Consider the following 288,358-nt stretch of genomic DNA (forward strand, 5'->3'; position numbering starts at 1 on the left):
TTGTTGTACTTTAGGGAAATACCAGGAGTTATAATGAAAAAAGAAATGCCAGTATTGGATGAAGAGGGAATTGTAGCTACAAGTGATATAGAGAAAGCCAAACTGTGTGAAAGTGAATTAAAGCCAGCAGTTCGCAGGACTTTAAAAAGTCAATGCATTTCAGTGGATGGTGTGAAACTGTGGAATGTAGCTAAAGCAATGTCCAAACATGTTCCAGTTTGAACAAAGGTACAGAGGAATGATTTTCAGAAGGTTTGGGGACGAGTAAGGTCTTTAAAAACAAACAATAAACAAACAAAAATATTGCTTTGTGTAGTAATATGGGCTATATATGTATATTTACGGTTATATAGCCATGTGTATATGTAAATGTGCTACTATGGATGTTTATATGTTGGCCTATAAATTATATTATGTTACTTTATATATATCATAGGTTATTTATACATTTTTATAATTTTTTATTATTGTATAGTTAGATTTACAAATTGTACATATAGTGGATAAAAGATACAGATTACAGCCATGACTGAATTGTTAAAAAGGGGCCGGATTAAATAAGTGAAAACTTCTTCCTGCTCCTTTTCAGACAGAATAAATTGTTGATATGTTGTTACAGGTTTTGTTTTTTTTTCTCTCTTATTTGTTAAACTAATTTCATTTTGTATACTTTTGTATTCTTTTTTTTTTTGACATGTCCGAAATAAAAATTCAAATTCAAAGGTTGTGCACAGGGGGAGCAAACACAGGGGAATTAAATGATGACAACAATGATGGGGTAAAACTTTACTTTGCAATGGAAGAGCCATGAAGAACGGGGGGGGATGGTAAATGGACTTGCACATATATAGCGCCTTGCTAGCCTTCTGAGTACTCAAGGTGCTTTCACAGTGTTTGTCACGTTCACCCATTCACACAGACACTCACACTGATGGCAGTGGACATCTACAGACCATCTAATCTCATCATTCACACCACATTCACACACCCATGAGGAGCACGAGGAACAATTCGGGGTTCAGTGTCTTGCCCAAGGACAATTCGACATGTGGACCGGGGGAGGGGGGGATCGAACCGCAGCTCTCTCGAATGGAGAACGACCTACTAATCCACTGAGTCATAGTCGCCGGAAACAGGTGGGAAGGATGGCCTAATGCACTGTAGGTTACACACTGATATGGACCTCATACAACCCCACTTAAAAAAAAACAACAACAACAATCCCTTATATGTTGTAGGGAACATTTTGAGACCAACTTCAGCACAGATACGTACATGCACAGATTTGTGAACATCAAAACAAGTTAGCACATGCCCTTAGAAAATACAGACTATCTTCCAAATGCACTGCAGCATCTTAATCACAGTGACCACTTGACATTTCTAGAACTGATTCACTGGAAGCTTTTCAATCTACCCCCAAGGCAACAGTGCCTGCATTGTTAAAAGTCAGGTATCAAAGTCTAAAAGTTACCATTTCTGCATCTTACGACAATGAGCAAATGCTGAGCACAGCTTCTGAGCGCGTTCTCTCGGGGCTTTTCTTTCCCCGTTTGCAGCCTTTCAAGGCGGCAATAGACATATAAGCTTAGCCTTGAGTATTAGCACCGCAATCTTCCAAGCATTTGCATTAACAGCTTTTTCTCCTCTCAGATACTGAGTCTAACACCAGCTAAGCCTGTCTCAGATTACTGCAGTTTCCTTTTGGTGCAGGATCTCACATCACAAACAACACAGCCAGTGGGCTTCCACACAAAATCTCAGAACTACAGACGGATCCTGTGTGGGCTCATACTTCCCACTAAATGAGGGAAAACACTCACCGAACCTATAACAAATAAGCTACAGAGCATTGTAACCTATGATACTTGATTTAAGAAGCTGTTTTCATATTAATTGTTCAAGTCATTTGATACGTAATGCCAACCATTCTTGAGTTATTGCTTTTCAATTGATGCTTTTCTTCATTTTCTGACTATATAAGTAATCTCATTTGTAGCAAGTTGTGATTTTGAGGGGTAGAAAAAACATTATTATATTTCCTAAAGACCTAAAGTTGATTGAGAAAAGATGCCAAAGCTATCCTAAGGCTATATTTTTCAACCATTTAACTGTTTAAACATTATATTTTTCACCTAGGCGGCTGTAACTTCTGTCCCGGTAGGCTGCAACAGATGAAAAATAGCCTGTTTTGTTAACATCTTATTTTCTGTTCAGCTGTATTTTTGATGTCTATTATCTTATTTGTACAGATATCTATTTTTGCTGGTTGTCGGCTTGTTCTTAATCTTAAATACAGACTTTGAAATTGTAATAATGTGTTTTCTGTTATGTTAATTAGGGGGTGGCATAAAAACAGAGAACATGTCGTAACTACAGCATAATTCAGGATATAACATTTCAGGTTCAGGTGCATGTGCTTACCTGGTCAGATGTTTGGCTCAATAATACAAAAAACCGTACATGTTGTGTGATGAAATGTCAGAACAGGCTCTTTACCCACAAGTCAGTGCACTCACCTTGAATGACCTATCCAGAAAATAGAAGTAAACAAGTATTAAAGCCCCAACTATAGTGCCATGCATTTGTCAATGAAGGTGATCACATATACCTACAGTCTTTTAAAAAGTTACCCAATTTAACCTGTTAAATATTGAAAAACCATGCACAGAGACTTATTGCTTAATACTGTGGTTACTGTCCCAACTGAATAAAATAATTGTAGACCCATTTCCCCAAATAAGGCTCCAACCTGTGGATACAAAGTGCCATTAGCTCTGTTAATAACTTGATATACAGTGACATAACATATAATCGTCTTTGTGCTCCGTCTGTTATTCAGAGAATCCAAATGATTCAAAAAAAAAAAAAAATCATTGCTCATTTGGGAGCCATAAGAAGTGCTTTGTAAGTAACAGCAGCAGTTTGTCTAATGGAAGTGCACTGCCTTAAAGGAAAATGCACAGGCCTCCATTCATCACAATTATAGGTTTCAGATGGCAAAAAGATTTCAACTGGGGCAATTTAGAGAAGATGTGTGTGATTTTTATAGTGACTGAATGATCCACCCGTCGCCCTATTTTCACCATAATGGCTCAAATTGGGTCTTCCCCACCCAGCATGCCTTGGGAGGGGAGTCAGCCGAGGTGCAGGGTGAAGTGGGTCCAGCAGATGGCAGCGTTTCACTAAGAATCACCTGAGGTGGCCAGTTTCCTCTCTGCATCTTTTAATTGGAGAACAGAATGAAATGTAACTTTTTATTTTGCTCATAATAAGGTAATATGAGCTCGCTTGCTACTTCTAATTTGTTCATTTAAGACACGCAAGCAGCAGTGAAGTATTCTTTAATAAGCTGCTGAATCCACACACGGTCAAATCAATATCCAAGCTCTCCGCACAGGCATCGATACTATTGTAAGACAATAAATAATGAATGATGGAGCCGTTCTTGGAGGAAGTAACGGTAAATTGAAGAGCTTGGTAAGTTATCACTGATCCATGACTTGCATCTTCCACACACACACGGCAATTATGCCGTACTGAACCACGGCGAGGTTCAGAACGACTCAAAAACTGGGTTAACAGCCGCCTGCATCCTCTTTCCAAATGCTCTCAGCTCAAACACACACACACACACACACACACACACACACACACACACACACACACACACACACACACACACACACACACACACACACACACACACACACACACACACACACACACACACACACACACACACACACACACACACACACACACACACACACACACACACACACACACACACACACACACACACACACACACACACACACACGCAGACTGCATTCACCGCCACGGCCACCTATCCATGCACAGACAATTGGCCTGGTTCTTCAAGTGGAAGACATGTCACACAGGGCACAGAGCACAGAGCTCCAAGTAACAAGGCCCTGTGGGACATGGATGGGCATGGTATACCTGCCAGAGTGAGTAATACTCTTCACCAGTACTGGAAGTGTGTGTGCAGGCAGAGGAAGAAACAAAACATCTGTGCATGAAAGCTTGTAGACTGATCTGCTCCCACTGCAGTCTCCACTTTTACCCCCGTCACACGCTTTTGTTCAGGGAGCTTATTATGCTGTGACACTGTAATGAAGTGAAAATGATTTCATTGAGGGGAGGGTGTCAAAGCTTAGGAACTCCCACGTTCCACACTCACACACAGCATATGGCAACATGCCGGCTCAGATGAAAACATCTGTCGGCTTTCTATGTTCTCACGGGCGCAGATGACGAGACTGTAGCTTCGCGTTATAAGGAAAACAAGATGGCTGTAGGGAACATCAGGCTTTTTCAAGATCAGCACGAGGACGGAGCGCGTAGGGATGCAGTCGCCTGACTCCTGCAGTGTGGATACTTTCACCCGTGGGAAGAATATTTTTGCTTTCCTAAAATCGCTGCTGGGAATCTGGGAACATCAAATCGTTGGCTTCAGCACACGTTACGTCACTCTGATCGTGATTGTGTACGGTTTGGAAATGTGGGGATGCATGAGGTATTTATCCATCAGGCCCCTTTTGCTTTCTCTCTTCCGCACGGGCACTGGCTTATTGCCACCCAAGAAGTTTGTGATCGGTTTTAAAGACAAACAAGCCAGAGCATTTACTCCCGATCCCATTACAAGAGTAATTTAATAACATTTCAACAATATTTATTATGAAGGTGCACAGTATATTATTCAACGGGCTTATTGTGGGTATGCTGCTTGAGCAGTTTTTACATTATCACTGTTTAAAGTTGATGGACCGTTCAGCCACAAAGTCTCTTCAACTTGCTATAACTTCCACTGTGTTTACTCTTCATACATCATTTTTACATTAAACTGTAGGAAAAGTAGTACCCTTTCCAACAATGTAGCTCCAATTGGTTTTGACTCAGGTGTGTTAGAGTAGGGAGAAACCTAAAACATACAGGATTGGACATCTCTACAGCCTCAATACTCCTGCTGTTTCTGTTTTTGCCCCTGGCGTTGGGAGTATCAGAACAGATACTGAGTAAACCAGTAAACACAAGCGACTTAAAGGAGCCATATTACAAACATCGCAGGGTTCATACTTGTATTTTGAATGTTTACATGCTTTAATGACCAAAACACATTCTTTTTCTCATCTGTCTGTCATCTTGTATTCACCCTCTGTCTGAAACGCTCCATTTTAGTGCCTGTCGCTTTAAGACCCCCTTTTGAAAGTGTGCACTGATTGGTCAGTGTGTCTGGGTCTTCAGCACCTGCACTCTCTGTGTCTCTGCACTATCACTGGGAATGGTCGTACAGCTACACTTTCTACCTGTATATAGTATAGTTATGAAATCCCAACCGTACAGAAGTCCTGACGGCTCGTTTAAAGACAGTTTCTGAATACAGGCCGTGTGCATTTCTCTGTGGATTGAGCATTTTTTTATACTTTCACAGTATTTTTAGCACCTTGACCTGTTTTATAACAAAAAAAGATACAATATGGGACATTCAAAAAATCCTCACACCTCAGGTATCGTTTGTTAAAACCAACACAGTTTGAGTCCAAAATTTGGAATCAAAAATATATTCACAATTTGCATGATAATACGAGGCCTGCATCTTTACAGCGATCCACTTCCTGCTCCGGGAGTCAATGTGTGCCAGTTGTTTGTGTGATCGAAGCCAAAAGTGCACTAAGGTCACACAACAATCAGGAGATTTCCTTTTTTTTTTTTTTTTTTTTAAGTGTTTCTCATTGCATTGACTCTCCTGATTTAGTCTTATTCTAAAATGAGGCTGGGCTGATTCAGTCTCTGAGTGGAATAAGGAGACGTATTGATTGTTGTTTCAAGGTTTTACGGGAGACGGGGGAGTTATGGCGGTTGGAGCTGCATCGGCTCCCCGCCAGGAAAAGGGATCCGGGCATCGTCAGCAATCTATGCTGCCGCTCCATAAACAAAGTGAGCCGGGTGACGTTTTCTGCAAACAAACAGCTCTCTAACTCTCTCTCGAGACACACACACACACACACACACACACACACACACACACACACAGCACAGGGAAATCACATTACCGTAAATGTGGTTTTATTAATAATAACAGTATCTCTTTTAATGAACATTGCAGATACATAATAGAAAATAAATCAGAAACAGGAGAGACGTCGTCTCAAGAGTCGTGAAAGTGCCTAGAATAATTCTGTGCTATATATTGTCATTGTTATTCATCATCATCATCATCATCATCATCAAAGCCACGTCCCCAGATAATGTTCAATTCATCATGAAACAAAAATGTGTGTCGGCCCACTTAGAAAACATTTGTATTCACACAGCTTCCCACAGCAGGAGACGCCAAACTCCCGTCAAAATGTCATCGATTCTACGTGTTAATCTCCAGTCGGGATGGGGATTTCTACTTTGAGAGGCCTTGTGAAGGATGACCATTGGTTTCATTATTATGGCTCGATTGTCTTCATCTTAATCACGTTATTGTCTCAATTATATTTACACAATGCAACGTCATAGAGCACAACAAACCCCTTTGTTCAGAAACGGTGCTCTTGATCTCTTGGTTACTTTTCACCGGAGGGATAAAAACAGGCCTGGCTCAAACAAACTATTGGTCTCCAGGGAAGGACTGCTCCTCCAAATTGCTAATTTGTCTGCAAACACTTTAAAAAGCACAGGCCTGCTCTGAAATATTCCGTAAGTGTAAAATCAAAAAGCAATAACTGAAGATTGCGAGGAGATAAAGGAGTGGAATACATAATTTTTCATTCATTGTTTACGAGTTCATCACTTTGCATATTTTATGGCACTAAATGAAACATCTCTCTGTTATGAGCTGCTGCAGGTATTATAGAATGAGGTTAGTTTCTTGAGAAAAATAAATAAATGTGGCACAGCTGCAGGAGTAGTGAGTACACGGGCCGCCTTCACAGGTGTGGTGGATATGTGAGAATAGCTCTTATTTGGGATGATTTCATGAAATCGTACCGATCACGGAGGAAGCTTCCCTCTGCAAAAAAAAAAAAAAGGACTATTTTGAGAATGAGTAGCTTGCTTTGGTCTAACTTGCTCTAAGTAGCATTTCTATAGTATAGTTACATATACTCCAGGATTTTACTTGCGTTTTTTTTGTTGTATACATTCTTGTCCCTCTTAAACATAAATTTCGTCTTATTTTGAAAGGGTTTCATTGTAAAAGGCTATTGGTTTTGATGTGAATACACCTCACGATTATTACTGGTCAGTAGGTCAAAAATATTACTGATTATATTTTCTAAAATGTTACTTTTTAAAATATTAATAACTAAACAATAACTTTATCATCAAGTCAGGAATTGTTTTAAAGGGATAGTTCCGATATTTTGAAGTGGCTGCACTGTAGCCGTTATATCGCTCTCTTTAAGCCACCAGACTCCTTTGTCAAAAACAGTAATTTTACCTAGCAGGATACAGGAAATGCTGCTCCACCGCTGCCTCGATCGGTTCGTTTGTTAGCATCTCGTACAACCCCACCTCAAACAAAATCAGAACTATCCCTTTAAGGTGTTTCAGATGTTTTGATTCTTATTTTGGAATCGCACCCTTCATCATGGCGGGTTGCCTATGTCTCATCGGCGCACCAGTGCCGAGCAGCCGGGGCCGAACCAAAACGTGAAAGCCCTACTTTATTTCACCGGGAAGCGCGACTCAACTGACACATCATTTCCGTCGACAAGGGGAATGATAAACAGATAACTGAGCTGTCGTTTAAGAGGAAATGGTTAACAGAGATACCTGTTGAGCCCTGGATAGCCTTGTTTGGTCCTACAGAGTAAATGCTTCAGGAGACACCGGATGTCATGACTTTCCTTCTCCTCCGTCCGCACTGACATCATCGTTGGCGCGGCTCCGTCTTTCAAACGTCTTTGAAAAAAATCGACAAACAGAAAAAGCCCGCCAAGCTGCAATCCATGCTTTGAAATGTCAAAACTCCTCTTTTTAATGATGAAAACAACAAACAAACTTTTTTTTCCTCTCTCTTGCAATATAGGGGTAAGACATTTAGTGAATGACCTATGGATTTTCGTGAGCTGTGCAGTTCCACATAACAAAACATTGTTCTTTTTTTTTATTACGTTTCCCCAAATTCCTTCCATCAGAAACTTTATAGGTATAACATCTCTAAGCAAATATCCCTCGGTTACAAAAATAGACTCTTCTTTTTTCATAAAATAATACACATAATCAATTTTCGGTGATATAATCATCTGTTAAGGTAAATAGCAAGGCTGTTTTTTTGTTTTGTTTTTGAAAGAAAATGTGAGAGAAACGGAGATGTGAAGCCTAGCACCATTGTCTTCATATCCTCCTTCGCAGATATGACTTTTCTCCGAAAGCATTTGAATATGATCGATTTGTGACACCCATATTTTCCCTGCTCTCTGGACTCCATAATTTGCATATTCTGGTTCGGTCCAGATTCTCGACCCTTTACAGCGGCCGAAGGAGCGGAAACTCCTCGGAGTGGTTCTCTCCTCCCGAAGGCTGCGACTTCTACCCCGCCCCCCCCCCGAAAAAATCCCAAAGCTTTATAAACTACACCAGCCAACAAATGAAGATAAAGGTAACAACAATTTATCCAAAACATCTCACAGGCCATTGCTTCACTTTTGTACAAACTGAAACAAATAATAATAATAATTAAAAAAAAGAGTCCCAACTGATGATAAAACATAAGAAGAAACAAGTCCCAAACACTGATGCTACAAAGAATTAGAAAAATCTATGTACAGGACCCTGTATTCCTTGACCTCTGGGTAATAGTCGTAGGTGTTGGCTTGTGTTACGTGAGTGTTTATACAGGCATACAAAAAAAGGTTCTCCATGTTTCTTTTTTTGTTGTTCAGTTTCAATAAAAGCTCTTATTGGACCAAAACAAAAACAAACAAAAAAATAAATCAGCCGCCACCTCCGCCCCGGTTGTGTCCAGTGTGTCCTCCCTCTTCCCTCCCCCTGATGTTTCCTGGTGCAAATTCAACAGCAGCAAGTAGCTTAGTGCCATTCAGGTCCCTCTGGCTGCGGTGCATTCAGGGTCCAAGTTCCAGTGGTGAGTCCTCCCTGTGACGGACATCATATAGATCCACAGTCTACCCTGCTCGCCTCCGTCTCTGTCACCAGATCACGCTGGATATACTGGTCTCTCTGGGCAGCAGTGGCAGCATGGCGTTGTTGCCGTGGGCCTCCTCCAGACTCTGCTGGCGCGGCGACTTGGACTGCGGCCGCTGTCCGTTGATGAGCGTCATGGGGATGTTGCAGTAGGTGTGCTGGCTGCCTAGCGTGGAGAGCGGTGGGAGCGGTGGGAGCGTGCCACCGGGCGGCATGTCGTACTCGTAGCTACGGTAATAGTGTTTCTGCCTCATCTGGGTGTGGCAAGAGTTGTGGAAGGTGGAGCGCAAGTCCGGGTGTGCCGTCGCCATGGCGGTGGAGGTCGCCGCCGCCATGGAGATGGCCGAGACGGTCTGCAGTTCGCCGAAGGGGCCCTGCTCGCTGACGTCCAGCACCTGCTCGTGGGAGATGCTCAGGGGCTCCATGTGCTTGAAGGGCATCTCAAAGAGCAGCTGCTTCCAGAACTTGGAGTTGAGCTTGTTGCTGGACGGCCCGCGCCACTTGATGACCGTCAGCATCTTGATGGTGTGTTTGAGGGCCTCCACTTCCTGGTAGTTCATGATGCCGCGCAGCTCGGCGCACTCGATCAGGATGACCTTGATCTCGCCCGTCACCAGCATGTTGCGCAGCCTCGTCTCCAGCTCAAAGATACTCCAACCCCTCCGCACCACATAGCTGGGCGTCATGACGATGATGAGACGCTTGCTCTGGTCCACACAGCGCGCTACGTCCTCGATGTAGGCTGAATGCACAGACAAAGACAGAGAGATAGCTCACTTTGTATAAATAGAACTATAGATGAAAAGCACACTACGTCACGACTCGTATTACTTTAATTGTACATGAGAGTTTGAGAGCTCATAAGTGATGAAAAAGTGATGAAGCATATCACTCCGGCTATTTGAAGAACTCTCTTGGTCTCCGAGCGACTGCTTACCAAACTACTCTCTTTTATCAAAGTTTAAAAAAACAACCAAATCCAATTAGCTTCAGACAGAAGACAATTTTTTAAAGAAGGATTGAAGTCATTTAAATTAAACATCTGATGAATGCTAAAATCTACAGCAAAACTTGAAGCATGAGGTTGGTGATACACAAAAGGGTGAAATAGATAAGCTATTCTAACTGAAACATCTAAAGCCTGTGCAGCACTTATATAATAATAATAAGGTGTACAGAACTAAAGACAAGAGGAAGGGTTTTGACTAAAAGGTGACAATAAACATAAAACACTCAAAGCCAAGCAAGATGCCCGTGTGAACCTTCAACTCAACCCCTGAAGTTCAAATAAGTTTAAAGCCTTGCGTTGACGTCCCTAATGAGTAACTCAGCTGCATGTGAAGGGATAGGCCTCGTGCAAGAAGCAACAAACTAAGTTTCTCTTATTTTTGTTTGTCTTTTGTAAGTCTCTATTCATTTCTGGGATCCAAGATTTTTTTCTTATTCAAGCCTATAAATGTTTTTTTTAAAGTTGTAAACATAAACGTGTCCTAGTTTGGTTCCTGTTGCAGTGAATGTGAACGACATCAGCTGAGGAGGTTAACAAGGGCCGAGACCGTTGCCTAGCAATGGAGTTGACTCACGATTCAGCACACTGAGTTAACTTCTTATTTTAGCAAAAAAAAAAAAGAATAAAAGTTCAAGAGAAATCTCAGAGAATGTTGTCGCATGAGGCCCGATGAATGTGCTAAAGTGTTCCCCCCAGGCCTGTCCTAGGTGTCAGGAGGGGGAGGAGGAAGGAAATGTGTGTGTGTGTGTGTGTGTGTGTGTGTGTGTGTGTGAGTGTGTGTGTGTAAGTGTGTGTGTGCAGCTCATGCCTCCTTTTAAGCCTTTCTTGGCGGAGACAAAGACAGAGCGGCTCCTCAACAGCAGGTAGACGGAATTAACTGGGCTTCACTTCCCAATCAAAGCTTACAACCCCGTTGTGTTTGTGTTTGTGTGTGTGTGTGTGTGTGTGTGTGTGTGTGTGTGTGTCTGTATGTGTGTGTATGTGTGTGTGTGTGTGTGGAGAAAAATGGTGTTTGCTTTTTCGTCTTCCTTAGTCAAGATACAGCGACATACTGAGTGTGTTTGTGGTCTTTAAACAAACAAATGCCACCTCTCCTCTCTGTCCTCCTCTCCCAGAGTGAACTCCTCCTCTCATGTCACGCTCTGCCCCGAGGCTTCACGAGGAGAGACGCCTGATTAGAGTAAACTTGGATGGGAAGTCGCCCTTTACTTCACCGTGACAACTCAATCTTGTTGCTGTTTGGTAATTGGTCCCTGTGTGGAAATTCAGGCTTATTCAGTATAGGCCCATGCAAAAAACAAGTTTTTCTTGTATCGTGAATAAAATGGGAACAGATAAATGGCTGCTATATAATTAGCTAATGAGGTGTAGTTTGGTTTTATGTTTTGAATTGATTAAAGTGAAAGTAAATCTGCCTCTCTCTCGAGGTGCTGTCTGCTAACACTTTATAGCTTTATAGATTCAATTCCTGCTTTCATAGACCTCGCAAGCTTTGCGATCAAAGCGGCGCACGTGTAATAATTGATTCCTGTCGTCATAAAAACAAAATCAACGCTAAATTACACTAGGCAGAAAATCACTGTTTCCCCTGCTCCATACGGTTTCTCTCCACTTTTTAAAAAGGGAACGGCTCCATGTGACAACTCATCAGCAGACTGCCAGAAAATCAGACTTCCTACTGAAAACATGTGATGGAAGTCTGAATTCTGAAGTAGAACAGTGGTGAAATTAAGTAAACAGAATTAGCTACACAGTTTTCCTTAGTACGCTATGGAAGCTGAGAACGGCCGTCCAGGCAATTATTTCTTTAATGTGTCTTGTTATCTCGAGAAAACGATAAAATATACAATACATACAGACAAATTTATTTAACTTTACTCCAGTACACAATGGTGTGGCACTCATAATGTCTGATAAACACAAGTTGCCTATTAGGAGGATAATTATCTTTTGTTTTTCTCGGGATAATGAGATATTAAAAATAAAGGGGGAGCACAGTTGTTCTCAGCTTCCATAGAATTCAGCACTGTATCATCTAACGAATACATGAGGCGCAAATACAAAAAAGACATGTAAAGTTGCGTTTAGAGATCATTTATGCTGTAAATCCAGCCTGGTATTTACGTCAGTAAGTATCCTATCCTGGGTTGAAATTTCATAGCCGCTTTTATGCAGCAGAAATCCGATCAAATTTGCTGGCACAATCAGTAACTAATCAGGGGAGAGGCTGTGACATTTCAGCTACAACTCATCAGCCACCATACGACAGAATGAAAGATCACAAAAGTCTCTCCTCATTAAGGTCCCACATTATGCTCAGGTTCATACTCAAACGACAAACATCTTTACTCTCTGTCTGAATAAACCTGTGTTCACCCTCTGTCTGAAACGCTCCCTTTTAGCGCCTGTCTCTTTAAGAGCCCTCCGGAAAAAGTCCAGTCTAATGGCACGGGTCAGTGTTTCTAAGTCTGCCCATGTGTCTCTGCACCATCATTGCATCCGGGGAATGACTGTAACAGCACTGTATCAGCACTTTCTACCTATATGAATATCATATTTGTGACATCACAACCGTACAGAAGTCCTGACGGCTCGTTTAAAGACTCAGTTTCCGAAAACGGGCTGTGTGCATTTGAGTGTTTTGATACTTTCACAGAAGAATGAAGAGCCTCACCCTGCTTTATAATAGTAGAACACATGGAAATGGCACTTTCTACAATATGGGACCTTTAAGTTACAGAACTTATTGTCTTTTTATAGGTTGTGTCCACCTGAATGTCACATGTTTTGAGGCATCATGATTCCAGGTGGGAAGTAGTCAAAGTATTTGCAGTGTGACCAATCTGTAATCCTGTTAAATGTGAGTGAAAAACATTTTATAATCCATGTTTTATAAAGGCTTTATAACTTATGGCTTTATGAATGGTTAAATTATGATTTATTAATGCAGACATCACTGACCACAGGTTCATGTTATTAACCACTGATAAAGCCATCAGTAAAACTCATAAACCCTTACAAATTTTGACTTATTAGAATGTTACAAAAATGACTTTTTACATTAGATTTGCTGAGAGAATCTGCATCAGTGTGTGTTGACGCGAGCGTCGGAAATCTGGGGAAAAAAGTACCTCTAAGTAGTCTTGTGTCATCCTGGAAATGATCATTGGTGAAACCTAAACATAGATATTTACATTTAAAGTTTCAAGCATCAAAAACGGTTTAGAAAAGCATTTTTTGAAGAAAACAATTCTGTCAATGTGGGGACATGACTCTGGCATAAACTGTGTTTCTCCACCGGTGACTGTAAAACAGTTATCGCGCTGAGCAGTTTATTCCAGTTTAATATGGGACACGTAGCATAAAAAAGCAAAGGAAACACCTTTTGTGTCGGTGGCAGTTTGTTTCTTTTGCTGCCGTATAATAAAACAACAATGACTAGACGCTAAATTTATTAGAAATCCATCGAAAATGGTGCGATGTTAAAAATAATCCAGCATACTGTAGAGTAATATGTTACTTATCAGCGGCTCAGGAGAAGGATTGTTGACACGTGTTGAAACCCCAAATGGCCAAACTGTTTATCTACAGCTGTGGATTATGCTTTATTACATCAACTGTTGAGATGATGATACATTCCCAATGGGAACTAAATATTTATACGTACACACAGTAATCCACTGAGCTGGAACGGCGGCAGGCGCACTTTAGATTCCTCTCAATCCTTGCATTTTTATGCCATTTTTCCCATATTACAACAGTCCCCTCGCATCGAGCACATAATCACAGCAAGGGATTCGGTTTATAACCTTGGCACAATGCCACTGAAGGGGAACATAATTAGTAATGGCGGTATGTGCAGGGAAGACAGGCAGATGCAAGTATTCAAATGGAGGCTAATAACATAATGATATTATCTAACTCATCTGCGTGATGAGTTAATCAAAGATAAGCACGGGGCATGGTGAGGCGCTCCATTAGAAATATACTGTGGCAAAACATGCATTAATATCCATGCATAAAGAGCTTTTTGATTGGAGAGCTGACATTACACAACAGCATGCAGAGGTACAGTTTGTAGCTGGATCAGGACATGGGCTGTAATAACAGGGTTGGCTCTTTCCGCAAATTATGCTGTACGTCTAATTCCGGCTATTATGCCTCCCACGGGCTTTACAATGTGTAGATAATGCACTTTTAATACACGGGAACTTAAGAACCGCAAAGTAAGTTAAGACCTTTTCTAGTGAGTTTTTAATGGCATAATGTGTAGGTTTTAATCATTTCCTTTCACAATAAAAGCCTCCACAGGTCAGACAGCAGGAGCGTGCTGCAGGGACTCAAGACTGGTTAACAATTAGATGCTTTTATGAATTCAAGAGCAGGTTAAGCTGTTTCATCTACTGGAGGTGGAGCGCATTTGACTTACTTTATATCCATAACAGTGTGCCGTATTTTATAAGGTGATAAAATCTTTTGTTTCTGCAAGGTTACTTAGTATAAGAAGTATGAAATAATGGAAAATAAATGACGGATTCAAAATTACATTCGGCAGTTGTCACACATTACTATAATCTGTTACAACACATTTCTTAGATTAATTGGCTCTCTTCCTCAAAAACTGACTAAGGCGATTATAATAGATTAGTTTATTTTTTGTGTTGGATTCATAAAACATTGTTACGTGTAATCGGAGGCTCTTCAAGCCTGCTTCTTAATACACGGCCTCCCCGCACAGCAAGCACACTTCTGCAGGGAGGAACCATTAAAAGAAAGCAAACTAAACTTCAGGGGTTCTTCAGAGGCGCTGATAAGAACACTGGGACGCTTTAAAGACCCAAAAACATTATTACGATAACCTGAAGGTTCCTTGGATAGCCACAAGTCGAAGCATCTTTTAGCAGTGGTTCCCAGCCTCTTTCGTTCTTCACATTTTCCCAGTTACAATACACGGTGTTTTCGTAATAAAGCCGACTCAATATGCGGATATATTTTTGACATCCAACTTTTTATCAGTCGGGCTACTCCAGGATCCTTCCACGTACCTCCTGACAAATGCAGAAGCACCAACGTGGTGAAAAAGAAGCACCTGCACACTGCTATCTTGTTCCCAGGCTTTACCCGAGGAAGACCATTTGTAGTGGAAACATTTTCGAGCCCATGCAGAATTAAAGAAGAACTGGGAACAAGACAGCTACTTTATTCCACCTTGTTTCGGCGGCTTATTGTTACCTAGCACCTGCTTAAAATGTACGGATGTCCATGTGCCTCCAAACTGTAAAAGCATCCCTCGTTCTGGTTGGGAATCACTGCTTTTAGGACTGCAAGCTGACTGTGCATGGTTTCCATGATCCATATTTGCAACTAGCTAGAGTATGATGTTCTTTAGGTGCAGATCATATTGCTAACAAGCAGGTTGTACCCCATTAATTACTGAGGATTTTACAGAAGCCCTCTGAAGTGAGAATTTTTTTTTTTACCATCTCTGAAAACAGGCTCAGGCTCGTATTTTCTAAACTTTTTTTTCTCTCTTTTCATCTCCGAAAACAGCTTTTCTTCAGAGTGCATGGATGCTTTCAGTCCTGTTTAGAACAGAATATGCGGTAGTGATGTACTTGAGCCTCATGCGGCCTAAATAAGTATGGTGGCGCTAAAAAACGATCTGTGAACCTTACAGAAACCTTTTACCCGTTTTCAGGGATGGAAAACTGAAGAACCCCTACATGCCACCTTTTATATACTGATCCACTTCAGCTCAAGCAGTGGTTAGAAAAAGCTCCTTTCGTAATGATCAGATTAAAACGATGACGGTTTTACACATCTAGTTACGCCACAACACAAAATGCATCACAGAAAACCACAAACAAGGCATATATCACCACGCCACTGACAACACGAGCAACACCAAGCCACAAAAAAACATTCGACACAACTTGACATCGCCGTGAGAAAGAGAGCTTACTTCCTGTGGGGATCAAGTCCCTGTCTGGAATGAAGAGTTTATACCCATAATGCTTCTCCAGCACGTCGGGGAGGATCTCCAGGGCAAAGCGCTCCTCCTCTCGGGTCTCCTGGCTCCACTGGTCCGGGTCCACTTTGGTGTAGGACAGGTATGCGTCGTAGTCCTTGTTATCTGCAGGTAGAGAGGGGGATACAGACACGGTTATAGGGTGAAATGTCACAGCTGTTATCCACCGGGCACCAGCAGGCTTTGTTAACAGAGTCTTTAGATCTTTCAAACCAGACCATTTAATTCAGTTTTATAATCCCCGCTATCAAGCAGGTGCAGAGAGAGAAAACAAAGCTGTGGTCTCAGCAAACTGAATAAAAGAAAGTCTGTTCCCTTGAATATGTGCATCACTACATGTATGGGCATTAAGAAGCTCCCAAAACCACTTTGCTCCAATTAAATGCGTATATTTTTTATGATTTGCACATAATGTTTCCTGCTTTGGTCAGCAAAGTTATACCCCAGATGGCCAAAATCTATTTTCATACCGGTGCTCAGAGAGCTATTCGTTCACTGGGAGACTTCATTGAGACGGGATGCCTCCATTAGACTGACCTCTGGGCACTTGTGCCCATCTGAGTGCTTTTCATTACAGCTCCGTCCCCACTGACGAATAATGTTACCTTGATAGTTACTTTGCCCACAGCAGGCAAAACAAATTAGACTCCAGTCTGAGCTAAATGCCCAACATTGCCTGCTAGGCTGACGCATGGCATGGCTCCATCACCCACATGAAAGCTCTGATTGATGACTGGTTTGAAAGGACTGAGCAGAGACACGGAAAGTGAGAAGTGAGGGACGACTTAAATGTTTCTTCTCAAGCTGGAGCACTTCAGTGCAATGAGTTAGGAGGGTTGAAAATAGAAGACATGGATGTGACATCCCAGAGCCTCCGACGACTACAGGAAGGAGATAACAGCCTCTGGGTCCCGCGGTAACAAGTCCACTCCAATATTGGGCTCAAATGGACTGAAGAACCAAACCACTTCATCAATTAGAGTGATTTGGTCCTTTACCTGGAGGCTCTTCTTGTACCTGCACAATGAGTGTGACTAACACAATGTGGACACTGGCCACATATTGATGTACTTTTGATCTTTGGTTGTTTTCATTGTTTGGAAATACAAGGGGCATGTACGCGCCGCATCACGCAGGCGGAGCAGGTTCTGTACCTGCTACGCGGACTCCGTTTTTTAGTATTTCATGCATCTGTGCTCCATGTATTTTGGCTGTCGAAAGAAGGTCCTTTTCTTGGGAAAAAAAAGCATTGTAAATACTGGTTAGAAATGATACGACTTGCTTCTGACCTTCAATAAAAAAAACAAACAAGGTTCTTTTGTCTTTCTGCATGACAATGCATTGTGCACAAGGCTAGGTAAACACAGAAATGGGTGGGAGTCAGGGTGAGGAATAAATTCAATCCTTGGGATGAATTAAGTGAAACTTACGGTTCAAACAATTTCAAGTCAACCAGTGAAGTTTTCGTAAAAACCGAACCAAGTTTTGATTCAATTATGTAAACAAGGTCTTTCAAACTGAGAGCGGCCCTCTGAACCGTTACCATGTGAATGGATGAAAAAGGCCTTGTGAACTTACTCGCAGTTGAAGCAGGCCCCTTCTAACCAATACCCATAAGACTGATGACCACTGATTAAGTTTATTCAATCTAGTGATAACATTTAAAACGAGTAGATGAATTGGAAAGCCAGCTGTTGCCTTATCGCCCAAATTCAGCCCTCGTCCTCTCAATAGCGTATTGTGTTTTCCTGGACATAGTCCCTTTCTATGAAACTGACACACCACTTTTCTTTTTTTGGTAATTTTGGTCTGATTCTGATGTGCCAGTTGCAACTGCAGTTACTCCGACACAAATCAGATGCAATTGACGTCCTATTTCTGGTCATATTCATCAGAAAGAAAACGGAAATATCAGATTCTATGTGTTTCTTTATTCACTAAAACCCACAAAAGAAGGGAGGGGGCAAACAGAATTGGGACACTCTGCGCTGCAGAGATGTGAACACAGCCTTTGAGGTGAACTCATTAGAGACACGAGCAGGCCTTTGGATGTGCGGGTTCCAGTCCTCATTATGACTCGGGTCCCTTTGCTTTCTAGTGGCCACTTGCAGTGCGGGCGCCGTGAGGCGATGTTTGACCTGTCAACACACCAGAGAAGAAGGGAGCCGAGGATGAGAGAGTCGGGTCGAGGAGAGAAGAGTAGAAGAGCAGCTGGGTTCAAGAGGAGGGATTTGGGGATCAATCCTCAGTACAGTATCACTTTTATGTTGCTTATAATATCCTCTCTCTGGGCCATGAGACCGCCAACAAGATCCCCTCACTTCCCAGAGAGTAATCTTGATATTTGGCACTCTTACATGACGTGTGATTCATCAAACTCGTGTCGGATACATGTAAAAAATAATTGAATTGTAACCTCATAATCACTTAGTATAACCAACTCTGAAGCTTGTATTCTTCTTCCTTAGTGACATAAATCTCTCTCTCTGTTTTTCTCTGCTAGCATTTAAGTGAAAGCTGTGTAGGCAGATCAGGGGCTATTTCGGTGGCGCTGATTCACTCGTCTGTAGTGAGAAACAGAGAGAAGAGAGAGGAAGAGGGTGAATCTCGAAGGTGGGATGACCCTGCTGTTGCACCCTGAGGAGTCACTTCTTACGGGGAGACTGGTGAAGTGTATCTGAAGGCGCTGCACACCTCGGAAAACGTAACCAGCACTCCTCCGTCCCACATGCCGACCGCAAAGGGACTGAAGCTTGCAGGGCTCGGAGGGGCGGGGTAATATATGCATGCGCACAGAGAGCCCACAGTTGGATTTTGAACTCTTGAACTCACGGTAGAGAGCGCCAAGAGAATTGGAGGCGTAATCTCTCCGATATTTCAGGGCTCCATTACAGTTAATGGAGAGTAGATTGGAACGTTACACACGCACTTAACTCCGAAGCTACAGAAGCACGTGAGGTTGACTGCTAATGAGTATGCTTTTAGCGCTTTTTGTTTTCCATAACTAATAAACAGCTACCTGAGTTCGTATAAGGCTGGTTTGTATTTCTGGTGTAAATACCACAGTGTTTTTTTTTTTTATAGAAAGAACTGTAAATAATTTGAAACTAAAAACAGAGACAAATTGGTACATTGGACATGAACTCTTTTTGACAGGAGCTCAAGGTGAAAAGTGTAATTATATATTAGATTGTCATGGTTTTCATGATGAGAGGTTATGTTTCTTACAATTATTTCAATATGCTCTTTGAGAGGTTGGTTTTAAATCCAATAACTTACATGCACTGACTAATTCCTAAGTCTTTTAGCCAGTGCACAGGTGGAGCAGGTCCCCTGAACCGACAAAAATATGTTTCCATGCAATTATGGAGATTAAAGTTTCCATCCACAAATAAATGATGCACTTTGGTTTAAACAGAACTTTTCTTTCAAAGCTGCTTTGAATAAAATTATGGGTAAATTACAAAGTTCATACAATCAATCTCTTTGGAAATTAGCATCACCAAATGCCCATCACGACTACTCAAGAGCCCAAGGTGACTCCTCCAAATGTCTTGTTTTGTCTAATCAGCAGTCCAAAACCCAATAGCTTTTGAATTTGCAGCCATATCTGAAACATTGGGAAAGCTGGAATCAAAGTGTTTGACCCAGAACTTAAAGATCAATCAATAAATCTACAAATCGTTCCAGCACTAAATATTTTCACATTATGAAAATGATGGCTCTCGATGATTTGTCGACTAATTTAATACATTTTCTTCAGTCGATTCGTTATTTTTTACGACATTTTCTTCATGCTGCATGACTCATTCCCAAGAAACCTGGAAACAAGATTGAAACTGGTGCTTTTGCATGATTCTTTGTGGAGAGGACTTGTTAGTGGACAGAATTGTATGAACGTTAACCAACTTAGAAATGCTTTAGTCACGTACGGCCCTAAGGAAAATGCAGCGTCTACATATTTACCCGTGATGATTAGTGTGTCAACCTGACAGAAGCTGTTTGATGTAAACTCCATTTGTCTTCTTTCCTTTTCATTACATTTGACAATCACTTGGAATAAACAAGACACCGTTTGACCTTCAGGTTACAGATGAGCTACTTTGTGATGTTTACCTCTGCATCTTAAATATGCAAATTAAAGGGGATGCATTACAGTTGCTGTGTGCGAGATGCAAATACTATTAATGCTCAGTATCTGCGAACTACGCTGAACACAGACGGAGACTCATAATTCCACGCCACGCTGACAACACTGACATTCGTATTTATGGCAGAGTGTTGATGAGTTCCCACCTCCTTGACAAGCTCGCTCGGCTGTTATCATCATGAAGCCCATTATTGATTCTACTGACACCCACACAATGTGACAACTGAGCAGTCTTTAACTAAATAGCGGTGCTGACAAATAGCTGACAGTCCGTCCTTTTGTTACGTAAAGCTTACAATTTTACATCTGGCAGAAGAGGGAGGCAGGCGTTCAATTAGTTCTTCGAGTGGCCACAATGAAACACTAGCACTTTCTTGGCAGCGAGTGCAGATTTATGTTGGGAGGAAAAAAAATCTCTGTGCATCCGAGACACTGGCTGAAGGGCTGACAAATATGTGTGTGCGACTATATACATGCAGCTACTTCTCCCTGTCAGTGAAGTGGTTACCATAGAGATGGGATCTTGGTTAACCACCTCCTGCTAAAGCTTAGGGACTGTTTTCCCCCCACTCAACTCGCAATCATTTCCAGTTTCCTATTCACCTACATTACACTGGCACTGGAACTCAGGGATGACGTGTGGTGGATTCAGTGGCGAGTGCGCGTGAACGTGTGCACGTCCGAGGTGGCGGTGAAGTGATCTAATCGACCGCGGCGTGGAGGAAAGTACCCAGGGTCTCCTGAGAGCTCCGGAGGCAGCGTGCTGTGTCTCATTGAACCTGATCCCCTTATACTGGAGAACAAATTGAAAATCTGTTTCCCTCTCCAAGCACTCACTCGGGTGGCACAATTAAAGGAGACAATTGCTGTTTGGCATTAAGTTCAAGGCCAGACATTTTTTCCTTCCCTTTTTCAACACAACTGCCTCTGGGCCATCCATTACGACAAAGCTCTGCTTCCCGGGGCCGAAAGCCCAACACAGCCAGAGGTAATGACTTTCATTGAAATGTCTGATGTAGCAGCCATCACAGTTAAGCAGAGCTGGGAGTGTATGAGGAGGGGAGCGGAATACTTTTTTACCTTTTAACGCTCATAACTCAACTGCTGTCTCTCTTTCCACTATGTACAGTCCCTCAGCCTCTCCGAACTAATCTCATTCCCCCTGAATTCATTGCAGCGCTGCACTTGAGAGACTCATTACAGGGGAATCAAATTAAAACTTGCTCCTTGTCTCAGTTTGATGCATTCTCAAGCCAAGACTCATCCACCAGGTCCAATCAGAGAGTTTTTTCTACTATAAGGCTGATGGGGCCTCAGAGTTAATGTTTTTGTCTGGCACAGGGACCATGCTTTGATTCTCTTTATGGAGAGTGTTCAGCAAAATATGTTCTCCTTTCACTCTCACACTTCCTCAGGAGCATAGACTGCATACTAGAAAGAAACCCATTGGTTTGTGGACAATCGTTCTGAAGCCAGGAGACCGCATCTTGGCGGTCCCCATCTTGGGTTTTCAAAAACCTGATGTGACCATATTTGGACAAAGCGGTGGCGCTGAGGAGGAGCGCTAAGCTGCGTCAGGCTGCGCTACGCTGTCATTTCAATGACGCTGCGCTAAGCTCGATGCTAAAGAGGGAAACTGACGGTTGTTCAACCGGTTGAAGCTCGGATCTGTGCCGCCGTTCGCTGTAGTAACACAGAGCCAGTTAAAAATCCTCATTTTCCTTTAAGTTACCTGCTAACGCTAGCCGACAAACGTTAGCTTTGTTAGCAAGGTAGTTTATCTCCCCTTATTGTTTTCCCTTTTGCTTTTTTAAATGGCGCCTATGGCTCTGCACAAAACTACGAGTACATCAAAATAAAGAATGAAGCCTCCTTATGATTTTAAAATCGTCAACTCACAAAATAAAATAATTGCCTGAGTGAGGCTTTCCAGAGTAGGAAAATTGTGTGAAAGAATATCAAACTGCTCGTATGTTGCCAAAAATCACTAGTCAACTAGGACTTCCTTCCTCCTCATCCTTTCACTGGTACAAAACTGAAACTGGCAGCTCGTTCAGGTACAATAGGAAGAGCAGAGGCAATTGTAAACAGGAAAGTCTGTTTCTCCGTGCACAGTGGTCTTCTCTTTATTTACTCCCAACACTACTGCAGTGTCACAAACAGGGTTACACCAGATTTAACAAGTGATAAAGAGAACTGTGTGTCTTCTGCAAATGGCTGCTAGTGACAGCATTGTGGACAGTAACTGTGCTGACAGTGCGCTTCAAAATTGTTGGTCTTTTGAAGCTGTTGTTATTGGAAACCACGCTCTAATATAATGATTTCTCCCAGTATGATTAGAGCCATCGCTGTTTAAATTTAAAGGCACTAATGGCTGGTTAAGGAACCTAAACAAGATAGCAGTAAACAACATAACAGTGACATACTGTGCAGAAAACACTGCATGTTAGAATGTGTTCACATTATTTTGACTGCTCACGTTGTCGCTGGTTATCTGCTGGTACCAAGAAAAATACACCACAACCAACTGTATCCAGAAAAACAAAGGACGTCACCAGCAGCTGCTGTATTCACAGTGTTTAAGTGATCAAGGCTGGTTTTCTTTTAAAGCTAAACTCGACATCTTTGCCTGTTGGTGGCTCTGAAACACAGCGAGAGGGAACTCTTTGAAAGCCTGAACTTCATTACCCAGAAGTCCCGCATTGTGATGTCAGGCACCAGCACCCGGCAAGAACATTTTTACAAGGCTGGTTTGTGATTAGTTTTTACAAGGATACAAATATAACAAGAAAAGGAAGCACATCAAAGACTTGTGAGTTGTTTGCTGCTGTCTAGAGACAGTTTACAGAATATTTTGCATTACATTTTTTTATTTAACTCAGTGGGTAAAGAAGATTCCCCGAAATTCGAGAGTTAGGAACGATGGGAGGCTCTTTCCTGTGTCAGTTTCACTGATAAAACAGGTGCACATTAACATAAAAATAGTGCCACATGCAGCTTTAAGATATGAAAAATAGCCCAGGTGTTTTCGAGTGAAAACAAATGTGTGCAGCGCAACACTGATACCGCTCAGGTTAGGGATTTTGATTCCCACTGAGGAGAGAAAGGATGCTTTCACAGCAGAGGAAGGTGCGTCAGGAATCATCCACTAAATAGAAAACACTGTGGTTTCAAAGATTATAGGGGATTATTATATAACGGAGTAAAGTAAATTATGTCTTGCACCTTATCTCATCTTACCTCCATCTATATCCTCACTGCCAAAGTGGTTCCTGTAGAAGAGCATGAGCTCAATCCTGTAGCACTTGTATAGCGTCACAAGGCAGATCAGCAGCAACAGGATGGCTCCCAAGCCTCCGGCCAGCTCCACCGTGTACATCAGCTCCGCTAATATAGCAAACACAGAGAAAGGGAGAGATATTTTAACAACTGGGAGCAGTTTAAAGGTCCCATATTATACTCATTTCAGGTTCATACTTGTTTGTTTTGTTGTTCACACATGTTTACATGCTTTAATGTTGAAAAAACACATTATTTTTCTCATACTGTCTGTCCAGATATACTTGTTGACACCCCTCCTGAAAAAGCCCAGTCTGCTCCGATTGGTCAGTGCTTGTGGGTCTTTCATATCTGCACTCGCTGCATCATCATTGCAGCCAGGGATAACTGTAACGACACTGTAGCATCGCTCCTATATAGAGTATAGTTGTGACATCACAACAGGACATAAGTCCTGACGGCTCGTTTAAAGGCACTTTTTCTGAATTTCTGAACTGAAAAGAAGTGGAAATCTCACTTATTTAAAAACATTTTTTTATCACAATATGGGCCCTTTAAGTTCCAGATAACTTGCCAATTCCATAAAGCATTCAGTATTAAAAGTACATATACAATAAAAAACTTAAACTTGTCTCCATATTTGATTTCTCACTAAATGTTGGGTGACCCGGACATTGAAGGTCAACAATCAATTCCCTTATTTCTCTTGATAGTGTCTGTTATTTCCACAGCCCTTTATACCAGCACGAACTGTCTCCAGCCAGTGATTATCCATGTATAAAGCAGAGTGTATTAAGATTTCCCCTATTTATGATCTATTTCTAGTTCTTACATTTTGAAAATTTGAGAAAAAGCAAGCGTACGAAATGTGTTTAAAAATCATTTCACTTATAACCACTTTAGTTTGATTGAACAGTGTGAAAGATGAGCCTTTTTACTGTCACATTCATCATTTTAATGGGCTGCAGACATTTCATGCTGTGGGACTATATTTATTGTCTTCAAAGATTCTACAAAGTATCAGACAGTTGCACAGTTACACGTCACTATAATCTTCCCCTCCATTTTTTGTATTTTCTCTTATAGTATGTACATTAAAGTTAGACTGCGTCCATGGGGCGCAAGCACCAGATTACCCTTTGAGCAAAATCAGTGGAACATCAATACATGGGAAATAATGCATGATGCAGTCATGATGGATCTGAAAAGTTGCGCAAAATATTGTTAAAATATCCTCCAGGTTGAAAAAGGCATCTCCTGTGGGTGTTTTCAGTGTTAGTTTTTCTTGCTTTTCTTCTCCATCCCCTGGTTCCACATGACACATAACTCTATCAAGAGTAAGAGTACAACCGCTTCTATAGCTGCCACTTAATGCCTCGTGGCTTCATTGGATAATAAAAAAAATCCCATTGTGTCAACTGCTGCGACGATAGCATGTGACAGATCAGACTGCCACACTCATGAAGATTGGTTACGTGTGTATGGCTGCAGAGAGGAAAACGAGTCCGAGCCGTTTGCTGAGGCGCATGTTTGTCGACAGATCGAAGCGGTCCGCTCTCCGCGCCATCCGTCATCGCCGCAGTCTGACGTGAAGTCATGAAAAGCATCAGTGGACACTAAATTCAAGGAACTGCAAGACTTCGCTGTTCATATTTCAGTTTTACACTCACATTATTCCAAATTGTGCTACTTGTCATATTTCAAGAAGGACAGGGCAAAATATTCATTAGAAGCAAGACTAGTAGTGTTGTTCAGGAGGATGAAAGGGGATATTTCACACTACGGGACAATTGACTCCATTAAGTTCCGGGGTCCAGTGACTTTCCTTGAAAACCGAGTCGTTTGCTTTGTCTTTTCATGATCTTGTCTCTTTCTCAAGGCTTACCCCCCCTCTTTTACGGTGTTTACTGTCGGATGTCACTCCATCTTTCGCAGTTCAACATTTCCTCTTGGCTACGCCTCACAAAATGTGGGTGGTCAGCCTTCATTGGCTGACTAATGGACAACAGTAAAAAAGGCCAGAATCCCTGCAATGACGCGCACACACAAACACACACACACACACACACACACACACACACACACACACACACACACACACACACACACACACACACACACACACACACACACACACACACACACACACACACACACACACACAAACACACAAACACACAAACATGGACGGAGAGGACTCGCGTGCATCCCCATCCATCACCGACGCACATTTAACCTCGTTGGAGTGCGCGATGCCCATTCCACTGCAGCGGCCATCAGGCTGACAGCTTCCGTGATGAAGGATGATGTTCTGGAAAGCTAACGAGCGTGGCCCCGCGCCGCTTCATCACGCCTGTCTGGGCCGTGACCTTCAACCAAACTTACGGACGGACGCAAACAAAAGAGCAAACAAAACTCGGGGCGAAATGAACAGGTCCCCCATTCGTTGAGACTCTGACTTCCTCTTCTCGTCTTAGTTTCTCTCCCTACAGCCTGAGAAGCATCAGTTTACTTTTCTGTGAGAGGTGTTGCCGCTAACAAGCACTGCGAGAAGATGGATCCAGCCTCACTTCCTCTTCACTGTCCTCTCCACCTACGCTCTGCCCACCGCCTCACTGAACACTGCTTCTCTCCTCAGTTATCTGGACAGTGTAACGAGCCAGCTGCTCCTCAAGCAGCAGAGATTATAGTGGAAGAGGCCAATTCTTCTCCGCCTGGCATCCATATTGTAGCAGCGCTGCAGTGGGACGGATTAAGACAAATTAGCTCCTGACGGCTAGGAGGCTGAATTTGATGGAGCCACATGGCATCAGGCGATTCATCACCCCTCTATTACTGCGTCTTTCTCTCTGTTCTCTACGGAGAGAGATGAAAAGAGAGATGAGGAAAAGGCAGAGTGGGCTTGTATGGTAAGGAGCACGGTGAGAACGGTGAAAGCTGAGTCTGCAGCTCTCTTGTTCTCAAATCAAGAAAACTTAGATGTTAGTTAGATACAGTATAGACTGCTGTCCGCTAGTTGATGTTGTTGCTGCTGTTGTGAGATAAAAAAATGTATCTGAAGATATGGAGCTGCAGAAGAAATACAAAAGTTGGCCAGGAAGACTTATCAACTTCTTGACAAGAAGTTGCACGAAAAGTGGAAATAAGGACGTGTCTCCATGCTAACTTAACACACAAGTTGGAGACATATTCTGCTTGATGCTGCGCCGAGACGACCAAATTCATTTGGAGTGTCGTGCTGTTTTCACAGCTTGAAGAGACGAGCGAGGGAAACTTTGACGCATTTTTGAAAGGCGGCGTAAACACTCACTGGCCTCGCACTGCACCGCACCACACCATGGATGCAGCAAATAAAAACTAGTCGATTTTCTCGTAGAACCCCGCAATCCTGCGAGGAGCAGGCTAATCTTCTCTGGTTTATTCTGAGATTTCACTGTGCAGCATAAACCCCTTTAATATAGCAAATGGAGGGGAACTGGGCTGCCATCAAAGCTGGATCCAAAGCTGCGAGCTTAAAAGAGAGGAAAAATATCTTACTATGTAAATGTATTCAACACTGACAACTCTAAGGCTGCAGAGAACCCCCGCCTTACTAAAAAATAAAGAATCTTACTTATATAACCACAGGAAAGTGTGCATCTCTATTTGAAATCATCACAGAATCAACTCCCAAACAGCCATCCTCACCGAGGTGAAATCAGAGGGAAACTCTTGCTTGAACAAAAAGACAAAAGGGGAGGAGGGAAGGCGACTGTAGCCAGTGATGAAAGATGAGAAAGTGTCCGAGTGCGAGTTTGGCGAACAAAGGAGGATTTGTGTGTGTGTGTGTGTGGTTGTGACAGCGGGAGGTCATTGCCAGACAGTCATACAGCTTGTCTGGCATCATAACACCGAAGGTTGCCTCACTCCATAAGCAATTTTTCTTTCTCCTCAAACTGATGCTTCCTCAGGCCACGGTGGATAAATCGGCTTGCTGCACTATATATAATACTGTCCCCATTTCCCCCCTCCCCGAGGTGAGAAACAACTGGTCAATTCCCAGAATCTTGCTAGATGTTGTTCAGTAAATTGATGTAAGAGATTCACTACTGTCACAGGACAACCCTGTGGTAGCAAAGCTGTAATATACCCTTATTAAATCTAAAAAAGGATTCTGTATCTGCTAGATTCATGGGAAGATAGTTCGCTTGCCTCACCTTTCTTAGTGAGCTGGATGTTGGCCTGTCGCCGCCCGTTGCCGTTCTCCACGTAGCAGGAGTAGTTGCCCAGGTCGCCCTCCTCCAGAGAGTCGATGGTCAGAGAGATGGAAACTTCCTGCTCCCCCAGGTGCTCCCGGATTGTCCTGCAGGGGGCGGCAGAGAGCACAGAGAAAGGGTTAAATGGATGTCAGTGGTTGTTGATGCATATGAAACACAAGCATTGAGTGTTTTTGAGTTAAATTAAAGGTCCCATATTTTGCTTATTTCCAGGTACACTTTAATTTAAAAAATATACATTATTCTTGTCATACTGTCTCTCTGAATATACAGAGCATCTCTGCACCGTCATTGCAGCCGGGGAATGACTGTTGAAGCACTTTCTACCCAGAGAAGAGTCAAAAATGACTGTAGACCTTTGAAACCAACCCACATAATCTGTTATTTCCTGTTTGATTTGGACCCAGACAGAAGACAAGTGTTGAACATGATGGTGGACGGAATCCATCACTTAATGACTGAATAAATGGCTGAATGATGTATCACTTTCTATTCAAAGTTTTTACAAGTTTATGACTCATGGTTGGTAAAACGAAAACCAATATACAGCTAGTTTGGTCAATTTGGAACATGGCTTCAATCATTTGTCCAAATAGCATCCAGCGTGCTCATTACTGACTGTGAGGTGTACATCAAAGTGACCTCTGTAGCAGTAGTCTTGCTTTAAGAAGTTAGATATGGATGGGAAAAAACACTGAAGAGAAAAATCTGGGGACATGCCGTGCTGAATTTATAGTTTTAATTTTGCAGTCCCAATGTTTGCGTGTATACTCAACAGCAATGTCGGATCAAATGTTCAGAATCTGTACCCAAAAAAACAGAAAGAAAAATGGAAAACAATAACTTTAGACTGCAGGCAGTCAAAAAGTCCAAGCAGAGAGTATTGACTCTTTAATAAAATATGGATTTCTCTGACGAAAAAAGTTCGCCTCAAGGAAATTTGAGTTGTGTCTATAGTTCGCATCGTAAAAAATCCATAAATCACGACCTTGGAATTATAAGCTTCCATCTTGGTGGAGTGCAATTTTTGAGACATTGTCACAGAGCTGACATTTTCTGAGTAAAACTAGTGTGCACTTTATACCTTTACATCCATCGTAGCCATAAATATGCAGATAACTCAGAACTAGATATAACCCGCTGACATTTGTGGCAGCTTTTACTTTTCAGAGGGAACTTTTTCGTGCATCAATAAAACAAAAGTACATAACAAAAGGTAGGCGGTGACAGTCTGTGACCGACAAGAGGCCAGCATGAGTATGAGTCATGAAAAATACTCCTTTGTTGACTCACTGAGGCTCTTGATGTCGACTGGTTGTGACACGCTGGTGCGAGGACAATAGTGTGACTGTCATGATGCACTACAGTGTCGACCTATCACCAAACATTTTGCTACAAGGGTTGGCGGGGGGGGGGGGGTCGTTTAAGAATTCAGTCATTTTCAACACAAAAAGCAAAACACTAGAAGTCACTGCTTTGACTATTTGATCAGAGTGTGTAAACTGGAAGACCACTATGAAACTCTGATGCTATACATGATTTAATATGTAAAATGTAACTAAGGTGGTTTATTCATTTAATGCAAAAAGAATCTATTCTGTCACGATGAAGCATGTCCTAAATAATGTAAAAGCAATGTCAGTCAGCTCAAAAGTCCAACAAAAACTATAAAATAAACTTGTACGTGGCAAAATAAAGGCTGTGTCCTACTCATTAAGCCTCGACAAAACATATAAAACAAACTTATGACAAGAGGAGAACGCCACAACGATGATTAAAAGAGCTGAATCTCTCCTGCTGGGATGCTGAATGATATATGAGTAGATAATGTTTGTAAAGTTACAAAAAACCTGCAGCTATTTCAAAGGCCTTTTTAATGATGCATGGGGCTAATAGTGGGAAAAGGTACAAGTGCCACTCGGGCATTTGTCTGCTGCCTGCTGAAGGCCGTTCAAATATGAAAACTTAGAATTCTGGTTGATCAATGAGAGGATGAAACAAAGCGGATTCTGAAGAGCGTGGGGAGACAGTCACACTACAACACAAGCGCTGCTGCCATGGCAATATCTCACATTAGTTTTGCATAGTGTTGCTAATAATTGGCATCCCACATTTAAAAAAAAAGAAAAAAAGGTCGCGCTCACAGTGAAATTTCTTTTACTGACCACGCACAATGAAGAACCATTAGGAGTTTTTTTGTTGCTACAGTGGATGGACTAGCTGCTTCATAAAAACAAATTAAAGTGTGGTACTTTTAAAGCTACTTCCCGGGTAAAAGCTTGTATACATGTGAGAGGGAATTGTAATTAATTTCGCCTTTTCTTTTACAGTTATTCCTGTGTGTTTCTCAAACACTCATCCTTCTTTATTGTGCGGCCGGTCAGGCAGACACAGGCCTCCACAAGGCTTGGATATAGATCCATGCTGATGGCTTTTTAAAGAGGTGGCACCCATGTGTGACTCGACATAGAGGGAGGTAAAACACTGTAGGTGTTGGCAAAGAAAAAAAAATCAATCAATCTTTGTTTGTGAGGATTCATGTGTGAGAGAGAGAAAAGAAAAGGAACTATAAAGCTTCAACACCTGCATAAACGCCTGGAAGGCGTGTGCCATGTTTGCTGGAGGGAGATGAAAGTGCGCTACAGGTTCCTTGATGCGGGATACAATGAGTCGCTGAGAAGGTATCACACCTCAGGGTCATCCTGAAAAACATCTTGGAGCTTGAGGGTCGAACGGGTTTGCCAATGATTTCCAAAACACAACAACAAAACAATATATATGTATGTTTGCGCAACGTCATCTGACTTCCTCATTTGCTCCCGTCTTAATCACTGAAAAAAGAAAATATAAGGCATGACAAGCCTCTTGTACAGACGACCTTTATGGATGTTTTTGGCGGAAGGATGATCTGGTTAACTGCCAAATAAACAGGATCAATGTCACTGTACGTCTCGAAAATCAGACCAGAGTTCCATCTGAAATATGCACCCTGTGCTTGGGCACAATATTGCAGCATCATATTCATTTCAGTCATGAACATCATCTAACATTAGCTTCTTTATTCTTCTTTGAACATGCTAAAGCAGCATCATGTCATCATCTCTATATTATCTAGTACAATCTCTCGCAACAGCCGCAATGGGACACCTGAACTTTCGAACCGCACCACGTTGTCATGCTTTGCTTTATTTCTAAGTGCCTCGCTGGCTGTTGCTTCATAAAATGATTTTCCCGCTCCGCTCCTGACTGCTCCCTAAACGTGTAACTGATTGATTGAATTAGATCAGAGCAGATGGGCTTTAAAAAAGAAGACTTGAAATGTAAAATTGTATACAATGACAGATTGCCAAATAGGCATCAGCTTGGAGATTGCAAGCTTGTGCCACACAGTTGCATTAGTGACTAGTACAAGTGTTCCAGTTTAGACTTATTGAGACTTATTGGGTACGTCGGACTGGGACTCCAGAAAACGTTGAAGGGAATATATCTTTGCATCAGCCTGGAAATGCACAAACAAGCCCTCGAGGAGGTGGACAAAGTTGGTTTAGAAAGGCTGTCTGGACTGCTGTGCTTACCCTGGTGCTCTGTGACCCTGACCAGCGAGGAAATGGATAAATGGAAAATGGGTAATCTGAGTCTTCCTGCTCAAAGTAAAAGGTTAGCTGTGGGATTCTAGCTGAATGCTCGGTTTTGCCCACAATAAATAAGAAGACTATTTCTGTCTGTGTGTGTGTTTTGTTTCGTAGTTGGTAGGTGGGAACATTGTGTAAATAGATTATAATGGTCATACTCCACTGTAGGTTACTCTTTCTAAACTTCTAAAATGCAAATTGTATTTGATTTAATAGTTTTAGTTGTAAAGAAAAAGATCAGTATTTTAAATACACAGGCATCTGGATTTTGTCTTTTTGGGTGTTTATCGTCTCCAGCTCCAATTTGCAGCACTCGGACGTCGTACCGTACAGGCATGGGAGTGGTACTGATCTTCTCATAGTGAATAAGCATATTTTACGTAATGTCTAACCATTTAATGCTGATCAATGATCAGCTTACTACTACTGAGACTTCCTCCACTCCTGCAAAGAATGTCTCTACACACCAAAATCACCAATGTCAAAACCTTGGTTGTTTGCTTGGCATCAGTGTCAGACTGTAAAATGCCAAGTGAACAAGGTTTGCAATACTCAGTGGAAGCGTTGCTGGACTATGCTAATACCAGGATTTCTCATGGTATCTGTAAGAGTACTAATTAGAGTTTAAAAATAAAATTTTACACTTGAACTGCTGCTTAAAAGGGTGTTGCAGGCCCATGCACCAGGGACGGAAACGTCTTGTGGTTTTAAACTACAGCAGCGCTGCCTTTATGTCTGTATTCCGCACATGCGACTTCACCTCTGAGATCCGTGAAGTCTCGTCCCACAGCCACGACATTTTTTATATCAACCCAGAATCTCAGTGGTGAAACATTGGGCCAAAAGCTCCATTTCATGCATTACAGGCAGCCCTTCAGGGAATACTCCTGTGTGATTAATTTCCATTTCAAAGCTAAAAGCTCACGGAATGATGTCAGGGAGTTGGTTTGAAGTGGTGCACATTCAAAACGGGAACAGAAAATAAATAAATAAAACAACAGAAGGAGACAGTATCACGCAGGGGCACACAACAAAAAATATGCACTTGAAACACTTGAATGTGCGCGTACTGTGGGCACTGCCGATGCACACGCACTCTTTCAAAGTAGCTCAGGGTCGCAGTTTTGATCCCTTGACTTGTTACCTCATTTGACTACCATATGAAAGCAGGGTTTGTAACCGCATGTGACGCACTTCTCAGTATCCTTGCTTCTCATCTTTATCATCACTAACCAATGCCGCCCCCTCCCTCCCTCCACCACCACCACAACCCTCAGTATTGGAGGCTTTAATTGGCCTGGTGTCCTTCACAACAGAAAGTGGCGCTGAGAGCTGGACTGAATGTGCTGGAAGGCTAATAGAGACATCTTGAAATGCCAGGTCACTGACTGGGCTGCTAACTCTCCTCGAAGCCTTGTCATGCCGCTTATAGTTAACCTTTTCATTAGACGCCATTTGTCGACAACAGGGATTTTCTAGTCATGCGTCGGGTCCGTCAAAGAAGTACAGTAGGGCAGGACATGAAAGGGTGTGCAACTGTGTGTGTGTGTGTATATATATATATATATATACCCTATATATACCTGTATCTCTCTCTCTCTCTCTCATGAAAATGTCTATCTGAACAATAATTACCTTGATAATTCTTTTTCTGACGACCTTACTTATTAAGGTCGTTGTTTTACTGAAGCACCAATAGTCCGAAAAATGTCCCATTGGTCAAAAAGCTTTCATTGGAAAATCCTAAAATGGTGAAAGCATAACTCCAGCCTTTATTGGTCTGATTGGTTAACTTTTGGCATGAGGAGTGAGATTGGTTAAGGTATGAATATTCAGGGTAGCCAATCAAATGATGTCATAGTAACTCATAATAATTTGCCACGTTGGAGAAACGGCCTAACTGAACAATGCGTGTTTGTTTTGGGATAAAGGGCTGTTGGACAAATGGAGTTTCGGGACATATTTCTGAATATTTTGACTTTGGGAACAATGAGTTTTTGGAACAATGGCATCCTTGGTCATTAGTTTAACAGGAAATAAGTTATTCCTTAACACTAGTAGATCATATAGGTAGTATACGGAATACAACTAAAAGAGGAACAGTTGGTGTAACATTTGAAACAATTCCCTTCCTCCATTTTTTCCCCTAAAATCCTGAATGGTGTTGATTCAAGCAAACTGCTAAAAATCAATGAAAGATTATTTGTTGCTCACATTTTTTGAAACGACATCTGGGAGACAGTGACCGCGCCGCTGCACAAATTCATGACATTCAGTTACTTTATGCTAATTTGGAAGCAACACCTTCCCCACTTGGATGTCTGTCAAGATAGGTCTGTTTGATTATTTTGAAAGTCTCTCGTCTTTGCTGTGCTTCCACTTCATCTGGCGATCTGATCAAAACCGACATGTCTGTGTGAATAAAAGTGAAATATAACGGATAATAAACAGGGATTGTTGCTTGTACTTTCCAATCAAACAGTTATCTTCTTCTGACAGGAGTACCTCCATCGTCTCACACATTAGTAGAGTGAGGAGCTCTGGTTTCATGAAGATTGATTATCCCTCTAAAGAGGAGCCCATCGGAAGATGAGCACTCCAATCTAGCTTTGATTGACCTTCACTGCCTGAAGATCAACTCATCTAGAAAGGAAACGTGGGTGAGGTACACCGTCACCATATTGTTTGGCTTTTGTTAGTCCATATGTCTGTTTTTAAAGGTCCCATATCATGCTCGTTTTTAATAGCGGCATCACAATTGTACAGAAGTCGCTTGTTTAAAGACAACGTGGGCTGTGAGCATTTCTCTGTGGATTTGATACTTTCAAACCATGGAAACTTTAAGCTCAAAAACACTTTTTTCTAACCTGAAAGTGAGCCAAAACAAAGCTCCACCGCTATCAGAAAACATCAACTTGTCGCTTGGCCAAATGCTGCATGCAAACAAGTAATCATAGGTTGTTTCTTCTCACACCAAATGAAAAACCCAAGTAGTTGTTTTCTAACATAAAGCTCTATGTGAACAGCTTTATATATATATGCACCGCCTGAGAACTAAAGAGGGCGACATTTTCAACGAATGAACTTGTTTTTCCCACTAGACTTGAATGCATCATAACTAATAGCAAGGATAGGTCCTCTTAAAAATAGCAGTTGCCGGCTAATTTGACTGCAATGTTGTATAATCACGCAGCTTCAGGTGGTATGTGTTTTCACAAAACAAACCTCCGTTTTCAGAGATGAGTGCGAGCCAAAAGATGGAGGTCACCTAAATGGACAAGGAGGCCAACAGGGACATTCAACTGGAGTTTCCATCTGCTGTGCTGCCCTGTTGTTACTGCCTCCATTTATATTTCTGTGATCACTGACTGCAATGCATGAGCTGTGCATACATATTGTTCATGACACAGAATGCATAGCTCTCTACATTATTAAACAGCCACATAAAACATTCATGGATATCATTTAAATGATAGCTAGGTAGTGAAAAGTTCTCTTTATTGTTCCGTGTGTCGATGTGTGGTCACACAGTTGTGGAAAGTGGGTTTAAATAGGTCATTACCTGTTCAGCCCCAGGGTGGTTTGCTGCTTTTGAACTGATTAAATGTACCTCATGAATTTGTTATATGTTGCTCACTCTCTGTTGTAATATTAACAGGAATAGAAACTATTCTCATTCAGTGGATTTAATGAACAAAAAGTCTTTGAAATGTTCTGAATTTTCGACAAATCTGGACGCTTGTTGTACCATAGCTTTGTGCCTTAAATTATATTTTACAAATGTCTTACTTGATGTCGCTCTCCTGAACCCGCTCCTCGTCCAGATCCTCGATGAACTTCTCCCCCTTCATCCAGTAGATAAGTGGACTGACGTCTCCGCTGTATCCAAAGAACGCTCTGCACGTCAGGTTGACAGGACTTCCTGTTGGAGACAAGAGACGGGAAATGAGATTACACCTGCGCCACCTACATTTAAACACGATGAACATTCATTCATTCATCTTCAACCGCTTATCTCGGGGTCGCGGGGGGTGCTGGAACCGATCCCAGCTGACATCGAGTGTGAGATGGGGTACACCCTGGACAGGACGCCAGTCTATCACAGGGCACATAGAGACGAACAGAGACAGACAACCATTCACACCTACGGGCAATTTTAGAGTCATCAATTAACCTAACACGTGCATGTCTTTGGACTGTGGGAGGAAACCGGAGAACCCGGAGAAAACCCACGCAGACAAGGGGAGAACATGCAAACTCCACACAGAAAGGCCCAGGCCGGGATGCGAACCTGAAACCTTCTGCTGTGAGGCGACAGTGCTAACCAAAATACACTGAGAACAATACATCTTGTATGTATGAGTATGTTGAAACAGAGTGATGGAACTTTCTTTCAATTGCTATCGTAACCTTAAAAAAAATCAGCTGGGGGAAGCCATAAAACAGGAAGGGTGCATCAAAACAGATGCTGCCACCATCCGTTTTCTATCCAAATGATTAAACATTAAGATCACTTCCAGCTACCGAATGACTACCGACGTCAAACTCATTCTTTATTTTCAAAAAAAGTTACTCAGAAAGTGATTCTAAAAGACAACACAGAGAGCAGAGCATGACGCATCCATTGTGATATTATTGCCGTATTTCCCAGCATCGATGCAAGTTAACTCTTCATCTGATACTGCATCACCTTCACTTACATGGGCTTCCTGTTATTAAACCCCTTCTCTTTCAAACTCCAATTTTTGCCTTTCAATAACTTTACCTTTTATATTCCCTGTCGGCACTCTTGAACACTCTTGAAACCCTCTTTCATGGCAACTTTGCAGCACTGCTGGAACAACATAAAAGCTCCTATACACTTCTGCAGCCCCCCCACTGTGTCACACAAAAGTTTGGTACAGCTTTTCAGGTTGCGCTATTAATGAATTCATATTTCGTATTATATCATACTATTATATTTCATTCATACAATTTCGCCCTTTTCTATTTCCACTAAGCAGGTGTTCATATTGCCCATTATCAACTCAATTATACTTTGATTCTTGCTCTTTCCCCCTGTGGGCCCATTCAATAAGACTGTGATTGACTCAAACTTTATTCCCCAAACTATACAGAAGCTTTTGGTATCACATTGCTATCGGTGTGTATGTGATGGGGAAATAAAGGGTGTTTATGCATCACCAGCAGAGGCCAGCAATCCTGCGGTGCCATTGATTGCACCCCAATTTAATCGGAGCAATTCAACTTTTCTTTCTTCAAATGATGTTCAAGAGCCGCGACAAAGTGCAAGTGAGGTTAGATGATTCAATTAATATTGCATCGTGATGGTAACTATTTAGCAACCGTGACCGCCATTTGAGGACAAGCACACTGCAAGAGGTGGATAAGCAGAAGTGGAAATCTATAGACAAAAGAAGAAAGAAGTTGATTCTTTTAGAAAAAAGAAAGAAAAAGAGAGTCAACTCTTGACTGTAAACGTGAAGGAAGTTTTAGAGCTCAAAGAGTGGTCAGACTACCTTTGTAGTCTCAATTAGCCTCTTGTTAGAACATTTTTAAGTAACATTTTTTACTGTCAAATTTTACGTCGTAGGACAAACTACCAACTTTCAGGCATTTGATCAAACACCCATCGACTTCGAGACAAGGGAACAAGAACTCTAAGAAAGCTCACTTTCTTAGGACTCATTCCTGCAGCACTCTATTGCTTAGGTGGACTGCAAAAGCTGGTGATCTCTGCGCCATTTAAACTGTCCTAAAATGTGGATTCTTGGGAGCATTAGAAGAGTATATGTATAGTAGTTATAGTTGGAATTGAGGCAGTTGAATCACTGAAAGGTGATTCAGAGAAGACAAAACTGGAGGAGTAGAAATTACAAATGGAAGAGACATCTAAAAGTCACCTATCAAGATATTTGAGGTCATTCCTCCGTACTAGCAGGCGGGGTGATGTACAGATAGGCTTCCTGGGATGATGTCAAAGACCATGAGAACAGAGAGGGAAGAAAGTGCACCGAAAATGTATCAACGGACAAACCCCCTGCTTTCACATCAGCGGGAGTTCTTCTCTGTGCTCGGCTCATTTTGAACACACAACCCCCTATCTGACTGGAGACAGATAAACCCCTTTTAAACCCGTTTTCTCTCTCTGCCTCGGATTAGAGACCTCTCAGTCTTCTTTCACACTTATCACACACATGCTGCAGCCGATGGCACATCCGTGAGTGTGTGGCCTGTGCTGCGACAGGCTCACTGTGGGGATGGGGAGGGGAGGAAAGGAACCACATCATCAAAGCCTGGGAATGACTCTGATCCATAAAAAAGCAGCTGATGATCAAGGAGACTCCACCAGTGGTGCGTCCAGGAAGGCAAAAAGGTGATTCAGCATCTCTTCATTAGCACTCCTCGCTCATTGGCCCTGTGGCGAGGACTCAGAAGTCTGTGAGATGGGAGATAACTGTGGCGTATAATTGGGTACTTGCTCAGTTCAAAGATAATAGGGATTTTATTTTACCAAGGCCTTCTCTAATTTGGCCCTCTAGTGCAGTCTCAGATGATAGCTAAAGCTTTCCCAGGGAAAATCTGGTATGGAAAGTCAAAAAAGACCCAGAGTTGGATAAATATTGTCCACAGCTGAGAATCAGGGAGTGAGAGAGAAAGAGAGAGACTGCTTTAGGGATGCTTGGATCTGTCTGACCACACACACACACACACACACACACACACACACACACACACACACACACACACACACACACACACACACACACACACACACACACACACACACACACACACACACACACACACACACACACACACACACACACACACACACACACACACACGTACACACACTGCTATGCTTCCCCCTTCCACAAGGGGTCTCTGTGGCGCTACAAAGCAGGAAGGCCGGGTGTGCAGGAGGAGCACATGAAACAACAAAAAAAAACAACCCAAAACACACATTTTGACAGGTGTAGGCAGCAGTAAAAGGAAACACAGATCCTTTTTTGTGTGCCACCTTTGATGTCAAGAGGTTTCACCCATGGATCTGAACAGCATGTCGTGTTGTAGCATTGACAGCTCCACTGCTGTGCTGACAAAAGCCGCGGTGTCACTCTCCAAGACTTATTCCGAGGAGCTACTCGTGCATAAGTCTGCGTGTTGTTCACTTAACGACGGTGTGTTAATTTGGTGCCAGGCTTTACTGTGTGCAGCTAAGCCTTGCACGGGTAAAGGTTTTGTGCTCAGTGGGGGGAAATGCACCAACAGCCGTGCGGGGATTTGAGTGCAGAGATTCTAACATTCAAATCCCAACCTCTGGTCTTGGTCGGGGGGGAAGGGTTAAAGTGAGTCTTAATGCGATTGTCTCCTCTTGCTTATCTCCATTGGCCTCTGGAGCGTCTCTCTGAGTCGCCGTGGCTGCAGGACTGAGACGTCGGCAAAGATTCCCGTGGCTAAGCAGCAGACAGGATGCTACGAAACACCACAGAGGAGCAGAAAAAACAGGGTAGGAGACACAGAGTTACAGAGACAGCTGGCATGTATGCATTTCTGCATGCATGAGGGAAAGAGGGCATATGTGCACGTCAGTGTGAATGTCAGTCAGAAAAAAAAAATAGACAGAGGAATCGCACACATGGGAGGAAAACCATTCTTCATGGAGAATTGAAAGACTTCCAACACAGTGAAAAGAGCAGTATATTGCCCTTGTGTGCTGAAGATGACATAGATTACAGATCAGTACATGCAGAGCGTGCACCATCCATGTCGAGTTAATCTACCCGCGTTTCACATTCACATCCAAACAATCCAGCTCTTGAGTAGGGAAGCCTCTCTTTCTGCCTTTTAGTGCTTTTAACAACCTTGAATAAATTAAGCTCTGTAGCTCGCAGAAATAATACTTCAGAGAGAGAGAGGAGACAAAGCTTTTTCAGAGTTGATTTTTTTATAAAGGGCTTTTGTAATCTTAACAGCAACGAGGACACAAATAGCTTCCTGTTTAATGTTATTGGTGAGATGGGAAGCAATCTATGAGCTGGCAATTTGAAGACGAATAATGTTGCACAAGAACAGCAGACTTTTCAAATTCAAGGTAATGTGCAAGTGAGTTTGAGTTCTCTGCAAGTTGGCTTCATACCATAATGGTATTAATGGGAGTCATGGCTGCCTGGAAGACTGTGTAAAAGAAAAACAGAAAAAAAAAGTTTCAAACAGATGAGATATGCTACAGCTCGCAAAGTCACCAGATCCTAACTCAACCGTACGGTTATAGAAGACTTTAAAGAAGTGTGTAAGACCGTGCTCTCAACCGCCATCATAAAAACACTATTTTAGGGAATATCTTGCCTCTTATCATCCCTCCAGATTTTCAGAAACTTTGGGAATCCATGCCAATGGAGGATGATGGCTGCCTGGAAGACTGCAGAAAGCTAAAACATAAAAATCTAAAGACACTTTTCAAACAGATGAGATACAGTATGTCAAGGCCTTCACAGTCAACCGATGTTAACCCAACTGTATACCACTGGAGGTCTATGGAGCGATGTGCTCCACATTGCTCACCACCACCATCATCAAAACACCAAACGAAAGAATTCTTGAGGGAATCTAAGGAGAAGTGATGCTGTCCTGGAGACTCATGGTGATTGAAACACCTTACTAAGGCACTTTATTCTGGGCTTAGCAAGCGACTGATCTGGACCGAGAAGAAGCCCAGAAATTGAATCAGTAGATAATATGATTGTCAATGGCGAAAAAGGGGTTTCCCAGATTCAGCAGGGCATCTGGACAGCATGAAGTGATTCCTGAATTTGTTGTTTTCTATTTTTTATCTGATCTGAATGAGAGTGAGCACAACATCCAGGCAGTGAAGGGTTACACAAGTGATGGAGCCTTGTAATTGCGGAGGCTGGGTACCCACTCAGATCGGCGTTGCCAGATGTAGCGGTCTAATTGTCTCTCTGTTCAACATTCTCTTTATTTTGTTTATCACAGGCTGAACCTGTGCAGTCATGCATTTTTAAGGCAGCCATGGACTGTGCCGTGTTCACTATTCATTTAGCTTGTATATAGTCAATCTCCAGTTATTCATACTTGGCATTGCACCTCATTAATGCTAAGTAGGCGAACCGCTGCAACCGTTCCCCTTAATGAATGCAGGTATAACAGATATCAAGAGACAATACAAGGTATAAACCGTTTTTAGGATAAGGATTTTTTTAAAGCATGTAAACGTGTGGCAATCAGAATAGGAAATGTTCAGTGATGTGTTGTGAAATTACAATTTCCTCTGCTTCATATCACTTTTACCAAGGACAAGCTGTGTCTGGAAATTAAATAAGGTAATACTGTGGAATATTACAATGCAGTGGGGAACAAACAGGCTGGGGGTTGGGCTAATAACAAGTCCAATTTCAGCCTTGTGGAACAGAGCATGACATTTGCAAAGATCAACACCCACTCTTTGCATTGATGTTCCCATAATACAATGTTCTTAGCACAAAAGCACGGGCTTGATATTGCTTCCCATTCCAGCGAAGAATCATTACCAATGTTAAACCTCATGTTGCTTATACATTTACATTTGCATGGAGTTGAATTATCCTAATGAAAAGCTCATTATACATTAATGAAACACTTAAAGGATACTTCACATAACATTAGACAAATGCCACGTTAAATGGGGGAAACAAGGTTATACCACAATTAGGAAAGCATCAGATGATGGCAACTGCTATGTCAACTTTGAAGCAGATGCTATTTTTGCTAATAGTTCCGTGAGGCATTGGAAAATCCTTATGATCTGTGTCTATTGTGGCTTTATTGGTTGTTGTTCTGCATCGGTTATTTCTACTATTGCCAGTCGTATCATCCATCTTGTTACTGATTGTTACAGATACAGATACAAAGTCCTCAGACACATACAAATGGGCCTGTTACTTACAATGATATAGAGGAAAGAGTTTAGTAGAAACTTTGTTGAAATCTCAGTCTTCTTGCCCAACCTGATTCTTAGTCTGAAATGCTGACGCTGCTCTCAGATCAGAATTAAAGAAGCTTCCCTTACACTGAGGAGGCAGGGATTGGATACCGTGGACATCAGTGCTGACTGGGCTTCCTTGCAGGGCTGTGCAGGCACAGGAGGGACTCCTGGAGGGCTTAGCGCAGAATGACGAGAAACGACTCTAAAATCCTGAAATGGCACCATGTAGTTTAGTTTCTGATAGAAGGCCAGAGGTGGGGAAAACGGAAAATGTGGTGGCGAGGGAAGCGAAATAGATACACAATGAGAGAAAGAAAGACTGATGGCACTACATAGCAGGCTCCTTGAGGGCTTGCTGGGTCACCTTTAAAGCGTGCCCACACCCCCAGCAGTCCCATTTCCTAGCTGAAGCTCCCTGTGGTTAGACGCTCAGCTTGGGTCCACTTTAGCAATGCTTTCAATGAATTATTTTCTTAACTATTGTCCAGGGGATCTGAGGTATTCTCTACCTCCGCACAGCACAAGCCTTTGTGTATTTTCTTCCAGTGCGCTCCTGTAAAATTAAGGCCGTCTGCTTAAAAAGTCTCCATTTAGCCTTGATCATGTACTTGCTTGTTAATGATGAAATGTTGTGATTCATGGCTGTTGCTTAGGATGCATTATGACGTATTTTATGCCTCTACTAGTGAGTCAACAGTTGAAAGGTGAGGGAGAAAGAGATCGGGGAATGACATGTAACAAAGATTCCCGGGGGGACTCAAACTAAGGGTGTTGAGGTTTACTGTCAGTGTCTTAACGGCTAAAGCACAGGGGTGCCTTGATAGCTTAGTTTAACAATGTCTGACATGTTCGACAGCATGGTTGTTAGACAGATATGATCCTGGAAGTCTCTGGGCCCTCCTTCCCAATTATCTTTGCATGTCATGCAGGTCATGAAATACCGTAAAGTATTGGTCTATTATTGGTCGGGGTTCAATATGAAGTCTCAAGGTAGATGTCCACACAGTCCTTAGTTTCCACATGTTCCCATCTATTTTCTACGTATGTAAGCAGCTGTGCAATGCATTCTGAAAAAAATGTTTTCAGAATCTATTTACGTAATATAAATTGTCCAAACAAGCAGTGTTGGTCTAGTTTGAAAGAAAGGAGGGTGCAGCCTGTTTTCTTTGTTGGTGGGTTAGCCATTGAAGAGGAATTGGTAACTGCTTGTTGCACACAAAAACATCCAATGCTGAGAAGTGGGGTGACCGCTTATGTCCCACAATGCCCCTATGACATCTACCGTCACAGTCTCTGCTCCTCTGGGAAGGCTTTCACATAAGATTTTGGAACCTGGTGGCAGGGATTTGCTCTCATTCAACCGTAGAAGCATTAGTGAGGTCGGGCACTATAGCTCGAAAGTCAGCGTCCTGAAATGGGCCCAGCTGTCTACAGGCCTGTAGAGTTCTTCCACGCCAAACTTTGGAAAAGGTGATTGCACCCAATGGTTCTGTTAAAGTTATCAATAAATTAGGCTACTGGTAACACTGCTTTGTCACTTTTTAGCCGTCCTGTGGGTCGACTTGCACATCACTTCTGCCTGCCGGCTGTCACACAGACTGTGGTTCGGAGCGGCTGTGGCTTTATGACCACCTCCGCTGCAGGCTCAGAGGTGCAACATATCTGTCCCCCCATTCCATTTTTGTACCGAGGTGTAATAAAGGTGCAACAGCCCCACAAAATAAAGGCTGTGAAAAGGATTGATTGGATCTACCTTATTGCAATGGAGTGGCGCACGTCTCCTAAGCTATCAGTGAGAAGAATCTAGTCCCTAAATGGTCCAGTGGAGCAAACCCACCGGCCAAGATCAAAAAAGCTTACTGTGCTCAGTGAGCAAGAGAGAGAATGAGAGACAGAGGAAAAAGTGGTGAGCAGTGAGGAAAGGGAGTGTTGCTATATCCATACCCTCTCCTGGGGAGTCCATGTAATGAAAACAGGACACAGCAGAGTGGTTGGGACTGTGGGTGCTTTCCCCAGCATTTCAGGAGGCACTGTGTTGGATAGCTGCAGCGCACGTGAAGCGAATGAACAATGAAGTCCAGGCAGCGACTTAACCAAGGCAGCAACGTGAAGTGAATGAGGGGAATAGGTTTGAAAAGGAAAAGCTGCTGTAACTTATCATCTCAAATCTAGCTGCAGAAGAAGGGAGAGCTGGTTGTCGGGAAATCATTGCATCACATTTCTCCAGGGGGAAGGTGGGAGAAGTAGAGAACATGGTTTACATGGTGTGACTGTAGCATTCCTGTGGTAGGCACGCATGTACTGAGATGTTCTCTGAAAAATACATTGATGCTTCACATTTTCCTTGAAATTACAGGGCAATTTCCAGACATAAGGGAAAGGATATGGATTTGCTGTGAGACTTTAAAAGGAGAATTTCCAGTGGGAAGGCTTGAGACTTTTAAATGGTTTTATATAGATTTTAAAGTAGGTATGCAGCTGCGCTAATCTTTCTTGCATTGTTGTGAAAAAAAACAATGTTTATGTCTATTGTGAATGCAACTAGCTGCTTAAGAAGTCAAACATAGCTTGCTAAAGACCAAAATGTTGGTTGTGGAGACCAAAAAAGAGTTAAACCCCGTCCATATGCATGCTAATGTTTCTCTATGTCTGCATGCTCCTTGTTGTAGCGTTAAAAAGATATTATATTAGATGTTGTGTTTTCAGCTTGATGTTCCAAAAAAAAGAGTTACTGCAGCTTCAATCCATCAATATTTTTTCCAATAAACTGATTGGTTTGTGTATAAAACAGTGACAAAACCCATCACAAGTTGGATGTTTGGCAAAGAATCTACACTTTTTTATGGATTGACTAATCACTTGACTTATCATTTGAAAGTAACCTATGTGAAAGTGTTGTTTACAGGTACAGGTGTTAACCCTGACTGGCTGATTCATTGGTCAAACATTAATAACAGTATATCAGTCATCACATGGTGAAGAAGAATGAACAATGCGAAGGGGTACAGAAAAAAATGTGGCTCGTCTTTTCATTGTTCATTCTCTTCTATCTCTATTCATCTCAATCCTTTGTCTTCCACCTCACCTGTCTTTCTTCTCTCCAATGCCTGGCAGCATGTCTTGGGAGAGCCTTGCGCATAAACAGGTTTCTATAATGAGTGCCAAATCAGGGCAGGGGGAAAACAATAGGACTGTGTGACAGAGGGGCCGGGAGGAAAGGCAGTCTCTGCAGGAAGGACGCTGAGGGAAAGGTTAAAGCTCTGGTGAGAGCAGGCATCATCTACACAGTGTCCTGCTGCTTTCCCCCTGTCCGTCATGTTCACAGAGAAACACAGTGTGAAATATCTCTTTCTGTGTGTGTGTGTGTGTGTCTGAACAAGTGTGTGGTGTTCTGCTGCATAGGCAGGATAATTGGAGTGATTTGTACTACCTATGCTTCTGTCCTTTCAATTCGCAGGAACATATGGAGGTAAATAAATTCATGTGCACATGTTCAAAAATGGCATTGTCGGGGGCCATTTAGGTACAATGCTCCAACTGTGGCAAAAATTGAATGTGTATTTAATAAGCATATGTCATGATAAAAATAAACCCTGCGTGTATCCATCTGGATACATTACCACCAGATTGACACGAGTGTCTGGGGACGACAGAATGTCACAGTGATGGGAAAAAAAAGGTGACGGGAATTCTCCTCTGGGGCGCTGACATGACTGGTTGAATGGTGCGTTTAAAAAATAAGAGATCTCACCGTTGTAAGGTCAGGGGGTTCGCAGGGCCGTGATTGTTGAATGTCAGATCGTCATCGGGATAAAATGAGAGTCCTGTGAACGGCTTTCTAGAGTAAACAACCTTTGAGGCGTATATAAAGTATATAGGGAAATCACATTTCACGCCGGTCATACAGAATAAACCCTCGCAGTCCATAGCTCACCCCTCTGATTATTCCCATACATCTCTGCTTGCACTGTGGATAATCGAATTGATTTGCTCGTTCCCACCCACGACTCCTTGCTGCAGTACTTTTTCCTTATTAAGCACTCTGGTGGTCTGACTGTACTCTTGCGAGGTTTGTGCTGCAAAGGGTGGATGTCGATGTCAGGATGAAGACAGAAGTTAGGAAATATATATATATATTTTTTTTACAATCTTCAGAACATGAAATTAACATAATATCTGTGTTGCATAAGACATGTTGGTTTGGCTTTTGCTGTAGGAAGCAGTGCTGCACTGAGCCTGCTGTGACTCCATTTAATTTAAAGTTGTTCTTTATCGGGGCAAGCATCTCTGTAATCCAAGGCTGCTTCCTCTCTGATCCTCTATGCCAGACTGAGAATATACAAACCAGACTGCTGGAGCCGTGAATCTGCCGCGTCCCGATGGCTGTGAAGTTTGTATTCACCGCTACGCCAACTGTTCGCTTCATTATCCTCGCTCTTTTCTTCTAAAGGTGACATTTGTCTAACTGTTCAATCCCTCTAACACACAGCGCAGCAGTTTGGGACCTATTCAGCTTTACAGTCCCCGCTTTACAGTAGGTGGTGTGCTGAATTTAGAATTCAGATAAGAAATGGCACGTCTTGGAACTGCCGGGCACTTAAACCCCCTTGCCATCCATTTAATTAAAAACAATACAATAAATTACAAGCAACGCTATCAAGACGTTGGAGGGAGAGAGGGAGAAGAGGAAGTAACTGGAGGCAAGGTAAATTATGACCTTATGTCAGAAAACATTTTAAAGGGGGGTATCATGTGTATGTGTGTGCATAAATTTAAAGAGTGCTGATCTGTCAATCATGCGCTGTTCCCTGAATGCAACAATGGGGGATTGAGATTAAATATGCATCTATATTTCATGCTGTACATGTAAATACCTCAAAAATGCATGATATGATGCAATGATGCATATGATGAGATTTCTTATCTTTTTACATCTGGCACAGTGGGAAAATCCGGTCTAGTGACCTTAGTATGAGATATGAGGAGCACAATAAGCAGAGAATGATGATAAAGATGGGAGGAAAGAGGAAAACCGACCCCTTAAGTCCAATGAAAAAACATATCTGACCATATTTAACAGTGACGTGATCCACCAATCCACACCAAAAACACTTTATCACTGTTTGCAGCCACTGCATTTAGCCACCAAACCGGACTGACAAACATCTGTTATAATCTGTAAACCAGCAGGCGCGTCAGGAGCTTTTGGGCTTATTCCCTTCATCCACTGTTAGACTTGCAGCTACTTTACTGTAGAGACTGAGGCAGCGCTCCCAAATCCACCGTGTGATTGGTGCTCAGTGATAATCCATGAAATATCACAAATACTGTATCAGCATGATTTCCAATAAAATCTGGAGCCATATCAGATGCTCTGTTTGAGCCCGCATATTCAGTTCACACAAGGCTTTGAGGGCGAAAAGAGTGAAAATGTGTGTGACGTTTTTGCACGTGAATAATTATTTGCTAGACTAAAAGGAAAACAACACCCTAATTAATATTCCAATTTGCTATTCCTGTTACCTGGGGATGTTCAAATAACATTTGTGAATTTGTGATGTCATCAAGTGTAAAGTGTGGAGCTGCTCCATAGACAGTGAAGGGGAGACTGATTGTGTTTTCTTTTTCTTTTTTGTACCCAAATGTTCCCATATACTCACTGTCATCTTTAATTATTTATTGTCTATGGGGCAGCTCCACACTGTTTAACTGATGACATCACAAAAAGGTTTTTGGATTTGAGTCGTTCATGTCTTCAGATATTTCTGGACTATCCTTGATCATAGTTACATGCATACATTTTGAAAAATGGCACCTTAAAACAAGCCCTAACATATAGTATTATAAACATTATAATGTCATGCAGTAGTGATGTCATCAGGGTTATCTAACACTGGGGTGTAAAAGGAGCAGCATTGCAAGCTTAAAAGACAGCTGTTCAGGGAGGGTGGAACAAAACATGTTAGATTATGGTTATCCATACCAGTGAAAAAAAAGTCTGGATATTTTTGCAATACTTGGTCAATCAAGTCCCTTCCCCAATATTATACTAAATTACTGGAATAACCCTTTAACAAGACAACAGGATATTCTTATGACAAGGGTTAAGAAAAGTAGGGCTTTTTATAAAAATATGTGAAATCCATTTATGTTAAATAAAGAACTTTGCCAGAATAAAATACTGTTTAATATTCCTCGATTACCTGAAGCAAACAAGCTCAATAATCCAACCAATCGTTTAGTGCCAACTTGCCCTAAAAAGAAGTAAAAGCAATTAAAAATGGAAACCTGGGAATAACTGAGGTCAGTGTTCAGTTTCTGTGTGTGTGTGTGTGTGTGTGTGTGTGTGTGTGCGTGTGCGTGTGTGTGTATGGGAAGCTGAATCTGTGGGACAAGGAGAGTGATGGAGTGTTTACATGATTACATTAGTCTGTTATTTGTCTATCCTGACTGCAATCCTTGTGCAATTTGTGTGTGTGTGTGTGTGTGTGTGTGTGTGTGTGTGTGTAGAACAGGAGGGTGGGGGCGTACACGAGCAGCATACTGATGAGTTCCCAGCATGCACCAATTAAATTACGCTACCTACTCTCTCTTTCCCTTGGCTTGTCTTTCAGTCAATCTTGCCCGTTGCTCCTCCTTTACCCTGCTTCTCTCTCTGCAGGTAAACAACTGTACTGCTTTTCTGCACAGAGTGAAGCTCATGACCATTTCTATTCCTGATTACATTGCATGTGTGTTCCTAACCCTACTCTATATATGCTTAACACTCCTGTTAAGAAAAGGGTCATCTCTGTGCTGATAGACCTGGGAACTTTCACTATTAAATAAATAAGACTTGAAGACATAAATGGTAATGAATAAATACAATTACATAATCGGACCATGAATTTGAGCAATAATCCAATGCATTTTTAAAACTCAGCTCAATAAGAGATGGAATATCGTCCTGCTTCTTTTTCACATTAACAGTTTATTGAAGGTCATTTTTCTTTTCATTGCAGTTTTTATTTCAAAATGTCCTTTTTTCCAACGTTGTTATTTATTTATCTAATAATCTAAAAAAATCCCTGCAGACAACATGCTTTAAACCCCGGCTGCTTGTGCCACTGGCACCTTACTCGCATCACTTAGACAAATTGACTCGGGGATGATATAAATCAAAACTTGGAAGAGATTTGACTACAGTAAGAAGGGAGAGAGGGTGATAAAACCATAGACTGTATAAAATATGGAAGCAGTTCCTGTGATGCAGCCCACAGGTTTCTGAAGAACCAAAATGAAGCTCAATGTGGGTGGCTCTGACTGTCGCCATCTTTGCAGTGACGCTGCCTGCTCCGGGCTAATCCAAGAATGAGCAAAGAGGTGGAGCTGAGGTGGGCTGAATGAAGCCTACGGTCTATGCAAGCCACCTGTGATGGCACCTGCCTGTCACTAAAAGCAGCTCTTAATCATGCATTAATTAAAGCCTAACATAATTTAAATGGGTGAGTTATATAAAAATGCAACCCCTATATAGATTTGTATCAGCCTGTAGTGTCCATTTGAGGAACTGCAGTCCATGGCACTTGCTGCTTGGATAAAACAAAACTAAGAGTCTACAGCCAGGCAAACGTCAGCATACTAACTCACAATGGCAAGGCTAACAATCTGATGTTTAGGAGGTATATGTTTACTATGCTAACAATCTAATATGACGTTGATAAGCACTAAAGACAAAGTAATAAGGATTCATCATGTCACTGGATAAACACAAGTTGGACCTGCTGGTGGCACCTGATGAAAAGTAATGGGATCAGTGATGTCAGTAGGTACTGTAGACACCATGAATACATTTTGGGGATATTTTAGTTTGAACCGACCGACCAATATTGCCATCCCTAGAGCTGGTGTGGCTGATAAAGACTTTGCTCTCTGCCTCTGAAAGAGAAGTGAAAGAAGGAGGGATAGAGCAAGTAGAAGAGACTGAGTCAAAGCAATAGATCAATATGGACAGAGAGAGATAGAGAGAGGAAAAGAAGAAGGAAAATCCATAAAATACAGATTAGGCTCCCTAAACTGGTCTAATACAAAATCTCTAATATCAGTAGTAACACTGCTCTGTGGAGTCTCATCCTGCACTGCAACCTGGGATACTTAGAGCTTGTTTGGAAACGAACAGACGAGATGTTGTTCTGAATGTCGATTGGCTCTGTGCGGGGCAGGACGCCAGGTCTAGGTCAAACGCTTACAGAGGTGAAGCGGAGCAGGTCAGACTGTCCTGGAGGTTGAGGGAGTGGAGACAGAGCTGAAGTGGTGAGAGCACAGGAGGGAAGCACGTGGGTACAGCTGCTCTAGTGGCTGTTCTGTGGGATTTCATTTTTTTTAGGCTTCTACAGAACGTGAGTGTTGTGGGAATTTTGGATATTTGTAATTCATAATCATAGTTTTGTCGGGTCAGACACAGTTCAGTCTCCTCTGTCTTTTTCCTTCTTAATGGATTAACGCAAATAACTAACTCTGTCTCGTGGTATAATGGCATATGTGTGCATCTGCACTCAGGAGGCATGTTTTTGTTTTTGGTCTAAAGACGTCAACCAACCAAGGCTTATCGCGTCCTGTCTCTTCATCTTAAAGACTGGGCACGAGTTAGATCTGTGTCATTCCTGCTATACTCTGGGACGAGTGAGGAGGCAGGGGTGAACTTTTTTTTGTCTGCAGAGGAAAATGCTTTGGCAAAATAAACCACGGAGAAAAAGCTGATCCTGTTTGTTGATATTTATTGAAGAAATCCATTTCCACTACATGAGTCACCTCGTTGTCGTTGATGAGTCACATCAAAATTGTTAATTTTCTGACAAATGACGATCTGAGTAATCCGTAAATTGTTTCAACACTATGTGACCATACAATTCTATTAGGTAATAAAGTGCATTTGAAAAGAAGAGGCACTTTTGAAGACATCAAAAGGACAATGTACAAGCACTGAAATCAAGAGGCTAAACTAGCATGATGAAGGACTGAGCTGCATTGCTTTGAGGCCGAGGGTGGGGGTTAATCTGAGACTGGGTAGTGAGGTAGTAAGGCAGTAATGCCAGCGCTCATGGGGAATTACTGGGGAGATTTGGAGGAAATCTGCTGGCAGCAATTTCCCTGTCGCTTTATTAGCCTGGATGTGCAATTTGCTGCTGGCTGCTTTAATATGACAGGCTACGTCTTGCTTGTGTTTTTTTTAGCCTCACACATGAGCTGGGTGGTGATTCAAATTCAAAGACACACAGGAAGAAAAGAAAATGCTTCACTGTTATGTAATATAACATGAGACTGTACTTTCCCTTTACAGTTCTGTACAGATGCTTGTCCTTTGAAAAGGTTCAAAGGGTCAGATACAGGGATTAAAGGTCCCATATTATTCTCATTTTCAGGTTTATTCTTGCATTTTTTGTTTTTTAAATGCATAGTTAAATACTTTTATAAATAAAAAACACAGTATTTTTCTCACTATATTATGTCTGAATATACCTGTATTCACCCTCTGTCTGAAACGTTCAGTTTTAGCACCTGTGTCTTTAAGACCCCTCAGGAAAAAGTCAGCATTTTGAGATATTATACATCCACACTCTTGGCGTCTCATCACTGCAGCCGGGGGAGACTGTAAAGACAGTAAGACTGTAAATGGCACTTCAAACAAGTTTTTACAATGTGAGACCTTTGAATTTCCCTCTTATGGGTACCTTAGCAGGGTGAATTCTTGAATTCAGGTTGTGTGGCCAAAACACTGTCTCCAGGCTTTGTTTGTGGGCCACAACATAGCCTAATTTGTGTATATGTGTGGTGACAAACCATATCTGTACCAACCCATACCCCCCTCTTTGGGATGCATGCGCACATCAAAGCATCCCCTCGGCAACATGCGGTACATGCACCTAAGCACATATTGTCTATCTTCCTCTCACACTCACACACTGTCTCTGTCCAGGCCCACAGGCTCTCTGCTGTTTAGAACAAAAAGGATAAAGAGGGGACGGACGCTGAATATGAAGAGAAGAGCATAACCGGCTAATTGCACAGCATCATGGTCAAAATGTAGGTTTAAAAAAGATGACTGGCAGCAGGGAAACCAGGTGTGAATGTTTCTGAAATAATATTGAGGACCTGCTCACTTGCTTAAAGTTTGTCCCAGTAAAAGCAAATCAAATCAAACAGTGCTGTGAATGATTAGCTACGTGCAAAGATGTTAATGAACACAGTGTGCAGAGTACACGTGCAGCATCTTTGTTGTGATTGCTGCTTCCGACGCAGAAGATAAGCAGCTATGCCTCCTTGTGTCTCATTAGACCAGGAGATAAACATCTCTTTTTCTCCAAAGCGCCAAAAAACCCCCAGCATTTGCTCTTTATTAGGAAGGGAAAACTACACTGTACGGCATGACGGCAAGGGAGCCGAGAGACTCGACAGAACTGCAGGAATAATTTGCAGGAGCTGTGCCAAGACAAGTGGGAGTGAAGATGGGAGGAACAGGAGCGGCAGCTTATAGCATCGCTGAGTTTCAATCAACAGCGGCTTTGGGTTCTGATCCTGAGTTGGAGTCAGTGTGAGTAAGTGCAGATATGAAGACAGCGAACAGTAAAGACTATACATGGCAGTTTTAGGTGGATCATAATAATAATAATAATACATTTGATTTATAGGCGCCTTTCTAAGGACTCAAGGACACCGTACATTTGTTAAAAACAGTGCAACACAAACAATAATAAAAATGGGGAGTAAACAAAATGATCAAATCAGTGGCTGAGTGGCTGAATGCTCTGCTCCCCATGGTGGTGAGACGGGCAGGTGGGACAGTCAGGTGGATGGAGGAGGAGGATCTTAGAGTGGGGGAGGGCGAGGCAACGTGGAGGAGGTCAGACAGGTGGTCGGCGGGTGGTGGTGGGGGGGGCAAGACTGTGGATGGACTTTAATGTTAAGAGGAGGATTTTGAATTCAATGCGGAACTTGATTGTTGATTGTGTTGTAAGACGGGGGTGATGTGGTGATGGATGGGGTCCTTGTGATGATGCCGGCACTTGAGTTATGGACTAACTGGAGTTTATGGCGGGATTTGTGAGTGACAACGGAGAGGAGAGAATTGCAATAATCGAGGCGAGAAGTTACAAGGCTATGAACAAGAATAGAAGTGGTATGGGGGGTGAGGGAGGGGCGGAAGCGGTTGATGTTGCATAGGTGAAAATAAGCAGGCCGAGTAATGTTATTAATATGATAGTGAAAAGATACAGAGAACCTCGTTTTTGTCACTGTTTAGTTTGAGAAAATTGGAGGAGAACCAGGATTTTATGTCTATTAGGCAGTCAGCAAGGGATGAGGGAGGAAGGGTGGAGGTGGGTTTACTGGAGAGGTAGAGTTGGGTGTCATCTGCATAACAGTGAAAACTGATGTTGTACTTAAGGAAGATATTGCCAGGGGGAAGAAGGTAAATGATGAAAAGGAGGGGCCCCAGGACAGAGGGGGCCAAATACATTTTCTTGCGTTTTCAACGTATCTGTTTTTCAGAAACGTACAAGGCCAATACTACATACAGTGTACACCATCACGTCACCAATACAACACACAATATGAGTGTGTGAGGAGGTAAACAAAAGACATATCCATGGTTTGTCACACACTGTGTCTTGGCACTTATTGGATTTTTGAGAAAAAAAAAAAAACTTTGGGGGAATAACGAGTATCATTGCTTCGTTTCTGCTCACTTTAAAGCATAAATCTTAATTTTAATGAAGCTCTGACCATGATGGTAGTGGACGCTGTAACCACAAGACAAGTGCTACTGGTGTATACAGAGGCAACAGTGTGGCTCTGCGATAGAGTCAAACTGGCATGCCAAAAGCATAACTGGCTCCCAGCTTCTGCCCCACAGCGACAGCACTCAGGCACCAGGCCAGCAGCTCTGGACTGACTTCATAAAGACCCCTTGTACATCTCAGATGATGTGTGCTTGTGTGGCTGCATTCAGATTGACATTGCATCTTGCCAAAGCCTGGGTCTTTATGACTCTCTGCTGCTCTGTAGGGTGCTGTTTGGTGCAACCTTTGGCACTCTGAATGAAACATTCAACAAGCAACATGTTAAAATTATAGTGAACCAATTAAGAGATAAAAGGAAAGTAAACACAATCAAAAGAAACATGTCAGCCATCTGAACCCATCTTCGATTGGAAAAATAAGCAATTCTTGAACATTTAAATTGAAATGTGCTGTGCCATTTTTTTTGCAATACAAAGAAAAAATGAATCAGACTGGAAGAACTCCCCAATCTGGATTTGAACAGGCAGCAGTTACTGAGAGTTTCCTGCTGTGGTGAGCCTCTAATTTTATCTTCATGCTGTGAATGTTTAAGGGGTGACAAGTCAGATTCCAGTAGATCAAACGGTGTGTGCGGTATAACGGTGTGTGTGTGTGTGTGTGTGTGTGTGTGTGTGTGTGTGTGTGTGTGTGTGAGAGAAAAATTTTGTTTTTCAGGAGATACTGGTTTCTTCAGGTATTTATTATATTAAAAGAGATAAATAACAGAAAGTATAGTTTTACAGCCTGCCGCGATGCAGGAAAATAATACTTCTAATGACTACACAACGGGATCGGATTATGAGAAAGCTTCCTGACAAAATTTTTGCCATTATATATTTATAGAATGGAAACCGTTTTTTCCCCATTCTCAGCAAAGCAGATTTAGTTATTCACTCTCCCCTGTAGAGGGTATTTTCCTATTCTGAGTTATAAAGCCCCTGAGGGCCATTACACAGGAAACTGCCTGTCTGGCATTCTTTGGTCAAACTCTGAGAAAATGTGATGTTAGACGGAAAAAAAGAGAAACACAGAAAGGTGCCATACCTTGAGGGACAGAACTAATGAAGCAGGTAATGAATGTGACTGCTTCCTAAAAAAAAACCCAGCCAGCCCAGCTGGAGCACAATGGAATGCAAAAAAGGAGTCACTTGTTATCAGCTAGGTTGTGTCTCGCCCACTGGTGTTCGCATAAATTCTTTAGAAACTCATTATAACAGACCACAAAAAAAGATGAATAGAAACAAAAGGGATGATTATTAAAAGGTTTACAGACCTTTTTTTTTAGATGGAGAATAAATACATTTTTTATGTGTCAGAGTCAAACCTACATCAGTGGCATGAATGGGTCATTGCACGCATTGACTGCTGACACATCAAGACCCTCCTGACCTGACCCGGACCTTGGAAGAAGGTCTGACGTGGCCCGACCTTCGCCTGAATGGGTTCTTGAACCAGGTTGCCATGGGAACCTGATCCTTTTTAGTTGTCTCTCTATTAGAGCGGGGGACGTTTCTTAGTAGTTTAATTGTTTAAATGGTAAGATTTAGGCTATTGAACTGAACTCATTCCAAATAATATAGCATATTTCATATTTGTACTTTCATGTTGGACATTGGGGGACTTACTTAAAAAAGTAATCAAAGCAGCAGAGGCCAAGATAGCTTGACTTTCATTACCTAGAATGAGTCAATCTCCCATAATGAATCCTACACTTCCCATAATCCAATTCTACAGCAGCTTTGCTTAGACCCTCCTTGCCTGGTAAACACCCACGTCTTTAAAACACTATTCCCCCAGTTGTCGGCACAAAGCTCAACCTGGATAACATCACTAAGACATCGTCATGGTAATTTTTTTGACTCAAAGCTCCTCCAGAGTCACAAAAAAACATCTTCCTAAGATGACTAACACTTCATTTGTAGTAAAACAAACATCAAATGGATGTATCTTCATGTACTGTGTGTGTGTGTTAGGGACATTTTTACTCGTCTTGCAGCTGTCACAGTGAAGCCTGAAGTTCCCAATGGAATTGAGGCATAGAGAAAAAGAAACCAGGCCAATTCATCACGGGTGAAATGGAGTGGCAGGTGGCCTCTCTACTTGGCCCAGTCCCGTTGTCCTCTGGTGTCCTGCTGCCACCCTCCCGGCCCGATCTGGCTCACCCGACTGCTCCCCTTACGGCCCCCTGCTACGCCCCATCAAGCCGTGGGAGCCACGGCCATGAGCCCCGGACCTCAAACACCCCTGCCTGAAGGATATGTGTGTGTGTGTGTGTGTGTGTGTGTGTGTGTGTGTATAGCTGCGGACCTTGAGGGCGTTACTGCCTCTATCAACACAGCCCCTGCTGAGGGTGACACCTGCGGATAACAGTTTAATAGCTGAGTAATGTCTCTGGCCTCCTCCCCAGCTGTGTCGGGGCAGCCGGGTGGGGCATGAGGCAATTGAAAAGCATTTTCTCTCTTTGGTGTGTACACATGGACACGTCTATACACACACACAAGTACATATACGTATATATTTTTTGTACACATACTGATGTGAGCTGATAAAACAGTCAGGAGGCTGTAAAACGGGAGAGACAGTGCCAGCAGCGGGCCAATGAAAGGGCTTATACATCATATATCTTCATTGTCCGCCTGCTCCTGATGCCAATGTTTTTCCTTCCATTACAGGTATGTGCATGTGTGTCTGCTGGGGGAATGATGTTGTACAGTAGAGTGCATTCACTGTATGTGCAATCTCTGCAGACCAAACAGCTTTATGTGGTGTGGTTTTTCCCCCCCTCAAATTTAATCCATATTTGCAGAAAAGGAGTGTAACAGAAAATGTTTCTGCCTGTGGTGAATATTGATCGGGCAATCTGATTAAATCTTCCTATTCATAGAGCCCGCTGATTATCCACTCTATGACAGCCTGAATCAACTGTACACACGTTCAAAAGATGCCGAAGAGGATAAATATTTAAAAGTATGAAATTAAAGATTTTCAATGGTAAATTGGGCACAGAGGAATTTTGTTTCTGTTTGTGTCTCCAATCTCTCCCCTTAATATAAATAAATAAGCGTATAACTCTACCCCTGTAGATGCATATTTAATCTCTGAGTGAACAAAGTTTAAATAGTCCTTCCTGACAACATGTGTGAAACTTTCTTTTGACTGACAGGCCAGAACTAAAGATATCTACCAAATGCTCCTCTAAGAAATAAGAAATAAGTGAAGACGTTATAAAAATCTATATATAAATCTATAAAAACACACCTTATAGCTGTAACAACAAGATGAAATTTCCGAGACAGTTCTACATCTCTGAAATGATAAATGTTTCTAAAAATAATGTGTTGTGACTAAATGGTTTATTGCTCCTCTAGAATTCCTGTTGGGCACCTATCTTTAAACACATTAGCGATAATAATTGACTTGACTCATCCAGTCTGTCTCTTTTCCCCACATTAATGCGTAATGTCCATTATTCCTTATTCCTTAACTTGGGGGCAAAAGCAAATACGGCGACATATTAGAGTGATATTAGGAGCCTTATCCATTGCCAGAAGAAGCAGCTGCATTAGGAAAGGGGCACCCACCCAGTCTCCGTTTCCATCCGCTCTGACTAAGTAGCTAGCCTAGAGTTTTCAAACTAAAACGGGGTCAGCAACGTTTCCAAATGTATCCGCATTAGGGGCTCGGAAACACTGGACACAAGGCATAAATGAAGCAAAGGTTATGTGTCTTAAAACAAAAACATAGCGTGGATTAAGCCTAAGAGGAGCCTTCAGTGCCTATTAAATCAAATATACTGGACAAAGGTGTTACTGCTGACAATGCACACAGGATGTCCCAACACCTCTGACACCTCGGACTGAGATAGGAGTGTACTAATAAGGCTAAAGGGATCATCTCTCTTAAACAAAGTCAAAAGGTCAGAAATCTGGAGTTTTTATTATAAATCCTTCACCTTACTCTCAAAATCCTGATTTATTCATACATTATGAGAAGCTTCTTGTCCCAGTCTGACTCTGAAAGATATATTAGATCAATGTCTTTTTCACTTGACTTCTCATAAAGAGCGCACAGCACACCGGGACAGGAAGGTCTGAGCATATTACTCCTTAATAAGATATCCACGGGGAAGAGGGCATTCCACATTTGGAGAAATGGAATAAAAAATAAAAAAAAAACTTCTTTGGCATCTAGAACAACGCACAAGCAATTCAAAAATATGACTACAAACTTTAGAGACGTCTCATCTTCAGCCTGAGGCACAGGTCTCAATCAGAATGTGGTAAAGTTTTATTTATCCATTACAGTCCTACTTTTGATGTCTTGCACAGCAAATGCAAATCAAATCAAATCAAATCAACCTTTATTTATATGGCGCTTTTCATACAGAAAAGTATCGCAAAGTGCCTTACAGAGAACCCAACCCTCCCACCCCCACAGTCATGCACAGAGACATACACAAATATGTATACGTTCATACACAAATTCACACCTACACAAACACTAGCTGTCACCACAGAGACATGGCCAGGCAGCGAGACCTGAGGTACAGAGGAGGCTACAGGAAGCTACCTTTTGGGGGCCAACCACACTGGGAGAGATCCCAGTCCAAGGTAGCAGGGAGCACCGCCACAGAGACCCCCCCAACCCGGGCAGACAGGAGCCTCCGCACTTAGGTGTAGACCCCTTTAGTCGGCCAGGCCGGAACTGTCCACTGGACAGCACCCCCCGCTGCCAGACCAGAGACAACTCCAAATCTGGCAGGCCCTCTGAGGAAACACTGGAGACTAAAAACTGTTGCCTAAAACAGTAAAGGGTTAAAATATGGAGACTAAAAACTGTTGCCTAAAACAGTAAAGGGTTAAAATATGGAGGCTAAAAACATGGGGGACTAAAACATAAAAGCATAAAAGCACAGAGTCTAAAAACATGAACTAGAACATAAAAGCATAAGAGCATAAGACATGAGAGGCCATAAAAAAAATAAAAGCATGAAAGCTAAAACACAGAGATTAAAACAGTAAAAAAGGATAAAAAGTTCTCTGATTAGCACTGCCTAAAAGAAATCCAAAAGAGTTAAGATTTCAATTAAAAGCCTTGTTAAAGAGTTCCTTTCATTCTCAAGCATTTTTGTATCTTTGGATACGGCTTTGGTCTATTCTACGTGGCTAGAAGGGTGCGTTGATACACATTAAGTGCATATCAAAGTAAGTCTGATGTATTTTCTCAATTGGTTCAGTTTTTTAAAGAGGAAGTGTCTGTTTACAGGTGTTGGGGAGTACTAATGCACATGTGAAGTATGGCTCCAACGGGAGTCGATGCGTAAGACGAGTTTAAAAATAACAAAATCTGTGGGAGTGGATCTCAAATGGCGTGAGCTAACCGCACCTCTGGAGGCTAAAGGTCACCCCAACCAAACTGTGGGTGTTTAAGTTGCTATGTGGCATGCGCGTGTTGGATCGGTGGCTTATCCCATCGAACCGCTGCACAAGGAGAGAAACAGAAGCGATGAAAGTAAAGAAAGAGCTCAAGTGAAGAGGGGACGCAGCAGTCGGCCTTCGTTGCCACTAGTACTTTGATGTCGGATTGGTGTGTCTGGGCTTACATATGTCACATGGCGCTTACTAAACCCGCCTTGGATTGACTACAGTAGAGTAACAAAAATGCTGTATCGTCTACGGGATGTGAGGAATGACATGTCGCACTGACTGACCCATTAGTGCATTCCTCCCAGCATCCCAAGTTGATCTATGAGGCAGTCCGGCTTTGTGATGAGGACTCAGTTGAATTAATGATAATGACAATTTGACTCATCTTTTACTGTATTGCAGGATAATGGGCTCTCTGGCATTTGTCTGAATAATTAGTGCTTTCTCAAGCAGTCAAACAGACATCAGCTCACATAGGCTTTAGAGACAGAATGCTGGGTTCACTCGTCTTTTGCTTTGCACAGAAAGAATATCCGTCTATTCTAATATCCTAATTATTACTGACAGATGGATGTCAGGGTCACAGCAGATGCACCCACTTAGTACTAAAACCACAACTTGTAATGTTAGAACCTCAGAGGCCTGAAATGAGACTGGCAGCAGTGAATAATGGCCAAGAGAAGCGCAGATAACGCTTGGACCGAGCAGACTAATTAGTAAGGAGAGAATGTGTTAACTGGAAGAGAGGAGGAATGAAATGAGTTTGATAGCAAATTACAAGATCTTGTGATTTCTAGTGAGTTATGATCAACGTCCGTAATTTCTCCATGTTCCTTCTAAACATCATGGAGGAAAATAAATTGAAGCAAAAAAAGACAGAAGCATTAAGAGCAGTTCTTTACATCTGTGGCTTGCAGCAGTGGGAGCTGAGTGGCATTCATCCTCCCTTCTGCTTCCAACGGTCGGGTCAGTAAATTACAGTCTCTCTTTTTTTTTTTTTTTGCCTTTCTTGCCTTCTGCTGAGGTCAGCTCCGAGACGGCCCAGACGTAAGGAGGAGGCATCCATCACCTTTTTATACGTCCAAAGCCACGGCCGCTTAATGCAGCCTGAGATAGAGCAACAGACAATCCAATCAACCAGCTGAGATACAATCCTGCCTCATTCCTGTGATTCGGCTATTTTCAGCCAGAAAAATGCAGGGAGTTGCAGAAAGTGGCTTTTGGAGAAAAAAAACAAACTATACAGAGACAAAAACAGTAGCTGCATATTACCTGAGTTGATACATTTGTGGAGGGATGCAGGTAACTATGGGCAAGTTAAACGCAATGTTTGTTAAGAGGAAAATCACTTCCCAGGGGGCTGTTTTTTTTAAAGAGACTGTGATTCAGCATAAAAACCAAATTGATTAGCGTTCTCATCATAGTGAAGAATTCCCCTCACATCAGGCTGGAACTGGAACAAGATACATTTTGAGCCATTTTCTGGAAACGGCCTCTTGAGACTAATAGGACATTCTCAGAAAAGAGAATTAATGTCCACTGCAATGTCCCGCTCATTCTTCAGATGTGTGTGTATTGTCAAAACAGGGGACGAGGGAGACAGTGTAAACAGATTATGACTACCAGAGACAATGGTGTACAGCCGACATTACGCGCCAGCACTGAAAAGAGGCTATCGACCTCGGTTTGGATGCCAGAAAAACAAGGGATCATCTACTGCCTCACCAATTTTAAACCCTCAAATCCTCACACCGTCGATGGCTAACCTCCCCCCACAACGGGGGAGCAGCTCCAGGCTCATCGCAGAGATAAGGACACGATTTGGGAGGATAAACTGGTCCTGTAAGAAGGCAGCCCCCAACCCCTCCTCTAAATGTGTCCATATAACCTGGCCATATAGTTGTTGCCAAGGTATTACAGAGGCTATAAAGGTTGTTGCCAAGACAATCTTACACAGGTTGAGTAATGCCAGTGGTGCATGACTCTAGGAAGGACTTTTCATGGCTGTCAAACAAATCAAGTCCTCAGTTTCAATGTAAATGCCCAAGTGCAGTGTAAGCGAGGTCTTACGAAGAGCCATTTTGATAACATTAATGCTTTGGAAAGATCTGCCGATTAACATCTGTTTTATCTTGTTTAACTAGAAATGTGACTGCAACATACTGTATATAGAAGATTTATTTGGGAATTCACGTGAAGAATATAAAAGAGGAAAACACTAAAGAAAAGCTGTTAAATAAATGACAAAAACACATTTCATAGAGAGGAAAAGCAAGAAGCAATAAGAGCCTCAGTAACCTTTTTACAAAAAAACTTTTGTTTAATGACACATCACTTTGTAACTAAAAATGAGCATCTTTTGCTGTCGGGTATCGCTTTAGCTAAATCTTTAGCTTGGTAGTAATTGCTGATAACCAAACATTTACTTGAAATTTAACTGATATTCTCTGAGCTGGTGTTTAGTAACTGATTGGTTTGGGGAAAAAAAGGATAAATTGTTTTAACTATGTACATGCCAGGAATGCACAAACGCTGGAAACCGTGACTGCTGTGCTTTTTCAGGAGGGGTCTTAAAGAGAAAGGCGCTAAAATTCAGACAGAGGAAGTATACACAGTACGTATTGAAAGGGGGATGTCATTCATTCTAGACCGTAAGTCTGGGTTAAGGAAGGCAGGTCAGGGTGGTGGGTGGGTCCCAAAACACTGGACTTTCATCCGGGGGATAAGAGTTTGTGTCCAGGAACTAAAAGGTCAAACCACAACCTTTTTTTTGTAATCCTAAGCAAGTTGTCTTGATGCCTAAATAATCATCAGCTTTTGTTAGAATATAAAATTGCCGCCGTCCACTTCTGGTCATCGTTCCGTAAGCTTTCATACGAAAATATATCATATGAATCCTTTGACGAGAATACATTGAAACATGTTCTCGTAGAAATCCAAAATACTAGTATGAACCTGAAAATGAGCATCATACAGTAAGTCTCCTTTAATGTTTTGTATGTCAACAGACCATTGTTAATCGTAATGGCTTTTAGTTTGTCAGTTTCTTTAACTCCAGTATTGCTGGAGCCAATCATCTCAGCCACTTGGTTGGTTTAAAGAGGTGGTAGTATCATGTAAAAAAGTAAGCAACTTATTTTAAAGTATACACCGTGGTTATCTAAGATCAAACTTCACTGCTGCTCCACTCGCTGAATCATCATCCTTTTGTCAACTCTGACTTTCAGAGAGTAGGAGTCGAAGGGTGAAGTGTTTGGAGGCTGACTCCACATCCATAATGAAAGGCTCCAAAAACAAAAACAAAACACGTTGAACAAAGCCAATGATCAAACATCATGTTCGAAGACTTTTTTCTTTTTTCATCTTAAAAAAAGGAGCATGCGTGTGCAAACTGGAAGACAGAGCTCGCCTGCACACATTTGTTTGTATTCTGCCGCAAGGACATATTAAGATTCAAACCATGTCTGCCTCCCATCTTGATAAATGGAAAGAGTCTGCAAAAACTTCCCTAAATGGCCCTCTGGCATGGCTGGGGAATAAATTGAGCTAATCAAGGGTGGCCTCACAATCACTGCATCCACAAAGTAATCAAAGAGTTGAAAAGGAAACACAACGTGCATATAGATGTAAGAGTGTGAGTGGATGTGTGTCAGAGTCAGTTTCAAGATATCTTCTCATCTGGGCACTAAAAGCCACTTCAAAGTGTTGCTGCCATAATTGGCGATTTTTTTGGACATGTGCGTTGTCACGGCGCATGTAAAAGGCTTTGTCTCAGCTGCGTGGACGCGGTAAGCACACAGGCAGGTGTCTACATTAATAACCACCTCATTCAGTTGACAGGTTGCTCGGGGCGACCCTGGAGAAATGCAGATGTACGCAGCCATGGCAAAAGATGCATGGTAAACTAAATGTTGACACTCAATAAAAATGAGCTCTTCTGCTCAGATAGCTTCTTTATGTAGGGAAAGAAACCTCAGTGGAAACAAACAAATGACATGAGAGGGGGATGACTTTGCAAAGTCCCAGTTAGCTTAACCCTCCTCCCGCCTTCCCCATTCACTCTGTTCAAAATGAAACAAGGACAAATAAGAATTTATTCCTCCGGGCCTGATGACCGTAGAATAAATCTTAGGATTTGGGGAAAACGGCGCACCTGCTTTCCTTGCTAATGGGCACACTTGCACTCCCTCCAAAAACTGTTTCCTGCAGCCAATTTAGTCACTGGCAAGGATATTCTCTGAGGTGGCAATCGTAGCAAACAAACAGGGAGGGTGTGTGCGCGCTTCTTTGAACGGTTTCCCCTGTGGAGATAGACTGAAGCGTGATGGATAACCACTCGGTCGAGCTTGCTGTTCTTTTCTACGGGCCCGGGTTCAGTCCCAGGGGTGTCACTACTGAAAACTAGGTTGGAAAGGCAAATTCTACACAAATTCAACTTGATCATCTCATCCACTTTGAGCTCCCAGCTCTGAATAGCACTATATCTCTGAAGACTGTTGACTTTATCTGCAGGCACATACTCATTCTTAACTGTGACAGCTTATGCTTGTTTGCTTCAAATAATGCCTTTTCCTAACAAGCACAGAGAGCAGCAGCTTAAAGCTAAAAGACAGCACGGCCGAATTAGGTCTAAATCACATGATCAAATATTAAAACTGCAAGCAGACCAATACATATAACCATAGGCAAGACTGTTTGGGATCATTCAAAGGTTTGGGTAGTGTTAAGCAGGGTCGTAGTTCTTGAATCCAGTCTTTCGGTCATTTTGAAATCTTGAACGTGCTTCTCGGCTATTGAGAAGTTCAGAGCGTTGCCTAAATTCTATTGATTAGTCGGATGTTGAAAGATAGATCAATCTTATAAATCATCCATCCTACCTCCTCAATCCCTATCTTAGCATTGGAAAGACACTATTAGCTTTTATGTTCTTGAACAGGACTCGGTTTTCTCTAGACTCTCTTGACTTGGTCTTGACTGCCTATGGACTCGGTCTTGACTCGATGAAGTTGGTCTTAACTAGAGCCCCTCTCTTAGGTGCCAGCTGCCAGCATTACAATTTTGCACACTCACTTCAACACATTTGAATGCCCTTACTTACTACCAATGTTAAGCATCAACTATATATGTAAGTCACCTTCTCAACTGTCATCAAAAAACAATCAGTTCCACTATACCAACAGGCAGTGCTCAGCTGCCGCATAATGAAAACGTGACATTGAAGTCCGATATGGGGAAAAGTCACAGAAAACTGAACCAAATCATACTGTCTAAAGGAAGGACAAATGCAAATCTCTCATTTGAAATGGAAAGTATGTTTCACCTACAACCTCTACCGACTCCAAGTTTCACTCACCGAACAAAGGCAAATGTTTAACACCTTTCCCTATACCAATTTTTGTCAAATACTTTTAACATCCCAGCAGGAGACCCTGTGACTCGCGATTCTGAAGACGTCAAGTTGACATTCTGCAAAGCACAAGGACAAGCCTCTGCAGGTAGCTGAATAAACCTGCCTTTCTTCGCTTTAACGCAAGTGGCCGTAGTGCTCAGTCAATCTGTTGAAAGATGCGCTGGAAATGGTAACTGGTCTATAATCCCTCTGTTTGTGACAACAACAAGGTACATCAAGACTATGTCAGACCTGAAACAACTCTCTTCATCATCCTCTTTGTAAAGCGCCTGCTGAATGAAGGGAACTGAAGCGATGGAAACAGACTAGCATGTGGAAATTAATTACAGAGTTATCCACTGTTCAGAGGGCAACCACATTGATGTTGGGATTAAACGCGATGTACCTTCACAAATCTCCTTTTGAATGTGTCAGGGCTTGAGATATATTCTCTTAGTGCAGTTGGATCATTTGGAGTGTGCTTGCTCAGTACATTATACATTGTGTTTTATACCTGGGTCTATGCAATCAGAGATGTCCAGTGGCAGATGTCAGGAAATGCAATTTTCTGTCTGTTTGCATTACTCAGGCGGGAAAATTAATGTAGTATGTGATGTCTGATTTGGAATGAAAAGACAAGACAATGATTGGCATTGCGCACACAGAAGAGCAAACACACCTGCGACATGCTGACGACGTTTGATTGTTTGTAGTCCTTGCCTCTGCTTCCCTCCTTTGCTTCATCCCCGCTTCACCGACACTGTGCATTTTATCTCTGCCGACCCATGCCTCCCTCCCTCACACACTGCTGCCTCTCCTGTTAAGAGGTGGGACCGCTGTGAGTGAACAGGCCCTTCCTCTGCACGGCACTGATAGAGCCTTAATCTGAAGACTGATGCTCGGGAAGAGGCTGATTAAAGAGGGCAGATGAGAAAGAGGCAGGGTCTTATCACGGTAAATGAACACATCTCAACTCTCAGGGCTAATTGGCCGGGGAGCGAGTGGCCAGCTGCTGGGCAGAGATTGGGTCACCCGATGGCTTTCCTTTCACACTGTCGCTGGGTGTACTTTTACGCACTCCCTCCCTCGAGTTTGCTCCCATTTTACGAACTCGGCCTTGTGATCCGCAGCGCTCTCAGAGCTTGGCTGAATGTGCTCCAGTGAACTCACCTCCGCTCCCCTCACAGGGAAAACTAAGGAGGCCTGATGTAAATTTTTAAAACCAGACTCAAAAGGGGTTGGGGGTGGTGGTGGTGGAGTAGCAGTCCCAGAGCTACAACACAAGGTAAGAAGATATACTGATCTCAACAATAGGGGCCAGTGAATCACTCACGGGATCTCAAATACAAATGCTTTGTTTACACAGGAACATTTCCTCATGATACCCCCTTGATACTTGCATCGAATTGTTGAGATAATTTCCCAGCTAAATCCAAACCTTCAGGCTTCCTGACAGCGTGGGTTTGGACAGGAAAGAGGGCAACAAAGTAATTACTTTTTGGGGGATTTCTCCAAGCTGTGTGTCTGGAATCCTAGAAGAAAGACCTCTACGCTAGAGCCAGACCCATGTCTGTCATCTGATATTATTGGACGATATTGGTCTATCACAGGCATATTGGTATCGGCATGTACGTTTTCCAATATGTAGCGATATTAAGACCTTTTTCAACTTCATATAATGTCTCCTCGTGTGGCACAGAGGCAGGTGTTTCACTGAAAACACACCAAACATGCTTTCATTGGCCATCTTCTTTTATATATGCGCGTTTGCAGAACTTTTCCACTGTGCCTAAATGTGATCGGTTTTATGTATTTTTGATTCGTCCATTTTATCCTCTGAGGGATGGTTACATTTACACAAAACTCCTTTTTTAAATAAAATGTAACCTGACTTAACTAATAGGTAGGTATGTTAATTGGTCTTTATGGTAAATGGACACTTTTTTATTCTGTAATCTATGTTAATTTCACTGAGATATGGGGAAAGGACAGGGAGCACATTCCTTTCAATCCGTCCAACCCTTGTACTTCACATTGTTACTTTCTGGCAGCTCATGTATAATTAGGCCTTAAGAGGAGCGTTTTGGACATAAAATGAAATATTTTAAACCTCAAATGAGGCGAGGAGCTCTGTTCTACATTCTACCAGTACAAGATGTCTGTTAGATGAATCCCAGTTCCTTGTCATCGACCCTCTCTCCCCTCTCTCCCCTCTCTCCGAACTGCTTGTATTTGCATAAAACTCTTGTTAAGACAGCATGTGGGATTCAGCATCAGTGTGATTGGGGAAAGAGAGGGCTTTTCAACATAAAAAAGGGAAAGATGTGACTAGCATCAGGTCTGGGGGTGGGGGGGAAGTAATTTCCCAAAGCTAGATCTGCACCACAAGCAGAACGGATGCAGAGCCCCTTAAACGTGCTTAGTTCAAGCCCATTTCAATATTCGCTCTTCAGCAAATCTAATACCTGTGACATTAAAATAAAGCTGCTTTCGCCGGATTTGTGCTCCAGCGCCCCTGATAAGATCAACAGGACAAGGCAACACTTGAATACTGACAAAGAAAAAAATGGCTGCGAGTGCACTTGAAATCCACATGAAAGCAAAAAACCAAACACTCAGTCTTTCCTGTACATGCAATTTTGAGCATAAAATCAGTGTTAAGGTCCCGTATAGGGAACTGATTACTAAGGTTTTTAGGTTATTGGGGGGAAAATAAAGGCATTTGTCAGCTGTTCCACAAAACAGTAAGATATAAGAATATGACTTATGCATGAGCCGACTATCTCAGGGATCATGACTGACATATGACAATTTCCACGGTACAAAGCCACATGTGCTGTTAGATCACTTTGTGTTACAGAGCCTTCCAGTATGCGATGTGTATTGTCAGGTAAGGATAAAAAAAAAAAAAAAAAAAAAAAAGACTTAATAATCCATGAAATTTTTCTGGGAATGTTTGACATCACAGGGAAACTGCTGAGGTGGAGTATTTTCTCAGAGTTACTCTTATGATATATTTTAAAACGAACCCCAACAATTCCCCGGTCGAAGTTGAAAAGTGCAAATCAGCAGGAAAATGTGGAAGATGATATCAAAGATGAAACTGTCAGATTTCTCTGATTTAGCAACTGCACTGCTGCAGATAGAATCTCACTAAACCCAAGTGATAGCTGGTGAATAAAAATGAAGACATTGGGTATCCATAGAGGTTCATTTGTCCGTTCTGTATGCGCCGAGGCACTCAGTGTTCCACGACACACTTTAGAGGGAACAGTGTGTTTTTACTCAATGTGCCAGCCTGCAGAGCTTCTTTTATGGTGAGGATAATCGTGTCGATAAAGAGAAATGCATCACCTGAAAAGCAGCACAACAAATCATTACCCGCTATGTATTATGCCCATAAATCCACACACAAACATGCTTGTTTTGTTTTTTTACCCAAGAGTCTGTCGAATCATGAATACTGCAACAGAGGTTTTGAGAATGTCCTTTGGCTCTCTCAAAATCGCAGTCAGTGGTACAAACAATTATTTGTGATTTACATATTCAAAAATAACACTGGTGTAATTAAAGAGAACCAAGAGTATTGGATCCTTTAAAGCCCTGGAGCTCTAGTGCAGAGGTGACTGAGAGACACTGTCATGTTTCTGTGATTTTGAGTGTTTTCATGCGGTTCTCCACCCTAAGGCAGACTTAATCACTACACCTGAAGGGTCACATCATCTGTCAGCGCAGGTAAGAAGGCTGCTGTTGGATTGGAACTTTTTAATTTACAAAATGTAAACTTTTCCAGGATATATGAAAAGATAAAAGGGGGGGGGGGGTTTGAACTGACACTAACGTAGATGTGACATGGCATTATTTGCTTTACTTGGTTTTAATGGGACGCAACATATCCTGAGGGCATAAAAGGAATTCTTGAGCTGTCGGTTAAAATAATGCTAACAGATATGTATTGGCATTTCTGTAGCTGCACTTACTGCAGAGCCGAAACTAAATGGTGAGGAGATAACGAGAGAGCAAAACACATAAATGTAATCATTCAAGGATTTATCTGCTGCATGTATTGAGTGTTTTATTCAGGGAGACTTCAACTATGTGTACAACTGGTGTAATACAGAGTGGAGCATTGATTAAAATAATTTTAGTGATGACCGGAGGCATGCAGCTAGTAGCAGTAACTGAGACTTAAGGAATTTGTGCTTGTTTTCCGATCACTCTCCCAGGTTCAATTCTGTAACAACATACCCAAGGCCCCTTTCACACATGCACTGCAAACCTGAAATGATCTAGACATTACTCGGCTGAGCTGTATGTGAGAACGCAATCAAACACATCAAACTGTCATTACCCTCCCAGATACCGAGCAAAAAGTCTATGTAATGGCTGATTGAGCCCATGTGTGAATTACACAACTGGAAGAAAACAAACATCCGATGGTGAAGAAGTGTGATTTCAACGAATATAGCAAAACAAATAGAGAGACAACTAGAGTCAGAAAACTTAAACAGTGAGTGATGCAGAAATCCGGCCAGCTCCATGACCCTGCTGTAATCCACGTCATGTCCTGCCTCCAGCACTCTGTACCCAAGTGCCACGGACAATTTTCTCTTGTGTCCTTAATGTGTGAAAGGGAAGCTCCTGATATACAGTACATGGCTTGAGATTCCCAGCAGCACATGAATGCACCACACCAGAAAACAGGTCAAATTAGTCTCAATGCAAAAGCTGGAAGTCCCGACCTCTCACCCATCTACTTCCTCCATCCTTGCTGGGATCACATGCATCTTTGTCCTCAGCCTTCATTTTGATCTCTACTACCAATCTGTAACATTTCATGATAATTTGTGCTATTCTGGAAACATGAGTTGCAAGTACATGTATACATGCTTGACATGGAACTAAGGCTTACTGTATGAATGCGTCTGGTTTGTGGGTTGAAGGTAGCTTGTTTGCACAAATCCGGTCATTAGAATAACTTTGCATGATACCGTTGGATCATACTTTTCAGGTTTTTTTCTAATCGGACATACTCAATGCTGACAACATAACCACACACACTGGCTGACTCTTAAATAACATTATTACTACTTGGCATGTTGGCTTCAGCGTGCTGATTCACCAGGACATTAAATGACGTCTTATACAACACCATAGAGCCAAGAACTGGCCCCGGTCATGTGTTTTGTGTTTTGCGAGACGAGGAGAGACAAGCAGCATGAATTACAGGGGCAGAGACACTGAAAGAGACAGACATTAAGAATTAGAAGCTGAGCGAGACAGAAAGGGAGAGAGTGAGGCTTTGCGTGGTGTAAATCACTGGGCCTGAAGCACGGTGCCAGGCCTGCCAAGCAGCTGTTTGGTATGCAGTGTGTAAAGCCTGTTCTCTATCGGAGCTGACATCCCGGGCAGAGGAATTATGATGAGAGATGATTGTATCATGACTGTAATTGTAAATGTAAATCCTGCAGCGCGGCTACCCTCTTTTTTTTTGTGCACAACGATGAGTTGCCCAAACAAAATTTACATTCCACTTCATATCGTGTGGCGACTGCATTACTTTGACAAACAATAACCACTGACAAATGAATAACATAAAAGGAGATGATTAACTCCAGGAAAGCAATCTGGGCAGATAATTTACACCATGCTCACGTGCTGAAGCTTCCCCAGGCGGCACATGTTTTTCCTGTGTATGTGGGTGTATGGCTATGGCAGCGGAGATTTATACTGGGCATGATTAGCGTGCATTCACTTGTGTTTGTCATTGGAGCACTTAGTGTTTTAGCCTCATATTAAAAAAGTGTTATACAGTCGCTGGAAAACTTCTAAAATTAAAGTTTTAGTGAAATGAAATGTGTGATAAAACAGCTGGAACATTATCCAAGAAAATAATAAAAAATGTGGCAGTAATTAGAGCAGGGTAATCATCGATCTATACACAGACAGAATAGAAGGTATGGTCTATCGCCTTCTGTGGTGGACTCCAGGGACATCCATCTCATGCAGCCAGAGCAAGGAGACTCAACGCTGCATTGATACAACAACCGCAATTAGCATACACAAATAGCTGTGTGCTGCTACCCATTTTTCATCAGCCAAAGAGGTAAACGAGCTAACAAACTTGGCTCAAATTAGCCTAATTAAAGAAGTTAATTGATCCCCCGCTCTTTATATTGCTCTTCCTGTCCGTGGAGGATTGAATGTAGGGGTGCCTAAACATACTTGCTGGACATACAAGTCTCTGTTTATCAACCAACTCAGAATAGTGCCATGAATTGTGACGAGTGTTAAAGTGACATTATTCTGAGTTCTGCTCTTCTAAATTTACTTCAATATAATAAACTTTGAAGTTTTGCAAATTGCTACAAAACAGTGTAGGTTCTGAAAATGTCTATTAACCAACGTGAATAGGGTTTGAGGCTTTTTGTGCTCAGTTAACTGACACACCCTTTAATTAACTTGGCTTTAGCTAAATAACTAGCCAATAGGTTAATCTGTCACGCTCCTATTCACCGCAAGTGCTTTTGGGAAAAAGATCAATTGCTGTGCAAAGCATACGAAGAACCTTTTTTTTCCAGTTTGGATTTTACGGCCAAGTTTGAGGAAAAAAAACAAATAAAACAGCTGCTCTCAGCCCATCAGAGACTGTGTTATGTCACTTGAAAGCCTGCTCGCTATCAGACACTGCAGTCCCAGGAAAAAGAGAGCCCTTCCATTCCTCCACTTCGCTTTCTGTCCATATCCCCTCCCAATAAAGTGATTGGCAGCTCTGGTTAAATTTGCAGTCCAATTACATGGAAGGGGTGTGAAGTATATGAGTCCGATTACGGGCCTATCTTCCCAGAAATAAGGTCTCTGTCACCGGGCCTCACAGAGCCAGCCAAGCCTGGCCACAAACGAGAGAGGTATTCTCTCTTCTGTCACTTCTCATTGTTGTGAAGCGGCCGCTCCCCGTGCGAGCAAAGCAACCTGCAAACGGGCAGCGTAGCAGAAAATGCCAAGACATAGTCTGGTATTTGAATTTACCATACACATGGGCACAAGCATGCAAACACACTGATAGACATGCACAGACACACATAGTTTTTCTCTGGGTTTCTCTGGTGACATGCATGATTGCACAACCATGCATATTTGGACATTGAGCGGCCTATTTTTAAACGTTAATAAACTGAATTCCAGAGGAGCTGCGTCTCACATCCCCAAACACAACATCAAGTGAATACTACCATTAATAATGCAGAGCCCATCACAGTGGTTAGTCTTATCTACTTATAGAAAATGAGGCCCATAGCATACTGCACCAAGAATACTAAAAAGCAATTATTGCTCTCAGCTGTGGTGAGTCCCAAATTAATGAGGGAGAGTGAGACAGCAGAGGTTTGGGTAAAAATCTGCAGGATAATTTGTTTAGAGCATTAGAAGAAGAAGAAGAAGAAGAAGAAAAGTTCTCCAAAGAGTCTAGTTAATTGTATTCTACTGGTGAAGTTGGGAAAGTGCAAAGGTAAGAGTGCCCCTGGTAGAAAGAGACACAAATCTTAATGTATCCGCCTCTTTTAGGACCACAGAAACATCCACTCTCCTTATAATTTGCATGCCAATTATGCTGTTGGAACCAATTACACAAGCCCGTTTTTTTGTGTTTTTGCAGAGGTGCCAGATAAAGCAGCATGATTTGAATGATTGCAAGGAGTGGAAATATATACGGTCCTGGACTGAACGTAACAAAAAGCAACTTTGCAGAACATTTCCTTCCCCTCTGCATGATAAGATAACGATCGCTCTCCCCTTCTTGCTGACACATGAGTCAACCTCTCAACACTGAGAGTATCTCCCATACTGCTGCCACTGGGGCCAGAGGAGGCTGACTTTCAAGTGGGGGCATCAAGTCAGGGTGAAAGCCTTCTCCGAGTCCCCTGGCTCTAAAGCTTAGGCTGCACACACATATCTGTGCATGAGTGAGTGTTTATGTGGGAGGGATGTGCATTGAAAGGTCAAGAATCAGCCCACATCCTCCCTCAGAAGGAGGAGAGGAGAACAGAGGAGAGCTGGGTGCTAGGTGTGGGTGGGCAACTGCATAAATCCAGTAAACAGCATGACAGTATGCCTGCCCTGTTCTCAAACTTTTTTTTTAATTATTTGCAATAAACATATAAAATGTCAGTGTGAGTAATTGATGGAAAAAAAAGTTGACATTCGACATTGTTGTATAAGCAAAATAAGAAAATCTGTCCTCCCACCATACACAATGAATACAAAACAACTTGCCCGAGGTTTCAGTAACAGACACATAAAAGTTGATTCTTATACTAATTTCCGAAGTACTAATAATAAATAAACGACAAGTCTTAACTCAAGGCCAACTGTATTAACCTTTTCTAGAGCTTCATACCGCAGAGCTGCCTTTCGCTTACTTCCTCAGCTTCAGGGTAACAGAGGAAACTACATCCACGGATGAAGACCATTAGATGTGGTCACAAGGTCCGAAAAACAGATCAATGTCAAGAATGATCTTTCACATTTAACACCTCAAATAATTGTACATCTGTCTGAATATAACTGTATTCACCCTCAGTCTAAAACGCTCCATTTTAGCGCCTGTCTCTCTAAGACCACCCTCCAAAAAATCCCAGTTTATATCTGATTGGTCAGCATCACTCTTGGCATCTCTGCCATTGCAGTCGGAGAATTATTATAACAGCACTGTAGCTGCACTTTCTATCTATATATCGTATAATTGTGACATCACAAAGTTACAGAAGTCCTGACGGCTCTTTTAAAGGCACAGTTTCTCAATACAGGCTGTGCACATTTCACAGTATGAAGATATAAAAATCTCACTTTTACAATGTGTAACCTTTAAAACATAAAAGTTAAATGTTGAAATGTTTTCCCACTTTCCACCAGGAGGTCTGTAGCCATGCTGAAACAGTGGTGTTCCAAACATTGGGAGTTGTCTGTGAATCTCGAGTAACAATGACATTGCTTCTTGAATGTGAGTCAGCGGAGGATATCTTAAAAACCTTGAAAAAAATCTACAAAACTAAGGGTACAATGTTAAATATGTTTTATTTGTGATCAAGAGACCCTGTTCAAAACAGATGACATTTCTCCCTTTGTTCTAACAGGACACCACCCATCAGCCGGTTCATCTCCCAGTAAGTAGCTCTGCAGACCTACTGTGTTGCTTTGCCTCAGATCTCGCGGCAAAATGTTTCCATTACAACAATGTACTTTCTTATGAGCAACTTTATTTTCTCGGCCGCGTAATCTCTGCAAACCAGACTCCTATATCAATGCCACCATGCATTACCCCTGACACTCAACGGTGCTGTGGTAAAACATGAAATATAGTCTCATAAAGGTCTTATCAGCCTGACAAGTGGACCTAATAGTTCCAGACGAGTGTGCTTAAAAGCCTCATGGTGAGTTTAAAGGATTTAATTTTGGCCTTAAAGTAATATCAGCTGAACGCACAATACAAGACTCTTTGGTAAGCAATTAAACATTTGGTTATGCCCTCCAGTCTAATTGCCAGGTATGTTTTATGAATAAATATGACACAAATTCAAAAAACATGTCACCAGATTTGCAGTTTTCTACATTTGTGCTGGATGGGATAATCGGTTTAAAGATAAATTCAGATAAAGCCTCTCTGGTAGGATCATGGTTTAAATCAGCCAATACGCAGCTGTCAGAATCTCGAGAATATGCGTTGACAGAAAAATTAGGGTGCTTGTTTGTTTTAACTCATCTATTTAAATCTCTGCTGTAATGATCAAAAGCCTCATCTGCCACCCCGCTTAGCACATGAGGCAGCTTTCAGGAGCAGTATTCATTCTCATTAGGCGGTGGACGCAACTCGGCTCCTGTTGTCCAACTGTTTGCTGTTTACCTGTCCTCTCAATCAACTTATGTTTATGGGGATTAGTCCAATAACCGCTAATGTTTGTATATTATTGCCTTACCTCCCGCTTCTCCACTCAACAGACACTTTTCAATCAATTCACCATGTGTCAAATTTAAATAAAGGAGCACAATTACCACTCACCAGGGGTGATATGCTGTTCTGCTAATGGTTTGCTTTAACCCTGTATCTGCTCAAGCTAAAGTCATACATTGTTATTCACATGCCAAGTTTCTGCACCATTCCTTACTTAGCACTGGCAATGGCATTAAATCTAATACTGCAGGGTAAATGGAATGACAAAAGAAGCATTCAAATCACGTCATGTAATGTATAATTTAGGCAGACGCGGCAGTCTTTTGTGTCGTCTGTTCTATAGAGAGAACGAGATCTATTCTAGCACCGGGCTGGGGCTGCCAACATCAACAGTGTGACAGAGGAATTCATGCTGATCGAGAATCCTTGATACTACAAAGCATCATTAAATGAGACATTGATCAGGTTTTAACGCTGCTGAAATGCAGACAGGCTGTTCTTATATAAGGATATGATGGACCAGGTAGAGGTGAATGTTTGCTTCGCTATCACTCAGTTATCCCACTTCCACTTGGAAGGAAGAACATCCAAACATACCAAAGGACACTATTTGTTTGTAGCCCCTTAAAACGAGTGTTGCAAGTTTGCTGAACAGTGGTATATGTGCCCACAAGTGGGGATAACAGGATAACAGCTTGTTCACAACAACGAACCACTGGCATGGTAGTTTTATTCTCGCCAAAATGTAGTTTTGGAGTGTTATTTTCCCCCTTCCTGACAATATAGCATGACCTGCTTGGTACTAATGGATGGTACAAACAGGAAACATGTCTCCTGATGAGGTACAGTGTGTCTACTTCAGGCTTTAGTTATAATCATTCAGATGTTTAGCTATAACATGCTAAAATGTGGTGCAGCCTGTTGTGGGAATTAATTAGATATTTGTAATTCATAATCATAGTTTTGTCAGGTCAGACACAGTTCAGTGTCTCCTCTGTCTCACCTTCTTAATGGATGATGCAAATAACTAACTCATGATGGTATAATGGCATATTTCTGCATCTGCACTATTTGTTAAAGACCTTGTGATGAAAGAGGTTCAGACTGTTCAGAATTGTAATGTCTGAGGCATGTTTTTGTTTGGTCTAAAGACGTCACCCAACCGAGGCTTATCGCGTCCTGTCTCTTCCCCTAAAAGACTGGGCACAAGTTAGATCTGTGTCATTCATGCTATACTCTGGGACGAGTGAGGAGGCAGGGGTGAACGTATTTTTGTCTGCAGAAGAAAATGCTTTGGCAAAATAAACCACGGAGAAAAAGCTGATCCTGATATTTATTGAAGAATCTATTTCCACAACAAGCCATAGCCAAACAGAAAAGAGTCGCTATCAAAAGTTTGCTAACAGTATTGAACTACCATACTGTAGGAAATGTATTCAACTTTTCCCATTAAAACTAACACAGGTGTGCTAATATAGGCATTAAACAACTATCATCAGACGAATGTTTTCCTTGTCCAAGCAGAATTACCCCCTTGTGCATTATATATCTTTGTGAATTTGCACTCCTACTATAATTTGCATGGCAGTTCAAGTGAAGTTCAGCTATCTTTGATTCAAACTGAATAGACATTGTGCAAAAACCTAGACAATCTCATCAGCTCCTAAAAGTGCTCGACCCAAAGTCAATTGGAATTCCACACTCCTATCTGCACATATGTCTCCAGACTAGTTACAGACTGTGGCAATGCCTGTTTTCTGTTAATTGGAAATGGAAATATGTTTATTTGCTCGCTATCTCCAAAGAAGGTTATTACAACAAGTGCAGGTTAAATGACTTCACTGGTCGAACCCGGTGAGCATTTCGCACGCCTTATTGTTTGATAAACCACTGTGTAATCAGCTGTTGTGCAGATTCATTAATTTTCATTATATCTGTGCTCCATAACAACAGCATCGGTCCAAATTTCCTATGCTGCAGGAGGGTTTATGAAAAACTCAAAAAGGGCTATCTGAAAAACTGGGTCAGTTTGATCTCCACATTTCCAAAAGCACTAACAATCTCCTGAGACGGTAACTTCAAAACAACATTTTTTCCTCCATTCGCTTTTTCTAGCGCCTGAAAGCAACTAGTGTTCATAAAAATCAAATCGCATTAATATGGATATCCTTCAGCAGCTAAGGTGTTAAGCAGGAAGGTGATGGTGGTGACTCTAGGGGGAATTGTTGGGTCTATGTTTATCATAAATAAGTCATAGAGTTTGCTCTATACCTAGTTTGTAAAGTGTATGATTTGGCACTACAAATAAAATTGAATTGAATTGATGGAGGAGGCCAAAAATGCACAAAAGGTGAACTTGCGTGGAAACTTATCAATACTCATCGTATTGATAAATAAAACTGCGAAATGTTTCCACTGCATTAAATGCAAATTCCCCTGCTGCCAAGCCATTTAAAACAGCTATTACACAGAGCCTTGAACACACCATGTCCCTGAACTGCTGCGGTGAACATTCGGAGGTGAGAATGTGTACAACAGAACAGGATGTTCTTAAAGAATCAATAACACCCTTTTAGCTTAGCTATCCAATAGAATACAGGATAAACCTCTCACACACAAAGTGTTGCTGTGTCTCTGCGGGTGATAGAACCAGAGTAACAGATCTGTCAGGTCCAAATCAACAAGAGATATATTTTTTGCAGTCATTATGGGGTGTGTTGGGTGCAGTTGGATGGATTTTGGAAATTCTAGCTAATTTTACTTGCTTTAATTTGTCCATCTCGTAACCCACTGGGTGTGAATTGCAAGGCTATAATTGACAAATCAGACCAAATATATTTAAGTGAATCCATATTTTTATTTCACAAAGAGAGCCCCGAACATCCGATCAAATTATACATGCTTTCTACAGTTGGCAGACCAACCTCAGGCCCTACTGCACCCTTATCACTATGAATTACTGTGTTGTTATACTGTAATGCAACAGCTGAGGGTGGACTGCATTAGAAGGGGAAGCCATGAATGAGCCATTCCCCCTTGGGCTGGAGGATTATAACCCCGCTGCTAAACCCAAGGATAATCAGAATTTTCTGTCCTTGGGTGGACTCTGCTCGACAGAAAAGTCCTTCAAATTCAGTCAATCTCTACCTGTGGCTACAGATAATTCAGCAGAGTCGTCACAGCCCAACATAATTACAATGAACGAACATTATCATTGGTGTTTCTGATGCTGGGGTTCGGCAGAGAAAATGTTAAGCGTGAACGCCACGTGTCCCCCCCACATTAAGGATGATTGTTTACTCAAAACATGCTAATCAAAACTAGAAGGTTATGGTCCTCGACTTCGCAAAATGTCACACAAAGCCATATCAGTAAATATCGGTCCCATATTGCAGAATGCAAGATTTTTTGCTGTTTATTATACAGCAAGTTAAGATGCTATTTAAATACTGTGAAAGAATCAAAAAGGCTCAATCCACAGAGGAATGCACACAGCCTGTTTTCAGAAACTGTGCCTTTAAACAAGCCGTCAGGACTTCCTGTACGACTGTGATGTCACATATTCAGACAGACAGTATGAGAAAACAATGGGATTTTGAACATAAAAGCATGTAAACATGTTCTAGTAGAAACCCATAATATAAAGTATGAGCCCAATATGGAATATATATATATATATATATATATATATATATATATAAAATAAAAACAACAGAAAATATATGGTAAATGATATGGTTCTCTTGATTTTCTAACATAATATTTTGTAATTTGTATTCATCTAATCTATTCTCTGACAGAACTTGTTGCAGTCCTGTTTATATATTATTATGGAGTTATGACCTTGACCCAAAAGCTGGCCAAGTGTGAGTTGAGCTCCATCTACCTTTGCCTCGTAGGTGGAGGATGCTCGGAGCGCGCAACTGACCTGGATGCTAAACGGAGCGCTAAATCGGAAATGATGTGCATTAAACAACGTAGCGTTTCAAGTGCCAGAGAGTGAGACGACTCCAGAACAGGTGAGAATGATGAAGAGGAGAAGCTGTCTTTGAATGATGACATGAAAACAGACATAAGGACATTCCTCTCTTTTTCCTCTCAGTTTCTCCACAAGGTTGATTTACACGTCACAGCCATGAGTGTCAGCTGGATCTTCCAAGGTGAAACTGATCGTTTATACAGCATGTCCCAGGAGATCCCAGTGAGTATCATAACACTGATGATCAGACCAATCTCAATCAATATCCATAATGATCCTCCTTAAGGTCCTCTCTTTTAATCGTTGACTATATTCATCTTCGACGTGAAACCCATAACGGCTCGTTTTCTGTACCGCCGCTTGATTAATGCTCCACTGCTGTAACTTTTTTCCTCCAGCACTCTCTAAATCAGTTGCTATTGTGTTCTGTGACGCACGCACCCGGCCCAAACTCCTTGAATCGATAACCTTGGCTGTGTTTTAGCTAAAGTCACAGCGGCTGTAATGATGCTTAACAGCCCATTAAGGTGATGGAGACCTCCAGTAAGGTGTGGGTGACATGTCAGGGCGGAGCTGGGTGTCTGAACACCTGAAGGAGGTCATGTTCACGGAGGCAATGTGTACTTTACAAAGGTAGATGCATTTATGATTTCAAGGGAGTCACTTTATCTCCTTTTTTTCCACTATCGGGGAAGTATGAAAGTTAGATCTTTATAAGGAGCTACTGTATATCATGATAATTTTCCAGGTTTATTGATGTATTTTGGTTTTCTACTAGAACATGCACATTCTTCAATTTTCAAAAAAACTAAATTTTCTCATCCTGTCTGTAATTATACCTGCAATGCTCCATTTTAGCGCCTGTCTCTTTAAGCCCCCCTCCTGAAAAAGCTCAGTCTGCTCTAATTGGTCAGCCTTACTGGGTTTTTTGTATCTGTAGGGCTCTTCACTGTCATTGCATGGTGGGGAACGTCTGTAGCAGCAATTTCTACCAAAATATGGTATAGTTGTGACAGTGCACCTGGACATAAGTCTTGACTGCTCGTTTAAAGGTACAGTTTCTGAATAAGGGCTGTGTCCATTTCTCTTTGGATTGCATTGACAATATGGAACGTTTAATTTAAAAGGAGAAAAGATGAACATTTTTTCTCCACACGTGTAATTATGTTTAATTGCTGAGCTGAAAACTCTGCGTACACAAGATGATTAAAAGCATATCTGACATTTCATGAAAGCTCTCTGTAGTTCCCCAAACAACTCCTGGCTAACTTTCTTTTATCTTCCCTCTATTGTTTCATGACCTTAGATGCATAAGAGGCTTGTTCTCCATTGTTGCCTTGGCAATGAAACTGATTAACACTGGGCTAAAATTGCAGCAAAGAATCGGGGAACAAACATTGGGCGCGATTATCTTTCACAGTGGGCAACAAAGTGGAGCCATAATTACTATCAACCGTTTCAGAGAACAACGCATCTAAATCCAGTGGAAGTGCAGTCTGGTACACGCATTTGCACTCGCATGTGTAATTGATGATTACTCGCCGCTGATCAAAAGAGACTTAATGTTGCTGCAGATGGAGGACGAGGTGCATAAACACCAGAGAAAGAGTGAATGAAAGGTTAAGTGAAGGCAAAGTCCAAATATTCATGTCTGTTTTTGTAAGCTCAGTGTGAATGAACCTTGTTATTAAAATTATACAGACCTCTTGATTGCCGACTGACTCTGCTTATATTCAGTGACATTCTGTTTTGTTCATCACATACATCCACAAGAGGCAACTTCTACATCCTACTTTACTTGTTAACATTGTGTGATGGATGGGTTTTAGTGCTGTGAGAATAACCTGCTGTTCTTTAACAAAAATCGCCTCAGTTTATCCTCATTTTGCGCACGTGTGCACAGACACACATACAGTATGTACATTAATATACACAACGCACACACTTTATGAGATTACACAACATGACGCTCAAGTAATTCATCATGACACAAAAACATGTGGCCGACAGGCAGATCTCACAGCCTTCAAAAGCCTTTACGAACAGTGGAGAAAACGCTGCACACAGACCTTGGATGTTCTTTTGAGTTTTAGCAGCCAAGTAAACCCATAAATAGCACCCATTTATATCGAGTCAACACATGGTGTGGGTCAAGAGTCTGCATAGCATAAATCAGACACTACACAATTGGGTGTGGACTGTCAGCGAGGTTAGGGGGTTGTGGAGAGCACATAAACACGCAGATACACACGTATACAAAAACAAAGAAGCTTAAATCAGTCTAACTGTGCCGCTCTTTGCCTTTATGCAGGTTGACACGCTCGTTGCGGCGCTTCAGGCACTGACCGCATTTCACTACTGGAAAAAAAACATCTCCATGGCAACAGCTTCTGCAGTTTGTAGGTTGTAACGCGTGCGATGACCTCATACAGGCATCATCCAACGACATAGAGATCAGAGATACCTGCTGATGTACATCCCCTAGCTTGTCAAAACCTTGCGTGCCCTCCGACAGAAAGAGACAGACTTCTGGAACAATATTCAACACAGGGTTACAAGATGATTGATGCATTAAGGCAGTTAGTGTGTCAGATGTTGAAAGATCAATAGGGAAATTAAATGAATGGCATTCACTGTCAGCTCTGGTTGGCATAGAATGATGCTGATGGTTGGCCTTGTGTTTTTAAAGGAGAACACTTAATTCAAGTCCTCACTGGAGAAAATGCATCGTCATACAAACAGACTGTACTTTCTGTATTGAGGGAGACAATACAGGTAAAAACGGTTTTGTCACGCTCCGGTGAAATTGACATTTTGCTTCCCTGACATGTCTTCTTTTGGACTAGTGCAAAGAAAACATCCAAGTTACACAATTAGGAGTTTATTTAAGCTGCACTTGCACCTGTAGATTTCTCTTACATTCACCAAAAGGTAGCATTAAATAATGCCTCATCTGCATACTTAATCATAAAATGTCAAACTATTAATATAGAAAAAATGTAAGTAATCAACTGTGAGATTTATTGTTGTATATTATTATTATTATAATAAATATAATGAATATAAATATAAATAGTGGTTAGCACTGTCGCCTCACTGCGAGAAGGTTCCAGATTCGCATCCTGGCCTGGGCCTTTCTGTGTGTAGTTTGCATGTTCTCCCCGTGTCTGCGTGGGTTTTCTCCGGTTTCCTCCCACAATCCAAAGACGTGCAGGTGTTCGGTTCATTGATGACTCTAAATTGCCCATAGGTGTGAATGGTTGTCTGTCTCTGTTCGTCTCTATGTGCCCTGTGATAGACTGGCGTCCTGTCCAGGTCGTACCCCGCCTCACGCCCGATGTCAGCTGGGATCGGCTCCAGCCCCCCCGCGGCCGCGACCCCGGGATAAGCGGTTGAAGATGAATGAATGAATGAATGATAATAATTCAAGACTTTTTTCAAAACAATGTTATTTTCTGTGTTATTTTTTTTTCATATATCATTCATAAACTGATTCATAAGTAATTTATTCCATTTGACATTTGAAAATTTATTTTTATGGCTGTTGACAGCATTTTCGGATTTATTGAGTGATAAAAAAAAAATTAACTTCCTGAAAATGTCTCTATCAACAAAATGAAACAAGAATTTTACACCTGGCTTCATCCAATGTCCAGATTCCTGTTCTGGAATTGTATAAAAATCAGCACAGCTCATACGATAACAATTTGCACATTTAAGGTTTTAATGTAAGTAATCAACTGGGGAAGATTCCTGGTGTTATCTTTGGGGGAGAAAAATGACCCTATTCACCTGTGGTGAATTTCTGGTGGGCAGAAAGACTTGCAAACATACTCTGCAATTGTTTTCATCTTTTGTTTTATCTCTACATATCCTGCTGACATAAGAGCATGGGCATCCCATTGGAGAACCATACCTGTGTTTGGGATCCAAGTGTAATATTCTCTCCGCTTTTAGCTGTGTTTTGATCTTCCTACGTGGTTTGAATGTAATATAATGTAATGCAATCTCCACCTAGGCCTAAGGGAAATATGTGGCCATTTCGCTGCTAAATGTTCCTCTTTGTTTACCGCATAGTTGTTAACTTTGTCTGCCTGCTCTTTGGTTTTTGGAGCTTTTTTATTTCCACTGAAAACAGCTGCATCTGTAAACTATGCTAATGAGAGCACTGAGGGTGAACCTAAACAGTAAAGTTGCTAGGTGGATAACTAAAACAATAAGATGCAAAATTCTGAGATGATTTCCTGTGAATTATTCATGAATGAAGGGGAGCTACTGGGTGTTTCCCATTCTAAGTCCCATTGTACCCAGCAGGTGCAATCACTCCCATCTTGTATGACTACGGTGACGCTGAAAGAAATCACGTTACAGGTACACATATAGAGTAATGATCGTCGAATGCTGCTAGAGAGAGAAAGAAAGTATGAACAAAGGCCGTCAATTATGCGCTACAAAGACGGGGAAGGCAGAAATAGGAATGTTACGTGAGAGGGAGCAAGGATAAAATGTTGGGAGAGTTGAGAGGAGAAGAGTGAAATATGGCAGGGAGGGATGACGGATAGAGAGATGCCACAAGCATGAACAGATGGCTGCGAAGGGATACGGAGAGAGTGAGAGAGGGAGCAAGACAACGATAGAAAGACACAGAGAGAGAGAGAGAGAGAGAGAGAGAGAGAGAGAGAGAGAGAGAGAGAGAGAGAGAGAGAGAGAGAGAGAGAGAGAGATGGAAAATCTGGATCAGGCTGAAAAAGGCCTCAAGTTCACTTTGGGGAATGCAGTAAGTAGGACAGGCAAGAACTTAAATTCCAAAAAATGAGACCCAAAAATAACCCAAAGGAGAACAAACCACTGAAGCCTGGGAGCTATGCTAGATGGTCAGTCAAAACAGAGCCGGCACTCCTGCTTTGAAGAACCGTCCTCTCTTTAGGATTCATAATCTACCTGAGGATGAGCAACAAAAGGGGCCTGAAATCTTAATGGTAATCTATGCAAATTTAGCTACGAGGGGGGAAATGATAAACAGGGACAGTCCTGATGCAAATTAAGTCTCCTAAAGGAGGCAGCTTCATCCATATGTAAGCGCAGGTAGAGCTTTACTACACACAGCGCCTGAGAGAGTGAGCAGAACTTCTTCGGAAGTTGGAGTTGAACTCCTAGCTGCACCCGAAAGCCTTGTTTGTTTGCTTCACCTTGTTTATGTGCACTTTTTTGTTGTTGCATTAAGACAGTAAAGGAACCATTCTTATTTTTTTCCTCATGCTTAAGGCAATGGACAGTTAAAGCAATTCATTAACTCAACAATTCCTTCATATCATTTAATTCCTGAGAACCCATTTGAACATAAGAAATGATGTGACTCATTAAGTGGGTTGAACCCATACCATTATATTGTAATATGAAACCAACCCCCGTTGCTGATATAAAGCGGGCCTGTGGCGGTCGTCTACACTTCTGCACTCAACTCTTTTCATATCTGTCTATGTGTGCGCCACCACGCGATCTCTAACCCAGTGATCTCACTTCTCTACACACAAAGCACCCCAGGAGGTACCACTCATTGCTATTCTCCACCAGACGTGGGATGAGTGTAGAGCCGCTTGAAGATTGACAGCTGTTGGATGAGCGTAGATACGCTGCATTATGCTCCCTGACAAAAATGACACGGAGATATAAAGATGCAATGCCGCGGTGTGCGCAGGCAGCCGTCTCAATTACGGCGGAAACCCCCGCGAACACGTAGATCCCATGAACGGCACGATCCAATTTGATTCACTGTTTACCGAACGTGCCTTTGGGGATGCGTTGCCTCTTCCTTTCAACTGATGAGTCATCCGCTTTTGTGGGGACAAAAATAAAGGCGTTGTGTTGGAGTGTAATATGGTTTGTGCCCTTGATCTGAATGGCCACCAAAGATATGCTATTTTTAAAAAAATGGGTTTCTGTGAGGGCAGGTCAGCACGGAGCGTGTGCAGGCTACTCTTGGTCGCTTTCGGTTCTTGTTTGGTGTTTTATTTCAAACCAAACTTCAGATCGCTATTGATTGACTTCCATTCTAATGCCAGATGTCTTCAGCTTTCCCCGAAGTCCGCCTTCAAACAGAATTAATTCAGTCAGTAGTTATGAATGGGAATAACTTAAACCCAAGGCCAAACACTGACGATCCACTCGAGAACACTTTAGGCTTTGTAGCTGATCCACTGCTATTGAACTAAAGCTTGGATAACATGTTAACTTTTAGTGCTGGAACACTAGTTCTGGTCTCAGTTCAGTGCTTTCGAACACTACTTAACCATGGGTGAATGTTTAATTATTAAGTACAACAGAAAGAAACTGTTATGCCTGAGCTACTGGAAAAACTTTCCAGTTTACTTCTTATTTTTTTCGGCATGACTGACGTTAAGCTGACATTATTACACACCTTTTGTAAATGAGTATGAACATTAGCTTGTGAAGGACAAGTTCAAATGGTAACGTAATCATGACAACCCGTCAGAATCTCTCTACTGGACATCCTGTCTGACAGGGGAGAAAAATCAATACTGCCAAAGCTGGAATCTTATTGTGAGATTCTAACAAATTCTGTGAAACAGGATATTTTAGCCTGTGTGTGTGTGTGATGTTGGACTTTCTCTGCTATCAGACAGGCTGATGTCAGACAGCGTTGAAAATATAGTTAGACCCAACAACTGTACAACACACACGTTAGAACACTGTTAGTGCCTGTTAGTCCAGGCTGCTAGGCAACTATGCAAGTCAAATAAACTTATTTTTAGATAAAATTGTATTTTTTTCCATTTTGCCATACATAATCATATGAAAAATATGTTACCAGTCAACTGTTCACCATTGAGTTGCGTTTAATCCACAGCTAAAACAGTCCCAATCAAATCAAACTGTACTCCTGTTTGCGGTATTTTCGAAAAACTGCAGTACCAGAGGTTTTGGTCTAAATCCGACACTCGGAAAACCACAGACAGGGTAGAAGAAGTTATAAATATTGAGAGATTTCATGGGATCAGATGAGAATGATGCCAGCCTCATCTTATAACTGTAACTGCTGTTGCACCTTACCACACCTGAAATTCATGCTGGAGATATAATACGAAATACTGTAGGGTACTTTACAAAATATTACAGGACACCAGAAAAATATTTTACTAATATTTATATATTTAATGTACCAATTTAATGTCAGCTAATGGTGTCTCAAGGAAGCACGGTGCAGCTGTCTCATTCAAGGAAAAACTAATACAGTTCCTGTGTTATCCCTGTTCAATACTCCACCTATGTGTACACAGGGCATTTTGTTTTCTTGCTGCACAGGGCATCAGTTCAGATTGGCCCAAACATCATGCACCGTTGTCATGTACCAATTTTAAATGGTGTGGAAACTTGCACCAGCTGGCCTCAAATCCTACCCTTCTGACCTACCATATTAAAGTGTTCCTGACTGATTAGGGTGAGGACACTTCCCTCGGGAAATAAAGTTGAGATACAACTTCATGGTCTTCTCATTGTATCAACAACTTGCGCAGAAAGTGATGCATTATGTTATTCTTGCATAAATAGCTACATGTAACATTGTTCTATTATTCTACGCTGGAACTAGTCCAGCATGCAGAAAATTGGACTCCATTATATTTAATGGAGTTTTCTGCAGAACACTGATAATAATGCCGACTGTATTTAACAGCGGCTAATGAACTATAAGTATCGACTGAACAAACACAGAGCAGAAATGAACACAGATTGTCTCTATTAGTCTTGTGGCGACCATGTATGTACAGTAGCAACACAACGCATTAAATGTTATGAGCAGAAACATCAGCTGGAAAATGTCCAGCTGCTCATAACGCTGCAGCTACTGTACCGAGAAAGAGTGAACATAAACCTGACAGCACAGTGAGGACGACTGAGGACACACACGCACATGCACACGCACACGCACACACACACACACACACACACACAATAAGTTCAAGGGGAATTAAAAGTGGGCATTGTTTGAGTATTTAACTGCATTAAATGTATGTGTACAGATGTACTAGGTATAGTGAAAGCCCCGACAACTGCCTCCACGGATCCCTTTTTACATTATGAGTGCACCTACAAAAAGCATAAACACATACTGGCATAGACAGTCACGCAGGAATGTCTCTCCCCCTCTCTCACACACACTTAGTCTCCCTTCGCCTCCTGCTTTATTAGTTGATGAGTCATAGCTCTGGGTCCTTTAAACTGGGACAATCCACACACACGCACGCACGCACGCACGCACGCACGCACGCACGCACGCACGCACGCACGCACGCACGCACGCACGCACGCACGCACGCACGCACGCACGCACGCACGCACGCACGCACGCACGCACACACACACACACACACACACACACACACACACACACACACACACACACACACACACACACACACACACACACACACACACACACACACACACACACACACACACACACACACACACACACACACACACACACACACACACACACACACACACACACACACACTTGGCAGCAATCAACCTCACAGCCTGGGGACTCTGAAGCTGCCTGGTGTTGATAGGTTAGTGCTGTTTTTCTTTCACACATACAAAGGAACGGAGTGTGTTAAATATCAGTGCCACCTGCTTCTTCCATGAAATGAGCTAATTACGTTTATCCAGAGAAACCCTCACTTATCTACTCCACCTAGTGCGGATGGGAGACAGGTTATTGATTGTGCAAATGGACTACGACTCAATATTAGGAGGACGACATAGTATTTAGGCGTAAATGTCATGCGAAAATGCATTTCCCCAGTGGCATCAATACCATCCAAAATTTTTGCCTCAGTGATGCTTTTCCTCGAGAATTGATTTATTTATGCTTCTTTAACGCCACTTTGAATTTATAATCTGTTCGTCTGTAAAAATAAATAAATAAATAAAAGCAAGACCACAGCAAAGACGGCTCAGCCAAGTTCTACTTCTGCTTGCCAACTAAACTAAACTGGAGACGTTTGTTGGTGTAACTTTGGAGTGGAAGTGCTGACTTTGATGATTTTTTTTGTTAAAGCTGCCTGCACTGGGTACTTTTGCACTTTGACGGCCCCCGAGCGGCGACGAGAGACAACTGTTCCAAGATTTGAAAAGTTGCACTTCATTGAGAAGAAAATATGCATGTGATGTGGGGAAGAGGCACACTCTAAATCTTTAAGTTTATTATTCTTAGTGGAGGAGATGGTGGAGGGAAAACATGCCTTTGGCAACACATTGTTGAGTTTGCTCTTTGACTGTTGGTTAGAGGGACGGTTCTGTATTTGTTTTACTTTTTTTTATCTGTCAAATTGTGTGCATGGAATCCTCATATTCAACAGCCAAGTCTGGATCTGAATAGATATAAAGCAAATGTACTTGTCTCAGTTCCAACTGACGAAGCCGTATTTTTTAACGTAAAAGAGTGACTAATATAGATAAATGTTTTACATGAAGAATAATGCATTGCTCCTGGCAAGAGCACATAAACCACTCAGGTAATCAGAAGAACTGTGCATGAGTGACAGCACTGCACTGGATTCGGATAATAGCTGCATAGGGAACTGTATCATTATATAAATATTGAGTGTCAGAAGAGGAGATGATGGAAAGAGATACAGTAAAAGAGAAACAAATAAAGAGGTAGGGACATCGGAATGAGTTCTTCCTGATTGTTTCAACGACTATCCTCCAGTCTATGGATCCGTGTTGCCAATCTGTGTGCAAGGAAGTAGATCCTCGGTCATTAAAAAACAAAATCACCGAAGTGTGTGAGACAGAGTGCACGAAATGTTAACTGATCCTTGGTGAAGCAGCATTTAAAGCAGCCAATGAAGACTGAAAACTGGCGGCTCCCCCCCGTGTTGAGGAGGAGCGAATACATGAAAAAAACACACAGAACCATGTGACTATCACCATGACTACGACCTTTTGCATAACCTTAACCAAGTGGTTTTCTTTGCCTACGGTATGCTTAACCCTACCGCCTTCAGGGAGCTGTATTCGCATAATTTCATGTGTGTCTTTAAACGAGCCTTCGGGACTTCTGTACGGTTGTGATTTCACAACTAAACTATGGGTAGAAAGTGCTTAAAGAGGTAGGCGCTAAAAATGAAGTGATTCGGACAGATGGTGAATACAGGTATATTCTGACAGTATGAGAAAAATAATATGTTCTAGAAGAAATCCAAAATATAAGTATGAACCTGGTAATTAGCATTAAAGGAAACTTTAAATGCTTTCTACAAATTGCAGACGTTATTGGTAATGTTTAAAGCTAGAAACTGAATTCTACCAGAGGACGTATAAAAGTAGTTTTTTTTTTACATCAGAGAGTGCAAATCATAGGAGGAAGTTTGACTTTAAACATCAGCGTGCACGAACAACATTAAAACAAATGGTGTACAACTGTGGAATTCCCAGGGGGATGAATTAAAAAGTTGTCTGAATATTTTTCAATTTAAAAGATTGTATTTAACTAAACATATTAAATCATTAAAAAGTCTACTGCATGTTTACATTGTTTACATCATACACACCCATTCACATGTCTGCTTACATCTGATACACACATGTCTTTCTACATCTCACGCCGACGATGTTCTCCGTATCTAACCTGTACTAACACACTAACATCCTGACACTTATTCTTCTTTTACACTTTATTCTTGTTGTTAGGATAAAATGTTTTTGTATAGTTGCACCGTCCTTATTTGCTACACTGTGTGCCCTGAATTGCCCCCCTGGGGACAAATAAATTTTTTTGAATTTGAATATGAATTTGACTTAATGACTAGCTTGATGTACGTGTTGTATAAACTGTTCTATAGGTTTAGTATTTAATGTGGTGATAACTGTGCGAGGGTCGGGGGACATCAGGGGAGGTCATCACATGTCTGTGTTCTGTTGAAAAGGGGCAGACGAATATAAGAATTGTATTCTTATCTGCTCCTTTCCATTCATGTAAATGTTTAAATGTATTGTAATTGTGGATTGAATTTATCATTATGTGTACAATGTAATGAATAGGCATTTTCATGAAAGGAACAAATAAATTCAAATACAAAATACAAGAACTTCTATTTCGTAAGTATACAAGTGAATATGTCCCAGTAGATCTGTCAGGGGTGTGTTGAAAACTTGAAGAGACCAAATCCAGTCCTGTTATGGACAATAACACTGAACAAAAAAAGAGAAAATTCTAAAGATATCTGTTGTTGATGCCTTTCCTGCTGCATCAACTAATGGAACAAGGATCCACTGATGCACATGTCCTCTGAAAAACACTTTGTCTTAAGTTTTTTTTGCTGTCATATCAAAATCATTAGCAATACTGTGTCAAAGCATGGAATGGTTGCTCCATATCTTCAGTCTGGTCTGTGTTAAGCAGGGAAAGTGAATAGTCTGGTGTGTGTTTGCTAAAGAAGGGAGGGAGGCTTCCATGTTACGGTTCGCCAGAGTCTCAGAGATTAGACCTGAGTGCTGCCAAGACAGCTGGCACTGTGACTGCGGTTTCTCTCACTAGGAACCGGGGACGACGACAAAAATTTAAACATTTTCTTGGCACTTTGGGTTCTTTGTTGGGAACAGTTTTGGTCCCTTCCAAAAGCGATATGTTGAACTGTGAAGTAACGATTTTTTGAATTTCACACTGGCAAGTACATCTCGTGACGCTCACCCAGAATGCTCGGGGACAAAGTGCCTACCCCATGAGCTATGTCCCAACTGCACAATACTCTATGTACTGTTTTGAATCCACAGTGCAAAGAGATGTACATGAACATACAATTCCAGAGAGCATCTTTTCTCCCACAATGCAATATATTAGAAAACCAAAACCAAACAAAGAAAAAGTAATTAATATTATAATCATTATTTGCATGACATTCAAGGTCACTTAATGGCAAACAGTGCTCTAATATAAAATATGAAGTTAGGAGACGGTGGTTATATGGTAGTGATTAAGTGCTGAATATAAAAGAATGAATTTGTTAGCCTGCAGGGGACAATAAACATATTCATATGTAGATATAAAACACTTCAGTCTGATTACATTTGAATTTACTGTATTTGCTCCATGGTGTAGGTGGCTTAGATTGTGCTAATTTCTATCGGTGCAGCACAATTACCACCCTGTTCTCTTTATTTGGGGGAAAGGCTTTAATGCACTTTAATCACAGCCCTTTTGACCCTGGATTTAAAAAAAGCAAATGCACATTTGAGGAATTAAAAGAAGTAAAGGTAAAATGCCTGATACGCACCTTTTTAAATATATCTACAGATTTATAATTCGATGGCTAAAAAAACCCAACTCTTCAACTAAACCATCTCTCTGGATATTGAAATCTCTGCATACATAACTTTCTGACTGCCATTATTCATCAGACAGTAGGCTGAGAATAATGATACTGGAGTGGAAATAACAGCTGAGTGGGAGTATGTATATTCACTTACAGTCACAAGTTTGAACTCCGGTCAAAACTTTACATTATGAGTTAATAATGAGAATCTATACTACTCAGAACAGAATAAACTATAATATACCCTCTATAAGCTGCAGAGACAGCATATATGAGGAAACAAATCTCTTTTATATATTTTCTATTTTATTCTATTCTGGTCTGCAGAGAAGTCAGGGACTATCTGAGTGGGTCATAATCCCTCCCACTGCTCAGGAAAAAATACTGTTTCTTTACCCAAGGTATAGAAAAAAAAGGTGTTGCCTGACTCATAGCAGTTATGAGACAAATATCCACCACATCTCATCTGACACATTCCTTATTCCCTGTAGCATTACCGCCCACGGACCAAACAGAGGACCACAACTGTACATACAATGGACCAACGCAAAGCAGACACATTCTGCGTGTGGGGAAAGACAAATCTGACCGTATCAGATTGTTTTTGCACACACACTCCCTTGAGGTCACATTGTGAGGTGGTAAAAGTTGCATAATACCTCTGTGTGTGAGTGTGGGACAAACACCCAATATTAGCTTGCATTTCTGCTTGTGTGAAGCATTTCGCCTGTATGTGCACGAATATTTGTGTGTGTGCAGCAGCAGCAGCAGCTGTGTGATGACATCACATATCCGTGCCCTGTCACTTGCTTAAGTTCGCTGCCACCGTCATCTCTCTCCCCCTCCTGACTGTGATCCTGGCTCTCTAGCATTTCTGGCTGGACATCAGAGGCCTCTCTCTCTCTGTTTCTCACACACACACACACACACACACACACACACACACACACACACACACACAACACACACACACACACACACACACACACACACACACACACACACACACACACACACACACACACACACACACACACACACACACACACACACACACACACACACACACACACACACACACACACACACGCAATTAAAAATTGGCCCAAAAGACCAATGTGAGACCAAAGACAGTGCAGAGGGAGCATCACCCAACCAAGGTCACGCTCCGGGCGGAGAGGAGAGACTGTCATCTCTGTCCAACCTGGATGCACAGTCATATAAACACAGCCAGAAGGAAACCAATATGGCCACCTGTTTGGCTGGAAATACAGCAAGGGCAATTAGTTCAACCAGGCAACACACATGCTCTGTCAAGGGAATGATGCAAGGAGGAAGTTTGCAGGGTTTGCATTATGGCTGTGGAACTTGGGCTTTACAGGAGAGGCTGATACATTCTTGAAAAATAAAAATGCAAGCTCCTCTGCTTCTCTTAGCAAAGGGGGAAAAAAGCTTGAAATCCAGAGGCTAAAATAAAACTTTACAGAAAAGAAGGCATCAAACAACCCAAGAAATTAGAATAAAACGATAATCGTTGAGTCACCGGAGCAAAGTAATGTCTCCTCCGCCTGCTCTTTTTTTAATAGCTGCTCACAAAAGAGCAAGGTGACAGCGCCGTGTTGGGGTTAAACTGGGGGCTAATAAATGGCTATAAAAACCGCTGCGCTTAAATGCTACACTTAAAAGAAGCTTTTTATTTTAAAGCAGGTGGCTCTCAGGTGCCAAATTGTCACAAAGTGCTGAGCGAGCGACAGAGTGAGCCTTCTTGCTGTCTGTGATCCATATGCCAGGGTTTGAATGAAGATGACTATCAGACGGGGTGTGTAGCTGCTGCAGCGCTGAAGGTACTGATACATGACGGTACTGGAAGGAGCATTTGAGAATTGAATCCAAAAAGTGTGAATGTGTGTGCAGGAAGGCGATTTTCCAATTTAAAAATTCTTGCTCAGATTTGAAGTAAACAGATGTTGATAGCGCAACACCTGGATGGGAACAGACTGCACTCTGTTACTACATGTTCTGCGGGAGCAGTGGAGACATGAGTCAGAAAGGCTAACAAAAAAGAAGAAGCAGAAAACAGAATCCAATGATAAAAGTTACACTGCTAAAACAAACCGAAGAAGCACCAGAGTAACAATCAAAGAACAAGTGCCTGGAGGGGTAGTTGTACTGACACATAAGGTCCTATATACACACCACTACTGTTGCTTTGACACTCTCAATAGTAGGGCTGGGCAACATAGACAAAATTTGTCTTGCTATAATAAATAACCAAATAATCTTTGTGTCTGTCCTTGTCTCTCTCAGTCCATCTGTCCATCTTTTCTCTCTTTCTCCCCAACCTGTCGAGACAGATGTCTCTCCTCCACAGAGCTGGGTCTGTCTGACGTTCCTGCCTGTAATAGTGAAGGTTTTCAACGCCACCGTACTCTACGGGGGAATTGTTGGGTCTATGTAAATCATAAATAAGTCATAGAGTGTGGTCTTTACCTACTCTGTAAAGTGTCCTGAGATAACTTTTGTTATGATTTGGCACTGTAAATAAAATTGAATTGAGTTTTGTTTTTTAAAACTGACTTTGCAGTACCAGACAGTTCAATGCCGTTAACATCAACTGGATTACATAACTAATGTATGAGTTATGGCAATATTTACGCCATTTAGATGAAGCTCTGTGCTGATCCTTGCATGTTATTAATTTTGCTTAGTACTTTTCAATTCAATTCCATTTAATTAAATTTATTTATAGTGCCAAATCATAACAAAAGTTATCTCAGTACACTTTACAAACTAGGTAAAGACCACACTCTATGACTTATTTATGATAAACATAGACCCTGCACCGGTTGGGGAGGAAGAAAAGGAGAGAGAGAGAGAGAGAAAAGACAGACACAAAGACAGAGACAAAAACACTTCCATTAACTATAATAATATCTATAGTAACTATATTCCCATGGATATTTCAAATAACATTTTCTTAGAGGTTTAAGTAAATGTGCTTGTCATCTTCAATTGGGACAACGTGATTGTGTAATATTTATTTCATTTCTACATCGATTCCATTGAAAGATGATAAATTGTGGTGGACTGTAACCTACAGTTGTACTTGTAAAAACAGTGCACTAATGCTGTAGCGTGTGTAAACGATTTCCCCCGTCTCATTGAAATTTCTTTGCAACTTTTGCCAAGTAATAAATTGAGATTATCTTGTTGAACCTGCAAACAGGTTGCCACTATAATGCTGTTGAAACAAACAACAATATAATAATATAGCACCAAAGCATAGAGGTCTGAAACACATGAACTTTCCAATCGCGTTTATCTGATTTTATTAGACACCTAGATGTCCTTTCACCTGCAAATCACCGAAAGGGATGCTGGGCTCTGCTTTATCCGCTGCTCCGACAATAACTTTGGGCTGTCTGCTATTCCTATGAATTACGTTCATATTGGAGGGTTCGCAGAGCACAGTGTAGACCGAGTGCCAATGTTCAGTGTGGATATGTAGTGCAACAGACATCCTTGGGTCCTTTGCTGCAGACAACAATCACCCCAATCGTCCTTGCTCTCGCTGTCAGTAAAAAGACATTCAGTAATGGTGTTGTCACTACAGAGTATCCTTGAAACTCAATTAATAAGGACAATTTACACTTCAGATGGTGACGGTCTTGGGACCTTCTGGAGTGCCTTCATGCAGGTGCAATGCAAACACTTTTGCCCTAAAACATAAAATGTAATAATTTGTAGGGGTTATGAGCTGGTATTCTTTTTTTTTTTTGCAATCACATTTTTTTGACAGGCCTTTGAAAGTCTAAAACTATCAAGTGTGAATAAGAAAGGAAAATGAATAACAAAATATAGAAATCAGTGGACTCGGATGTGTGAACGCGTTGACCCAGATGCATTCCAAAGGAACAAAAAGGAGAAAACACAATCGCTTTCAAAACAACAACCCAAACTTTCTGTAAACTACATGCCAAAGCCCAATTTGTGATGAATAGGTCTACCCAGAGCAAGAAGTAGGGCTGGCACGGTCAAGAGGCAGTATATCTTAATACTAAAGTGCCTCGGCCAGTTCTTGATGCTATTTTCTGCTAAGGAGAGCAAATGCCTTCAACCATTTTTCCTCTTAGTTCACAGAGACAGGTACAAAACTGCAGATGGGGGTTAGCGATAGCTTTGACTTTTGAGGTCAATCATGATCCAGAAATTTCAGCCCTGCGGCCGCGCTCTGGTGATTCTCCACAAAGCGTTGAGTAAACGTAGCCTCCTTTGGTCCGGCTCAGGTCGGCTGAAGCTTTTGAACAGCGTGTCGCCCTCATTACCATACTTATGTAAAACACTAATGGGAGCATTCCTTTGCCAAGAATCCCTTCCAGTCACCACCAGTGACCCCCAGATCCCCCCTCCCCCCTCCCCATAATATGACAGTCATGATTTATGCCTCCATGCTGCAGGGCATATTAACCATTTGGGACAGTGTGCTGTCTTGTATCCACTTTCATCTGTAATAACTCAAGGTAAGACATCACCATATTTCATCCGCTCTGTGAATCTTCAATGATCTCGCTCACTTTTTTCCCCCTTCCTTGCTCAAACTCTTCGCCCAAACTCCCCCTATCCTAATTTCTCTCTCATTCTCTTCTATTCTCATTCCTTCCCCTCTCTTCATCTTTATCTCACGTCTTCTCGTCCCTGCAGGGCCTTGACTCTATCTGGAGACTCGCCGGGAATACAGATAGGATCACTCGCAGATGTACAATAACTTGAGGGGGAATAAATATGCCCTAATTGAGAGAAATGATGTAATATTGATCCTAGGGCTTCTGAACCTTTGGCATCCATGGAACGTTCTACCGAGCCTGTGACATTTAGAGGGATGACTGGTGTGTATGAGAGACTGTGTCTGTGTGTGTGTGTGTGTGTGTGTGTGTGTGTGTGTGTGTGTGTGTGTGTGTGTGTTATAGGAGATAGGTGTTACTAAGGCTGTGCTAAAATATGTCTCATGGTTTGATAAGAACTTGATAGCTCAAATGCACAAGACCCCAAGTGTGAGCGAGAAGACGTTTACCTGGCTGCAAAATGTTCCGAATATAACACCGAGCTGCGCTGTATCGAATTAAGCTTTAAATGTGTGTTTAATTGAAAACTAAATAGTCTGGAAATAGTCTGTACCTGTGCCATAAAGGCTGGTGAGTTCTTTTAACACTCGAGTCGGGTTCCAGCCTTCCTCTTGGGTTAAAGTGAAAACAAACAGGCGGCCTCATCGATTAAAAACAATTCAATTCTGCGCACAGCCAAGGAAAGATGAGTGGGTTTTAGGTTCAAATGTTTTATGTTTTCATCTTAAAGTTATCTTTATTGTAGCATTATGTAAATTAGGCCCAATATTTCTAAACCTAGTCCTTAGCTACAAACATAACCTTCCTCTACCTCTCCAGTCTGGTGCTGTTCAAATATACTGTATGTAATGCATTATCTAAAGCACTTTAAAGGTCCTATTTTGCAAAAAGTGGGATTTCCAGGTCTTTTTTTTATTATAAAGGAGGTTGAGGTGCTATATAAATACTGTGAAAGTATCAAAACACTCACCCACAGAAATGCACACAGCACAATTTCAGAAACTGTGCATTTAAAGAAGTGGTCAGGACATCCTGTACGGTACTATACGTGTAGAACAGGGGTGACACTTTCTACACCAGGGGTGGGCAATTCCGGTCCTGGAGGGCCACTGTCCTGCATTTTTTAGGTTTCTCTCTGCTCCAACACTAATGCTTTGCTCATTATTTGCTCATTATCAAGCAGCTGGTGCTTGTCACAGTTTGAATATTGTTAGACTCAGGTGTGTTAGGGTAGGGAGAAACCTAAAAGATGCAGGACAGTGGCTCTCCAGGACTGGAATTGTGTCACTACAGTGCTGTTACAGTCATTCCTCGGCTGAAATGAAGGTGCAGATATACCAGTGCATATGTATAAGACCAGAAAATGCAGCAGACTGGGCTTTTGTTGAAGGGGGTCTTAAAGACAAAAAGCAGCATTTCAGACAGAGAGTGAATACAGGTATATTCAGAGAATGAGAAAAACATTTTTTTTTTTAACATCATAGCACACGAACATGTGGTTGATAAAAAAAAACAAACACTCAAAACCTCACCTCCCCTAATTAAAAATTTAAAAAGGTCGAAATATGAGCTACAAAGTGGTCAGGCGTCATGTGAAGCCAATACATGATTCCTATGTAAGAAGTGAGCAAAAACAACAACAACAACATCAATAAACCCTCAAGTGGTAATCATGTCTTCCTGACCCCTCGACATTTACATCCCCTCTGCAGAACTATTGGTATTTACCTTGAACATGATCCATCACACACACCACCTCTCTGAGGCATGGTATGCTTTCATCTCCCAGCAGATTGTCAGCAGGAGATCCAAGGCATCAATATTAATAGTTAAATATTGAAAAATGGTGCCTGAATCAATGCGACAAGATCCCAAACATTACACCGTTGGAGGATCAAATCCATACGACTACAGGAAGAAATGTGTTCCGGGATAATGGGATGATCAACATTCATGGATTGAGAAAGTCAAGTAAAGGTTATACATTTCAAGGCCATCTGTTGAACTGAGTTTCAGGCACTTTCCGACAGTGTGGTGAAAGTTGACATTTTATCAGCTGTCTAAGTGCGGTTCATCATTTCTACCTAATGGTGCTTCTTTTCCAGAAGGATCTGGATTCATCTCAATGTGAAGGTTTCAATGTCAGCTTAGAGGAAATGGGAGTCTCACAGCAACCTGACCTGCGCTAGAGTAACTGTACATTGATGTGCAAACCTCATCATTACCAAAGGACTTCAAATTCTAATTTGAGGTGGCTGCCGACTTCGAGTCAATTCGGTATAATGATGCTTTTGTTCGGAGGCATTCTCTCTTCATACTGTATCATTAAACAATGCAGCTCTTTTCCTATGAGTGACTGAAGACCAATTTCTAGTTTACACTATTATTATTCACCAACCAACAAATGAGGAAGCTCAACCTCTGAGGAGTGCAGATTGTCACATTGTTAAACAGAGGCTGAGAAGAACAAAAGGATTTCCACAATGAGCCTTTCTGAGGGGAAGTGATACCGTTTTCCAAACTATGTAATTAAAAGAATGCCTTTTGTATTACTTGGTACCGGTTTGAAATTCATATGGGATCTTCTATTACTACTACTACTACTACTACTAAGATGACATAAAAATCAGTACTTACTTGTAATATATCAACACACATTTGTTACGTTGCCCCTATCCCAAGGTAAAATGATGATACAGTAAATGACCAAAAGGCTATGGTCACTAACTGAACACCTACAATTTATTTTATTGTTGAAAATCTCATTTTGAAACAACCAATCAACAAGAGGCCAACCCAAACAATAGAAAACCACCAATGACTACACCAAATTCATGGATAAGGGCGTGACCAGCCATTTCTGGTGCTAATTTTGTTTTTACCTTTTACCTTTTTTTGTTGTTTATCAACCGGATTTTGAAAAAACTACTGGGCCGATATTCATGAAACTCAACTGAGCACTGTCATTTGTTTTTCTCTTTCACGCAAATTCTGGAAACAGTAAACAACGTATTGTTTAAACGCTCCATTGTTTACGGATGAGTACAGAAAGTTGGCTGATGAAGAAAACATAAATAAAATTCTTAGATAATCTAAAAATATTCAGCTTTGGTTGCAGAGACCAAGGGCATTGCCAAACTTATACAGGGACACATGTGTTCTAAGATATGCAGAGATTATTTCTCCCTGGACAGGATCCTGAAAGAAGCTTGTGTTTTGAGCTAGGGGTGCATCTGTGACCATTAAACCTTCCCTGGGTTCACAACCTTTAACTGAAAACAACAAATGAATTTCCATCCACTGAAAGAAGGCATTGTGGGAAACAAAGCAAATAACTTACTTGACTAGGTACAAGAGGACAAGAAAACAAGGCAGTTTTGGGGAAAAGTAAACACACTAAAAGAATCAATTCAATTACTAACACAAACAAACAACTCTTGGGATGCATTGTTACATGATGATAATGCATAACAGTACTGCTGAAAAGGGAATGGCTTCTTAAAGCATTCATGTGAGAGTATTTTGGAGGAATTTAGCAAAGCGGCCCAGACACCACCACATAATTTTTCTCTCTCCTGCAATTTTAGCAAACTCGCTGCGATGTCGTAAAGTCAAATGTCCAGGATGAAGTGTGATTTCTTGAGGAAGGAGGCAGAGGAAAAGGGCTTGAAGTTTTAACAGCCAATCAAGATCACAGGGGAACTGGCTGGATATTCCCAGAATGAACCTCACAAACGGAGTGCCACGACGGTCGTAAATTCAATCCAACACGAAATAAAATGTCAGGATAGGTAGGCAAGTGAGGCCTCAAGTGACACCTCAGCCCTGCATAAAAAAACGGCATTAAAACAAATCAAACCTGGCATAGGAATAAAGGCCAAAGAGGCAGGTTTGTGTCTGGGGGTTGAGTCCCCCGGTAAGGTGGTCACAAACACAGAAGTGGCACAAACATGTTCATGCATTAAGGAAATAAATCACCCCGTTGCCAAAGTGTTTCAGAAATCGTACACATTAACACTCTACTAGACACAGACTCGCACTGCAGTTAGTTTGCTTGGCTTGACTGCAGACACTTATTCTACATCTACACAAAATGGAGGGAAAGTAGTGTGCATTGAACTGGCGGACTGAATTACAGACCGAAACTGTAACCGATCTGTCCAACAGAGAAAACAGGGGAAAGACAGGCCCACCTAGGGCTGAGAAGAGCCTTTATACTACATTAAATTGAATTAATTAGAACTGAGGAACCACATCCATTAGGAGACAAAATAGGGTGTGGGCCATAGATGACGCGTGTTGATTAATTGGGCCCCGCATTTATAGATCTTCCCTTGAGTTCCATAACAAGAGCCTAAAAAGTGTCTCTCCACGTCCGCCTTTGCCCCCTTCCTCACGCTTTCTCCCTCTCGCCCGCCTAATTAACTGTCAGACGAAGCCATTTATACTTTTATATTTCATGGGAGAAAGAATATTAAAATTCTGCCAAAAGCTGCCACAACCCTGAAAGGATCCGCCACGTATGACTACGCTCTCTGCAGATAGACAAGAGCGCGCTAACCCAACACTGAGAGGAAGTAATAGGGGCTTGTACAGGCTGAGAATCAAATAGGTGTTCATATATTATGTACACAGAGGTGCTGACTCTGTGTAGAATATCAATGCAGGGGTGAAGGAGGAGCATAAAAACACTACTAATTCTTTCCCACTGGATATCAAAAAGGAATAATCCAATCTGATATAGTTGTGGGGAGGAGCCCCATATATTTGAAAATCCCTGATAAAGAGTGAAAAAAAATTCACTAACAAGGACCGTTTAAAAAGTAATATAAATCCAAAACAAGAAAAGCGGCAGATTTCTCTTCTTTGGGCCATTATTGCCTGTTCTCTCTGCTATCAGGTAATGGATTTTGAAAATCACCATCATCCTCAATCAAACACTTAATCAGATGAAAAACGGCAGAGAGGCTTTTATCCATCATCAATTTAAAGCGACCATGATTTGCGCCTATTTTCTGATTGCCACCTTTTACCTCTGCAAGCCAGTTGTGTTCATCGCCCGTGACAAATTCACTTCAAAGGAAGCCTCCATCATGACCCATTTTCTCTTCCACCAACAGCTGAGCTCTCGCCCAATAAGGCACAAAGCGGGAATATTCCCATGAGCCCCCTGTGCATTAGAAGCTGGTAAGGCAAAGACTACTGTTCTGTGGCAACCCCATAAGGCTGTTATTTGAAGTAACGTGGACAACATAAGTGTGAAGGTAATGTGGAGGGAGATTATGCGGTTTCTCAGAAGTACCACTTCGATTCATTACCGACTCATTACAGCTGAACAAACAACGAGCGGCATCCATGTTGCACAAGATAACCAAGATAAATGTGATCAGTGTAATTACAATGAAGAGGCACTCCATAGGATGGGAAGAGAAAAAACAGCGGGCGGCTTTCAAATCCTCTGGAAAAAAACAGGATGAGTCATCGGACACGTTCGTAATTCAATCAAGTTGAACATTCAAGGTCCATTCACAAAACAGCATAGTCAGAGAACAGAGCTCATTAAAAAAAATCTTGTACTCAACACTTTGATTACTTCCAACCCGTTTGAGATTCAACTCGGATACAGATGCTTTGTCAGGACCCTGTGGCATCACATGTCAATGCACTGCATCAAACTGTGACTCTCCCCTATGGTTGCTGTTTAAACCCAGGGAACACATGGTTTATGTTATGAATTCGACCGATCCGCCACCCCAATCTCCTCCTGACGCCATCTTCCTCGCTCTTGTTCTGAGTTGTGTGAATGGATGGGTTGCATTTGAAAGCCCTTTTGCATTTCTTACAGACGCTCAAGAGTGTCCTTGTGAATCGGTATCAAACATAGAGGGTGCGTGACATACCAAATTAAAGTTGAGATGAAAGGACGACCCACAGCTCAGGAAGAAAAGGATCTGATCAATACAGCTCAATTAAAAAAAAAATCCATGGTTTTGACGAATTGGACTGAAATTGCACTTTGGTATCAACAACCAAGAGCATCACATTTAAAGGCAATACCATAAATTGGGGGTATTCAAATAATGTGCAAGTGACAAATAACAGGGGGCTGGCCGGCATGAGCAAATAAAAACAGTGGGGAGCTGAAATTACGATAATGGCTCACATGAATATATTACACATACATTTAGCATAAAATGTATTTCCACAGCAATAACTCCCTTTGTACAACAGAGTCATCTGTTGAGCTATGCTCAGTGGAACTCCACCCTTCCATCAGATGTTTCACCATAGACGCCTGCTCGGAAAAGCGGCATTATTCAACTGAACCTGCTAAAAGTCTTTTATATGAAACACTGTGCAGAAAGTGTTGAGTAGCCCCAGTTGAATAGCCCCACTGCAAATGCACAGCAAGAAAGGAATAGACATATTGCTGCAAACAAAGCCACAGTTAAGTAGAACGGGACCTACTTTGAGGGAAGTGGCTTCCATCAACTAATCTAGAAATTTGAAGCGATGCCATTGTGACGAGAACAGGCATTTGCCACAAGTATGACACCACATCGACAGACGGAAAATAAGTCATCAACATGGGGAATGAGACATGTCTCCTTACCTGTTGCCATCTCTATGACGCTCATTTGGCTCTCTGAGGGGAAAAGGATTTTTGGCGGCTTGTCTGTCAGGGGAGCTGTGAAAAGACAAACAAAGAGAAAAGGAAGAGCACATTAAATTCCACATCTTTCTCCCCCCATGGACAGTGGGAGTATGATTTATTCATTCAAGACCACAATAAAGGCAGCATTAAAATGGGAACAAATACATGATGGGAATATAATATTTAAAGAGTGGACCAAGAGAAAAAGAAATTGGATGAATTACTCTGACTCAGAATTACCCATTCAAAGCTTTGAACATCAATGCACAGGCTTTCAAAGAAGCAGCTGCTTCAATACTAATGCTTTTCGTTCCTCGTAAAAAACGAGTGTGTATGCGATGATACGGCTTCGACATGGACTGCAATACAAACTGTGCTGTATGTACAGCAGCTGCATAACTAGTCAACCATATCGGAATCTACAGTATACCCTACGGTAAAAATCCTTCACAGCTGCAGTGGCCATGGGAAGGTTAAGAGCTGCTGCAGGAGATGCGGTATTTTCAGCTGTGTACAGCTAATATGACTGGGAAATATGAGTATCTTGAAGCACCATCAAAGCTTACAGTATGTACTTGAATGATTATATTAAAAACATTAAAACAAAACGTTCTGCATAAGCAATGGGGTTATATTGTCAGACTGTCAGCCGTGAGTTTGTTGCTGATCTCAAAGTGTATCACAGTTCCATTAGAACAGCCTTCATCCCAACGCCCTTCGAAAATACACCAACTGCAATTAGACAGCTGCTGAGTAACAAAAGACGTGCACTTAGAGGCTCCTCATTATAATGATTCCCTAATTGGTTCTAGTCTTCAAAGTCTGCATCAGAGAGGTTTTTCTATCTGTGCATGCTTGGAAATACTCGGAGGGATGAGGCTTGTTTCAGTACAAATGACTTGTGGTTGGACTGAGCGGTGATCGCTGAGCTGAACGAGCTGGGTTTTTTTCAGCGAGAGGAGCGACAGAATGGAGGAAAGGTTTTCAAAGTTCACATTCAACCCGGTTCCTCCGCACTCCGGTTCTCTGGTGATATAACTCACCACAGCAGAGAGCGTTAGCGACAGTTGCATGTTGATTTAAAGCCTTCTGGCTAGTTATCATCCCAACAACTACAGGTCAACACAGCAGACTTTGGATTTGTTTTTGTCTTTTCCCAGTCGTCGTTATATATTCTGTTATTCTTCATGAGCATTCAACGCTCCATTTGGCCTCCATGTGTGTGCAATACATGGCAGCTGAGAGTTTTATGATGCGACTGCATGGCCCTTGAAATTCACTTTTCCACAACTAAATTGGATGGTGTAGGCGAGATTCTGTCTCGACAAGGCCAGTTAATTAAATTAAAGTCAACAATTTTATTTGAACAATTTTGGCCTCATTTGTGGTTCTTCCAGGGCTACATTGTCTTTAATCTCTTGTATACAAGAAGCCTTATTGATTGATTATTATTATTGATATTTTTTTATTGATTTCTCAATCTTTGAAAAGACTACATGCAGATTTACATTGGCAGGATTGAGGATTATAAACCACAACATTGACTCTCCATTGTCCCATTCGAGACGGCAAACTTTACTCCTTTCAACCTTGATGAAAGGCAGCACATACCAGATCCACTCCTTCCATTATTACCTTTCACAATAAAAGCCCTAGACTGCGTAACGGTTCAACCGAGCACGTATGAATATTCGCAGACGGGCATTTGACATTTTTGTGTCGTTTATTCGTCACTCCACCTGGTGCGTAAAGCCCTTCATAGAGGCTAGTCAAATGCTTCAGTGACCCATCCATCCACCATCATCATCCCTCCTCTCACAGGTTTTGTGGCTCAACATAACGGTGCTTCCAAATTTGCTCCCAACATAACTAACTTTGTTTGAGGTTGTAATTGCGATGGAGAAGCCAAAATGACTTGATTGCTTGGTTTTATTCCAGACACTATGTAATCAGCAGAAGAAGGGGAGATTTGTATCTTTGCAGAAAGTTATCGTCCTTAAGAAACAGCACAATAGGTAGTAGAAGTCTGCAGACATGCCTGATGAGCAAATCAACTCAAAATGTCAAATGCTACTGGGGAAAATTAACAGTGTGTGCATATTTTGACACCAGCTCTCGGTTTGGATGCAATATTTTCAGCCAAGGATACAATCCTCCTTCGGCGGTGGCCACTGCAAATAAAAAAAAGAACCCTTGCATCCTTCTGATGCCCAATCAATTGACAGACAAAACCATAATGTGGTCTTAAATAAAGGATTACGCCATTTGTAAAGAAGAGTGGACTGAAGCAGGGAGAAATACAGTATGCCTGTGTGAGCTCCGTAATTACACATTCAAAAAAAAAAACCATAGCAAATGATGCCTTTCCCTGTGCCTGCCATGTTCCAGTGCTGTGTAACGAAATCTCATTACCTTAATTACCTTTTTCTTGATTAAATATGTTTATATTATTTTGCTTCATTATGACTTTAAAAAGAAAACCGTTTTTTCCACTCTGGTGGTTTGCCTTCCACAAGACTGTGCTGAATTTGAAGAGAAAATGGTGAACGTGCAGGGATGTGGCTGCATGTATTTATAGTAACATGAAAAGAGCTCAGCCGGGGATCCGAACATACATACAAACATCCAACATGGAGCGAGAGCTCCAGTGAGTTTGAAAGTTATACATTATGAAGTATATTTGGTCTAATGATAAAAAAAGAAAACAAAATACAATAGCGTATTGGACATATTTGTGATAATTACCCAAATCCTACTTAGATCCAAAGATATGTGCCAGTAGAGTCAAATTTACAGACATTTTAATCACTTTTTATTCAATTGTTGGATATTTCATTGGATAGGATTTGTGCATTATAGTGAAGCCATAGCAACTGCCTCAGGTAGCACCTGGAGGTAGGAACTCTTGTTAGTGCTTAAAATTACACAATTAACAATGTTAAAGACCTGGGAATGGAAAATGGGGGCGCTCTGCTCCTGTCTTTCACTCTGCTTCTGACATCTACATTATTATAATCACTAGAGAATAATGGCGCTACTGCACCAAAAGGTCCAATTTAAGCACCTCCTGCAGTGTACAGAAGTAAAAAAAATAATCCATATGGGCTTAAATGTCCTATAGCACAAAAAGGGATCTTTAATGCAACTGCACATAGCAGTCTATAAAGTCTATTTATCTATACAATATCCCCACAGTAATTTGATATTTCTGCCATCTGCACTGTATCCAATTGTATCTTTTTACAGGCTTTTTTTTTGTTTTGTTACATTTGTAACTTATTAGATAGTTCATATTATAGAAGCAGACAGAACACAAGTAGAGAGATAGAAGGGGATGCAACCAGTGTCCCTGGCTGGAATCATATGGTGTTTTAAGGTGTTTGTTAACAAACCCTGTCTGTTTGCATCAATTCAACCAAAGTTAGCATTAGTTAATGCCTCATCTGCGTGTTTAAAGGTGCCATTTCAGAAAACTTTAAAACAAAAAATAAATCTATGAACAAACGCAATCGACTGGGGACTTCTATGATATCTATTTGTTGTTTTCTTTTTTACCCCATTGAGGTGCACATAGGCTGTTTTCTCAAAATGAGGTTTTTTCAGGAATTTCCACTTCAACAGCACTTACGCACCAACATCCCACTTTCATTCCTATCTATATTCTGAGGGTTTTTACAGAGGGCTTTGTTCATATATCATTCATAACTGCATTTATATAGCATTTCTTTTTATAAAAACATGGTGAAAATATATCTTTTTACGGCTGTTGAGAGTATTTTCAGATTTTTGTAGTGATAAAAAAAAAGATTTGAAAATGCCCTCTCTAAAAACCTTCCACTCTAATATGTCAACAAGATTAAACAAGAATTTTGAACCTTTGGCTTATCAAATGTTCAGATTTCTGTTCAGGAAACATAGAAGCATACATCATCAATTGGGCATGTTCATGTTCATTTTAGTTAATCATTTTACTAGAGGGAGCAAACACTAGTGCTGTCAACACCTTGAAACTGTGGCATAAGTCTTCTTTGTCCTTTGACTGTGACAACTTCAACTCCAGAATTTCATCAGGGCAAACAGGATTCATCTACTGAGTCTCAATTAAAAGGGCCCGGCACACTGTTCACTGTGGTAACCTCACATTGCATTTTAAGCAGACAATCAAGAACACAGAGGCTCTTAATCATTCAAATGTGAAGTCTTGGTTTTTGATATGCACGTTGCGCCGAACCACTTGAAGGTGAAATCCAAAATCCTAGAAGGTAATCAAATTCATGGCACATTTTTTTCAATAACAACGCCGTTTTAACTCTAGTAGAAATACTGCTTCAAGCAAATGAAGGGCACGCTGCTGATGTGCTGTTTGTCCGTGGGATCCCCCAAGGCTGGGAGGCACGCAAACACACACAGACGCGCATAAAATTCGAGATGCATTAGTGAAGCTGGCTGGTCTTCATCTACAAAACCACAAATTCTGTAGTGGGTTATTATGAGTGGGAGTGGGCTTTTTCGCTGAGGGGCGAGAAACACATCCAGCCTGACCTGCTTTCCTACACACAAACCGTATAAGCACATTACACACACACATATTCCTGCACACATGAATGTTGAAAGGCCTGAGGTCGGTATCAGCTGGGGAGAAAATCTTTAAAGTGTCCCTCACAGGCCCTGTGATCTGCTCTCGCTGTGATCACATGATGATGGATGGGGGGATGGAGTAATGAAAAAGAAAAAAAGAAAGACCTTGTTCTCTCCCATTAACTCTCCCGTTGCCCCTCTCTCATTCGACTATCTGTCTGTCGCTCGCTGTATGTCTTTGTCACTCTGTCTGTCTCTTTCTGTCGCTGTGAGGGGCGAGAGAGAGATGGAAGATGAAAAAAGGAGGGAGAGGAGGAGGGAGGGAGAGGGTTGCGGTCCTCTGTTCACACCTCATTAAAGAACACTTCAGCAGACATAGATTAAGAGGACTAGTGTGTGTGTGTGTGTTTGTGAGCTGGAGATCGTTAAAAGAAAGATGCAGTGTGAGTTCCACAGGAGGAAATAAATGAAAGCAGTTTGAGAGGCAAATCTTGTTAGTCATACACACACAAGATCAAATCTATCTCGCAAGGAACAAACTCCACCCCCTGTTATGTTTCTGATTAAGTTTCTTCAGATCAGAAATTATTCAAAGTGATGAAGAAATCAACTTAAAGATGTTCTTGTATGTCAATCATGACGACAGACTAAAAGAATAGTTATGTGGTAAAAATATGGTGATATTACAACAGCAATATTGCCGAAAAAGGTTTTTTCAAATTCAATGATAATGTCAAATGATAATGTCTGAACATTTGAAATATAACCAAATACTGTTTTGGTTTTGTATCTACATTCAAAATTACAAGATGAAAGAGTTCAGTAAAGCTGAGTAAATGGGAACTCGTCAAAACTTTTATTTTCAAGGAATCATTTGACTATTTGAGAGAAGGGCTTTTAATGCATTTATGACTGAGCTTTAATGATTTAATTACCTTGTCAACTCATCACTGTATTTAAAAGAAGGCAATAGCTGGCACAACCTTAAACAAAGTAAGTCATTTAACTATGTTTTTTTTATTAAATGGAATTTTTCATTTCCGTATAAGTGCAAACCGTTGCAGCTGAGACCTGATATATTAGAAGATATGTCATTTAAGTGACAACGCAAGACCCGAGGACTTTAATGTGTCTGATAAGTTGGCAAGAATGTCTTCAAACTGGACTTCAGCCGAAGGGAGCTCCTGGGAAGTGGGGAGGAGGAGGAATTTGTCAGCAACTGTCAGAGACTGTTACATTTTTGAAAAAGTAACTGGCCTCCCCAGGGCAGCGGGGATAAATGGACCCAATTCCACATAACCAGCAAGCTGAACTCAATAAGTCACTTTGTCAAATATAATTCGCTGGTAAATAATAGTATAAGAGTGATCTTGAACATCAAAATGACTTTGAAAACACTGAGAGGGAACAATACTTGAATCAATTCCTGGAATTGAATGCTAGTAGTTGTTGCACATTACTATATTCTGTAATTACTGCACTGTTTGTGGAGGTAAATATTTATTTTTGAAAGGCTCTCATCAAGTACTAACAAGGTTTTACTGTGAGCATGCCTCTTTTGTGACTAAATATACCGGTCAATAGACTGTAAAAATGGCATTGTAAATTCTTAATGTGACCCTCAGCTGAAGGAAAAGTGCTTTCATTACCCCACAACAGAACCGATGCAATTTTCCTCCAGCAAACAGATTTCACAAACAGCTGTGATTGCACAAAATGTTCAGACCGGTCACATACACAGAGTGCAGTGTTCAGTGTTCATAGAAACAATGATGCCACTGCTGCTGCCTGTGATGGTGCTGTGTGGGAGTTAAATGTTATAGTTCAGGCAAAATAACTGTTATTTTAGCGAGAGGACCTTCCGGCTGTTGCCCCCGAAACATCTGCCTGAGGCGAGCGGGTGAAATGGAGCGGAGTCAGGATGAGCACAGTCTCTGATGATCTCTCTGATGAAGGAGGTGCCGTTTAACTGCTACAGGAGAAAATGGGGAGCAATAGAGGACATACTGTATTAGAGACCTGGATTTTAAAATAATCGGATCCTTTGTTATTTAGCAATTTAAAGTTTCTATTGAAGAAAATCATGTTCCTTACCTACACCACCACCAGGCCTGTATTCTGATTTAACTGTTTTCTGCAGCAATATTCCAGAGACTGTTCGATGGAAGTCCCCGGTGTAACTTTGTTCAGTACTGTAGAGCAGCCCTATAAACCAAACCATAAATAAATGGCTCCATAGGTCGATTGTGCAAGCAGCCTATAACAACTCATATTAAGCTTGTTGTTAGGCGGAAACCTCTAGTGGTTGCAATTATGGTGGGAGCAAATGAGAAAGTAAGGTGATGTAGTAGTAAGAGTCTAAGAGACTGGTGTTCATGTGTGAAACTTAAAGTAGACTTTTTAAAAAAGTTAACCAACTTTATCTCGGTAGTTATGTGACGTCGTTATGTTTGTGAGTCTTTTCGCCAAACAATGATCTTTCACTAACCCTAACCATGTAATTTTGTTGCCTAAACGGTACCTTTGCTTTTAAAACTGTTTCACAATGTTAAACTACCACTGTGTGACAGTATTAAATAGAACGGTCAAAGGCTACATGTTGCTTTAGGAGTGATTGGGCGAGATGTGCTGCTATACAACCATTCAAAAACCTACCTAGTTGTATAATGTTCCCTTTTGTCGTCATCTTTTGTCCCTGTCATTAGCTGAACACGGTATCCATGGGAGGTACTGTGATCAAACCTCTCTGAAATGAACAGACTTGTACATCTGTGTCACAAAATGCTCTGGAACAAAAGGTTACTGGGTTGGTTGCCTGTCATCTGCCATTCCACCTCATTCACAAACCCCCCGTTCCACCTCCTGCTAAAGCTCTGCTGGCTTTAGATTGTAGACGGCAGGTTATTGGGAGTAAAGTGAACTCACTGTCATGTTCCTGGAGCCATCCTGAGATGATGAGTGCTTTGTGACATGGCTTGTTGTACTGCTGGAAGTATCTATGGCCACGAACACGGTCAGCGACATTATGAGTCAATTGTAGCTTTCAAATAAGGCTCAGCTCGCTTTAGGTGACTAATGGGGCACAAGAATAGTATCCCCACACAATTCCATTCCCACCATGAGGCTGTAAGGAAGGCAGTATGCTTCCATGGATTCATGCTCTTTAGGCCAGCATATGTCGCAACAAAATGTGTCATACAATGCCCTGTTTTCAGTCATCCAGTTGTGATAATGGTGTACCCACTGTGGCCTCAAGAACTTCTGACTCTGTTCCATGATTTCACTTATACAATTACTGCTCACCACTTACACACTGTGATGACTGAGAACGCCAGGAACAGACAGTTCTCAACAAAAGAAATGGCTATAAAGGTTAATTGTGCAAATAGCTTTTAACCGTTTTTTTCACGTTAGCCAAGGTAACCACGTCATGGACATTGCCACATTACAAACTTCAACGTCAAACATACTAATTTAAACCCAAACCGCTTTCAATTTTCTCCAATGACGAAACAAGAATTTTTGTTTCCTAAACTTAACCATATAGTTCCTTTTCACAACGTTAAAAATAATGGTCATATATATTGTATTGGGAGGCAAACACAGAATTTGTCAATAAGGTATTATGACTTTTGTGATGACCATTTCAGAGATGCTGCAAACACCATGACTGACACCAACAGCCATACTATACAGATCAAATTTGCCCATTCCAATGTGTAGTCGAAATATAACTGAGCCTTTGTTGTGCTTTGTTGAGTTGCTACCACTCGTTCTGATGGATAATTTTGAGGTGCAGAAGATAAATCTTTTATCTGAAAGAGTATGCTGCTTGTTAAAATGAGCTTGATGCTCTCGGAGACTCCCAGAGCTGAAATGGTGATCTTTGAAAACTAAAAAAAAAAAAAAGATATGTACCATTGGGGGGAAAAATGAACCCCAAAGAAATGACAATGCAATACTCGGAGGAAAATACCAATATAGAAACCCTGAAAGGAACATAATAGGGGCATATTTCCTTATTGAAAAGGGTGTTGTTTTAGAAGATCCATCAAAACAATTGAATATAAAAGTGCCCAAAGGATGGGACAATACATTCAGGGGAAATCACATAAATCACATAACTGCAGGCATTGGGAATAGCTGGAGCGACTTTGCTCTCCAACAGCTTTGAGGAAGGACGGAACACCACATAATTGCTTGCGATGCTACAACGATTTTTGCTATAGTGAGATGTCTATTTGAATCCGATGCATACTTTTCGAACCTTGCGCCACCGTAAACATTGGCGCTGCTGAAGAAAAACTGTCCAAACGTGGATCATGCGCGTCTAATCATGCGTGACTAAGAAAGTATTGCTTGTTAATTAGAGAGACTTGCACTCATTACTCACCTGTTTCCTCAGCAGGGGCCACCCGCCTCAGAAACGTGTTATTCACTCGGCGATAAGGAGGGTGGGAGGTGGGAGGGATGGTGATATGTTTCGAGCCTGCCTGGCCTAAAATATCCCTGAGGGGAGGAGTTGGGGATGAGTCAGAGAGGAAGGAGATGGTGGAGGAAAAGAAGTGGAGCTGCAAGAAAAGCTTGGGGTGCTTCATGAAAAGGGTTGGGCAGCGGATAGAGTGGGAGAGTGAGCTGAGAAGAAACAGAAAGACAAAAATGTAGATGTAAAGATGCTTTTTGCTGCTCCTTCAACAACAAGGGGACTGTGTGTGTGTGTGTGTGTGTGTGTGTGTGTGTGTGTGTGTGTGTGTGTGTGTATGTGTGTGTGTGTGTGTGTGTGTGTGTTAAGAGGTAGTTTGGGACATTGTTTGGGCGTGAAAATGCCTAGTGATGGAGGTTGAAGGAGGAAAGTGAGCTAGGTTAACTTGCTGCTGATTGCTATCCTGTTATGAGCCCTGTATCTTAAGCAACCATTTCAAAGTGGGGTGAGTGGAGGTTTAGATATGAAATACGCTGCAGTCAATAGTCTTCACTTGACTTTGTTGTATGAGACCCTCATTTTGAACAGAATTGATACAGTGACCACAAAGATAGCACTGCATGAAATAACAACATAAAGTCTGGAATCAAAATAGGGTCAAGACGATTTTGTGCTTGAAAAATAAGCAAAAATAAATTACAGGCTCTCATATTTGTAAAGATGTGACCTACCTACCTTAACCCCTGATTGGTTTGAACTTATTAGTGATAAAAATGTCCAATATTCGGGTCAAAATGTAACTAATTTGTGAATTGTGAACTGATCAATGAAGGCAAGTTTAACAAAAAAATGTATAGATCTAAAAATTATATTGTTTGCATTATTGTTGAAACAATCTTTCAAATAATTGCAAAAAAACACTCGCACAATAATAAAAATACATTTCAACCATTTTTTGATCCCATTTTTTTCCGTGAGGTTGTGCATGACTTGTTGCATAGCAACAGATGCATGCTCTTCTTCCAAACATGTCTCTGCAACACACCACCATTGAAAAAAGAGATGCCAGTTTGACACGGGTCCTTGCTGGGGTCATAAATCACATATGATTACATGACACCTTGTTGAGTGCCGTCTTTTACAGCATTGGACGTCAGAACATGATGTGACTTTTGACTGAGGCTTTAATGCCATCTGGCCTTCGTGAATGACGACAAGGCTGCAGGTGAGGGGCTGAACTCTACATGCAGGTTACCAAACATTCTGGATGAATGAAAGAATTATGTTCTTTAGATGAAATCCCACATGAAATATATAGGTTCCTGTTGATTGAAGTTTAAGTAAATGCCGCAGATTAAATTACGCACACAACACACTGAAAGAACAATTTTACCTTAAAGCGGTAAACAGGATTATGATCACATTATCAATGGCACCCTTAATGCTCAATCGTACTGCGGCTTGAGTCCTCTACCGGGGGCATCAAGAGACAGGGGCCTACTTAAAATTCTAATCTTATACATCTGAACCAATCACAATGAATAATATTGAGCCAGGAAAGTCGCATAGGATTCCCATGCATAGCTATAATGTGTTTTGAAGTGTTTTCCTTCCTTCGGTGAAACTGGCTATATTCAGCTCTACGGCCACTAGGATAACGCTCAATGCGCCCATGGCAGAGCTACAGGGACAAGTGGATGCCTTTGCATCCCTGCAAGTGTAGGGTGAGCGAGACTGGAGCTGGGCCGACCGTGCAAGTTAGACCAAGCCCAGGATTAGTCCACAGTGCTCGGCACAGGTCTGATATCAGCTCCCTCCATCACTTGCTCTCCTGAAAGGGAGACCAGGAGTTTGACAGCCAGAGGAAAGCAATTGGGGTGGTCATTTTCTTTAGACTTTTTTAAAAAAGCCACGTGTAGGATTTAATGTCATCTAGTGGTGTGTTAGAGATTACAACCAACTAAATACCCCTCCCCTCACCCTTCCCTTTCCAAGTGTGTATTGGTAGCATAAGTATGATCTTGCATTATAAACAAAAGTGCAGTGCCAGCTAAATTTGCTGGGGCAGCGTGTCTCACTGAGCTCCTTCTCCAGTCTTCCCCAGTCACGCTGGCTCTGAACGAAAACGCACACTCAGTGCTTTATGTCCCTCTTGGTCATTCTTAGTTTTTTATAGACCAGAAGTACACAGAACCTTCCAAGGGACTTACCCGTCCTATGTAAATACAGATAAGAAATGATTGGATTGTTGGTAGAGGTAATTGTAAACCAATGAGGACTTATTTATGAATGCAGATGTTAATTTGAGGTGATGAATCACTTAAAGCGCGACACAGTGCCCCTTTAACGCAACAACAGATTTATATTTAATAGTTCATTATTATTTATGCAAAAAGACTATCATCAAACAATAGTGCAGCCTATTATTTATAATATGGCAAAGTATGTTCACGTATTGTAGTATCAGCCTGCTATTAAACCTCACCATTCCTACACAAACAGTCTGAGGCCTTAGTCAAATATTACTGCAAAACAAAGTCACTAAAACAGCAGAATTGTGACAGCTGCATGATCAGCACCATGGACAGCGCTACACATCTAACAAGCAGGAATATGACAGCGTGCAGCTCAGGGGACGTTTTAGTCTACTCTCTCACGCATCTATTACTCCAACCTACACTGATATAGACTCTATTTTTTAACCATCTAAAATATGGAAGACGATTCAGGCCTATTTAAACCAGTTCTTTGCTCATGATGTGTGCAGGTTTTTAATTGAAAAGACCGATTCACTTCTTGTATTGACGCTGTGCAAAAGGCCTATTTACCTACCTAGCTTTGTCTTGACTTATTGTTGATGCATTCTCTTATATTAATGAATTTCATATTCTTTTTAGTGATATGGAGGGCACTCCATTCACTATTGTTCACTGTCCATTGACGAGGGCTTCTCAATGAATGGCAAAGGACCTCCAAAACGTCCCTAGCCCCAGGGCACTGAAGTATTATTATGGTGCCTCTGCCCATCGTCCCTATCGTGTTGTTTAAAAACCCTAATAGCTCGTCTTTAGAGGGCCTCTGGTGTGAATACAGACTCAAGAGATCGTCATCCCATGCTCAGAAGCACTAAACTGTGTTAATGTGCAAGTTTCTGTCTACAAAACACATTAACATTCGGGGAAAGCTTTCCTCCTCTGCAGGGGAATTGTACTCCTGCAGCATGAAAACAACAGAAATCGAAGTGAATTCAAAAAAAGACAGAATGGAAATGATGTGACAGAAAACTTATGAAGGGGCTGGTGTAAAGAATAGTCGGCATGGCAGTTTGTAGAACGAGTTTATTTAAGGCAAAGAAAGAAATAATGGAGTTAAACCACACACAGAAAACAGATCCCTCTCCTATTTCCACTGAGCGTGAATATGCCCGAGAACCCAAAACAGACGGCGGCAGTTTCTATGAGGCAGAGCTGAGGAAAAATGCACTATTGATTCATATACTTTCTTCCATATACTGCGTTCTCAGCAAGCATTGCTTGCCATTTGTCTTAGCTTTAAATTTAACTACTCGGCAGGCAATACCTATGTACTTCCCTGTAATTAAAAAGTGAATTAATCTTGAGTGCTGGCTGTCATAAATCCCCCCTTTTCGCCCTCAAGCCTGCTTTCTGGTTCCCCTCAATAAATTTGTTCAGAGCAATCAATAGAGGTATTACTATGTATATATCGCTGTGGGAATCAGCTTGGCTGGTTGCCTTTGGCAGTGCTACACTTCCTGCTTTGCCCATGCTATCCTCTAAAATGGCCATCTCAAGTTCTATATGTGGACTTGGCTGCTGTTGAGGGGAAGGTGGGAGTAACATGTGTGGGAGGGTTTGAGCAAAGGGCTGTTTAGCTGAAATTTGTACGAAAAAATGTCAGAGAAAAAGTTGAAGTAACAACAAAAAAATGACTTGGCCAGGAACACACCAGGGACAGAGACAGAAGAGAGAGAGAGAGAGAGAGAGAGAGAAGTTCTGCTAGCTTGAACATTTGAAATAAACTGAAAGAAAGTTGCAATTAGGCAGATGTGTAAACCAAGGCTGTGTGCTGTAATTAATCATGATTGCCTTAATTACACTTTGTTTTTGCCATAATGAGGTCTAAAAAGAGACAAACAGCAGAGGGAAATATAGAAAATGAAGGCTCTTATGCCAAATGACACTCCTTGCCGCTTCACAGTTGCTATATTGAGATTTCATTGCTGTGGATATTAAAAATGCCAATTCTCTCCCTGCGGCAAATAAGTCCTCCCTCATTCCAGCTCTCCCAGCATAGTGAATTATTTCTGCGCTCAGTCTGTAAAAACATGTCTTTTAAGTCCATTATTTCCCTATTTTCCATAAGCAAAGCCACGTCTGATACAATCTTTTAATTAAGATTTTACAAGTTGCTTCCTCAAACTTAAAAAAATGACATTTTTTTTTAGTGCTGCAGCATGCTTCCCAAGGACACATTGGAATATCACTGTTTAGCTTAGCAGATCCTAAATCTTGCAGACCTCATATTTTAGTGAGGATTACTTGTTTATTTACCCTGTGCTGCAGGACGTCCACATTAAACAGACAATAATGAGGATCCCTGTAACCCTCTAATAGAGATTATTTGGAGGAACGGTGCTGCAGTAAACTTGTTATCTGTGTAATCGCACATTCAAAGTTTGATTACAGATACAAGCGCGGCAGACTTCGGTTTTTAAACTAACCGTCTGTGTTACGACCAGTTGGAAACATAATAATCTGTTTTCCAAATAGATAAATGCTGGTCGATAACTTCCACCTCCATTCTTCCATTCATTAACAGCCCTATCAAAGTTACGGTGGATGATGAGAGTTTATCACGCTGTTATAAATCACAACATAATTTATTTTGTGACTCAACAACAAGAGCTGCACCAAATACTTGTTCTGCATGGTACTTTGATGCTGTTGCCACTGATGCTATTGCTGTGTCATAAGGTTTACATATTTATGTCCTGTGCAATATCCTGTTAATGCAAATATCTTACTATATTATTTACTTGCTCTTCCGTGCAATACTGGTAACAATTTATGGTATAAAAAAAGATTTATAAAACAAGACACTATAAGACACTTGTTACTGTACCAGAAAACAGATGAGAGAATAATTAATTGGCTACAAGAATGTATCTATTTCTGCACATGCTAAATTAGTTATGGGGCAGAGAGTACATGCTATTGTTATGTGAACCACAAATTAGATTAGGCCAGCAAGGTGATTTATCAAAGACTACTGTGTAAATTGTTATCATTAAGCCTGTCATATGTGTTCCTTTAGCAAATCTCTCCCTCTTCACATTATATATAATACAGTTTATAGTACGGTACTTGCACTGCCTGTACGTATATTTTTTTAACTGATACTGTGCATATACAAGAGGGTTGGTAAATAACATTATGTGAGTGCTAAGCATCTGTCGGCACTTACAGGAGCCACTTATATCAACCTGACTGCCAATTAACAGGGTGTCAGCTTGGCTGGCAGACACCCTATTGTATGAGCTTTAAAAGCAAAATTGATGAAAATCATTTTAATTTCAAGTCATCAAACTCATCGCGATAAACAGTCAAATGTGGACGAACAGCATCTGCAGGAAAAATGAAAATAAATCAACAGTATGCTGTATTGTGTGGGATAAGCTGCAACCATGGCAGCTGAATGTTGAAGCAAATATGGAAGATATTTCTGAATGTAGCTCCTCTAATATCTGTTAAAAACTGGGAAAACCACTCAACTGCCTGCATGAAATAAAAAAGTAAAAGGATAGTTCTGGTTTAATGTAACTTTTCTTTTGTTTTCTTGATTGTGGCTATCATCTGTATCAATTATGGTGGTACTTAATCAAACATTTGGTCTATGATGAGCAAAATTGCAACATCAACGTCCAACTTTGGCCGTAAAATGATTATCAATTATTTTGTAAATGCAAGGTTATCATTGCCAATAATAACATGTATACCCAAGACTTAATGGAAAACATTCCTCGCGGGCAGCCGGTGGTTGAGTGGTTAGAGCAGTCGCCCCATGTAGAGGTGCTGAAGGTCCTCGAGGGCAGCGGCCGTGGGTTTGATCCCGACCTGCGTTCCTTCGCTGCATGTCTCCTCCTAACAAGAGTCGGTCAGTACCCTCCTCTCTCCTTTTTGTGTGAGTTTTGTCTCCCTCTGTCTGTCTTTCCCTGCATGTGTCTCCCTCTTGTTTTTTGTCATCCAGGTCCGGTAGGTGTGTTGCCCCCAGCTGCAGCCTGTTACACTAATCACCTGATGGAGTACTTAAACCCTGAGCTGACAGGCATGCAGCGCCGGACCGTTGTTATCCTTCCCTTGGTAAACTGTTTCCCCCGGATTGGCTCCCGTTATTCGTTTTTCTGGTAGTATTTCTCCGTAGTATCCCGTGTTCCTGTTTCCTCGTCCTGTTCCCTGATCGTCCGTCGTTTCCTCGTTCCTGTTTTCCTCGACTGTCTCGTCCTTAGTATTCCTGTTACCCTGTAGTGTTTAACGTTTTTGTTTGTCGTTGTCGTTTGTCGTTGTTTGTACTTTTATCCAGTGTCCGTGTCTGCATTTGGGTTCAGTCTCTTTGTGTTATATCCCCATACCGTTCATGACACCTCCTCTCTCTCTCTCACCCCATTCACAGTCTCTTATATATAATAAAGGCTTGAAAAACTTCCAAAAAAAGAATGTTAAAAAAAATCCATCACTTTGAGTCTCAGTTAATGTTAATTCTTCTTGGTGGTAATATCAAAACATATGTCATTAAGGAGACAGAATTGGGGTGGTATTGTTTCCTCTACCCCTCTGGAATATCACTATCCAACCCTGCTGACCCAATACCAGATTCATATTATGATAGGTAATTGGCTTGTCATCATTAGTAGATGAAAAACATGTCGCCAGATGAGAAAGATCAATGTCGGCTGTCGGCCTTCGACAAACCCAATTATTGTTCAACATTTACACGATACTGTGCAATGCAAAAAGTAAAATCGATTCCGATCCTATTCAACCCTTTTAAGCATCCCTCTCTGCACAACTGTATGAAAAATCCATACTAACGCTTCAGGACATGCTCAATGTGATGCACTGCCTACTAGGTTCAGACATGCATTACTGTACCTGTGTACCTCTGTAATATAATACTCTCTGTAGCAGTCTGTTTCTCCACAGTCCACTTTGAGCAAATATAACCAAACATGTTTCCGTCCAAACGTTACAGTCAAACAAACTGGGTTGATCAAATATTGGCATTTGACTTTAACCACTGCGAGGTCCGCTTGCTGGTGCCTGGAACAATTTTAGCCAATTGTTTTGGAACTCGGCTCAACACTCCAACATCCTTTGGTATGTGTATTGAGTAAAGGCGTAAACTCTGCATTATTCATCAGAGCTGCCTCAGACATACCTCTGGAAAAGATATGTGATTAAACCAGTGAGCTTAAGCACTTCCATAAACAACGATATGATCATCTTTAATAATAAAAAGCTCTCAAATGGATGTTACATAAGCAAAACAAATGGCCAAGTGAACAGTGAGACGGCTTGCATCTCAGAGGTGGCATGACATCATCTCCCCCAACTATTGTATAGTGACAACTACAGTGTAAGAATTATAAATAAGACACCAACATATGATAATATCCTACCATTCTGATGCGTAATGAAAAATACATTTGACTGAATCACTTCCTCATACTATCACTCATGATAGCGATAGTTGAGGAGATACAGTAGCACCATCGGTCTCTCAGCCTCGCTTTAATTCAACCTTTCTTATCGCAAACACACGCGTCTGACCTTCCATACAGCCCTCGGGCCAAGGACCAACATGTGAACCTGGGCTGCCACTGGCATTCGGGCTGCTTCATCATAGCAGGCCCTAAATGTGCCAGCAGGCCATTGATTGTGATCAAGTGACATCACGAGGAGTGGCTATGACCCTGAGATAACAGCAAGTTTACCTACTCGAGCCTTATATAATCCTAGAACCTGGAACCTGGCGAGAGCGTTCAGGAGGGAGGACTGAGCCGGTTAGTAATGTGGTTATAAAAAACTGAATGTCTTGCCGTTCCTGGAATTTGTCAGATGATTTTGTCGAAGTTCCGAATATCGTCATCTCTTCAGTTACACATTATTATTATTATTATATATTATTATATTATATTATTGCAGTCTGTGTAAATCATCCTCCTTTATTGTCCGATGCTTTTTTCCCCAATTGACATCATGGAAACATTATTAACGCGCTGTGTTCACATATAGATTTCACTTGAGATTAAAAAGCTGTGCACTAAACTCTGTTGATGACTGGTCTGATTCATTCTAACACTTGTCTTCTCATGCAGCTCTGCGGGGTAATGTCGAGATAATTTGGGTTCAAGATTGGAATCAGGGCAAAAATATCATTCAGTCTTATCGAGTCTGGGTAAAGTGTAATGTCAATATTTGTAATACACAAGTAGAAAAATGACTTTCTTTTACTGCGGTCGCTTATTAATTGGTGGCACATCATACTGCTGCCAGTTATCCCTCTCTGCTTGGGTTTTTTCAGGTCCTCCATTTTTGGATCACCTCTAATTATCCTTGGATCTGTTTTGGCTGATTTTTGACTGTCCCTTTTTTTTCTTTTTGAAGAAATGATGCATATCATCATTGGGTCTAGAACTGGCATAGTTATTGTCACTCCAGCCCACTTGTCCCTTTCAACCTTCCTCAAGTGACTGCTTAGTCTTGGTTAAACCCCTGCTGAGAGCTGCAAAGTGCTCCCTTATGCGAGTCAGTAACCTCCCACACCCGTAACACATCGCCAGGACCCATCCAAAACATAGAGACTTTTATTTTCCTAATGGTAACAGTTGGCATCAAGGCTTCTCTGCAATTTATTTATTATTAATCCTGGTCACCCATTCATTGCACTCAAAAAGCCAAAGTGACCCCCCTGAACTAGCCAGCCCTCTATTACAAACTGTGTCTATTTGACTTGAACTCTATTCCAACCTCCCCCTCAGCTTGTTGCCAGAGGCCTGTTTAATTCCTGCTTGGTGCCATTTCTGCACAGTGGCCCCCTATTGCTGAGCTATGAATCCCTCCTACCAGCTCCGCCACCACGCCTCCCATTCCCCTTCCTTCTCCCCTCCCCCACCCCCCTTCTTCCTTCCTCTCAACCCCTTTGCCAGTGGCCCTGCAAATCTCCGGAGGCAGGCAGTGCCAAACGTTCCAGCTGTTTAAACAGGTCAGCGGTTGGTGCCGGGGTGCCAGCCGGGGTAGCTTTGCCACTGTGTTGCCCTATATCGCTGGTTTGTACTTAACCCCCTGAATATGTTGAGCCCAAGGGAGCTGCAGAGCCATAACTGTACTGATGCTCAGCTGAGAGATGCTGGATTTACATGTGTTTTATTACCTCAACACCCCTTTCCTTGTTTCCGACTGGTGTTGTAAAGAAAAGGGTTTTAAGGCTTAAAGATGTGTCACAAATACATGAAAACACAGTAATCTAAGATGGCTTTCCATGAACTAGAATGATCCAGGTGGAAGCTGTGCAACTTTTTTGATTTCAACTTTTAAATCCACTAGTCATTCAGGGAAGATATGCTATATATCTTTGAAAGGAAGAGGGGAGAGACATTTATGCAAAATTCAAGCCTCTGGAAAACTAAGCAAAAACCGAGCACAACTCGTCAGAAGCAAGGCTTTTCTGCTCGGCCTTGTTGTCAATTCCACATTGTTATTCTACCAAGACATGCAGTCATAACAGTGGATGGAGAATTGTTTTGCACCCTGCATTTATTCCACTCTCTGTTCCCTTTAGTTCATCACAGACCTTGGTCCTCATGGGAAAATACAAGTTTCTCTCAGTAAAATGATGATCTGGTCTCAGTTTAAGCTAGTATTAAAGGAGGATAATATGTCTCCGTAGAACTTACAGACATAACGCAATCATGCAGTAAAATATAAAATTAGTGTTTCGCTTTATGAAGGTCAAACTAAAGGTCGCTCTTTATGTTTGATTTAGAAAGTCTTAGCAGAGAGTGGTTTTAAAAAAAGGAACAGAGAAGTGCTGTAGTGTCAGCGATTGCAATAAAAAGCTTTAATCATGAGAACAGTATCAGAGACGAGTGTGTCAGTCTGATCAGAGTAGTTCCACATGCATGCAGACTGACGGTTGTAATGTAGGTGGATGACTGATGAGTCTTTGATTGTATATATCAGTCCATTGAGATGCCTTTTGCCCAATCTTTTGGCTGCAGAGAAACAGTTGCCCATTAAAAGATGGCCTTATGGCCCTGCGATTGAGTTTTATTGCAAACGGTCGCACTGAAGCACCTGTTACAAACAAAATAATTAATGCCATGTAGTAGGTAAAAGATAAATAAAACCATAAACTTCTGGAGCATTTGCAGAAATGTAACAGTGCCCGTACTGTACATACTGTACTGCGCATATTTTCCTGTAGAAATGTGCAGAAACGCCTGCAGGTATATTAGCACAGAACACTGCATTGGGGAACAAAAGAAAATAGATTTTTGCTCTTAATTAAAAGCTATTTCCTTTACCATTATGAAAAGGAAAAAAAAATAGATGTATTTAATTATTTAATTTATTGCAGAATAACCTTTTAAATTGTCAACAAATTCTCACATCATTATACCTTTATTCTTATGGCGTATTTAGTTTTTTATTATTTTGAGATGGTCTTAAATTATATTACTATTTTTGTTGTTGACATTTTTCCTTTTTGATAACCTTTTTTTCTGTTATGAGAACTTCACTCAGCTATAGCTATACTACTTGGTTGACATCTCTTTGGGGACAGTTTCTAATAATACTAAAAACATAAAATGACTTGCCTGGTCATTTTAAAGCCTAAATCAGACCTTCAAGCTGCATTACTTTTTTCTTTGACCACTTTGGGACAGCAGAACATGCTATTAAAATAACATCTGCCATAGAAATCACTTTAAAAAGTCTTTTTGGTGAATGTGTTCGCAAACAACTGTCTCTTTGTAGACATGGAGCAACATAACCTGATGTATTTAAGATCTGGCTCATTAACTGTTATAGGGGACAAAGCTGATGAGGTGATGATGTCAGTAGTCATTTAGATAGACAACACAAGAGGAAGAAACACAAAGCCAAAAGTACCTTCTAATGCAACAGAAGGGGGAACTTGGTGCTAATGATAGGTCTGCCCTTGCACTAATGTAAGAGAGTATTCATTGAAAATACAACAGAATTTAGCCGTGCTCCAGATCTGTCACAGAGAGAGCTGAGATGTATTAAATCTAGCTCTATGAGCCCACAGCTCTGTGTGAGTTGAACGTGAATTAAGCATATTTGAAGTAGACGAGTGACTCCTCATTGAGTATGTGGGGGTGGCTTCTCTCTCTATCTCTCGCTCATACACACTCCTCCTCTCTCATGCTCTCTTTCGTATCTCTGCATGTGGCGATCACATTTCGCCCACAGACCCAGCTGACCAGCCACCTCTTCCCCCTCGTGGGACCTGAGCGGCTCGCCCACAGACATTCCACATCAAAGTTAATTTCCGGACTTGTTCAGATGATCGAGCAGTGTGAGAGTGAGGTCTTGGCTCTGCTGACCTGTGTGAGGAGGCTCACTGCTGCGCACTGTGGACAGTGACACCGGTATGGGCAATGGGGACGGTGGGCGCGCAAGTGCACGTGTGAGACTTTGCTCGAAACCAGAGTTGATACCTTCATCACTGCTAAGCATGACAGCCTCACTTCCTTTGGGCCAAAGCGCCAGATCAGTTTTCACCATCGCAATCAATACGTCGCAAGTGGATTCCGGCCAACCCACATATGTGGTAATGATCACTCATGGTGGGCGGTGAAGGCTGGTTCAGCCCAGGCGCAGGGTTTTTAATTGGCTTCTTTCGCTGTCAAGTGCTGGGACCTTTTGATTTGGCGAGAATGTCACACAGTGAGCCTTAATTGGCCAGCGGACAAAACAAGAGGGACACACACATTACTTGAAGTGCTCATGCATGAGCCGTCGTAATTTATTACAGAGATATTGCAATCTGAAATGCCATTAAACTTTTATATAAATTAGGAACTGATTGTGTTATGAGGCCCTTAAGTACTCATCGCTGAGTCCTGTATGCCTTTTACGTATAATATAAGTATGGTTGTTTATTATAGCAACTGAGCAAAGTGATAAGGAATAAACAGAAGAGGAAACAGGACGGCAGAGTGAGAGTAAACAGCCTCTGTAGAAGTTTGCCAATGGCAAAGAACAGCCAAGTCTCCTCCAATAATACTAATGCACACGCCAGCAAGCCCGACACCAACTCCGCCAGGAGTCACCGAAAGCAACTTGTTGACAGGAAACGACCACACATCATTGAAGAAATGGCAGAAGGATAAAGCTTCTGTCTTTATTTTTGTTAGATTTCTCTAAGTCTAGATGGGGAAGGAAAGAATATCCGCAGGCACAAAGAGAACCTGGAAAGTTCCGTCCGTCACAGCTCTTGTGTTGCAGCCATTACCTGTGTGAAGCCAATAAATAACAGATTTCATCTTGGAAGAAAATGTCCACCCTTCCTTGCTTGGCAGGTTACTGCTGGGATTAATGGGCACATACAGTATACAGCTTGTATGTGCTATACTGTGCCATCATAGAGCTGACACCTAAATGTACTTTCAACAGCACAAATCATTCTTTAATTATAACTTTTGTGGCCCACTCCAGGCACTACATCCATTTCTGAGGTGGTAACTCTCAAGCCAAACTGTCTGTCACCCATGCACCCCTATCATTTTCTTCTCAATCTCTCACTGTAAACTCGCAGCCTTTTTTTTATTTATTTTTTTAGTAACATTGTGCAATCTCATAAATAAATAAAAAGCCTTGCAATGCTGTAAATACGCCCGGAGTCACTGTACTGCCACCCCCCCTCCTTTAAACTTCAACATAAGCCCGCTTTAGTGCCATTAAAATAACTTGTCATGACAGCGTCGCCTGGAAGCAGTGCAATCAATTTCCATTACATCAAGGTCCAACTGGGCATCGCCACTGAACTAAGCGCTGGTAAGCAATCTCCCTGACCGAGGGTGGTTTGTGTGGTGGCGTGTCTCTGTGTGTGTGTGCAGTTTTAAGGGTGTGTGACAGAGCGAGGATAGGGGGAGTAGGCAGCGAGAGGATTTATTTGACTTCACTAACACAAGCTTTCATTTTCCTCCATAAGTTCCCCCGCTTTACCAGTAGAGGGACTGAAAATTACTTATCTTTTTTCTTTTCCTTCCATTCAAAGGGAATATTGTTTCGTCCACTGAAAACATTTTTTGTCACGTTCCGAATAGGGAAACAAGCCTAATTTTCCATCATAACATCATGTGTAATTATCACCAGCTGAACATTTCAGTCTCGTCTCGGCGCAGCGAGTTTCTCCCTGAAGTGATTTAGAATGCACCTTTTGTAAAAGACCAATCTGCAACTAATTAACATCAGAGTAATTTATGCCACAAAATTGATTTTTGCTCACTATAAATTATGCAGGAGTCCAATCCACCGCCCCTTACCACCTTCTTATCTCTCTGGCGAAATCAGTGGATTGACACGTGGCTGAAGTGTCCTTGATGGGACATTTCTACAAACTGTCAGCGATAGGGGTGTTAGGATAAGAGAGAGAGAATACCTTCCAGGCTAGAGATGCACGTACTTGTGCATCGATCCTAAATCACTCAAAAGCAACATTACAAACAGTAGTACGAACACAGGAATTAAAGGTCACATATTCTAAAAAAGTAAGTTTTTTTTATATAATAAAGCAGGTGGAGGTGCTATATAAATACTTTAAAAGTATCAAAGCACACAGCCTGTATTCAGAAACTGTGCCTTTTAACGAGCCGTCAGGACTTCTGTACGGTTGTGATGTCATAACTACACAAAATATAGGTAGAAAGTGCTGCTACAGTGCCGTTACAGTCATTCCCCACTGCAATTATGGTGCAGAGAAACCAAATGTGCAAATACAGAAGACCTAGAAACATTGACCAATCAGAGCAGACTGGGCTTTTTTCAGGTGGTGTTCTTAAAGACATAGGCACTAAAATGGAGAGTTTCAGACAGTGGGTGAATACAGGTATATTCAGACAGACAGGATGAGAAAAGTGATGTGCTTAAACATTTAAGTAGTAGAAACCCCAAATACAAGTATGAAGATGACAATAATGTAAGTAAGAATAAAATGTCCCCTTTAAAGAAAAAAAAAAAATGACAATACGGATGTATGTGTTTCCTAGAAATCCTAAAACAATAATGAAGTTTGGTTTTTCACATCTCTTACTTTGAAAAACTCGCACCACCACTGCAATGTGGAATTACATTAACACTAGTTTAGCACTGGTTTTCACATCTCCAAAGCGAAGGCACTAAGTGGGAGCTAATTAGCAGAGCGAAGGCATTAATTATGTAACGCGTCATCTTAATTAGCATTCCCAGATGTACGGTGTGTCAGAGGAGCATTTGTAAGCACAGTTTGCTAATTGATAGATATTTGACATGATGTATGACAGCAGCCCGCTGCAAAGGTGAACCGTGGTCCGTTTAGGGATTCTAAATCAGCTGGAAAAACACTACACACTTAACTTCTTTGAGTGGGAATCATTTCTAGGAGGAATAAGATGATGTTGAGAAAATATATTGACACTTTTGCACTCTGTGTAAAAAAGAGAGATGTGGTGCAGGGGTGAGATGACAGACGTTTCTTTTCTGTAGTTCAGTTTCAGCTGTCTGAGAAAGCAATATTTATCAAAAGCATCATTAAACCTGTCAAATAACAAGGAATATGTAAAATAGCTGCCTATTGCTTGTAATTAGGGCCTGTAAGCTCTTGATCCCGCATTCATACAGGGGGATTATTGTTTGGGATCTTGTCTGCCTTCTTAAAAAATAGCAGCCCAGGCATCAGACCACCTGACCTTTTTGCATTTTCCACCATCTGCTCACACCGGCATCACATCTGTTGCCTGGCTTCAACTTCTCCGTGAAAACTTTGTCTCTTAGGCAAAGAGGTTTCGGTAAATATTCGCTCTGGGTTCAGATTTTCTATACCCTCCCTCATTACACATTCACAGACTTGCACAAGCAAATGTGTCGTGATGACATGAACAATGAGAGCAACTGCCAATTCTGTTGCAATTTTGTGCTTCCGTGAGCACCATTGGCAGAAGAGTTGGCACACATGGAGTACAAATAGACAGGTGAGTGTGATGATTAATCATTTTCTCAGTCAGTCAAATAGTTTGTTCTATAACTTTTGAATAGCTAATCACACTTGATGAAAAATGCCTCAATAAATCGGAGAACCCAGATTGACTGCACCAAATAATGCCCAAGTGGTTCGGCTTAAATGTTCATTGCCAAGATTCGTTATATTTCAGGACATGGCATGTGCAGTGTGGTTAATGTATGGTTCTGTAACATTCACCACCTCATCCTCCACACCTTTAAAGGCAAGAAACACGTGGAATATATACCTCAAAACACCTGCGGCCATTGTTTTGAACTGTACAGACACACACAGGTGTCGTCTTGATGCGCATTACTGCTCATTAGATTATGCAACTCTTCTACTTACTCCGTAAAAGCAATCATTTTTATACCCTATTCATTCCCCAGCTACTGTACCCTGACTGCTGCTTCATTCTCTATGGCACAATACACTCAGTATGTGCTGTACTTTACCTTCTGCTTCATCACATGGAGGGCACACTGCTTTCTACACGGCCATTGGCTGTAAATCATGCACTGCAGAATGGCTCTCTGTGAACAGAATTTAGAGGGATACTGGGTGGCATAAATGTATCATGTATTTAAGTTATAGCGTAGACTGCTTACATGGAACTCCAATGTGGTCTTGTCGTAGATGGTAACCCAAGATTTGCAAAAGACTCACAAGATTGTTAAGGATAGATGGATAAGGTTAGGCATTGAGCTCAAATGGTTAAGGGGGTTCAGATACAGCATTTGCCACGAATGGTTAAGGATAGATGGTTAGGTTGAGGTAGGTAGAAAATGTAAAAACCTGTAAAAAGTTTACCTTCTAGACATGACCCTTTAAATCAATGATACCATTCCTCTCAATCATTGCCTTAGAAACACTAAACATGAATGCAACATGCATGCCATTTGCAGAATTGCAATAACAGTCTCCCATTCCTGATCCGGATTTGTTCATCTCTACAACTCTAAGAGTTCAGACACTTAGCACTAAAAATGCATTGAATCATTTAGTCCATCTTTGTTAGCCTTGTGTCCTAAATCTTGTGACAAAATGCCAAGGGAGATGGTCCTTTGTTTGCTTTAAACAGCATTTCTGCCCAGAAAGTGCCACCTCATCAACCAGAGGGACACTGATCAAAGTCATCTCACCTTGCGGAAAGCTGGCAGAGTCAAACTAATTCCTGGAGCTCTTTCTCTGTTGTTTGTTCATGGGGCTTAGATCTGCCAGGCTGAGCCAAAAAAAAAGAGGCATCCAGAAAAATGTTGCCAATAACCTGTCACTGTTTTATGGGAGCAAACAATACCACCCAAACAGAAAGCTGACCTTAGGATATGCAGGGATACAGGTGTAGGGAGATAACTTTCCCAACATCTGTGCATTTCTTATCTTCACAACCAAATCTTTTTTATGCAAGTCAAAACATGTTTGACGGCTCTCCACACATTTCAGTAAAATTACAGCTTGCACAGTATATATAGTAACCCCGTAACCACTCCAGTCTGAGAACACTGTGCTCTGCACATGCTTCATGCTCAGATACTCTCTATCCTGTTTCGCCCACTTCTTCTCCTGCTGTAAGCTCTGCAATCACATCTCCTGTGTGCTGCTCCTTTGATGGCGCCAGCAGGTGGAAACCCACCGGGATGCTGAGTGTGCACTACAGTGTACACACACTGCAGCTGGATTGATCAGAGCTCGGGGTTGAGTTGACTTGCCGGGTTGGGGTAGAGGATGGCAGGGGAACGCACAACAAACAGCCTGCCAAACCACAGGGGGATGGGGGCATCACAGACACATGGGAGTTATAAAGGTGGACACTGTGGAGAACTACAGCACTGACTGGAATGGTAACATGTGGAAAATGTACAGAATAAAGCAAAGGTACAGAGTTCTATGTCTGTACAGTCTACAGTAAGGGATAAATACGTAGTTAGTCTTCAGATTACTGTAGCATATATATGCATGTGTTGGTTAAAGGATTAGACCTTTCTTTTATGGCAATAGAACTCACATTATAGTCTAAATACACACATATGTAATTAATTTATATACATTTGCACCAGTTACCATTCTGCTGTAGGAAAAAAAAAACAATATGGCTTATCTCTATTTCTTACCAATCACAATCATCTTTAAGTTCTCTTTAATAAAGCATACCATTATATTACAACAGACTTGTGATAGGGTTATAGGGGCTTAGTACATTAAGAGAAGAAATATATAAAGGCCATGCTCTTGCACATAAGTTGCAGCAATTTCTGGGTTGATACTACAGAATGTGTAACACAGATTAAGTACACTATTTTACAATTTTTTAACATTTGAGAATTGCTAAAAATGGTCAAAAAACTCTCCAAAATATTACATTAAGACACCCAGACCGCAAAGAACCACACATTAAAAGCCATGCTGTGATTTGGGATCAAAAAACTTTTGACATTTGGGGATTTCTGCAAGATTACTTCAATAAAGATGGTCCGTGATATGGAGAGACATTATCATAAGAATTAGTGTTTTTGTGTGATTCAGCAACGTTAATGATCAATCATGGAGAAAGTAATATTTTAATAATAAAAATACTACAAATTAAAAACTGTTATCTCAAACTACACCTGCCTCTTCTTATTAATTCACAAAAAAAAGAGCGGCAACAGTAAAATGTGCTCATTCTCCAGTGTAGATGAAACCCAATTATGTCATAAACCCACATTATATTCTGACATGTGTTATGGTCATTGGCGGAAGAATCTTCACTGGCGGACAGCAAGTAATGAATTGAAGCTAAAGAAAATATGAAACTTCTACGGTAATAGCTGTAAATGAGTGCGCTGGTGTGTGACGCTTCTATGAAAATAATTTGTTCATAACCTTTGCCTCTCCGGCCATTAAGAAAATGAAATGTTGGCCACATGACTTTTAGGTAATGAATTCCAACACTCTGTTTCAAAGACAACTCGCTGCCACTCAGGCTTAGTAAAGTTGTCCAGTGCAGGTCAAAGAAAAGTACTCTGAACTCTTTTCTTACACGATTCTCAGTTTTGCCAAATATTATTTCTACAAGGTAAGAGAAATTGAAATTAATTCACTCCTGTGAAACTTTTGCCTGACCTCTGTGTCTCCGTCTGAGTGGAGGTCCAGGGCAGTTTATTAAAAGGGAAAAAAAAGCCTGAGGGGAGACGGCTTGGGAAAACATCAGCCTGTATTGAACAGAAACAAAAATGTCCTTGATGCAGACTTTTTTTTTTCAGTCTACATCATCCACATCTACATCTTAAAGAAAACTGAGCATAAAGAGAGAAGGTGAATACAGGTTACTCATACTACTAATAATGTGTTTTTTGGACATTACATCATTTAACTGTTCTAGTAGAACCCTATAATACACGTATAGACCTGAAAATGAGCATCCATTTGCACTGCATTTTCCTATCTTTCTCTTATTCTTCACCGGTCTCACTTGGCCACCCTATATTCACTTAGCCTTTGTTCACTTTAGGACTGTAAGATACACCTCCAGTTGCAATAAGTCATATTGATTTCTGAATGGTGTTATCATGGTTATGGCCTTTTGCGACTACGCCTTCAATTCAGTCCCCATAGCTGACTATACAATTACTTGGTGGCAGTAGAAGAGGAAGAAGAAAATGCCACTGTCAAAGCCCAGCTTGAGACTTTCCATTATTGCCTGTAAAAGAAAGCCTCAGGTTCTGCCTTTCACCTCTGATTGATACTTGGTCTTGACTGGGGTATGAGAGTATGGCAGAGGTGGGACGTGACAAATGGTGAGACAAGAGCTGAGGCAGGAAAAGGAGGTGATAAAAAAGATGGTATCATAAATCTTAAAATACTAACACTATAATACCCAAAATGCCTTGCTATTTTAGATGCTGTATTTAGTTTTGCGTTCTCTTGCAGTTTTCATTGCTGATTTAGTGTTTTTTCCCCCCCAAGACCGACAGGCATATACAGTGTAACATGTGCAGGAGATGTCCTTATATCCTCCCAAGACCCTCATCCAGTAATTAATTTAGGAAAATACGCAGCAGGGCACATTAAAAAAAAAAAAATTCAACTGAACAAAAAGCCATCCATCATGCTTTAAGAGCTCTTTAACTCAGCTTGAAGTGTATGGGATCTGCATGGCGACAATAAACTCTGTGCGTCATGCTGGAGACCATTCTTCATTCCTGGTTAATCATTTATCACTGAAACCTTTTTTTTTTTTATTATATAATGAGAAATTTGGAAATTGTGTCTAGATGTGACTGATGAAGACTTTGGCAGGCTGTTGAAAGCTCTATAATAGTAAATAGAGATCATTCAGTCTCACATACTTTTCCCAAGCCCAAGAACCAATTTACCTGCTTAATGGCTGCATGTCAAGGGGTTAACCAATGTCCTCTTAAAGCTGCTCAAATCAATATTTTTGTTTCTATAAAAAAATCTAAAGTCTACTGAGCACCACCTGCTCAGCATCAGAAATTTCAATAAGCAACTAGCTGGTGAACATAGCGGAGCATTTAGCAGCTAAATGATAATGTAGCACGCCAAGTGCTGGATGCACAAACAAACATGTGAACTTGTGATTCAATAAGACCAATTCTTGTTTTTAATATACAGTAAACAATTCCACAGGTGCTTTTGTACCTCCTACATTTATTTGTCATGTGCATTAAACTTTGCATAACTAACATATTTCTGGTTTATTTCAAATGCAGTTGAGTTAATGGGTCTCAGCTGGCAAATACTGTAATAACAGTCATGAATGGTCCAAGTACCCATGGAAAAGCTAGAAGGTTTAAAAAAAGAACACTCGAACACTCGAAACTAGCCAATTCGCCACCACTGCTTCAGAACACTGTGAGGGTCGTGAATCATAAATGTGTCAGTTAACCGCGCTATAATGAATAACTCTAGCAGCAGCAGGAGACAATGAAGTCAAATCACAGAATACTTGCAGATTAATGACAAGCTTCATCTTTATTTATGAGTGCGTTCTCTAATTCAGGGACAGCACATCAAAGGCAATGAAATAAAAAAATAAAACGTGCAAAATTTACTAAACCTCATCAAGCACCTGCTGATTACACAATACATTCAATTCACAAGAAGAAAAAATACTTTTTGAATCCACTCAGTGCATCGTCTTCTTTTTTTCCCCTTGCGCCTTGGCCAAATTAATTATCTTCCATCAATTAAAAAGAAGCAATTATATTCCAACCTCCTTCATATGCTAATGAGTCAACTCAACATGTGTAACAGCCACCAAATGGTGCTGGCAGGCAATATACCTTGCGGAGTAGAGGTGTGGGAGAGACAATAGTGGCATATTCAGCTGAAGAGGTAAACGTAGGACATAGAGGCCCTGTTACACTTTAGTGCCTATCAAAAAACTTCAAACTGTGAATTATTTAACACTGAAAACATATTTGAAGTCACATAAACTTCTTGTGCCAAAAGCTGAAAGTTCCTCTCACCGCCACCGCCAAATACACATGCCACATTTATTTTTTACTCAGCAAAACTTGATTCACTTAGCAGCACCTTGAGAACAATAGACTCAAGTATAAATAATCAATATGTTTTAGCTTCAACAGCATTCATCATGGTGACAGGATTGCATATATTATAGGTAATGAGATCCGAGATGTGCCAAGCCAGGATGCAAAAAACAACAGTTTAAACGTTTGACTATAAATTTAGGTTTTTTCTAATATATGTTTAGTCTGTATAATATTTATTGTTTGTATATCTGGATTTTTGTAACAAAAATAATTTCCTCCTGGAGAGTATTAAAGTATTTCTGATTCTGATTCAAAAGTCTCTAAAGCCCATATCAGAGGGACCTAGTATGCCTACTCAGCACTGATGTGTTTTGATCATTTCAGTTTGCTAGCTTGCTAGCATGACATGGTAAGGTAGCCAAAGCATCTCTGTCTCGCTGTAAAGCATAGTTCACATGCTAGAGATGCATCTGAATCCGCATGTATGCATCATCCACCTGCCGGCCACCTGGATATAACTATTTTCTTGAACTCAGAGACCCACACCTGCATGGACACTCCACCTCTACTGGACCCTGTGGGATAAATGCAAACCCCGACCAGAGCGACCTCCTGGTTGATCCAATACGGAAGTGCCAAAAACTGCAGTTCGCAGAGTGTCCACTAGGGTAGTTTGCATAATAGACCAATTTCTCATTGACCCCATTGTTAAATAGACCATTTCCACAGCATAATTAAACCTATTTATAGCCTGGTACAAAAAAACTGTCTCCATGACAACACTAAGGGGGGATGAATTTTTTTGTACCAGGGTAGTTTTTATTTTATTGGGCTTTAGAGTTTATGAATAATTGGGTCGCGGCCGCTTGAGTGACAGCTAGCTGCTGACCCTCACTTCTCCTCGGAAATTGTCAGCCAGATGGACGTATCTCCCTCCCCCCAACGTCACATACATGCCCTTCTTTGGTAAGAGGAAATGAGGCGGAGTCAAGTCTGACAAGATGGCGAGTCCCGTAGGTGAGTACGGTCGGATCAAGTTGAGAGAACGGACCCCGATTTATTAGATTTTTGCAAACAACGTGTTTCTCCGCTTGTCCTTTAAGTGTTATATCCATAAAAACTCTCGTTCTCTAAGCAAATTCACGTTCTAAACTTGAAGTTTGCACTTCTGTTCTTGTCTGCATTCGCCGAAAAAACGGCCTCTGGCTTACATTGGCTCAGCAGAAAACATATCAAGGGAAACGTTCCTATCATTCAAGAGCAGTGGTTGAGCTGAGGAAACGAAATAGCCCCTTTCATTTCCAGAGAGTCAAGTCGCTGTGCAACAATATTCAATAGTATGCAAGACACTGATATCGAATGGCGCTATCTAGCAAGTAGCCATTGTTCACTCGAGAGAAATTGCTTTTGAATGTGCTAGACTGAAAGACTGCTGAAATGAGTGTTGGGACGAGGATTGCTTTAAGCCACAGAGCACTTTAGTATTAGATGTGTCTATTCAAAACACTCAGACTTTAAGGTTATGGTAAATATCAGGTGAATGCATCAGTCAGTTTAAGGAGAAAGGCAGAGAGATTTCATATGGAGAGACGTTTTCATGATCGTTTCCAGCCTTTAGGACCTTTTGGTTATTTACATGCTCCCACTGCAAAGTATGCTTCCCTTCCTCAGTCGAGTACAGTGCACGTCATTGCGTGCTGGTTCAAAATAAGAAAAGCAGGTTAACAGCGTCAGTCCCAGCTTATTAGCTACGCTGACAGCCTATTGTACACACCAACCTTGCTACTCCCCTGTAAATCTATTTCATCACCACTCCTTTATTCTGCTGTGTTTAATCTAAGGCATCAAACTGTGCACCTTTCAAAGAAGCCGCGCAACCGCAAATTTTATTTAAAAATGAATGCTGCTTCCAATTTCCCAGCGAGGGGAGCTCATCATGATTTTAGTGGTGCTCATTATAATCACTTGGAATCTAACCTTTTCTACCATTGCACTGCTGTGAGAGGGACTGTAGCTGTTGATAAAGAGGGGATTGACAGGGGGTTTGATGGTGAATTAGAATCATCAATGGGAGGTTGATGATACAACTACATAAAAAGGTTCATGTAAACTTATTCCAGGTAAAAAAAAAAGAAAAGAAACAGATGGAAAGGTCAGATTTGAAGGTAGAATACTTGAGATATTTTTCCCCTGCAAAATTTTAATAAAAAAGTTACATCATGTGAAGCCACCAGGCGCTTTTGTCCTCGCTCCTTTGGGAGCTGAACATCTGTGCTGCTCAGGAGGTTTTGCTAAATGAAAGTGTGCAGATCGTGATTAGTCAATCAGATGTGCTGTCACATCACAACAAGAATGCTTATAGCAAACACAATGGTAAAAGCTTGTACAAAAGCCTCACAAGTAAAATTTGAGGTTATGGGAGGCCTCTGGTTAAAGGTTGATATGTTCCTAGACAAGGGGGAATGTCTTTATTGATAGAGCATTTTTTAATACATTTTTTTTAGCTCTATTGTGATTCCGTGTTGTTACTCTTTTTCAATTTCACACTTCTTCTCACTGGCCGAGCTGGGTTTATAATAGTGATAAATGGCTGACAATTTCTTAAACAATTGAACCCTGAAATGCTTGTTATCGTAATTAATTGTGAAAATTAGACAAACTTGAGTGTTTGGCAGACACAAGTAAGGTCTATTACAACAAGAAGAGGGCACTTATTAAATCAGTGGATCAAAAACAGTAGGAGCTTTTGGTGGGAAACTGGAAACAAGCACACTGACTGGGTCGTGTGTCATTAATTGTTGGTGACGAGTTCAAGGTGTTTAGAAATGAAGAATGGTTCAACCCAGTTCATGAAAGCTTCAACATGCTTGTGTAAACACCACACACAGAAGTTTCTTTCCAAGAACAAAATCCCTTCTTTCTTTCTTTTTTTGATAGGATGAGATGTGTTTTATGTGTAGTGAAGCAGCAACAGCAGACAGAATAATTGACAGATCAAAAGAACCGGGTAGTTAGCATGATCAGTACAGCTGCCGCGGCTGCACAAAAGAAAACACCTAGTACTGGAACTTGAAACTTCTTCAATCGAAGGCAGAAAATAAACAAATTAATCCAAAACTCAGAGGAAAGCAACCAAGCCAAAAGCAGTGTCGCTGGTATTGCTCTCCAAAGATAAAAAGACCTCCATGTGTGGAAGGAACAATGAGAACTTTGTATAACACTGTGTTTTACACTTGCTGCTTTGTTACCTCGAGGCAACATTAAGTCTTGTAAATTACAGTAAAAGTCAATTTTGGTTTCTGTATCCTAAAAGGCAGATCCAAATATACCAATAAACTACAGTACCATAGTTAAGAACTTGAAAACAGACCAAGCACTGCCCCAACTGTAATTGGTTGTATGTACATCCAATTGGGTCCAGAGGCATTTTGGTCTGCAGAGTTGATAACGGCCCTTGGAAATTGAAAATTAGAGAGGTTACAGACTTTCTATAGTTTATAAGAGATGTAAGGGCTGGACAAGTTGCCAGCCTATCTAAAAAGAGACACATTCACACCTGCATGCAGGTTGTGGGAGTAAACCCCAACAAACAACGGTGGAAGAGTATATTTCTTTCTAAACAAAAAAAAAAAAATCATAAATGTCATTGGCCAATCATCAATCATCTTCCGCCACTTGTTTGGAGACGGCGAATGTCCCCAAAGTAGACAGAGAGATTAAGACTATTCCCTCAAGATGACATTGTTAGGCCGGTAAGGAAATGATTTATGACTTAGCTCGCCCCTTATAGGAGTCTGTCTTTGGCTCTTTAAAGGGAAGTATAAAGCGTAATCAAGTAGCAGTTAACACGAATGCTTCTGTCTGACTCTCACACCCACCACAGCCCCCCTACCCATCAAAAGCCTCTTCACTTCTCTCTGATTTTGTTTCAGTTTGCGTCACTGCGCATTTTCACACCATGCAGGCGTAAGCCACAACAGAGAACAAGTGAGCTCGGACAAATGAGTCACAGGGAGGGAGAGGAGCTGTTGTCGGAAGAAATTGTGACCACTTTAAAACTAGTAAGTGATAAAGACTGGCCCTGGTGCTATTATTATTATTTCTCTAATGATTCGTTATATTCAATGCTTGGTAGAGGAAACTAGCTGCTGTTTATTGATCACAAACTTAAGGTAGTGTTCAGACATCACCCTGAACAAATTCCAAACGAGATAAACTAATAGAAACAAAGAGGTGCCTGTAATTAAGCAGTACAGTTTGGGTTCTGCCTATCCACAGTGTCTGCTGTGTCAACCTTGTCTGCGGCAGTGTCAGTGGCAAGCAATCTGTCACCCACTTTGGGTTCAGGCTTAAATATTTCAACAGCCTTAAGAAAAAAGTGCTGAGGTGGCTCTCTGAATTCCACTGCTTAGCAATTAAAGCAGTCTAGACGTCACAGAGAGACAGTGGCGCTATTGACTCAGAAACTTCGGCGAAAGGCGCCAGGATCAGCTTTAAAAAGCTTCTTTTTAACAACCTGAAGTGTTTTTTTAGATCACAGATTAAAGAAAACTACCATCAAACACTAGGCACAAGCAACAATGATGAATGTTTTTGTCTGGAAATGCTTTCAATATCAATATATTTTGCATTTATGCGGTGCTTTTTTACAGGAAATGCCACTGTTTAAACACGTCAACCAAAGTAAGCAGGGATGACTCTGCAATCAAAGGATTTGCAGCATGGAAAGACAATGTTTCTTTACCTGTGACGGAAAGCTCTGTCGTCCTCCGAACCACAAAGTTCCCAAACTGTAATTCGCAGGTGTAATTCCCAATGTCATCTTCCCGTACTTCCTTGATAGAGAGAGTGTCCCTCCTCCTTTCTATGGTTTGTCTCCACTGCTTTGGCTTGCATTCCTTTATCATAAAAAACACAGGAAAAGACCATGGGGATACAGAATGTTTCGGAGTTTCAAGTGGAACTGATGTTTGAAATCGGCCGCAAACATGCTCTTGCTTACTTGACATGAGACTTTACATTCTTTGAGCTTTAAATATATTGAATAAAAAGTCCTTTTTACTATGCGTCTAGATTTGTGAAAAACTGTTACAAGACTCGCTGCTCGATATAATAACCTCACCCATCTCACTAGACTTTCACAAATTTAGGGTCAGAGACAACCCCTGCTGAACCAGCTACTTGTAAAACCATTGCTAAGTATATGAGTATGTTTTCCTAACTTCAGGTGCACTGCGCTACTTAAAATGTCTCGAAATGTCTTAGTAAAGACTTAACCCAATCAAAAGCAATCAACTGTGTAAACAGGAAGTTAGGTTAGCATCAAAAGCTGTTGCATAACTTCCAAAAATAACCTTTCTTCACTCCCTTCATCATGGTGATCACGGTGGTCAATTACAGTGTTCTGTCACAACAGAGTCTACTTTGCTTTTGGGCAGCAGAGCACCTGAGGCAAAAGGAAACTGGGGCACTGTGGGTTTGGTTTGTTTCGAACTGTGGTCACAGACAGGCCTCCCAGAATTCAATCAGCCCCCACTGACAAAGTGAGAGCCAATAGCTGGAGGGTGTGGAGCCCACAGTCATTATCAGCCATTTTAATTTGATTCAGAGGGAAACTGAAGAAGAACTGTGGACACTTAATCCAGCGAACTCTAACGTTTGATAAATTGGCCCCCAAAGCTTCGCCCTAACAGCTCTATCAAAGAGGACTGGCTTTTCTGGAGGTCTGGCCGGGTCCGTTACACTGTGGGCATCCCAACTGTCCACGAGGAGGAAGAGAAGGTCAATACAGAGGAAATGAGAGATGTGCATGACCACAGTGCATAGATTTATTTTTGTCAGTTATATATTCACTTTGCTGACGCTTTGAGTCAGACTTGGTATTTGAAGCTAATTAGACCTGAATATAGCCAACCTGAAGAAGGTTACTCTCAGATGAATAAAAGAACTTCCAATGAAGTAGCTTTTAAATTTGAAAAGAAAGGTTTCATTTCTATTAATGTGCATGATGATGAGGTTGAAAAAAAACCTTTTGACAAAACATGTGCATACAGCGCATAATAAAAAAAAGGTACGTCATACCTTGTACCACACAATGTCAGGCTCCACTCCCGGCTGTAGATAATCCTCGATGCCTTGGCAGGTGATGTATTTGCTTTTGCTCAGTTCTGCCTTCTCGAAGAACCTCATTTTGGAGTTGTAGCAGAGGTCCGTGTCGTTCTCCGCCACCGTGAGAGACATGGACACCTTCATGCAGTATGTGGAGTTCCTGCAAAAAATAAAGTAAGTTAATGAATTTCGAGTTTGTATCATACTGAAGTCTTTGCCGGATGCAGCAAACAAAGGCTGCTGCGCGCCGTGTCCGGCTTCACATAAACTCGGTCTTCACTCCACAAGGCTCATTCATTAGATTCCATGTGAGCAGAAAGAGAGAGGGAAAAGAAACCAGCCTGTGGAAAGCAATTAATCATTTTCACAATTTGTCTTTTTCTTTCAAGCAAAAACTTTCCTTTAGTGCTGAATGTTTAATTATCATCTCCAAAATTGATCCCCTCAATATGATATGAACACCAGTAATGCACCTCTCTAAGCTATTATCTGTAAGAGAGTGGGTGTCTATATATAGTGCATGTGTGTGTGTGTGTGTGTGTGTGTGTGTGTATGTGTGTCTGTGTCTGTGTGTGTGTGTGTCTGTGTGGGTGGGTGTGTAAGGTGCAGGGTCCAGGGACACCGGCGGTAATATGGAGCGACAGCTCTGAATGTCAACAGAGCTTGAAGATTGATTGAGCCTTTTGTTTTCACGTGTTAAGCAGATACAGTGCGAGCTAGCAGAAAATTACTTGCTACAATTGATGTACTGTAACTGCTCCGGTCATATACATAAAGAAGAGAATTTATAACGCAGGGGAGAGTGGGGCGTAAAATGCAAGATTACTTGTAATGTTTGAAGACTACATGCTCGCCTGGGCTCGCAGATACTGGCGAGTATTCATCCACGGTGGAATAAACATTTCATTTCACTGCTTCATGTTGCGGTATGTCTTCAAAGATTTGTGTTTCACCTCTCTGGGAACACTTGTCTTTAAATACTTCACCATCTGGGTTGAGCTTTTTACATATATATGCAGAAGCTTGTAAGGAACCTACGCCTGCCCAGGAGAATGATGCTTCACAGCCATGTGAGAGGTAAAGATACAACAGCTGAGCATTTTAAAGCTAGCCTGTTTGGGTCATTAATGTGACAGAGATTTTGAGATTGCTGCTTGAGTAATTCTTAACAGAACATGGCAATCGATGGACGGATTGATTCACTGTGAAAGTTGTGTTTTTTGAAGGAGGGGGAAAAGAAGGAAAGGTCCCCGATGATCAATGAATTCAATAAGAGTACCTTTTCTTTGTTCAAAGTGGCTAATAAGACTGTCACAATTGACAAGTACTCCAGCCTGACGACAGCAAATCCCTCCTGGTTAAAAGACCAAACAAATTGGCAGTGTTTAGGAAAATCTCATTGCTAATTTTCCAACTAAAGCTGGTTACACAAATTGAGCTGAACCAACAAACAATTACAAACATGTTAAATCCTTACATAATTGTGCAGCATTAGCTGCCTCATGGATTAGTACAACACACACTGGTTTTAGCTACAGTGTCGGCAAACAATCCCCCGCCCTTCGGACTGGCCAGTGCAGCGTGCTCCGCTTAACAGTGAGTGTGCCGGTTTTCATGAAGCGCCGGATGCAAATGTGACATGATGTGGAGATTATCCCAGACAACTTCTAGCAGATGGACACCTGTGCAAATGAGATCCCACGGGTGCTCTCCTTTCCCTGTTAAATATTCTGGCCAGCACTGATAAACTCACCATGCTGGAAGAGAGGGGGAGAGAATTGTGTCATCTGCTGTGCATGAGTGATCGATGATGTGGGCCAACACTTTGTCCTACGATGTCTTTCCAGCGGTTCACATCCATCACCGTGCCTTTTGAGCCTGAAGAGCCAGGTGATCGCTTGACAATTCAGTCAGCGTTTAGAATATTCATGAAGCCCATCTGAAGAACTAAGCAGGGAAATCATCCCACTGTTACGCTCCAAAGAGTTAACGGTGTATTACTCACTGTGCGTTCAACGCTCGTGGAACAATCTCCAGATGCAGTGATAACAACCCAGGTGATACCATAGCATTAATGGGCGACAGTGTCTGTCAAATGTGTCAAACTGAAGGGGCTATGCAATGTTGCAGCAATGATAGCTAGCATCTTGCATACATCAACCGAAGAGAAGTGTCAGGCTGACAGCTACTGTATACAGCTGGAGGGCAGGCAGAGGACTGCAATATGCAGTAAATAGAGTGAAATTATGTGCAATGGTATGTTAGGAGTTAAGCTGCCTAATGAAATGATTATGATTGGCATAGTGTGGCCAAGCACTGCATGCACTCCTTACTGTAAGATACTCGTGGGATTAAGCAGTGTGTAAATTCATGGGTTCATTTATAGATTTAAGTATGAGGCCATCAAAAATAACATCCCTCCTAACAACAAACATCCACCATATTTGTTTTATTTCATTCTGATAATTGAAAATGCATTTGAAGATGAAACCAGATGGAACCTGCCCTTTAACTCAGCTACTTTTTCACTTCGATATTAAATAATAGGCAGCAGGATTGATTTGAAGTTCTCCAGAGATTCCACGGCACCTGTGGGGAAATTAATGAACTAACGTAATGAATCTCTTAATTAAAATAACTCCTCTCTAATAGAAATTGGATGATAAAATAATTGCCTCATTAGGGCTTACATTCAACTAACAATAACGTTCTCTGAGAATTGCCTCATCACAAGTTAAGATAACCAAAGGTTGATGAAAGGTTACTTTGGCAAAATGTCCTTAGAGGGCAGCAAAATTAGCAGCAAATAGTTGACCTATGCTGTACATTAAGGTCTTGACTCAGGGTGTTATTAGCATTTAAATACGGATCATGGATTTATCTTAATGCAGATGTCATGCAAAACAAATAATTTTGCAATAAAAATAACATAGAAACATTATAACCAACGCTGGGGAACTACTTACAATAACTTTTAAACGTAATGTCAACAGGAGGTAGGCAATTACTTGAACATGACTAAAAAAAGAAACCTGTATATCCGCCAACTTTGAGAAGATTGCCAATATGGCAGCATCTCAACCGGCTCATTGGCTTAAATGTTTTTGTCTGTCCAACCAAGCATCACTGCAGCTTTTTAAAAATATCACAAAGATATAACTGTAACGACAGCATCAGGCTCAGTAGAGATAATGCCAACATCTGTCAAATCTGTGCTGTGTCCCTTAGCAGCACAAAGCTAGTGTGTGTGTGCGCAGTGTACGTCGTTGTCGTCAAGCACTGGGGGTCAATTTTAAACATTTAAGCTAAACTGAGTCACTGAGTTTGAAAGGAGCCCTGAATTCTTTTATCAATTTCAATGATGGTTGGATGTTTTGTAGTAGTATGCAGTTATGCTCAAATCTGGTGACTAAGGCCATATATGACAACATTTACATCATTTGTATACTCAAACCATTCAGTGACTCTCAATGCTGTGCAGGAAGCATCTGAATTTCTTATGTTTCAGTTTTACTGTCTTCAACAGTGTGTCCTGTTTCTGTAGAGGGTGGAGTGATTGTTGCCGTGCTGGAGCTTCATTGTTTTCCTCCCTTTGTGCCGGTTGGTGTGTTCAGGGAATCAGTGGCCCAAAATACAGTATATGTATGTGGGACATCACAGGTCCATCTTGTTGTCAACCGAGCCTACCTCAGGACGGACAGATGTAAAAAACAAAGCAAAAAAAAACCCCAGCCCAGATCTTTTCTAAGAGAGCACACACACTGTCACTTTAAAGACGGATGGCAACAATGGCTTGACAGGCAGGGAGGGAAAAGTCTGCTCCACATCGAATAGTGGTCCGTACTGCAGTCATATAAACCAGGGCTAACTATTGTTGATTAATCTGCTCATTATTTTCTCGTTGGAAAATGGTTTCGTCAATAAACGTTCAGAAATGTGTCACAAATGTATGTGCATTACATCAGCCAAAGGTAGTCTTGTACTACCTTCCCGTCCACACCAAGCCAAGATTAACCCAGACCGAGATAGGGCCGCCCCAGTTATCCTAAATCAGTATTTTATGGCCCCTGCATTATTTATGGCCGGAGCGAAGGTCATAGCGAGCGGTGGGAAGACTGGGGCTCCTACCTGTAGCGCCCCGCTCATAACTCACCTGTCAACTCTAGCACCAAAACCCGGGATGATTAAGCACCCCAGCTCCCCAAATCGGACAGTGGGCCAACTTGCTCCTACTTAGCCTCTGTCTAAGAGTGTGGCAAAGTGTGTCTGCCATCCTGGAACAACCGACTCCTGCCTCAATTATAATCCATCCATCCACCTCTCTCTCTCTCTTTCTCTCTCTCTCTCTCTGCTTGTGGTTTGTCTCTGTCCCCTGCTTCACCCGCCCTTTTCTCCCTTGTCTTGTAAAACACAATTTTTCAGGCAGGAACAAATACAACTGCGGAAAATTTGCCATGCCAAGAAAAAGACACGCATGCAAGCAGGCACGTACAAACTCGGAATAATAGAATAGACGAATAGACGAGAAGTAAGTCTGCTTGTAAATGGGGTGAGAGGGGGGGGGGGGGGGGGGGCATGCAGCAAAGGGCAGCAGGTCTGTGTCGAACCCCCGGCCGCTGCCTCGAGGACCTTCAGCCTCTTTACATGGGGCGGCTGCTCTAACCACTGTTCCACTGGCCGCCCCTTTGTGTGAATTTTAATCCTCACAACTACAAAGAAAGAATTTAAAAGTTTCCACAGAACTTTAATATGACGTTATTTACAGTGCGGGCGCGATAACGAAAACCACTGAAATGTCATACTTTAATCTAGTGTGTATTTTTGGCTTCCGAGGTGTGATTACTTGGGAAGATTAACTTGAAGCTCAAGAAAATTACAATACAATAAAACCATTTTTGTCAAAAAAAAAGTCTATCCAGTTATAAGAGGTACAGAACTGAAATAATAAGCAGAACACTTTGCAAACCAAAAGCTTCAAAAGCGTTGTTATGTCATAAGTGGACATCTATCAGACCCTACAGACCTCAATGTGGTAACACTTTATTCCCTCATTTTGTTGACACTCATATACAAATATATCCCAGGTTTGTGCTTGTGTTTGCCATTACATACAAGTCACAGAGCTAGGCATCTGTTTTTTTTCTGAAATGTTCAGTGTAATGGAAAATCAAGTCATATGCATGATTTATTTTTTCAGGCCAACCTGGGTTATCATAATATGTACACTGCAGTGATGTCACATCAAGGTCTAAATTGTTACATGACTATAGAGACGAAAGAAAAGACTTGCATCTAACAGAAATGCATTGAAATTAGACAGACAAAAAGGGTTTGGGGCTATTGAAAATTGTTCTTCCAAGTCTTGGGAATCAGTGAAGAAAGAGAAAAACACTGTGACCAACATACATATTAAAAATGTTTTATTTATTTCAGAGAAACGTCCATGAGCTTTTATCCAAAAATGCTTGTTGTGCCATGCCTCCATGACTTCCAGGAGGCGGCCAGGCAGATACGAGATGCAATACACACACACACACACACACACACACACACACACACACACACACACACACACACACACACACACACACACACACACACACACACACACACACACACACACACACACACACACACACACACACACACACACACACACACACACACACACACACACACACACACACACACACACACACACACCCTCCTCCTTGTATCAGGTTAAGGTTATCTATTAGAGAGTGTGGCCTGTCTTCTGACATCACTTCCTTTCCATTTCCATGTTTAATTTCATTCCAAGGTGCTATTTAAAAATGTGTAAAAATGGAATAAACCATGCAATGAACCCTGAATGTACACCATACAATACTGTCCAAATGAGTGAAGGAGAATAGACACATTGTTCATTACATTTACGCCATTCTACTTATATATACACATTCTGTTTTGGATTTATCATCGTGGATTTATTGTACAAAGTCTCCAAAAAGACACTGCTGTTCAGGATGGATTCTGAAAGGGATATGAAGGCATGGAAGAACGCATTGGAGTAAACCTTTTAACAAGCTGTACATGCATGTAGCATAAAATGTTTTTCGTTTATGATTATGAAATCTACAGTACAAGGTTCCTGTGGTTCCAGGTCTGGATAAGAAAGCTTCTAAAAGCGATAGAAATAGATGAGAAGGATTGTTTGAAAGCCACAGAAGTAAGCAACACAAAACCGAAGCTTCAGGGATAAATAAATGCGGAGATATAAAGCTTGGTGTGATTTGATAAATGGATACATCAATATGGATTGGCTGTACAAGGTCTCTAAAGTTACTGGCTGTATGAGAAATCTTCTAAAAGCCTAAACCTTAACTTGCTTTTAATGAGAAGGAAAACAAAAACAGGGAAGAAATAACCGAATCGATCGAACCGAGTCACAACCTGGGCAGCAGATTTTAAAATAGTACTGTATTGCAGGAAACAATATTTTTTCAACCAGACAGGAGAAGAGGACAGTCTGTTTTTTTGAAGATCTGCAGGCTTATTATTTCAGAAAAATAAATGCTTAGTTTTGTGACCTAAATTTGATGATAATAAATGGGAGGGATATATTAGGTCTAGCGCTAATGTAGAGACATTGAAGGCAAACAAATAGATGATTGTTATTAATCTGTATTCTAATTGGAATTAATTCAAGTGAAGCCCATTCAAAACCCCACTTTTAAGACTACTGTTGTAGATACACATGATGCAGGACATTCACTTCTCCAAAAGCAATCATCTCCTGCCAAAATCTTACATTAACCAAAAAAAAGAAAGTCTGAGAATTCCTCCAAGCCTTCCCTCGAGTTGTGTGTCTCTAACTGACAGTAGCACGTTTTGTGTGCAAATGCATTAGTCAGTCATTTCCTAGTTGATGCCTTCAGGGAACTCATTTTCCATTCCACGACATCCTCCACTCATCGTTATGCTAGCAACCTGATTTCATAACAAGCATAAACAATTTGTCTCCATTGTATTCTCTTCTAACTCCGCCATGACCTTATTCATTGTTCCCCGGGCCTTCTGGGTGTAATGTATGAGCAGCCACACTGCTATGCATATCAAATACAAACCGAGTTGCTGCCGCTCGAACGGGCTGTTGCACTGAGGGTATGGGCCATATACTGTGGGTGAAAAAATGTAAACCAGTTGCAGTCGTCCCATGGAACAGAGGTTTGTGTCGTTTTACTGTTGATTTTCTGTTTTTGGGCCGGCACAAACACAACATTGTCAGGTAAGTCCATTATTCACTGCAGAATGTTTCACTTGTGGAGTTACACAGTACATGACCTGACAAATGAATACATTTCGCTTCTGAAAAATAAATGAGTCTCTCACAAACGCCGGTTCAATAGTGATAATAACTTGTCAAATGCTTCAATTTAAATGAGCTCTTTCTGTTTTATGAAACTCTAATGAAGTTTCTGTGACACATCCCTGCCACTTTTCCTATTATACTCTCACCCTACGGATTCAGGCGAGCTGCAGGTTTTCTCCTATATCAACATTTGACTGATAGCTGCGGTATTGCAGATGTCTCGCTTGAAGCCCCGCCGTTCACAGTCCGGGGGGAAGGGAGGGGTAGGCAGGGAGGGAGGAAAAGTTGGCTGTGGTGCCAAAGTGATTGTGCTTGGGGAATGGTATTTCTGACATTTGTCTGGCAGATAAAAAACACCATCAGATATGAGGAAGAGAAGGTCAGTGTCCCTGCTATCAGATAGCGATGGTTTGGCATCTTGTTTGATGACTCGCTCTGCTTGGTGCGGCTCAGGAGCCAAGAGGTTGGCAATATGGGGAGGCAACGCTTAGAATGTGACTGAATAAAATCCCTCAGTTGGGATGTGGAAATATAGTTTATTTTGCACCCCAAAATGTTAAAATATTGAACTGGAATGAATAAAATCACTATTTACACTGCATCTGTGTCTGAGATGAACAGATAATCCTGAAAATAAATGAATAACAATTGATCATAAATGACCTTCTGCTCAGTCGTCCTGGTTAATCATGCGGATTGCTAAAACTGATTTGAGTCAAGAGGTCTCCCAGAATAAAATCTCCGCGGCCAACTTTCTCTCCCTTCACTCCCTGTGGCCAGGAGCCATTTGTGTTTGGCTTAATCAAATGGAATCGAGCATGGGACAAATGTCCAATCAGAGGGAGCGTGAAGGGCATTCTATTAAATTGGCTGAGATTGTAATGCACGCACATGGTGGATGAAATTTATAATTCAATATCTACAAAGAGTACTGAATGTGCATCAAAACCAGCATATGTATGGCTGGTTAGACATCTGATATGGCCCATGAAAATAGCATATCACCTTTTACAGTGTTTATAAATGATTAATAAATGTAATTTTCATTTGTATTATACATCAGAGATACAAAGGACAACGATTATTCAAAATACTTTGTAGTAACGTAACTTTTCAGTTTGTGTGTCATGCTCTTGTGGTTTATTAAAAAAACCTTTTTTGCTGCCAACTCTCAACGATTTGCCTATAAATTAAAGAAATCCAGAAGATTAACGATGTTACTACTGAAAAATGTTCTGAAATACTTATGTTGAGTCAATATTGTGTCTTCTTCACACTGACAGTACAAGCCAATAAGTGCGCCTGGTTTTACATAATATGTTAAATGTCGATCAATGTGAGGGAACTGAACTGCTTCTCCGCAGCATGCCAAGTATAAGTAGAGTATGAGCTGAATAAAATGCTGTAAAGTCCGAGTTAAGCTCTGCATTAATGATCACCTAGCACTACACGACCCAAGTGGCCATGGTGAATTATAATGGTATGTATTGGGCCTTAAACACACTGTATACCAGTAAAATTAACAAATTAAACAAAAACAAACTGTCATAGATGGCATGATACTGGAATCAGGTTTGCTGGCTCTTAAAGGTTAGAACATCAAGGACTGGAGTATGAAAGTACAGAACAATATTTTGAAGATATTTTTTTCCCTCATTTGTGTGCTTCATGGAAGCCTATTACTATCCACCACCTGGCCCCCAAAAATGGTTCTGTGTGCACTTCTCTGCACTGCCATTGTAACATCAGACGTCCGCAGTGAATATCTGGTCCAAGTCCACACCGCCACATCACAGCGCTGAATAAAGCACAGCGTGAAAGGTGCACTAAACCCAAACAGCAGCCCATACATCATCAGACAATGGCTGCTGGGAAAGCGGCTCCACTAACCCATATAGAGCCAACTAAAAGGCTGTCCAAACACTGTGTCGACAGAGCGGTCTCTCTATACAGGTGTAATGAATGCTGAATATATAGGGGAGCGTCATCAATAACCCATGGCCGGTGAATGAAGCAGCTTCGCAAATCCATATCACGCAATCAACGAAAACCCCACCTGGGCAAGGTGAATGAAAGTGACTGCTGTCAGAGATCTGGCACCAACTTGCTCAGAGCCCTTAAAGTAGTTTGTGGAAGATGCTCTTTTCATCCCATCAGTCAATGCTGTGTTGCATCTGTGCTGCGCTACTTTCGTGGATAATCTGTTAATGATGTTTATGTAGCTTCTGTGTATCCATTAAAGCCCCAACAGCTGATGTTAACTGTTCAGTTCAGCTCAGTTCAGTTCAGTTTATTTTCACACATTTCCGACAAAGACATTTCATGACAAACACAAAAAAAAAATCATAAGGTCTGAAAAAAGGGAATAGGCAGAAGCTAAAGCTTATAACGCCTACCCTTTAAAATACATAAACTTAGGTAGCTGCTACACACAGGTCAAAAAGAAAATGTCTGATAATTCTTTTATTGTTGCTATCAGCATACACTGTACATTTCTTCTGTACCAATTGCTAATGATGTATATGTAAGCTTTAACAGTATGTTTACACAGTAACAATTTACACATTTATGTTTACAATTATTATTTTTATATTTACAGGTTTAAACATTTACCTTGACATTTACCTTGACACTACCTAACCTAAAAGACGGTTATGTTAATCTCCTGAATCTGCCTCTGTGGTTCTCCTCACAGTTACTTAAGGTAAAGCCTTTCTGGCCTCTGATTGGTTAGTTCAGTGACATATGATCCAGGAAGTAGGAAGTGTTGTTGTTGTTGACGTGTGGACGGGGAAAAAGAGTAAAGTGTTGCTTAAGAAAGTTATCCGTCTCCATCCTGCTGTTTCTTCTCCTAAAGAGTGATCCAACCACCACATATCGAACCCTCACGTTACAGATATATATAACACATCCTGATACCTTTGTGGTGTGTTTGCTACGCAGGCCTCACTTCAGTCCAGACTGAATATCTCGGATTTTGATGGAAATTTGTGCAATCTCCGGAGAACAGATTCAGATAGCTTCACTGATCTTTGTTAATCCCTTGAATGCTGCTCTATTGCCTGATTTCAATTTTCAATTATCTGTTAAAATATCTGCACAGCCACTTGATGGATTGCTAAAAATTTGGTACAAACATTAATGTATCCTGAAGACTTAGGACTTTTTTGTCTAACAACGAGCAGTAAAGGTCTCAGGGAAATGCCATACCAAAGGCTCTATGCTTCAATAACTTCCCATTTCTTAGTAAAACAGTTATGCAAAACTATTTCTAAACACTTTGTGCATCACAGAGAATACATTTTAGAAATCAGCACACAAGCTGCCAGATACCAGATGTCGAGGGTGGAGGTATTTCTTATGTTTGGTAAGATTATTGGATGAAAAGGTGATTTTTCATTGTGTTGCGACTTCACCCATATGCGCCTCCGCACTGCACAGCTTTTAAAAATAAACGCCATTAATAAACATTAATCAGGGCGTCATTGTCATAGTCCTCCTCTGTGAAGCTATTCCACAGAGCCACAGCAAACTGATTGTCTCCTGCCAGGTAGCTTATAACACAAACGCCATCCTTATATTATACATCATCCATAACCCCTGGCAGCACAAGCCATCCCTGCTGCTCCTTAGTCTAGCGTCTCTCATTGGATTTGACAGCTGGGCTGGATCAATTGGACAGGCCCTGACTCGGGCTGAATGACAGAGTGTTCCAGACGGCCCATTCTGACTGTCACTTCCCTGAGAGATCACCAGCCACTCCTGCCCACGAATACTAACACAGTCAACACGGCTGCGGTGTGGGACGGGGTTGAAAAGTGTCTTCTCTGTGTGAGTTCTTGGTGTGTATATGTTTGCACAGGGGCCAGGTGAGATGCAGTCACAGCAGCGATTCGGGCGTAAATAAACAAATGGACACATGCACGCACACATGCGCACCCACTCCTTTGTTATCTTCCCCTCCCATTGTTCTTTGCTGGTGACAGGCCAGGCATTGCAGGACATGCAGGGAACCCATTAATAAGCCTAGGACAGTGGTGGCCTGCCAACACCTGTAAACAGGGTTAAAGGTGAAACATTAGCTACCTGCCAGGAAGCGGGATCCTCTCTGGGCTAATACATCTGTCCTTAAACTGACACTGTAATCCCTGCATGTTCCGCAGCAATCGATCCACTGTGGGTGTGTGTCTGTCTGTTTAGGCATTTGTTTGACCAAAATAGCAGTGTGTATGATGCATGACTAGGTTGGAGATTGTTGGGGCTTGAGATTGTGCAAGATGGCGGTTACTAAAGCCGCTACAGAAACATTTAAAGATTATTGGATAATTACATCCCAATGGCTTAGTCTGACCTGCTGCTGTCAGATAACATTTATCATTTAGATGGAAAAATAGTAGAAATATTTCAAGAGATCTTTACAGACTAATTGAAACTATTACATCTAATGGGGTAAGATTCATTTCATTTCATATTTTGAGTTTCTACAAAAACATGTTAACATGCTTTAATGTTCAAAAAATACTTTTTTTTCCTCATACTGTCGGTCTGAATTTACAGTACCATCTGTCTGAAATGCTCTGCTAAGCGCCTGTCTCTTTAAGGCCCCTCCAGAAAAAGCCCAGTCTGCTCTGATTGGTCAGTGTTTCCTTGTCATCCGCTCCTGCTCTCTCAGCACCATCATTGCAGCTGACTGTATGACTGTAACAGCACTGTAGAGGCACCTTCTACCTATATATAGTATAGCTGTGACAGCTTGTTCAAATGCACATTTTCTGAATACAGACTGTGTGCATTTCTCTGTGGATTGAGTGTTTTGATGCTTTCAGAATATTAATATAGCCCCTTAAGCTGCTTTCTAATTAAAAAAAAACATGGAATAATTTTTTTACAATATTGGGCCTTTAAAAAACATCAACCATGAGTGGAAAATCTTACATTCAACTATGCAAGTGGAGCAACAACACCTGGAGAAAAACACAAAAAGATTAATGAAACCTACAAAGACAGGTGACCCCACACACAACTTTCAACAAACAGGAATGTGATTACATTGCTAGGCAATCCTAGTATTCCCACAAGGGCGTACAATGCTGCATCTGATTAAATCAGAGCAGAATAGACGAAGAAACTGAAAACATGAAAACATGCTTCATTCTGATGAGAGGGTGGACGGAGAGATCAGGCAGCATGGGCTTTAAACTCTGCAGCGAGCTGGATCTAAATCTTAATAATGAAAGACAAAACGTTTTCTCATCAAATAAACTCATCTTACTATCTTACACTTTATCCAAATCACATCCTTTGAGATCACCGGTGAACCATTTCCAAACATCTGCTCCATGTTTTTCCTTTTCCCTGTCGTGATTTTAGCCGTACCAGCTTTTACTCGGCTGTCTCTGCTGTCAGAGAGGTAAAAAATAGCAGGAATTAGCAACTTTGTAATGCTAATAGGATTACAAAAACACGTGCAGCAGTGCTGGGGAGCGAGTGGTATCCTCCAAGTACCCTGCTGGCCTGCGTGTGTGTGTGTGTTTGTCAATCTACAGTATCTGACACACTCCGCCACTGCAGATGTTTTCGCTCTGCATATGACAGACTTCCTCAGGGCATAACATCTGAAAACCCTTGATTTGACACACTGTGCTGCTCAGCTGCTCTCTTTCACTCCTATACTGTATGTGGCGTGAATTGCCCGCATCAAATGTCCATAATGCATGTACATCTGTGTGTGTGTGTGTGTGTGTGTGTGTGTGCATGAGCCAAGAGACAGGCATACATGCTCAGAATGTTGAGTGTGTGCATGTGTGTTTGTGTGTGTGTGTTTGTGTGAGTGTCAAGTTAGCCTGCCTTTACATACAGATTGGAGGCACATTAAGTTCCTGTCAGTGATAGCTAGTCTAAGTGGAGCAGAGAGCTGACATGCAGTGTGTCTGTGCGTGTGTGTGTGTGTGTGTGTGTGTGTGTGTGTGTGTGTGTGTGTGTGTGTGTGTGTGTGTGTGTGTGTGTGTGTGTGTGTGTGTGTGTGTGTGTGTGTGTCTGTGCGCGCGTGTGCGTGCTAGTGCATGACGATGCCCTCTGACACCCTCAAATGCAACTGAGCAAATATGCAAAGATGTGATAAGGGTGGGCACACTGCTGATATACAGTATGTTAAGAGAAGTACGAATGCCAGTGTAGTGGTCATAGGACATATAGTGGAGACTGCATCAAACAGATGGATATGGCGTGATGTCACAAGCTAACTCACGTTCGCTCTGTTGTCAAAGATAAACCAAACGCTGGACATTTTTAGGCAACCAAACTGTTATTTGATGAAATGAAAACACACTTTTTTTTTAATGCACAGTGCAACACAGTGCCGTGGATATGCATTAACCTCTATTCCGTTGCTAGCACGGCGACCTGTCAATCGTAAGGTAGCAATAAGCTAAAACCTACCCTGCTTTATCATCCGTTTTACTTTAAATGGGGCCGTAACTTGCAAAATGATCATCATGCTGTATTGAAGAAGGCTTGAAACCTGGCCCGGCCTGCCTGAATGACACAAACAACAATTGGATGAAACCACAGACAGCTGTGACTGGACAGCAAATCCCTCTCTCATTGGTCAGCTTTCGGACATGTGGTTGTTTGCCCCTCCCATTTTATAATAATAATAATAACGATACTACTAATAATAATACAACTAATGAGAGTGATCTTACCTTAGACTACAAGTTTACGGCAATTCCTGGCAGTAATTGGGAGCTGACTGAAACCTACAGTTGGCTGGGAGTTTCACGGCAATTAACATGACAAAATTTTCATGCAGTATGAGTTAATAAATCAAGTGAGAAGTAGGCTCATTTTCTTATTGACTTCTATACAATCTGGTTTCTTTATGCAGCCAGTGGAATCACCCCCTGCTGGACATTATAACTAATGCATGTTTAAGGAACATCATGTTCCCTTTTCAGACGTGGAAACTCTGCCATGTCACCCATACCGTATGTGTAACACGTGAAACAAAGTGTTGCAAATAAACAAACACAATGTTAAATTTACAGTGTAATATTTTGGTTCTGCTTCATGGTTGCCTGAAAAAAAAATCATTTTCTGAAAGGGAAGATGACTCAAACACTTAACAACATGCCTGTCTTCAAGTACTTGAAACTAAATGATTAAAACAGGAAATAATTAATCTGCAGCCTGTTAGTACATTTTCTCCATCTGCTTTTCTGACTTGAAACTTTGCTAACTGGAAAACTTCCGATGTTTGTGTTTTTCTCCACTGCAGATGTGTCGCTGTCATCATCTATACTATGCCACATGGCGTCCAAGCTGCTCACAAAGCAGATTTCTATTATACATCAACACATTGGACTCTGAGGTGGTAAACTGGCCAGTAATGTCACAGCAGTGTGTGTTCACTGGCTGTGGCCGTGCTGATGTGGGTGTATTCTATATATAATATTCTGCCTACACTCTTAAGCTATGCCTAGTTCAATAACACCTGTGACAGACAGCGCTGGCAGACAAATCTCCTCACCTGTATCTGGAGGGCCCGTGGACAGGCAAATGGGCTGACAGTCCATATCCCTATATGACTGATGACTAAAATATATTATATATATTTTTTTATCTAATTTACAGTATATTTCTTGATGATTTCTTTCGTCTACATAACCTTTTAGTATACTGTATAATAATTAGAGATAAGATTGATTAAACAAGAATATTAAAGGTCCCATCTTATGAAAGGTGAGATACCATGTCTTTTTTAAAATTATGAAGCAGGTCAAGGTGCTATATTAATACTGTGAGACGTGAGAGTGCAGATGCAGAAGACCCGGAAATGCTGACCAATCAGAGCAGACTGGGCCTTTTTGTTTTGGTGTCTTAAAGAGACAGGCGCTAAAACATTTCAGACAGATGTTGAAGACAGGTATTTTCAGACAGTATGAAAAATATAATGTGATTTTTTTAACAATAAAGCATGTAAACACGTTCTAGTAGAAATAATAAAAAAAGATATATAATGATCATGATATGTCCCCTTTAAGCCCCTTCCTAGCTTTAATTCTCACAATACCACACCGATTCTTGAATAGGAAAAGAGAAATGTTAAATGATGACAAATACTAACAAATTAGAGTGAAAAGAACATTTCTAGATGTTCCCTGAGGATCGCTTCAGCAACATTTGTGTGCAACATTTTTGGACTAGCTATCAATACTTGCTTTTGGGACAATAACATCATGGGAGCCCACAGTAACTGGGATTGAATTGTTCTAACACGCTCAAGTATGAAATGTATCCAGTAAGAGATGATTTGTTGTTTTTCTGTGGTTCATTCGTTCCACCGCTCAGTGCTCTAATTCCCTAGGTCCCTTCGTGTTTCAAAAGGGTGAGGATCCTCAAGTAAAAAACACTGCCAAGAGCCTAATCCAAATGTGATATGTAAACATATGCGAGCGCTGATCATCTATAGGACCCACGCTGCTGAGACAAAAGAGAAGAGCAATCCTCTGATTTGGCTGCAGTGACTGGGAATTGAAATGAGTCACGTCTCTACATAACAGCGCTGTGGTTGTAAAATTGGATGAATACAATCCTGCAATTTTTAACACGCTCGAGTGAAGAATGAGCAGAATGTGACAAAAGCAAACATGGTTGCAGACGTCATGCTAAGGCTATTTAAGGGTAAAAGCTTAGTGTTTAAGAGCAAAGGTTCAAGTAGTATTACTGCAATGGTATAGTAGATATTTTCTACCATATAAGGATTCAGTTGAGGAAGCAATCATAAGTCTGTTTCACTTAAACTATTGCTCTGTCGGTCATCTGGACTGAGCCTTGGCCTTATTATTGTGGCTCCAGAAAACACTCACTGTATAATGCTAATACAGGACTATAAATCATTCTAATTTGATGGTCCCATGTGGTCAATTCTGATGCAATGCTATGCACTTTAGAATGCTGCATTAAACTAAGCATGACACACACACACACACACACACACACACACACACACACACACACACACACACACACACACACACACACACACACACACACACACACACACACACACACACACACACACACACACACACACACACACACACACACACACACACACACACACACACACACACACAGAAGCCAATAACCTAATCCACCCCCTATTAAAAAGCCCCATATGTTGCTGCATAGAGCTGACTAATGAACCACTACAGAGAAAATGCCCTTTACCTACAAGGTTAATAAGTTATTACTATATAATAACCCATGTGCACACTATTCAGCTTATTTCTTCAATTCAACTGTAGCAAAACTGACAGTAAACACCTTGTGATAAATGGATATTTTGCTCTCTATTTTTTTGTGTTTTGAGTGTTCAATTAATACAGCTGGTGGATTTCCCTTGAAGGCAATACCCAAAAGAAATATCAACTGAAACTGCACTTCTATTCAGCTCTAAAAACATTTACAGCTGGATGGGTGGATAGCAAGTTTTGGTGCCCTTGAGCTGATTGTTTTGGTTTTTAACACAAATTAATAAATGATATACTCACTGTACGCTACTTGCCCACCAAAGACAGTCAGACAAAGTTAGCAACTTGCAAGTGCAGACAGTGAAAACTGTAGCAAGCTAAAGAAATATATATAACTGGTATTTTCCTCAAGAGTCGATGGAAACCAAATCTGTGAGTTTTAAATCGCCAGATGGCCAGAAACACAACTCCAAATGAATGCTAATGTTGCTTCATGTCTGCAGGATATGTGAACAGAGTCCCCAGCAAGAGTGTCAGGCCAATTTGCCATAATGGCCAAACAACTTCTGGGTCCGTCAATTAATGCCATTGGGTCCAAAAGACTTTTACTGAAAAAGAGACGTCTGTAAATCGTACTCCTGTGAACTGATCAGAATCGCTCCACTCCAATCGCATAAACGTCTCTAGTGTGCTTGCTGAATGGGCCCCGTAGGGCAGTAGCAGTGGTGAAGATCCAGGTCATTTTATCCATGGAACTCAAATGTTTTTGGCTCCACGCACCGTTGAGCGAATTTCATAGTAATAAATGACGCTGAATCCAGTTTTCTTTATACATCCTGGTGTAAACAGGCAATAGCTTGCTCGCTAGCCATCCCAACTTTACAGGGCCATAAAATGTCGTTATTATATATTTATTGTTCATTATTATATTGTCGGCCAAAACAAGCAGTTTGAAAATATTATCTTGGGCTCACTATTTCTAAATTAATATTTAGTGATGGTAAACATCAATGGTCTATATATAATACATATACAAATATTTGCATGATGAAACAGTCTCACTTAGTGTGTCACGTCTTTGTTTCCTGTAATACTGTAAAGATCTAAACACCCCAGCTGCATCGGATGCTTTGATTAAGACTGTAAAAATTAGTGAAGCTGATTGTTGCATCAAGGCTGACATTGTAAATAAAGGTCAGCGTTGTAAATATTCCATTTGAGTGGCAAAGAGTTGAAGCATTCAAAAGTAAACATCCTTGTCCTGATTTAAAGCCTGCAGAAAGCAACTATAGGCAACAATAGTCCAAAGAAATGCCTGCAGCCAGAAATCCTGCGCGATGGAAAAGTGCTCTGTATTCAGAACTATTGTTATTTCTCTCCATGATGGGAAAATAAGTGTTGCCCCTTAATTTGGTTCTGAATGGTGAAGACTGACGACAAAGCAACACTACTCTTCCAAATCAAATCTCATGGCTCTACTTTCTGCCTGATTACACAATAACTCTGAGCTGACTGATTGTCTACCTACAGAAAATGCAATGTCGCTGAATAGAGAATTGTTGGACTGGTGCAACCCGATTCTATTCACGGCGGCCGCAACTGCAAAGGGGAGACTGCTAATGGTGATGAATAGTAATGGCCACAACCTCTTAGAATTGAGCTTGTGAAACACAAGGAAACCTGTGCTGCTCAAGAGTTCATTATTTTCCAGTTTTTTTATTTACCAGGGTAACAAATGTCCTCGATCATTTGTGTCTAGGTTGCGATACAAATGTTTTTTTCTGAATTCTAACAAGATTACGCTCCTATCTTTCAGGAAGACGTGTTTCAAAGTTCCCTTTGTCCTGTGAGAAAAGGTTTTTATGGGCTTTGCCTTTTCTTTGTGATTGCCGACAGACAACCAACTCCTCGTTAATGAAAACTTCTGCCAATATGGGCTAGGAAGCCAGGAATTTCACCACATTAAAGAACTCATAAATTACACAATTGTCTACCTCCACCGTCAGGCTAGTGGAAAGGGAAGATAATACGAGTCCCCTGCTCTTTTTCCTGTTTATCTTAGCTGCCTTTTCCCTTTCCTCAATCTTCCTGTGCTGAGTTACTGTCCCTTCGCCTTCATCCCAACCCTTTCTCTTCCACGTTTTGAGAAAGAAGGACTTGAAAGATGAAGAGTTATGGATTTACCAATTGCACCTAATGGCTTACTGTCCCCCAGAGGAGTATAAAGAAATAATTTAGCATATAAAGGGAAGCAAAGGGCCTCATACTGTTAGACGATGCTCTGTGGACCAAGGACCAGTGCTCTTTTGGCAAGAGATGAGAGACTTCATTAGAAATCACCAGGGGTGGACTTTACTAGTGCCTGCAGGGTTCCAGAAAGGTTATTTTCTCCGACTGTTTTACTGACACACTGCTAGCAAGACAAGTCCAAAACGGTGGATGGGTTTTCTAATCAATCTTTTGTTCCAGTTCAAGGCAAAACGATAAAAACAGCAATTTACATTTGATAGAAATTAAGACATCAGAGTGTATTTGTTTCCAGGTAATGCTGGTTTACAAAAAGGAAGGGAACTTACCTTAATACGCAGGAATAGTACCCCACATCGTCCAACTCTGCCGGTCGAAACCATATGGCATCCTCCTCCTTGCTCATCCTCGTTCCGTCAAAACTGATGGGTTCCTCGAAGTCACCATGTCCTGCACTTTTGTACCACATAAGGCTAAGTCCGGCGCTCTGCGCATGGGTGTAGTTGGCCCGGATATATCCATAGAATAATGCACACTTAATCCGTACAGGTTCCCCCAGAAGCACTTTATATTTCAGGTAGTCCACTGACCAGTCCGTGCAGCCTTCCACTAAAAGAGAAGGACAGAGAAATGGAGAATTGAGCTAATTGAGCCAATTCACATAATCATCAAGCCAACCAGAGGCGATTTGTAATCATGAAAAGCCTATGTGGCAACCAGGGCAAGACCACTTTCAGTGCTGGCATTAGTCTGTCAGTTCATGTGCTTTGCCAGCAATCCTTGTACCACAATCAATCAAGACACAGCTTTTTTCCTCCACGAAGCACTGATGCACACTGTCCCCTTTTTCGGTCTCACAAGAACAGACAAACCCAAGATTCTTCCTGGGGTCACAATTCTCCTGTATTTCTCAAGACCCCCCCCCCCCCCCCCCTCGTCATTATCCCAACCTGTTACTGTTTTGCCACCTACAAAAACAATACAGCATCACCAAAATATCAACAGAAAAATGCTGTTGCAGTGTAGGCATTATTTTCATTCTTTAAAAGTCACCAGAATGCAGGAAACAAAGTGTCTGAAACGCAAATTTGAAATATACACGAGATATACTCACCTTTAACACATGACTTTGTAAGTGTGCCAAATAAATTCACAGCTAATGTAAAAAGACAGAGAGCAAGCAGCCATCCTTACAATGTGGTAATATGTGGGTGAAGTGTTTCATCACCTATATCCTTTTGAATATTAAACTCTCAACATATCAATTGTTGCATTCAATCATTGTTCCCCGTCTACCCCTGCCTTCACCTACAAACATTACTGTATTTATATTTGACTCGTGTGTCACCATCTCATACATAAATTTAGTCTACTGGCAATAAACTGTGTGTAACTCCCCATCAATATCTGTTTGAATGGCAGTGATAGCATTCATCTACATTTGACCTGAGAAAAACAAAAACCTGCAGTAAATTTGCATTCTGTTTCAGAAAAGGTGGACCTGATACGATATCTAATAAAGCCCACCAACTGTCAGTCAAAAAAGTTACAAAAATGGAATAATAACTTCATTATTCATGCGCAGCATGCACAGGGATGGGTTTGATCCCCAGACTTATATTCCATCTTTGGGTTTATATAAGATTCATGAGAAAAAACTAATATTAAATTGAGACTTAGTAACTTGAAGTGCAAGAATGGAGTAGGAGTTGAGAGATGGTGTCTCAAAAAACAGATATCTGCGTATGAATGCAGTAATAACAAAAGCTAGATTGTCATTATAGCGGATAATTTCCATAATTACATGAGGGCCAATGCCTCTTTTGCTCAAATGTGATTGGTCAATACTACAAACGGAAACCTGACTGCTTCTGCTACCTTGTCCTGTTGCCTACAGATTCTACATTTCTGTAATATTGAATCTGTTTTTTAGAGATAAGCAAGGGACGAAGCAAGCGACAAACAAAGTCTGACAAGAAAACTATCTGTGGACTTAAGTCAGGGGTTGCAGAGGCTTTAGACACTTTCAATGCAGGTAAACATTTATCAAAAAGTAGATTCCTCTCTTTTTCTTTGTCACTTGGCCTTATAAATGAAAGTAGCAGACTGGGTCCACATCAAATCAAAACTAGCTCTCTGCCAGCTTCGTCTAACCCGATCCATTTTCTCCCCTTCCTGCTCCTGACATCCTCTTTTCTCGCGCCTCACCTCGCTGCATTGCTGTTCCTTTAAAAACAGCTGGCGAGCACAGCTGCCACAGACTCAACAGGCTTCACTAATTGAGCCTCTATAAATGTTTTATTTACCAAAGAAGCAACCCGACCGCCAATCAGCGAGGTGCAGTGTGTGTGGCAGTCATTGGGAGTAACAGGGGGAGGGATGTTGGCGGGGAATTAATTAAACCATGCGGATTGGTGTTATTGTATTGCATTGTGTGGTACTGTAAGGGTCATGCTGGGGTGGCAGCAACAAAACTGGTGGGCAGGGAAGTGCAGCAGGGAAAGATGAAAAATGGAAAATCAGACAATTAATAAAAACTTGCCGTAACAACTTATAGTGTCAATCCATCAGTCAAAGACCAAAGCAGAAGGATGAAATGATTAAATTAATTTGCGCAAAATCAAATTACTACAGCATATGTGGGGTAAGCACAGAAAAAACTAATTTTCATATTTTGGAAACAATTGCCTATAGGTGTGAATGGTTGTCTGTCTCTGTTCGTCTCTATGTGCCCTGCGATAGACTGGCGTCCTGTCCAGGGTGTACCCCGCCTCACGCACGATGTCAGCTGGGATCGGCTCCAGCCCCCCGCAACCCTGATGGGGACAAGCGGTTGAAGATGAAAAAGATGAATGTTTGACGGTTTGGTTGATAAATGACTTGAAGGACCCATGTTATACTAAATTTCCTGTTTTTCCTGTTTAAATATACCTGAACGAATGTGGATTGAGCGTTTTGATGCTTTCACAGTCTTCATATAGCACCTTGGTTTGCTTTATAATAAAAAGAAGACATGGAAATCTAACTTTTAAAATGTATTTTTCTTTTATTTATGGGAGCTTGACACGATTGATTATAAAATGAGTCACATATTAATTTTCTGTTCATAGACTAATTTGCATCGTTTTAGCAATAGCTCACTTGAGGATATTGAAAGGCTTTTTGGAAAATACAGTAAATCAGTTAAACAGATGAGGCAGGTTAGTGAAAAAAAACAACATAAATTAGAGCACTTTATCGTAAACTGCTCCTGGAATTCACTTCACATCAAAGACTCAAAATATACAGCTTAAGAGGATTTGAAGGAGAACGTTGCCGTAAAATACTGAATATGCAATGAGTCCCTTAATTTCACTGTTGAGGAGTTTTGACAGCTCATTTTACCTGAAGCTGCAGAGCCGAATCTGTACCATCTTTCCTGATCCGACATGATCCTTAATTAGCACAAATAAGTCGGCGTCCCCGTTTTATGAGAACCCTGCATTCAACGCTTGACATCGCACTCTAAACCTCTTTTTGATTTCCTCAATTAAGTGAGTCCTCCCAGGAGCGAAACAATGAAAAAAGAACCTAAATTGTACAACTAGAGTGAAGAGTGAATAACTAGAAAGAAAATTAGGCAAACACAAATGCAGAAGAAGGCGGCATGTGCTCTGCGAGCAATCCTTCACCACAATCCTTTCCTAGTGATTAAGTCTAACTGTTGCTATGGCAACAAAGGGGTCTATCCTCGCTTATCAAGAACTTGCTAATTAGTTTGTGGATGATAATAACTTGAAGGCTTAAAGTGAGACAACCATAGCCAAGATGGTTTCCCTTCTAATCATTTGTTCTAATTGAGAGTCTGAAGTGTTTTACTCACACAGCTTATAAAAACAGCAGGCTGGTGGGTGTAAAAGGTCATATAAGCAGGCGGTGGCTCACATGGAAAACAAGATTAGTGTGGCCAAAATATACGTGGAGATATCTGATGATTACTCTCTCAGGTGTACATAAACACAAAACACATTCTGTAAAATACTCTTACTTAGGTATTTTTATACCTTGTTACCTCAAAGTTCCCATAAAGTCCAGTGCAACCAGTTCTCCTATGCTGCAATGGTACTTTAAGGTCCCATATTATGCTTATTTTCAGGTTCATACTTGTACTTTAGGTTTCTTCATGAACATATGCATCCCCCCTCGTTGACATTGACTTCAGTGGTGCAAATTCCTGAACAAATGAGCAAAATAATCAGAGTACAAAAACCAATTGACCCTGGGGCTTTAGGTCACCCATATTCCACTGGTTAAAAAAAGTATAAAAAAAAGACTAAACTTCCTTAAAATAAATAAATAAACCATTCAATTGTTAAAAACTCAAGAAGTGGTCATTCTGCTTTTACTTATGACACTTAAGCCCAGTTAAGACCAAATATTTGCATTGAGACGAGTTAAAACTTGCAGCGTGCAGGTCTGCAGCGTTCTGAAACCTCCCAGTTCGCACCGAGGCGAGATGGTGTATCATCTCCATAGCAGCGACTCTCTGCACATTTGTTCTTACCTCCGACTTTTTCGTAGCTGGTTATAATCTGTAGCATTACTTACTTATTGTAGCAGATACTTGCTACAACTTCATTTCTAGTTGGGATGAAACGGCTAAATTACCGTTTTATTTCCCTGATTCACTGCTTTGTTCTGGATTACAGCGCTCGCTCTCATGCATTGTATTGCTCGCTCGACCATCTCTCTCCGTCTCTTTCTCTCTCTCTCTCTCTCTCTCTCACACTCATACTCAATGAGCCTCCATCCAAAATGGCCATTTCAACCAGCTGACAGTTTGTAAGTGACTTGACCAGCGGACTTTGCTAAGACTTGGCTGTTGAAACAGGTGACGTGTGTTACGTTCTAACACCAGCTGCTGGCGATTTGCCACGCTGAATCTCAGGAGAGAACATCAGCCGGTTTGAGTCCAGACGAGACGGGTCGGTTCACACCGCTTCAACTTTCACCTGAAACGTTCCAAAACAGGTTCATTGCGTTGCAAACCATTGGTCTGAACTGGGCTTTAAAGTTGTACTCTGTCTGTTAACATACTATCTATCAAAGAGTTAAAACAGTGGTGATCGATCATATGACCCACTAATGAAAGCCCCTGTACTACTTTAGTTGTATTTGAATGAAGGATGTGAATACTTAGGATAAATATAGAAAAGTTATGTAATGTGCCAATATGCCCCACTGACCATTTAACTTGTTTAAGGGCAGAAAAGTACAAATATTCTTTAAAGTGGGGGTTTTTTGTGCTTTTTGTCTGCACAGGATGTTTTTCTTGTACCAGAAAAAAAGCAGTGAATGCATCACTGCCAAACACACTGCCTGACCCAGTCATTGCCTTCGCCATCAGCATTGCAAATAAACTATCTAAACTTTTTTTCCTCACAGGTCACATTTTCCCTCTTACAGAAGAAAGTGTTATTGTTGTTGTTGTCCAAGTACAAACTATTTGCTAATACACTGTATTGTGCAACATAGTATTAAAGCATCTGCAGAGCTGTTTTTTGGTTTAAAAAAATTAAATTACATACATATTAGTATGCATCTGATAAAAAAAGGGAAATGAAAAAGTGATAAAAAAAGTGAAATGGTTGATTACAACTGAAAACACACGTAACATGTAACAGGGGGTCTTTTCAGCAGTGTACAGTAATTACCACCAGATAAAGGATGCTTGTTAAACTACCCTAAGGCATCCAATTACTGCACATGGTTGTGAAAAAACCCCAGTTTCTCTGAGTAGAAAAAAAATTAAAGCAGAAAAAGAAAATCCTAAATTAATTTCTCTTTAAAGGTGAACTCATGCCCAACAAATTCCAAGGGCTTGCTGTATTTATCTCTAATACTGCCACAAGGTGCTTCCCAGCACCAACATCCGTTATCTTCCACCTATCCTCAAATTGCCCGTTTCAGACTTTTGACAGTGGGTTAATCGTTCGTTTCAGTAAGTGAGGGTGGGGATTCTGCTTTATCTGTTGGCCGGAAACAAACATGGTAGAAAGCCTAATTGAACTCGATTAACATTTCCCAGCTCACCAGATTTCCATTCTGCTGGATCCCACTTGTTGAGGGAATTGGACAATCTGCTGAGTGATAATAACTGCGGCAGCTCTTCAGCGACTGGGATCATCAAGCATAAGCAGCGTTTGCGCCTGCGCTACACATGACCCGTAAGTAAAGAGGGGTAATTCCTCAGTCGCTGGCCCTTAGAGGCCTCCTGGCTCCAAACAGTTCTGTTTGTCAGCTGGAAATATGATAACTGGTAACTGTCAGCTGTCAGTAGGTTTGCCAAATGATCACAGAACAAATGTTTGCGTGTCGCTCTGCATGGAATTTGGGATTTAATAGAGTCCCATTCACTCACACCACAGCAAAATGTGCTCTTCTTGCCATATCCCAATTTAACCGTGCCATTAAACAAATACAGGGCCATTTGTCAGGCCTGTCTTGTTTTTATGTCTGTCTCGTTTGTCTCATTTGTTAAACTGTGTAAAAGACTGGGGCCTCATCCACATGTTTTATGGTTATAACCAAAACTGAACCAAGGATGTGATCTTTCCATGAAACAAAAACAAAATAACTTGGTTCTGATGCCAAAGGGAACTGGCTGCATAGATGCATTTTGTTACATTAAAATAAATTTCTAAGAATCATAACCCAAGGTTAAAATACAAATAAAGAATGAAGTATGAATGCATTAAAATCAAGGTTAATTCAAAGAAGAAGCTAATTCTACTTTCAAGATAGAGGTATAAACCATTATTCTATATTTCTTATATTAATTTGACCCTCACTCTTAAAAGGATCACACTGAATCTCCATGTATCTACTGATGTTTTTCTGAATTTAAAATGCATTATAAAACACACAGTTTTATCGGACCTCTATTTCATTGGCGCTTCTACATATTGGATATATAGGACAGGGTATTCTATCAAATATTAAAAAACAAATCGTGTGTGCAACCGACTGCTGAAACAATATAACACAGATGCGACCAAGATGCTAGTAAACATGCATAAAATAATAAAAAAAATACTATAGTGCATTTCTGGTTAAAAGGGCACCACAATAAAGCTAAACAAATGTTATGTCACCGTGCCCCTGCTCCATTTTACTGTCACTTGAGAACGAGCGTGTGCTCCCTCTGGAGAGGAGGTGATCAGCTCATAAATTGGGTTACAGGTCTGCTAAGGGGTAATCGTATGCAGATTGAGTCAGGTCACCACGGAGACTCCCACAAAGTGTCTGTTCTCTCATAAGCACTCAAGGAGATGGTTCACTACCATTTTTCTCCATAAAAGCCCCAGTGTAATTCAATCAGAAAGGCGCACATGCATAAGACCTAGATTGGATAAACACACAAGCATGTGTGTACACGCACGCACACACTATGAGGTGATGCGACATCAACCTTTACTTGCCCTCACGAAGTGTAGTGTCTTAGCTGGCCTGGCTCCAGGGTCCCTAAAGGAACTTATCAACTTCGCAGCCACTTTTTTTCCAAGGGAGGGAGGCAGGGGAGGAGAAAGATGTCTCGAAATCTTGACCTGCCATTTTCCTCCTTGTGAAAACGCTGTCGCAGCAGAGTGGGTCTCAATTAAGAGGAAAACAGCACTGATGTGTGGGAAAGGTAACCTCTCGCCTGTCGGCATGCAGGAGGAGATTACCTGCATGATTGAAGTACCTCCAGCAGGTTTGAAAAAAGAACGAGTCATCAGCCAATAAAGCAATCAGGCACGGCCTCTGCATGCGAGAGTATGTTCACACATGCACAATACACATACACATATACGCCATAGGACCTCTGGAACAATAAGCAAGACTCAGGCTGTGTGCTTCAACAGAAAATAATCTACTTCAAAAATTGTAGGAAGGGCTGTATATTGTAATGGCACTGCGACAATAAGGAGCTGCAAATGCTAAAATGTGGAGTTATGGGCCATATGGTGACATAAAGGAGAATCTGTAACCATCTGGAAGTGAACAGTGATCTATAAATATACAGAGGGGCCTTGCAGTGCATTGAGAATGTTTTAGGATCCTGGAAATTTAGGCCTAATTAGGCTTTTTTGAGCAGTGGCGGATCTAGGATTTAGGATAAGGGGCCATCAAGGGGCCACAATACTCATACAGGGGCCAACATCTTTGCACACAATCCCTGTTTTTGGTAAGGTGTGTACATTTCACTCACACCATGTTCAAACACTTTATGTAATTAAAAAATAGTTAGTTAAAAAATAATTAGACAGTCAAATTTTACATTATTTTATTCTGTGCATAGACAAAATACTTTTTGACACAGTGTGTGTGAGCCACTCCAATCCAAATACATCATTACTTTAAATCATGTATGACATCCATCATATCTATTTGTTAGACGGTGACAACAGTGAGTAAATGGGGATCACTTGACTTTCCAACAAACTCCAGAAAAAGTTGACTGCCATTGGTTATCAGTGTAAAAAAACTACTTTCCCTGTTCAAACCTTCTTCTTCTTCTTCTTTTGTAAGCTTTATTGATGGTTGACATTCCTATTTGGCTCGTTAGTGTTACTAGTGATTGGATAGGAAATTGCATCCAACAATAATCTGATCATTGCTCTCGGACGAAGGACAGATGACTGGCAGGGCAGGGGCACTTTAGGGGGCCAATGAGATTTCAGATGGAGCCAATGCCCCTGTGGCCCGGTCCCTAGAACCGCCCCTGTTTAAAAACCTTGTTGAATGAAGTGCTTAGTACACGACACAAAGGGACTTGCAAGTTCAGCCAAATGCGGCATAAAGTTATGGCGTTACATTCTTTTTTTAGGAGATAGTTATCTCCTACGTACGAGGTTCGTTTCAAGAACAGTTTTTTTCACCTTGCCTTTCAGGGCTTCTGTAGTATTGTGTAGAATGAAGGATTATTGGAAACCAGACAAGCTAATCTATAAAGTGATTTGGTATAACTCTCTGCTTGTTTGTTCTTAGAAATTACCCTAAAAAATATTGAACGTGGATGTGGATATTTTTTGCAGGGTGACTCCAGCTGCCCAGTTTATTTCATGATTGCACTGACATTTACCTCTTAGTTCCATACATGCAGATAAAACAGTCCCGCCTTTCCCCGTCTCGCCTGCACTTTACTGTCATGACACTTCGTCTTCATTTGTCATTTGTCCACCTCCCCAACTGCCTCTTTTCCTTGACAGCCACTGGGCTGTCATTTATATGCAAATACTCATGTGTGATTGGGGAAAAAAAGACAACAACAAACTGCTTTTCTTCCTATCGCAAAAAATAAACACTACCCCGCAATCTTGACGGCTTCTCCCCTCCGTATCAGATTCAGCTCCACTGATTGGACACGGCCTCCGAGAGAGAGAGCGGTGCCAGCTGTCTCCTATCATGGGTTAAATGTTGACTGGGATCACAGAGAGGTAGCTGATGGGAAAGGGGATGAAGTTGACTTTGCGAGATGGACCCTTGCAGGGAAGAGAATGAGGAAAGAGGTGCAGAAGAAAATAAACACACACACAGACGAGGAGAGCAAAAACCTATACCTTACGTTCACAGTTTATGAAGGCAGAATGTTTACACTCATGCACCACCAACAGATACCAAGCATCCGTTCTTTCAGCTTTAAAAAAAAAAGAAAAGAAAATTAGGATGTTCTGATCTTCTCTTCAAACTTGCCCAATCATTATTTTCTGCAAGAGCCAGTCCAGAACAATGTTTTATTATTAAATGTTTTTGTTTTGTTAGTTGTTTTTTTTTACCTTTGTGGCTAAAATGCATCAGTCAAGTCTGACTTTGTATTTTCTGATACTCTCAGTGAGGGTCTCCCACGTACTCATCATGCTTTACCAGAAAAATAAGTAACTAAGTTCCATACTTGAATATTACATGGCCCACACCAAACACTCGGAGCTTGGAGCTTGCAGGCCTTATGTCTTCCGTTTTTTTAATCAGCAATCATATTTTTTTATATTTCATTTTTTTTCTCCTATGCTGTAAATTTAAATACTTAAAATTAAATTCACACAAGCAACAAAAGTCATAGCTTGCAGAGCTTCGTCTGCTCAGGGAGTTTTGGTAACATTTAGTGCATTATGCGGGGCATTCAATTTGACTTAAAATGCATTTCTAATGATTCATAACTGCACTCAAACATTTTCATTATTGTTGATGCACTATATCAGGCATAAAACATGACAGATCTGACATATAATGATGTAGAAGTTCAAGTGTCACATGGATGCGCTCACCGATGGGTCTTATAATACATTATGACATCCAATAACCACGTGTACACCTCGACAATCAACTGTAGGAAGGGCTCATATCGAGTTATAATAGTCCTTACAGTTTCAAGTATAAAGTACATATTAATGCATGTATGATCAAGCATACTTTATCATATTGTTTCCTCAATCGCTTTATTGTGATGTAGCGTTTAAAACAAGGAAAAAATAACACGAGTCTCATATCACAATGCCAATATAATATTGACACATTCCCCGGCCCTACAATAAAGTGGCAAAACGTAATATACATAATACAACCATAAATATTTTTTTTATTTAATTTAATTACAAGGATGCAGAAAAGTGAGAAAAGTCCTAACCTACATATAAGGTAGAAAAAGAAGAAGCACATTTCTCTTCAAAGCAGTATGTAAATCAGCCTGTTTGACTCTGTACAGATGATTAGGCTTGTTTTCCCTTTCATGCTCAACAGCACTCATATTTACATTTGTGTGGAAAAAAAACCTGTCATCCTCCACATCCAAATCTGACAGTCTTATCATCCTGTTGGATCATCTCAGCGTCAGAATCTGAGAGGACTTCCACACTTAAAGGGGTGATTATGTCTCCCCAAACCGCATTTTTGATTCTCCAAGGCGATCAAACTATGAAAATTCACTTGTATCCATTTGTTTACTCTCGGTCCGTGCCTATTTCACAGGAACATTTGACAGGGAGCAGATGTAAAAGAGATCCTGTTATGGCTGGGGTGTCTGCTCCAGAGAGAGCACTACATAATCAGAAAATCATCCTTCTGTTCCCCCCACAGCGCCAGTAATCCTCTCATCTAACAAACAGCCTTTGGAGGCATCGAGACACACAACATAAACAATACTGACTCCTGAAAAAAAAAGCCCACAGAGTGCTGCATTGCAGACATGACTGCGCACATAGGACGAGAAGAGTGTGGATGAGACGTTTCCCACACACACTCTACACCCACCCACACAGGTACAAAATACACAGCACGAAAACACACACACACACACGCACACGCACACACACACACACACACACACACACACACACACACACACACACACACACACACACACACACACACACACACACACACACACACACACAGGCCACATGATACATGCTGCCTCTGCTGGCAGCCCTGTCAGCCTGTTATTCTGTGCTGTATCATGCCGATGTGGGTGCGCTAAGCCGGTGACTCAGACCCTCGCCGGTCCACTACAGACACCGACACACCATTTAGGCGTTGTGCTCCGGTGCCCTCACGAAAATGAGCATTGGGGAAAATAGAGCCCGGACGGATAGAGCGCCTTGCCACATCAGCGTCTGCGCCAGCCGTCTGTGAAATGATAAGATGGCAAGAATATGTAGCAAAAGCGGCGGGCGCTGTTCTGATGGGCTCCAGTGTCAACTCTCATACGCCAACACTGACCTTATTTTTTGTCTCTCATTTTTTCCCACAGTGTTAACTATTAGAGCATCTTTTCTTTTTTTTGCCTTGGAACTTATCTCTCTCTCCTCTTCTGTCTCCAAGCTATTCAGTTCCTGTACAGAGGAGTGGGAGGGTGAAGGGGAGGTTCTGCCGGCAGTTCAAAAGAGAGAGGAAGAAGATTATGATGGAGAAATGATTCAAGTTGCAGATCAGCAAGGACAGTGAGGTCCTCCGAAAGCCACACAAGTAAGGGCGTCAGTGCTTTAAATCACAGAGCCATTGGCAATCACCAGTAATTCAGTGACTCAGTGTATAGATGTGTTTTCAAGGTTGAGTATATTCAACAAATATTTTTCAGCATTATTGAAAGGAATTCAAAGAGAAGGCGGGGGAGATTCAGAATAAAGCAATTCTGTAAGGCACACAAACATGCTTGCATTTGCACACACACACACTACAGTGACACACTCAGGCAGGCAGCAAGGGATCCAGGGAAAACCTAGTGGCCTGGAACAAGAGTAGAGCCAGAGCTTCCCATTAGAGGACATTACTGTCATACACTGGAACGAAAACTACCTGCTCTACACTGATTACCAACCTACCTCCCGCTACAATTCAATTACAAACTAGATAATATGATGCACTGCACTCATTCTCTGCGACAGTGTTCAGCCAGCGACATGGGGGAGTGAGGACAGCTGGCTGAGATGTTTCCTGAAAATGTCAACGCCTGTTCATTTCACATTCCTGCACCAGTGATGGTATTTTTGGATTGTCCGGAGCTTTGATTGGATTTTTTGGGGGCCAGGATGGCATGGTTTCACAGACCAAGAGGATGAGTAATACCCTGTATGTCGTTATACGTAACAAACACGGTATTTAAAAAGAATCTCTTCCGTGCTTGTTATTCCCATAAAAAGTCGGACCGGGGTCAAATTTCTACATTACTCATCGAAACAGTACATCATAAAACGGATTAAAGCAGCAATTAAAAAGTAAATAGCCGGGGTTGAGTTCACTTGTCGTTGGCAGCGTCGCAGCGTTTTCACGACAAAGCTTCCCTTCGTTACACAGAAGTTGTCTGATAGAGTTACAGGATATTAGTTTTCTGTAAAAGCAAAAAAATAAATATTTTTTTACAGTACTAATATTATCATATAAGACACAGTTTTCCATCTAGAGGCAATTAATGCATGTTGGACCCCAGTATGCATACATATTTAAAAATGCATTCAATTCATATAAATTGGCCATCTGTAAAGAGGAGACTTGTAGGAACTTGTATAACTTATTTTCATCCAGATATCTTGAGGTGAGAGGTCAAGGGGCCCCTATATAATCGCCAATGCCAGTTTGGAGCCTTATTTAGCCTCTTTCCCAACAAGCTAACATGACATTGTATTGCAGCAATGGATTCCTTTGTTGGTCGTCCCAATGTCTCCCTTTCTCCTTAAAATTAAGCCAACTACAGCTTCTTAAAGAGAATAATGTTGGCCAAACTCACCACTGCTCCCATTTGGCTGGTTTGGGTTGACTCTAGGTTGGTGGATGGGATGTGGAGAAAAAAGGCCCAAAAGTTAAATGAGCTGCTACATCTTGTGTAGAGAAACATCTACTCCTTCCTTAGGCCAAGACTGTGAATTATCAATGACACAGCAGTGTGACGGTAAGCGGTTATTTCATTGCGGGAGGGGGGGGGGATTGCAGAAAAGTATTGATTGAAAATGCAGGCCATTACCAGACAGACACACACAAGTCAATCATTAACAATGCTGTCTACAGACTGAGGATGACTTAGAGTCTCCTGTGCCTTTTTAAATCTATTTTACCTTTGAGAGAAGGCTCTCATGACATTACATGAGAAATTAAAACACAAATTACCTGCAAATCACAAGTTAACTTACTCGTACTTTAAATCTAGAGAGGCAAGTGAGTCATTTATTGCAAGCTGCAAGCCTTCAGGTAATGAATTATTAAAAGCTGGTCTGAATGTACACTGTTTCAAAATCTAAGTAAGATGAAGTAAAATGAATGAGATTTTAATCCTCCTCTGTAAATAAATAAACCCAAATAATGCAAAATTATGAATTATATGAAAACACTGCAAATAGGGAGTGCTTGTATTTAGGTCAGAAACACTTTCAACTAAGAAACTAATTAAATAAGAGATGAACATGAGCCCAATCTGGCAATTTTGAGCTACTTTTTTAGTTATATAACCATGCATACTTTAAGCCACACACACACACACACACACACACACACACACACACACACACACACACACACACACACACACACACACACACACACACACACACACACACACACACACACACACACACACACACACACACACACACACACACACACACACACACACACACAAACACAGCTATATGTTCCACTCAATACACAAATAAAGAAACAACTCCCTCAACACACAAACTGTAATTCCCTTATCACTCAGCCAACCGGCTGATAACAAGCAGTTCATTTTCTTGATTCGAAATAAGCCATCCTATTCTGCTCCAATTAGAAGCTTAGCAAGAATTCCATTACCATGTGTTGCACCCCATCTTCTCCCTTTAATGCACCCGGAGTTCAGGCATGGGGAAGTTGGAGGGGTAGGCGCTGAGGTGCACAACAGTTTAAAAAATGTATTCATGCACAGTGTCAGCAAATTAGAACCTTGATGCAAATTGAATTTAAAATAGATCCACCTGGAGTTGCTATAGATGAAGAAAAAAAGGAAAGAAGAGGCAGAGAAGGGGGGAGGGGGGTGGCAAGAAAATGAAAATGGAGATCCTGGCACTATGAGCATGCATTTGCATATACATAATTAATTAAACCGGGGTTCACTGCTTTAGATGGATCACCGTCTGAGGGGAAACCGAGGGAGCTACGGAAAGTAGAACAGTAATAAAAAGGTTAAAGAAAAAGGTGATTCCTATTTCAGGGAAGGGAAGGATAACTGAGATTCAACTCACTGACCCATCAATGCTGGTGTTTGCACATGTACACTGTATTATATGTATGATCGAATAAAAACAGGGATTGATGCCAATTAGCGCCACTCACTCAGTTACCTTGACAATAGGAAACTAAAACTTAAAAATAATCAATAGCCCTTCAGTGAAAGACTTGGTGGGCTTGTTAGCAGTTGTAGGTTCGGAAGAGGTAACACTGGGGTAATCCAATACAAACAAACTATCCACAGAGGTGGTTGAGCAACTAAATTAATGCAATTGTTCCTCGGCTGCTCAGACTGGCTCTCTCATTTGGTAAGTGCTCCCACTGCAGCCACTGAATGTGAGCATGCAGAGAAGTGAAGGCTTTGAAGATGTCACCAGCTTCCAAAAATAAACAGCAGAAGTAAAAAGGACTATTTTTTTTCCATATTTCCTTCAAAGTATGCTGGTTTACATTTTGTTTAGAGCTGCAGGAAAAAAAAAAAAAGGTTGTGGAGTTTGGGAGTTGGCAAGGACTACGAGACTCTAACTCCTTCCAACAAGCTACATCTAATATTCATTAATGCAGTTTGCTTTAATGTGACGAGTTATTCTGGAAGTGATTTTTACATTCAAAGCACTTTGAGCACATGCAGAGCGACTCACTATTGGGGGCAAAAAGTCTTGATTTTTAAAGTGAAAAGAAACCGTTCGCAAAAAAGGGTCGCATCATCAAATAATGATCAAACATCCTATGATCTAAACATCACTCTTGTCACTTTGAATTAAATAACAGCTCTTACAAACTGTTAAACATGTTGAAATATGGCAGCTCTGCAAACTCTAAGAAACACTAAGAAAGGACTCTCTTTCACTGCAAATACTTTAAATAACAGCAGATATGTAAACTTAGTACCCATGTGGCAACATTGAATGTTGAAGTGCCTTAAATCTGCAGTCCTCCTAATGGCCAGCAGGGGGCGACTCCACTGGCTGCCAAAAGAAGATTGTATAGAAGTCAAGGAGAAAAAGAGCTTACTTCTTACTTTATTACCTCAGTCAACCGCTAGTTTGAGTCCTCTCAGATACAGAATGATGTTCATTTTGTAAATAATGGCCCCATTTAGAGTACAAAAGATAATAAATCAGAGTTTGTTTTAGGGAGTGGCTACCTTGTGATTGACAGGTCGCTACCACAGCAGTGTCCTGAAGGTCCTGATAAGATCCACTCCTCGCTCCTTCCTAGCTCCACCTTTTCATCTAATGATAAATATCACTTCTGACTTAAAAAACAACCAAAAAAAAAGAAGATGGCGCTGGAAACACCCTAAGCCCAAGTATCTGTATCAGGACTTATAAAAGTCAGATCGGTGCTTCCCTAGGCCAAAATACCAAGTTAGAGACTTAGAGTCCACAAACCAATGGGTGATGTTGCAGTGGCTATGTCCACTTTTTCATGTTGGTAACACATACAATAAATAAATAAATACCGAAAAAATATAAAAAATAAATAGTAAGATATTTCAATTATAAAACTCCAAAGCACATTATGAAATTTTGTTTCAATGTCACTTTCAGCTTTTCAAATGTGCTATTTGCGAGGCCATTTCCCCCAATGCCCTTTTAATTAGCTTTGCCCTGAATGAGCAGACAGCCAATCACATCTTATTTTTCTGTATTTATATTCATTCATGTCAACGGCTTGTTTATCCGTAAAATATTGAATACTTCAGGTGCCAATAGGTAGCCATACTGAAGGTTGAAAAAGAAGAGCTGCACCCGCTTCAGTTAGTCCCATTTCCTAAAAAAAACGATGCGAACGGGGCATTGAAATAGAAAGGCTGACCAATAATGACAAGGCTGTTTGTTTTGGCATTTAAAGTTGGATAACAGACGCGTGCATCCTCTGACCTTGCCTTAGAGCCGAGCTGCATGTTCAACTTGCAACGTGGGAGAGAAGAATCACACCTTCTGTGGCTTGTAAAGTAATCTTTGTAAAGACAGAACATTAAAAGTTCAGCAAGTGGGACTGCACCCCCCCACTAAAGCTATCTCAACAGATAACGCTGGAAAGGGCTGGAGGTCGGAGTAAAACAACTCCAACTACAGTATATCTGTGCAGTAGCTGCACTGGATAAAAAGCAGTGGCTCCGCTATTGATCAAATGCTAACACCAGTGCTCCAGTATATCAATCAAAGCAAACTACATCTGCAGTTAAGCCATCAATAGTAAAGCATGCTTACCTAGATTGCAACTGCAACACATTTTAGTCCATTTTGATATCACTGGCAATATGCTGAGTTCTTTTTTAATCTGGTCCTGTCTCATTCATCCTCCCGTGGCTCTACCTCTACCAGCAATCAGGAAAAATCAAGGAGGCAGTGCCCTTGGTTGGACCAAAAAAAAAAGAAGATAAAGGCTTTATTGCCGTAAGAGAGCTATGAAACAACTCTTAATTCCCCTGCTGAGATGAAGAGGATGTCATAAAGAAATTGAATTAGCTTTTTCTCGCCGCTAAAAAACGCTACAGAGGTCTGATGTGATGAAATCATTGTTGGACTTTGACAAGCACTTGTGTTTAGTGTTAGAACTGATCTGTGCTGCATATGGAAACATTTTAAAAGGTCACATATTATTCTCATACTCAGGGTCATTTGGGTTTCCTAGAACATGATTTCATGTTTTAATGTTCAAAAAACACACTATTTTTCTCATATTGTATGTCTGAATATACCTGTATTCCCCCACATTGAGCGTTCTGATAGCACCTCAACCTGCTTTATAATAAAAAAAGAATATATCCTATATATACTGCATGGAAGAAATACACTTTCATAAATAAATCCTAACTTACCAATTCATATATTCAGATATTTTAGAACCTTAAAGGATTAAAATTGTTGGATTACTTCAGATGTCAGTCATACCTTCATCATTCTTTTTTCTGTCAGTCTATTTGAGTTTAAAGTCAGCACAAATGAAAAGTGGTGGCCAACTTGTCATCTTCTTTTTCTGTCTGCAGAGAAAATTATAATATGAAATGCAGCATCCATATTTTAAGGAGGACACTGTCTTCTTTCTTTTTTTCTCCATTGTGCCAGAAAGTTGCAAACCCCTGTCACATTTGGCTGTGTGTTTTCCGCAGTGTATGAAGAGCAGTATTGTGGAATAGTGAGTAAAAGGACTTAGGGCGCACTCACACTGTCCATCCGTACCATGGCCCGGGCTTTAGGGTACTTGTCCCCCCCTCCCTTTTACCCCGCGGGCCAGGCCCGTTTGTACTCACACTACCTGGGCCTCCGCGGAACGCTTCTTGCCTGCCTTTACGTCATCACGCCGTAACACGCCACATGCATTGATTGACTTCATCAAGATGCGTCGCTTTGTTTACAAATCTTTCCATAGAACTCTGAGTTTTTGTGCGTCTTGTGGACTGTTTTTTAAATATTTTCATCCGACCAAATCTGCAGTAAACACTCCACCTCCGCATCACACCAACGTGAACCTTTCGCCGCCATTGTTTTAAATGTCCGTGCATGGTCCGTCCCTCTTTTTCTATGTCCGAACAGGCGCACATAAAATGACGTCAGAACCGCTGTAGGCCTCGTGCTCGTGCTTGTACATGTGCAAACGTGCTTTACAAATGCCCACCTCTCCCAAACGCTCTGTGGCTGGCAAGCGGGCTGCAGCTAGGCACGGTACGGTTGCACTCCCACTGGTCAAACGAACTAGACTTTACCCGCAAAACCTGTTTGGGCACGGTACGGATGGACAGGGTGAGTGCGCCCTTAGTTCCTGTTTCAGTATGCTTGAGAAACACAAAGGGTGGATGTTTAGCAGCTCACCCTGACTTCTCTTTGAAATAAAACAAGTAAATCAAGGATTCCCCTGCAACAAAGTTTTTTTCTAATATTCCTCATCTTCTTCTATCTTTTTCTGTTTCTTGCTAGGCTGCACATTATCTAATAAAGCCAAAATGCCGTAAAAATAACCTTAAAAACCCTTCAGCCTGCCAAATTCTGACAACAGTCCAATTGAAATGCCATCGTAAATTCTTAAGTCTGTGATTCTTTTATAGACAGTATGGGAAGAGGCGAGCTAAATGGCTAAGAGAGACGGTTGCCAGTAATGTATGAAAGGGGAAGGAAAAAGGGGGAAGGAGAGGGAAGACACAAATGCATGGCAAGAGAGAGAGAGAGAAAGAGAATGAGAGGGTGTGTGTGTAGAGGACGGATAGATAGAAAGAGACAGATGAAAACAGACTCAAAGACAGGCTGAGAGGCCATCTCCTAACTGCATGCATGTTAATGCGGCACTGCGGAAATCCAGCCAGCAAGGCAGCAGCCAAGGTCACCAGAGATTACCAGGACCATGACTAAACAGGCTGGGCGCCGATTACCGAGCGTGCCCTCCTCTGCTCTCCCCCATCAACCTATCCATCCGTGCTATCGGTCCATCGTCCCTGCGACCCCCTCTCTCTCTCTCTCTCTCTCGCTCTCTTTTTCTCTTTTTACTCTCTCTTACCCTGCGCCCGTCAGAGTCCAGGCTCAAATCTGATGGGTGATTGCTAATAAACCAACAAGTCGCCTCTTTCTCAGTGATCCTCCAGAGTGGGAGGCGGGCTGAATACATGAATTTTGATCAGGGCACACATAATACCAGGGGTTGTGATGATGTAACAAGACATAGCTCCTTGCCTCTCCTTCACAGTCTCCCTCCCTCCCTCCTGTTTCCTCTTCCCAGCAGTATGTGTGGGGATGACAGAAAGGAAGGAGGGACAGGGGGTTGCTGTCAATTGATCACCTCAGTTAACCAATCACAAATGAGCCTCCAACCACAACCCCTCCATTAAACAAGCTGTGTCATTAATAGGCTACTTTAGGCCAACACGTCCCATTAGCCGTTGCCATGCCCGCTCATCTGAGGGAGCAGGTTATGATTATATACACATGCATGTCATAAAGCAATGTGGGGAGGAATTGCTGGCGACAGATGGTGGTCACACGCCACACATGCGCTTTCTCTTTGATTGAATACACAGCTGATCTACTCCGATGCACTTACGCACAGACAAAACGAGCGCTGCTATAAAAAAAAGCTAAATGTGCTAAATGTTGCTTTAGACATCCTCATCACACGGCTCCTCTTCCATTAACAACAAAAGTTTCCTAAAGGGTGTGAATATACACCGCCTTGCAATACAATCAATTCTACACATGAAACGTGCAGATTAGTCAGTCAGCACCTTTTCTAAAGGTCTTTCCTCCTCCCACTTTATCTGCCTTTTATGAAACCATGAAGAATAAAAGATCCAGTCTTATATATAGCACTATTTGTCAAATTGGGGGAAAACTATTTTTAAAACTATTTATCCTGTTAAAATTATGCAGGAAATTAAAAACAACAGTTACATAACACACATAACTTACTGCTAACTGGAACATGATGTGGGACAGAATGGATGAAATGAAATTGCTATAACACAGGTAATGTACTTAAAGGTCCTATACTGTAAAAAGTCAGATTCACAGTTTTTTTTACTTCTAAAGCAGGTTGAGGTGCTGTATAAATACTGTGAAAGTATGAAAATGCTAAATCCACAGAGATATGCGCACAGCACATATTCAGAAACAGTGTATTTAAACGAGCCGTGAAGACTTCTGTACAGTTCTGATGTCACATATACAGTATACTACATATATGTAGAAAGTGCAGCTACAGTGCCGTTACAGTCATTACCCAGCTGCAATGAAGGTGCACAGAGACACAGAGAGCGCAAATGCAGATAACCTGGAAACACTGACTAATCAGAGCAGACTGGGCTTAAAGAGACAGGCGAAAAAAGGAGCATCTCAGACAGTGTGAGAAAAATAATGTGTTTTTTGAACATTAAAGCATGAAAACATAAAGAAGAAATCTTAAAGACAAGTATGAACCTGAAAACTAGCATAAACCATTAGCATGCTCTGTGGTCCGGTGTCACATTTTCAGGTCACCATGTCAGTCTGTTAGTTAGTAAGATGGCAGTTTTATTGAATTGAATTTAGTAACATACCATTGTTTTCGCATGTAAGTTTCCCATCAGGGTATGATAACTATAATGAGGTCCTGCAGTGCATTTCAATTCCATTTCTTATCCTATGAACCTTAAAAAAACAGCTCCTCAGATCAACACATTGACAAGGCGAGCCAGAGGTAATGACTCCTTATTTTATTGGAATTAATCTGTCATGCACAATGTTGGGAGGAGATAATTAACTGGCGCTTTCATCTTCATTTCTTAACTGGCATGTTCATTAACGTATTTGCCGTATCCGGTAAGAAAGGAGACCTAATGTTTCTGTTAATGAAAAATAAACATATAAATTACTTGGACCAGAGGCAATCAAATAGAGGCAAGGTTTTGGCAGGGTGACAGGTATCGGGGCTTGCGGAGCCAGCTTCATTAGCTGGAATAGGGCAATCATGTAAGGATCATGCGGGCGGCACAGACGTAATGATCATGATAATGTCAGCTGGCAAATAATAAAATAAACAGGTCCCTTAGGCTAGTCTATCAGCACTGTATCGGATCCCTTCTCCATTACTTTCCATACATTTTGACATGGAATTACAATCATGAATTATTGCTTTTTATAGCAGTTTTCCCAGTGGCTACTGCACTGATGTTCACCGTGTCTTACAAAGCAAAAATAGCTCAACATTTCAGGAAAACACAAACTGCATTTTCACATTAAATATTCCCGAGAGAAGATTTACCACCCAAGAGGAAAAGACAGGACGACTGGGCACTGAAATACACCTGAAAAAAAGTCCAACTGACTCCATGTCATACCTCGTCAGATGACTTATCTACCCTCAGTGCTTGCCCAAAACCCAATATTGGGTAATGGAGCCCAGCCGTCAAAGATACTTAATCTTTCTGTCAAGAAGGCGGATATATTCTAAGAAGGGAGAACATATTTCTCCTATCTATTTCCTGAATAGCTTCTATATCTCGTCTCAGGCAGTCAGAAAGGTAACTGAAATATCATATTAAAATAATAAGGATGGTTAGATAGTCTGATAGATACTGGAGCAGCTAGGCAGAATTTTGAAAACCAGCAGAAATAGAATCAGACTCATTGTTTCATTTCTTTACCTTGTATATCCTTATAAATCTTTTTTTGGGGGGGGTTTAATCTTCCCACACATCAACATTAAGTTTGTTTTGATGCTAAAAGACAATCTTCACTCTACAGTTTACAGTAAACATGGTCCTCCCATGATGAGTGCTCAGAATTTGCTCCTAATACATATGCAAAGAAGTCGGTGATTATGCAGCCGCAGTCCCTTTAAGCTATCAAAACAAAAAAAGAGAAAAAAATAGCCTAGAGAAACTGCTGGTTTGCTTGTGCACTGCAAGTTTTCACCCACATCAGATCAGATTTTGAAACTCATTTTTGAGAGGGGAAAAGAAGCCCTGTAGATGAACTTTTATGTTTTTCATTGAAAGCCAATTAAAAAGCACACACCTAAGTGATTTTATTGTGCAAATTTTAAGCGTGTTAAAGTGTGCTACTCCACTTTTCAGTACCATTTCTGACTTCCCTACCCTGTCTCTGGCACTCAGCCCCAAACACATGCCTTCCTACTAGAGATGTAAATCTTAAAAATTGCTCTCGTCTTTCATAAAGAAAGAGAACGTTGAGCGATTTCATAAACAACTGGGTAATGTAGTCATTAGCAAGCATTACTCAAAACAAGAGTAAACAATGCATTTGTTGTTTTCATAATAATACTGTACTTATTTGGTGCTGTGGTTAGTATTTACAGCAGCGGGACTTATGTATGATTGACTGATAAAATACAGTGCCAATTGTCATCATAATGGGATGTGCTGAACCACAAATAAGTGCACAGCTAAACAAAATTTGTCTTTTAGCAGTTATATACCGTATGCAAGTGTCCTAAAATATTTAGGACACTTTAAAGAGCAGGTACTCTAAGCCAATGCATTATATATCACAGTTTTCCTTCTGCACCTCACATTAAACACTGCATATGCATATTACCTCGCTCAGCCAGCAAAAGATCTTAGTCTAAACTGAAAAGTTTAACTTGGTAGGTTCCCTGTCACACTTTGAGATAGCTTTTCATACAATGGCACTCTTGCTTATCACCTTCTGTCTCATCACCCTTCCCTCTCCTCCCCTCTCCCTTTCCTTCAGTCCTCTTGACTCCCCTTGCGTCCCCCTCCCCTCCTCTTCGTAGCTGTACACAATATTTGTATATCAGTCACTGAGGAGCTGTTTCTCTAGTGCAGTGGTTGTCGCCGTAGAGTATTCTTGTCTGGCATCACAACACAACTTGGAGATCAGAGAGTGGAGCACTGTGCCTCTTAATGGGAAGATCTCCCCCCACAGGCTCCTCTACCGCATGCATTCTCTCCTACTTTCCTTTAATCCTCTGCTCCTCTTAGATTCCCCTCCTCTCCTCTTTTTCCCCCTTCCTTCCGCTCTCCCCTTCTGCCTTTTCCCTCGCCTCCTCCTCTCGTCCTCTCCATCTCTCTGAAACCTCTCTTAACTCTTATCCCCCCCTCCACCCCTTTTTTCCCCATTTCTCTCTTCTGCTCTCTCTTCCTCTCGTGTGCTTGTTTTTGAACACACCAGAACCAGGACATGGGTCTCTGGGGGTGCTGGGGCTTCTTATATAACATTATAAAAAATTCACACATTGCATGTTCTTATTACGGGATGAAGATGAAGAAGAAAAAAAAAGAGGGGAGGAGAAATGTGGTTGGTGGGGGGGCTGCAACCACAAATTAAAAATAACTAAAAATACAAGTACAAAACAGCCTGCAGTGCCATTTTGGCAGCCGTGATGTTGAATCCTGCCTCCGCGCATGATCAAAAAGAAGCTAGCAAGCTTTTAAACCGCCTATGAAATACAGTACAGGAGAGACGAAAATGCTGCACAATTCCTTCATATCTACCAGCGCATCTACATAATGTGTACTGTGTCGCACAGTGCAAACTCATTTCTCCTCGATTATTACTTCTCTGATGGAGGTTTCCTCATGAAAAAACAATACAATTACCATTAAATTGATGCCTGTCACGCCATGGCCCTATTTCCACATCATCAATCATCAAAGGGGAGTTATTGTGAAAGCAGCAAAGGATTCTGGGGACTAATGGTGCACCGCTTCCAATATCCCCCCTTGTCAACAGATATTCTAAACAAATATCATAACACAGTCGAGCTTCCCATTTATGGGGCTACTCTTTTTTTTCTGCTAGCCACAACAAGTTGAATCAAAATTGCACCAAAAGTGGAGTCATTGGTCTTTTTCCTTTTCATGCAGGCATGTAATATAGCTGATTTAAAAGCCATAAAAGCCTGTTTACCACTGCTATTCACAGATCATCTGCAGGGCATGAATTATTAATCAGCAAGAGTGTCTCTTTCCTCCCTTCTCTCTCTCTTCCCTCTCTCACTGTTAAAAACGCCATTCCATAATGTCATGCAGAAGCATTAGTCATTACTCAACTACCTGCAAGGGAGTGGGGGACTCGGTAGGAATGTGAACTCAAGAGGCCAAATCATTTGACAAAATTAACATCTGTAAGGTCACGTCAAAGAAGATAGAGAGAGTGAAAAAAGCAGGCAGGCATGATGTTGAATCAGCCTCATTAACTATATTTGCTAAAGTCGTGACATCACAACAGTACAAAAGCCCTGACGGCTCGTTTAAAGGCACAGTTCTCTAATTTCTGTGCATCTCCCTGTACATTGAGCGTTTCGATACCTTCACAGATACTTTCACAGTATTAATATAGCACCTGAACCTGCTTAATAATCAATACATTTTACTTTTAACAATATGGGACCTTCAATGTTTCTGTCTCTGTCTCTTCACATGATCTTTCTTTGGTTCACACCATCATCTCTATTTATCATGTTTCTGAGTTTTCATCAATCCCTGTTTTTTTTTCTCTCTTGGGTAGAGTTGAGGCTCAGCGTTGCTCTAAATGTGGTCGAGCATGGTTGTTTCTCGGCAATGGAGCCCTTATGTCTGCAATGTTAATGAGGAATTATCAGAAATTAATTAAGATTAAAAAAGGTCCCAAGGTGAAGGACTTGCTTATTACAGTGCCATGTAAATCTTCTATAATCCGCGAGCACAAGAGCAAGCCAAACACTGGTAAAACTGGGAAAATGCGCTGCATGACTGCATTGTAAACTCTCACACACTCATGCAAACCCATTATCCAGTACAGTACATTCACATGGACAATAGCAAATAAGTCCAGCTGTTTTTTTTTCTAAAGTCAGACACGTTTACAACAGAGAGACGTGTAGCTGAGGAAAGAGAAAGGGAGCTATGGGATGGTGAGACATACTCCCATCTTCTGCTAATGAACAGGTGAGGCAAACAGCACTGGTGCCGGATTACACCGTGTCACGCAGGGCCACAAATCCTACATTAGCGATCCATCCTGCGACGTGTGCTGATTTGTCGACGAATGGACAAATGCCAATGACACATTTTCCAGATGCCATCATTCCCTGCTTCTGGCAACGCTGGTTTCTCGAGCCAAAAAAAAAAAAAGGTCACACAGCATTGCAGTTAGACTGACGACCTCCTTGTGCAGTGCTTTTTAACTACACAAGTGCATGCTGGGCTCCATGTCAGGGGGATTTCCTTCTTTGGTGGATTTATCATTATTCAAAAGGTGAAGAAACCTGCTGTGTTGCCACAAATGGACGGCAGCTCAAGGTTAATCGGTGCATGACAAAAAGGCTCTCCCATGTAATAAGCAACAGCGCTTGTTTCTTCCCGACTGGTGCCGCATTATGTGGTAGTCGCCAGCGGAGCGATGTGACAGTTTACATCAAACATCTCTGTCTCACCCATCATGCATCTCTGGGGTACGGGCCAAGTCCTTGTTGAGAGCTGGATGCCCGACATGGAGCCGACAGCAGCTCGGGCTCCGATCGCACAACAGAGTCATCTCTCACAGACGCATGCACACACTGACACAGCAGTATTCTCCTTAATAAATAAGAAATGAAAGCACGAGGCGCTGGCTGGCTGGCCTCTAAAAAAAAGTTCAGCATCAAAGTCATTCCGCTTCTGGCTTTTTACAGATTCTTTTCTTGCTTTCTTCCTTCTTGTTTATGGTTTTGTTTCTTTGGAGGAAGACATTTTATTGATGCTGACAACATGCTGCAGTGTCGAAGTGTCCCTGCAGGTAGATGAAGGGAAGTTTAATATCAAAAATCTGTCTTCTGCTGTGCACCTATGAAGTGCCCAAATATGAAGGATATCAGGTTGTTGTCATTTGAGCAGAGTGACAAAATTCATTCCATGGGTTTAATGTTTTTGTCTACAAAATATTTGACCTTTTCTTTTTTTTTTTGTGGGACTGGATGCCCCACATAACAATGTCATGATATAAAAGTGCAACAAACAGGAAGTTGCATAACTTCATTGCACTGCAGCATGACACAAATTCTAAATTGTGCAGATTTTCCACATACTAACCCCCATGCTCTGACGCCCAAAAGCCAAGAAGGCTTCCATTATGAAGGGGGACCATTCTGTGAAACTGGGTAATACAAGACACAGACATGTTAAGCTTGTTTCTAAAATGGCTGAAAGAATTATTTTTCCCCCACCTCCCTCAGTCCTGTTTTAGGAAGCAATCTAGCGTTTGGAAATTTGCATTTCTTTGCAGGAGAGACTCATTAATTCGGAATGATTGTGGAAACTGTGCCATTTGTTCCACTCTTGTGACTTTTAATGCACCAGAGAAACAGGGTTGTTGCACAGGGGAATGATAATCTGAGACACACTGTAATTCTCTGGTTACAACAACAAATCCAAGTTTGCACACTGGCAGATGTGGACATGTGCATAAATACCTGATGAGAATAAAACTGGTCATTGATACATTTACAGTGTCAACTGCCCATTTATTAATTATTTCATAAACTTCAAAGATTATGTAGCTGTGTGCTTGTTCTTCACATTTGGTTGAAAGAATTATGGAATAATTCATGTTTTCTTTGAATTACTTATTACCTTTACTAGAAAGTGATCATTTAATAGGCGGAATAATTAATCAGTCAGTCTTAATAATAACTACCATGTAATTTCAGTTGCAATGGCATTAACGGTGCAGCGCTTTTCTGGTGGACCCGACACAAATTGACATTCATAGCAACCTATTATTTGGGGGAAGCAGCTGTGCAAAGGGGACCTGAATACCACTCTGTACAATGGAATCATTATTCCCATTATATACAACACAGTCACAAAGTAGTAGGGCAATGACACATTTTCATTGTAGTGGCTCTGTACTCCGACTCATAGCTTTAATTTGGGGGTGTGGGAATTTCAGACCTTTATATATATATATATATACGGTATATATATATAAACACGGAAATGCTGGCTAATCAGAGCAGACTGGGAGGGTGGGAAACATTAAGTGTTTTTTGAACATTAAAGGAAACATGCTCTAGCAGAAAACCCAAAATACAAGTATGAAGCTGAAAATTAGCAGAATATGTCCCCTTTAATGATAATTCCTGTTCTAAAATTGGGGGTTAAATGCATACTTATCCTAGATTGGTCTTCTTCTATATGGTTGTGAATGCCCTAAAATTAAAAGTACAGTACAGTATGTGTAAGTTATGGCAAATTACAGAAACACAAATAGAAGAAATTTAGCTAAAAGCAGCAATGTGTGCCATATACAGCAGGTATATGCACACTGTATATTCCCAAACTGCAGAGCTTTGAATTCCAGCCAACAGAAACTGTTTAATCTTAGGTGTCATCAAAGCAAAGCAGGGAACCGGAGAGGCCACACAGCGGCTGTATCCAACCAATTTACCCACAATGCTACATGAGCTGAAAATAGCCCGGTGAAGTATATTTTGCTGCTACACAACTACAACTACACAAAATAGAATATTCAACATATCCGTTTTTTTGATATAGGTGGCAAGTTATCAAATTACCCTGCCAGGCTTGCCGTATTTTAAGTCACTGAATATTATACAGCAAAGCAAATTGAATTATGTGTCTGTTTATATTCAACTTGAGGGAAGCAAAAGCAATTTATTTACACTGCATAAAAGCAACCCAAACTCTCTTTTTTTATTATGGGCAAGGACAAGGATGCTCTGGACCTTTCTGAATACGCTGTACAAAAAAATCATCCCAGACTTATCCATTACAATAGCTGCATTCTAGGTTAGGCATCCGAGGAGGCTATGAAAAGTTAATGTCTTGAGAAAACCGGCACTCCAGCCACTTGGGCTTGAACAGGCTGGAAAACACAACAACGCAGAGCCATTAAATCTGTTTTCATACAGAAAGCACTGCTTAACCCTCCATTATTGATTAAGGCCAATATACGTTAGAAAAAGAGACTTGTACATCCCAATAAGTCAGGCTTATACAGTCAGCCCTTTCTGTTCTTCATTCTTCCCAGCCTGGCATTCTAACTAGATGCAGTTTAAATACACAGTCGGATTTCAGCACTCTCTCTTGGCCCTGATCCATAATTTAACTAAGAGCTGAATCAGAGCACAACTTAAGAACACTGTATAAACTTTTATTATTGGTACACGGAACAAAATAATGTGTCTTTTTGCCCTTTTTTAAGAAATGCTGAATAAAGTTTTTGCTTGGTCGTTAAAATTCTGCTTGCCCCTTAAAACAGTTCTTGTTTACTTGCCTGCAATGTTGTAGGGTAAAAAAGGAGTCTGTGTGTGACGGTAAAGGAAATAGCACTGAATATAATCATCACTGGCAAAAAAATACACCAAAACCACATCAGGGCCATAACAGGACGCATTAAACCAGTAAACAGACGTTTGCACCATCTTGAGATAAAAATGCTGATTCAATACTCCCCTCCTGAATTATTTTCTGCTACCTCTGCAGGTGTGTGAAAGATTCTCGTTTTTTTTTTGTCCTGGACCATTTAAATGAATCAGTGTCATGCATGGCCGGCGCCATCAAGACTCGATGAATACTTTTGCACATGAAAAGCGAAGGTGGGGAAGAGGCGGCGGTGAATCCATTAGCCTTGCTATGTCTCACTGACTCCATTGTTTTATTCTGTTTCCTGGCAGCAGAGGATTCACCTCGGCGATGCTGCGGCACAGAGAAGAGTGGAGGCGATGAAAAGCATGAGCCCGGGACACACACAGATCCACAACAGGAGAGCAGAACACGGCGAGGGAATGAGTGTTTGTGGTTGTGTGGGTGGATGTGCATGTGTGTTGGAAGGGTATGGGTTGGTATGTACTGTTAATTGTTTTTTCACCATTAGGGAATTAGCTCAGGCTACAACCACACTACAGTACAACGGCATTCAAATATTAAACCATCTCCATCCGCACAAACATTTTAGCTCCGTATTAGAAATAATCTCCAAAGAAGTACCAACACAAGAAGGGTGAAATCAGGGAAGCTATGTCGGCCTACCTAAATGATAAAACTGACTGCTGTGGGTGTCCGTATCATCGCTACGAGTTTTTAAACTAAAATATCTCAGCAGCGATTCAAAATGTCTCAGAAATGCTGGAGTAATGTGGACGCTACGCAATTTTAAACAAAAACATAAGTCTTGGAGATGTAGCCCCATTATGACCCAAGGCTAGGACCTAAAAAAAAAAGGTAGTGCATTATTTAAGTCCAGTGGCAAAGCAGAAAGGAGTGTGCCCTTGATGTAGTGAAGCGTGAAGTGAGACTGGTGGTAGAGCATGGCCCATTCAACTTTCATGCGGGAGAACAGAGTTTGTGTCCCATCATAATCTAACAGTTAATATTTTATTTGACTGTAAACATGACCTTTGTCTTAACCTATACCTAACCCACTTTATATAACACAACTTCCCCCTAACCTTTAGAGGATCTCGATTTTCAAGTCAAGTTCACCAAAAGTTATTTATTTACTAAGCTGAATGTATTTTGTTTTCAGGAGAATGTTTTCTTGATGCAAAATGAAACTGCCCACTCACAGGTCTCAATTGCTCTCTTATGTGCAGCAGAACAACACCTCTAAGAGAATCTGTGCCTCAACACCAACCAAACATTTACATCTAACCCTGCGACTGTGATTGTGATCGTTAACAGGACCATTGTTGAGAAAACTCCAAATTGGTGCATCAGGGCAGCTTTGTTCTAGCACCCACTGTGCCAGGCTTTAAGGAGTGCTCTTGACATTTATATTCCGCTGAAGCTCTGATTGCAAATAATGGCATCGGAGCCACATGTCGATGCGACATGGACAAAGTTAATGACAGCGATGCGGGATAGTGTATGTTCGTGGAACATTCGGGACTTCAAAATGTCGAGGTTATCAGAGAAGAAAGAGGCCGGTTGGATATCAGATGAAAAGTCAGAGATAATGAAAAATATTCAAATTCACATAATTTCACAAAAATGACACTTGTAATGATCCATTTGATTATGAAACTAGGAGCAGACAAGATAATCAAAACCATTCATCATTAAAGACATTTGATGAAATTCATTTTACCGTCACCAGCACTACGAGTGACAGCGTTGTGGAGTTCTGCATTTGAGCGATGTTCCCTCGTGCTTTCCTCGCCAATCTCTTCAGCCATTTGTTGTGGGTAGAAGTTACAAAGTGAAGGCCTGATGAGAATTAACAATTGAGGGGTGTGACCCGTGAAGTGAGGGAAAGGTCAGCCAGAGTGATGATCTCTGCGGGTCAGGTAGCATCTAATCAAGCAGGTGTCTTTGCTTAATACACCTATTTGTCTACACAATGTTGCTGATGTCTATAAAAAGGCAGAGGCGGCCATGCAAAGTAATAAGCCATTCTGTAATGCTATATGCACACAAACACACACCGGCCATTGTCCAACCTTAAACGAGGCCTGCAATCTGACACACTGGGCTTTACTGCTGAAGACTGCAGCTACAGGAAGGGTGCCGCAGTCCTAAATGAGCCCAAGTGCCCAAATGGGAAAACTGTGGATCCTAAATGAGGCATTACTAAAAGAATTTGGATTCTTCCCACTGCACACAGAGAGGCTTGAAAATAATATTTTATTTAGAGTTTAATTGCAGCTTGTGGCCCTGAGTGCCCCATCAGACAAAGTATAATGGAATCTAATATGATCGTAATGGTAACTGTCTTCATTCTGCTTCTCTGCGTGATCCTAGAGCATATGGCTCCGCAAGCATTTGTCCTTTTCTCTTACAGGAAAAAAATGGCGGATTGTATGGCAGTGAGTAGAACACTAACAAGACAGATGCATTGTTAAGTCTTTTGGATGATCCCAGGCTCTTACTCAAAGCGGCATGCAGTAGAATACTGGTTTATGTAACAGAATGAGCTTCACATAGTGTGCACTGTAAAGGGTCCAAGTGTCATAACAACTGCATAGTTAAACAGTTTGTATTAATACTCCGGCTGGGTATTGTTTAAAAGTACAACAGCAGTACCAATACCCTTAAAGTGACATTGAAAAATGATAGAATCAGACACCACAGGCGTGTAGTACAGCCGTACTTTTGAACATTTTGGACGAATCTGGCATGCTAAACTACTAACTGTGAACTAAACCCCTCGACTTCACCCCAGCACAGACTGAATGGGTTGATTCAGCTGCATCAGCCGGCCAACGTTCGCATTAAAAATGATTGCAGGGGTCAGCTGTGTGCAAAATCATTCAGATAGTAATTTTTTCTAGATCAGGGTGCAACAATTATTGGATCGATACTACTTGGTACTGGATTATTTAGATCGATACCTATATAAGGTATCAAGTAACGGTACCCAGCCCTAATTAACACATAGGTCAAACATGCTGTACTTTTTCACAAAGTAAAGAGGATATTAAAGTCAAAACGCTAGATTAAGAACTCTCACCGTTTTATTTCAATTTAAAATGCATTAAGGTACCATTTCACCATTTGAACCTGTATCCTTGGTAACTGCTATGATTGACCGGCTGTTGGAACGATGAGCCTACGGTGAAGTCTATGCTGCAAATGAATAACCAAAATTGCTCCAGTACCAGGAGAAACCATGTGTATTTCTCTGCTCATTATAGCGTATCTGACTGTGAAGCCCTCAAGTTCCACTCACAGTATGATTTGTCATGGGGCTGGTGTCCACTTGCTTCACTTCCAGCTGCAGTTGTGAAGAATTCATCACAAGCCTTTTACTTCACCCTTTGTTACCGTGGAAAAAGTTCTGAGAAAAGGATAAAGGCAAGCACACAGAGGCCTAGCTAGGATCTCAACAAAAGTATTATAATTCTAAGGCTTGTCCGGGACAAGTGAAAGAGAAATTTACTTGCCCCACCGGATGTGTCTTCATGTTATGTACCGCTCATTACTCTACGCTATTCAGAACAATATACACACACAGAATGCCACACTGAAACTAATTTTTCCCATGATACCTTCTGCTGCCTTTGCTGGGGGCAGCATCTTGACTTGCCAAGTAAGTAACGTTAGCTAGATTACGGTAGCAGCTGTGTATTCTTCTATTGGCAGACCTATTTCCGTATGTCAACAATAACTTAAGCTATGCGCCAACCTAGAAAATTGTGAACTGCTTTCACTAAATCGGATGCATTGACCCCAAAATACATCTAGATTAGCTAAGCTACAAAAATAGCTAACTGGAGAGGGAGTAGAGCTAACTGAGAGGCGGCTGACAGTGATAGCGAACGGCAACCGTCCTACACAGTTAACTGCTGAATTGACAGGGAGTCAAGAATCCTGGTGAAGACAGCAGCTGCTTCGATTCTGAATATTATCTATTTGTGGTGTTACTGTACAAATGGGTGCTCAGAGAAGCCTAAAAGGTTGAAGAGAGAACCATATGCCAGCAATAATTTCTCACATTTGATATATCAAATAATACAAATCCTTCTAACAGGTCAACGCTACAAAAGTAACATGAAAAGGAGCATTGTCTTAATATGACTCTTTTTTAAACTCAGTCTAATCCATTTTATTTATAAAGGAGAAGATAACAACACCGAGCGATGAGACCGCCCGAGAAGTGATTGTCAGGAGGAGGGAGGCATGCGGAAAATGACATGACACACTTCCAAAGGCATGCTGGCGGAGACAACAAATCCACCCACATCTTTATCTGTGATCAAAGGAAAGATTTATGATTCTCTGCATTTGATTCCCTCCTTCCCCCTATCTCCCTGCCTCCTTACACATTATCTCTCCGAGTTAGGGCTATCAGAATGAATTTGCAAGCACACAATTTTGACCCTCCACCAACGCAAGGATGAGATTTCCCCAGAGTGACACTCTCATCAGGCCACTTACTGTCTTGACCTTCTGCAACTTGTGCCCTTTCTGTGGTATAAACATGGCTAATGCAAGTTAACCTCAGTCTTGGGGCTATCTGAAGATGAATGGCAACACAGGGCATATGCTGGAGTCACAGCTTGTCTCATTCTCCTTTTCGGACTGACAGCCAGCAGGCTGGATGGATGGAAGTAGCGGCTGAGAGAGTGATGGGTTCACTAGGCTGGTGAAACTCAAAGGAACATCTGTGTGGAGCAAATGGCTGACATTCTTTATTTGTCTGGGTTCCCTGATCAGTGATAGACGCTGGGTTTGCCCCTAGAGTCTGTGGACGAGTTGGTATCAGGAATCCCGAGGAGACACCGTCACTGTTTCAATGTCTTACACTAACATGACACACATTCAAATGTCATATTTTGTGACTCATAACGCCTTATACAATACAATGACTTCCCTCAAACCCTCTGACAGACTTGCATAGGCATAATAGTAAGCAGTTGAGTTGAGGCTTGACCTTTCCAAGCTGTTTCATCTGGATATGAAAATGGGTTCTACAGTAGGTTTCTGCTACGATCATCAGCAGTCTCATTAGCTGATTGAGATTCCCAACTAAGAGTCGAAAGTCCCTAATTAAGAATATTTAGTAAGTGACAAGATATCATGAATAAATTACAGAATAGGTTGGTAGTGCCTTTCAAAACACATAATTGTGGCTAGATGGTAATCTTAGATTTGTGAAAACCCTTGCAAGAATCGTTTCCCGTTGACCTATACTAACCATAATCATTTAACGTCAATGCCTATCCTTAGCCATTCAATGTCAATGCCTAACCTTAACCATTTAATGTCAATGCCTAACCATAACCGTTTAATGTCAATGCCTAACCATAACCATTTAACGTCAATGCCTATCCTTAGCCATTCAATGTCAATGCCTAACCTTAATCATTTAATGTCAATGCCTAACATTCACCATTTAACGTCAGTGTCAAAGCTTAACCATTCAACATAAATGCCTAACCATAAGAATTTAATGTAAATGCCTAACCTTAACCATTCAACATCAATGCCTAACCTTAACCATTCAACATCAATAACTAACCTTAACCATTTTGAAAGACAACCACAATCACAGCCACAGGGTTAGACTAACAAATATTGGGTTACTATCTAGACGCGACCAAAATACATGCTCTGCTTATTGGGATATTTCTATTGTTTCCTCACTCTAACTGTCACCTATGCTTTCCAATGCAGTCACAGTTCCTGCCGTTCACAAATTCTTACATCATAATGTCTGGCCAACCATGTTCCTTTTTGCTAGTTGGCCCTTGGATGCTGCTCTTTAAACATCAATGCAATCCTCCTGCCTTCCAAGCCCCCTATCATGCAATCCTCCCACCTCTTCTATCGCCGCCATGATCTTCAGGATGTTCAGCAGGATTCAACAGGGGGGAGTCCATCCTTCATCTGCTTACTCTACTCCACCACCCCCCAGCGTATAGACTGCAGGAGGAATGTGTGTTCAAAGGAAGATGCTTCATATTGATAGCACCCATGGATCAAGCTCTTTCTGTGTTGATACCCTTTATAAATATTGCTAATAACGTTCTATTTTGGACAGCTCATTAATGTTACCCATATGACCATTAAGTCAATGGCTCTTATGGACTTTTTGCTATCTGTCACCTCAATCGTTGAGGTTTTCTTAAGTTTAAGCAATTAAACCTGCTTGATTGAGGTTAGAAAAGGGCTGTAGTCATGGTTAAAATAGGTTGACTGTTGGTAGGAGGTGCAGCACAACCCACAGTCAACCTACTACTCTGGTAATGTTCCATATTGTCTTGGCTACATAGAGTGGACAGGCACAATTCCCCAGTTGCTTCTCCAGAAAATATGGAAATTACCATTTCAAAGCTATTGTTTTTTTGTCAATGACCATCTTAGAATATAAAATATGCTCTACTCTGTCTGCATTTCTTTGTATTGATTGTTAATGTATTCTTGTCCATCACATGCAATATGTACACAAAAAAGATTACAACAACTTAAAATGAAAGCTAAAGAAACATATTCATGAGCTGAACATTATACTCTTGTTTGACAGCTGCCCTGTCTTCTAGTGGACAATATAGGTTCCATGCAAGAAATGCATGGACACAGCTAATAAACTACTCGCCTCTGAGAAACTTGGAGCGACACTCCACTGTCTAACTTTATTTAAGTAGGCAGGTTGACTAACAACATACTTTCATTCACAGTGACAGCCTGGCAGAGTTTCTGCAGATATTTGCACTACTGCTATAGTCTTTAACTATCGACCACTGGTGCCAGTGGGGTTAAATGCCTTGCTCAAAAGCAATTTCGAGGTATAGTTTTCTGAGGTACAGTATAGAGGGAATGTGTAGTATGAGTTTTTATAAGTTTCTGCATGCAATATTTGCCTCCTGCTTTAGGGATTTGAAAAACCTACTATTCTAACCATAAATGCACTTCCCTTTCCATTAGGCTATCACTGCCCCAAAACTTCATATTGGTTTTCTAGCAGACCGGAACCAATCTGCACAGCAGGAAGCTTTCCCCAAAGCTAGTGCCAGACTATCTCGGTCTCACAAAAAGCTCAACATGCTTCTATTTGTGCCTCCGTTTATATTCTGCTGTCTCAATTGCATGTTTTTGTGAGCAGGTAATGTATGATGTATTCACATTTGGAAATGTGCAAATGTATTTGTAAAAGGAATTTGCAGAGAAATCATGTGATTGTACGGTACAAACAAAAGCATACATTTCTGAAAGAAAAATATGCAATATTTTGTACAGAAGATGCCTTAGAGTGGCACAGCCAAGGGCTCTTTCACTGCACAATTTTGTGTTCACCCAGAGTTCCGGTTGCCCCAGAGTGCTATCCTGGGGGTAAACAACCATTTCACATATCTGAGCAGATTAAACTTGATTCTACCTTACATGACTTTGTTCCAGAGAGTTGGCCCCAATTTTTACGGGGTTATCGTCTGAAAACAGAGTTAAACCTCGGTTGATTATTGTCAGTGTGGACTACTTGTTAGATTTGTTTAATTCAGTTAAACTTGTGTGTTTTTAAGTGTTCCAATCACCATCAATAGCTTTACTCCTGTCCTTCAGACACTATTGCTGTGGTTACTTTTAGCCATCCGATCCACTTTAAGTTATTTTTCCTCAAAAGAAAAGAAATAAAGGTAAATAGGATGCTAGTTTTCCTTTAAAGTATATAACAAGTGACTATTTTGTCATGCTTTAATGCAGAGCAGACACGTTACATGGGTTAAGTAATTAAGTGTTGTGTTTCTTTTTAAATATGTGGTCTGATTTAGTTTAGTTTTGTGTCTTTGCATACTAATACAAAATACCATATCATGCTCATTTTCAGGTTCATGCTTGTATTTGGAGTTTCTAGGGCATGTGTACATGCTTTAATGTTCAAAAACACACTTGTCTCTTTAAGCCCCCTCCTGAAAAAGCCCGGTCTTCTCTGATCTGTCAGCATTTCCAGGTCTTCTGCATATGCAGCACTGTAGCGGCACTTTCTACCTATATATAGTATAGTTGTGACATCACAACTGTACAGTAGTCCTGACGGCTCATTTAAAGGCAGACAACATATTCTCAATGACGAGAAAAATATATATATATTGTTTGTCAAGTTAAAAAAAGAAAAGAGGTCTAAAGATTGAAGTGTGAAGTAGATTTCTGTGTACTACTGGTGTTGCTGAGTAAGCTCGATGTATTGGCTATTCCCCAGCTGAGATAATCTACACAAATCTCCTGTAGAGAAGTACGAGTGAGTTCCTTTAAATCAGCAGCAGTGCAGATTATCAGTGTGTCTGCTGCTGCAAAGATGAAACCTGTAAATGGAAAGAAACGGAAGCGCAGAGGAGGAGACTGAGGCGTGATGGATGCATTTCAAAACAAACATTTGACAGATTGGAGTTTGAGTTATAAACATGTCTCAGAGGCAGGGCTGCTCTGAAGGATGAAATCATCTGGCTGCTTTGGTTGAATCTCGCTGAGAAAAGGAAGCACATTAGTTCACTGGAAGAAAAATAAACATTTCTGGGATTTGGGAAACAAAATCAAAACAGTACATTTAAGGCTTTGCTGCATTATTGCAAACAAGGTCATTTAGGCTTTTCCTGTTTTCATCAGCCAGACTGATAAAGGTGAGAACAGAAGCTGCAAATAAATTGTGGTGTATGACTAATAACCACAAAAGTTACTAGTCGATAGAATGAAGAAATGCGATTAGAAACTAAGACACAGCATTTTACCTCAGATTTGATGCTCAGCCTGCAGCTGCAAAACATTCAGTTGTGTGCACATTATCAAGGAATGATTCCTTTCATTCGGTTCATGTGAGCAGTTGACAAGTGTTGACAAATTACATTAAATTACCAAATTTAATTTCTGGGAACCATTTGCAGTGTATCTATGAAACTGTATCCACGCAACTAGACCTGGAGGAAATAAAAGTTGCATGGTATGAAACTGCTCCGTAGTGAAGTCTGCAAATGCAATGTTTCAAGTCCTGTATCCATGGCGACTCGTCTATGCATGCAGCTGGATATTTGGCGTGAAAAGGTATCATTATCCCAAATATGCAAAGATTCATTGGAGTAGAAGATATTTCATTGGAGACTGAAAGTCAGGAGCTGCCTCGTGATGCTGTGGTACAAATAAAGTCACATTGGACTAAGCTCAAATATGGACTTTTATATACAGTTAGTCTGCCAGAGCCTGCTTAGTGCTTTCACAGAATGCATCACAGCCACAGCGCCATGGCAACAGATTTCCTTATACCATAAATGTTAACACTTGTATTATTACAGTTGTGATAATGTGCACACAACTGAATGTTTGTCTTGACTTTGGCTTTTCACACCACGTAGGTTGCTGATGTTACTGTATGTGCACAATATTTTTTTATCTGCTTCACTGTGTATTTTATCTTTAACATTTTGTCTTTTTGTGTTGTGTTATGGTTTTTATTTTTCTGTAAAATTGTGCTTTATAAATAAAATGGATAGGACTGGAATAGATCTTATGGAGTCCTGTCAAAAGTTAATTGTAAATTGTTTATCTGCCATTCAACTGCACACTTAAGAGCTTGATTAGAAGTTGTTGAGGGTCAGAGGTTACAGAAAGGAGACAACTTTCTATCTCAGCAGACTGTAACATTATCACACAGTCTTCTTTTTGCAAGAGCATGGCAAGAATCTAGGGTTAAATCAAACTCTAGGTATTTAAAGGTCTGTGAAAAAGGTTAGCTAGGGTTAGGCCTAGCTGTGGTTTAAAGATAGCAGAGCTGTGTGAAGTGGTCTACAGAGACCTAAGTGCTGACAGAAGAGCGTGGTGCGAGGACATCAGGTCAAGACATCAGGGTGATTGACTGTGCATGTTCTTCATCGCGTTCATGGAAGTGTGTGACTGTCATTTGGACAGCTGAGACCTGCCGCAGCCTGATGTTTGCACAGCCGCCCACTCCAATATGTCTACAGAGCCATGAAAATGGCGCAGAGAAAATATTCAAGGAAAATGTTTTCCAAGGGCAATGATCCCTGCCTGTTTCATAGCTCAAATGCTCAGAAAGACACTCTTATAAATCTACAAATATATGTTTCTAAAGACATAAAAAGCACAAGTAGATATAAGCACACAAAAACATCATTTGAAGAACTGAGCCTCTCCTCAGCTAACTTATGATTTTGAGCCTTTTTAGCCAGTTTAGGAGAGGTAATCATTTCTTTCCAATAGGCTTCAAGCTAAAAAAAACCCTGTCATTTTAATCTGATATCTATATACACTTACACACATTATCGACACCTGCAGCTGCACACTGCCTTTAAGGGCTAGCTGTTTGAGAAAATGAACATTTCGGACTCAATGCCATTTAGGAAGCAATCACAGCGAACATAAATGGACCACTGACCCCTGTAGCTTAATCCAAAGAGGTTAATGCATTACAGATGGAACACTTCCAAGCACTAAAATACAAGGACATTCTATTGAAGATTTACTTTTACTTTTAACTCTTAAGTACACTATCCTCAACACCTTGAGACTTAGTTATCCAAGTTCTGAATGGAGTCGTTGCCGCAATATACTTTTGAAAACAGTAAAGGCTTTATATTCTGCCTTCTTGCTAAGGTTAGCGACAAGCTGGTGAACATAGTGGAGCATTTAGTTAGTGGAGACGAACCACAAGATGAGAATACATATACATTAATTTATACAGTATATGAAAGGTGGCCAGAAGCGGGAATGTTATAGAAACTTAAAAGCTGATCATATACCGGTGTTCAGAACTAGTTCTCGCTGCCCCCAAGTGGCCAAGCAATTATTTATTTCTGCTTTAAGGGAAAAATAAATAAATGTTCACACAGCATTTGCACTACGTTCACTGTTGGCACTTATTGTAGGAGCACAAAATGAACAACGGAAGTGTCTTGAGGTGCTATCAACAAGCTGAAGCACTGAGTACATATTTACAGTGAGCTTTAGCCTTCATCCAGAGTGGCCTTGGAAGACCACTCAAGAAACATTTCCATTTACCGGAGAGAGCAGCAGGGCACACGTTGGGGGGGCTGCTTGAGCAGAAATGTATATTGAGTCAGAGGTCTACGTAGTGCAGTGAGGGCAAACATACAGAAGAGCTCTGCAGGGTTCTGTGACAGGCAGTGGGCATATGACCACAGTGATCTCTGATGTTTAAGCTGCAGGAACAGGAGAGGGGGGACAAGGGATGCAGTCAGACGGAAAATGTGTGTACGTGTGTGTGGGAAGGGGTCACCAAGAAGGCCAGATGGCACGTACTAGACAATATGCATATGTGTAGAGACAGGAAACACACATAGACAAAGGTATTCACAGAATATAAACAGGGAAGGGCTGAGGGTTAAGCCTTTCTGTGATTGGTTGCGACTGGAACAAATGCGTGCCCTGTCCCTGTGGAGCCTGGGTGGCTTGGGTGACTCCATGCCAGCAGTGGCAGATGAAGGAGCAAGGGGGCACTGGAGCTGTCAGGCACCCCTTTACCCACATATACAGCTCTTTGTGCCATCTGGAAAGGCCTATTTGTTACTTAGAAACAAGGCTGTACACAAGCACAATTTTTGAATGTACAACTTTACAAAAATGGCCACAGAACGCTGAATGTAAGAGCCCTGAGAGGGCCATAGAAAAGCTATTAATGTTGCGTTTATTTGACTGGAAGCTGTCAAATTTCTCTAAAGTTATTGCCCTCTTTGTTTTCAGATTCACTGGCTTTCCTTGATGAGAAAATGTCAAATATTATCTTCCACACTGTGGGGATTATTTGAGTTGCGCATGCAATGAGTCACGTCCATGCACAATGATATCCTTACATAATTTGGGGGTACTCATGTATGCGGTTTGTTGACTTGCCCTGCATTTACAATGATCCTTAGGAGGTTATATCCAAATTATTGAAGACCAAGATATGGTGAGCTGAAATGTGGCGAGCATAAATATTGAGGCATGTCATCACTTTCTTTCCTGCAGCCTAAGCAAGTCCAGCCTTCTATCTTATAAATATTGCTTTTATCCAGGTAGACTTTTAAGATTTTAGCCATTAAGTCTGGATGTTTTCAGTCTAATGTATTGGAGGATTGTATTGTGACTTACATTTCTCATCATATTTCCCTGCATCCGCTGCCTATACTCCCATGTGGTGACAACACTTAAAGATTTCGTTTGGGTCTCTTGTGTTGAGCCGTGGGTTATACTTAAACACGTGGGTGGACAGAGCAGTGGTGACAGCAAGAGTGGAAGAGGAAAGGCTCTCTCTACTCAAGAAAAGGGGAGCGGTGGTTACATTGCATTCTGGGCTTTTGAGTCTACTCTTGGTAAAGAAATTGGTATCTTTGTCCCCCCAATCTTGAATTCTCCCTGTATGGTGACATCTGTTGATGATGTTTTTGCAAAAACACCTCGGCACTTTGGATTCTGAGCTGAAAAGGTTTGTGTTGTCAATTACTATCATAGCTCTGGACATGATGCTCTGCTGTCAGTTGGGCCACTTATCCACAGGAAGAAGACATCATAGATGCACATCAAGATATGTTGTAACAGTATGTGGTGGATGTTTTCCTGAAGCACTGTGCTACAACTTCATTGTCATCAAATTGAATCGACTTCATCGAAACTTTTCTGAACCCCAACTTTTTCAGTAAGTCCAGAGCCAAGATGAGTCATTTTATTATTCATTATCCACAACTTATGGCCAGAAGCCCCACAAAGCAATATTATTAATCTTGAGGAGGAGGGTAATTTATTTTTGGCACGTAAAGATAATTAAGCAGGGGGGCGGACGGGATTTTGTGCATGCTCACTTGTTGCCACCTTCCATGTCTTGGCATCATTCCCCGACACTTTGAGGTGATGTCAAAATACAGTTACCCACCGAATAAACCCCCTTCTGTGCCTGTGGGAAGCACTAATCTGCAGCTTTCAATATAGAGGTTTGGATGCGTCTGAATAGGCGCAGTAGGACATACGTGTGCATTAAATAAGCTATGAGGAATCCTGTAAAACACAAGCCTTCAAAACAAGGCATTTCAAAGGAAACTGTTGTTCTGTGTTTGCACTACAATACTCTGTGAATATAGTATATTAATCCAACTGTGTGCCCATGTTAAGCCTTCATTTAATTCCACTTTGACCACTTGAGAGTGAGAAAATAAAACCTGTTCCACACCGGCCACTCAGACTGACAGAATGTGATTCAAAGTGTAGCGCCAAGCTCATACATGAACACACTTTCAAACATGACACAAACTGCCACATGTTTTGAAAGGAGGGCATTATTAGGGCATGGTTTTGCATTAGACAAAATACAACACTTGACTGCAGTATTCTTACCTTTCGGTATTTATTTTAATAGGCCAATAAAATACTTATTTATGCCTTGGGTGAACACAACATTATATAATGCAACATGCAGTGTTTTTTTTATAAACATGTCTCCTTTGGAGGTTAGTTGATATTTTAACTACTTTATCAACATGCTATTTGTACACACTGTTGACTGTATACTTTTTATTGTCATTCCTTATTATTAAACTCATAATGTCTTATATGTAACAAACTAATGTAGAAGTAATATGACACTCTCAGACTGTATACACTATATTTAAAATTACAAATATTTACAATATGCCCTTGGAGCGGTTCTTAGACCTAAATATGTTTGCAGTAATAACCCATTCATGTGAAGATTGCTTAAAATGAATGGAACTGTTATCATAAGTGGCCATTTTAGCGTCAAAGTTAGTGACAGACAAAGTTAGCCACAACAAAGTTAAACTATTCTTGCAGAATTTAGAGTGATGACCAACATAATTAATTCACAGATTTTGTCTTGAATGTAGAAATGCAGGAATTTATATCCCAAATTTCCTTGTACCAGTCAGTACATCGGAATCATACTGATACTTTCCAAAAAGTTAGCTTCTTGATACAAAGTATTTTTACTCATAAGCTGCGGATGCACACATACACACAGGCCCAGATTTTAGCCTGAGAGATGAGGTTCTCATGAGAAAACATGGACTAATTCTTATCTCAATAAAGACAGTGAGTGGGTGAGTGAGCACAATTCAAAATGATCTGATTATTGTGTCTGTGGAGAAAACACAGCCAACAAATCAATCACAACAGTCTTAAGATTTTCCAGAGTGCCTTTGCTTCCTATGCTGAGGTATCATAGGAATCCTATCACTGTCAGTGGATATGCTGGCAGTATGTTGGGTGCACTGTGGCCTGCCTGGGGGGACACTGACTTCCCTACAGCCGTTCCCTGTCACAGTAGCCCATAATTGGACCCCTGCTTCTCACCAGAATGCGTTTGTGTATGTGTGTCGGAGCACGTACGTGTTGGCACGCCTGCCTGTCAAGCTCTTGGATGACGCACAGATCCATGGGCACTGAGGAGCCCTGAACTGCTATGAAGACATTCTGTCAGCTTAGAGATGCTGGGAACTGCTGAGATAGTTCAATCTGCAAGCTTTTTTACAAGGTTAAAGTTGGGGATTTTCGGGAAGGCTGTGCCATATCTGATCGTGGTGGAATAGTGCAGCAATAATAGATGTATGCTGTGAAAAATGAACTGCAGGGAGTGAGATTTGGACACAATGGTAGAAATGTGATACAGAAGAACAATTCCTTTGTTATCAGTTGGAAATGTGGGCTGTCAGAATGGAGCAGTTTATAACAAAGTCGTGACTTTAATTTGAGGCGGGTTTTAGAGTGGAATATATGGGGATATGATGGGCAGCACATAGCTTCCCTTTAAACAGGGTTGTATGAGAGCTTGTACCCGACATAGGGGATTAAACAGCAGAGCAAGCAAAATTCAGGCCAGATTCAAAAAGTGTGTTTTCTGTGTAGAAAGCACAAACAGCCCATTAAGCTCCATCCAAAGAAAATACTGTGCATCAGATCTCAGAGGCTAAGAAACCTTGCAAAAAAATCCACTCAGGTCTAATACACAACACAACCCCATGACACCAACACAACTAAGTTCAATTTAAGAGACTTAGAAACAGTAACATAAGTAGTATGCTGATTTAAAAAGGTCAAAATGTTTGGGAGCCACTTCAAAGTGTAGATGAAACATAGTGGGAAAAAGCACCATCTTGATCAGCGAGTTAGCTGAGATCTAAACTATCTACCAGAATGAACTAACTACCTTGCCTTCCAACAAATATTAACTCTTTTCACTCATTGTGCCTTACCTTGAAATCTCATTTCTGCCTTTAAAGCAGCACTTATAAACTATTTTGTGACTAAAAGCCATTTCATACCAAGGGCATGGCAAAAAAAACGACACAAAAATGCAAAATACTCGCCTGGGAAGATTTTACCTCAAAACTATTCATGCTGGGGCGGCCAGTGGCTGAGTGGTAAGAGGAAGTCGCCCCATGTAAAGATGCTGGAGGTCCTCGAGGCAGCGGCCGCGGGTTCGACTCCAACCTGAGACCCTTTGCTGTCTCCCCGTCTCTCTCTCAGCCCATTTCCCTTTCTGTGCTATATAATAAAGGCTTGGAAAACTGGCCAAAAACATAATCTTAAAAAAAACAAAAAACTATTCATACTGGCATCAATGCTTATTTGCGAAGGCAGTAAGTAAGCTATATAGTAGCTTTATTGAGTTTCCTCTTGTCCTTCCTTTGGTAAACAGTTATGTAGTGTACTGTATATGTCTAGGGTTTTTTATTGTGAAAAGTAAGAATGAGAGGAGTGGATCTGGAATGTGCTGCCTTTAAAAAGGTTTAAGTGAGTAATAAAGTTTGCAGTCCAGGTTGGGACTAATTTGGTTGATGCCTTTATTCACAGTGCAAGAGCTCAGAAAAATCAGCCTTGATCAGGAAAATAATTGTCACTTTTTTTGCTGCACAATATTCACATTCTGTATAAAAGTATTATGCAGTATGAACATGTCTAAATTGAATTGATCACACAAGAAAAACAGTATTTATAGGCCTTGAAGCTAGAGCAAAAACACAAATCTCAAAAAAAGTTGTAGTTCATCTAGACCAAAAATCCTAGTATTTTGAGACCAAGAGTCATACTATTTCGTGACCAAAAGTTGTCGTTTTTCAAAACCTAAATTTGAAGTTTTTCGAGACCAAAAGTCGTAGTTTTGTGTCTGTTAGTTCTATAATTTCTTTCTACTATTTTCATTAAAAACATCATGCCCTACTTACATTATTTCGCTTTGACTGTGAAATTTTAGTCAAACATATACTGATCCTCTTCCAGACATGTATTTTATTCCATGTCTAGCTACACTTTTCGGTCCAATCCCTCCTCCCTTTCCTTTCACTGCTCCCTTGGGGTCAAACATCGGAGGTGCTGCTCCTGTTGACAAGTGAGGCCTGGGGAGATGGTGGTAGCAGAGACCTGTGATGTGTCCATCCTCTGGAGAGGTGATTCTGACAGTGAGAAGACCTATAAGCGGAGGTGCTGTCAGATTATGCAGCAGCCCTGAGGCACAATGCATTAGTGGGTGTCGTAAGAAGACTGTGGTTGTACATGTGCAGTGATAACTGAGAAGCTGCCATTCACGCCTAGCTTCCTGATAGAAGGGTGACTTAAGATTGTGTCTATGGTATCAAAATTTGAACTTATTAGGTGGGGATTAAGTTTTCTGGAGAGAAACTGGAGATAGTAAAGGTCACATGAAAATGCCTGTTGAGTAAATGTGTGTACATATGCTTGCTATGTGCAACAAGGAGAGCCAAGGGCAATGGAGAGTACTGGAGAATGTAGGCCAGAGAGAAGACAAGACAGTGAGTCATCACAACAGTAAACTTTTGCAATACCGCCATCTGTACCGGTAAACACATCAAGAAATATTTTTAAAAGGACTGTCAGCGCAACAGCATCAGTTTAGTGAGGTCGATACAAGATTTAATTAAGAGGGGCCTCACAGTTATCAACAACACTGCTCTGTTTGGTGTCAGAGGGCTGCAAAATGTTTATTGTATGTTTCTTCATGACTTTTGCTATCACAGTCAAGGATAGGAAGAAAAAGCAAAGAGGTTTTCCCAATTTCAAGATATATACATATATATATATATATATATATGTTATATGCTAATGTGTAAGACGCAGAGTTTAAAGACTATTCATAATACTACTGCTATATAATAAAAAAAGACATGGAATTCTCACTTTTTACAATTTGGGACCTTTATGACTGACCGCTTTCTTGTCATTCATGGACGAAGCGGCATCATCATTAAAGGCAAATCCATCAACTAAGATCTAACTGTATGTTTACCTTTGATTAATGTGAAATTTACCGGAAAGCATTAAATGTACCAATTAGTGTCAATGAAACAGCTGTGACTGTAGAACATCAAATCACGGTGTTTTGATGCAAAGATGATTCATGGAAAATATATTCACAAGGCAAACCATCAATAATTCACTGAATATCACAAATGCATGCCCATTACTGGGCTTCAAAGTTTCTGGATCCTGCAGCTGATTTTTCAACTTTTTGAAAAAGATCAGCTCCAAAAAACAACAGGTATTCTAAAAAGGTTGAAAGTTTTATTGTTTTTTTTTTTTTTATGTCTTATCGGCAGCAGCCATGTTCATTGCCTGCTGGTACAACCCTGTGAGCAGCGGTCAGAGGTTAATCTCTCTTTCCCAAACGTGCCACTGCATCACCAAACCTGCCACTGAGCACTGCTGCGACTCTCCAATCACAAAGGAGACAAAATCTTCAACCAACGCACTTGAAAAATTACACAATTGAATTTGTCGCATAATATCACAAATGATACCAGGTAAATTAAATCTGACAAGAATGTTTTTGATAAAAGACAAAAAAGATATATTTAATCATTGATCTCATTTCTCTGCCTTACTGCAAGAAAGGAAGTAGACGGACTTCTAATTAGCTAATGTAGGTTAAGAGGAATGATTTACATCATTTTTAGTGCACTGTCAATCATCAGTGATGGTGTTAGGAGTATGCAGAAAGAGACAGACAGAGATGTATGAGATGGAAGTGGGGAGTAGGCGGACAGAGGGGACGAGAGCTATTCAGAAACAGACATACTGAAGGAGGGATTTATAAAAACGACATGAGAAATGACAGTGTGTGGAAGGTAAGGGGGACAGAAATGGAGAAGGAGGCTCGAAGAGGCAAAAGTAAGAGTGGAAGCAACGGGGCAAGAGGAGAAAAAATATTGTGTGTGTGTGTGTGTGTGTGTGTGGGGGGGGGGGGTAGAGCCACAGCAGAGATTACAGATTTGCACGCAACCACTCTTTTCAGCTGACACAGGAGAAAAGCTACACTGTAGGTTCACATAACGAGACCACTGGACCATCATTAAAATCTAGAGGCCGCGAGACAAAACCGAGCCCCACCTGACTGTCGGCTGTTGTTGCCCCCTAGAGAAACGCGCCTTGTTGAACCTGCTCCTCTTCTGTCAGCACTTTCATAAATAATTCACCGAGCACTCTGGGGCAGGAGAGCCATAGAGTGTACGGCACTTCTCCCCCCTGTATTTTCTCGGCATTATTTTATTGCCCCATATTTGCACTGCACAAACAAGATGCACTCATTTGCATAGTTTGAGGGGACCGTGAGGTGCAGGTCACCAGGAGTGTCTATTCACGGGGAATTTAAACAGTGATTTTTGGTCTGCAGGAAGTTTATGACATAGTTTTCAAGTGTTTATTACAGTGATGCAAAGGCAAAAAAGAAGGCTTCTAACTATGCCAACCCTGTCTCTTTAAAGTAATATGTTCCCAAACAACTAAATTGCATTCTCGATTTCTTATCGAAGGAAAAGTTTTTCCGTCCAGATTACATCTTGTTAACACTGTGAATTTCCCCAAAACTACTTTGTTAATTACTTTTTTGTAATACCAGAGAAGGTGTTGCTCTTACAAAGTTAAATTGAGATTGCTGTTTTGATGTATGTCATTTTTAGGAGATAAGGCTTTCTATGCTAAGTTCTTTTAATATTTTTAACAGAAAAACAAAGAAAGGCAGGAAGTATTATGGAATACCCATCAGTCCACACACGCACACGCACGCACGCACGCACACACACACACACACACACACACACACACACACACACACACACACACACACACACACACACACACACACACACACACACACACACACACACACACACACACACACACACACACACACACACACACACACACACACACACACACACACACACACACACACACACACACACACAATCACCTCTCTCTCACACTTCCTCACAGGTTACACAGAGGTCACTGCTGGCTGTTTCATCTACATAATCAGCCCTTAACACATTCGCAGGAAACTTGTTGAACACTTGACATTGGCATTCAAGTCAGTTACCAAATGCAATCCAAAAGGAAGGAGCCCACTGATGCTTTGGTCAATGTGTAAGGACTCTTATCATGCCACTGCAGAGGTTTGGTGTTATCATGAGCAGCATTAGTGCTTAAAAAAGCTGTTTTAATGCTTTCAACATATTGCCCCAATCCAATCAGTGTTAGCCCCGTCCAGCTGTTAGCAACCCTACCGTATTTTTCCATTAATCGTTAATACATGAGAAAATGTCTTGACGGCTTATTTGATGACCGAATTTGCCAAAAAAAGACCCTGGGATGATTTTACACCGGACTTACATTTTAATTGTTCCATTATAGTGAAATGGAATCTTCTCGCCAGGATCGGTAATGCAATGCCTCACCGTGGACGTGGTTGTTTCTTGCATCAATGCTTGCATCACAAAGGACAATGACTTCAGAAATAAGTGTGACATCACTGTTCCCTTTAGGGTTTTTACAGCCTGTTTACCCTGCACATTTCAGGCAGTTAAATACTTGAGCAATTAAATGCCAGTTTTAGTTTTATCGTTTACCAATCTGCTCTGCGGAAACTGGGTCATGTACAGCCAGAATGGCCTTATCAGAGGAAAAAGTTACTGAACCGTCCTTCCGCACTGTCCTTTTCCCCTCAGAATGCATCCCTCTATATTTTATATCACATCAGCTTCTGCACACATCCCTCAGTCTCTCCTCCTCACTGACCCACCCACTACCATCCCTCTCTCGTCTTATCTTCTCCCTCAACCCATCGCCTTTCTTCTGAGGCCTTGACAGCTCGTTTAAGAAGGCACGGTTTCTGAATACGGGCTGTGTGCATTTCTCTACTACTACTCTACTTTCACAGTATTTATATAGCAGCGAAAAGGACGTGGAACTCTCGCTTTTTACAAAAAGGGAGCTTTAATTGGAACTACGAGGAATGTATACAACATCTGACAGTGGTTGTTTTCTGTGTACAAAAACAGGAACAGTGATTGATTATACTGTTCTTGAAATCATTCCTCTTTTAATATTAGAAAGGACAAGTGGATCATGTCTAATTTTCTGTGTTGTCTAATATCTGGAACAAAAGGAGGTCCATTAGGCACAGTGCACTGACTTGACAAATTTAATCGCAGTATATGAAGAACTGAGAAACCATTTAAGACAGAAGAGATGGAAATTATGAACATCCATTTCAGGTGGAGAATCAAATTTGCCTGGTCCTTTGGTATGATTTCAGTGTATTAAAAAAAAAATCCCTCTGTGTAACTCATAACTACTTATTCCTACTTGTGGAAACTTTATGTTTGTTTGTTCTCTAATCACTAAGAGTGAGGTACAATGGGATCTCTAAGAGCTGAAATTTGCATATTCTCAGTGGCTCTCTTTGATAATCATTTATCAAACTGATGAATGGTTGTCATATTACGTGTGATTTGTAAAGACGCTCCGCAAATGCCTGACTGAAACTGATTCTTTACAGTAGCGGCGGTTGAATGAGAAGTGGGGGGGTAAAACCAAGCCTTATTGGTGACTGAAAGGTAATTAGTATCTTGGTGTTCTGTGTATTACAAGGGCAAAATATGTTTCAGCTGCTAATAATGAGCTGCTGAGTGAAGAAGACACAATTCCTTTGCCGAGCTGTTAATAAGCAGGAACAAAGAAGGAATTAAACCAAAGAGTAAGAAATGGGGAGTTTACTGTCAGACCACCGCTGCCTCTTTCGGTACGCACACCCCGGAGAGTAATTCAAGAACTTTTTTAACTAACAAGGTCAACATGCAGAGACATCTCCCCATCCCAGGTCTTATTACAGTAATGCATTTAGACAACAAGCCTTGTTTCTCAAATACGAGCTTGTACATCACCACACATGGAGCCCCAGAGAGCCACTGCAGTTTCCCATGCAGGGTTTGGTCAGTTCTTTTCTATGCACGAGTGAAAGGCCTGTTTGTTATCAGGTCAGAGGTTGTCTCTGCAGTGAAAACCGACAAACAACAACTGGGATTGGCTCTGATTTCACAGTAGAACAGAGGTGACTGACAACTTGTGAGATTCATCCCTGGCACATGCTAGTGGAGGCTTGGAATGTGGCAAAGAAATGAATTGGGTCTCAGAGGGCTCATGTTTTTTGGTGAATTGCTTTGAACTATTCTTAAAAGCAAATCCCTCAAGTCACGCTGTGAATATTTCTTGTGGCATCAATGGTCTTACTCAAGTGTATAAGTGTGTTTCCATACGCCTGTTTTGATGTGCTTTTTGAATTAGCGAGAAAAAGAGGATGCCAAGATTTTATTACTCAATATTGCAGTAATGTTTTCTCTTTGAACTTCACAGCTCTTACCTTACACGGCAGATGGGTTCTCGTAATATCACACGATCACAACATCACACGGGAGTTTCGGGATCACAAGATCACGCAAAAGTGTGTGTCCGAACCGCAGACTAATCAGTGTCCTGTGAGGAGCTACTGGCAGCTACAGGCAAGGTTTAGGCAACTGTTTTGTTCAAAACGACAATGGCAGCTCCTAAAGAGGTTAGCGAAGATGCTGCAATAGCATTGTTTATGTCAGAATTTGATAGACGGATGGTTCATGCTTGAGACCTTTTTAGATAAAGCCTCCATTGCACCCATTGCCACTTTTCTTAAAAGTTAAGAGTTCCATTCTGTTCAATTAGTTTAGTAAGTGGAGAAGAAACAACAACTACTTCAGGCTATCTTCGAAACTCAAGACTATTTCTGGACAGCTGGACTGTTTTTGCCCAAGGGGTGGGAAATCCTTCAGGTGAATCCCTGATCCTCCTTATCTCCTCTCTTAGCCTCTCCAACCAGGTCTTATCACCTCCTGGACAGTAATTAACAGGAATTACACAGAGCTACTATCTGTGCTGAGCCCACGTTGTTACCGCAAAGAGCTCTTTCCCATTTAAGACCTGTCTGTTGGGAGATTACCACTGGAGCACTGGTACTCGATCAGGAGGCACCACACAACTGTTGTGCTTTGTGTCAAGCTTGGCATCAGCTTTGGTCGAAGTCGGGTAATAGGTTGAATTCCAGTAATGTATTGCACTTGCAAATATAAGAATGGCTGCTATTTTGTTTGCCAAAACTGGTAGAAACCCAATATAAAAATATGTAAAAATGGTCTTACATAAGAGGTTTTTAAGACAAACGAATTGCATTTAAATTCTATATTCTATTTGAAATGCACCTCACCTCTACTTAAGATGTCAAGGAGATATTGGCAAATGTAACTTTACACTAAAAATGATGCCTTTAGATGGATTTGAGGTTTGTGAGATGTGTAATGTCATGCCTTCCAACTGGGTTGCTTGGTAAATAGAAACTGAACATTTAAGTTAAAACCATTTGTGCCCTTTTACCCATATCCTTTCCACTTCTAATGAAAGGGAAAAGAATATGGATGAAAAGATGGACGACTGCCCACAACGTATCTTTTCCGCTCTCTTTCTCTCTCTCTCTCTCTCTCTCTCTCTTTCTCTTCTCTCTCCCTCTCTCTCTCTTGTCTCTCTCTCTCTCTCTCTCTCTCTCTCTCTCAGCCCTGCACACTCTAAATGTTTAACAGGATCCTTGAGAAAAGCCTCTCCACTTCTGTTTCCGTGGCAACTGGCATGCATCGGAATTGATGACATCTCCTGATCGCCCACTTACTTTGCACTAAAAACGCTCTCCCAGTGAACTTCTCCAATGCCATTTCCCTCTCAGAAAGATGATGCTACTTTTCGCACAGTAGAGGGAAGACGGAAAGGAGAAACTGGCTCTCCATTTGACAAACACGCCAAAACATTTGATTTGGTTTATCTGTAAGCATTAGCAGGGTTGAGAGAGGACGGCATTTCAGCATGGCACCAGTGACCAGTTCTTTAAATAATGTGTAAAGGAAATGGATTTGGGGAATGAGACAGGCCAATCTTTCTAACTTGAAAGAATTCAACATGACAAGCCTAACAGGGTCTCAATAATTCATGGTCTGCTGAGTGCCTGTGGGGAGATTTGTATACCTCACTCACCTATGTGAGTCAGGGTCTCAGCATGAATCGCTGTCTATGTCGCTCCACCTCAAAGCTGCAAACTCATTTGGGAGAAAGAGTGAAACTCTGTCCTTATTCTGGACCATCTAGTTAAATGTTTTTGTCTAACAGTGTCCCCATACCTCCCACTTTCATTCTCTCCCTTAATTAACATAGATGGGCAGCCAGACAGCTCCGGAGGCCAGAACCCATAGCGAGACCGCTTGCTGTCACCTTGTTACCACCGTAATGGGTTCAGACGAGGTCCCTGTGACACAGGAGAGAGGGGAAATGAATTCATGAAGCCCGGCCTTGCGTACTTTCCACTTTGCCTTTGTCTCCTTTTGCCCTTCCTCCCGTCCCACATCCACCTACACAGCCTTGCTTAAACTGTTGTTACCACACAACAGAGAGAGCATATTCAACATAATCACGCTGCACGCACCAGCAGCTGAATGTACAATTCATTCAGCTTCATTAAAACCACACACATGCGTTTGCGCTGACAGAAAATTAACAAACACATTCCTAGAGTGGCCATTAAAATGTATTCATTAACTCTGAGCCACATTTCATCCGCTGTTGGTTTTGTTTGTAAGTGTTTACAACTCAACGATAAAGATGCAAATACTTAAAAAGGCGTTTGCTGAAGTCAACAGCGCAGAGATGTCGACAGTCGCTTGTTTAAACATTCAGTGGCACCACCTTAGACAACCAAAGGAAAGCGGAGGCATGCCGCTCTGTCAGAGAGGTGGATGTCATGCATATGAGCAAGAGGCAAAACACTGCTGTCAACGCAATTTGGCTGCTCGGGCACACACTGACTCCATTCTGTAGACCTGAAAGAGGTCAAGGAACATATAAAAAACAGCCAATTCCTTGGCTAGCAAAGACTGAAAGGCAAGAATGTCCTTTAAGTCATTAAGGGTGGACATGCATACAAAACCTTTGTGGGAGAATGTCTACATACTAACCAATTAGGTGGGAAATTGCATGACGTATATATGTGAAAGGCAAAAGAGATAATTGTCATGTCTTCCTTTTAAATTGGCGATGACAAAAATCAAGGTCATTGATGAAACTTCATCTTTTTGTACAGTCCACCAAGGAAGTGTTTCATGTGTTCCATTGTTCTGATTATACATTCAACAGGGTCATTTGTTTGTTTTAATCTGATTATTTGGAACCTTTATTCTGCAGATTTCTCCATTTCCTTTTATCCAGCAGTCAATAATCCTTAACCCCCATCTGAGCCAGTCAGACAAGCCATGAATGCCCACTGGGTTGTCAACTCTGAGCAAATACTCTGATCAATTGTACACAGTCAGCATGGATGTTTGATTGGATCATCTATGTGTCACTGTCTTACGTCTATGTGTGTGTGTGCACAAAATCAATATTTCAAACAGAGGTGTGTGTGTGTGTGTGTGTGTGTGTGTGTGTTGCCTGGATGCTGACTTAATAAGTGTGGTGAGCTTTCAATCTTAATTAAATTGACTTAGTTTCAGAATGAACAAAAAGTTGACTTGACAGTAGTTTTGAAAGTGTGGACTGTGTATTAGCATCTACAGAATATGTGTGTGTCGTGGTCACTTGATCTCCTGTTCTCATGTGTGAACAGCGTTTAGGGTCACTTAACAAACATGGCACGGCAAGAAGCTGCGACCCCTCGGTGGGGGTTCTAGATGGGTGCTTGGATCAGACATTGGTCACAATGAAGCACACTTTGAAAGGGTTAAACGTTCTGACGCAGCTACAACTGCAGAGGTAGCCCACACGCAAAAAATTAGGTCATTTGAATCACTCAATTATAGATGTTGACATTGCATGTGCATTGTATAGCTCTAATGCTGGGATCACAATTCCATGATATGAAATGTTTCCTAATCCTTCCTCCTCCCCTCCGCACTGGAGATCAAAAGAAATGCTGGAATTGCTTCCCATGGCACATTTGAAATGGTTTTCTGACAGTGTAATACCAAAGTCATTTACCCAGCTGCATTTGGCTTTTGCTATGAATTGCATAAATTTAGTTTTTCTTATTTTGTTTGATGTGTCTGAGCCATACAGAGAGAGTCATTTAAATTTGTCATGTGGCTCAAATGAAATACCGACACATGCCTTTGACTTAAATTAATAATACCAGTCATGTTACTGAAACCTTGTATTTTGCCTGCTATGATTTATTAACTCTTAATGCCAAGGCTAAATGACTGTGCTTTAAAGGGTTAGTTCAGAATTTCTGAAGTGGGGTTGTGTGGATCAGTGTATCACCTACAGTAGATGGCGGTCGACACACCCCTGGTTTGGAGAAGCAGGCAGGAGAAGCTAAGCAATGTTCTACTGTGGACAGGAGCAGCGGCTAACTTTTAGACACCTAAAAAAAGATCACTATCAGTTTAAGTATATGCTATATTTATAATATTTTCACAGCTGTAACTTGTCGTCAGAGACCCCTGTTTAAATTTACACAGGGGTAACTAAAGCCATTCTATGGTTTTTTCAAAGCCACCAGATTCCCTTGGCAAGAACAGTTACTTATCCTGGCAGAGCATGAAGTTGCTTGTCTTCTTTGCGCTATTGTGTGAGTTAGGCGTTTTAAAGGGGATGACCGAGCAAAACTAATGAACTCACAGATCGAGGCAGCCGTAGATCAGCAACCCCTGTGTTCAGCAAGGTAAAATTACTCTTTGCGGAAGGAATCCGTGGCTTTGAGGAGATCACAGAACAGCTTCAAATACGTTTAGCAGCTGCCCCCATCCACAGGATACACACCGTCCCTTTACTTTAAAGAACTTTTAATTTATGAAGGAAACATACTTCCTGATGATACTGCATAGTTCCCTTGATGCCTTTTCTTGCTGAAATAGTTAAGTCTGATCCTGAGAGGAGAAAAAAAAAGTCTGAATGTTTAGCATCACCCTCCTGGTAGAAATAACTCCCATGGCAAACAGTTTCCTTCCAAAGCTAATCTCCTATTTGCATATTAAAAGGCAATGAAAGACACATACAGAACCATAATCCTTAGCTGTCCTTGTGTTTTTCAAGACCAGGCACTTGGTGCACAAAAAGATGACAGAGAGCCTTAGAGAGCGTTGCGAACAGCAAAAGGAAGCCTTTTAAATGCCTATATCACACAATGTTAAAATTGCTGAGGGTGGCATGCACATTAAACATTATAATCAGGCCATATTTGAATTTCAATAGCGAGTAAATGAAAGGTGCTGGAATGGGATTTGGATACTTTTATTTTGGAAGTGAACTGGAACTGGAACGCATGACTTGTTTACAATCAAAATGGCATTGCCATAAACTGCATTTTTTTTGCTGTTATCCTTTTCCCCAGCTGTTTTGCCAGATGTATTTTCATGAAACCTGGAAAGACAAGTAAGCCGTAGGTTGAACGTAAATCTAACAGCTTAATGATTGCCTATAAATAATCACCCCTGTCACTGTTAATTAATTGTCTTTGCAGGTGCGGGGAAAATTGTAAGGTCATCGCCCTTGTAAAAGGGGTGTTAATCATTCATCAAGCTATTTGATCCGTTTCTTTTCCATCATCTGACAAACAATAGCATCTCCACCACTCATTAGGCTCTATATGAATGGAACCCCCCCAAAAACATCTTTTGTCAAACAGCAGCTAGCAGACTTCACAGTTAAGCTATGGGCCTCATTATACATGCTCAGAGGCTAGCTCTTCAAGAATCAAACTTAATTGGTTTGCCTGAACATTGCATTTTTATACAGCAATTTATTTAAAGAGTTTTTGATGTCAGATGATATACGAAGGGGGGAAACTTCCCTGAGAGGCTGATCGGAGCAGAAACAGTTTAATTACCCTCTGGCAAGATCACACGCACAACGGCAGGCAAAGGTTGCAAAGAGAGAAGAATTTTTAATCTTGTTTCTTAGAGCTGGATTGTGTGAGGCGATGTGCTGAGAGTGTGGAAACAATTGGGAATGTGTGGTTGTGGTGTGCTGTGTTGCTTGGCTACTAGCAGGATACAGATATGCAACGCCTACTAACATCTGTAGTGCCTCTCAGTGAGCAGGAGATGCTAATAGAGACTTGAAGCTCTTTGGATGCTGCAGCCTCTGTACTGTCACAACGAAGGTAAACTCTACAGTACTTCAACTGCCTCCAACCAGAAAGCTTGTGTTTTGACTTAAGAGGCTCTTTCTGTGATGACAGTCACTCCCTCTACATGTCTCCTTTTTTTTCCACCGCTAAGAAATAGGTATTAGAAGCAAGTTGTGTGCATCTTCAGGACCGAAAATCTGATCTCAATCTGTCTTATTTATGTTCCACAGGTTAATAGAATCTAATCGTTTCAGAAGGCCACCAGGGCTGTAAAAGCATTTCATGGCTGTTTGATTCCCTGATGAGAACTTTTCACGTTTACAGAGCTGCCATTTTGTGTCATATAAAAGATATAAATGAAAGACACTCTTGTAAATTACCAATGATGATGCACGTCCCCTCCCCCCCTCAAGCCTCACTGAGAAACACACCCATAATGCAGCACCTCTGTACATATGTGCATTTCATCAGCACACTGGAGCTGTGGGGGAGGCTGTGCAGCACCACGCCACGCTGTGATTGGCTGAGGAGAAACCAGAGAAGCTTATGCCTGGGAGAGGCCTTGGAGATGACAGTGGAACTTAATTAATATGTAGAATTTATCGATCATTGCACTGCAGGGAAATCAACCGCCATCTTTTACCATTTTTTTTGGGCCCTGGAGGATCGTAAATAAGAGGTCTTAAATATTTCAACCATGCGCCACATCAAACGCAGGCAATAAACATGTAATATGTGACGGAACTTCACTGTAAATTGTGCAAATTACAAGGCATGCATACAGGAGATAGTTAATTTTGAGCAGAGTGGATTTTTAAAAAGCAAATGGTTCGCCTTAATTAAAGTAGCATTTCTCTTCCCAAACAATAGGTACTTTGGCTTTGGATGCAATTACTTTCCTATGGGGGGAATACCAGGCGATTCCTGGCTAATTATAATAAAAACGCTAAGCAGTTGAATTTGAATGGGACCTGCTTGTATCTTCACCACCAGTGATGAGAAAAGCAGCCAGGGCCTGGAGAACAGAGTCAACCTGGTTTGTTTCCAGAACTCCTGCAGTGCGTCAGTCTTCTGCAACCAACAAAGGCGCAGAACTCGGCAAGCGAGCTTACATCCTTTCCCCCTTGCACAAAAAAAAAGAAAACTGAAAAGCCCAAAACTTGGCAGGACTCCCTTGAGACCTGTAAGGATTCACTGCGCCTCTGCTTGTTGCAGAAATAGGTTGATTGTGCTTTGACCAATCCCAGTTTGACTAAAAAAAGAATGGGAAAAAGGAAAAAGCCAAAGGAAAAGTAAATGTACAAAGAGAACAAGAGAGTAGTGTTTTTTGTTCTTAGCTGCCACTGAGCGACAGTGAGACTGAACAGGGAATGAACACAGTGAGAGAGGATGTGTTCAAACTTGCCAATAAAGGAGCATTGAAAAAGGCCACACGCTGAGTGCCTGGCTGACGCGAGAGAGCTTGACAGCCTCATCAAATGCTACGTTGTTGGGAGGCTTCCTGCATTTACAAAACTTCACCTCTCAAGCGACCACAGCCTCATTGTGCGTGGGTAGGCTAATTAAAAAACGCAATTCATGCGGTTTCTTTCACAAATGACTACACTGAAGGCAGGAAAAGGCCACAAACCTCCCATCTAGTGACATTTTCAAACACATTCGGATTTTTCCCACTCCAGTCCCAGCACTCAAATAATTGGTTTACAAGGTCAAATGGTTGAATAGAAAATGAGTCATCCCATCCTACAGTTTCCATACATAACATGTGTGTCTGGATACATTATCTGGATAATAATGTCTGATCATGCAGTCTCATACCTAGCATTTATAGGGGTTCTCTTTATCTAGTGTCTGCATTTAATTAAGGAGATAGACTTTAAGAGAAACACAGTGTATCTCAGGTCAAGGAACTCGGAGCAAGTTGGAAGCACACATTGGTGACTTGTCGGTAAACTCGCTTACTTGACTGTAAGAAGGTAATCTGAGCCAGTGAGAAGCTTTGCTAGCACTGGCTCCTAAATCGGTCACATGGCCCTCGTTTTCCATGGTGCAGCGGTCCCTAAAAAGTCTCCTTAAGCTGAAGTTGGTAACTTTCTAAGATAAATATGTTTGGTTTTTTGTTTTTAATTTGCTGAAACTGTCACTATATCCTGAGAGCACAATGAGACAGACAATCTGTGAAAAAAATCATGTATTTCTACCTCCATCACCTGTTCCAGTCTGCTCCCAGAGTCCTTTCTGTTTGCTCCTAAGGGCATCAGCTATTGCCAAATTTCTTGCTAACTGATTTTAGTGTACTGTTAAGCTGTAACGTGAGAAACTTTGTCCCGCTGGTCGACTGGTGGGCGGGGCTTGGTTTAGGCTCAACTGGTTTTCGGTCACAAACGAGCTTGATTCATATTTGAGTTATTGATTTGTAGTTTCACAGTTTAATCAGTAATCACAATCAGCACGAGCAGCCATTGACACTGGGTCGGCTCTGATTGGTTGTTGGTCAGGCGTGGTGGAATCTAGCAGATAACATTCAGAGAAAACAGAGAGAGGTAGAGATACATTGACTTTTCACAGACTGTCTGTCTCATTGTGCTGCCAGGATATAGTAACAGTTTCAGCAAATGCTACCAACTTCAGCTTTAATGGAAAAAGTGAATAAGTATTGGTTTTGAGGATCCCTCTTGTGTCACCACTCCCTCTCTCTGTTTGTGGAAAAGAACATACTCATAACTGTACTGGGCAGCTGTCTATAATCCACATCCCTGCTTAGTATAGAAAGCTTGATAATCCGTGCACTACTGTATGAATCTTCTTTCCCATTGATTTACTTATCTTCCAATCCATCACCTTAAAAATTACAAGCACACCTTCCATTCCTGCACATGGACAGGAACCACCTCAAACTATGTTGTTATGGCAACAAAACACCATTGTGTGTTTGTGTGTGTGTGTGTGTGTTTGTGTCAGTGTGTGCGTGTTTGTGTGTAGCAGTGGCAGTGGTGTGGACAAAAAAAAAAAAAAGGTGAAAATCTCATCTTTTGGCCCAAGCTATCAATCAAAAGAAATGATCCCTGAGTAAAGCTTTATATCCTTGGTTATACAATGAATTCTGCTGAACACAGACGGCTAAAAGAAAATAATGCATGCTCTTCATAATGGAGGAAAGTATCTTTAGAAGTGTGATGTGGAACTAGATATTTCTTTTAAGTGAGAATGGCTCATCTGACATGTTTTTGGACGTACAGCTGCCAATCTTTTGTCATTTTTCAGGAGGGGTGTGCTTTGAAAATCCTTGTACTCGAAGTTGGAAGACAGGCAGGTGAAGTCTGAGGTAAATTACATAGGCTGATAAAGTTGCAAAATGACATGACCCCCCCCGAAAATCAAACTTAAGTGAGTTTCATCAGCCCAAAACAAAGTTAGCTCTTCAATCAATAGAAAACCAATGTACTCTAAGAGTCGCAACACTGGAAATAAAGAGAATGAAGCAGAGATCGCAGAGGCTCAGACAAGTGGAAATCAAATTACCAGTTTGTCCGATTTCCACAAATGACAGAAGGGGAAAAAAACTCAATACTTATTTTTTTTTTTACAGGAGGAGGGTCTGCTCTCACTTCTCAAGATAGACCTTTTTATCGAGAAAGGATCTAACTATCATTTAGCTCAATCTCACTTCATTCAAACATACTGCAGGTGTGTAATTTATAGGCGAAGCATATCATTTAGTTTCCGGCATACTTATTATGAGAGGTAGTATTTTCAAATTAGATTTGCAAACAGAAATCACAGATGCTGCTGTGGAAAGAGGTTCTTACATAAATAAATAGGTCAGGGTTTTTTTTGTTAGTAAAAACAGACTCTTGGTTTAAACCACTTAAAAACGAATGATGATTATGAGATTAGACATTGGTTTAATTACTCTGTGAGACATCTATCTGACTGCCTAGTGATTCTGTCTGGCCTCCAGGAGAATGTAGCCAATCAATGGCAGCAATAACTATCGCTTTTTGTGCACAGGAGGTTGAGGAGAAATGTCGGGTTCAAACAAGAAGACGGGCAAGGTCTTTAGATTGAAGATAAAACTGAAAGGAGCAAACTTCCATCTCAATTGTGATTAAAGTAAGAAATGAAATACACAAACACAAGCCTGCGTGATAGATGGATACATACAGGGCGAGGGGGAATGCCCTCATGGATTATGGATTGCAGCCCCCAGGTTAGAATATGTGATTTATTTGAGTCCAGGCCCATCGCCGACTCCAGACCATTTGCATAGCACAGAGAAACAGCTTGATCCCCCCCCCCCCATTGCTCAGTTTTGTGAGAACCAAGCAGTCGAGGGGAATTAAAATAATTTCTGGGACCATTACTGTACATGTCCAAATTGCCGTGACCTTATTACAGATGTTACTTATTTACTTATCATTTACACAGTTTTTCTTTTTTTCCTTCAGGGAATTTTACTTTCCCTAAAGTCCACTTCCTTAAACCGGAGAGGCAGATTTTCTTAACTTAAGTAGTGGCCAGCCTTCTCCATGTTTAAATCCTCTTTCGGACTAAAGCTCATTATCATCCACACATATAATCGCTCAAATTGGTACCAACTGCCCCAGCTGTTAAAGTGGGCTGCATAATTTGCTAAGGGAGCCTGAAATGAACCTATTATCTTTCAGAGGGAAAAATTAAACTGGAGATAATGCAATATATTGTATCTAATGTTGAGCGCCTGCAGACAGTTAAGGTTCAGAGACAATGAACAGATAGAGAAAAGGGTAACACATAAAGGTGGGAAGAAAGCTGTAGTGTTTCTTAACCCTTTCATTTTTTTACTCAAAGCGTGAGAAAGTTCCGTTTTATAGCCTTGTATTTACAACAATAACTTAAATTTAGGAGTAAATAAATCCCAATTCTTTAAAGGGGGCGGATAAAATATTTTTTTAATCAATAAAACCGCACTGAAAAACATGCTACCCTGCACTTAAAGTGTGTTTGAGGACATATCTGCTTGATTGACAGGTGCTTGAACCGATTAGCTCCACCCACACTTCCAACCCATTTCCCAAATCTGGATTTCAGTAAATCCAATCATCCCATAGGCTTCATACGCCTATGGGTGACATTTTTACTACAGACAGTGCCTTAAACCTAAATGCACCAAATAAATAAAAAAGGACTAAACTGATGTGTCTTTGATCCATACACAGAAGCACCTACAGAGCGTTTGAGCTTTAAACGCCTCGACCTACAGCTGCATTCGTATCTTTACTCAGCTGCAGCCCTCTACACCCTTCCCTGGCATTTTTATCAATTGTTGTGGTGTAGTAACATTATTACAGGTCAGGAAACAGGCCACGGGGAGACCATTCTGCTCATAAATCAGGTGATTGATCGTCATCCATCAGCGGAGGGCTATGGCATGTGTCTCCAACCTGGAACACATATCCAAAGTAACCCCAGTTGTCAAGAGGCCTATATCTGGCACACTTGTTGAGGTGCTTCTCCCTCCCTGCCTCGATTTTTCTCTTGCTGTCCGAGCGGCGGGAGGGAAAACAACTCCATGTGGCAAGCCATTTCATTTCTAATATCATGTGTGTGATCAATCTCCCCCGCAATGAACAGCCGGTGCAGTGGAGGCAATCATTCAACATTTGTGGCAGGTATGCGGTATTGACCGAGGGAAGATGAACCGCGGGTATGCACGCATGTATGCCTCTGTGTGTGTGTGTGTGTGTGTGTGTGTGTGTGTGTGTGTGTGTGTGATGGAGTGAGAGAGTAGGGAGCTTGAATTTCAGATTTCAATCCCAGCTTAAATTTCCTGGATTTTTAAACTTCATTTTAAGCCTTTACATCCGAAGCTGTTATCACAACCTCAAGTGCTGTATGGTCAATCTGATGGCACTTCTATTAATATCAATGCATTTTTGTATTACTTTAAGAATGATCTGACATTCTGTCGTTTTCATCTGTAAAAAAAACTGACACAGTAGAACTGCTGTGCCCCTTCTCTCCCTCAAAGTTCTTGCTGAAAGCTTCCTGCCATATTTAACGTCCTTTAATATCAATTACAAAGTCAAACGGCTTGCCATAATTGAATTTGTGCCGTGTGCTGACGTCCCCTGTTAGGAATCACTGTCTTGTCCAATTAAGAGGAGCCCTATTACTGGCAAAAATTGAGAAGTAGCCCCATTAATATGTTGGGAAGATTCTATGCTTTAACTGACATATTAATAATGACGTCCTCCCGGAGTTGCGCGTTGCGACGGGTGTGAAGACTGTAAATCTAACTGACTGTCAGGATGTCCTTGATTCTTCCTCCTGCAAGAGCAGAAAGTCCAGGAAGAGAGGGAAAAATATATGCTGTGGACCTACTGTGGCGGCAGTAGATAAATACATGGGGAGAGAGGGATGATGAGCATCTGCTCTCTAATGGGAACCAAGGTCTTGTTGTGGTGACGTGTTTTATTTACAGCTACTCTTCATCAGAGTGACACACGGGGACTTCGGTCCATCTTTAATAGAAACTAGCAGCAGAGGAAGGGATTCCATTTTAGGAATACAGAATCCATTCCAGAGTGAGTGTTATGTGTCATGTATTGCTGGAATTACTGGGAGACTGCTGAAAGAGTAAGCATCATTTGTCTGGGGACTCATCAATGTCTGGAGAAGAATGGGGACTAATGACTGTACAGCAGAGGGGAGGAGAGAGGCTAGATTTATCTCAATCAATGTCAAGGAATATGAGTGTGTATCTACAACTGTCAGCGGCGACCACTGGAGGGATGTGTGTTAAGAGTTGTGGTAAGGGATGACTGAGAGAATATCAAATAGAAATGTTTTCCTGCATGCAGCAAGCAAACTTTAAATGCTGAGCCAACCAATTAGTAGACCTAAAAAGCTGAAAAGCTGCTTGTATTTTAAAAAAAAATTGACAAGCCATTGTTCGGAACAGACAGAGCGATTGTCCCTGCAGGGTCCACAGGGGTATGGTAAATGGTCGGTGGCTGACAGTGAAAGTGTCCCTGGTTTGTCTCATTGGAAATTAACCGTGAAAAATAGAGAAACTTTTGACAGCGCTATTTTAGAGTGGTTTCCTAACTACTGTGTGGATTTGGGGCATAAATGCAATATTTTTCAGTTTTCTTACAAATCAGATGAACAGCAAAAATTAAATCATGCATGGACTCGGAGGAAATTCACTGAATATTATTCACACTTTGGCCAGAAAAAAGAAAGCCAGAGCTCAAAATTGGCCCATGTGGAAAAAACAGACAGACAGCCGGTCCGATCCTTAAAACAGAGAGTATGTCATCAATAGACATGCTGTAAAACGGCTCATAAGCAAGAAGCGTTGCAGTTAATCCCTGTGGGATAACAGCAACTCCTGATGCCTGGGTAGTATGGGGAGCTGAGTAACACACTGAATCCCAGAAGATAAGAAGTTTACAAAGGCATTCAGTGTAGTTAATTACTGTTGGCTAGCACACTGCACTGTCATGTTGACCAAAAAAGTCACCTAGTCACAAGAGTTCCTTGAGCAAACAGTCACACAAAAGAAATTAGGCTGTTGGGTCCAGTAGTACACGATATTAGCTGCGAACACACAGATACACACACGCACAGATACTCATACCGCAGTCCTGATCCCCTCCAGGAATACGCCTGTCGGCTGAAACTACCACAGTTTTTAGGAAATGTTCAGGTTAGTCCCTTTTACAGTGTGTGTCCATGCCCTTTTCATACTATTCTGTATTCATGGCTGCCAAAAGTCATATTCAGTACTCTTCGAAGCTCCCTCTCACTCTGATTGTAATCCATGTTCAGAGGTGAGAAAAATAATAAATGCATAGTTATTACTTCAGAGAGTCAAAAGTGAGACCTAACATAACCTAAGTTTCTATTTCATATCAATTCAAATGCAGCTGTGTGGTGGGCAGAAAGCCCACTGCCAAGTAACCAAAGTGGCACTTTTAAGGACTTTCTCGTACAACTCTTCCAAGCGTCTACTGTATAGTACGGCACAAAAAAAGTGACAAACAAGAGAGCTGATTGTGTGTTTAAGACCATAACAGCAACAGAGAAATAACCTAGAATACCAAGTACACAAGAAATAGACCAACAAAGCTGGACTTTGTCCATGGATGAATTAAATCCAGACAGAGATTCAATTCACTTTTGATAATTCAGTGACCAAACAAATTTCCTTATCACCCAGTTTGGGTGTTTTTCGCCAAAAGTTGGGGTATGCCAACTTCTAAATTTACATTTTCTAGCAGAACAATATCAATATCATCAAAATATCTCCTGGATTTAATTGTACATCATGCATTGAACATCACTGACTGAATACAACATTGTAGGAGCATCCACGAGGGGGGTTTAACTTCACCATCTGATTTGATGTGCTGTATTAAGCAAAAATATAATTATTCTGTTCGCCCAAGCATTCAGGCCAAATCAGCATTCTAACACAGAGGGACCACAGCACAGGACAAATGGATATGTTCTCCTACTTATACATACTGTGGGTTAGTATGGATTGTATGCGTTGTATGTTTTTGCACTGTTGCACCCTGAGTACAAATGCAGACAAAGCATTACTCAAAGGTGGGTGTTTTTTTAATCATCTCCAGATAATAGCTGTGCACGTGCAGCCCTGCTCAGGGAGTTTCTAATGTTTGCGTGTGAGTGTGATCCCAGAGAAAGGGGAAAGCAAGTGAGATAGTGGATTCATTGTACCTGAGGGAGTCAATCAAGCTGTTTAATTACCTTAAATGGGCTGACACTAACAGGTTCGATTGTCTACTGTGAATTCATTTCAACAAAAAGGTACGGATGACGACACAACATGTTTACAGTTTGAAACAGCTCAGTTAACTTTTCTTAGAGATCAAATTAGTAATTTGTCTGATCAATTTTAACTGGATTCCAATATGTTTCACAAGAAACTGGAGGGAAAAAAGCTAGATTTAAAGGCTTCTAATTTAAATTGAATTAATGCAAAAGTATTTAGCTCTGAAAGTAGATTATAAGCAAAACCTTTACACCAGCATAACTCAACCAAAGCTTAAATTCTCACATTGTTAGAACCTGCATGAATAGGCCGTTCCTCAGTTAAGTGTATCCATGGAAATAGTGTCAGGTGATGCGAGAAAGCTATACTGCAAGTGAGGTTTTAAATTAGACCATTCTGCAATAGAAACATGACCAAACCAAATGGAAAATGCTATCTCATAAACAAAAAGAAACCCGGAGAAATCTTTCTTTGAAAAATACTCCTTCTATGACACCAAGATATTCACCTTCCTGCTGTTTCTTTCTATTCCATAAAAAAAAATGAAAGCATTGTTATTTTAAAGTGGGTTTTATTGCCCGGAATCCCTTTTACAATAGTGCTCTAACTTGCGACCAGCATGGCTTCTAATAAAGCCGTACAACCTAAAAGAGGAGGAACAAAGGACGGAGGTCTGGATCCGATGGGGTGCTCATTTATCAGTGGACACGTTTCAAATCCTTGCCCCGGGCAATGGCTCATGAAGCATCCGATGAGATAACCCGTAGGGACTTCTGCTGGAGAAGCAGAAAACCCTTTGATGAGCCTTGGGCCATTCCTGCACCTGTGTCTAATATGCATGGGTACAAACCCAGACGCAAGCAGCCTCTAGTCAAAAAAGACTGCAAAAGACTTCCTCTATGTTTCATGTTACCCAATATGGATTGTCCCTCTACCTTGCATCTATTCTCGTGTAGAAAGTGATTGTTTTTGAGTCTGGGTAGCCATGCGACATTATTGCCACAACCACGTAAATACTTAGATATTCATATATACAGTATATATAGGCCATGGGGGCATTCTAATATTGAAAGTGCTTTGTGATTGGCTCACTCATTCATTCAATAGTGTCCGAGCTCCATTGTATTTTCCTCGCAGATCAGTCTGGTTACTCAGGTTTAAGTGTGCTGTGTAAAAGCGTCTGTTCCACGGATGAGCGAAGCTATGGATCAAGCTGCTAAGGCTTCTTTCTCTTGGATCGTTCTATTAAAATATGGACCAGGCCCCTGGAATTGTGCCTTTTATCCGTAAATTTGCGTTACACAAACAGCAAATATCCTTTACTGACATGTTTACTTTCTGTGCTTTGCCCCAACGCTGTGAGCATGTGATACGCTTTGTTGATCTGATTGGTAGATTTGGCCCGTATGTTGGTGATAGACAGATGGTTTATACAATCAGCAACCAGTGTTTTCGCCCCTTCCCAAAAGATCTCCAAACAAGAGTTCCAAGATGGATATGCCAAGCAAATGCAAAACCATCCATCTGGCGGGTTAAAGGTTAGTAATATGGTGCTCTTGTGGAAACAATTAATTGTGTCAAATAGCGTGGCCTCTCCGCTGTCACTACGGGGGAAAAAATTATTCATGTGCTTCATGTGTTGACGGCATGGTCAGTGTCTGATCTCTTCTCTCCATGCCCTTATACATGCATAATCTATAAGCTTGTACTGCATATTAATTAAGAAACAATGAATTAATTATAATAAAATGCTATTTAATATGTCTTTTTTTTCAATTCAATGGTGGATACTCATAGATTATGACAGAACTTTTTACGACCCTGTTTGTCAAAACGACGGACAACGCAAAAGTCAAATGCAACGGCTGATCAACAACGAACATATTGGAGTCTCCAAATACAACAGCTCGAGGACATGTGATCCCCCTGCTGTTGACTGAAACACAATGTGTGCTTTCAGGCAAAAACAAGAGCCTTGAAATCTTCCAGGGATTCAAACTTGTACTAATTAATGTAGCTGTTAATATATGGGACACTTTATCGGATCTATCGTTACAATAAAAGGAAGATACAGCAGTTGTAAAAAGACTTACCTGAGCCTCTCTTCGACACCACTTTCAGACAATGGACCACAACGGCATGAAGCAGGATCAGAAGAGGAATGGGAGCTTTCATTTTTCACCAGTCCTACAAGGAAACAAAAGCTTGAGTTAATAATGTGTTGAGACAGCTTGTGAATATCCATCCAACACATAAAAAAATGAATAAATAAATAAAAAGAGATAATGATTTTGGCAGGAGATTTACATCAAAGCTTATATATAAAAGACGCTTCAAGTTATGAGCCAATAACTACAAAACTTTTACAATAGCTAAGTTCAGTTGGAAAAGATCCAGCACCCTATGTGCAGATTCTGAGTATGTTTTTCTGGCTTCTGCTTTATTTATACCAGTGGCTTTTCAGGGACTTGCTGTATAATCAGGGAAGGCTGTTGATGATACAACTGTCAAGAAGCATTTCTATCAAGATGAACCTGGCTTTGCAGCTTTGTCAACTACCTGCAACACTAATCCAACTTCTCTCCCAGTCAACATGACATAATCAGGTCCCCACTAGGATCAGGAAATCATTTTGTTAACATACATCTATTTATACAGGGGTGCTATATATAGAATAGAATAGAATAGAAATACTTTATTGATCCCAAGCTGGGAAATTGCAGAATATGAGAGGGTGGATAACAGTGCCAAAGCAGTGTTATCAGATTTTTTGGGTCTGAAAACTGAAAAAAAAGTCTTTGTTTCATACCCGTTTATACCTTTTTTTTTGCAAATACTGTCTACACACATTAATTAATATTCATAAATATATTTTATTACTTTTAATATGTAGCCCAATATTTCTCACTTTGCCTTTACATGTGTGATTTTCTTTTTTAAATATTTTTAATGAGCATTGGTGGAGGGAGCCCGGAATCACAGATTGAAATGGCTAAAGTATCCCTTTAATATACTTTTTATTTTATTTTTGGGTAACACCAGTACTGACACTCTGGAACATAACATGTTTACTTTGTTTCACTCTCTAAACTCTCTCCAATCTGCACACGGTACAACACCTGCCTATACAGTGTTTAGGGGGCATTACCATATGCTAATAAACCATTACGATCAAGTGGGATTCATCATTCAGCACACATGGGCTAGAGCAGCTTAAGTGCATCTGGATTTGAGAATGTTGCTGTATGAGGTCCAATGTGTAGTAACGTGCTATATCTCTCATAACAACAATGTAGTAGTTTACACTATTTATAACATTTGTTCCCGTCTCTGTCCATAAAAATTGCCAACACTTACATGTAATGCGGGATATTGACCGTGCAGGTTGTGCAATATGTCACCATTGTCAGTTGTCATTGTTGTTAAGATGTTTTATTGTGTAGAATGGGGACATGAAAGTCGATTTATCTTACCACCATACCCAAGCCAATGATTGAAATATTGTTTATTCACATCACACAGCGACACAAGCTTTTAATTAGAATTTTATCCTATCAATATCTTTGTCAGCCTTGTAATGAATATTAGTTGAATGCTTAAAGTAGGTTATCGCTGATATTAGTTCTGGCTGCAACGAGAGATGTGGTTCATCTGATATTAATGCACACTCCAGCCAATCAGGCAGAAAAGCTCATGAGTCAAACTTTATCCAACATAAAATAGGACGAGTATAAAGTTCATTTGAATTTTCAGTTTTTTGTCAGATTTTGCCAGCAGCTAACATTATTCTTCAGTGATATGCTCATTAGTCCCCTCAATGTGACTGTATAATTCTTCTTTTTGTTTGGCTACTAACTCATCTCCTTGCTACAGGCAAGTGCCATTTCTGCTTATGGCTCAACAACATGTCCATGTAGGCTACAAGGGCGCTTCCATTGGCATTTCAGTCACGACAAAGATGCTTCACATAAATTCCACAATGCTGCATCAGAAAGCCTTTGAGGGGGAAACCCTGAAAAGCCACAATAACCCTTGAGACGCTCACAGTGGCATGCGAAACTGGCAAACAGCCAAAGATGGCGACATTGCCATGTTCTCCTCGTCAAAGGCCTATTGTCGTCAGCCCTTGCTTTCTGCAACCAATGCCACCTCAGAGAAGAACGCCACCACACAAAAATCTTATCTTTTTAATTAGTTTTCCATGTTGGGTGCAAGTCTGCAACATTAGCACAAAAGCTGTGGTGTCTTTCTCTGGTTTTCCACACAGAGGAAACGACTGCATCGCCAGTTCTGCTCAGTATTCCTCCATCTTACAGTGATATCCAGGACCGCTCGGCATCAAAGCGAGCACGTATTATAACTGAAAAGGTTGACAACATGCTCGTGCGATGCAGGGTAATTAATTTTTTTGTTGATACCAACTATACTGAGCAAATACCGGAAGTCATGTTTTGTTGGGCACACTGATCAGACACCATGCCTGTATGTGTGCACAGAGCAGAAATTGTGGATTATGGGATTAAATAAATTAAAGAATCACATATGAAAACATGACATCGTGCTTGGCTTTAAGCTTGTGTGCAGTCGTTAAGAGGAAAATGGCTCCAAAGGACACTGATCTCATTGGTGTGTTTTTTTTTTTCTCACACCAATAATTTGATAGAATTGTAGAAAATGTCCAGTTTGCTAAAGATTCAGTTGTCTACCTCAAAAGACAAAAAAATCAGATAACACTGATGACGAATATGATAGAACAAGGGCACATGACTGTATGTATTCCTTCTTCAATATGATCTAATGCCAGATATGGAGCATGTAGAGCTGAGGTAGGTGAGATGAGTGACATTTGAGTCTTCCTTTGCGATGATGTAGGCGAGTTCAAGTGAGGATCCTAAAGCCTGAGGAAAGAAGCTCTGTAGTCGGTAGATCCCCCCTGAAGCTCCTGCCAGAATATAGCAACAGGGTGAACTGACTCAGGCTGGACTTTAATATACAGTATGATTTTTATTTGTTGGGCAATGACACATAATTATGGTAATATTGCCAGCATGTCATCAAATAGATCATCTTGATGACCCCTCTGTGCAAGTTTAAGGGAATCTGGAGGAGGGAATCTCACAAAACGGGTATCATATAAGTGGTATTTTGTGGGAGTGGATCCTCCAATCTAAACTGTCAGTGATCTGCTGGTGAAGAAGTCCAGAATCCATTTACAGAAGGAAGTACCCCAAATCAAACCAATTTGATGTTATTTTTAACGGATGAGAGCTGAGTGGAGATGACATCCTGCGGGTGTGCTTGCACCAAGTGTAATCCAGTAAGAGATCTTTGACATGCTGCACAACTAGCTTCTCGAGGCACTTCATAAAGGATGGGGGTGAATGCCACAGGTGGCTAATTGTCGAGGCATGACACTGCAGACATCTCCTGTAGAACAACAATGATTGGTATTGTGTTGCGGGTCAAGTGCTCCTGAAAGATTGATGTGTCGATATGTGGTTTAAAACATCTGTTAAATGTTGGGGCTCATGTTCTTTGTACACAGTAAGCTTCACATTCATCCTCTGTGGGGTCGTTCTCACGTCCACCGTGAGTGCCAGGCTCTCTGAGGAAAGGGCTTTAATGGCTGCCTCTGTTGAGAAGATCAAAGCGAGCATAAAAAGGTGTGAAGCTCATTTGGCAGACGCACACGTATTGATGCGGGCATTCTTGCTTTTGTAAGACATGATTACCTGATACATGTCTATTCAGATGTTATTTGCACTTATGTTCCCTTCAGGGCTCCTCTTGCTTTGTGTGCATGATGGCTGCTTTCAGTTTAGCACCTGGGACGTTATACTACTTCCACCAACTCAACTGAGAGTGGATTTATTTTTGGCGCTCAATAAGCCCACAACCCGGTGACTTTACTTTCATCATTAGGACCGGATGATTTATGATGAAGCTTTTGATGCATATTCCAATTTGTTGGTTGTTTTGATTGCTATGTGTCCCTTTCACTCAAGCTGGAGAACTTTAATTTAACATCTAAGGTTTTCCCAAATGCAGATTTCTAAACTTCAATACAATACTAGTTTGGCAGTTTCCCCTGCCACTGGTAAAACACCACACCAGCACACCACACCATCTTTCAGTTCACATACCACATGTTAGCCAGGTGGCATACTATTGTTAGTTTGGTGGGTGCACACACTGAACTACAGTTAACATCCCAGTAAGTTTCCTGTGCTATGTATTTTCATAGTTTTCCATAGACACACACACACACAAACACATATATTGTTTTGAGTATGTTATTATTAATTAAGATTAAGTAATCCTGAGTTTAACTAATTGTTGTTTTCTCACCATAGTATTTCCTGGTGCTGGGCAGGGACAAAGGACCGGAGCCTTGTGTCAGGCTGGCTTTTATAGTGCCCGAACCATACCAACCGTGGGGTAGAAATTGGTTTGTACAGGCATCCCTGGATATAAAAATAAAACCGATACTCGATGTTCAATACCACCAAAAATGTCCTTGGCCAGTTACCGAACACATAGCAACACACAGTTGATTTTCTTCTCCACTGTTTCCTCATTGCAGCCTTGTGTTGAAAATCTGATTTATAGGTATTTAAAACGCATCATCGTATTGATACTTTTGAAAACCTGATTAACAACTTTATTTATGACTTGAGTCAAGAAAAGAAAAAGAAAGCGGTATAATCGTTCAAGATAAAGCTTGCCCTACCCCCCCAAAAAATAAAAAATAAATCTAAAAAAAAAATAGATCTCCCATTAATGTCCCACAATGAAAGCTTATCCTGTCGAGCATCCCACAGTGTGCCATTCTTTAAAGAAAAACTCATCCAAAATGTGCTGTCACCTGCCTCTCATTCTTTGATTGTTTTTTCCCTCAAGCATCAACTCTCTCCCCTCCCTGACAGTGTTTCCTCCTCAGCGGAATCATCCAAAATTCAATTACTTTTGAGGAGGGTTCAACGAGAGAAATGGGGCACTCTCTCAACACTCCTGGGGCTTGAAGTTGGCCCAGGGGAATGCATCACCCTCTCGCAATTTCAGCAATCGACGACTGAGGCTTTACTTCAGCTCGCCAGGTGGATATGGAGATGATGATTTATATGGATCTCTCATTTCAAGTCTCTCTTGCTCTGTGACACATTTTCTCGGGCTGTTCACATTGAAGGCCCTCCTGCTCCATTCTGTACCAATGCTCATGTCTGGAGTTTCTGGATGACTGTTGATATCTTTGAAGGCTGTAACCCGTATCAGATACCAACAGGAACCAACGACAAGAGGCAATAACAGACATCTGTACTTGCCAAGACTTCTTCCGCTTCTTTGTGTCTTGGAATTTCAGTTGAATTGGAGCATGAAACTTTTTTTGATGGCATTTTGCGTCTTCTTTTCTTATTGTTCCAGGGTTGCTCCCGTGCAAAGTCGTGTGTACACGGATCATTTTCTGCACTGTGTTCTACTACACCACTGGATAAAACTGTCAACTCTACTTTGCCGTGTTGTTGTGGCGTCTGTACTACCACACGTCACATCCCGCAGAGAGCTGCATCCAATCAGGTAAATCTCTAGGAACAAAAGAGGCCCTGCTCTCCTACAGGTCCATTTTATACTCGGTCAAACAGCCCTCTGATCGACTTACATGCAAATTAGGGGCGTTTTTTCGCCTTATTCAGGGTAGTCGACAATAGTGGAAACGCACCTAATGTCTCAGAAACCCACTACAGTTAATGAACTGTGGAGGAGACTGACTGACAAACCAGAATGGTGTGAAAAACTAGTGATGTCCTGTGGGCACAGATGTGCTGAAGTCATTCAAAGCAAGGGCTTCTACACTTCCTGTTCATTTTTTAATCCTATAGAAGAAAACATTGTTGAAATCTTCTCTTCTGACAAAATGGTTACTGTTTTTTTTTCACAAAATAAAAAGTTTTTGTGGAAGTGACGTTGTTATTTAAAACAAAAATGCTAGTACAGCAGTGGTATAGCGACAGTGGATATTCTATCAAATTCTGTACGATAAAAAAATAACGGTATTTCAGAATAAATCAAGTTTTTATACTTTGTTCTCTAATTTTGATCTCCACTGTATATTTTTAGAGATGACAGAAAGGGATTTTTCTTTTAAGGCCGCACAATCCCACACTTTGACTAATTCTGATATAAGCTCTTAAATATAAGTAGTATTAGGGGCCACGTGCCTTGAATCCCACCCAGATTGGAAAAGGGAAAAAAAGTAATTAAAACCGCAACGCCTCAGTTGCATTGAACCTAAACCCTCTCTATCTCTGTCATTACCCCCCTCAACCCTCAGCTGCCTCTCCCCATGTCACCCCTCTGCCCTTTCCCTCCTACCTTCAGTCGGTAAATTGATATGTACTCGGCTTGGTGAGTTATTAACATTTCTATTTGTGAGGAACACTTTTCGAGCCCTTACACCCTTGGCTGACGCACATGCACACCCACACGAGTCTGTGCTCTGCTCTCCTCACTGAATTATTCCATTTTGGATTATCTAATAACCCTGCAACCACAAGCCTCCATGTTTTTGACATGCACGAATGAGAGAGAGAGAGAAGAGGTCGCTTCTCAAGTGCATTTGACAACTCTAGATGCGTTTAACACCATGAATGTCTTCAAATACTCACTCAGTCCACTTCCTCCCTGACAACAGTGAGAATAAAATCAGTACAAAGCATCAAGAGCACAATCAACAGATGAAAGAAGAACGATGAAAAACAAGTGTATTTGTGTCAGTGGCAAGATTATGTCTGTAATTTCAGAAACTGTCTCAGGAACAGTTCAAACTTTAGATGCCACCTCCTGACATGTTTAAACCACAGTTAGGACTGCTTTGCTTTCACATATGACATTTTTAATAGCTAACCATCCAGCTACAATATGTTGCTATTACTACTCCTCCATACAGTACATCATGTAGAATTTAGATTTCTTATTTTTGGTTTTTGGAGCTGTTGGCCACCAGTCGGCTTTAAAAAAATCCCCTTTTTAGGAATTATAAGGACACACATATTCCCCTGCACACACATACAAACTGTCTTTGCAGTCACATCTAATTCTTCGTCCCATTACCTGAGTTGCCTGCTAACTAGATTCTTTATCCCGCCTGGCTGTCAGGGAAATAAGGATGACATTAAATGAACGGAGCTCTCTCTTTGGCTATTCCAGGCCAGGGCTTAGAGGACCAAAGGGAGAGCCTGCTGGAATCACTGAGAGGAAGAGGTGAAAGGGGAAGAAGAGGATGAATGAACGCTCGAGATGGGAGAAGAATAGAGGATGAGGAGAAGGCAAAGCATGAGAGGCAGTATCATGAGCTGGTGCCAAGCAGCGGGATTGAAATACACAGGATATAACTGGGGATTATTGTGGTAACTTTAAGCAAACCATCCATATTTCACAGCACAGTGATTAACAGAGTTTTACTGACTTGACTGTCTACAGTATATAACTGTCTCTAATAAAGTATGTTGAGATTCAAAACCAATTTGTTGCGTCTACATAGATTTTTTTTCAGCATTAATGTTGATTTTCCAAAAAAATGACAATTATTGTTGGTGTCAAAGCATTGATTGTTCACTCACAGCTGCTGAGGGCGCTGACGCTGTGATTCAAACCATCTAAAATGTTTGAATTAACTATGCATAAGGATTTATAGCAAAACAGTTCATTCACACGCTGCTAAATTAATACTGACAAGTCTGCTCTATTGCTACATTGCAGATCATGTCGCACTCTTTGAAAGGATCAGCCTCAAAACACGTTTCTTATAAACATGTTACAGACAATTTCTCAGATCATAGAGTCATATGGAGTAGCATTTTCCAAAACAAGTGGTCCTCTTTTAAAAATACATATCTGGCTCATCCACTACTTTATTCTTGCAGCAGATCTGTGTCGACTGACTTCAGGTACTTTCTTGAAGTTACTTTTGTAACAAAATCCAGCAAGCTCTCACCCACGGTCAGAGTTCAAGGTGTGAAATTAGGATTCACCTTGAGAGGAAGCAGGGTACAGTAGCTGCTGAATGACACTCATGCTGCAGGGTTATCTGAAGTAGAACATGAGCTACAGCTAACTATAGAAGTGATAGGTGTACTTCACAGAGACATTCCCGATGCTAAATAAAATGAAAATGCATCGAGCCGAGGTTGAGACTTCCAAAAGCGGTGATGAGATATTCACGGACTGAAGCGTTTCTCTCTTTATCTCAGTCACACACAACCTCTAGCACACATTTTTACTAGACGCCTAAATTTAAATCTGTGACACTGAGACTGATCTGCTGCTGAACCGAGTCTCCAGCTAACTCTACAGTATGCTAATGCTATTCATTGGAGAGCATCAAAGTCAGAGTTTTTCCAAAGAGCTTTGACTTTAAGAAAGTAAAAGAACACTGCATATTTTACAGTATAACAGTAGGAAAAAAAGATTCCATTGGATTTTCCTTTGGTTGGCCTTTAAAAGGAAGCAGGATGGTCAGGATCCTCTAGGACTACAGAGCATCTTTTTATAGATTACACAGAAACATGACAGAGCAATAATGTTTATCTAAGTCGCAGATGTAATGCTAAACGGAGGTATTCCCGGTGGTTTGTATTAAAGTTTCAAATTCGAATGATCATTAAAACTGTGTTTTGTGAGCACACTTTAAAAACTCACAGTAAATACAACAGTCTCCGAGATGCAGGCGCAGCAATGTGGGTTTGTTTTTCATCAAATAAAACATGGAAAGCGGTGACAGTGCACCCACGAGTCTGAAGTTCATATCTATTTACATATATTTATATGTAGTATATGTGCATTAAAAGCTTATAAGTGAATTTTATTGCTTCACACACAACTTCAACCTAGCAGCATAGAAACAGTTTCAAGATTAGGGTCACTAACTCAGTATTAGATCAAATGTCTCCCCTTCTGTTCCTGAGTTATGGTGTTTAATAATGGCTGTTGACCTCACTTAGCGTAATAATTCTTGAGCTATGTGAGATCACAGTGACATTGATCTTTGACCACCAAACTTTAATCCTCATCCTTGAGTCCCAGTGGACTTTTGTGCCAAATTTGAAGATCCCCTCATGTCGTTCCAGAGATGTTGTGTTTGCTAGAATTGGACGGACATGCAGTACAGACAACCAGAAAACACAATGCCTGTCACTAGCATGGAGGCATATAAATGTAGATAGTAGAGTCTGAAGAAAAAGAGCAATGATGCCCAAGCAGTTTTTGTTGTTTGCCAAATCATCGCAAACCACACAATTATTAATTGCTAAATATACTTTCCTAAGCAGCAGAACCACAGGGCTGATTTAAGGGAGAATGTTAGAGAATTAGAAGATTATTAACACAAGTTAATAAACGCCTACGCTACAACAACTTTATTCATTAAGGCTGCTAAACATTTATCCTGGGTTTTTTCTTTTAATCAAATCAACCACTAGGAAGAGTCAACTTGAGCCCAAATCAGAGCAAATGCACAATGCGGCCAACAGCAACAAAACAAACAAAGTCTTTGAAGAAAAAAAAATCAAAGTCTTTCTTCTAATCGACAATGCGCTTAAAATTGTAGTCAATTTATCTGACTTTGTCTGTTGTACACTGCTTGAAAGTACTTCAGCTTTCATCATTGATGAATGAACAATGCTAAGGATAACGATGGATGTTCTGCATTTGGCTTTCAAATGATTTGATTGAAGTATACAATATACTGTGTTACAGCAGGCAGTCTGTTGTCCATGGCTAAATTGTAATCAAACAAAGCATACATCTCCTCAAACGACAGAAACAAAACCGTTTAAATGTTACGTATATTCAGGGGTGCATAACGACATTGCAAAAGTAGACACTCACACAAACCTGTCAACGTGAAAGCTATTTGTCTCCACTGCACCTTTCCTCTGAGAACGTCCCTTACACGTCTCAACCAAACAGCCCTGCAAGCAAAAATAAACTTAAGTGCTAAGGTGAGCAGACATGCTGTAGTTACCGCTGAGAGCTTAACGGCGCAATGCAAATAAGCTTTCACACGATAACAGACGACCCACATCTCCATGCTAGGCAGCCCAGATTCAATATCGGAGGACAAGGAGTGCTGCGTCCCCAGGCCCTTCTTGTAAAGTGGCCCATAAATCAAGAACCCTGTTGAGAGGCAGTCTCTGTGGGTCGGGTCCAGCAGGGGGGAACACAGAGCCATGCTCTGGCTATGAAAAAAAAAGGCACACCAGTAACCCTCGCTGTTGTAATGCAAAGGATGTCTTCGTAGCGTAAAATTATTGCCATCATTAGCCTAACTGGGGATTGGATTATGAATGGGATTGCTGATGTTGTGGCTCAGGGTGTTCAGCCATGCATGTAACTGGACTGAGTCAAACTATATATATTTATTAATGTTGGTTTTACATTAAGCTCACATAATACAGTAGAGCTGCATCAATTTGTCGATTAATTGATTAATTGTGTTACATTAATCTGCAACTTTTTTGATAATCAAATCTTTTAATTATTCTCAAGTGTTATATATATATATTATATATAGATATTTTCTGGTTTATTTGCTCATCTTTTACAGTAAACTGAGTATTTCTGAATTGTGGACAAATGACATTTGAGGAGACCATTTCAGGCTTCAGGAAGCACTTCACTAAAAAATGATTCACTGAGAAAATGATAGACAGACTAATCAATAATGAAACAAAGCCCTATAATATAGTAAGGAGTGCACTAAAAGGGAGGCACAATCAGAGAGGAAAGTAGTCAGTTTACCAAGACTTGGCACACACTATTACTTTGGCTGAATACAAACTGACAAGCACTGCATGAAAACACATTGCCTCCTCATTCGTTTCAATGACATTCAACTCCCAAAAAAACAACTTCTTGCTACAAAAAAATACATGGCTCAACTTTGGCAGCAATGCAGTGGATCATGATCTGGCAATTGACTGGATTGGCCAATCTAATTTGTGCATTCTAGGTAGATGACTTTGAAACATAAATGGGGTGAATGTATTGTCTGTCACAAATTACAGATTTATAAAATACTAAATAGTTGACTCTATTGTCAGGAGTAAGATTTTAGATGCTTACAAATCATCATTGTGTGTTATATACAGGTTGAAATATACTGTCGCCTCAGGTCTCATGGCTAATGACAAATGAACTGCTAATGAAGCGCTTCTTGATTTCACTCACTATTAATCCCTTGATGTAGTTGTTCTATTTAAGGTCCTGCCTTACTCAGAGGGGAGGTTTCCTACAAAGGCTGCCCATGTATGCACTCATACTGTATGCGAATAGCCTGTGTTCATGAATATGTATGATGCTTCCACTCAAGGATTGATACTGTAAAAGCATGAGCATTTTCATTCAGTGAATACTTAGAAACAACACCACCGTAAATGGGCTTATAAAATGCTCACACAAGTCAAAATGTGAATAAAAATTGGTAGTTGTGGTAGTGTTTTGATAACATTAGAGAGATGCGTTTTTTCTGCGATGCAGTTAGTCTCAGTTTCCCCTCAAGTCCACCCCCGAAATTGGCATTGGTGATCTTTTATCTTCACACCAACGTATGGAATGTCACAACAAAGCCTTCATGAATGAGTAAGCACAGATCGGATGAAGAGAGGAGGGGAAATGGGAGGAAAAATTGCTCATTTCGCTACCCCTGGCATGCAATTTCCACATCTCTCTAAAAGCTATCTAAAACACATCAACTTCATCTTTCTAGGCTGGATGGGCCTCTGAGGATCACCTCCAGACATGGTGGCACGATGACAGTGGGTCTGAAGAGAAAGGATGGAAATGATAATTCCACCCTCTCGGCCTCTCATTCTACTGCTGATTAAAAGAGGGGGGAACAAAGTATTTTAGACGCCACTTGCCCCTAGCAAAGAAAAATACTGTATATTGAGGTAACTGATCATGCCTTAGATTGCCATTTCATCAGAGGAAGTTCAACACGAGTATTTTATCGCCTCTTTCTTTATTTTAGCTCTGTTACAATTGACCAGCACAATATTTAAGCTCCGGGCTATGCTACACTGTGTCTGACCCCAAGTCCTTTTATATTCAGCTGTAACAAATGGGTAAATAAAGCACTTTTAAATTGCATTTGACTCTGGTCAAGTTAATGCGTTGATCTCCCGAAGACACATTCCTACAAAGAATAGCTTGCATATGTTTTCTTCAAGAGCAATGTAAAGAGACAGTTGAGAATAATGCCATTACCATGCTTTTATTGTGGTCTGCTTGGATAAGAATGCCATTACAAGCACAAAGTAAATAAAGCTAGCATTGTGGCGGCATATGCTCAGTTCACATCCATACATGAAAGCATTCAAGTCAAGGTCTAAAAAATAAGTGGCCCATGAAAATGATTTGCAGGAAGACCATTCTTTGGTATACCTCTCCACTGAATAACATCGGGGAAGGGCACATGAACTGAAGGGCCACAAAGTGAATGGGGGCCAATTTTGAAAGCCACTTATTTTTCCATACAGCCGAGTCTCCCATCAGTGATAGATCATGGTTGCTATGTTTTCTGAAAGGAACAGGTTTCAGTTTTGTATCTCTGCAGAGAAACAGATCAAGGGACAAAGCAAACTTCTGCTGAACTCTTGATCTGGCTTGAATAATGACATCTTTTGAAGGACTGCTGTATAGACAGGATGAACAACTGCTGAGGTCCACCAAACAGGTATTTGCAAATGTTCTGGTATCTAATTGTTAGATACAATTAGATACATATAGATCAATAATAGCCAGTACACCCAAGGGATCATAATATGAATCTGAGGGATGACCAGATAATTAACATGACAAATGGATAATAATAATAGGGGTGTCACAATTCTCCAAATCCACAATGCAATTAGCACTGACAGCTATGCTATTGTTAAAATCAAGTCTTGACTCTGAAGATCGAGAGATCATTGGTTTTATGCCACCACATTTTTAAATTCTGCTTTAAAAAGATAGGCCACATTCAAGTGTGATAACCGCCTTTGGTAATGTACCATATGGTTCTATTTAAATGATTCATTTTGAATTAAAAAAGCCAATTTTCATTAATTTCCGATTTAGAATTGAAATTATGACACCCCTAATATAGATCAATGGTATGATTTAGGGCTCATATTGTCAACCCTTCGTAGTAGTTAATGAAAGTGATCAGTAGTAGCCAGCAGACCCAAGGGCGTCAATCACAAGATGAATCTGAGCGATCTCAAGATAATTAACATCAAACACAAATAGCTTCTTATAAAGGGTTCACGAAACAAAAAGGCCACAAGTCACTGCTCTAAAGAAAGGCCGCCTACTATAAGCTGACACCTTTTTGTTCCTAAGCTAAAATAATGGATGGGAAGTCATACCTGAAAATACCTAACCCAGAAAACATACATATAGATAGATTAAAATGTTGGTATTCACCCTCTGTAGTCATGATTCTTCTTTTTATGGGCAAGGCGACATGCCCAGACATATTGTAATCTACCTGATCTACCATACTTGTCAATTCATGACATGATGGCTGCAACAAAAATAAATAGCTTTGAATCAGATCGATGCCCGATGATTGCGATGGAAAATGGAACAAGGCAAGGGGAAAGAGGAATCTCATCTTCAGGGGAATTGGATTTTCAAAAAGATTTAACTGAGAGCGCATCTGTTATGCCTGTAGTCCACAGCTTCTAATACTCAGATTTCACAACAGTCAATACGTCTGCACAGCAGCACCGAGCATGATTGTAAGGTGCTCGTGCTCGAGTCTAATATTTGCCCACACGTGCATGGTCACAAATTCATGAACACACAAGCTGGATCACCTCCTGGTATTTCCATTTCCACTTGGGTCTTATTAATTTAATGTAATAACCATGATTGAGGTGGCCCCCCTCTCAACTTGGACGCCAACATTCTTCCTCACAAATCCTCATCAATTGCTCCAATCGCTCCTCACATCGAGCCAATATTGCACAGCGAGACAACCCTTATTTCCCACTATATTAATGAACTCTTTCATTTGAAAGCCTTTGACTGCCTGCCCCTTGATTGCAAAGCCAAGACCAATAGGCCCTGGTGACAGCTCCTTGAAAATTAAAAGTATCAATCAAGACAGGAAGGGGGGGGAAAAAGGCTTGTAATGTCTTCAGATCTTTTTGTCTGCCAGAGAGAGCACTGGAAGTTCAACGTCAAGTGCTATTGCAAATGCTTGTCATGGTTTGTTTCAGTGTATAATTATTGCAAAATGAGTGGACGTTGCCTCACCAAAAAAGGAAAAGATTAAAATTCAATTATTATCGTGAAAAAAAACCCCCACAGAGTTGACAATTTTCTGACCATCATGGTAAATGGACTAAATAACGCCTTTCTAGTCTTCTGACTACTCAAGGCGCTTTCACACTACCTGTCACATTCACCCATTCACACAGAGATAAACACTGATGGCAGTGGACGTCTACATACCATCTAATCTAATCATTCACACCACATTCACACATCCATGCGCAGCACGGGGGGGCCATTTGGGGTTCAGCGTCTTGCCCAAGGACACTTCGACATGCAGACCGGGGGAGCTGGGGATCGGACCGTCGATCTCTCGAATGGAGGATCACCCACTCTGTCACTGAGACACAGTTGCACTTGTTGATGTTGCAAACAAAAAAGTGTGAATTTGGGGTGGCCGGTGGCTAAGTGGTTAGAGCCATCGCCCCATGTAAAGAGTCTGAAGGTCCTCGAGGCAGCAGTCGCGGGTTCAACTCTAACCTGTGGCCCTGCTGCATGTCTCCCCCTCTCCCTCACCCCATTCCCTGTCTGCCCTATCAAATAAAAGGTTTGAAAACTGCCCAAAAATGAATCTCTAAAAGCAATGAAGTGGGAATTTAAATGTGCTGTCAGAGTTTAAACACTTAAAGAATTCAAAATTATGCTTGAAATGAACCAGCCAATGAAACAATATTAACATGCCCTTTAAACCTACACGTAATTCATCAGGGGTCACAAGAGGAATACAATGCCGCTGGGTAAACTTGACCAGTATAAAAAAAGTGCCAATGCTGGCTGACATAATCTCTGTCTAAATCAATTTCTGTATGAGAGCACTCGACTCAGCTCAATATGTAGCTGCAGGGCTTCCGTTAAGTGGCCACTGCCACTTACCTATAAATTCATGTGCTCTTGGGTTGCTCCTGTGGCAAAGCTTAACCCCACATGTTGGGCATGAATAAAGATGGTATTAAAATATTATTATAAACCAAGGAGATATCACCAAAAGTACAAAGTGTCAAGAAAAAATTAGAGTGGAAAGATTTAGAGCAGAGCACGAGTCAGGTTTTTTTGGAGCAGTGGAAATGGGGAGCAAATGTCACTGTTGACAAATTTAAACATTTGAATTTGATTGATCCTTTGTATGTGGCTGAATGTAAGGCACACACTACCTGTATAGACCTTGGCCCTAGAGGAGGTTATGTTTTCTAATAGATTTAGAAAGAGACATGAGAAAAGAAGCATCCCTGCAGCATAAAATTTCGAGATACAACTTGCAATTCCTCTCTGTGGTGGATTTAGAAAAAGAAAGAAGGCTTTTTTACCCCCCATTTTTTAGCCATAGCAGCTGCCATAACTTTACAGTAGCATCACTTCATGATTCCCAAATATGTTTAACTGGCAAACCCCGGTCTGGACAGAGCCAGAGTGGAGCTCCAGCATCCATCTGGACAATCATAGGCCATCATCCACCCAAGCAGGAGAGGGAAGCAGGGGATATGAGAGGAAATACGAGCAGATACTGAGGAGAGGCACAGAGAGATGACTGGAGCAATCACTCAGCAGAAATAATTTGAAATAACTAAGCCAGGGTTCTTCTCGCCTCCCTCCTCTTGACACACACACACACACACACACACACACACACACACACACACACACACACACACACACACACACACACACACACACACACACACTATGACGCACCGGATCATCATGCAACATGCGCACAGCGTTACACGATTAACGTCGAGGAAAAACACACAATGCGTAAAATTAACAGCTCTCATCCACTGACACACTGTTATCGCCCTGCTTGGATAATTGGGATTTTACTAAAGAATACTGAAGACTTCAGCCAGTCCACTTCACTGTCGTACTGCAGCCGTGAGCACTTCCACTGTGGAGGCTCTGTCCGCAACTGGAGAAAAAAAAAAAGAAAGACCGACCGGGATTCATGCGTAACTGAGGGAAAACATGTTCACTCCAAATGCGCATTGAAGTGCCGCATATTAGGAGATCATGAATCCGTTTGTATGATGTATTAAATGTCCGCGGCATCCACATCCACCGTTGATTGCCCACAAACTGTTTTAAACATGTCCGCAGAAGGCACAACTTTGGAAACGCAAAAGATCAAAATCACGAATCGAACTTACCCGCAAGCAGTTTCCAAATGATCGCGTGCACTCTGCTGTCAGTTCCGATAGCCCCACACCATCACGGTGTATCTGTTCTGGTTTACAGAGTAAAGCAGTAACCTTTTTCTTTTCTTTAAAAAAAAAAACCCCACAAGGAATCCCAGCTGTGAAATAGTCCACTTCTCCAAAAACGCAGCGTCTATCCCCAAAATTACATATTGCCAGCCTTGACTGGCGCAAATCAGAGCACACAAAAACAAACAAAAAAACACCTGCAGCCGGTCACTTTGAAAAAGCAGGAGAGAAGAAAATGAAGAAAATCATGACAGTGATTAGGGAGAATGGTCGACAGAATCAATAGGGCAATAATCAGAGGAGGCAATTAGCCTGATTATCCTATTAAATCAGTTGCTCTGCCGCTCACAGACGCACAGCCCCGGCAGGTGAGCTCCGCTTTAAGCAGGACTACACGAGCGCAAATTTCCAAAGTGATGTGCAGAAAAAGACACATCGGACACCGTCTCTCTCTCTCTCTCTCTCTCTCTCTCTCTCTCTCTCTCTCTCCCTCTCTCTCTCTCCCTCTCTCTCTCTCTCTCTCTCTCTCTCTCTCTCTCTCTCTCTCGCTCCGCGTAAAGTGAACACAGGTTGATCAAAACAGCAACGGACACGAGGGGATTTGCCCACAAAATAAAAGCGCATAATTCTCCACCAATCATAATGCGTTTGTTTTTGCACACTCCCGATATGATAACAACTGCAGAACATCGGTGCATCTTCAGAAGTTCCTCATATCTCACTGATTCTATTTTAAGGTATTTGTTTCCTCTTTGCTAGTTAATACTGTTCTCAATACAGAGGGGTTTTCCTGGACGGCTTTTGTTTTGAAAAACACATTAGAGGTGTCCTTTCCTTATTCTGTCTGACTTGACACTGGTACCAATGTGAACGCTTCCAGTTTGACCTGCGTTACCCTGGAGTCTCCATCCGTCATGGCGCACAAACCTTCCCAACAAAATCATCCTCATCGTGCGCCTTTTTCGAGAAATACATTTGTTTTGTTGGAATTACTTTAACTTGGTTATACTCTGATGCTCGGGCACTTATAAGAGCGTGTAGGCAGACATGCAAGGCATTGCAGTGCAGCACACGTTTGAGGATAGACGCACTGCCGCCCAATGGAAATAGCAGAAAAGGTCTGAAATGCACTATAAAAAATGCTCTTAAACTAGAAATAGACTGAAATTCAGATGGAAATAAACAAAAAGGATTTGGTAGATAACATACATGTTTTGTTCTTTTCAGAATTACGGAATAAAGAACAAAAAAAAAAGCTATTTTGCAAAGTTATTACGAGATCACAAGGAATCAAATCTTATATTTAGAACACTAAATAATTAGGACATGCATTTGCTAATTGTATTCACAAATACAGTATATCATTACAGACATCAGTTTAGTTAGTCCTGTCCTTCCTTGTTTCAACATACTAATATTTCTTGTGGAATATTGCTTGAATTAAAGAAACAAGATCAATTACCACGATTGTAAATTCTGGTTGATTTTAAGCTTAATATGAGAATAGATGACTTGTAACTGTGCATAATCTGGACTATATGGCCACAATATTCTATCTAATATTATATCTTGATATAGTTAATTTATATCTCAATATATAGTTGATATGAAATAACCTCATGGTACAGCCTGTGTTACCTAAATACTTGACAAAAAATAAAGTACTGCATATTTTCTCATTTTATTTAACACTTCAGTATGAAATTAAAATAATCAGAATGTGAACTATCGTCTTAATGACATATATTGCCTTAACGCAATTTTGAAGGCTGTTTCTTTCATTAGAAACCATATTAAAAAAAAGATAAGATAGACAAATATATATATACAATATAAATTCGATACACACATCATCATATTGCCCAGCCCTAAATGAAACCAATCATTTTAAAAACACAGTGGTTACAGAAATCCCAAACATGTTTTATAATAATTTAGAGGAACTGGTGTGAGACCAATATTGTGGAATATGAAAACACTAAACCAAGGCAGGCCATCCAAATCTCATTTAATTATGTGCAGGAGCGATGCCTGACCTTGCACAAACCTTCAGTTTTAACAGAAAATGGTCCAAATGGTCCATCAACACAAAATTAGATATTTCCCCTTGTCTTCTCCTAGTGGGCTCCTGAAAGCAGTCATTTTTTCTTCACATTTTGATGACTGATTATGATGGAAAACTCCAATTGCACTGACAAATAGCTTTGGAATGAGAAATGTACTTCTTAATATTCAAAATATGCCTCACAGTGGGCTTAGTTTACTGTGCAGTATATCTATATCTGATACCAATATTTATTCTATTGTATCAACATTTAACACCATCCCTTTCCTGTTCAATATTAACTACACGCTAAGATGAATGTGACAAGTCCACTGAGACGCCTGAAAGGATTTCAGTCAACACAGTTCAGGTATTACCGGTATTTATGAGTAACCAAGGACTCACATCCAACAGGCAAGAGACAAAACCCTGAATCACTAAAGATGATGTATGGACAGTGAAGCTGCCTTTCTTCCTGAACTGAAAAGGTGTGATACAGATTAAGGACTGGTAGGTGCGTGGGCCTCCCTGTAGGCGAGCCAGGCTGTAAAAAAGGGACTCATTTAATTTCCCTCTCACTGGGCTACCCCTGTCAAGACTCTGGCCTCTGGCACGGCGTTTTCTGTGAGGCGAATTTCGATGAGGGGAGGGCTTTGAGGAGGCGAAAAAAAACACCCTCCTTGGACGGAAAATGTGCACTTGTGAGCTTTCTTTGTCATATACAGACCCTGATGTGAATAGAGGTTCTTTAATGAGCAAAGAAGTGGACAAACACGGCATTGATTCCCCTCTTCTATCTGTGGTTGTCGTCCACAAATGGCCTCGACTCAATCAACCGGTTAGTGTGCAACTTTGAAGGAAAACTGTCTAGTGAGGGTTCGTCTGTTTGCTGCATTTTTTCTGCTGGTTTGAGGATTTGTGTGACAGCCTGGAAGAGCAGTGGTGCCAACTGACATAATGTAAAATTCAAAATTCATGAATTGTTTTTCGTATCTCATATATGCTGCAATGTTAAATCCTATAACTAAAGATAACATTTTGGATTTGTTAAGTAATGCTCCTCCATTAGGTTAATGGTTTTATGAATAACTCTCAAAACCAAGTCTATAAACTCAAAATTTCTGAGCTCAAAACCTTTCAAATAAGAAATATACTTTTCACTTGGCAAATTAAAAGTGGCACATCTACAAATGTATTGTGTGGGAAAAAATGTGCTCTTAAACAAGTAGTTACATGGAGGTGAACCTATGAAAGATGCTTTTGAACCATTAATTTCGACTAGCATGTTTGCAGATGTAGCATTTTGGAATTAAACTCTTCATAAAGTTGTGGTAAAAATATGGTTCGGGTTAGGAAATCTTAAAAACAAAAAGCAGAGAATCTCAGTCAGATCTTGAAGCAGACTATCTTTAAAATGACAATTACAGCCAATACCTACATAAATGTGTTATGATGTGTGTGTGATGGTGTTCATCCCTGAATTGACAGAATGATGATGAGATGAAGAGAGATGTTCTTAAAGCATCTTATCTAATGACTCAATGAACACTAAACCGCAAGCTTGGCTTTTAAAAACATCTGCAGGACCATGGTCATACTTGATAGCATGTAACAAACAAACTATATCTAGAACCAACAAAGGTTATATGACAAAATAAGCCATGTGTAAAGGAACTTCTATGTTCTTCAATCGCCTCCATATGGGGGCACTTTTCTGAAGTACCTTCAAAAATGAACTGAGAATACCTGAAGAATGCGGACACTCGACACACAAACAGCATGTCAAATGCCACGTTTTTTCCATGACCTACTGTGAACAAGGCACCCTTGAGGGTCTGTATGAAATGCTCCAGGCTTTCAACTGTAAAAACCTCCGCAGCATAATTAGATTCTGAGAGCAAGTGCTCCAGAAATAAGAGCGACAAAAGTCCTCGCAGGGAGGAGGTCGAAGGAGTTCAGGGTGGTAGATGGGTCAAACACAGGAATTTCACCCAGGAGACCGCGGTCTGTGTCCCATTCATGTCCCCTGTGTCCTTGTGTCTCTGTAATTATGTTACAAACCCCAACCTTGATCATTCCCTCACCCTAACCTAGTTTTGTGTTGCCTAAACCTTACCACATAGTTTTGTTTGAATTCACAGCATCAACCATGTGTTCCGACCAGCGCAAGTAAGCCAAGCTTAAGTAGAAACGCAACCTTACCTCATACATCTATAGTCTTGCCCCTATGTTCTGCCATGCTCTGCCCTCCTATTTTTTTCCTGATAACTGTTTAGAAAAACTTACATATTTCATAGAACTCATAAACAGTTGGAATCAGTCTCTCGTCCATTGATGCACACAAAATTCAACTCTTACCTCTCGTTGAAAATGAATTAGTAGGCATGTCAATCCCGTCTGAAAAGAAATCTCCTTGATTCGGTCTTCTGTTTTCCTATAAATTTAATAAGAGTAGGTTTATGTTTATTGTCTGGCACCACTTTTCCACACTTTTACAGGACAAAGATGTGGCAGGAAGTGCTACACAGTCTTCCTTGTTATTTGATAAAAAACTGAAAATATTTTGTTGAAGTAGAAGTGTGTGAAGAATGTTGATTGTTTAAACATTAGCAGATCAAACATATAGCTCTACAGGATCCTATTTCTTAAGGGTTATCGCAATTGTCTTAATATTCTTTTTGGTTAATCCACTGCAACAAACTAAAAGGCACAGCCATATGTCCCTGCTTCCTCAGTTGCATATTTCAACCTCATTTGGACTAGGAGTGATAATCAGACATCACTTTGTGAGACGGACTGTTTTCAGAGAAGGCTACACATTTAATTGGGGTAATGAGGTCACTGGAGGAAGCCTCAAAGCCCTTCTCCAATTACTGCCTACCAAACACAGACTACCAACACGACTGAGCAGCAAACGCATCTCAACATGTCATTTATTATGGTGGAGCACGGAGATTAACAAAGCGTGACCTTTCCTATTAAACCAATAATGCATGTTGAAATGTGTTCCTATGCTTGAAAAATGGACCAGGAGGCAGCAGAAACATAACACTTATTATCTGCACCTTTTACAGTGGATAAATTGAACTTGCGCGCACACACACACACACACACACACACACGCACACAAAAAACACACTACATTGTCAGATTTTTATAATAATGAAAGGGTCCTATGATTCGTACCAAAAACGTTTTCAAGTCAATCATTTCTGACAATAAGAGGACATAACCTCTCTTGAAGATGTTGTGCGTTTTTGGGGTGATGTCATCATGCAGTTAATGTATTATTCACTGCTCATCTTCGATTCAGTTCAGCTCCCCAGAGAAGATTTAATGGGATACAACTCGACATAAGTTTGAATGTGATAACAGTGTTCCTGCTGAGGCACGTGTTTTGGACATTCGTGGGGAGCCGCGGCACCATTTTAGCACGATCAAAGGACTTTTACTTTGTAAATATAATGCACACCCACATGAATGCAAAATGAGTTTTTTTTTAAGACCACAAAGCAAATATGAGTAAGCGATTCTTATCAGTCAACAGAGAGTTCTTGGATGTGACAGCAGTGTAGTTCACTTGCGGTCTGTTGCACACGGATCAGTTTGAAGTATTGTAAAGGCACCAAGTGGCGAGCAGATTCTGTGTCTATGTCATATCTCTTTCAGCATGTGAGGGAAAGCAACACATCGGGAGTCGCGAAGCCACAATGGACCCCTGCTGCGCCGAACAAAGACAGACGAGACGATTTGTGTGTGATGGACATTGATTTCTCTGACAGTAGAAATCTCTGTGTCATGTCAGCTGTGGGAGTCTATTCATTCCATACTGCATGGTACATTTGACTGGGGAGCGACACATTTGTATAAACATTTTGTTTTTTTTTGTCTTGTTCAGGCTTTTGTGGAGCTTTTTTCCACTATCAGAAAGAAAACATTGGTTTGGTTTGCCTCTGTTGTCTTGGGCGGTCTTAGCAAAAATCTTAAAAACAGTGATAAAGACATGTTCAGTGATCTACAACAAAATCCCACCTGGATCTGTTATACCTGTCTAACAGCTTTCTTTCTAGACTTATGTATGTAAGTAAAAGTCACTGAACTGACTACTTACTTTCTGAAAATAAAGAGCTGCATGCCCTGGCAGAGGTATGTCGGTGTTTTATAGCCCTCCTGGCCTAAATCTGACAGCTCAAAATGGTAATTCTTGTCAGAGAACCACTATTAACTGCTAAAGTGTTTTTTTTTGTGTGTTTTTTTTACTCTTGAGCCCTTCACAATGGCTTTGCCTCACTCAACCAAACAAACTGAACATATTGATGGAATTTGGTGGAAAATGCCTCCTGACTTGATCTGCATCGAATAACCTGCACCGAAAACCAGAAAATATAAACCCATTCTCATCCTGACTCATCTCATACAGGTGTTTTTTCAGGATCCCTTGGCATCACCTGTCAACACACTGAGTAGCCCTGCACATCAAACTATATCACCCCACTACCGTTGGTGTTTTAAATACGGGGGAAAACTTGGTTGGGTGCCTTGTGCATTTGTATCAAATGCCTGTCAGTATAGAACGCAGAAGGGCAGTTACAAAACGGCAGTATTTGTCACCTGGGAGAATGGGAGCGGGTCCCGATCCTTTCTAAAGTAAACTACAGAGAGGTTAATCAGGGAGGGGGAATATAATCCAAACCAAACATAGGAAAACAATTTTACAGGTATAAGGCAGTGGATGGAGATAGCTGTAATCATGAAAGTCTGGCACAATAAAATGAACCATGACAAATCTAATGGTCATATTGGTCATATTCAGGTTTTCTTTATAGTTTCTTCATATATATAGACTTTCATGCTTTGCTCAAGTTACAGCCACATGAATCCAGTTTCAAATCTAAAACCACGAAAGTCGTTACCCAAACTCCAAACTTTTGTTTACCGCCACTTATAATTGGGCTGCATGAACCTTATGAAACTAATTCTAGATTGAGAGTGGATAAGTGTTTTGCATCCAGGGTCATATGAAAGAAACACTGTAGCGCTGGCAGACCCCTGCTGTGCCACCCACCTCGACCCCCAGTCTCTGCTTGATGGCATAAAAGGTCCACGAAACAAAGCTGTTGTGCTTAGCTGGGAAATGATGAAAGCGCTTTCTTTGACTGCTAGTGTTTGAAGCTTTCTACGTTTTTTTTAACTTTCTGCAGAAACGTACAAGCTTTACAGTAAAGGGATAGAGTAAAGAGTGCAAGCAGGGTGAGCGACCTGAAAAGACTGTATGGTGAAAAGTGTGGTAATGGCCTTACCCTTTCATCAACTCTTTTTTTTGTGTATAAAAATGACCATTTTGCACACATTCTTTCCAATATGTTATTTCCATGTTGAAGAAAAAGTAATCTAGAGTCATGTAGTTCAGAAATGCATTCAAAAGCATTTGCCAAGAACTGTATAGTCCTTTCAAAACAGATTTTGCTAATAGAATTTCCATAGAAACAGAATTCATGTTTGCAGCTCTACTCATTTTTTGATGATGCGGCTCAAGAAGAAAATAAGACCCTACATATACACACTGGTGAGGGAGGAATAAGCAGCATGATACCTGAGTCAAGCAGAGATATGCGCTTAAAATCCTTATTCAAAGACTATGTGCAACTTGACGTGATGTTTTTTAATTGTGCATAGACGCAGGCAGGAGTGTAGCACAGATCAGAGTCAAAAATATGTTAACTATACATGAGACAGAATGTAAAGCTACTAGGTTACACTCTATATGAATAATAACCAAGTGCATTTGACATATGTTTCTGCTTATCAGAAAATTCTTTTAAATTCATTTTTTTCCCCGTTTTTGATCTGGTGTAGGTTCATGGTCCTGGTCATGTGTTTACTGGCTCAATACCATGGCTCACAAGCACATTAGTAATGTTGCATCTGTGCGTCCCATGCCATGTCAAAGTGTTGAATGTGAAAAACACTAATGCATATTATCACTATACCTGATTTGGAGTGGGAAACGAGAACCAGTTCCAAATTGTCCGATTCATGGGGATCGTGCGCCTCAGAGCTGTTGCTTTGACAAACAACTTTTCTTTTCTTTGAAGCAGTAAACTCTTTCAGCACTAAAAGCAAGACTAACACCAAAAGAAGCGTAGACAAGGCAACATTCTCCTCCACTGTATCTACTTTCCTTTCTTCTAAGTTTTGTTTTTCTGTGTTATCCCCTAACATTATTACCTCAATTCCATCAATTGCAATTAACATCGAGAGAATCTACGCAATAAATTATTCTTTTCATTTAGAACTCAACAGTGTTCCCAACTGTGCTGTTGATTACTGTAATCTGAAGATAGGTCCCCAAATGGGAAGATGCCTTATTCAATTTTAAAACTTCTGAAACACTACATTACACTTTGTTATAGAGTGATATGAATAATAAGTAATAATAAGTAATACCTGGTGAGCTCTGTTTGGCTTTGTAGTGATAACCAGGGTATCAAGGCCTCACACTTTGATTTACAAATGATCAATCAAGAGGTCCGATCCAGATATTCAGTATGCTGAGACAAAAAGGCTCCGTGCCTTCATATGGACATCACGCTTCATTTAATGAATGGAAATAGGCCCAGGTGGTCCACATGTGCTTGATGTCAAACCTTAGATCATATTTGAAATGGGCACCTCAAGATGAAACAAGAAAAACTCATTAATACAGGAAGAACGTAGGAGCTGCAAGTGGATTGCTTAATGTGGATTCAAGTATATTTTGGAGCACTATGAATGGGCAATGTTCCCAGCGCCAAACAATAAAAGCTCAGTTGGTACAGGATTAGAATAATGTGGGCATCTCATGTAACCAATAAATGACCATTCCAACTGCTGTTTCCTTGAATGTATAATGCCTCCCACACAGCTGGCAGGAGAGCTTGATCTTACCACATCACTTGCTGCTCAGTGGGACTGCCATACTCTCATCCAAGTGTGTGAGGTATAGGATTATCCAATTTAAGATTTTATGCAGGGCATATATCACCCGGTGAGACTGTCAAAAATGAGTAAAAGCCACTGGTTCGTGTTGGCATAAGAACATGGAGGTTGCTACATTACTCCATCTATTTTGGGAGGGCCTCGCTTTAAATATTCTCTGCTCCAAAATGGTATCCATCCCATTAGAGATTCCTGTCCCACAGCATGTCTTCAGAAGCGAAATCTTTGTAATACTCTGAAAAAAATGCTTATAATCAGTTATGGACATTGGGCACTCCTCAGTGAATAGATATGCTATTTTATTTTTTTATTATTATTTTTTATTTTTCCCAAAGACACCTAATGGATGACGATCTGGATTTGATAAATACAGAGCGAGCAGCCAGCCTTCTCAAAGAGGTTGATAATGGATTTACAGGGATTGTGAGGAAAATCCTGAATCAAGGTGTCCGTTTGGCTTCAGTTGGATTTAGAAATCATATTGTAAACCGATCTATGTCACCATGTCTAACAATGAAAGGACCTGAAAAACACACAAAGAGGAAGAGGAACCGAGAAGGGAATAACTGGGAAAGTTTTTATAGAATCGTGTAAATTTTAGTCACGGTGACACCATGAATACATCACAGTAGTCACAATTAGGGTTGGGAACTGTTTACGGTTGAACTGATACCTCTTTGTAATAACAAAAATGTAATTTTAGCTGTAAAAATAAGTCGAAGCCATTTCACTCCACGCAAAATAAAACCCCTCCTTAATGCCCTCTCCCCTCCCAAACTGTAAAACCACCCGCCTGCCAGTCTGTCTCCAGGACAAAGAGAGCGCTGTTCTGTGTGTCTCAGAGGAAGTGTTAACACACCGCGACCGCTTTTCGGTTTGCCGTTATATTATAAATTATTGCAGGGACCGTTGTTTGTGCAAAGTTTTGAAAAGCGAGAGTCAAAATTACGCAACTGATTCAACATGAATCGGTATTCGGTAGTACAGATGTAATTAATTTCAAGGTTAGAACTCATCTTGAGGACCTGGAGATGTGAAGCCTGTCGCCCTAAACTCTCGAAAACAGCTCACTGTGGCTGCTCGTTGTTTCATCGCATCAGTGAAGTCACATCACATTTTGACACTTAAGACCTTTAAGTGATGCCAAATTAGTTAAAGCAATAGTTGAAAGTAATGTTGATCAAATCCACAAAAGAGTGGATCTTTTGGCAAATTCACTTTAGAACTTAAGCAGGCAACGCCATATATTTAACACTTAGTCAGAAGAAATTCTACCAGGTTTGGGGTCATTTTCTGAATCATACAAGAGGGGAATAGGTGCCTTTAATGGGGGAGTGGAGGGAAACTTGTGTGTTATCATATAATCTTTTTGTGTATACAGTGTTAAGTGTTGGGAGATGTGCTGCACTGTTTGTCGGCTGGGATTTGTGTATGTATGTATATTATATGTATATGCACATTTTGTGTATTTGTTTTAATGTGGTTGATTCGTTTGCATTGAAGTTGGATGTCTTCTGTATGATGTTTTACATTAGAAACTGAATGAAAACTTAAATTACAAAAAGAAACTTAGTCAGAAAGCCTTGCCATACTCAACAATGAGTAAACCCACAACCTGTGCCTTGTCTCCGTTAATTGTAGCTTCTGCAGTGTAGCACATGATAGAACATTATTCCAAAATTATTCTGCGAGGTTGAGCACAAAACATTCTCTCGTCTGAGCTACATGGCTGTGTTTTTGTTCTTCCTTTAATAGAGTCTTGGTTCATTTGGACTTTAAGCTCATACATTTCTAATGGGAGCTTTTTATGTTGCTTGCAATAATCTCGACTAAAACAGAATGCATCTCCACGACAACACTTTGGAAAAAGTTTAACAAACTTGTGAAGTCACTAAAGTCCTAAATGTTGTCTTCAACTTCTTGGATTTGTAGTAAAATCGTTTAAAACATTACAAGTTACATTTTCTCGCCACATTGTTGTGGATGAATGAATACAAATTTATTAAAGAATAAAGTGATTAATAATAACACAGAGTGAGGCAAAAAAAAGGCAAAATCAGATCCATTTGGAGGCAACTGCCCAAAAAAAGATCTCCATCTCCTCTCCAAAACAACACTATTGTCTCAACCAGCTACCCTTGAAATAGACAGCTCGAGCCTTCAATAGTAGAACAAAGCTTTTTACCACAATTCCCCGGGCTATGATTATGGATAAGACTTCCCTCAGGCAATTGTGAGTGTAGGGCAAATGAGGAATAGAAACCTAGCATGTGGTCTAACTACAGGCCAACTAATTGGTTACAAAGCCAGGCAATCCAAAAGCGTGATTTCAATGTATACATATGGTAAGCTTTATTCATGCACAAAAAAACAGCAAGATCGACAGATAAGAGTCTGCGGTACTTGTGCCTATTCTCCATACAGAGAATGCCTCTATTCATCACTTTGTGGCAGCTATTGGCAAAAAATGGCGATCGGTCTCTGATGGCATGTAACACAGCTTTGGAGAGCCAGCACGCTAAAGGCCAGGTTTGTTTGAAGTTCGCTTTGCAATGCATCAGTGACGATGACCTAGATTCCCTATCTCTCGTTCCTCCAAGAGTGCAGAGAGAGACAGCCTCGTTTCAGCCCTTTTCCATCTTCTAACTATGTCAGCTCGCCTGTAAACATTTGGCACAGTCACATCACTGCCTCTCCCCGCTTTCTCACAGACGACTCCCTTTTTCCTGGTGTCAACTCTCAACTGTGTTTGTCCCCTAGGATGGGGGTGGAAGTTTTTTGCGAACCTAAATGAAAGGGTAATACAGCAGAGGATGATGTACGACAGACAAATGATGCTCCTGTGCGTGAGGGGCATGTCATCACAAAATAATTGGGATTAAAAGATGATGAGCTTAGGCATGCCTGTTTCTCAGGATTGTACAAAGAAAACTGAAACTAAAAGAAGCATTTGGAGTAATACTGAAGAAAACTGGGTCTTCATGTTCCTGTTTTTATTTTTGCATTACAACCGAGTAGCTTCCCTAAAATCCCTGCAGTGAAAGACCATGTGGAATACAACACAGGTTAAACCCCAGGTGCCCCGTGTGCTCAGCAACATGGCCTGTCCGATCGCCTCTTCCAGCCTATCATCCTATTTCTCTATCCATCTGGTTCCTTGTTGTGCTTCAAGATATTAACAAATTGCAGAAAAAAAGAAACACAAGTCGGCCTTGTGCCTCTGAGGCACAGTGTTTATTTTGATCCTATCTTAAAAGCGGCCACTAAAAAAGAAGCAGGCATAGCCAGTCATCTCTACCTCCTTTCCTTGCGTCCCTTCTTTCCCTCCTCTCTCCTTCCCACACACCCAGAGGACAGTCATCAGTGCAGAGCACACTAGAGTGAAGGCATAAGAACAACAGCAGATTCAACAAGCCAGAAAGAGTGTGCTACGTTTTTTAATTATGCATGCTGCACAGCATTACATAGCCCTGTCAGTCTGGGAAATTGCACCTTCTTTGCTATTTTTGCTCGAGTGCTTTTGTTGGTTTCCTAGGTGACCACGTAATCTGACATCATTAGACAGGTACAGTACGCTAGCATGTGTTCCAGGTGCCTCCTTAAATACCCAACATGCTCCTGCCTAATCCTGTCACACCAACTGCCACTACTTCCTCTCACTGTGTGGTAATTGTTATTGGAAAACCAGTATGAACGTCTCTGTCAGACCCCATGATGCCAGTGGAAAGTGTCTCAGGAGTGGAGCGAATTAATGTTCTTTCATGGAAAAATGAACCGCACACTGTAGCCTTGTGTGTGGGATGGAATTTTTGGCTCGGGTCCTGGCTATTTTGCTCGTTCAGCTCTGCTTGTTAATATCCTCTGTGTGCGATAGCAGGTGCAAATATAAAAGAACACCAGGACGTGATGGATTACTCAGCTTCCTCACAGCAAATGAAGAAGCACCAATAAAAAATTATGTAAAAGCAATAAAGTTTGACTTCTAGTCTGTACAGGTACTTTAGACTAAACGCACAAGTCAACAAGGACGCAGCAAATGTTTCTATTGCCTACGAGACGAACCATACATTCGATATCTACAGTACATGACCGTTAAAAAGTTATGTGGTTTGGTTAAATTTAAGTCAACTAAACCTACTTATAGTTGTTGTTGTTGTAATTGTGGTAATGTTTAAAAGAACCAAATATATAGACTTGGTAAACCGTTCACACTTTGTAAACCCAACCAGCCATCTTGACCTTTTCTTTGAGAGGTTTTGTAGCGGTATAACAACACTAATTCCACCTCTGCTACTACAAGAGGAAATGCCACACTACTTTACCTTTGGTACTACGGCAGGCAAAACACTACTCGCACAACCGCAGAAAGGTCACTTGTCAAGAAAATGTATACATCGGTTGTTTTAAGTATTTGATTGAAGCGACAAATACTGTAATTTTTCCTAATGATAAAAAAAGTGCCCTTAAATAAAAAAAATCCCATCCTCCTCCAAAAGTTTGGGACTGTTCATACACAAGAGCTGAATGTAAAATGAGCTATAAAGACGAGGGAGTCTTTTCACAAGCTTTAGTTGGTATTGTCACAAAAGTGTCGGCACAATCCTGACCTTTCGCTTCCAAAGATGATTGTCAGGCTGAGGGAAAAGATTAAACACTGCAAATGTTTTGAAGTGCTAACTATGCTTGTGCGGTTTGGCGGAGCAGACTTTCAGCATTTGATAACTAAAAAAATCATATGTATGAAAAGGTGATGATGAAAAATGCCTTTTGTTATCAGCCAGATTGTAATTATCAACACAAAACCCCTTAAAATGTAAAACACATGTCAACAGTAAAGGCACTGCAGCTGTCGCCTGACCCTTTTGGTTTTGATGAGTACCAGATTTTTAGACTGCCGTATGTATACAGTATAAGATAAGGGAGAGGAAGGACATGTTTTCTTGATCATCAGACTGTATGACGCGAACATCATCTGGCTCGCACTTCATACGCAAACTGGGATGAAATATTTAACTGGATGTCTCTACAGGGTTTCATTCCTGACTTAAAAAGCTACATCACCGCACAGCAGCTTTTTCCCTTTGCACAATTTGTACTGACCAGTTCAAAAGCAACAAGACTTTGCAAAATGCTCCAGCTTGCAATTCTGCAGTGAAATGATTCCACTTCTTTTACTGATATTCTGACAGTTGTTGGGTGTAACTATTAGCGGTTCAGAGTGTGCCGCTGCATTAGACCCTGCGGGCCTCTAGTGCACCCTTTGATATCACCTATGCTTTGAACCATAACACCACTGGTGGATTAGTGCTGGACTTATTGCAGTAAAGGATATTTGAGTGGGTTTCCTGTAAACACAACAGTCCCTTCAATCTTAATTATCGGAATAACTGGTGTGTGATCTATATGTGTATTTTTATGTGGACCCCTTTATGCAGAGGAAAAGGAGGGACCATCAATGACAACAAGACCTTTAAGAAGACTGACATTTTAATTATAACCCTCACAAAAGCCAGTATTTTGGCACTGAATGTTGGCATTGGAAGTAAATGTTAAGGGCACAGAACCATCCAATATGGCAATCATTTCTAGGAATACTAGCCCGGTTTGTTATGTAATGCTCCAAAGTATATTTATGTATAGCCTTAATTACCTACACTAAATTGGTAAAAATACCAACATCAATTGTTAAAGCCTAACAGGCAGAATGGCATAAAAATGCTTTGCACATAAAAGGCTTACAGAGAACCCTGATGATTTTTATGCCCCCATGACATTTTATCAGCACCACTATCAAGTCAACCTTTGAATACCTGTATATACTAAAGCTTCTCTGTCATTTATCCACAAAAAGGTAACAAAAAGTAATGGTGTTTTTGCTAAACTCCTCTCTTGACAAAAGAATCAGCCCACATCATCCAACTGAAAAGCTTTGAATAATTTAAAAGACGTGTTTTTGTTGAATTCTACTAATTCTCCCAGAATGTAGCACTGCAGATACTAATAAGACCTGTCAGCAAAGTCAGAGAAATGTGTTTAAGGCCACTGTTCGTCCCAGATGCTCTTTTTAACATTAGAAAAAGCTTTTAGTTGGCTCTACTGCCATCCATCAAAAGTGATTTTCCATTACTTAAATTAAATATAAGTAAATGCCCGTGCTTTTTTAAACAAAGAGGGAATAATGTCTTAATGAATCCTGAGTGTGCGCTGGTTGAATGACATGCAAGAGACAGTAGCCAAAATGCCACACAGAACGCTTAAATTACATGACAGACGGGGCAAGCTTTTTGTTTCCAGGGAGACTGGCAAAATCAATACTCCATGAGCAGAAACTGAGTGCATGTCATACAGTAATTGGACCCATCTTTAACATACTGTACATGAACTCAGCTGAGAAATGTCTCGGCCGTAGCTGGCGTGACATCTCCGCGGCTGCTTCTCACTACATGTTTGCAACATTTTGTATTCTAGTACCTTTCTGTAGGTGACACAAATACTGTAGAATGTGTAAGAAATTGGAAAATACTGTAGAAAAGATGAAAAAATGATCTGGCACAGAATACAAGAATGAATGGAACATGGGCAGTGGGCCACGGACTAAAAAGAACTGTATAAGTCTCTTGTGTTGACAGTTCAGTAATGTGATGAGTCAAAAATAGCCTTGTAGAATTTCTGCAAGCAGGACACTTTTAAGCTATTAATACGGCTTGTAATGAGCCATCTTCCTCAAAATAACATTGAAAATGTTATTAACTTCAATGAAAATAGATCAAATACCCAAATTCCTTGGAACCGTGTGCAGTTTTGGTATGAGGCCAAGTTGTGCCCATGGATCCTTACTTTCAGCACAATCTCCGATAGAGCTTTCTGAAGCTTTTGTTATCTTTATTGTCATTTTGCTGACAATTCCCAACTCAGCACAGGTACACAGATATGGGCCCCTGGATTTGCGGATAGCAAAGATGCCTTACAAAGCAATACCAGCCACAGGAGTTCACGAGGGGACGGCTCTCTAATGATTTAGTATCGGAAACTTTTCCAAGCTGATCTTGAGAGAACTCAATTAAGTTTTCAATTCAAAGCAATAAAATTAACTTATCCCTGTAGGGCAATATCCGTGTTAAGCATAACATATAAAGTTAAACACAATATAATACATAAACACACAGGACTACCAGTAATAACACAATTTCATAGAGAGCGTTATTTAATTTTGAAGAGTAGCAATATTTTTTGATCTCCCTTAATTCAATGCTTCACACACGCACACGCACACACACACAAAGGCACACACACACACACACACACACACACACACACACACCATGTGTTTACCTCTAGACTGGTTACGGTGATGCTGAAACAGGCTTTCAATGGAGGAAATGAAGACGATGAGTGGTGTTTGTTATATGGATTATGATAAGAGCGATTAGTAGAAAATGGTTTTGCCATTTTAAACATTTCGGCACATTGGTTGCTGTATTTCACTGTGCAATAGACATACTGAGACATGCCATACTTACATGCTACCGTGACATATATTGTCTTCTTTGTATACATTATATACAGTATAAGCATGAGTTTTTTTCTCTATAAGCTCATTTGCTGAGTGACAAAATGAAGCTTTTGGAGGACTTGAAAGGAAGGAAAGGAGACACTGGCACCAGTCTGAGTGGTATGATGTAGTGGACGGTGCCATCAGATGATTTACAGTATAAGACAATACTTGAATGTTAGGTTCTACTTCCAATAGGTCTTTGGGGTCTACTCTAAATGTGTTTTATGGGCACCACAATGAAGAGTGTACAAGATGTAACTGATCTGACTTTTGAGAGGTTGTGATTAGTTGCTCAGATTTTGGAGATAATCTGGGTTTCAGATATCATTTTCCGAACTAAATAGCTAAACATAATTCCATATTCATTTAGTTGAGAATTACTTCTGCAAATGAAAAGAATGAGAGTGTTGAGGTTTTTTACTCCAGCGGGAGTGTTCTCGGGTTAAAGCCTTTAACAAGAGCTGTGTGTGTGATACTTGAGGCACATCACTGGTAGCTTTACAGTGAGAAAGAAGTCCCAAAGGAATACTAGACGGTGTAATGTGCATACTGCTTATGGCAAAGAGCCAAGAGAGCCGTGGTCAACCACTATGTTTACCATTTGATGTCTTACAAAGATCCAATTTCCAATATGATCAACATAAATACTCTTGCAGCAATTAGGATTGCTGCCTGGGGAGGTATCACAGCATTCTTTATCAGGTAAAGACACAATGTATGAAATCCAACTGTCAACCGTTTACACCGGGACTATTTCTCTGGAAGAAAAAAGTTCTACTTAAAGTCTCGATACCAATTCTAAACTTTGATACAAAACTACGATAAAAAAGAAACGGTCCTTGATACATCTTTTAACTAACAGATGCTTTCTTCCCCTTTGTTTCAGCTCTGTAGCCTTGGGTTGAAAATCTGATGTAGATTTTCTTTTTTTTAATATCTTTGATACTATCAAACATGGATATTGTATCACCTTTTTTAATGTGTTATTGAAAGTATTAAAGTATCTGTACTTTTGACACCCTTTATTCTAATGAAAGTAAGATTATCCTTTTATATAATTTGTTTTAAACACTTAATGCTGTGAAGATGATTCCATTCATTATGACCTTTATTTCCTTGTGAATTTAATTTGAAGAGTGGATCAATCTGAAATCATGTTCATTGTTCACTTAAGCGGTCTGAAAGATATCTCTGTAACCTCCTGCTGAAATGAACAATCCATTTAAACTATTCTAACCCTAAAATTTAGAGCTGACCCATTTGTCCTACAAATGTAAACACTGTTTTTACAATAAGAGTACAAAATGAAGAGAAAATCTCCAATAATATAGTGAAGAATCAGAAGAAATGTCCATATTGATGATACTGACGGACAATGCTGCTGTTTAGAACCACTAATCAACACATGGTCCTAGGAAGTTGTTTGTGGGAGAAATACAGCAGCAGGTGAAACGCTTTGATACCGACTTTAAAATGTGGAGCACAAGGATTTCCTCTGGCTCACACACTCTCTATGCATGCCATCTTTGCAGATGACCTTAAGACATCTGCCCACCCGACATCTGATGTCTCCTGTAGAGAGCTTACATGGAAGCTCCTGTCAGATAAAACGACGCGGTGTGAGTACGTGTCAGAACATCAGGGCACCTGCTGTGAACTCTAAGTCATAAGCTACATAATTTCTCATAACTAAAACGCCAGGTTTGGCTGTAGATATGAAAAATGAAGAAACATTACAGCTCTAATCTTGCAGATTTCAATAGATATGAGCCTCAGTAAAAATATCAACCTTGTGAGCTGTGTGAAACCAAAGTCTTAATGGATTTTTTATTACAGACTTCCTTAAAATCCACTTTAATTTGCACTCCCTCATATTCTAATCAGCAGAATAATCACACATTTATGCACATGTGTCTGCTAATTAAAGAAAATAGGAATTCAGTGCAGGTCACTTTGACCCGCTAATAACACCTGTTCCTTTCTGAAAATCTTAAATAAATAAAACATGTGTGATTGTCAAACCCAACAGGTCAAGCAGAGGAAAATATCAGATAAATTATTCACTCTCAAGAGAGGAAGTCCTGCTGATAGCCCAACAGGCATCTGAGTCAGGTAGAAAACAGAGGAACTCTACATGAGAGCTTAAGTCAAAAGGGGGGAAAAAGAACCGAGTGGGTGGAAAATCACATACATCACTATGGATGAAAGAGTAGAAAACATGAAGGAAAACTGATGTGCAACAACTGGCTATATGCTTTTATAAAAAGCACCCTCAGGTATCTGACTGGCGGCACTATTACGAGAAATAGTAGTTGACGGTGCTGACAAACAGTTTGTGCGCGACAAAAAAAATGTTCCTCTTATATAGTGTAGCCAAATAACATGTGAAAAAATCCTGGATGACAGATGTTGTAGCAATGCCCAAAATCCAAAAACAGCTGGAATCAAGACAAAAAAGAAAATGAAGTCAAGCCCAAACACTATAATAAAATGGATAACATGGATGAAGATGATGATTTAAAGAACATTTGTCTGATCAGCCAGCTCTATAGTTAAGGTTTAGTTGACTTAAGGCAATTAAAACTATTTGAAAAATATTCTTCTGTGTATGTTCTCACTTGTCCAGGTCATCGTTATCCCCAAAGCAATTTCAGTCAAAAGCAACTGGACTTGGTTATTTGTCTAGGAAGACGTTTCACCTCTCATCCAAGAGGCTTCATCAGTTCATGTACGCATCTGACCAGGCTGGGACTGGTCCCAGTAAGAGGTATTGTGACTCTATAGCTCCATTCACATTAAAACTGCAAACCTGAAATTATCTTGACATTGACAGGCAGGGCTGCAGGTGTGAATGCAAATATCCGATTCAGTCAAACCGGACATCAAACGGAGTTTACCCTGCGAGCTCCCGGGTATAAATATAAAGTCTGGGTAACCTCCAAGTGGGCTGAATAAAGTTGCTTATGGATGTGGAATCTCTTGACGCTGGCTACATTTATTGCTAAATAAATAAAAATACTTATATGTAAAGTTGGATGCGTACAACTAGGGACTTGTGATTTAAAAAGAGTTATAAAGTTGCTTATTAGTGATATTGTATTTCCACAACAACCCACTGGGATGTTTCCTGTAGCTGCTTAAAGTCCCTATAAAGATGTATGAATATGTCTCTGAAATGAACGCTTGTAATCGCTGCTCTGTGGCCATGAACTTCGCCGCTCTCTCTTTACCGCTGCATTTTGCCATGATGTATTGATTTGATTCAAGCTCGACCTCTCAGGCTGCTTAAGAACAACGTGTACACACAATTATCTTGTCTACTTGAAATTCTCCAATTAGTATGAACCTTATTCAGCCCGGACTGATTCGTTAGTTTCGTTCAAGTCAGGTTTTAGACTTTAAGTCCCCATTTTTCTTAGCGTGCTTTATGGAATGCCGTTTTTTACAAATATTATAGCAGTTTCTAAACACATCAGCTCCGCATGTTTCTTCCATTGTTCAAAAATTGCACAACAGTGAACACTGAACCTCAATGCTCTCTCATCTCCCTACGCTTTTTCACACATACATGCCCTTGAGGCACATTTAATCCATTAAGTGCACAAATAACCAGGATAGTTTCTTCTTTCTGCAATAAATGGATTTCTTTAACATCATGTAGAGAAGAAGAAATTGTTTCCTTTGGTTGATTTAAGTTTTTCTTTAAGTCAATTTCAGACGGGGAATTTATCACTGTGACAGCAGTACGACAGTCTTTGCATGCTCAATTTGATTTTGTCCAAAGTATATGGAGGCCCCACATCAAGCCAAACACACGAGTCACTATTTCCTTCACTACTGTATTGTGGCGCTGCATAAATGCCAAAGAGAAAGGGAGGAGAAACACAAATGGGACACAGCATTTGTGAGCATTTTGGGGTTTGGGGAGTTCAGCACAATGCTGTCAAAGTCCCCAAGTACATTTAATCTGCGCATGGAATGATGTATGGTAGAGCTTAACCTCTTTGTTTTCTGATCTGATTAATTTATGTCTTTGGTGACAAGCTGCAAATTGGACATTTTGTGCAGAAAATACAAAAAACAATATGTACAATTGATTTTTTTTTTCACTCCATCTCAGCAACCTCCATGGAGGGCAGATTTACTTTTAATTCTCTCCTTCCAGATATCATTCAGACAGTGTCTTTGTTCTAAGTGTCCAAGGGCAAAGTGGAAATACGTGACCCTCTTCTTCAATGGAAGGGTGAGCTCCAGCACGGCTGCCAGTGTCAGATGCCAGCATTGATAAAGCCAAAGGCAAGATGGCAACCGTCCACCCTGGAGCCTGCATTTTAAAACGGCTCGTGCCTGCAGCCTTCAGATGGGCACTAACTGCATAAAAGAACTGTCTCAGCAAGCCTTTTAGTCTTTTGATCTGTGTTTTTGCTTGTGTGTACCAAGGTTTTATAAGCATAATTTTTCAACATAATACAACACTGTGTTGTGATTACATTTTTGAAAGGGTGTTTTAAACAATGTCCCCAAAAAAAGTTTAAAGGCTAATTTATCAGTGGAGAATTCAGGTAAGAATTTACAGCACATCAAATAAAGCCATTAGATATCACAGACCAAAACACCAAGCTAGTCACACATGAACCCCTCTCAGTAAACAGCCTCTAGCCATGTTTCATGGTCTACTCGAATCTCAAGATCGCAGATTCTTCTTCTGTATCTGTAAAAAACACCTGGGAACTGTGCCTTTGACGAACTGAATCAGTTGCATCAAAGAATATCTCATAATTTCACCAATGAACTGCTTGATATGTAACAAAGAATGTAAAGGAAATGCAGCTGGAGGAAAGCGATGCCGTGGTTTTGTTCCAACGCTTGAACACACCTGCAGAAAATCAGAGCGGAAACGATATCCAACCAGACTCAGCTTCCATCCAAAGTGTGCGTCAAATGTACACTCGCAGTAGCCAAAACTAATTATCCATGAGTTCACTGAAACACCATCATACCAGGCTGCTATTTCATCTGATAAAGCTCAACCAATGCCTTTCTGGCAGATCAATTTATTTTTCCTTAAACGACATACTGACCTCAAAACTCCCAACCCGCACTGAAATAACTTTTTTCACAGTTTGAGGGCTTACTGTTATAAAGTTAATGTGGAACTTTCCTCTGGCACTGTGCCATCTGCTTTTGAAACAGCCGCAATTAAACTGCAACTAAGAAGCCCACCCCAAAGGTATGAAAGTTAGTTGTTAATGATCTGATTGCTATTGATTGTGATGTACAAGCTTTACAGAAGCCATTGTCAGTCATAAAACTGTAATCTTCAATATGATAAACAACAACATACTTCACCCTGAGAGCTACCCTGAAACTCTTACACAACAATTTGACATTTTTAGTATTGTAAATTGAACAATTAGTATATCACAATGCTAAATTATGCACCTACTTATTACATCAGCTGTTTCATTCATATTCAACTGCCCATTGAACAAATGTATGACTACCAAGGAAAGCTAATTTAACATAATTTAATCTTTATACTATTGCTGTGACTTAGTCTCTGCATACAGTACGGATAGAGCAGTTAGTGAACACTAATTTAGGATCACCCCTATGAGATTTAAATGTGTCTCCTGTTTATGCGACTGAGCAATTCTATGATACTGGTGTGCGTGCATTTTCCATCTCTTAAGCTCTACATGTTGCCTGGCAACAATGACATTCTTCTTGACTATTCTTTTTTATTTCTGGTTGACATATACACTGGGGATCAAAATTAGAGAACAAATTATAAATACTTGATTTATTCTGAAATACTGTTATTTTTTATTGTTAATAATTTGATAGAATATCCGCTGTGGCTGTACCACTGCTGTTCTAGCATGTTTTTGTTTTAAATAAGGCACTTCAACAAAAACCTTTATTTTGTGAAAATACAGTGAGCAAAATTAGAGAACACCTTTCAATACCTCCCCGTTATTGGTGTTAATATGGTACGTGGTGACAATTTACTTAACTGTTGGACACACCCTATTTATCTGGCAGCTCCCCTGTTTACTTTGCAAGATGGCAAGATGCTCTAAGAGTCTGAGACTGAAACCCTGAGACAGAAGGTTGTCCAGATGAAGGCCAAACGGATTAGCCATTGCAAGAGAGGTTGGGTTTTCCAAGTCTGTGATTTCAGGAATATTGAAACGTTACAAGGATTAATTTAAGTCCCATAAAGAGGGCGGTCGTCCACATAAAACCTTGGTTATTTAAAAAACTTGTTAGTACAGCAGTGGTATAGCCACAGTTTATATTCTATCCATTTCTGAAGAATCAAAAATAACAATATCTAAGAATAAATTAAGTACTTATAGTTTGCTCTAATTTTGATCTCCAGTTTGTTTACCAAATGGCATGGGAACCCATGCAATAGTTCCCGAGATACTTGACTTTAGTGCCACCATAAGGTTACCTTTCTGGTTTTAAGTGTGCTAAAACTTTGACCAGCTGGTGACACTAGATGATAAGCCAGGGGATCATCACATTTTTTGTCCATTGCCGTTCCTACTGAGTAAAAAAAGCAAAACATTATTACTTGAAAGAGTTGAAGGACACGTTTCTTTCTCTGTCCACCAAACATGCAGTCAGCTTCCCGTTCTCAGTTTTCTGCAGCAATTCTGCGGTTGAAAGCACACTTTACTGAGACGTCATGTATCGTTGGTGGCCTTGTTACCAAAGATATGTCCGCAAAATCAGCCAATGAAGACTACAATATGTCAAAAGGGTTGGCACATTCTCTTCTCTATGCAGTTTTCTTTTTTCCTTCAGCTCTCTTTATCTTCTCCTCCCACACTGTCCACCCTGTTCATTCACTGTACAGCGAGCATCAGTCTCTTTTCTCCTCCTCTCACTTTGATTGTTTTCAGCCATATAGGTCTGGAGCTACAGGGGATGTATAGTGTCTCTACGTGTGTGTGCAGGTGTGGGGAGGTACAGTATTGCTTCCTCTTTGAACTCTTCGCAATGATGGCTAACCAAAGCTATGATCTATAATTTATCCGCCATGTGACCTGTGTGTGTGTGTGTGAAGAGAGTGCAAGTGTGTGTGTCTGTGTGTGTGTGTGTGTGTGTGTGTGTGTGTGTGAGAGAGAAAGAGAGGGAGAGAGAGCAGTGGGGAAGAGCCTTGAAAGTCATGCAGATTGTGACTAATGAGAAGAAACTAATTCAGACCCATTTGTAAGTGACAAGTTTAGGTATGGAAGCGCTTATACAGAGTAATGTGACGTGTGTAACTGCACATTACAGCCTTGAAACAAAAAAAAATACATATATACACACACACTGCTAATCCGTAGTTTGCGGAAGGTGGGGTGGTGTGTGTGAATCCCAGAGTGCTGTCGAAATGAAATTAGTATTTTCAGAATTCCTTTGAGATTAAAGTTGGACGTATACAAGGAAAAAGATTAATTACCAGAGATTAAAATTAGAAATTTAGGACAAAGATAAATTAGGATAAATCGCCAGGGAGGGTCTAACAAAGGATTCCATCAAGTTGCATTATGGGAAGACATGCATCGTTTTTGCAGCTTGACCCATAGGGGCTAGTATATCTTGACCTCTTCTCTTTAAGTTCCTAAACTTTATGGAAGCACTTACAATATTAATTTGCAGTAGTTCCTTTTTAATGCTGCAAGCTAAAATCCGAGCCAAATAAAATAAACTTTAATTTCGGAGTATAGACATGATGATCCCACAGGATATTAAGGATATCACTTGATAATAATGTGCTTTTGTCAATGTCGCTTGACCCTTCCACCACAATATCCTTATCTCTAGAAGCTTAAAACAAAGTGTCTCCTGCCCTGAATCAAAGTAATTTCTTGAAAATGTAAAATAATTAAGCTCAATCAAAGGCGTCTTCAATACACAATATGCCATGTAATCAAAGGACAAAAACAAAACAGCTTTGATCGTGTGGTGAAACTTTAAAGCTGTTCTTGACGAGATTCAGTAAAAAAATGTTATCACCCTGCATCACATAGCGTGGCTTCCTTGAGGCCTGTGGATTTTATTTTTTTACCTAAATGAAAGTTCTGGTCACAGTGATAATCTGCCCGCAGGAGGTGGTTAATTGAAACTTTGTCTATCTTAAGAGTAAGCTGCGGAGTACATCCTTTGCTCAGTTCTTTCTTATTGTTTGGTAATAGCTGACGAGTCTACAGTTCACTGTCACGTCACTAAATGTCTAAGTATTATTAAAAGTCAAATACTTCATACAGTTTTACCACTACTACTTGGAAATGCCAAAATATGAAATTGAAAATCTTTGCGTACTCAGCAGGGCGGTGAAAGGTGTGACAAATTAAACAAATTAGATGTTACTACAACATAAATTGTTGAATGCAATTTGTCCTGCATATATTTGGTGCAGATGTGTCTGAGTGTCTTTTGTCTATTTCCTCTTATCTCCAACTTACAGATTTAATTACCCGTGTGAGTCCATGTGGAGCGCACAACAGAGGTGGTGCACCACTTGTGCTGGTAATTATTTTGTACTTCACCGAGCTTGCAGACACCCCACTGAAAATGTAAGCAGCATCCGTGATGACAAAGCATAAGAAATGGGCTGCTCTAGGCTGATTACAGTGTCTTAGCCAGGAAGATGGATTAAGCAGAGAGATGGAACATTAGCCATCTTGACATAAAGGTCAACTCTGTGCTTACAGTCAGATGAGTCACTTTCTTTAAACGCATTGTATGTTTAATTTTAATCAAAGCAATCACATCAGGTCAAATGAGAGTATTTGGATAATTTCTCTCCTTTACAATCAAGGTTACGGTGCATTACAACATAGAAGAAATATTCCAAATTACAACTGGATATTTCCCTGTTGAGTTTGCGCTGTTTTTTAGAGAAGAAAGTAATGACAAGCACACATTTTCACAAGTGATGGACAAAGGCATTAAAATGTGAGTCTTGACACATGACGTAATGAGTTTAGTGTGGGGCAACTAGCCCCTTTCTGGTCTTCTAACCAATCAAGGCACTTTTACACTACTTGTCACATTCACCAAGACATTCATACAATGATGTCAGAGACTATCCAACAATCTGATCCAATCAATCAAACCAGACTCACAAACACATGCGCAGAATGGGGAGCAATTTGGGGTTCAGTGTCTTGGGCACGGAGACATGCGGACTGGAGGAACTGGTGATCGAGCCAATCTTCCGAACGGAGGACGACCAGCTCTACCTCTGAGCCACAGTGTCAGACAATAATATAAATGGGCGGAGGTCATGGATATTCCATTTTTCATGATGGAAAAGTGTCATGAAGACAAAAACATTAGTAAGTGGTGCACTGACCAACAATGCCCTCTATAGAACCATTTTATTAGAATACGTTTAACCACTGAAGAAAATGTCACTCTATTCTGTAGTACAAGTGCCTCCCCATTACTATAAAGAAATTCTTAGTCATCTAACACGATCAAATTAACCCCTAACCCCACAGAGCAAACACATTCTTAACTTTTAACACAGGCACAGCTGTCTGCTACCTACTCTACTCTAATTCTTTCTAAGAATATATCTTCCCAATAAAGTTGTCTGGCACAGCTTCTGGTCACTATGTTCCAAGGGAAATATGTAAGCACTGTCCCCGATAATAAGATGCTTTACTGATGAAAAGGTCTCAGAACTGGCTGGTCATGCTGAGCTCTGCATGCCAGCCAGGTGTCATCGCTTTACACCAGTGTTCAGAGACAAGACCCCTCACTGTCACCAGCTGCTGTCCCCTAATCTCCATCCCCTCATCTCTCCTTCCCGTCTCCTTTCTCCTACTCTCCTTTAGTCTTGTTTGTTTCTCAGGCTCTTTCCATTGCTCCTCATTTCTACCCCTGGTTTTTCATTTAGCCTCCCACTGTTTCCGTTTATTTCTCCCTCTCCTGACTGCTGTAGAGGATTGTAAACTCACTTGGCAAAAATGTTTGCACAAAATTAAAATGTTATTTTGATGGTGTTTGGAATTACATAAATGTCAACAGCTTCGCTAGCACATTGATTCTTTTTTTAGTGTAGTGGGTTTAAGGTCAAGACTAAATCTTTTTCCGCAGTGGAAATCTGCAAGACTACTCCAAACAACCCCAAACTTGCTCTGAACAATTATTAATTACATGCTGTCACCGGTCATGCCCATGGGAGGTGAAATTATCAGGCAATGAGTTACTGTCAACAGCTAAGAGGATGCTGGATGTGCTCTTTTTGACAACTGATTATAGTAATTTGAAGAAATTACAAAAGATAACACAAGAAAACCTTAACAAATTGCTGAATACATGTCGAGAAAAGCTCTAAATTCACAATTTTGAATCAAGCTTGTATAACAGTAAAACTAACAAACCCCATGAGTGGAAGCAAATGGTGTCTTTGCCCATCGTTGTTAGGAGCTCCTTGTCAGCTTTAAAGATAGGTTACCTTCAGAATTTTCCCCTCGTCTCCTACAGAATGAGGGCTGCTAATTCAGTCCAAAGATCTGTCTAATCACTCAGATGTTTCCGTTTGTGGGTGTGTGCGGTAATTACAATGCGTGCATCACTGTGGAGAGGGATAATCAAGGCCATGCAGACGTGGTGCAACCACTTAGGTAATCTGAAAATCGCTTTAGAACAACAGCTGTCATTATTCCTGCACCATAGCTGGCAGCCTTCAGGGGTCCAGAGATAAGGAAAAGGTAGGGGTGTGTGTATCATTACATAGACAATGTGAAAATGCAGTGGTTTCATGTCCTGCACTCACATTGAATAAATATTAAAGAGAATGAACTGCATTGGGCATTTATGTGACGTTACAAGCTGCCTTTTGTATCAAGTCAGTAATCATGTTAGAACATGTGGTCAAATATGCTCAGAAATATATATCACGGATCTTTGGATATTTAGCCTAGCTGTGATCGATCAAGACCTCTAGCATCCACTCCTCTCATTCTATCATCTCTTCCTCTGGCTTTGTGCTTTTGGAATTATGCCTGGTGGTATATCAACAGCAGTTTGCAGTCATCAAACTGTAACCTTCACCAATGATTTACTTTCTGGGCTTGTTAAACACCAGGCTTCTAATCAATGTTACCAGCTGGACTCTGTCTAAATTTAGGTGGACTAAAAAGACAAGCGACTTTCTCAATATTAAGTTAAGTTTAATTGGTACAGTTCATCATGTACAATTGCAACAGGCGTAACGGGGACAAGACAAAGCTCAATTAAAGGTTCACAGGAAAAAAGGAAAGTATTTTAATCATTGTAGAAGTGTGCTATAGCCTCTGCTATTGGTGATCGGATCGTACATCGATGATTGAATGAATGATCGGCGATTGCTCTTTCCTACACTGGTATTAAGGCAATTTAATGTCTAGATACTGCACCCTACTGTGCATTTAGAGATTTTTGCTGGTGGAGTGTTATGCCGCCCACTGAGCCATGTTAATGAGCACAAGTTAATTTCCTGTCTCTCTCCGTTCTCCATGAACGCTAACGAAAACTTCCGTTCATTACAGTAACTTTATAGATTTGATCTTTTTTTTTAAATACATTTTTTTAAAAAGCAATTACACGGTAATGAATAAGGGCCGAAAAGAGTAAAGATCTGAAAAAGGAGTACTGATAAGCGTAGTAGTATCAATAAAATTAAAACCAATGCCTAGTTATGGATATGATTTGAATTATGACATTAAAGATGAGATAAAAATGTTAATTGGAACATGATGCTGTGATGCTGTGACACCAAGAGTAAACACGCTGACTTTTGAAAAAGGGAGCCGTTGTTTGAATAGGAGACATTGCTACTAATTCGTTTTCTTCTTTTTAAATGTGCACACACTTTTACAAATGTTCATTCCCATAACTTTAAATATTGCTTTCAGAAAGTCAAAGGTTTGTTTCAAATCTCCATGAGACACTGGGCCACGGCTATGGTGATGTTGAGTACGCGCAATTTGATTATTTGAAAATAGAAATGACCACCCACTGTAATGGCAGCAGTTCATTGTTAAAAGTCCAGCGCTAATGGACCCCACGCTCTTTTTACGGCATGAATATACATCAAATAAGTCATCCAGCCGTTTTGGATTAAATCATTGCACCGCCCGAGCTGCTCAGTGTTAGCCATGTCTGTCTGTTAGCGTCTCAACAGGATTTCTCTGCTAATAGTTGATCAACGTAAACAATTGTCTTGATGGCTTATTTGATGTATATTCATTCTGTAAAAGAGCATGGGGTCCATTTACGCCGGACTTACACTTTCAGTGTTTATTTGTGAACTGAAATGAGAAGACATGTATCATATATACATGTATTCACTAACATAAAATGATGTCATTAAAGTGTCAGGAGGGTAACATTGGGGATAAACAGCCCTAATATTATGTGTTCTTATGACACTTTTATCAGTTTGCCCTTCGTAATAGGCTACCACTCTACATACTACAGCTTGGCTTTTGTTGACTGCTGTTAACTTTTGGCCCGGTCCGCTCATTGGAGCTCTTGCTCATCATTTTCTCACATTTTATGTCGGCCAAGAAAATAATTGATTCCCTGAAGACAAGGAACCAGTGAGCAGCAGTGACTGTCCACTTTAACATTAAAGCTGGGCAGCAACTTGATCAAGTGTCAAGTGACAGTGGGACTGCTTTGAAAATTTAACCTTTGAATGTGGGAAGCTCAAGGCTTTAAACCTGGTTAGTCAAATGAAAAACTAATGCTCATGCTCGTCCAGCTCGTTTGAAACGCAGAGTTTAATGTAATGATCAAGAGAAGACAGCCATTCTAGTATCTTTTCTCTCGCTCACCTATACTCACTGCTGTCCGTGTGAGGCTCAATAATTGCAGCAAAGGCCTCGCATCTCAAGTGTGCACTGCGTGGGCGGCTTCCTACGCCGAGATGATGTGAAATTTGGCTCTGTCAAAATTGAAAATTACAATACATTTGATATGTCTGCCTTTGCCTTTAGCATATTCTGTACAACTGATGTGAAACACTCAGAAGGGTGTGTGGGCAGCCCATGCCTTGCTCAACAGTAATTTGTTCTGAAAATGAGGACACACCATTCACACGGCTTCTGTGTTTTGTATTCACTGCAGTAAATAAAGTGCTATGCTTCAACTAATTGTTTAGCCTTTTAATTAGATACAGACCATTCCTTTTAGTTTGCATTTTTCCCAGACTTTTCAGTTCAGTTAATACGCTGTAATTACGGTCCCTTACTGCAATATATTAATTTTACTCGTCATTTATCAGTGATTAAAGAAAAGCCTTCCAAAAATGAAGCATTCACCTCTTCCCTTTCCTTTTTTAATTTCATTGTTCGCACAATGTGCTATTTCTGTACCCAAGCCCCCCTTCAGTGTCGCTTACAGTCAACAAGAGTAGCTTCAATGAATATGAATTCCCCCTCTGTTGTGATCCTATTGTTAGTGGGGAATCCATCTTGGCGACTAAAAATGTATTCACCTCATGATTAAGGTGGACATGTGGCAATGTGGGTTTCATTTCCACTTAAAAATAACTAATTCACAACTGTGTGAAGTAAAATGTATTATTATACCTATTGTACCAGGAGAAGCAGCGTATTAAACCTCATGACTATAATCAGGCAGATGCAACATTCTTGAATGGATTGGCGCTGGGGAAAACGTGCTATCAGATCTCCATAAATACCATCTACAAATGATCTTGACTGGGCAAGGACAGCCACATAATAAACTGTAAGTGATAGGGATTTGATCAGAGGTAGAGGTTGAAATGGTTTTCTGGCAGGGCCTTGCCATCTAAAGTGAGCAAAGAGGAGATTATATTTGTTTTACTGAAGCATCTTTGTTCCCCTCAGATTGAAGATACACGAGGCTGGACAGTTATCTACTCTAAAAAGCTCCATGTTATCTGCACCGTTGACTCAGGCCCTGTTTGCACAGATTCTCTTTTGGTGTTCGGTAATCCTCCAGTCTCACAGGAAGTCAAATCAATGCAATGAGAGCCAACTTGTTTTGGACAGTTTCTGATTTCAACTTGCACAATTTCTGTAGTATTTGTGTTGCTATTTAGGGCCACCTGTGTATGTCTGCTGTCTTCTTTAGCTTTTAATGTAGCTGGGAGATAATTCTGCAGTCTCCAATGAGTCACAGGGGTACTTTTGCACTTTGCTGAAGTAGTTTTTATGTTCCTTTACAGCACTTTTTTCCATTACTCGACAAAAAGCAATCCCTTGTCAGCACGGGCCCAACTAAAGTCAACATTATTGTTACATGTTTAACATGCATGCTCACAATGCTGTGTTGTGCTCCTATCTTCCTTTCAAGTTTAAAGAGAGGCATAATCCAAAGACTATGTAGTTACAGAAAATGACTTGTGAAGCATACAAATGGCAAATGAGAATCAAATTATGTATGTATGTATATATGTATCCATTACCCAGTATTGTAAAAGAATAGAAAAACTTTGGAGTGAAAAAAGTTTGGGGAGTTAATTTGAGCTTTTTCAGAACAATTCTCCAATGTGACATGCTGGCCGTTCCATATTATTCAAAATGATCAGCTGTTATGCTGATGTCCTGCAGGGTGACTACTGCCTAGCTATGTATTAGACAGAGATAGACACAAATGTGGAAATGGGATTGGCTAACTAACGACAAGCCAAATTTAGCACTGAAAATCAGATTGTTGCTAAATCAGAAATGGATATCTATAACTGTCATACACCCTGTGAATTCCCTCATTCTGTAGCAGATAATTATGAGGCTTTTATTCTGCTCACTGCTCTCTTCCCGACCGTTATTAATCCATTTTAGAGAGAGAGAGGACATCATGACAGATGGGATACTTCTTGTGCTCGTTTCCTCCCACTTTGATTGCAGCGACCCATCCATACCGCCCAGGGGGCCATATGTGCTGCACTCCTCCTTGGAGGAGGGCAGGGAAGGGGCATGGAGGCACGCCAGCTCACAGTAGCCTCATTTCCAATACAATGCCAAACATGCCAAACACAGGCTTTGTCACGATTTGACACAATTAGCCTAAAGTGTCTTATGAGGGACATATTATGCTCATTTTCAGATTCATACATGTATTTCAGGTCTCTATTAGAGCATGTTTATGTGCTTTAATGTTCAAATACCATTGTCGCAGCCAGTGAATGACTGTGAAGGTACTGTAGCAGCACTTGCTACTTATATATAGTATCGTTGTTACATCACAATGGTACAGAAGTCCTGACGGCTCGTTTGAAGGCACAGTTTCTAAAAAAGAGCAGTGTGCATTTCTGTGGATTCAAAATTTTGATTAAATTATATAGCAACCTCAACCTGCTTTATTAAACAAATAAAAGACATGAAAATCTTACTTTTGACTATATATTGTTTCCTTTTAAGTAAGCAGTTTAAAGTTCCAGATCAGATTCAGAAACTGATCAGGTCATTATGTATCCAAATCATTTTCACATTTTTCGCCAGAAGGGAGGTTATTGTTCCCTATAAAGAATAACAGTTTGGGCCTTGTATTGCAGTAAATCACAACGGATTGACCTCAGCCCCTGACAGGCACCGCGGGGTTCTACTGTGAAAAAGTGTCTGTTTGGCAAGAATCCAGGGATACTCTGTCATGTCAGAAAGAGCTTTTATGGACCATTTCCAGCACCACGTGCCATTTTTATTGACCTCAGTAGTCACCTCCATTGTCAGGGCTACCCAGGAGTGCTGCTATTGAAAGCATAGCTGTCCAGGTCGACGGTTATCTCTAATGTACAATATCTTAGGCTGAAGAAGAGCAAACAGGTGAATTTGCATCAATCTTCCAGGTGTCTGCAGGGGCTCCCCACTACGCATGTTTCTTATCAAACACTGTGACAAATTGGAAGCAAGTAAGGAGGTCAAAATGAGTGACAAACTAACACAACTACAAATTTTGCTTCCATCCACTTTGGAATGTACTGTACATTCAATTAATAAAAGGGTCAAAATATTTTGCAGAAAAGCGAATGCCTTTAGCAGGAAAACACCACACCTTTAAAGTGCAACTTCCAAATACTAAAAGCCATTACAAAACCAGACTAACATAAATGACCCTCAGTGGCTTTTCGGTCTCACTTCATCAACAGTGATATGAACAAACTGATCCAGTCAGCTGGGTCCAATGTTAGATGCTGTTCCAATTGCCTGCAATCTAGTTCCCTTTGTAGAGCATGTATTGCCTCCGGCATTTGGAATCAACTCAGAGCAAATGAAATAACATACTGCAACAATACCAAATAAACAATACATATGGTATTATAGTGGCTTCTTATACAGTCTTGATCAACACGAATCCTCAACTTGATAATAAATTAGACTCATGCAGACAATGAGTGAGGAACTGGTTGACTTTGTCAGCCCATAAGGTGACAGTTATGTAAATGCTGTGTCCTAATCTGTCAATTGCACTTCTCCAGGATTGATAGTTTGACAGCATGACAGACTTGAGCCTTCTATTTTTGGGGGAGATAGCTCCAACTGTCAGACACACTGACTGAACCGTCTTGCATCCAGAAAAAGATTATGTTTTAAGGGCATATTCTTCGTTAGGTTTATTTAGTTTGTGATAAGCCAAAGGGAGGTGCATTTCATCCATTGGTTTAGGGCTGCGTCTCACAATTATTATCCATTTTATGAGTCAATTGTTTCAGCACTTCATTATTACAAAGTCCTCTGACCTCCCTCCTATCACCACTCTCCAGGGCTCAGGGATTGAATCTGTGTCTCAATATAAATATCTGGGAATGATAATTGACAATCCTCTTTCTTGTAAGCCTACTATCCAGCACCTTAAAGATAAAATTAGGTTTTTACTTTAGAAACAAATCTTGTTTTTCCTTTGAAGCCAAAAAAAGACTTGTTGCTGCGACGTTTATGTCTGTGTTGGACTACAGTAATGTTTTATATATGAATGCATCTTCAAATGCCTACAGTCTTTGGACATGGTCTACCACGGAGCACTGAGATTCATCACCATTGCTCCTTGTATGCTCGAGTTGGATGGTTTGCCCTGTCCACCCGCAGACTCCATCATTGGCATATCCTTATTTATAAGACTATCCTCGATGATCTTCCTTCATACCTGCAGAAGTATGTCATTCGGAAAAACACAGGAACCCGTCAGCTCCGCTCTGAGGATCTGTTCTCACTAACTGTACCTAGAGTCAGTACTGAACTGGGGACAAGGACATTTAGTTCTGCTGCGCCCTCCGCATGGAACCAGCTGCAGAATGAACTGAAACTGAAGGAGCTGGTTTCTCTAAACACATTTAAATCCCTTCTTAGCGATGTTCTTCTGTCTGTACATGCTTTGTTGGATGATGTTCTGATTGTGACTATATTTATATGTTCTCTATGTAATTCTGAAACTGTGTTGCTGCCTCTCTTTGCCAAGACTCTCTTGTAAAATAGATTTTTAATCTCAATGAGACATTTTCCTGGTTAAATAAAGGTTAAATAAAATTAATACAAAATGGTGTGTTTGTGACTTCAATAAATGTGTTCACTATAGATATTTTGCATGTTGTTATTAGCATGCAACTTAAATAGAGGCATAAAACATGTAAGTCCTGCTTCCTTTTCAACATGAGAGAAAAAAAAACAACTTAAGCATGTACTATAACTTCCAGCAGTGTAATCATTTCCAGACAGTTGTATGCTGCTGTTCGTTTTTTCCCCTTAAGTAGTACGTAAGTACTGTAAGTAGCATGACAGGTAATACAAATGGCCTCATCTCCAGGTGCACAACACCCCCGCAAGTTGAACAATTAATGCAATGCTTTTGTCTACAACTAACTACCCTCTCAAAGAACTTCTGAAAGGTGGACTGGCACAACACAACCATTGAATAGTTTGAGTGTAGTGTCAAACGCAACTCGTAGAATAATTCTGCAAAAACAACATGACCTTGTATGATTCATTAGACATTAGTCAATACTTTTAAATGCAAGAGGATTTTACAACACACTAGATGGAAGACATTGCCATGTCACTACTCTACATACTGTACGGATCCACTGAACTCAGCATTTGCATGTGCCACGACTGACTAAACGTTCCCCGAGGCTGTCGGCATCTGACCCAATGACAGCTCTTATTTTCCCTAGCAGATGCAGAGAGTGCAATTACTGCTCACACAATGAGTACTCCTCACAGCGCACAGCGGGCCGGCGGGTTCAGATTCTGTCTGACACGTCTCTCAGAAAATATATCTTCAGAGCTCTGCTGAAATAAAGGAATGCTCTTTAGTGGGCATTTCAAGCTGTCATATCGGAAAATAATGCATGTGAACTCTGTGGAAGAACAGAGGAGGGGACGTGGATATTTTCATATATGATTGAAAGCTGAAAATGCAGCCAGTAATTTGGTGATTTAAATTTTCATTAGAGGGAAAAGTGAAAGTCAAGTTTCCTGCAGTATGCAAGCATGCAAGTAGTTTAGGCTTTTATGACGACGTGGAAAAATACTCTGGAAGATTGAGAATTTTCTCCTCATATTATTAATCAAACCAACAATGCATTCAAAAAAGCCACTCGCGCATAAGGTACTTTTTTCCGCCCCTCAACGGCACTCCGCTGACCAATTTCCCATCACTTGCTCTGACTCATCCCATTTTGAAGAAGCAGTACAATGACTTTATTACCGTGGCACAGGCGGACAGGGACTCATAAAGCTGACGGCTGTGATAACTCGTCCCCCTACCTTGTCGTGGCTCCGAGAGGAGGATGGAACAAAGGTGTGATGGAGAAGGGCATGAAGCCGTCGCTCCTGCAGTGTGCTCAATGGGTTTTCCCAGTGACACCCTGTCGCTCCAGATTTAAAGACTGGAGGGGGAGGCCCAGACAGTGATGGGTGATGGAGTGCCGGAGATGTACACAGGGTTGATGTACTTTAGTGTTTGCGTCTCGCCTTGCACATCTCCTCGGAGCAGTTTGTCCTCTTGACTGAGGCATTTTTAAGGGGCCTGGGGGTGAGAAGGGCATCGGTGCCTTCTGACTCGTTTAAGCCCTTTTATCCTTGTAGAGATAAATCGATATGGCGCATACCTTATCAGTTTTTTCGGAAGGAGTCCATTAATTTTTAATATGAACAGTATTAATAGTATTAATATTAAATCACGTCATAATATCATCATTATTTTATGCTGTATTATGCTGAGTTTGATAAACAGAACATACTCTCCACCTCTCAGGTTTGATCTGAAATTCAGGGCGGTTCAAATAAATCAAAAACCTTGACTAAGGAATGTGCACTAGAACAAAAAGAGAAACTTTTGTTGTAGGCACTCTTCCAAAAGCCAAATGTTTAGTTCAACTTTGGCTAAATTTGGCCTACATAAATTTGTATTTATATAAGAATAACGTGGCAAGAGTAAGCAATGCTTACATCAGACCTAGTAAAAAGGGTTTTCTAGATCAAGCCTAGTGTGATAGTAAAGTGGAAATGGGACAATAAAATGAGAGAGCAAATCTAATATGCTGCGTTATTCTTTCAGGCTGTGCCAATGACCCACTTTTTTCCTTATAACCTAGAGAATTTATGCTACAAGCCCTTTAATCAACACAATAAAATAGGTTGTTTAGCTTCCAAAGAGACCCATATACTGGAGGCTTTTTCAGATCTACCAATGCTATGGTTAGTGCAGGAACAATCAGCAATGTTGATTGTTTGTAGGACACCGTATGTGAAACGTGGTCTCCCATGCCACACTCTATTCTACCAACCATCCCTAGAGGTTTGGCAGCAGTGTAACAACATGCCTCTTGATATATTTACACCTTTATCAGGGAAGTGCAATGACGGGTAACATTTTTTAACAAATGACAAAACTGGAGACCAGGCCTGTGCACACAATTTAGTGAGATGACAAGTGACATGAATAAATGATGTATTTGCACTTTTATAATCTGATGACAACAGTGTCTATCCATATTGCTGTATTTGTAGACGGAAACTATATGTATGCACAAAAGACAATGTCCCAGAATGCACTGTTTTTGGCCAACAATTCAGGCTATTGATTTTGACCCGGACTCATTGTTTACCGTTGAGATAAATATTAAACTGGTGTAATGTGAGCTGATTTCGATAAAAGCTTTGACTTCCAGGTCGGGAGTATTTTTGAATAGTTGAGCGGTTGAAGAGGTCATCGCTGGTGGGAGGCGATCATCTTCTATTCACAGCTCTGCGAGTTTGCTTGGGGGTACTGTCGACCTCTGCGCTGACACCGACTTATTGCTGGTGTAAATCACACTCCAGCCACACACCACCCCTGCACTCTCGCTGTGAATATTTAAACAAGCATACATACCACGCTGCCTTACATTGTCTAGAATGTTATTGCTTGCCTAGAGTTACGCTTGAATTATGCCTTTGTCTGAGGAAGTGCAACTTTGGACATTCTCGTGTATATCTTCTGTATATCCAGACCCATTCTAATGACATATTAGATGAGAAAATATCCAAAAGGAATACCTGCTTTGCACGCTTGATGTTTTCTCCGTGAGGTTACTGGGGACACAGAAGTGACGGGGTGTATCCGCGCTAATGCATCTCTGCTCACAGACAGATGACACACCTCCAGACCTATCTGTTCATTTACCTCCACAATCGAGATTCACGGCTCTATTTTCCACTGGCCTGTTTGCAAGAGGTGCTCTGTTTTCTTCAGTGTTAAATGAATTAAATGGGCAGACTGCCAAACGGCTCATTCCACATACCAGATATAGCAGGGTGTCTGCGTCTTGGATATGTATGGGCAGAAATTTGGAGTGCGTTCACACGTTGCCTACCTCTGATTCAAAGTGATGAATTTTGGCTTCAGAGCTCAGCACCGTGACCTCTATTTTTATAGGTCACGCTGTGTTAATGCAGTGATAATATGAAAATAAATTTTTAAAGTTATAATTACCAAAACCATTACTTTGAAATGCTAGCTCAGATGCCACACTTGGGTGCACAAAAAGAGGTGCTAAAGAATGTCACAGTGCCACTCTCCTAAATGAGCTACAATGAGCCTTGTTGCTGAGAAACAGCAAGCAGCAGAGGCTGGGCTCTGCATGACTGGCTCTGTGGACGGCGGCATACGGACGGTCTGGTGCTGGCCAGGTGGCTCTTGCATCTGGCCCATTAGCTCTCAACCACTGCAATGACTCTCCACGACGCTGAAAGCCTGTTGAAATAATATCATCAGGACCCGTAAGTGCAGGAGGCTGCCTTGCCCATTGCAAGCTCAGGTAGGCGAGTCACAGCGAGTAACTCTCCAAATGTGACTGGTCAGCTCTGAGGTCCATCCCTGAGTGGAATACCTTGGGAAACTGTGAGGAGTTTGGTGCGGTGAGACAGTATGGATTTGATCTAATAAGTGAAGCCCTGGGCAGATTAGTCCTGACAAAATTAAGTTAATTTGGTGATTGATTTACATGTATGGAAAATAAATAACCTTTGAGTTTTGAGAATGTTGGCTTGGTAAAACAAACAATTTCTAATAATGTCACATTGTGGTCTGGGAACTTTGTTGACCTTTAATGGATTAGGGGTCCTTAGAGTTACTGCAGCAGGGCCACCAAATTATTGTTTGATTATTTTTTCCCCCAATTTTTTATTGAATTTTGCAGACAATAAAACAAGAGCAAGTATAACAGTTATACAGTGTATCGACGCATCTGCCTTAAAGTGAAAAACAAGACAAAAAACAATCCCACTATCCCTCCCAACAACCCATATCAGGCGTGGTCACAGTAACCAAGTTTGATAATTTTTTGAAAACCTTCTCCCAAAGATGAAAATATGTTTGAGAAATATGTATATATCCAACATATTATTTGCAAAGATAAACAGGTCCTATTTGTGAAAAAATACATTTCATTTACACAACACTGATGACAGGTGTACTGGCTTTTAGAGTTAATGTAGCCATCCACATTTACAGTTGAGCTCAAGGATTCACTGTGTTGTCCACATGTATGTTTAACATTAAAACATGTATAACATGATATGGCGATTATTATTTTATCTGCTTTATCGATATCTCTCCCCCTGAATAAAAAGCTAAAAAACAACATCAGTTAAAGCCTTAAATTACACAGTTCAGCATTAAGTGTCTTTATAATGGATACAAAATGACATTTGCGCTGTTTATTATTGTATTTAGATAATCAAATATAATGGCTGACTGCATCTTTTATATCTCACAAGCCAAATAAACCACACAAAAAGACAGCAGCGTCTCTCTGACCATAAACATTTCAAATGATACGGTTGAACTGTGGAAGCTAAACTACAATAACTTCAACACATGGTTTTATGGATTGTAATAAGCATAAGGTAAAAGGTACTGTCTCTGGCTGTGCAATAGTCCGGCAGCATTTCTCACTCGGATGTAGCAGCTGAGTTAATAATATATGTTTTCGTGTAGGGCTTCTGCCGAGATAATCTAGACGCACTTCTTGTCTCTTGTGGATTTTGTGTCCCTGTCAGGTCCTGGTACTTAACGTGAACAAAGCGGCCAGGTTTTTGGCCTTTATTTTGCCGTTTCCGGTTCCCTGACTGTCAGGGACAAACCCCCAACCTCCAAAAAAGCATGCCACTTGCCCCGAGCGCTGGCGCCAAGTGACACATTCTATCCATCAACTGCTGTGTTGCAACATACGAAAGCAAAAAAGTGCAGGGATGACAAATTTTTCATGCATATGATATTTGGGCTACAGCAAATCCGCCTACTTTAACCAAGGAGAGGGAAAGATGGTGTGTGTGTGTGTGTGTGTGTGTGTGTGTTGGGGGGGGGGGGGGCGCTTTGAAGATGGATTACAAAATCACGTCACGAGAAAAGCGGCTGCTATGAGCAAGCAGCAATTTCAGGAGAAGGCACTCAGAGCGAGTAGAGTGTGTAGGGAGAGGAATACAGATGCTCATTGGGTATGAAGAGTTTATTTTCATGTCAACAGAAGAATACTGTGTTTTAGTGCTGTCAAATACTTTAGACTCCACGCTAAAAGGCACTCTTCTCGCTTCGTCCTCATAAATGATAATAAAAATTAGATGTCATGGCCTTAAATTTGGAATTATAGAGCCACTGACATTGCCACAGATAAGTGGCGATAACACATGAATTTTTAGCTTTCTCCCATTTGGTTTTTAGCAATCTATTTTCTTATAGCCAGGATACATTTGGCATGTTCAAATATCTTCAATTCGGCGCTGTGTTTTATGAGTGCAATTCTATTGAGCGAAAAATTAAATGCATAATTCAGGGTTGAACAGGCTGCCAGATTCATTTTTACAAAAAGGGGACACAAGCCAAAGAAAAAGAAAAGGGCAATGCGTGGGTTGTTCCTTAATTCATCATCATGATACAGCAGTGATGAAGAAGGTAGACTTGAAATGTTGCTCTGTTTTTCTCCTGATGGCAACTAGTCTGTAAAAAACAAATAAAAATATGTTTTCGTCCTTAAGTGACGAGGGCTGCTGATGAAGTTGCTCCAAAATAAAGAAAGACAAGTGTAATGAATGCCCGATTCTCTCTCCTGCCAAAAACTACATTACAGTGCTCCTAATCGTTTCCCTCATCTTGAATCAAACTATCTGCAGACGTGCTCCCAGCAAGAGTGTATTAAACCCCCAGAAATATGAGAGGGGAACTCGGGAGTCCAAGGTGGGGGAGCAGCAGATACATGACCCCATTCACAAACCAGGAGCAGGGGCAGACATTATCATAAGCTCTCAGAAATGAACGACAATCCATCACATCCAAGGTGAGCAGCTCTCACTCAGCGATGCTTTTTCATCTCAGGGAAAGCGTGTACAGCATGTACGAAGACGCCTGCGACACAACTCTGAAACTTCAACAAAACTGACGCAGCAACCTTTCTGGTAAGGTCTGGTCATGGTACCAACAGATTTCATGTGGGCATGAATAATGAAAAAGAGTGTTTTCTTTCTTCAGGCCATTTCCAATAAAAAGAATAGCCAAAGGCAAGTGAGAAAGCTTCAGTTAAAGGGTTATTTTCTGATCTGGGACTTATCCCCTTCTATTATTTACAATCCCACTCAGGATGTGGCAAACAATGGCCAAACTTAGAGCTTTATGTGGCTCAAATTTAAAGAAAGGTAGCACTCCGATCTAAAACACAGAGACGGGGCAAATGTTTGAAGCCAGAAAGCGTCACACGTTCATGTAACACATTAAAAGTCAGAGTGCGACATAATCTGCCATTTAAAATATAATTTGAATAGTCGGGCCAAGACAAAGATAATACATTTTTTTCTAGGCATCTAAACACATGCATGAGATCAACAAAAACAATACGCAAACTAATTCAGTATGTTACTAGGGTAGCGTCTGGTCTAATTTGGAACAATTTAAGTTACCGTGGCACAAAAATAACAGCATAACAAAAAAAAAGGTGTCACCAACACAACATACGGTGTTGGAAATGAAACACACACACACACACAAAATTTAAACAAGAGAACAATGAATACACTATTCAAGCCAAACATTTGGCAGCAAATGAAGGCATTGGCTCATGATTAAGTGACAAAAATACTCTGAAAAAGCTAAGTTCCATAAAATCTATTCTTCCATAACTGAGTTAACTCGGTCAGCTGATGAAGACTTTGACTCCTTATGACCAGGCCACCATAACCATAACTCCAGGGTCATTCAACAGAGAATCTCTCATCTCATCTCATCTCATCTCATCTTCAGTCGCATATCCGAGGCCTCCTCCCAGCTGGACGTGCCTGGAACACCTCCCTAGAGAGGCGCCCAGGGGGCATCCTTACTAGATGCCCGAACTGCCTCAACTGGCTCCTTTCAACGCAAAGGAGCAGCAGCTCTACTCCGAGTTCCTCCCGGATGGCTGAACTTCTCCCCCTCTCTCTAAGGGAGATTTCAGCCACCGTCCTGAGAAAACCCATTTCGGCCGCATGTACCCGCGACCTCGTTCTTTCGGTCATGACAATAGAGAATCATTACTTATAAAACACTTCACTTATAGGACTTTATTCAAAATTGTCCAGTCCCTGAGAATTGTTTTGCTCAAAAAATGACTTAAAACCAGATTAGACACTCTCTCCTAGTTTACTTTCATGTGAGACTTGATCTGGGCAAAGGAAACAAGAGTTTAAATGTGTGGGTGCATTTTAAATTGGATGATGTGAAAGATTTCAAATAACCTTGTGTGGCCTTGGTGTTGCTGTCTCTCCCTCCGGCTCAGTGCTTATCTATTGTCTGATAACTGTGTGTCTTATATTTATGTTTTAAATTAGCATTTTTTCCAGTGGTGTTGATTGGATATGTGCCTCACACTTCATCGACCCCGGTTTATTAAAGTTAAACTTCAATATATCTTGTGGCACTGATTTTTGGGTGAGAGAGAAGAACAGCGCTGAGAAACATTGACAATATCAGACTTGTTATATTTTTTTTGGGATGATAGATAATAGGATGCTGGGCAGAAGAGGAAGAATGCGGCTAAGGGATGTTCAAGGCCGATGATGAGAGTTGGATTTTTAACCCGACGAGTCGGAAGAAACGGGGCGAAGACGACGATACATTCAGAGCCCGTCTCTGCCAGATCCCTGTGGTTTGTCATTTGAGCCAGACAACTACTGCTAGCTCAGCAAGTCAACCCCCCAGCAGCTCATTACAGCACAATGGGCCGCTCTAGTTTGTCCAGTGAGTCAGACTCCTGTAGCTCATCCTTTAAGGTCGGCCCATTGTTTAAAAAAAAAAAAAGAATGTCACCTCGAAATACATTCCTGAAATGCTACGGTGTTGCAGGGAATTGAATAAGCCTTTCCTTTTGGGTTCACATTCTGAGCCCCTTTGGGAGATGGATCACTCCTACTCTATCTCCCACATACTGTATCTATTTAATTAGGTTTTCTCTACATATCCAGTCTAACTTTGATATAGCCGCATGGGAGCATTAAGCAAGTTTGGGACTCACCGAATGCACACAGCTTCCTCCGGTCAAGTGCTGAAACAAGCCGAGCGAGAGAGTTCTTCTTTCTTGCTTGTAACATCATTTCCATCTTCTGTGATGGACAAGAGCAATATCATTTCTCATGTATTACAACAATGTATTTTTTTTTTCTAAAATTTCTGCAGCATAATCAAAAACTCTTTACCTTTTGAAGTCCCTCAAATGGAGAGTCCAATGTGCCGCACCCTGGACAGCTTATGTGTCCTTGAGTTCTGTTGGAAAATATTAACACAAAATGTATGAGCATCGACATACGCATTTAGATAATTTCATCTCACAGAGCCTTATGGCAACATCAAAACCTGGTAATAGAGGTCTGAACAGGGCGGGCTGGCTCTGCCCCACCAGACCGACAGCAGATGTTGGTTGCCCCCCTCCCTCGCCCCCTTCTTTCTCGAAGAATGTGTGTGCAACTTGGAATGTGCCGCATAGTCCTACCAAGTCACCAAACTGCTATTGGTAAACACCTGTCATACTTAATTGTAATGTTTTATAGTTTTTTCCCAAACAGAAACCAATAAGAGACATGTTACAGATTGAGAGCTGTTGGACAAGTCAAGTCTTTTTTTTTTATATATACAGCCCTATACCAAATTTGTCTCAATGGGCTTTACATCTACACAGGATATGACAACCTCTGTCCTTCGACTGTCTCTTCAGATAAGGAAAAGCTAACAGGCTCGATACAGTGCAGGGGCTGTACCTGTGCTGATGAAGCAGCAAGAGCAGGTGGTGTGGCATTTCAAAACATGGCTCAAACATTGTGAAAAAGAATGACTCTATTCCTCGTGAGATCTAAGATCTTCTCTCTATAAAAAAGGTATTATTACAAAGTTCTACAGCTCTGTAAAGCTCGACCTAGATGTGGGTACTCTTTCAATTTTGAGGTAAGAGGTGAGATAACAGACTGTGGGAGGAAACCGGAGAACCCTGAGAAAAACCACGCACACACGGGGAGAACATGCAAACTCCACACAGAAAGGCCCCATTCTTAATTGTAATATTACAATGTTAAAAGAACAAAAATTTGGTTCAATAATGACTGTTGCTGTGAAATAGACAAGAAGATTCCAAAGATGGCATTAGCGTGTTAGAGGTTGAGCCTGAGTAAAAACTTTCAATGGTGTATGATTTCAATAATAGTGTAGACTCCTGTTATAAACCCTATTTTTCAGGAGCACTTGAGCCATGTAAGTTCCTGTGATCTAGTGGCAGAGTCTTCAAAAAAGCAGCTTGCAACTTGTAAATTTTACTCGCGACAGAACATCTCTAATCAAGTTTGCTCGGTCTGTTTGTTCTACAAAACAACAGAGCAGCAGGGTGTCATGGTGATTAACGGAGACCACCCTTCAACTGGAGGATGCGGTGCCCAGGCCCCCGTGTTGGCGAGCATCTGTCTCTGAGCAACACAGTTACCCCACTGCCTACTCAAGGGAGGTCTGTTCACTTTGCCACCTGGGGAGGATTTCCATCACAGTCTCACAAACTTTGGAGAGACGAGGACAGTGTGAAGTGTAGATTATGTACGATTCTGCAGGATTTGGGTAAACTCTTTACATCAGGAAAATAAACTTTTCTATTCATTAGTTTTCCACCCACAGCTGCCCTAATTCAGAGCAGCCATATTGGGCTTGTTTGGCCCACTTAGTAGAGGAAAAAATGGAATACACAAAATGCTCTGACATTTTTGTCATGGTTACATGAATGTGAGAAGTGAACTGCACTTACGTGACTTCTACACAGACTGAGCATTTCCAAGGGGATACACATTTTTCTCATTGAAAAAGCAACTGCATGTGCTGCATCCTCATGCCAAAACGACCACCTGAGACCGCTTTGCCTATAATTAGAAGCTCTTTTCTAATGCCAAAATCATACAAAAAAAAAAAAAAGTATGAAAAATCCGGCTGATCTTACAAAGAAAAAAAGAGTGATGGTGGCTTGTTAATTCATAATCACCCTGAATTAATGATTGAGTGAGACTGAGAGGCACGGGGCATATGGAAAAGAGAGGGCTGCAGATGCTCCCCAGCGCCTGTGGCGGTTCTCGGAATGGGAGCAACTCATCGCCTTGTCACACACAAACACGCCTGTATGCATGCCCATAAGCATAAACACACACACACAAAAACTATGAACATAAAAACATCTCTGACAAGAAAATGGTTTCAGTTTTTAATCAGCATTCAGACCACTCCAGACGATATGTTTTTTTAAAGTTTAAATCTTAGTGGTTTGGATGCCGACAGCCAGAGGGAACTTAAATAATGAAAAAGATATTTACTCATCCCTGGACAGTGAATTGCAGAGGGAAAGCTTGAAAAATGTTCCTCTCTTTTTCTTTCCTCTAATCTCCCTTCCCTTTGTCATGACATTGCTGGTATCAATTCAATTAATCCCAAAAATAAAGTTTATCCATGAATAGATTTTTGCAGATTGACCTGAAGTGCTTTCTACTTGAGCGACTCAGCTTTTCACTCCGTATCTCTATACTGGATCGGAGCATGGTAAACAGACTCCAATTGTGTGGACCACAATTGAAATGAAAACTGCCTCCTTCCGAGAATCTCCCCCCTGACGCCTCAAGCGAAAGCAGAGGGTTTCTTTTTCTTTGACCAAAAGGATTATCTGGACTAGCCACAAAGAAATCTCTGTGGATTCATTTCTTGGTCGGAGAATATTGCACATCCTATCTTCCGACATATAATATAGCCAAGGGATGCTGGAATAAGTGTCCAGACTGTGAGTAGCATCTAACTGTCTGCTATCAATATCTACAGCTGGCATTAAAAAAAAGGAGGAGAAAACCCTTTATCCCATGACAATAAAGCTGGGAATGGATGCCTTGCTGCTATTTTGTGAAAATGAAAAGATTGCAACCCTAAGAAACCTGCAAGCATTCTGTCTTTTTATTATTTATGCTCACCGAATTTGCAATGGATTGGGAGTTTGGGAAATACTGCTGGCTATTCTTTTGTTTTAAACTTGTTCTCCAGCATCAAAGCGTGGACATCACATCATTAGTACATCACAAACAAAGTTCAGAATAGATCTGGTATCTGGATTTTTTTCATCCCTTGAAGTTTTCTTTACCAGTAGACAGTAGAGGTTTGCATTAGTTCCACAGAAGGTAATGTTTACTTGTTCATTAACTTCACTAACAATACACGTGTGATTTGATTATGCCTCTTGAAAGGGTCAATTTGATTAACATTTTAGTAAAATTAAAACTAAGTAGAATTAAGCTGAAAATTAGGTGAGCTGACGCCATCTGAGTCAAACTGGCACTAATTCTAGAGATCCTCCCTGAGGTATTAAAGGTTTTGGAAAATAGCAAACAGGTTGATCTGTTTTTTGTTTTCCAGTAGAATGGAAGATGGTCAGGGTTTCCTGAATAAAGGTTTTCCCCAATAATCGCCTGCAGAGGAATTTATTGAAATTCTATTAGCTTCTTTTTTGTCTGGCTGGCCTGAATACATGTTCTTTGTAGGAAAGATCCAAAACCTGCATTTTGGTCCATCCTTGAGTATAACTTCGGTTCAGTCCCACTCTGATACAACATTACACTTCTCATATAAAGCGTGATCACATTGATTTATGTCTGGTCACACCTGAATCAACTTCCGTCTACAAGTCTAATCTCAAATTGTGTAACTGCGGGTTGTGGGAAGAGAATTTAGCTTGAAGTCGCTCGAACTGATAAGGATAGACTTGCGGAGTGACAGAGAGCGCGGATTTGTAAAATGAGGCAATCTTCCTGATTGAACTCTGGCTAAGCTTCATTTAGCTGCTATTGAAACTGAACAATGGAGACTCAACAGTGTGAATTCACGCTCAAGTGTAGTCCCATTGGCAGCTAATTCAGTTTCAGCGACACATGCTTTTGACCACTTAAACTCCTTTTGTTCTTGACTGATGATGGAACTGTTTAAGAGCAACAGCAGTAGAAACATTTATATAAGCATTGATTAAAGTCAACATGTGACAGCAAAAAAAACGTACTGTACTGGTACGGCACTTACAGTGTTTTTTCGCAAACAAATATCCCCTGTCAGGAAAACATTTATTACAGGAGGTAAGTCTGATTAGGAGTAGCTTTTAATATGTATTTGTGCCTGATGTAAAAATCCAGGAATAGGGCAGTGGTAAGTGATTCTCAAGATGCACCTTTACGACTGGTCAATTAAACTCAGCAGTCAGCAACACAAAGGAAAAAAAACTGAGCTGCTGTATCTGCTGTAAAGCCAGCTGCAGGGCCTCATGGCCAGGTGTGTTCCTTAATGTTTATAGGTGCCTAACATTGTGCAGAGACCTTATTAAAGGTCCCATACTGTAAAAAGTGAGATGCCATGTCTTTTTTTTCTCATACAGCAGAATGAGGTGCTATATAAATACTGTGAAGTATCAAAACGCTCAATGCACAGAGAACCGCACACAGCCCGTATTCAGAAACTGTGCCTTTAAACGAGGCGTCAGGACTTGTACGGTTGTGATGTCACAACTATACTATATACTGTGTAGGTAGAAAGTGCCGGTACAGTGCTGTTACAGTCATTCCCCGGCTGCAATGATGGTGCTAGAACAGAGCGTTTCAGAAAAATAATGTGTTTTTTGAACATCAAAGCATGTAAACATGTTCTAGTAGAACAACAAAATACAATATGAACCTGACAATGAGCATCATATGGGACCTTTCATTCACTCTACTTTCTGGTCTCATGCTTGGGAATTAGTCCTTGTTAGGCTTTATCTTTTTTTTTGTATGCACACACATATGATTGCATGAAATCCAGAACATGACAAAAATAATAAATGTCAAGTGTCACAGGCTTACACAACTGACCTCCCCTCAAAATACAACTTAAGTTAGAAATAGATAAGTAAATAAATGATGAGAAGAAGCAGAAATGAAAAGAGAACCCTAACAATCAGCAGACAGCAGTCTAATAAAAACAATGGGGAACAAAAATACAGGGGAAAATAAGAGGGTATATCTATCTATACATATTCGTACAACTCAAAAGATATATCCACGATGTGTGTTTGAAGCTTCAGAGATGCTATGGAGGTGGAGATCTCATATTTATGATCCATTACATGATGTCGATCCCAATATTTTGATATCAGAGTTTCAGTTTTGCGATTTTCAACTTCAATCTGGATTTAACAGCTCAATTTTTCAAGCTCTGGAATGCGTTGAGTTTATTTGGACCTAACAGAAGTCTGGATGTATAAAATGTAATTGAGGGTCACTTCTCTGATTCACCACGTTGCACTTAAGTTTGCAGAAGCAAAAGCTGCTCCTTTTCTCTTTCCTCTCCTCCTCTGACTGTCTCACACAGCTGACTTCACCGTTACCACTCTGGCTGACGGCAGCTGTGATATCTGCTGCATTTACACCATGTCAGCATAATGGGGAGGATGGAAACATCTCCTATTGTTTTGACTTGGGGGCATAATTCCAAGATGGTTATCCCCACTGATAGGCTATACACCACACAATTGGACATTTGACCTTAATTGGCTTCTTTGGGAGATATTATAGAAATAATATATATAATTCAATCTATGCAAAGACCTACTGTTTTCTAGTTGTTCTAATACCCTCTGGAATAGATATTCCTTCAAATATAGGCCTAAAGATACTTCTATTGTTCACATGAATGTACATGATGTTGATCCCAATATCCCAATGACTCTTGGCACTTGATCTTAACTTTTTATTTCCCTTCGGTCACCAGCTTGAGAAAACTTTTAAATAACTTAGATTTTTTTTCTGGGTTCCATCCTGATTTAATCAGGATGACCTTCATCTTGTTGGACGACAAGCTCAGATTTTGGCTGAGAATATCAGTTCCTGGCTGTGATGCCCCAGTCTTGCAGGAAATGTCACCTTCCCTCTAACTTTGTTTTATGATTCTTTTCCAAGCAAATTCAAATATATATATCTGCAAAAGACCTGCAGTAGTCACC

At 40.9% G+C, this 288,358-nt stretch overlaps 1 protein-coding gene across 1 annotated transcript; it reads right to left on the reverse strand.

The window, feature by feature from the left end:
- Positions 1-9,167: 9,167 nt before the first annotated feature.
- On the reverse strand, positions 9,168-239,808 carry LOC310964561 (interleukin-1 receptor accessory protein-like 1; the record flags this gene model as incomplete). The annotated part of the gene is made up of 12 exons (XM_083937738.1): positions 239,717-239,808; positions 223,349-223,442; positions 156,773-157,052; positions 137,565-137,751; positions 136,228-136,381; positions 101,637-101,711; positions 35,306-35,438; positions 27,825-27,970; positions 23,590-23,736; positions 16,134-16,304; positions 13,303-13,347; positions 9,168-9,904 (listed from the first exon to the last, which is right to left on the reverse strand). The coding sequence occupies exons 2-12, from the start codon at positions 223,428-223,430 to the stop codon at positions 9,168-9,170; spliced, it is 2,157 nt and encodes a 718-aa protein (XP_083793864.1). The 5' UTR covers positions 223,431-223,442; positions 239,717-239,808.
- Between the last annotated feature and the right edge of the window lie 48,550 nt (positions 239,809-288,358).

The sequence above is a fragment of the Echiichthys vipera genome (genome assembly GCF_963691815.1).
Source record: "Echiichthys vipera genome assembly, chromosome: 23".
NCBI lineage: Eukaryota > Metazoa > Chordata > Actinopteri > Perciformes > Trachinidae > Echiichthys > Echiichthys vipera.